This window comes from Ascaphus truei, chromosome 16 (assembly GCF_040206685.1).
Source record: "Ascaphus truei isolate aAscTru1 chromosome 16, aAscTru1.hap1, whole genome shotgun sequence".
Taxonomy (NCBI): domain Eukaryota; kingdom Metazoa; phylum Chordata; class Amphibia; order Anura; family Ascaphidae; genus Ascaphus; species Ascaphus truei.
In genome coordinates this window covers 48,087,212-48,375,569 of record NC_134498.1, presented here as the reverse complement: position 1 = coordinate 48,375,569, position 288,358 = coordinate 48,087,212, and the positions used below count along the sequence as shown (strand labels likewise).

The 288,358-nt window shown below is 45.3% G+C and overlaps 6 protein-coding genes and 1 non-coding gene across 14 annotated transcripts; 4 read left to right on the top strand and 3 right to left on the bottom strand.

Annotated features, from left to right (window-relative positions):
* Positions 1 to 39,426: 39,426 nt before the first annotated feature.
* On the top strand, positions 39,427 to 79,663 carry FGF16 (fibroblast growth factor 16). 2 transcript variants are annotated; one of them, XM_075573501.1, is made up of 3 exons: positions 39,427 to 40,181; positions 58,623 to 58,726; positions 76,713 to 79,663. In XM_075573501.1, exons 1-3 carry the CDS (start codon positions 39,908 to 39,910, stop codon positions 76,953 to 76,955), a joined length of 621 nt encoding a protein of 206 aa, XP_075429616.1. In that variant the 5' UTR covers positions 39,427 to 39,907; the 3' UTR covers positions 76,956 to 79,663. The 2 variants fall into 2 exon arrangements, with proteins under 2 accessions (XP_075429616.1, XP_075429614.1); XM_075573499.1 differs by having other exon boundaries at positions 39,432 to 40,181; positions 76,710 to 79,663.
* A 6,494-nt stretch (positions 79,664 to 86,157) lies between these two features.
* Positions 86,158 to 162,825, bottom strand: ATRX (ATRX chromatin remodeler). Of its 3 annotated transcripts, none has more exons than XM_075573496.1 (36): positions 162,736 to 162,825; positions 162,404 to 162,477; positions 153,054 to 153,166; positions 152,903 to 152,955; positions 149,308 to 149,360; positions 148,641 to 148,765; positions 147,474 to 147,593; positions 147,283 to 147,392; positions 146,492 to 146,559; positions 143,301 to 145,921; positions 142,292 to 142,364; positions 134,520 to 134,668; positions 133,321 to 133,506; positions 132,405 to 132,498; positions 130,265 to 130,367; positions 128,786 to 128,974; positions 128,146 to 128,287; positions 126,646 to 126,755; positions 124,274 to 124,420; positions 123,557 to 123,734; positions 118,130 to 118,267; positions 117,015 to 117,190; positions 115,477 to 115,594; positions 112,810 to 112,973; positions 112,380 to 112,471; positions 110,910 to 111,082; positions 108,841 to 108,994; positions 107,088 to 107,224; positions 105,564 to 105,672; positions 105,297 to 105,474; positions 103,466 to 103,660; positions 94,618 to 94,767; positions 93,494 to 93,619; positions 92,960 to 93,055; positions 92,749 to 92,877; positions 86,158 to 90,874 (listed from the first exon to the last, which is right to left on the bottom strand). In XM_075573496.1, exons 2-36 carry the CDS (start codon positions 162,421 to 162,423, stop codon positions 90,599 to 90,601), a joined length of 7,065 nt encoding a protein of 2,354 aa, XP_075429611.1. In that variant the 5' UTR covers positions 162,424 to 162,477; positions 162,736 to 162,825; the 3' UTR covers positions 86,158 to 90,598. The 3 variants fall into 3 exon arrangements, with proteins under 3 accessions (XP_075429611.1, XP_075429612.1, XP_075429613.1); XM_075573497.1 differs by having other exon boundaries at positions 108,841 to 108,988; XM_075573498.1 differs by lacking the exon at positions 147,474 to 147,593.
* A 7,415-nt stretch (positions 162,826 to 170,240) lies between these two features.
* Positions 170,241 to 182,186, bottom strand: MAGT1 (magnesium transporter 1). 2 transcript variants are annotated; one of them, XM_075573494.1, is made up of 10 exons: positions 182,029 to 182,186; positions 179,813 to 179,982; positions 178,990 to 179,107; positions 177,642 to 177,782; positions 177,028 to 177,168; positions 176,572 to 176,661; positions 176,117 to 176,180; positions 174,861 to 174,935; positions 173,730 to 173,820; positions 170,241 to 172,446 (listed from the first exon to the last, which is right to left on the bottom strand). In XM_075573494.1, the coding sequence occupies exons 1-10, from the start codon at positions 182,110 to 182,112 to the stop codon at positions 172,431 to 172,433; spliced, it is 990 nt and encodes a 329-aa protein (XP_075429609.1). In that variant the 5' UTR covers positions 182,113 to 182,186; the 3' UTR covers positions 170,241 to 172,430. The 2 variants fall into 2 exon arrangements, with proteins under 2 accessions (XP_075429609.1, XP_075429610.1); XM_075573495.1 differs by having other exon boundaries at positions 182,007 to 182,141.
* A 537-nt stretch (positions 182,187 to 182,723) lies between these two features.
* On the bottom strand, positions 182,724 to 182,834 carry TRNAL-CAA (transfer RNA leucine (anticodon CAA)). Its single transcript has 2 exons — positions 182,797 to 182,834; positions 182,724 to 182,769 (listed from the first exon to the last, which is right to left on the bottom strand). It is a non-coding gene; the product is annotated as a tRNA-Leu (tRNA).
* Positions 182,835 to 183,295: 461 nt separating this feature from the next.
* On the top strand, positions 183,296 to 189,116 carry COX7B (cytochrome c oxidase subunit 7B). The gene is made up of 3 exons (XM_075573493.1): positions 183,296 to 183,450; positions 186,561 to 186,685; positions 188,871 to 189,116. The coding sequence occupies exons 1-3, from the start codon at positions 183,363 to 183,365 to the stop codon at positions 188,946 to 188,948; spliced, it is 291 nt and encodes a 96-aa protein (XP_075429608.1). The 5' UTR covers positions 183,296 to 183,362; the 3' UTR covers positions 188,949 to 189,116.
* Positions 189,117 to 191,744: 2,628 nt separating this feature from the next.
* ATP7A (ATPase copper transporting alpha) lies at positions 191,745 to 248,829 on the top strand. Of its 4 annotated transcripts, none has more exons than XM_075573488.1 (23): positions 191,745 to 191,901; positions 209,348 to 209,474; positions 214,622 to 215,096; positions 215,663 to 216,388; positions 218,988 to 219,182; positions 220,194 to 220,354; positions 221,032 to 221,193; positions 222,736 to 222,812; positions 225,052 to 225,274; positions 225,830 to 226,063; positions 226,643 to 226,734; positions 227,553 to 227,680; positions 231,902 to 232,056; positions 232,656 to 232,790; positions 232,994 to 233,188; positions 235,783 to 235,965; positions 237,164 to 237,374; positions 237,990 to 238,136; positions 239,004 to 239,146; positions 239,580 to 239,783; positions 240,586 to 240,703; positions 242,923 to 243,025; positions 243,620 to 248,829. In XM_075573488.1, the coding sequence occupies exons 1-23, from the start codon at positions 191,885 to 191,887 to the stop codon at positions 243,894 to 243,896; spliced, it is 4,488 nt and encodes a 1,495-aa protein (XP_075429603.1). In that variant the 5' UTR covers positions 191,745 to 191,884; the 3' UTR covers positions 243,897 to 248,829. The 4 variants fall into 4 exon arrangements, with proteins under 4 accessions (XP_075429603.1, XP_075429602.1, XP_075429604.1 ...); XM_075573487.1 differs by lacking the exon at positions 191,745 to 191,901 and adding an exon at positions 201,126 to 201,187; XM_075573489.1 differs by lacking the exon at positions 191,745 to 191,901 and adding an exon at positions 205,750 to 205,887.
* Positions 248,830 to 253,527: 4,698 nt separating this feature from the next.
* On the top strand, positions 253,528 to 281,830 carry PGK1 (phosphoglycerate kinase 1). The gene is made up of 11 exons (XM_075573486.1): positions 253,528 to 253,683; positions 259,746 to 259,796; positions 260,397 to 260,552; positions 261,011 to 261,155; positions 262,178 to 262,281; positions 264,012 to 264,131; positions 279,528 to 279,642; positions 280,181 to 280,360; positions 280,509 to 280,686; positions 280,843 to 280,941; positions 281,351 to 281,830. The coding sequence occupies exons 1-11, from the start codon at positions 253,619 to 253,621 to the stop codon at positions 281,389 to 281,391; spliced, it is 1,254 nt and encodes a 417-aa protein (XP_075429601.1). The 5' UTR covers positions 253,528 to 253,618; the 3' UTR covers positions 281,392 to 281,830.
* Positions 281,831 to 288,358: the final 6,528 nt, after the last annotated feature.

Sequence of the window (288,358 nt, the reverse complement as noted above, 5' to 3'; positions counted from 1 at the left end):
TAACATGGGCTAGCATTCTTAGTAATGTATCCAGGGGTCCCAGGTCTTGTACAACCTTTTGGTTGAATGGTTTAAAAGGGCAGATAATCTCTCCATAAGCATAACCTCATCCACCCGATGTAGTACAGCTCTGTGATGGGGGAGTCGTTTTTTTCCAAGCTGCCACAATAGTGTATCTTGCTGATGTTAGGATGTGGGATATCCGTTTACAAATAGATGGATTTTAATTTTCAATTTGTTTATCTCAATTACTTTCTGGGTCATTTTCCAATATCTCTCAATTGTCTGGGAGAACCACCATATATGGGTAATGTCATCCAGTTGGCCACAACCTCTCCAACACCCAACCTCTCCAACACCCAACCTCTCCAACACCCAACCTCTCCAACACCCAACCTCTCCAACACCCAACCTCTCCAACACCCAACATTTACAACACCCAAGCTCTCCAACACCCAAGCTCTCCAACACCCAACCTCTCCAACACCCAACCTCTCCAACACCCAACCTCTCCAACACCCAACATTTACAACACCCAAGCTCTCCAACACCCAACCTCTCCAACATCCAATCTCACCAACACCCAAGCTCTCCAACACACAAGTTCTCCTACATCCAACCTCTCCAACACCTGTCTGAGACATCTGGGAATATTTTATTTACTCTTTGTGGAGTCATATACCATCTAAACATTACATATATATATATATATATACTTGAGGTATCAGTACCGTGTTAGCCGAGCTTCAATTCAAGTGCGTGTGGCGTGCGTTACCTTGTCAGCGAAGGGCGTCTGTCTCAGATGATGCCGAGCGGTGTCCTGCAGCGTGCAGCGTTGGGGTAGCTGTACTTACAGGTGTCCGTAGGCTCCTCACTGTGGGGCTGAGCAGCGGGTGGACTCAGACAGAGAAAAAGGCAGTTAGTAATTGTGAGAGAAGCACTGTTTGTTGCAAGGCTGCCGTGCAGTTTGAGCTACTGGTGCTTCCTTTGTGTGGTGTAGAGGTTGCTCTGTATAGCTGTGTAAGCTGCTTGCTTGTACTGCTGTAGAGGCCACTCTGTATAATGGAGTCTGGAGTAGCAGCTCCTGTAAGTGTCTGTAAGGCACACGATAATCTTTTCACTATTCTGTTTAAACTGCTGCTTGTTTTGCAGAAAGCTGTAGCAGTTTGCTGTATAGCTGTGTAGAGCTGCACTTTTGTAGCATGAAGGCTGTGAGTGATAGCTTCTGCGTAGACCTCTAATACACGGTCTCTCTCTTACTTTCCTGGAACCAGGGTCACGAATGATGTATGAATGATTCCAGTAAGCTCAACTCATGTCCTCCCTCTTCCAAAGCATGACAAGTCCTTAATGTCTTTCTTAATTTTATTGCTGGATTAGAAAACACAGGAACTTGTAGGTGTAGTGTAGGCAGAGAGTGCTTCTCTATGTGGGATGCTTCTATGGGGTTAGACTATGGTAAGAGAGAAAGGCCTTACCAGGGGTGGATGCGGACAGGTCTGTACTCACTGTAATCTAGGGTGGAAAAGGAAGTGAGGGGCAGGGGTCACACTAAAGGTTGAGTGGGACTGCACTAACTGTCAGCAAAAGACAGGGGAGAACATGGGAAAGTCCATTAACTGGGAGGACTGGAGAAGCTGCAGTAGCAGTTCACTGATTACGTGCGCAGAGGCAAGAAATGCAACATTGTTGCATGTTACACAGGCACAGTGTGTGTATGTGGAACCAACGCCTGCAGCTGAACTTAAGGAGCTGACAAGCAGAAGGGGGGTCGGGCTGGAATGTGATTCTTGTTCCATGACACCATAATAGTCATGGTTATGTTGGGATGTGTGTGTGGTTTTGTCTTACTGATTCACTGGAGATAGATATTTATATATATATATATATATAAATAATCAAAAAATAAATAGATGATACCGTTCTGTGGTTAACGAAATGCTTTTATTTGTGCGAGCTTTCGAGATACACTGATCTCTTCTTCCGGCGATGTTACAATGAATGTAACATCGCCGGAAGAGGAGATCAGTGTATCTCGAAAGTTCGCACAAATAAAAGCATTTCGTTAGCCACAGAACGGTATCATCTATTTATTTTTTGATTATTGAAGCTCGGCTAACACGGTACTGATACCTCTACACACATATATATATATATATATATATATATATATATATATATATATATATATATATATATATATATATAAAAGGGACCTCCTGGATTATTAGATACAGTATTTCCATATTGTTTCTCTTTTCTCCTGTACTGGCTTCTCTCCAGAAGTGCGACACTTTTCATCACTATCGTTCTCTACTCCATGGGTGTGCAAACCTTTGGTCCTGCACCCCCCTGCCTGCTCATCCCCAGTGCTCGGGCTTTGTCTTATAGAAACATTGTTCTGGACGCCCCTGAGACTAAACAAGTTTGATACTCCTCCTCCTTTTATTTTGCATCTCTGGGGGATTATTATTATACGAAGCACCAAACGAAAGCGAACACAGCAGCAGATTCATCAAAGGCAAGAAAGTCCATTTGCCCTCAATGGTGCTGATAATGTTGGACTTCTATACATCTGATGCTGTTTCTTCCTGTGCTCATGGAATGTTCTTTATCTAAATCAGTAATTATGCCCAGGGACAGAGGGTTTCAGTACCAGTACCAGTACCAGTTTCAGTACCAGGTGACACACTCCAACAATATAAGTCTCTGTTTGTGCCATATCAGGCAGTTGTTACCCGATGGATGCAAAATGATCTAACATCATGTGCATGGTTTATTTATTTTTTTATGTTTTAAATTAGGTTTACGACTCCATTAACTGCACACTGGGCAGCTTTTCCTAACCCCGCGGGGCCTGTTAGCAGTACTTTTATGCTATTTGTTTTTGCATTAGCTTAGGTAACTTTGCGAGCCGCTAGGCCAGAGGTTCCCAGCTCCAGTGCGCAAGAACCCCCAACAGGTTTTAAGGATAGCCCAACTTCAGCACAGGTCTGATTAAGCCACCTTTGCTGAAACATGGACCCACTGATTGAGCCACCTGTGCTGAAGCAGGGATATCCAGAAAACCTGACCTGTTGGGGGGGGGGGGTCTTGGGGACTGCAGTTGTATGGCTTGCCTGCCATTAACCCTATTTCAAAGCAGGGTGACATTGACAAAGGGATCCATTGGCGTGTGTGATTTTCAGAATCTACACAAGTACAATAACGCCCCAATATACTCCTGTCCCATCACTGCACAAAGGTATCTAGAGACGTAGGAGAGGGTGGCAAAGGGAGATCCCTACTGATCCAGTTCATCTGGGTCTCGTAAAGCTGCAGTCTGTGCTGATCGCCCTATTTTAAGAGTTTAAGAGATCTCTTCCTGCCCTCTCCAGCCAAATTTTTATTCTATATATGTCTTTATTTATATAGCGCCATTAATGTACATAGGGGAACGGCAGTAATACACGTGACAATCATATAAATAACAAATAATATACATAACACATAAAGGGGAGAAGCGCTTCAGACATAAAAGTAACATTTAGGAAAAGGAGTCCCTGCTCCGAAGAGCTTACAATCTAATTTAATTTGTAGTTCTTTTATAATCGGATGCTCCATTCAGGAGCGGGGATATAAGCATCTAAAAAAAAATGATGGGAGGTTAAAATGGAGGCGTCCCTCAGAGGCCAGTGGAAATATTACCATGGTAACCTCAGAAGCAGGTTCCTGCATTAACCCCCTCCTCCCCACTGCCAAGATGTCTGCCACACAAATGACACCCGTTAATATTGTATCACCCTGTAGCAGCACCTGAATGTACAGTGAATTGGACCCATAATGCACTGCTCTGGGAAACTATACAGGAACCTCGCTAAACCTGGGGGGGAAGAGACTTCTCACCCCTTTCCATTCTTTCAGCCTATGATACCAATAACACCCTATTTATAACCTAATGACCTGAGAATTCTCACCATTGAAGTAGTAACAGAGGAGGGAGAGGGAGTAGGGGGTGTGACACCTTTTATTGGACCAACAAGTAGTGGATCTGTTACAAGCTTTCCAACCTCTCGGGTCCTTCATCAGGTCCTAACCCTACCCCGACCCTGAGAGGTTGGAAGCTTGTAACGTATCAACGACTTGTTGTCTAATAAAAGGTATCACACCCGACTCCCTCTTCCTCCTCTGTTACTACATGGGAGACAGGACCAGCACGGCCCCCCACCCTTCTTTGCACCCTTGAAGTGAAACCATTCCAGTGAATGCCCCCAAGAATGGTCATTGAATGGTCCTCAGCCCTTTACAAGCCGTTCCCTTTGATACGGTTGCAATACAGAGGAGGCCTGCTAATGTCCCAGTGCTAAGCAGCTCCAGCCCACACGGGCCGCTTGTAGAATATGTTAATGCCTGCCACCTCCACCTTCCTTGTTCCTCTTCTGGTCTTTTGAAGTTCATTGTGTTATTTCACAGCTGCCTGTGTTTATTGCCCTGGGCAATGTCCCTGTGCTTGTCACCTACAGAATTTCCTGATTCCCTTTTGTGTTTTGCAGGGGAAATGGGTATCGGGTTATTGGCTTTTAGGACCCATGGTGACCTTTCTTCTCTTTAACTCCTCCAGTGCCAGACATGCCTGCAACGTATCGCAGCAGCACTGGAAGGGTTAACCTAGTCACTTCTCATCAACACATGGTGCTGCAGCAAAGGAGTTACAGCATCTTGCAGATACAGAAGGAGAAAAGTGTCACCGAGAATGTCAAATCATTGGGATTACATTGGGTAGGTACAAGTAACTGCAACCTCACAATGAGATTGTAGAGTCTAAAACAGGGCTGGCCAACTCCGGTCCTTAAGGGCCACCACTAGGTCAGGTTTTAAGTGTATCCCTGCTTCAGCACAGGTGGCTCAATCAGTTGGTCAGTCATTGACTGGCCAACTCCAGTTCTCAAGACCGCCCAACAGATCAGGGTTTACGGATACTCCTGCGTCAGCACAGGTGGCTCAATCAGTGGCTCAGTCTTTGGCTGACCCACTGATTGAGCCACCTGTGCTGAAGCAGAGATATCCTGAAAACCTGAGATGTTGGTGGCTCTTGAGGACTGGAGTTGGCTACCCCTGGTCTACAACATGGCAAGCTAACCCTAAAGGCCATCCTTAGGTCTTCCCTCCCCTCCACAACGCCCAGAGTCAAGAGAAGATACAAAGAGAGATACACTATACAGATTCCCCATACAGTCCCAGGCAGGAGACCCACAGGTCCAGCTGCATTTAGTCATTTAGACTGAAGTTGCCACTTTCAAAAGTGAGAAACACTATGTTTATTCCAGTACACACACACGCGTGTGCACCAAACATCTAAGCCAGGCGTCGCTATCTAATGCATCTTCAGTCTCTGTCCTTCTCCCAACAGGGCTCTTTGATTGCAAGCTCTTCTGACAAGGGCTCCCTTTGCTGTTACGCGTGTCTACGTTGGGTTGACGTCTTGCATTAGAATTCCCTGTATTTTGTGAATATTCTGTGCAGTGGCCGTCCCTACTTCAATAGACACACGTATGTGCATGCAAAAACTCACTAAATTAACAGCTTCTCGGCCATTTTTAACAAAGACTTGTATCCCAAAGGAACCTTTCCTTTTACAGCACTTAGGCGGGGGGACAAAAAAAAGTAGGGTACAAGTGATACCTTTCAATTGCTAACTAAGGGTTAAAAAGAGCATAAGCTCTTAGGACCCAAAAGGCTCCTTCTTCAGGCAGAATTTACCCTGAGAGCTTACACTCTTTTAAACCATGAGTTTGCTATTGAAGGTATCTTTTGTGTGTCTATCCAACAGGCTGCCACAGAACATCCTCTGTCTGTAGCACTGATTACGGGGATCGGAGGTTGATCAGCATTAACTGGCATTGACTTAGAGGGCACTTAACTCCAACTGACCCCTGATATGAACTTTGTGAACCCCCTTCCTAAGTCCTACTACATATTTCCAACTCTAAGAAAAGCCAAAGAAGGCCTGTCCCAAATTCTGCAACCAGCACAGATCTTTATTCTGCGCCTACACATTCCAGGGGCTCCGAGGGGACATTAGTGCAGACAATTTCCACATCAACTATGAGTCATGCCATTGGGCAACTTCAGTCCTCAAGGGCCACCAACAGGTCAGGTCTTCAGGATATCCCTGCTTCAGCACAAGTGATGCAGTCTTCGACTGAGCCACCTATGCTGAAGCAGGGATATCCTGAAAATCTGACCTGTTGGGGGCCCTAGAGTATTGGAGTTTCCCGCCCCCCCTCCATTAAAGTGTTTCCTACATATGACTGACACATAATAACAATATTTCCGTTATATATAGGAAGAGACATAAGCAGCTTAAACCACGGCCCTGGTACGATATGCTGGGAAACCCTCTTCCCTGTGTTGGAGAAGTTTTCGCCCCCCTTGTGTTACTTCCACGTCCGGCATCCATATTACAACTTCCGTTATTTTAAAGCATCTTCAGGACTTCTCGTTGTGCCGCGCACAAACATTGTTGGTGTCGTGTTAAATAACTCTTTTTGTTCTAAACAAATCATCCCTAATCTTTTTGAAACATTGTATCTGTGTCCCAGGAAAATAAATAAGGAAGAGACCCGGTCTTTAAATTAGACATGTTCCCATCGGTGGTATGACATCACAGGCCGAAACTCGCACTAATCGGATTAAAGGCTGTTTGCCTTAGCACTGCTCTTTTTGTCTGATAACGCTGCATATACCACGCTCACGTAAATTCAATTATTGGAACCTCCCAGGCGTTCAGCTCAGTGCCCCGTGGGGGGTCTTTGGCTTCTCAATCGAAGCTTTTGCTTTTGATTCATTTTGGTGAACAAAGACTTTCCAGCGCACACGCAGAAAAGGGAAATAAGATTTCGCTACGTTCCTGCCTCTCAATTCACGGACACACCCAGAGCTGGGCTTTGAAATAAAAGCAACAGGCTTGGTACTTTTACTTATTTCCTTGTTCAATTAATACATCAACTGACATCTATCTGTTAGTGCAGTCTTGCACTGAATGGTTTCCTTGTTTGCTACATCATTTCGTAGGGGATTTGGTAACATAGGGGGTACTGCCGTATAATAATACAATAGCAAATTTATTTCAAGATTGGCTTGCTGACACACAAAGCCCGACATGACCGGATATCTGAGAGCTTCTATCTCCCTACACTCCCATTCTCTCACTTCCATCAGCAGGTGAAGGACCCCTAACAGTTCCCAGAATCCCAGTGACTTCCTTTGGGACCTGAGCTTTTAGCCACGCTGCTCCCACGCTCTGCAACAGTCTGCCTCATACAGCGCGAGAGGCCCGTCTCTGGGAATATATAATAACAGGCTCAAGCCCTACCTGTTTACCCAGGCATTTAATTAATAATCCACAGACTGTCCGGCATTTAATAGCCACAGCACCGTCCCACCCTGTATTTCCATGTGTTTGGTCTCGTTTATACGTTTAAATGTTTTCTTCCTTTTTAGAACTGTGAAGCTTTGAGTCCCATTGGGAGAAAAGCGCTATATAAATAAAGTTATTATTATTATTATCAAAACTTGGTGTTTGTAGCATTTTTGCTGCACAGTAATCCTACCTGGCAGGGGGTAAGGGGTTTATTTTTATATCAGCGAAGAGGCAATGGAGAATTTCAGCCACAAAAAGCCCGCTCTGCTGATTCACCTGATATTGAATTATATTGAATGAAGCTCCTCAGGTTTCAATGCCGGTTGTTCCTCTCCTGATTTCTCATTGCCAGCCCAGTCCTGGGATCTGCAGTGTGACTTAAATAAACAACAAGATGTACAAATCCCAAATGCCGTGGGATGGACCCAAACGTCCTCCATATCTCGCGGTTTTAGTCCCTTTAATTCAGAAGCAGAATGCAACGGACTGAAACCAATCTGATGATGAAGTTGGGTTTGGCATTTAGATACAGGATACATTTTATGTATAGAGTGAGCAAACTGCAAAGTTAAGATGCATCATCATGTGTGTGCTGCTGATATGCATGCATATGCTACTGATATACATGTGTGTGCTGCTGATATATGCATGTGCTGTTGATATGCATGTGTGTGCTGCTGATGTGCATGCGTGTGCTGCTGATATGCATGCATGAGCTGCTGGTGTGCATGCGTGTGCTGCTGATATATATGCATGTGCTGCTGATTTATATGCATGTGCTGTTGATATGCATGTGTGTGCTGTTGATATGCATGCGTGTGCTGCTGATATATATGCATGTGCTGTTGATATGCGTGCGTGTGCTGCTGATATGTATTTATATACGTGTGCTGCTGATATGCATGCGTGTGCTGCTGATATGCATGTGCGTACTGCTGATGTGCATGCGCGGGCTGCTGATATGCATGCGTGTGCTGCTGATATGCATGCGTGTGCTGCTGATGTGCATGTGTGTGCTGCTGATATATATGCATGCGCAGCTGGTATTCATGCGCTGTTGATATGCATGTGTGTGCTGCTGATATGTATATATATATGTGTGCTGCTGATATGCATGCGTGTGCTGCTGATATGCATGCATGTGCTGCTGATATGCATGTGTGTGCTGCTGATATAAATGCATGTGCTGCTGTTATATGTGTGTTCTGCTGATATGCATGCGTGTTCTGCTTTCATGCATGTGTGTGCTGCTGATATGCATGCGTGTGCTGCTGATATGCATGTGTGTGCTGCTGATATGCATGTGTGTGCTGCTGATATGCATGCGTGTGCTGCTGATATGCATGCGTGTGCTGCTGATATGCCTGATATGTACTGTGGGGTCTGTGTATAAAAGATGTTTGACATATGGTAATATGTTTTCCATTTGAAGCCGCATCAGATGTAAGAAACATATTAAGACATTGCGGCTCCTACTCGTTATTTAATATCTCTTACAGTATTGGAATCAGGGTGACCCCAGAGCTGATCGGTGCCTATTTTCAGCTCCGGCACTCCCAGGTCCTTCCCAGGGAAGTTATTGGGTTTAAATATCCCCCCATGGGAAACAAAACGGTTGCCAAATCTTCGGCCAATAGGAAATGACAACACGATGCGTTACAGCTTCCTATTGGACGGTCATTTAAATCCCCTTAAAAAAAACAGGAAGTGATACCGGTAACTTCGCCAGTAGGTATTTTGGGAGCCAGGTTGTCCCTAAAGCTGCAAAAAGTGCCGTTAAACTCTAGAGCAGGCCTGCACAACTCCAGTCCTCGAGGGCCGCAAACAGGCTAGGTTTTCAGGATATCCCTACTTCTGCACAGCTGGCTCAATTAGTGGCTCAGTCATACTGAGCCCCTAATTGAGCCAGCTGTGCTGAAGTAGGGATATCCTGAAAACCTGGCCTGTTTGCAGCCCTCGAGGACTGGAGTTGTGCAGGCCTGCTCTAGAGGATCCCCCAGCTTTAATCCTAAAACAGAGCGGATAGTTTGGGTGGATTGCTACTTTAAATAGGTTTCTCCTGCTTGACACGGATCGTTAGTCGGAGAGGCGCATTGCCCCTCAGATCCGCAGGAGTTTTGCTCCTACAAATCCTTGACTGATATCACCCAATTTCTTGCCTCCATTTCCTCTCTGAATGAGAAGAGTGAGCTGCTAGTTCTTGGGGATTTCAACTTCAATTGGCTTGACCCTAAAAACCACAAAATCCAGATACAACTCAAGTCACTTAACCTATCGCAACTCATTTCCCAACCCACACGAATAAACCTGAAGTCGCATAACCATTCCTTGCTAGACTGGATTCTCTCCTCAAACCCCAGCAGAATCCAATCCTCTGGCATCCTTCCTGACATTTTCAGTGACCATGCAATAGTGTACTGTGTAAGGAAAATTAAACCGCCCCATTCAAGCCCCAAAGTTCTCCTCACTAGAACATTTAAAAACTTTAACCCACAACAGTTTCTGGATGACCTTACCAACTGCCCATGGCACAGAATCGATTTAATTCCCGACCCTGATTCTGCGCTCGACTATTTCCAATCCGAGTTCTTAAAACTCTGCGATACCCATGCTCCACTACGCAAAATAAGGGTACGGGGGGCCCACCTTCCATGGGTTACACCTGACCTTATAGCACTCTACCAGTTCAGGGATGCCTTGTGGAAAAGCTACAAAGTAACTGGCACTACCAAGGATCTCAATCACTACAGATGCCTGCGGAACGTGTGCACAAGGCAAACAAGGCATGCAAAAGCACAATATTACTCTGACAATCTCCTCCAGAATACATCAAACCCAGCTAATTTCTGGAAGGTTATCAACAATATATTCCAGCCTCCTAACCATCAACAACCAAGTAATATCACTAAGGGGGATATTACTCTGACAAACCCCACTGACATTGCAAATGCATTCAATGATTACTTTGTGGGGTGTGCCACTAACCTATTAGCGAAACACAGCACAAACCCCAAACCTGAATCTCATCCTGGGAGTACCCCTATAGTCCCACCCCCTCCCAACACTGCCCACAATTTTCAATTTAGCCCAGTATCTGAAGAGGAGATTACACAAGCGCTCCTCAAACTAAAACTAAGCAGCCAATGTGGACCCGACTTACTACAATCTAGGTTCCTACGACTTGGTGCCCCAGCCATTGCCAAACCAATTGCGTCCATAGTCAACTCTATCCTGTCTGCAGGCCATATCCCTAAGACCTGGAAAACTGCCAGAGTTGTCCCAATCTTCAAAAGTGGGGACAAAAACACTGTCTCAAACTACAGGCCAATCTCACTTCTCCCAATTCTATCCAAAGTTATGGAAAAATGTGTCCACTCCCAATTAAGCGAGTTCTACACCAAGACAAATTTCCCTAGCCAATTCCAGTCTGGGTTTCGTCCCAAACACTCCACCGTAACTACCCTGCTAAAAGTTTGCAATGAAATCCAGTGTGGAATGGAACGGGGACAACTCACTGGTGCAGTATTCCTAGATTTTGCAAAGGCTTTTGACACAGTTGATCATGCTATCCTGCTTAACAAACTCCAGAGCTCTGGAATAGGGAAACATGCTTTAAACTGGTTTCAGTCCTACCTATCAGGAAGATCCCAACATGTGTCCATCTCAGGCTCTAACTCCAACCCCCTGGATATCACCTGTGGTGTCCCGCAAGGCTCTGTTCTGGGGCCCCTACTCTTCTCAGTGTTCATTAATGATCTTCCCACAGCTTGTACGGAAGCCTCAATACACATGTATGCAGATGACACAATCCTGTATGCACACAGCCATAGCCTCTCTGACCTTCAACACATACTTCAGTCTGACTTTTTGAGACTCGAAAACTGGATTTCCCAAAACAAACTGTTTTTAAACACTGACAAGACTGTAACAATGGTATTTGGGACCAAGACTAAATTTGTAAAGCTTCCAGTGACTGAGCTCCTGATTAGAACCAACGCTAAAACCACCCTAACACCTGTCACTAGTTTTAAATACCTGGGCTTATGGTTTGACTCCCACTTAACATTCGGGATGCACATTGATACCCTGACAACCAAGACCTATGCCAAACTAGGGGTACTTTACAGGAACAAATCCTCCCTAAGTCTCCTGGTCAGAAAGCGTATTGCACAGCAGATGCTAATGCCAATTATTGACTATGGAGACATAGTATATGGCTCGGCTCCTCAAACCCACCTTAGCAAACTTGACACCCTCTACAATTCAATTTGTCGTTTTGTTCTCCAATGCAACTACAACACACATCACTGCGAAATGCTCAAAGAACTAGATTGGTCATCACTAGAGTCTAGGCGCAAAGTTCACCTTTCCTGTCTCACCCTCAAATACTTTCTGGGCAAGCTACCCAGCTACCTGAACAAGCTCCTCACCCCTACCACATGCAGTACCTATCACCTGAGATCAGACTCCAAAAGACTATTCATGGTCCCAAGACTCAACAAAGTATCCGGACGTTCCTCCTTCTCCTTCCGTGCACCCCAAAACTGGAACAACCTACCAGAGACTCTCATATCCACCACCAGCTTAAGTTCTTTCAAATCTAAGGCTGTCTCACACTTTAATCTGGTCTGTAACTGTTTCATAAGCTCATAATATATATTTTCTTTAACTGTGCATGCAATGTCTTGTATATAAATGTATACCTTGTTCATTTATGTAACTGTATTTGTAACCATGTATTATTTGTTTTACTCTGTGCCCAGGACATACTTGAAAACGAGAGGTAACTCTCAATGTATTACTTCCTGGTAAAATATTTTATAAATAAATAAATAAATAAATAAATAAAACAAAAAGGATAGGGTGATAGGCAGAGACGCAGAATTGGCTGCATCCCATTATAATGTGTGGTTCCTGCCACTTACTGGGGCAAAATCGACACAATGCTCCCAGAAAGATTGATGCAGGATGTAAATCTATTTTCTGCGTAAATTGTAACAACAAAAATGATTTCATACGTAGACCCCTATTTCACTCACCCTATTTACATTTCTTCTTAGAATTTAACAAATGCATCAAAGCCGGTGTTACCTTCTCAACCTTCTCAACCTTTTACAACTTTGCACAAAGTCAAACAGAAATAACTGAAGTGGGACATCCAGCCGCCCCCCTTTGTACTTATCTGGGACAATGCTTTTACTAAATTTCATCAGCACTGTGTGAAAAGCGACACTTCTCTTAACGCTGCTGCTGACCGAGCGCTTTGTTTCATTAACTGCCTCTATTCTTTACGCTTTTTTTTTCAGAGGGAATTGTTTGTGAGACAATTTGCCCAAGAAAGTAAACAACTAAACCTTGTCCTGAAATGTCTGTAAATATATTGTATAACCCTGCTGACTTAACGTAACCATGTGTCTGTCACCCTAAGGCCTCGGACATGGTCAAAAAGACCGTGCTGAGCCGCGCTGGGGGGGAAACATTATCCCTATCAGCGCGACTTTAGACGGCGCTTCCGCAGACGTGCGGAGGCGTGCGGAGGCGTGTGGAAATGCAGGAGACAGGCAAGTTAAAATTTTGCCGCTGAGGGAAGCGCAGGGCCGGTCACGTGACTGCTAGAAGCCAATGGCAGTCCGTGACATCGGCGCCGTGACGTGGCGCCCTAGCCCCGCCTCCCGGCCCGCCTCCAGGTCCGCCTCCCGGCCGGCTCCCACCCGGCACACAAGCGCGCTCGCTGACGCTCATGCAGGGACACGAAAAATCTCCTGCTTGAGCAAGAGAGCATGAGTGTAAGCGCTGACCAGCGCCGCTCCCTGCACCATGTCCCAGGCCTAACTCTCTGTGCCCAGGACACACGAGAGTTAACTCTCAATATACTTCCTGGTAAAACATGTTATAAATAAAATAAATGACCATGTATAAGAGCGGCCGGTGGATGCACCAAATTGCTACATTTTCATGTCCACAAACGTCACATGAGCAACCACAAGCCGACAGGTAAGAAGTATTTCTGTCCGAAAAAGTATCGCGGGCTGTCGTGAATTTTCAAAGAAACGAGATAACAGAGATAAGAAACATTTGTACATCTCCGGCAGGTCGGCGAACCTGCGTCTTCCCACCTTTGTATATGCTATACCGTGGTCAAACTGCCGGCAAGTATTCTGGGTAATGACACAATCACCTGTCAGTGACCGACCCGTCTGCCAGTGACCGGTTCGCCTGCCAGTGACCGGCCCGTCTGCCAGTGACTGGTTCGCCTGCCAGTGACCGGCCCGTCTGCCAGTGACCGGCCCACCTGCCAGTGACCGGCCCGCCAGCCAGTGACCGGCCTGTCTTCCAGTGACCGACCCGTCTGCCAGTGACCGACCCGTCTGCCAGTGACCGGCCCGCCTGCCAGTGACTGGTTTGCCTGCCAGTGACCGGCCCACCGGCCAGTGACCGGCCCGTCTGCCAGTGACCGGTTTGCCTGCCAGTGACCGGCCCGCCGGCCAGTGACCGGCCCGCCTGCCAGTGACCGGCCCGCCTGCCAGTGACCGGCCCGCCTGCCAGTGACCGGTTTGCCTGCCAGTGACCGGTTCGCCTGCCAGTGACCGGTTCGCCTGCCAGTGACCGGTTCGCCTGCCAGTGACCGGCCCGCCGGCCAGTCACCGGCCCGCCTGCCAGTGACCGGTTCGCCGGCCAGTGACCGGTTCGCCTGCCAGTGACCGGCCTGCCGGCCAGTGACCGGCCTATTAAGATGTTTTTACTCTTAAACGGCAATCTAAGCCCTTTTTTTTCTTTTTTACCCAGATTTGAAGCATGGGGCCTGCAGAGCTGAACCCCACTGATTTCAGCCCCGGGGACCCCTTGCTTCTGGAGAAACCTCTGTAGGCCGCGCCTGTCGCCGCTCCACTTGCAGGGATCACATAATGTCCGCTGTTCCAGCTCCCGCGCCCTGCGGACCAATAGGAAGCCGTGACATCATCAGGTTTGGCTTCCTATTGGCCCATGTGACGCGGGAGCTTTAAACTTCAAAACTCAGCAAGGTCAGCCTGAGCGGCTCCCGGAACCACATACGGAGGTCAGCATCTCCGGAGGCAGGGGGTTCCCAGAGCTTAAATTAATAGGGTTCAGCTCCGGAGACCCACTGCTCCAATCCTGTGTCAAAAATAATAATAATAACAACAAACAATGCTTGGATTGCTCCTTTAAAGTGAATATAGCACTTATTTGTGCCGGTGGAAAAAAAAAAATGTCGTATCCCATTGGGAGCCCTGCCATGCGCTGGTTTCTCATTCACTTATTGTCCGCAACCCTGCGCTGTTTGGTCAGCGGTGACGCAAGAGAACGGGAAACACAATATAAAAACGGCTTTCCGTTAAATGTAATATATTAAAACAGGTTACAGAGGTGAGTAATTTGCAGCAATTTAGCAGGACGACAACCTTGGAGGGGGGAATGATTTTGTTTATAACCTCGTTGCGGCTCTGCAATGTGGTGCGGGACCCCCCGGCAGTGAATGGGTTAACTCGCCTGTTACTGGATTGCATGTGTTTGTCCCCTAGCCGTGTATGTGAGGAGAAGAAGTCTGGGAGAATGTGTTACCCTAATCAATTAAGCAGGGGGCATGCAAACAACCATTATCCCCCTCCACACAGGAACCAAAAACCTTGCAAATTGCTCCTAACGGAGGGATCCTGTTTAACGTGCTAATTAAATGCTGTTTCTCAGGCCTGGGCTTGCAGGTGTCGTGTGGGCAAACGGGTCGGTCACTGCTTCCAATGCCTCGTCTCTTCACAAGTAAACAGCAGTCCCCGGGGAGGAGGACAGAATGGTGTACCTGTTAGTTATTATACAGCCGGGGCGGACAACTTCTGTCCTCCAGGGCCACCAACAGGGCAGGTTTTCCGGATATCCCTGCTTCAGCACAGGTGGCTCATTCAGTTGGTCAGTTGTTGACTGGCCAACTCCAGTCCTCACGGGCCACCAATAGATCAAGGTTTACGGATATCCCTGCTTCAGCACAGGTGGCTCAATCAGTTGGTCAGTTGTTAACTGGCCAACTCCAGTCCTCAAGGGCCACCAACAGATCAAGGTTTCTTTGACTGAGCCACTGATTGAGCCACCTGTGCTGAAGCAGGGATATTCTTAACACCTGACCTGTTGTTGGCCCTTGAGAACTGGAGTTAGCCAACGCTGCTTTAGACTGATCCAACATCAGAAGGGTTAATCGCATCTTCTCCCTTTTAAAATGTGTGTGTGTGTTTAAACTGCATCTACTGCAATAATGCTGCAGAGATTAGTTAGTGTTTTATTAGTCCTGGGGCCTTAAAATGAGGCCACGCTGGTACAAGGAAACGGCATCAGATTTAGGGGCCTATGCAGAGAGCAGCGCTTTTTAAAATTGGAGAGGGGAATAAAAAGTAGGTTTAATGGAGAGTTTTATTCTCCATATGCAGAAATGGGCGAAATCCGCTATTTTTAGCATTACTGCATGTGGAGAATTGTAAATGAGGAGATGCGCGCAGCTGAAAGGGGGGAAAAAAAATCGCGCATTTTTTTTTTTTTTTCCCCTATAGCCAGCGAGCTCCTGCTTCTTGCCAACTTTAGTTGGCGGAGAAAATTGACGAAAATCGCGCCAAAAACAGCCGCTAGATGGCGAGCGCGCCTTTCTGAATTCGGATACTTTTCAGACTAGCGAGATGTAGTTTCTCGCCAGCCGCGCGGCGAGATTTTGAAAAAGAAAAAAAAATGGCGCGTTTTCCCTAGCTCGCCATTTTCAGCTGTTTTTAGCGCGATTTTCTCCGGATAATGGCGAGATTTCAAATAGCGCTGCTCTCTGCATGAGGCCCTTAGCAACAACAAAAAAGGACGTTTCATTTAAAAAAATTAAAAAAGCAGCAGGATTGTTTTCCGCGCTAAATCTGGTGCTGTTTTTTCGTATCCGGCCTGTGCGCCGATTTCTCCCCAAACATGTATTGGGCTGGAGATAATTCGGGCATTATTTTATCCAACCGTTTATCAAAGTCCCCCGTCCGAGGCCAAAGAGAACCAGAGGAAAGACGGTGACGAATCGCGAGGCTTTACTTCGTGAATCTGGTTTTATTTTTACGCCGCAGTTTTTTTTTTACCCGGGGGACTTTGAGAAATAAATAACCGCTGGTATTTATCGTTTATTTATTTATTTTTTTAAACTCCTATATTCGTGCAGAGTAAAACGTTTGTAAATTGTGTACAAAATGAATAACGTGTGTGCTACACGTCAGTGAAAGAAACACACTTTTGTTCGCAGCAACACCGTAATATCATTTGCGTCTGATTTCACGCAGACACAATGCAGACCATTTTCACTTAGAGTGTAAGCTCTCCGGGGCAGGGATTTCCTTTCCGATTGTCTGACTTTTTTGCACTTGTTGTATTATAATTCCCTGTACTGTATTGTCTTTGTAAAGCTCAGAGTACACTGTGGGCACGATATAAATAATAACACATCATTTAAACGGGCTACTTGGTAAATTGCCCGTCCGCCCGAGGGATTTAAATATCCCCCTGTACCCCAGAAAGAGATTCCTTTCCACATATCTCATATTGGCGCATTTGCTGCAAAGTGTCAGGTCAGAGGGCCGTGCGGCAGGGCAGGGGTTAACGCGTTTTAAGGACAGCGGGCGAAGGTGTGTGCCAGATGGATTGAATGGGTTTTATTTTTTTAACGTGTTCCCACAATAGCACGCCATGTACCGACTGCGCCTCGGATCACACAACATTTCCCATTTCCTCCCGGCATTCCTTAATGCCAGGTGCAAGAGTTTATTTACCTGCAAGTGCTGATTGGGACTCCTTAACCCCTTACCTCCCCGAGCATGGCTCGTAGTAGAGCCCGCTGTGCCTTTAAATGCAAGCGCTAGAGCCACGCGCGAGAAATCTGGGGGGGGGGGGGGTTGCGGGTCACATTTAAAATGGCCGCCTCCATTGTGTTTTCATTCTTACCACTATAAACACTTACATTGCCGTGTAAGTATCACCTTTAACCCCATTGTTCCCTGCATGGAACAATTAATGGGGCTATATCAGGGGTGGGCAACTCCAGTCCTCAAGGGCCAGCAACAGGTCAGGTTTTCAGGATAGGTGGCTCAAATCAGTGACTCAGTCTTCGACTGCATCACCTGTGCTGAAGCAGGGATATCCTGAAAACCTGACCTGTTGCTGGCTCTCGGGGACTGGCATTGCCCCCCCCCCCCCCCCCCTTCCCCACCCCCTGGGCAAAATAATCCATTTTGAAGTGGGAAAAGCCAGTTTTAATCCTAATGTCGGCGCTTCCGGTGACCTTGGGAAAGTCAGGTCATATTCCTACAGTATGTGCCGACTTCTAAGTAAAGTGCTGTGTACATTGCACAAGTGGGGGAGAAATATATCATTTTATAAAATGAGTTTATATAATATATAAGGACAGCTACATTTATATTATATATTATGTCAGTAACTGGATCCATTCTTCCGTCATCGAAGCATTAAGAATCTTCCGGATCAACTTATTTTTAATTAACTCCAAACTCTCCCTGTTCTTTTTATTATTTTAAAGGAGCTGTTCCTTGTATTAGTTTTTTTTAAGGCCCCCCCCCTTTTACAGGATGGGAACTGGGAGTCCCCCAAAGCCAAATGCCTCTATTCTCCCCCCCCCACCCCCCCCTCCCTGGTTCTCCAGATTCTGCTGTAGTTAATTCCCTCAAGGGAAATAAAATGTTTGTCAAATCTCTGGGCCAATAGGAAGCTGCAACATCATCGGTTGTCTTCCTATTGGACGGCCATTTAAATCACCTTTAAGAACCAGGAGGTAACACCTGTAACTTCACCAGTATCTCATGAACTGGGGGGTCCTAGAGTTGAAAATAGGGCAATCTGAAGGACCCCCTGGATTCCAATCCTGTATAAAAAAAAACAGAAGTTAATTAGGATTGCTTATTTTAGTTCATAAAAATATCTCTGAGACAGACGTTTTCTGGAAACAACACATAACGCCATCGACGCCTCGGTGCCAACGCTGAATGAGGGGACCGTCCTGACACAGAACAATCTCTTCAGTCAATGGCTCATGACATGACTGGTATACGGGTATATTTTCTACTGCCAAGAAATGGCACAATGTACAATATTAATATTTTCTGCTCTGGTCGGATCTGCGCCGTAAAACACGGGGCTGACACTTTAAAGATGGAATCCAAGATTACAGCGATGGGAAGAAAGGTTAACTTGGGGACGTTCACCAGTGACGTCGCTGTTCTCTTTTAATAAATAATTATTTTACTTACATTAAACTGTAAATAGGGCTCTTTTCTGGGGGGGCTTTCTGGGGGGGCTTTCTGGGGGTTTTGACCGTTTTCAAGTAGAAATGCGGGAATTTTGTCCCATTTTGGGAATCAGTCAAAATTTGCCAGAAAGGGGAGAGCATTAAAAGTCAAAGTGTGAGGACAAGAGGCCGTTTATATTCTAAAATACATACAAGTATATGAGCCTTTAAAAATGGAAGATCCTTGCAGAAACTCAATGGTGGAAGCCATTAGAAATGAAGCAGAGTAGCGTTCCAAAATAGTCCTCAATTGGTTAATATTTATTCATCCAACGTTCCGGTCCAACACCAACACCAAAACGTTGGATGAATAGAGAGGAACCACTTGACCAGTATTTGGAAGCTTTTCCTTTCATCTCTCTGCCGTTTATATCCTGCGAACATGTCGTGATAAATGCGAAGCTGCCGTGAAAGCCGCGAGGGATTGGGCCCGGCGACGCAGAGGAGCGCCGCACATCTGTTTCACGAACTTTGCTGATTTTTTGCAGAGGGCTCCTGTGAAATTTCGAAAAAATGTGGCAAGAATTTGCATGATTTGGAAAATGATGGACACAGACACAGACCATGTACTTCAACAGCTGTGAATTTCCCCGAGCATTAGCAAAACAAACCCGGGCAAAGCCCGCACTTTATCCTAATCACGGCACCTGCGTTAAAAAAAATAAAAGAACATTTTTAAAAAAAACGTGTCCTTGTCTTTGAACTAGATCAGGGGCGGCCAACTCCAGTCCTCAAGAGCCACCAACAGGTCATTTTTTCAGGATATCCCTGCTTCAGCACAGGTGGCTGAATCGACTGAGCCACCGATTGAGCTGCCTATGCTGAAGCAGGGATTTCCATAAACCCTGATCTGTTGGTGGCCCTTGAGGACTGGAGTTGGCCAGTCAACGACTGACCAACTGATTGAGCCACCTGTGCTGAAGCAGGGATATCCTGAAAACCTGACCTGTTGGTGGCCCTTGAGGACTGGAGTTGGGTACCCCTGATCTAGATAAACTAAGGCGCTTCTATAATATATGTCCATGTCTCTGCACTCCATCGATACCTTTGTTTTAGCCTCTTTATTATTAACTGCTCTTAAAACGGTTATGACATTTTGAAGGATATTTTTGCAAACCTAAAAACCTTGGTCATTCTGCGATTTACACAGCCCTGCTTTTTTTTTTAAGACTGACAGATTATAATATTTTTGTCTCCTTGTTGGGGGAAGGGGTCCCAGACAGTCCCTTTCAGAGACTCTGATCCTTTTACAGCTGTTACAAGGCTGCTGACGGATCCATGCTAAAACTGTATGCATTGTATACCCAGGGACTGTGAAAACACGTACAAACCTTTCTGTAACTGTTTGGTATCCGATGGCAACTGGGATCAAAGTGGCTTAAAAAAAGAAAAAAGAAGTTGGATTGTTCTTGTTTTAAAATCAAATCTATATTTAATCAACATTGGGACTGTATTTTAGGTAGATTTAAGCAATATTTGTACTTTGAAAATTAATGGGTTTTAAAATAAATAGACTGTTCTTTAAAAAGTAGAATTGGAAGTGTGTATATAGCAACGCGGTGATGCTATGGGAGGGACAATAACAAGTACTGGTACTCGGGGCGTGGAAATGTGTGAATATTTGTATACCTCCCGCTAGGTATGCAGCGCTCATCAATTTTGATGAACCTTCTAATTACAGCACAGGGAATGTAATGTTAGAGGTGGGGTGAGGGTGCCCAGACATGTGCCACGTACCGCGCGCTATACTGTAATTGTGACGCGCTTTGCACCCCAGTGGGAAAAAAGCGCTATATGAAATAAAAGTTATTATTATTACTACGTGCGAGGAGACCTACAGAGACAGTAGGAGTGTATGTGAGGGTAGCCCTGCTTCCTAGCGAACGCAGGCCACTACCGTATGCTGTATTACCTGCAGGCTCACAGGGTCTGAGCCTCTGCCACGGAGAGCCTGGGGTACACACAATGCCTATAACTCCGTGCAGCGCCTCCGCCTGCGACAGCTTCCGCCCGAGGGGAAGTGGGTCTTCGCAGGACTTATATACAACACACACAGCAATATCCCTTAACCAATTTACTTTACTTGCATGTAAAATATGGATTATACCAACAGGTGTCCCTCCCTAGAGGAGACACTATACTCGGCGTCTCGTTGAACGCTCACCCTCCCTTCTCCCTACACCGGGTGATCCCACCCGTGTCCAGTTCCCCTTGGGAATAGTTCTCCCACCCTCAAGTGAGTCAATGAATGTGTATGAGTGTGACTATGCAGCCACTGTGTCCTGAATGAATGTGTGTGAGTGTGACTGCGCAGCCACTGTATCCTGAGTGAATGTGTATGAGTGTGACTGCGCAGCCACTGTGTCCTGAGTGAATGTGTGTGAGTGTGACTGTGCAGCCACTGTGTCCTGAGTGAATGTGTGTGAGTGTGACTGCGCAGCCACTGTGTCCTGAGTGAATGTGTGTGAGTGTGACTTCGCAGCCACTGTGTCCTGAATGAATGTGTGTGAGTGTGACTGCGCAGCCACTGTGTCCTGAGTGAATGTGTGTGAGTGTGACTGCGCAGCCACTGTGTCCTGAATGAATGTGAGTGTGACTGCGCAGCCACTGTGTCCTGAGTGAATGTGTGTGAGTGTGACTGCGCAGCCACTGTGTCCTGAGTGAATGTGTGTGAGTGTGACTGCGCAGCCACTGTGTCCTGAGTGAATGTGTGTGAGTGTGACTGCGCAGCCACTGTGTCCTGAGTGAATGTGTGTGAGTGTGACTGCGCAGCCACTGTGTCCTGAGTGAATGTGTGTGAGTGTGACTGCGCAGCCACTGTGTCCTGAGTGAATGTGTGTGAGTGTGACTGCGCAGCCACTGTGTCCTGAGTGAATGTGTGTGAGTGTGACTGCGCAGCCACTGTGTCCTGAATGAATGTGTGTGAGTGTGACTGCGCAGCCACTGTGTCCTGAATGAATGTGTGTGAGTGTGACTGCGCAGCCACTGTGTCCTGAGTGAATGTGTGTGAGTGTGACTGCGCAGCCACTGTGTCCTGAATGAATGTGTGTGAGTGTGACTGCGCAGCCACTGTGTCCTGAGTGAATGTGAGTGTGACTGCGCAGCCACTGTGTCCTGAGTGAATGTGTGTGAGTGTGACTGCGCAGCCACTGTGTCCTGAGTGAATGTGTGTGAGTGTGACTGCGCAGCCACTGTGTCCTGAGTGAATGTGTGTGAGTGTGACTGCGCAGCCACTGTGTCCTGAATGAATGTGTGTGAGTGTGACTGCGCAGTCACTGTGTCCTGAGTGAATGTGTGTGAGTGTGACTGCGCAGCCACTGTGTCCTGAATGAATGTGTGTGAGTGTGACTGCGCAGCCACTGTGTCCTGAATGAATGTGTGTGAGTGTGACTGCGCAGCCACTGTGTCCTGAGTGAATGTGTGTGAGTGTGACTGCGCAGCCACTGTGTCCTGAGTGAATGTGTGTGAGTGTGACTGCGCAGCCACTGTGTCCTGAGTGAATGTGTGTGAGTGTGACTGCGCAGCCACTGTGTCCTGAGTGAATGTGTGTGAGTGTGACTGCGCAGCCACTGTGTCCTGAGTGAATGTGTGTGAGTGTGACTGCGCAGCCACTGTGTCCTGAGTGAATGTGTATGAGTGTGACTGCGCAGCCACTGTGTCCTGAGTGAATGTGTGTGAGTGTGACTGTGCAGCCACTGTGTCCTGAGTGAATGTGTGTGAGTGTGACTGCGCAGCCACTGTGTCCTGAGTGAATGTGTGTGAGTGTGACTGCGCAGCCACTGTGTCCTGAGTGAATGTGTGTGAGTGTGACTGCGCAGCCACTGTGTCCTGAGTGAATGTGTGTGAGTGTGACTGCGCAGCCACTGTGTCCTGAGTGAATGTGTGTGAGTGTGACTGCGCAGCCACTGTGTCCTGAGTGAATGTGTGTGAGTGTGACTGCGCAGCCACTGTGTCCTGAATGAATGTGTGTGAGTGTGACTGCGCAGCCACTGTGTCCTGAGTGAATGTGTGTGAGTGTGACTGCGCAGCCACTGTGTCCTGAGTGAATGTGTGTGAGTGTGACTGCGCAGCCACTGTGTCCTGAGTGAATGTGTGTGAGTGTGACTGCGCAGCCACTGTGTCCTGAGTGAATGTGTGTGAGTGTGACTGCGCAGCCACTGTGTCCTGAATGAATGTGTGTGAGTGTGACTGCGCAGCCACTGTGTCCTGAGTGAATGTGTATGAGTGTGACTGCGCAGCCACTGTGTCCTGAATGAATGTGTGTGAGTGTGACTGCGCAGCCACTGTGTCCTGAATGAATGTGTGTGAGTGTGACTGCGCAGCCACTGTGTCCTGAATGAATGTGTGTGAGTGTGACTGCGCAGCCACTGTGTCCTGAGTGAATGTGTGTGAGTGTGACTGCGCAGCCACTGTGTCCTGAGTGAATGTGTGTGAGTGTGACTGCGCAGCCACTGTGTCCTGAATGAATGTGTGTGAGTGTGACTGCGCAGCCACTGTGTCCTGAGTGAATGTGTGTGAGTGTGACTGCGCAGCCATGTGTCCTGAGTGAATGTGTGTGAGTGTGACTGTGCAGCCACTGTGTCCTGAGTGAATGTGTGTGAGTGTGACTGCGCAGCCACTGTGTCCTGAATGAATGTGTGTGAGTGTGACTGCGCAGCCACTGTGTCCTGAGTGAATGTGTGTGAGTGTGACTGCGCAGCCACTGTGTCCTGAGTGAATGTGTGTGAGTGTGACTGCGCAGCCACTGTGTCCTGAATGAATGTGTGTGAGTGTGACTGCGCAGCCACTGTGTCCTGAGTGAATGTGTGTGAGTGTGACTGCGCAGCCATGTGTCCTGAGTGAATGTGTGTGAGTGTGACTGCGCAGCCACTGTGTCCTGAGTGAATGTGTGTGAGTGTGACTGCGCAGCCACTGTGTCCTGAGTGAATGTGTGTGAGTGTGACTGGGCAGCCACTGTGTCCTGAGTGAATGTGTGTGAGTGTGACTGCGCAGCCACTGTGTCCTGAATGAATGTATGTGAGTGTGACTGCGCAGCCACTGTGTCCTGAATGAATGTGTGTGAGTGTGACTGCGCAGCCACTGTGTCCTGAGTGAATGTGTGTGAGTGTGACTGCGCAGCCACTGTGTCCTGAGTGAATGTGTGTGAGTGTGACTGCGCAGCCACTGTGTCCTGAGTGAATGTGTGTGAGTGTGACTGCGCAGCCACTGTGTCCTGAGTGAATGTGTGTGAGTGTGACTGCGCAGCCACTGTGTCCTGAGTGAATGTGTGTGAGTGTGACTGCGCAGCCACTGTGTCCTGAGTGAATGTGTGTGAGTGTGACTGCGCAGCCACTGTGTCCTGAGTGAATGTGTGTGAGTGTGACTGCGCAGCCACTGTGTCCTGAGTGAATGTGTGTGAGTGTGACTGCGCAGCCACTGTGTCCTGAGTGAATGTGTGTGAGTGTGACTGCGCAGCCACTGTGTCCTGAGTGAATGTGTATGAGTGTGACTGCGCAGCCACTGTGTCCTGAATGAATGTGTGTGAGTGTGACTGCGCAGCCACTGGGTCCTGAATGAATGTGTGTGAGTGTGACTGCGCAGCCATGTGTCCTGAGTGAATGTGTGTGAGTGTGACTGCGCAGCCACTGTGTCCTGAGTGAATGTGTGTGAGTGTGACTGCGCAGCCATGTGTCCTGAATGAATGTGTGTGAGTGTGACTGCGCAGCCACTGTGTCCTGAGTGAATGTGTGTGAGTGTGACTGCGCAGCCACCGTGTCCTGAGTGAATGTGTGTGAGTGTGACTGCGCAGCCATGTGTCCTGAATGAATGTGTGTGAGTGTGACTGCGCAGCCACTGTGTCCTGAGTGAATGTGTGTGAGTGTGACTGCGCAGCCACTGTGTCCTGAGTGAATGTGTGTGAGTGTGACTGCGCAGCCACTGTGTCCTGAGTGAATGTGTGTGAGTGTGACTGCGCAGCCACTGTGTCCTGAGTGAATGTGTATGAGTGTGACTGCGCAGCCACTGTGTCCTGAGTGAATGTGTATGAGTGTGACTGCGCAGCCACTGTGTCCTGAGTGAATGTGTGTGAGTGTGACTGCGCAGCCACTGTGTCCTGAGTGAATGTGTGTGAGTGTGACTGCGCAGCCACTGTGTCCTGAGTGAATGTGTGTGAGTGTGACTGCGCAGCCACTGTGTCCTGAGTGAATGTGTGTGAGTGTGACTGCGCAGCCACTGTGTCCTGAGTGAATGTGTGTGAGTGTGACTACGCAGCCACTGTGTCCTGAGTGAATGTGTGTGAGTGTGACTGCGCAGCCACTGTGTCCTGAATGCATATGTATGAGTGTGACTGCGCAGCCACTGTGTCCTGAATGCATATGTATGAGTGTGACTGCGCAGCCACTGTGTCCTGAGTGAATATGTGTGAGTGTGACTGTGCAGCCACTGTGTCCTGAATGAATGTGTATGAGTGTGACTGCGCAGCCACTGTATCCTGAGTGAATGTGTATGAGTGTGACTGCGCAGCCACTGTGTCCTGAATGAATGTGTGTGAGTGTGACTGCGCAGCCACTGTGTCCTGAATGAATGTGTATGAGTGTGACTGCGCAGCCACTGTGTCCTGAATGAATGTGTGTGAGTGTGACTGTGCAGCCACTGTGTCCTGAGTGAATGTGTGTGAGTGTGACTGCGCAGCCACTGTGTCCTGAGTGAATGTGTGTGAGTGTGACTGCGCAGCCACTGTGTCCTGAGTGAATGTGTGTGAGTGTGACTGCGCAGCCACTGTGTCCTGAGTGAATGTGTGTGAGTGTGACTGCGCAGCCACTGTGTCCTGAATGCATATGTATGAGTGTGACTGCGCAGCCACTGTGTCCTGAATGCATATGTATGAGTGTGACTGCGCAGCCACTGTGTCCTGAATGAATGTGTGTGAGTGTGACTGTGCAGCCACTGTGTCCTGAATGAATGTGTATGAGTGTGACTGCGCAGCCACTGTGTCCTGAGTGAATGTGTGTGAGTGTGACTGTGCAGCCACTGTGTCCTGAATGAATGTGTATGAGTGTGACTGTGCAGCCACTGTGTCCTGAATGAATGTGTATGAGTGTGACTGCGCAGCCACTGTGTCCTGAATGAATGTGTGTGAGTGTGACTGCGCAGCTATGTGTCCTGAATGAATGTGTGTGAGTGTGACTGCGCAGCCACTGTGTCCTGAGTGAATGTGTGTGAGTGTGACTGTGCAGCCACTGTGTCCTGAATGAATGTGTATGAGTGTGACTGCGCAGCCATGTGTCCTGAATGAATGTGTGTGAGTATGACTGCGCAGCCACTGTGTCCTGAGTGAATGTGTGTGAGTGTGACTGCGCAGCCACTGTGTCCTGAGTGAATGTGTGTGAGTGTGACTGTGCAGCCACTGTGTCCTGAATGAATGTGTATGAGTGTGACTGCGCAGCCACTGTGTCCTGAATGAATGTGTATGAGTGTGACTGCGCAGCCACTGTGTCCTGAATGAATGTGTGTGAGTGTGACTGCGCAGCCACTGTGTCCTGAATGAATGTGTGTGAGTGTGACTGCGCAGCCACTGTGTCCTGAATGCATATGTATGAGTGTGACTGCGCAGCCACTGTGTCCTGAGTGAATGTGTATGAGTGTGACTGCGCAGCCACTGTGTCCTGAATGAATGTGTATGAGTGTGACTGCGCAGCCACTGTGTCCTGAGTGAATGTGTATGAGTGTGACTGCGCAGCCACTGTGTCCTGAATGAATGTGTGTGAGTGTGACTGCGCAGCCACTGTGTCCTGAATGAATGTGTGTGAGTGTGACTGCGCAGCCACTGTGTCCTGAATGAATGTGTATGAGTGTGACTGCGCAGCCACTGTGTCCTGAGTGAATGTGTGTGAGTGTGACTGCGCAGCCACTTTGTCCTGAATGAATGTGTGTGAGTGTGACTGCGCAGCCACTGTGTCCAGAATGAATGTGTATGAGTGTGACTGCGCAGCCACTGTGTCCTGAGTGAATGTGTGTGAGTGTGACTGCGCAGCCACTGTGTCCTGAGTGAATGTGTGTGAGTGTGACTGCGCAGCCACTGTGTCCTGAGTGAATGTGTATGAGTGTGACTGCGCAGCCACTGTGTCCTGAGTGAATGTGTGTGAGTGTGACTGCGCAGCCACTGTGTCCTGAGTGAATGTGTGTGAGTGTGACTGCGCAGCCACTGTGTCCTGAGTGAATGTGTGTGAGTGTGACTGCGCAGCCACTGTGTCCTGAGTGAATGTGTGTGAGTGTGACTGCGCAGCCACTGTGTCCTGAATGAATGTGTGTGAGTGTGACTGCGCAGCCACTGTGTCCTGAGTGAATGTGTGTGAGTGTGACTGCGCAGCCACTGTGTCCTGAGTGAATGTGTGTGAGTGTGACTGCGCAGCCATGTGTCCTGAATGAATGTGTGTGAGTGTGACTGCGCAGCCACTGTGTCCTGAGTGAATGTGTATGAGTGTGACTGCGCAGCCACTGTGTCCTGAGTGAATGTGTGTGAGTGTGACTGCGCAGCCACTGTGTCCTGAGTGAATGTGTGTGAGTGTGACTGCGCAGCCACTGTGTCCTGAGTGAATGTGTGTGAGTGTGACTGCGCAGCCACTGTGTCCTGAATGAATGTGTGTGAGTGTGACTGCGCAGCCATGTGTCCTGAATGAATGTGTGTGAGTGTGACTGCGCAGCCACTGTGTCCTGAGTGAATGTGTATGAGTGTGACTGCGCAGCCACTGTGTCCTGAGTGAATGTCTGTGAGTGTGACTGCGCAGCCACTGTGTCCTGAGTGAATGTGTGTGAGTGTGACTGCGCAGCCACTGTGTCCTGAATGAATGTGTATGAGTGTGACTGCGCAGCCACTGTGTCCTGAATGAATGTGTGTGAGTGTGATTGCGCAGCCACTGTGTCCTGAGTGAATGTGTGTGAGTATGACTGCGCAGCCATGTGTCCTGAGTGAATGTGTGTGAGTGTGACTGCGCAGCCACTGTGTCCTGAATGAATGTGTATGAGTGTGACTGCGCAGCCACTGTGTCCTGAATGAATGTGTGTGAGTGTGATTGCGCAGCCACTGTGTCCTGAATGAATGTGTGTGAGTGTGACTGCGCAGCCACTGTGTCCTGAATGCATATGTATGAGTGTGACTGCGCAGCCACTGTGTCCTGAGTGAATGTGTGTGAGTGTGACTGCGCAGCCACTGTGTCCTGAGTGAATGTGTGTGAGTGTGATTGCGCAGCCACTGTGTCCTGAGTGAATGTGTGTGAGTGTGACTGCGCAGCCATGTGTCCTGAATGAATGTGTGTGAGTGTGACTGCGCAGCCACTGTGTCCTGAGTGAATGTGTGTGAGTGTGACTGCGCAGCCACTGTGTCCTGAGTGAATGTGTGTGAGTGTGACTGCGCAGCCACTGTGTTCTGAGTGAATGTGTGTGAGTGTGACTGCGCAGCCACTGTGTCCTGAGTGAATGTGTGTGAGTGTGACTGCGCAGCCACTGTGTCCTGAATGAATGTGTGTGAGTGTGACTGCGCAGCCACTGTGTCCTGAATGAATGTGTGTGAGTGTGACTGCGCAGCCACTGTGTCCTGAGTGAATGTGTATGAGTGTGACTGCGCAGCCACTGTGTCCTGAGTGAATGTGTATGAGTGTGACTGCGCAGCCACTGTGTCCTGAATGCATATGTATGAGTGTGACTGCGCAGCCACTGTGTCCTGAGTGAATGTGTGTGAGTGTGACTGCGCAGCCACTGTGTCCTGAGTGAATGTGTGTGAGTGTGCCTGCGCAGCCACTGTGTCCTGAGTGAATGTGTGTGAGTGTGACTGCGCAGCCACTGTGTCCTGAGTGAATGTGTGTGAGTGTGACTGCGCAGCCACTGTGTCCTGAGTGAATGTGTGTGAGTGTGACTGCGCAGCCACTGTATCCTGAGTGAATGTGTGTGAGTGTGACTGCGCAGCCACTGTGTCCTGAGTGAATGTGTGTGAGTGTGACTGCGCAGCCACTGTGTCCTGAGTGAATGTGTGTGAGTGTGACTGCGCAGCCACTGTGTCCTGAGTGAATGTGTGTGAGTGTGACTGCGCAGCCACTGTGTCCTGAGTGAATGTGTGTGAGTGTGACTGCGCAGCCACTGTGTCCTGAGTGAATGTGTGTGAGTGTGACTGCGCAGCCACTGTGTCCTGAGTGAATGTGTGTGAGTGTGACTGCGCAGCCACTGTGTCCTGAGTGAATGTGTGTGAGTGTGACTGTGCAGCCACTGTATCCTGAGTGAATGTGTGTGAGTGTGACTGCGCAGCCACTGTGTCCTGAGTGAATGTGTGTGAGTGTGACTGCGCAGCCACTGTGTCCTGAGTGAATGTGTGTGAGTGTGACTGCGCAGCCACTGTGTCCTGAGTGAATGTGTGTGAGTGTGACTGCGCAGCCACTGTGTCCTGAATGAATGTGTGTGAGTGTGACTGCGCAGCCACTGTGTCCTGAGTGAATGTGTGTGAGTGTGACTGCGCAGCCACTGTGTCCTGAGTGAATGTGTGTGAGTGTGACTGCGCAGCCACTGTGTCCTGAGTGAATGTGTGTGAGTGTGACTGCGCAGCCACTGTGTCCTGAGTGAATGTGTATGAGTGTGACTGCGCAGCCACTGTGTTCTGAGTGAATGTGTGTGAGTGTGACTGCGCAGCCACTGTGTTCTGAATGAATGTGTGTGTGTGAGTGTGACTGCGCAGCCACTGTGTCCTGAGTGAATGTGTATGAGTGTGACTGCGCAGCCACTGTGTCCTGAATGAATGTGTATAAGTGTGACTGCGCAGCCACTGTGTCCTGAGTGAATGTGTGTGAGTGTGACTGCGCAGCCACTGTGTCCTGAGTGAATGTGTGTGAGTGTGACTGCGCAGCCACTGTGTCCTGAGTGAATGTGTGTGAGTGTGACTGCGCAGCCACTGTGTCCTGAGTGAATGTGTGTGAGTGTGACTGCGCAGCCACTGTGTCCTGAATGAATGTGTGTGAGTGTGACTGCGCAGCCACTGTATCCTGAGTGAATGTGTGTGAGTGTGACTGCGCAGCCACTGTGTCCTGAGTGAATGTGTGTGAGTGTGACTGCGCAGCCACTGTGTCCTGAATGAATGTGTATGAGTGTGACTGCGCAGCCACTGTGTCCTGAATGAATGTGTGTGAGTGTGACTGCGCAGCCACTGTGTCCTGAGTGAATGTGTGTGAGTGTGACTGCGCAGTCACTGTGTCCTGAGTGAATGTGTGTGAGTGTGACTGCGCAGCCACTGTGTCCTGAGAGAATGTGTGTGAGTGTGACTGCGCAGCCACTGTGTCCTGAGTGAATGTGTGTGAGTGTGACTGCGCAGCCACTGTGTCCTGAATGCAAATGTATGAGTGTGACTGCGCAGCCACTGTGTCCTGAGTGAATGTGTGTGAGTGTGACTGCGCAGCCACTGTGTCCTGAGTGAATGTGTGTGAGTGTGACTGCGCAGCCACTGTGTCCTGAGTGAATGTGTATGAGTGTGACTGCGCAGCCACTGTGTCCTGAGTGAATGTGTGTGAGTGTGACTGCGCAGCCACTGTGTCCTGAGTGAATGTGTGTGAGTGTGACTGCGCAGCCACTGTGTCTTGAGTGAATGTGTGTGAGTGTGACTGCGCAGCCACTGTGTCCTGAATGAATGTGTATAAGTGTGACTGCGCAGCCACTGTGTCCTGAGTGAATGTGTGTGAGTGTGACTGCGCAGCCACTGTGTCCTGAGTGAATGTGTGTGAGTGTGACTGCGCAGCCACTGTGTCCTGAGTGCATGTGTGTGAGTGTGACTGCGCAGCCACTGTGTCCTGAGTGAATGTGTGTGAGTGTGACTGCGCAGCCACTGTGTCCTGAGTGAATGTGTGTGAGTGTGACTGCGCAGCCACTGTGTCCTGAGTGCATGTGTGTGAGTGTGACTGCGCAGCCACTGTGTCCTGAGTGAATGTGTGTGAGTGTGACTGCGCAGCCACTGTGTCCTGAATGCATATGTATGAGTGTGACTGCGCAGCCACTGTGTCCTGAGTGAATGTGTGTGAGTGTGACTGCGCAGCCACTGTGTCCTGAGTGAATGTGTGTGAGTGTGACTGCGCAGCCACTGTGTCCTGAGTGAATGTGTATGAGTGTGACTGCGCAGCCACTGTGTCCTGAGTGAATGTGTGTGAGTGTGACTGCGCAGCCACTGTGTCCTGAGTGAATGTGTGTGAGTGTGACTGCGCAGCCACTGTGTCCTGAGTGAATGTGTGTGAGTGTGACTGCGCAGCCACTGTGTCCTGAATGAATGTGTATAAGTGTGACTGCGCAGCCACTGTGTCCTGAGTGAATGTGTGTGAGTGTGACTGCGCAGCCACTGTGTCCTGAGTGAATGTGTGTGAGTGTGACTGCGCAGCCACTGTGTCCTGAGTGCATGTGTGTGAGTGTGACTGCGCAGCCACTGTGTCCTGAGTGAATGTGTGTGAGTGTGACTGCGCAGCCACTGTGTCCTGAGTGAATGTGTGTGAGTGTGACTGCGCAGCCACTGTGTCCTGAGTGCATGTGTGTGAGTGTGACTGCGCAGCCACTGTGTCCTGAGTGAATGTGTGTGAGTGTGACTGCGCAGCCACTTTGTCCTGAATGAATGTGTATGAGTGTGACTGCGCAGCCACTGTGTCCTGAGTGAATGTGTGTGAGTGTGACTGTGCAGCCACTGTGTCCTGAGTGAATGTGTGTGAGTGTGACTGCGCAGTCACTGTGTCCTGAGTGAATGTGTGTGAGTGTGACTGTGCAGCCACTGTGTCCTGAGTGAATGTGTGTGAGTGTGACTGCGCAGCCACTGTGTCCTGAGTGAATGTCTGTGAGTGTGACTGCGCAGCCACTGTGTCCTGAATGAATGTGTGTGAGTGTGACTGCGCAGCCACTGTGTCCTGAATGAATGTGTGTGAGTGTGACTGCGCAGCCACTGTGTCCTGAATGAATGTGTGTGAGTGTGACTGTGCAGCCACTGTGTCCTGAATGAATGTGTGTGAGTGTGACTGCGCAGCCACTGTGTCCTGAATGAATGTGTGTGAGTGTGACTGCGCAGCCACTGTGTCCTGAATGAATGTGTGTGAGTGTGACTGCGCAGCCACTGTGTCCTGAATGAATGTGTGTGAGTGTGACTGCGCAGCCACTGTGTCCTGAGTGAATGTGTGTGAGTGTGACTGCGCAGCCACTGTGTCCTGAATGAATGTGTGTGAGTGTGACTGCGCAGCCACTGTGTCCTGAGTGAATGTGTGTGAGTGTGACTGCGCAGCCACTGTGTCCTGAGTGAATGTGTGTGAGTGTGACTGCGCAGTCACTGTGTCCTGAGTGAATGTGTGTGAGTGTGACTGCGCAGCCACTGTGTCCTGAATGCATATGTATGAGTGTGACTGCGCAGCCACTGTGTCCTGAATGAATGTGTGTGAGTGTGACTGCGCAGCCACTGTGTCCTGAGTGAATGTGTGTGAGTGTGACTGCGCAGCCACTGTGTCCTGAGTGAATGTGTGTGAGTGTGACTGCGCAGCCACTGTGTCCTGAGTGAATGTGTGTGAGTGTGACTGCGCAGCCACTGTGTCCTGAGTGAATGTGTGTGAGTGTGACTGCGCAGCCACTGTGTCCTGAGTGAATGTGTGTGAGTGTGACTGCGCAGCCACTGGGTCCTGAGTGAATGTGTGTGAGTGTGACTGCGCAGCCACTGTGTCCTGAATGCATATGTATGAGTGTGACTGCGCAGCCACTGTGTCCTGAGTGTATGTGTGTGAGTGTGACTGCGCAGCCACTGTGTCCTGAATGAATGTGTGTGAGTGTGACTGCGCAGCCACTGTGTCCTGAGTGAATGTGTGTGAGTGTGACTGCGCAGCCACTGTGTCCTGAGTGAATGTGTGTGAGTGTGACTGCGCAGCCACTGTGTCCTGAGTGAATGTGTGTGAGTGTGACTGCGCAGCCACTGTGTCCTGAATGAATGTGTGTGAGTGTGACTGCGCAGCCACTGTGTCCTGAGTGAATGTGTGTGAGTGTGACTGCGCAGCCACTGTGTCCTGAGTGAATGTGTGTGAGAGTGACTGCGCAGCCACTGTGTCCTGAGTGAATGTGTGTGAGTGTGACTGCGCAGCCATGTGTCCTGAATGAATGTGTGTGAGTGTGACTGCGCAGCCACTGTGTCCTGAGTGAATGTGTGTGAGTGTGACTGCGCAGCCACTGTGTCCTGAGTGAATGTGTGTGAGTGTGACTGCGCAGCCTCTGTGTCCTGAATGAATGTGTGTGAGTGTGACTGCGCAGCCACTGTGTCCTGAATGAATGTGTGTGAGTGTGACTGCGCAGCCACTGTGTCCTGAATGAATGTGTGTGAGTGTGACTGCGCAGCCACTGTGTGCTGAGTGAATGTGTGTGAGTGTGACTGCGCAGCCACTGTGTCCTGAATGAATGTGTATGAGTGTGACTGCGCAGCCACTGTGTCCTGAGTGAATGTGTGTGAGTGTGACTGCGCAGTCACTGTGTCCTGAGTGAATGTGTATGAGTGTGACTGCGCAGCCACTGTGTCCTGAGTGAATGTGTGTGAGTGTGACTGCGCAGCCACTGTGTCCTGAGTGAATGTGTGTGAGTGTGACTGCGCAGCCACTGTGTCCTGAATGAATGTGTGTGAGTGTGACTGCGCAGCCACTGTGTCCTGAGTGAATGTGTGTGAGTGTGACTGCGCAGCCACTGTGTCCTGAGTGAATGTGTGTGAGTGTGACTGCGCAGCCACTGTGTCCTGAGTGAATGTGTGTGAGTGTGACTGCGCAGCCACTGTGTCCTGAGTGAATGTGTGTGAGTGTGAGTGCGCAGCCACTGTGTCCTGAGTGAATGTGTGTGAGTGTGACTGCGCAGCCACTGTGTCCTGAGTGAATGTGTGTGAGTGTGACTGCGCAGCCACTGTGTCCTGAGTGAATGTGTGTGAGTGTGACTGCGCAGCCACTGTGTCCTGAGTGAATGTGTGTGAGTGTGACTGCGTAGCCACTGTGTCCTGAGTGAATGTGTGTGAGTGTGACTGCGCAGCCACTGTGTCCTGAGTGAATGTGTATGAGTGTGACTGCGCAGCCACTGTGTCCTGAGTGAATGTGTGTGAGTGTGACTGCGCAGCCACTGTGTCCTGAATGAATGTGTGTGAGTGTGACTGCGCAGCCACTGTGTCCTGAGTGAATGTGAGTGTGACTGCGCAGCCACTGTGTCCTGAGTGAATGTGTGTGAGTGTGACTGCGCAGCCACTGTGTCCTGAATGAATGTGTGTGAGTGTGACTGCGCAGCCACTGTGTCCTGAGTGAATGTGTGTGAGTGTGACTGCGCAGCCACTGTGTCCTGAATGAATGTGTGTGAGTGTGACTGCGCAGCCACTGTGTCCTGAATGAATGTGTATGAGTGTGACTGCGCAGCCACTGTGTCCTGAATGAATGTGTGTGAGTGTGACTGCGCAGCCACTGTGTCCTGAGTGAATGTGAGTGTGACTGCGCAGCCACTGTGTCCTGAATGAATGTGTATGAGTGTGACTGCGCAGCCACTGTGTCCTGAATGAATGTGTGTGAGTGTGACTGCGCAGCCACTGTGTCCTGAGTGAATGTGAGTGTGACTGCGCAGCCACTGTGTCCTGAGTGAATGTGTGTTAGTGTGACTGCGCAGCCACTGTGTCCTGAGTGAATGTGTGTGAGTGTGACTGCGCAGCCACTGTGTCCTGAGTGAATGTGTGTGAGTGTGACTGCGCAGCCACTGTGTCCTGAATGAATGTGTGTGAGTGTGACTGCGCAGCCACTGTGTCCTGAGTGAATGTGTGTGAGTGTGACTGCACAGCCACTGTGTCCTGAATGAATGTGTGTGAGTGTGACTGCGCAGCCACTGTGTCCTGAATGAATGTGTGTGAGTGTGACTGCGCAGTCACCTTGTCCTGAATGAATGTGTGTGAGTGTGACTGCGCAGCCACTGTGTCCTGAATGAATGTGTGTGAGTGTGACTGCGCAGCCACTGTGTCCTGAGTGAATGTGTGTGAGTGTGACTGCGCAGTCACTGTGTCCTGAATGAATGTGTATGAGTGTGACTGCTCAGCCACTGTGTCCTGAGTGAATGTTTGTGAGTGTGACTGCGCAGCCACTGTGTCCTGAATGAATGTGAGTGTGACTGCGCAGCCACTGTGTCCTGAGTGAATGTGTGTGAGTGTGACTGCGCAGCCACTGTGTCCTGAGTGAATGTGTATGAGTGTGACTGCGCAGCCACTGTGTCCTGAGTGAAAGATGGTACCGTTGGTGCACTTTAGAATTACGTGCCGGACACTCCAGTACCCGGTGCGGCTACAATCTTCACAAAGGATCAGCGCGGTGTAGATGACGTCACCCGTCGGTGCCTAGGGCGATCCCACCCAGACACGGTGCGGCTCGATAGCGGGGTCTGCGCCCAGACCTCCCGCCAACTTAGAACTGTCCCGCGGTAATAATGTGGCAATAAGGGAACCGGAACCTAACTATGGCCAGTCCCTAGCTCCGCTTGTCTCTACGGGGACTCAGGGCCTAACTGGGCCTTGTTGCATGCGGCCTAGGTAGGGGGCGGTCTGCCTCCCCACACCGAAGGTCCTTCTCCTCTCCTCTCCAACCAACTCTGACCTCTCGTACGCGCAAAAACTTCCTTCCCTCCTGGTCTCGCACCTCATTGGCCCAGGCGCATCACGGCCCCGCGGGGGCTGCTGGGGCTCGTCGTGCTCTACCTCCTTCGCGGGCTCTCACCCTCGCTCTGCGCATGCGCAACCTCTGCTAGGCTAAGTCTGTGCTGGCGCCCACCACAACATGGCGGCTCCCTAGCGCGGAACCTCCGTTATCGGAGTGTTCCCTAACTGCAACATTCCCACCCATAACAACAAAAGGGTGGAAAAAGGGGGTCCCGGCTACGTGAGTGTGTATAAAAGCATACTGTGAGTCGTAACGTGAATTGGGACTCTGCGCTCCCCTAGCACTGCACTAAACACAGCACTGCTGGGGTTAAGTGAGGGGGAAATGACTGCATGTTAGCTTTTTGTTCTAACACTCCTTGGGTGTTGCAATGTAATGTATTTTGATTATTTCCTGACACCTCTAGCATGTAAATTGCATTTTTCCTGCAGCCCATGGAATGTGCTGTGACCCCTCCCCCAGGACACTAGTGCCAGCCCTGCTGCCCGAGCTTTGCATACTGTATGGGCTAACACCTGGCTGCAATGGGACCCTGGGAGCTCTCCAGAGCTCTGAGCAGGGAGAGGGAGAGCAGAGCTTCCCCAGCCAGGAGCTGAGGTCAGTCATGCTGCACATCCCACAGGACACTGTGCAGGTGAAGTGAGCTGAGCCTGGCCCAACAAGTGACCAACAGCGCCGTCTAGTGGACACAGCCTAGACTCAACCCAACCTCTTGGAACGGAGCCTGTACAGTAGGTAGGTTTTGGTGAACTTCAGTAGGACAAGAAAGACCCCCCTAACTCACATGGCTTATCTGTGCATTGTATGTTATCCCCTCTCACATGTCCCCCGAGCAGGAAATGGAAATATCTTTCGTTCACTTGTCCTCCTTCCCAACTTTTATTACAGATCAGAATATATTTATTACATGTAATCGCCCATTGCCACTAGTGCTATATTTTAACCTCAGTGCTCCCAGAGCGGATGCAGGCTCCTCCAGTAGTGAAGGTGTTAATACAAAATGGGGACCCTATTTTTATTTTATTTTATTGTTTACCTATTTGTTATTTTGAATCCCTCTAAGATCAAAATGTTTTGACACCATGTTTAGTGGTTGAGAAAAATGAGTAAGACTTGGTCTTATTCTGTGTTAAAATCCTTTATTCAACGTGGGACCTCTCATCCCTTCCTCTCTCTCTCCTGATCTCAGCTTCCCAGCTCCCTTCCTCTCTCTCTCCTGATCTCAGTTTTCCAACTCCCTTCCTGTATCTCGATCTCAGTTTCCCAGCTCCCTTCCTCTGTCTCCTGATCTCAGTTTTCCAGCTCGCTTCCTGTCTCCTGATCTCAGTTTCCCAGCTCTCTTCCTCTCTCCTGATCTCAGTTTCCCAGCTCCCTTCCTGTCTCCTGATCTCAGTTTCCCAGCTCTCTTCCTCTCTCCTGATCTCAGTTTCCCAGCTCGCTTCCTGTCTCCTGATCTCAGTTTCCCAGCTCTCTTCCTCTCTCTCCTGATCTCAGTTTCCCAGCTCCCTTCCTCTGTCTCCTGATTTCACTTTCCCAGCTCTCTTCCTCTGTCTCCTGATCTCAGTTTCCCAGCTCTCTTCCTCTCTCTCCTGATCTCAGTTTCCCAGCTCCCTTCCTCTGTCTCCTGATTTCACTTTCCCAGCTCTCTTCCTCTGTCTCCTGATTTCAGTTTCCCAACTCCCTTCCTGTCTCCTGATCTCAGTTTCCCAGCTCTCTCTCTCTCTCTGTCTCCTGATCTGAGTTTCCCAGCTCCCTTCCTCTCTCTCCTGATATCAGTTTCCCAGCTCCCTTCCTCTCTCTCCTGATCTCAGTTTCCCAGCTCCCTTCCTCTGTCTCCTGATCTCAGTTTCCCAGCTCCCTTCCTGTCTCCTGATCTCAGTTTCCCAGCTCCCTTCCTGTCTCCTGATCTCAGTTTCCCAGCTCCCTTCCTGTCTCCTGATCTCAGTTTCCCAGCTCCCTTTCTCTGTCTCCTGATCTCAGTTTCCCAGCTCTCTTCCTCTCTCTCCTGATCTCAGTTTCCCAGCTCCCTTCCTCTCTCTCCTGATCTCAGTTTCCCAGCTCCCTCCCTCTCTCTCCTGATCTCAGTTTCCCAGCTCTCTTCCTCTGTTTCCTGATCTCGGTTTCCCAGCTCCCTTCCTGTCTCCTGATCTCAGTTTCCCAGCTCCCTTCCTCTCTCTCCTGATCTCAGTTTCCCAGCTCCCTTCCTGTCTCCTGATCTCAGTTTCCCAGCTCCCTTCCTCTGTTTCCTGATCTCAGTTTCCCAGCTCCCTTCCTGTCTCCTGATCTCAGTTTCCCAGCTCCCTTCCTCTGTTTCCTGATCTCAGTTTCCCAGCTCCCTTCCTGTCTCCTGATCTCAGTTTCCCAGCTCCCTTCCTCTGTTTCCTGATCTCAGTTTCCCAGCTCCCTTCCTCTCTCTCCTGATCTCAGTTTCCCAGCTCCCTTCCTCTCTCTCCTGATCTCAGTTTCCCAGCTCCCTTCCTCTGTTTCCTGATCTCAGTTTCCCAGCTCCCTTCCTCTCTCTCCTGATCTCAGTTTCCCAGCTCCCTTCCTCTCTCTCCTGATCTCAGTTTCCCAGCTCCCTCCCTCTCTCTCCTGATCTCAGTTTCCCAGCTCCCTTCCTCTCTCTCCTGATCTCAGTTTCCCAGCTCCCTTCCTCTCTCTCCTGATCTCAGTTTCCCAGCTCCCTCCCTCTCTCTCCTGATCTCAGTTTCCCAGCTCCCTTCCTCTCTCTCCTGATCTCAGTTTCCCAGCTCCCTTCCTCTCTCTCCTGATCTCAGTTTCCCAGCTCCCTTCCTGTCTCCTGATCTCAGTTTCCCAGCTCCCTTCCTCTCTCTCCTGATCTCAGTTTCCCAGCTCCCTTCCTCTCTCTCCTGATCTCAGTTTCCCAGCTCCCTCCCTCTCTCTCCTGATCTCAGTTTCCCAGCTCCCTTCCTCTGTCTCCTGATCTCAGTTTCCCAGCTCTCTTCCTCTGTCTCCTGATCTCAGTTTCCCAGCTCCCTTCCTGTCTCCTGATCTCAGTTTCCCAGCTCCCTTCCTCTGTCTCCTGATCTCAGTTTCCCAGCTCCCTCCCTCTCTCTCCTGATCTCAGTTTCCCAGCTCCCTCCCTCTCTCTCCTGATCTCAGTTTCCCAGCTCCCTCCCTCTCTCTCCTGATCTCAGTTTCCCAGCTCCCTCCCTCTCTCTCCTGATCTCAGTTTCCCAGCTCCCTTCCTGTCTCCTGATCTCAGTTTCCCAGCTCCCTTCCTCTCTCTCCTGATCTCAGTTTCCCAGCTCCCTCCCTCTCTCTCCTGATCTCAGTTTCCCAGCTCCCTCCCTCTCTCTCCTGATCTCAGTTTCCCAGCTCCCTTCCTCTCTCTCCTGATCTCAGTTTCCCAGCTCCCTTCCTCTGTTTCCTGATCTCAGTTTCCCAGCTCCCTTCCTCTGTTTCCTGATCTCAGTTTCCCAGCTCCCTTCCTCTGTCTCCTGATCAGACCTTTTCTTTTTTTAGTTTTTCTAGCAGCTGCAGTTCCAGCCACAGTATCACAGGGCAAAATGATCTGGGGGAAACACCTGTTCTCAACATGAAAAAGGTGGGAATAGAGCCCAGGACAGACTTCAAAACTTCTCACATATATCCCTCTCTCCAGTGGCTTGTAAAATAAAGTCATAAAATATGTAGTATAATTTTTCAGAAGATCACTTTCCCCTTTGACACATTGAGCTGACGGTGTCTCTCTCCTGCTGAATTAACTTTCTCTTAAGTGTGCAAAAATTTGTGGGAAAAAAGTCCATTTTTTTCAAAGTTACTCAGATACTGGACATTTCTGGGAAGATTTGGTGCTGGACTTGGGTTCTTTCTTCTCCCCTTTGTGATTCCCCTTTGGATTATTTTATTGTTCTTTGTATCCTGGGGCCTGAAAGGACAGCTTTCCTACATAGTACCTAGGAGGGTTTGGATGGACAGATGCAGATGTGGGGTAGTGCAGTGTGAGTTCTGTGTACAAGCAAGGTTCCATACACATGATTTCATCAGTAGTTTTACAAAGACCTGCCAAAAGCAGTTCTGCCTCACTGCCATGTGTACTTTTTTCCTGCTTTTTTTTATAATAAAGGAGGGAGTGCAAGATTTTTTTTTTCTCCAAAAGAACCAAATGGATCAGAGGGGGAAAAAGGCTATAGCCCAGGGAATAGTAATGAGGTGTGGCTTGTATTTAAATATCCAATAACTCAATGTTAAGGGGAGTGTGTATGTATATAAAGTGCAGTTTTCATCTCATAGCTAGACAGACCCAGCTATGAAAAGCAAGAGGAGATTAATGAAGAGGGAGAAGTCTGCAACTACCCACGAGAACAAGGTCACGCGTGGACACAACACCACAGAGGGACTGACAAGTTGATGAAGATCAACAGCAAACTCATTATTCTGATTGTTTCGCAAAGTTGACAAACTGCAGATTTGTTTTGTCTGAATTGCACAGAGAATATATCTGCATATACACCCTGTGCCCACCCCTGCGGGCAGAGCTTTGCCATGGCTGAGGTTGGTGGTTTCCTAGCATCCCTGGACCTGGATTTGCATGGATTTACCTCCTCTCTTGGGAATGTTCCTTTAGCTGACTCTCCTGGCTTTCTGAATGAGAGGCTGGGGCAGATAGAAGGGAGGCTGCAGAGAGGGTCCCCCACTGATTTTGCCCACCTGAAGGGCATCCTGAGAAGGAGGCAGCTTTACTGCAGGACAGGATTCCATCTGGAGATCTTCCCCAATGGCACAGTGCACGGGACACGGCAGGATCACAGCAGATTTGGTAAGCATGCCTATACTTATCCTATTCTGGGTGCCTGGCTGATACTGTACTCCAAGGCACCGGTGACATTTGCCTTTGCACCCCTGTCCCTGCTGATGAAAGTACATGGCATGTCCTGAGCCTGGGGGTACTACTTTACAAACTGCAACAACAACAACAACAAAAAAGCCAATCCTGCTCATTATAGAAGGGCAGGATTTTGGGGGGGTAACAGCAGGGTGGAAGCAAAAAGTTTGTTTTAAAGTTGTGTTGCAGACGCTTCTGGTGGTAAATGGATTAACCATTTGTTTTCTATAGCTAGAGGCTTTAGGGTGGACTGGGTGCAAATGATTTCCTGTACAGGTAAAGCACAATCATTCTGCAGGGTCAATGAGGATGCTACCTATACAGTACATGTGTATATAGGATCGGGGTGGCCACCCTATATATCAGCAACACCCCATCTTTTACTACTTTCTCCTAATATCATTGTATTCTCAAACCTCCCTGTTAGGACCTTCACGTGCATGGATATGATAACAATGCCTGGCACTGAAAGGGTCAGTAAATATTAACCCAGTGACTGCCAGAGATATATCATTAACCCTTTGCCTATATCCCCTCTCATGCTGTCTCTGATATAAACCCTGCCACCCCCACAGGTATACCGTAATATATATAGGTATGCAGGTAAGTGCCTGCACTTCCATATCATCCCATTGTCTCGGTTATTGTCTCTTGGGGTCAGAGATAACCCTTTTCTCCCCCCAGCCCCCCTTTATTGGAGCTGACATTGCAATCTCTCAGTGCCCTGCCAGCCCTAGTTAAAGATAAGAAGGGTGAAGTGTTGGGAAAGTGATATCTCGTTAAGAGGTGTGAGGTTGTGGGAAAACGATTAACCTCTTCGGTGCCACACGGGGCTAGCTGCTATAGTGGTTAAGAGAGAACATTGTAGTGCGCCCTTATACTTAGCGATCCAGAGCAGAGGTGCAAAGATGCAGCAGGTGCAAAGATATTTGGCCCAGAGAACTTACACTCTAATTTCCAGGCGCTTGTTTAATGGGTGAAGACAGAGTTTAAAAACAAAAACCTTATCTCGGGGTCTTGTTTTCTTGCCATTTGCACCATAGTGATATATATATATAGATATAGATATAGATATAGATATAGATATATATATATGTATATATCACTCTACGCTATTTGCAGACCTGTCTAAGACATGCAAATGAACATACATTACTATTTACGGTTGCTATATTATTTTTATATATATATATATACACTGAGTTAAGTTATGGTGAGTAAAAAAAGGGACAAAAACCCTACACAGCAAAGCAAATATATATATGCAAATATAGCTGTATGGTCATCTGCATGTCTTAGGCAGGTCTGCAACCCCGCCTTTCACCATTATCACCCAGCACACAGCACTTCCACTGCAGCAAAGGATTCTGGGGAATGACATGCAAATGAGCACACAGTGCCACTTTTTGCTTCAAAAACCATTTTTAACATGGTTCCCTATAGGTTTAAGCTTGCTGCATGGTCACAGCTTTGAGTAAACCCCATCCTTTAGCTTCTCTGCATACACACTTTACCAACCCCACACTGATGAGACCCATAAAGGTCGAAACAGCTGTCTGTGGGTGGGTTTTCTGGGTATGCACCTTAACCCTGGCTGTGCTCAAAGCTGTGACCATGCAGCAAGCTTAAGCCTATAGGGAACCATGTTAAAAATGGTTTTTGAAGCAAAAAGTGGCACTGTGTGCTCATTTGCATGTCATTCCCCAGAATCTGCAGTGGAAGTGGAAGTGGTGATATATATATATATATATATATATATATTTTTTTTTGTTGCCATTTATCCTTGAGTGCTGGCCTCTGTCTTCCCTTGCTAGGGGTGACTGCTTTCTCTGTTTATTTCTACAGGACAGGCACCATACCATTTCACTTTGATGGGAGTGCCAGCTGCCCCCCTGTTCTATTATATATATATTTATATTAACTCTTTAGGCACTAGAGGTGTTAATCTCCCAAGAGCAATGAGAGTTACACTATTTGCTCTTTAAAGATAAACAACCTGCAATAGGAATTTCGCTGCATATGTTCGGTTGGGGGGTCTCTTGAATGGGGTCACTCACTATATGGCAATATTTGGGGGTGCAGTATTTTATTATTTAGATTTTCTGAAGGTCAGCATTATATTGCTGATTTTAGCAGGTGTGCTGTATTGCAGGTAAATTAACAGTAAATCTATAAACATCACAGTTACATTATTAGTGAGTTCCTAACATCAAAGTAAGATAAAGGTGGTGATGTGGCTATTAGATTAAATTAAGGTAATTGCCACCTTTTAAATACGATAAAAGTATAAAGATCTTTACATTATTATTTTTAAACGTTAATATTTCTATAGTAACCAGATTATTTGTAAATCACAATCTCTTTCATGATAAAAAAAAAAATGTGTTTGTAAACTCCTGTTAATTTAGGAAGAGAGTTGATTTTTTTTTTTAACTTTGTTGTTTGATGTATTATAAGTATGCTGCCAACAAACAGATAAAGGGGAACGACATTAGTGCCCATTGACATAGTACCCTGTGAAAATAAAAGCATATCCATCAATAGTGAGAAGAAGAAATTCTGCACCTGTTCCAAGGTCCCATTTTAGAAAGGTTTGTACTCTAGCTGTGCCCTAAAAACAGAAAGGGGAGAGGCTTTTTTTTTTTAAATGCAACCGTAGCCCTTTAAAGAGAAATTGGAAATGCAAGTTTTTAAATTAAAAAAAAAGCAGTGACACCTGTAAAAAAACATCACGTTTCAGCCACTGATTGATCTTTGCTGCTTGAAACCCCCAAAATAATCAAAACTTGCCCCACAAAAACTTTTTTAGAGATACATTTTTTATGTATTGTTGTCCTGAAAAGTATTTTAACCCCTTCACCACGATAGAGCCCTTTCCTGAAAAGAGGAGTAGGCTGGTGATAATATTGCTACTGTATCTTTGAAGTGGGCGAAACCAGTTTTGAATCCCTTCTGACCTCGACTAAGTCACCCGGGCAGCAAAGTTAGACCCGAAACACATAACATTACCAAACATAGTGTGTGTGTGTGTGTGTGTGTGTGTGTGTGTGTGTGTGTGTGTGTGTGTGTGTGTGTGTGTGTGTGTATATATATAGCAACTGTAAATATTGCTGTATGCTCATCTGCATGTGTAGACAGGTCTGCAACCCCGCCTTTCACCATTATCACCCAGCACACAACACTTCCACTGCAGCAAGGGATTCTGGGAAATGACATGCAAATGAGCATACAGTAATATTTCCATTTGCTATATGCTTTGCTGTGGAGGGTTTTTGTCACTTTTTTTTACCCACCCTAACTTAACTCAGTATGGTGTGTGCGTATATAGTAGCAAGCACTCCAGGACTTGTTAAAGAGAGTGAAAAATATTTATTACAATGGGTTAATGTTTCGGGTTTCTGAGGTCGACCTTTTGTAATAATTATTTTTCACCTTTTCAACAAGTCCCGGACTGCCTGCTACAATTTGCCTTTATTCCTGATCTTTTTGCCGTTAATGCACCCGGCTGTATACCAGCCTCAGTGGAGCGCCTCTATAATCAGTGATACATGATAGAGATATATATATATAATGTGCGTGCTGCCTCCTGCAGTGAAGGTGTTAATCTGCATCACAAGGTTCCAGGGGTGCCCTGGTGCCCTGAATTCGATGTGACTCCCATGCTCCCGAGGTCTGGGTCCCACCCAGGAGGAAACAGGTGTCCTTCCTTTGCAGACACTCCCTGCACAGCTGCCCCCTTTCTCGCTTAACCCCTTGGCTGCCAGTGGGGGTGAGGAGGGGGAGGGGGGGTTAGAGGGCAGCAATACGTTACTGACTTTTCCGTCAGCCGAGGGGGTTAACCCCTTCCCCGCCAACAACACGCCAAACAAGAAACCCAGCCGCCATTGCCACATTACAGAAGTAATGACACGATTAGTGTGAATCATCCCCGCCTCCCTTTTCCGCTCGGGTAAGAGAAGAATGCTAAAGAAATGTGCTCATGTGCAAGAAATGTCTGCTCGCTCCCCTTCCCTTTCTGCAGGTGCACCAAACAAAATAACGTGTTAGCAGCAAAGTCTGGGGCGGCTGTGTGTCCCAGGTCTGACTCTCCCCTAATATCCCAGGCCAGGACTGCAGGTGGTCCCCTTTACCCCCTTGTGAACCACACCTGTAACATCACTAGTGCACCTAGATTTAACCCCGTGCGTTGCAGGAAACGTTTGGTTTCTTTAATCAAGTTTCCCCAGCAACAAAGGAAAGGGTTCTTTACAGTAAGGGCAGTTACAGTGTGGGATTCATTACCCATGGAGACTGGGATGGTAGATACAGTAGATATGTTCAAAAAAAGGTTGGACATCTTTTTAGACAGGAAAGTTATACAGGGATATACCAAATAAGTAAACATGGGAAGGATGTTGATCCAAGGACTAATCTGATTGCCAATATTTGGAGTCGGGAAGGAATTTATTTTCCCTTAATGAGATATCATTGGATAATGTGACACTGGGGTTTTTTGTTTGCCTTCCTCTGGATCAATAGCTTGTAAGTACGGATATAGGATAAAGTATCTGTCATCTAAATGTAGCATAGGTTGAACTTGATGGACGCATGTCTTTTTGTAACCTGATCTACAATGTAAGTGTCTCAGGTTTGGCGCATATTGTAGGCCGGACCGGTCCCCTTTCGCCCCAAACCCGGGAGAAATTCTGACACAATGAACAACAAAGTTTGTCACATCCCATTATAATGAGTACAGGTCCCCAACTCTCATTATTGGCACCCCCTAAATCACAGGCAGATACACACAGTGCAAAATAGGAGCGAAGTATTTGAATGCAGTGAGAGGTGAGAGGTGGGGTGAAAACAGTAATATTGCTTTTATACTTACACCTCACTGTCCATGTTAAAATGAATATTGTTATAAAAGGCCTTTGCTATGTGATGTGTGGGGGAAGCGCTGACACCGAATCTTGTGTGTTAAACCGGGGATACACTGTGAGTTGTGAGGTAGGATAGAGGCCCAACATTGGATGAAATGAGACTGTGCCGAGCTTCCAAACCCTCCTAGAATTCTTCTTCAGGATTCCCCATCTTCAGCACAGTGGGCTCAATCATAGGCTCAGGCTTTGACTGAGCCACCTGTGCTGAATCTGGGATATCCTGAAAACCTGACTTGTTTGGGGGTCTTGCGGACTGGTGTTGAGGACCCCTGCTATACATTATCAGTTCATCTATGTAAAACTCTGATGTCAGCCTACTAAAAAAAAAATGTGCAACCACAAGCTGCCACTAATCTGCTTTTCTCCGAGCAAAACCGGCTACTAGGACTGTGTGACAAAGTGTGATATAAGCACCGCTAGTGGGGCATAGCCTCCCAGTATGGATGGTTTCTGATTGATAAAGCGACATGTATTTAACAGTTGCACAGAGATTTCTCTTTGTCGCAGTGTCCCGTTTATACCGCAAGGTTTCGCAGTTTAACGCCTTCAGTGCCAATGCCACAACGAGTACTAATGGTCGAAATAAGTCACAATTACAAATCAAAACTTCTGCAGAAAGTCTTCTTTCTACCTTTCTAGGAGCAACCCAGTGTTGCAGAGTTTTTCAGCAGCAAAGGGGTTAAAAAAACCATACTATAATCTCCATTTTTTTTATATAACACAGCTGTTCTCTATGCTGTGTTTGGATCATCCACTTTTTAAATAGGAATTAGCGCACGGATATTAATCCACTTTCTTTACACAAAATGAATATAATTTGGCTATCCCTGAAATGTTACTGTTTGTATTTCTGAGCAGAGGTCTGAGTGCCCTGAATGCTACGTTCAGACCTGCTGCTGGGTTCCCTGGATTATATCACATGCTACAGTGTATATTTATTCTATACCATGCTGCAATAACATAATAAGCAGGCTCTGAAGTAGGGTCTTGCTTTTGTGCAGGCAGCTCCAGTACTGAAAAGGTTAAACTGTCCCGTTATCAGACACAGAGCCAGAGGCAATCCAAGAAGCATAACGTTTAAAAAAATGTTTGTTTTAATATATGCCGCCTTTAATTACCTTTATTGAAAACTAATTACCTAAGCTGGCCATCGATTGATTCTCCCGTGATCAAACAGCAAAATCCTGTTTCACAGGGTTCACTAAATGGCTGCTTTTCCATTTCAAATCATCTTTCAGTCGCAGCTACAATGTATTCTTATATTACTAAGGTAACATTATCTATTGTTACAGTTTGCAGCTCAAACTGCTGGGAATATTGGCAACAAATGATCACAAACAGGAAAGTGTTACAGAGATCTTGCACTGCTGGGGAGGTGGGATAAACCTGCTATAGAAATCAGAGGCTGCTCAGTGTATTAAACCTCATTAAAAATGGCATTAAGAGTTAAATTTTAAAATAAAAAAAGGTAATTATTATCTAATGCTACAGAACGGATTTATTGAAAAATAAAAACATGTAGGATATTGCCTGGATTTCTCCTTTAAGGAAACGTGGACCAATTTCTCCTCTTGTTTTGTGAATGAGGAGATTACAGTGGAACATGGTCAGCTAGCTAGCTTCTCTGACACACCTGTGTGACACATACAACAAAACACAAAGTTGTGGTACAATATGTCACTAGCACTCACTGGGTGTACCTGAGCATGACACAGGTAAATGTTAACCCACAGGTCACAGTCAGATATCATATGATATGGGACATGTCACAAGGACGAGCTGGTAATTCCCACTACTAATATCCACTGCGGCAAGAATATCACCTGAATCAGGAGTACCAGCTCCAGTCCTCAAGGGCCACCAACAGGTCAGGTTTTCAGGATATCCCTGCTTCAGCACAGGTGGTGCAGTCGTTGACTGAGCCACTGATTAAGCCATGTAAAGGAACTTCTCAAAGAGAGAAGATGCGTCGCACAGCACAAAAATAGATGAAGGCTGATGTGGGATAAAAATAAGCTTTATTTGCACAAGGTGCAAGCGAGTCCTCTTGACGCGTTTCGTTTGACAAAGGCCTTCCAGGCCGAAACGCGTCAAGAGGACTCGCTTGCACCTTGTGCAAATAAAGCTTATTTTTATCCCACATCAGCCTTCACCTATTTTTGTGCTGTGCGACGCATCTTTCTCTCCTTGAGAAGTTCCTTCACATTGCTGCATCAAGCGTCTGCACGCTGAGTTCCTGCTGGCTTGCGTTTCCTTCACCGAGTCTGCCGTGACGTCATCAGCAAGTACCATTCAGGCCGCCGGTCAGGTGACCGCCCTCCGCGTCTGCGGGTATTGGGTTGGCGGTGAAGAGCACAGATCACGAGCAGAGACACCCTGACTTCAGCCAGGAGAAGCAGGTATATCATACAGGGAAGACCCGCAGAGGCTTTACTAACCACTACAAGGACTTACACGTGAGTGTCCCATATCCCAACCTCATAGTGCTCGCGGTGAGCCGGTTGGGGGGAATGATTATATGTGTCTTCATATTACACTAAGGTTGTGTATTGCCTGGGTCTAGAAGATTTACTTTATCTTTCACCAGCAGGACTATGCTATATTCTGAGCGCCTGGAGGGTTAATCAGATGATTCACCCGTGTGTATGGTACACTGATTAAGCCACCCTTGAGGACTGAAGTTGGCCACCCCTGGGGTAAATTAGTTATTCTTAGACAACAACCATCGCAAGTGTAGCCCGTCCCCGATCTCGGACCATCAGGCGGTAACTCTACCGCATAAAAGTCCGTGAATGGCGAGCTGGCCAGAGTATCCCAAGGAGAGGGCGGAGAAACACTGGAGTAATGAGATACTATTCTGTTACTCACTGGGTATACTAGGGTCATAAGAATGAACCACCCCAAAAAAAACAATTAGAAAACGATAATGATGGGAAGGGAGAAATTAAATCACAGTGATATCAATTCAAACTCTTAAAAGTGTGTGCCACCCTTATATATACACTATTTCCCCCTCAGTGGGGTCACCCTTATATATACACTATTTCCCCCTCAGTGGGGTCACCCTTATATATACACTACTTCCCCCTTAGTGGGGTCACCCTTATATAAACACTATTTCCCCCTCAGTGGGGTCACCCTTATATAAACACTATTTCCCCCTTAGTGGGGTCACCCTTATATATACACTATTTCCCCCTCAGTGGGGTCACCCTTATATATACACTATTTCCCCCTCAGTGGGGTCACCCTTATATAAACACTATTTCCCCCTTAGTGGGGTCACCCTTATATAAACACTATTTCCCCCTCAGTGGGGTCACCCTTATATATACACTATTTCCCCCTCAGTGGGGTCACCCTTAAATAAACACTATTTCCCCCTTAGTGGGGTCACCCTTATATATACACTATTTCCCCCTCAGTGGGGTCACCCTTATATATACACTATTTCCCCCTCAGTGGGGTCACCCTTAAATAAACACTATTTCCCCCTTAGTGGGGTCACCCTTATATATACACTATTTCCCCCTCAGTGGGGTCACCCTAATATATACACTATTTCCCCCTCAGTGGGGTCACCCTAATATATACACTATTTCCCCCTCAGTGGGGTCACACATATATATATATATATATATATATATATATATATATATATATATATATATATATATATATATATATATATATATACACACTATTTTTCCCCCCTCAGTGGGGTCGCCTTTTTATATACACTATTTCCCCCCTCAGTGGGGTGACCCATTTATATACACTATTCCCCCCCCCCCAAGTGGGGTCACCCTTAGATATACAGTATGTCCCCCCCAGTGGGGTCACCCTTTTATAAGACAGACATTTACCCCTCAGTCAGGAGGTTGCAATGTACATTCTGCTGCATCTGTCTGGATGTCCCATCTGGTCCTATTCTCCGTGGATTTGGGCTCTGTTTTTAACATCAAACATTCCACAAGTGTTTCATTCTCCATTATCCATGCGAGTGAACTTGTCTAGACATCCAATATAAGACGCTATGGGTTTGTACATTACGGCTTTCCCCAAAGGCAGTGTAAAAGGAATAGGTTTGTGCTGGAATTGAAAGAGAAGCCCAATAGTATTTATTGGAAACTCGTGTCTTTGCATAAAGCTGCGCTGAATCATGCACCACAAGTCCATTATACTCTGTACTCCCTAGCTTGATGTGTTCTTAAACTCCTCCAGCCGTAATATGATTGCGTTGGAACACTGATTGAATTCTCAGGCTCAGCTCACGGGTTTGTTTTGCTGTTCTGGCCTCGAGCTGCGATCACAGTTACGGACACAGCAGACAGCGGACAGGTGCACGGGCTCTGTACAGAAACACTGTTAAATCCCTTTATTATGCTCAGGTTCTTGCATGAAACTGATGTCAGTGCTCAGCACACTCGCCATAGTAATGGAGACACCAAACACCAATGGGGTTTCGCGCTGCCCTATAGCTTTTATATAGGGTCAGTCCCTCCTAGGACCAAAGTGAATTACACGCGTGTTCTATACATGTATCATTTGATATATTTAGAGCCACGGTGTACGCAGGGCTTTACAAAATGACAATACAAGGTTAAATGAAGTACAAACAATGGGGATTAGGGAGAAAGGCAAATTACAACTTAAGGAAAATCCAGGCCCTGCCCCAAAAGCTTACACTCTACGCAGGTTTATTGAATGTGATTAACACTTTTGAAACAAATCAGACAAATATATGTATTTGTAAATAAATTGTTAAACTTTGAATGTCTCCCTAGTAACCGGATGCTTTGTAGCGCCCTTACCATCGCTTTTGGGATAAGATTGTTGATCCAGAGTTTGATCCAATTGTTGTCTTGTCCGGCGGCACAGGTAACTTAAAGGGATATGGGGAACCAACCGTAAATTAAACATAAGACTAGAATAAAAAACAGACCCACTAGAAAACCCCACAGAAAACCCCACAGAAAACCCCACAGAAAACCCCACAGAAAATCACCTAATTTTGACATAAGATTCAAATAATTGAACATTTTACTCACTGATCCATAATGATAACTTCTTCCAAAAATATTCTCACTACACGAAACGCAGTTTAGGTCTCTGATTTTGGTCCCTGGGTATTGGGATCTGTCAGTATAACCGGTTATCCACAAACTGCTCTGTGCCTCAGCTGAATTTCTCATTCAGACGTTAGCACCCGGTGAGCTCCGAGAGAATGTAGTACATATAACGGGAGAGATATATATATATATACACACACACACAAGGGGTCCTTGTATCCCCCTGAGGAAGGACCCATTTTGGAGGACCGAAACGTTGGGTTTCTTGATGTACCACTATTTTCACCAATACACTTGTGACGTTTTCTACAATTGAGTGCTGTCTCTTGCTTTACCAGACCTCGGAACGGTAACGTATGTCTATATTACCCATATGGGACAAGCACCTACAGCCTATCAGCACCTATGGAGTGCTAACTTTTCTATTTGACTAATATATATATATTATATATATATATTATATATATATATATATATATATATATATATATATATATATATATATATATATATATATATATATATATATATATATATATACAGTGGTCGACAAATCACCAAAAAATCTACTCGCCACCCAGTACCACACGTGTGCTGCTTGGGCCAATAGGAGCTCGCCACGATGTTAAATCCACTCGCCCGGGGCATGCAAATGTATAGGTTTGTCGAACACTGTATATATATATATATGACACACACACAAAAAGGCAGTTGCTCACACTATATAAATAAGTGGTTAAGCCAGACCCAAAAATTAATACAGAGAATCCTGAGAAAAAACTATTTCTAAACAGGATAGCCTGTGACTAAATAACTAGGGAAACACTGGTGGTGCTGGGGGAAAGAGAAATAAATATAACACACAAAAAGACTGAGACAATCCCCAAAATAGCACTCTAAATATACCACAGAATAACTAATCTAATATAAAGAAAAAAGACTTGGATTCTAAGTCAAAATAGAAAAGGAAATGATTTTAATAACGAGCAATAAGACACACTAACATTAAAAACATAAACACACTGTAGGCAACATAACAAAAATAAAAAAACTGTGACTAGAAAAATAATGCATTTAATATCGCTGAAAGTAAAACCAAGAGCTTAAATGTATCAAAAATGTAATAATATACCTCTCAAAAATATGAGGTGATATATAACACAGGACTGTCCGGTTCAATACTGGACACCTGGCTGCCTTAATTTTGTGTCTGACCATTTTCCTTTCTGCTGTAAAACCACGGGTCCTATTTTTACCTCCACGTTGTTAGCTCATCCATTATCCACTTTTCTAGCACCAATTACAAGACTCGTACACATTACACTATTTGTGTTGCTCTATCCCCCATATTGTTCCTGGGAGCTGCTCGCCAACTCTTGTGCACAGCTTCCTGTAACCCCAAGTGGAAGGACACTTTGACGTAGCAGCACCTCGGAATTTAAAAGGGGCTACATCATTTATTAACATTATCAAATTTCACCAATGTTTCACTGTCACAAGTACCACATTATTTACTTTAAGGATTGAGGCCCTTTGATTTTTTTCTTGTCTCCTATTTGACCTTTTGCTTACTTTCATATGTTGGATTTGGCCGTCTGTCTATCCCAAGCATGTCTGAATTCCCTTATTGCCGAGGTTCTCAACTCCATTCCTCAAGACCCCCCAACAGGGGTCATCCCTTAAGGTCGGAGGAAAGGAGATTTCACCAGCAACAAAGGAAAGTGTTCTTTACAGTAAGGGCAGTTACAGTGTGGAATTCATTACCCATGGAGACTGTGATGGCAGATACAATAGATTTGTTAAAAAAAAAAAAAAAAAGGTTGGACCTCTTTTTAGAAAGGAAAGAGATACAGGGATATACCAAATAAGTAAACATGGGAAGGATGTTGATCCAGGGAGTAATCTGATTGTCAATATTTGGAGTCAGGAAGGAATTATTTTTCCCCTTATGAGATATCATTGGATGATGTGACTCTGGGGTTTTGTGTTCGCTTCCTCTGGATCAATATACTGCAAGTATAGATATAGGATAAAGTATCTGTCGTCTAAATTTAGCATAGGTCGAAGTTGATAGACGCATGTCTTTTTTCAACCTCATCTACTATGTAACTACTATGTAACAGATCAGGTTTTAAGGATACTCCTGCTTCAGCACAGGTGGCTCAATCAGTGGCTCAGTCAAAGATCCTTAAGATCTGTCCTGTTGGAGGGTCTTGAATAATGGAGTTGACAACCCCCGCCTTGCTGTATTAGCCCCCTCCCCGCCCCCCCACCCCACCTCTGCTGGAAGGCTGTTCCGTATTCAGTAACTTCATGGGTTCCCGGCAGACTGGGCATTTTTCTAATCTCGGCGTCAGGCAGCTGGGTCCCGTCCTGTGCTTGCACTCTCGCCGAGTTAAAGGACGTGCATCCAAAGTGCCACTTAAGTGCCTCATGTGGGGGACACCAAGAACAAAAATGAGAGTGACCGAGGACTTCACGTACTGTGTTGCAACTGAAATCGCTACCAATAAACGGCTTCCATATGGGAGCCAGCGAGTCCCTGCGCTTTTCTGCACGAGAAAACCCTGCAGCAATCACCGCTACACGCTGCCCCTGTGCCTCACGCCCGCGCTATCGGAGCGTATGATGTGCACCGTGACCCGATGATAAACATGCTGTGTTACTTAGTATAACTATACACAACCATTTAAAGCCTCTTCTGCTCAACAGAGATAATCGGTTCCTGACGGATTCCCAAAGCCTTCTCTCTAATGCAAGATAAGCCTCTGGCAGCCGAGCACCTTCCAAGCACCCCTGGGACCAGTCCTACTTTGGGAATCTCCTATTGGTTTGAAATGTGGGTTCATGGGTAGAGCTATTGGGCAGTGCTGTAAAACCCTAATATTTGATAGAGTGGGAGTATCATACTGTATTTCTTCTACCTTGAAGACGAGCGGATGCTTTAGAAGCAGTTCTGTAAATGGAATCTAAAGGCAAACACAATGTGACTCCTGTTAAGTTGCAGGTGGGTTCCAGTTACATTTGGGGGGTCTGAGAAGCCCCCGCTAGGACCTTATTAGTATCAGAATAACTTAGAGGAAATCTCTGGCCCATAGAGTGTGTCCTTTCTGCCAAAGAAAATTAAGTATTATGGCATTTTATAGAAGAAAAACAAAGAATTTTTATATTAAAGGGCTTGAACAGTGTTTTTCAGGGTTCCTAGAAATTATTGGGTTCCCCGGGCATCCCTAAAGCATTTCCTGCAATTTTTATGTAATTTGAAAATTGTACCAAACCCAGAAGAATTTACACTGCATCTGATCTCAGACGCGCTATTAGAGAGGGTTGGGGTTCCTTACATTGCATCTGATCTCAGACGCGCTATTAGAGAGGTTTGGGGTTCCTTACAATGCATCTGATCTCAGACGCGCTATTAGAGAGGGTTGGGGTTCCTTACAATGCATCTGATCTCAGACGCGCTATTAGAGAGGGTTGGGGGTTCCCCAGAATTTCACTTTACAATTATAAGTTTCCTTAACCAAAAAAAGGTTGGAAACCCCAGATCTAGAGTAAAACACATATGGCGCCAAATGCCCGTCTGGCGGCGGAGTCTTTAAGAGTACAAGTTGTACTTGAAGTGCTGCTCTTGGGTTTAAGACGCCCTCCCTGCCGCTCCGCCTCCTCGAGCTCTTTACTAAGTGTGTCTGTCCCATGCACGTGCACCCAGCTCGCTGATACCGATACGTTCCAGGGCTGCGGACTCTTCGCTGGAAGCAGCTGGTAGCAGTTGGGTTTCAGATGTGCCTTCTATAATGGGCTCACATTGTACTCGCCATTAAAATGGTCTGAAACATCTAATAATTACTTCCAGTAACTTTCAATGCTGCACATGCAGTCACGGAGAGCCAGAGCATTGTTGGATATCTGCATATTTGTATCAGCCAAAACCTTTCACTTAGAGGGAATCCGAGCCGCTCATTCTCTTCCCTTCATTTTGTTTTTTACATAGGATTGAAGCAGGGGGTCTCCAGAGCTGAGCCCCTATAATTTCAGCTCTGGGGACCCCCCGCTTCCAGAGATATTTACCTCTTATGGGGGGGGGTAGTGGTAGCCGCTACCAGGGTTCACATAATGGCCGCTTTTCAAAGCGTCCGCGCCCTGTGGGCCAATAGGAAGCTGTGATGTCATCCAGTGCGGCTTCCTATTGGCGCACGTGACGCGGAAGCTTTAAACATGCAGGAGATACTGGCGCTGCCTTTGGAGGTAAGTATCTCAAAAAGCAGGGGGTCCCCGGACATGAGATTAATGGGGATCAGCTCCAGAGACCCCCTACTTCAATCCTGTGGAAAGAAACAGTGGCTTGGAGATTAACCAGTAACCGCTGAACATCGGTGCATCGCTCGGCTTTTCTGCACGAGAAAACCCTGCAGCAATCACCACTACACGCTGCCCCTGTGCCTCACGCCCGCGCTATCGGAGCGTATGATGTGCACCGTGACCCGATGATAAACATGCTGTGTTACTTAGTATAACTATACACAACCATTTAAAGCCTCTTCTGCTCAACAGAGATAATCGGTTCCTGACGGATTCCCAAAGCCTTTTCTCTAATGCAAGATAAGCCTCTGGCAGCCGAGCACCTTCCAAGCACCCCTGGGACCAGTCCTACTTTGGGAATCTCCTATTGGTTTGAAATGTGGGTTCATGGGTAGAGCTATTGGGCAGTGCTGTAAAACCCTAATATTTGATAGAGTGGGAGTATCATACTGTATTTCTTCTACCTTGAAGACGAGAGGATGCTTTAGAAGCAGTTCTGTAAATGGAATCTAAAGGCAAACACAATGTGACTCCTGTTAAGTTGCAGGTGGGTTCCAGTTACATTTGGGGGGTCTGAGAAGCCCCCGCTAGGACCTTATTAGTATCAGAATAACTTAGAGGAAATCCCTGGCCCATAGAGTGTGTCCTTTCTGCCAAAGAAAATTAAGTATTATGGCATTTTACAGGCATATTATGGCATTTATTAAAGGTCTTGGCCAGGGATGGGAAACTCCAGTCCACAAAGGCCACCAACAGGTCAGATATGCAGGATATCCCTGCTTCAGCACAGGTGGCTCAATCAGTGGCTCCGACTCTGAGCCACTGATTGAGCCACCTGTGTGTTGAAGCAGGGATATCCTGTAAACCTGACCTGTTGATGGCCCTTGAGGACTGGAGTTTCCCATCCCTAGTCAAGAGTAAAACACATACGGAGCCAAATCCCGGCCTGGCGGTGGCGTCTTTAAGAGTACAAGTTGTACTTGAAGTGCTGCTCTTGGGTTTAAGACGCCCTCCCTGCCGCTCCGCCTCCTCGAGCTCTTTAATAAGTGTGTCTGTCCCATGCACGTGCACCCAGCTCGCTGATACCGATACGTGCCAGGGCTGCGGACTCTTCGCTGGAAGCAGCTGGTAGCAGTTGGGTTTCAGATGTGCCTTCTATAATGGGCTCACGTTGTACTCGCCATTAAAATGGTCTGAAACATCTAATAATTACTTCCAGTAACTTTCAATGCTCCAAAGAGCCAGCGCATTGTTGGATATCTGCATATGTGTGTCCTCCAAGACTTTATACTTCAAACGTTTGAAGATCATAAGTGTGGAAGAAAGGTACATTGCCGAATAGAAGATTTCTCATCAGAGAAGAGGGGCTGCTGTGTCCTAGGAGGCAGGCTGGACCTCAGGAATGGTATATACCCTACAGGTTGTGATACCTTTTACTGCACCAGCTTAAAGGAGCCTTTCATAGATTGTACACAAGCTTCTAAGACCTCACAAGTCTCTTCTTTTGGTGGCAGATCTTGGTTTGATTATTTTTTACATAATATCCGTCGGTAACAAATATAATGACATAATCCCTGTCTTTAGGGGAAGTGCAAAATCATTGTCTAATTCAGTGGCTATCAAGCTTTTTTTTGGTTAAGGAACCCTATAATTATATTGTGAAGTTCTGCGAAACCCCAACCCTCTCCAGCAGTGCGTCTGAGATCAGATGCATTGTATGGAACCCCAACTCTCTCTAATAGCGCGTCTGAGATCTGATACATTGTAAGAATCCCCAACCCTCTCTAATAGCGTGTCTGAGATCTGATACATTGTAAGGAACCCCAACCCTCTCTAATAGCGTGTCTGAGATCAGATGCATTGTAAGGAACCCCAACCCTCTCTAATAGCGTGTCTGAGAGAGATGCATTGTAAGGAACCCCAACCCTCTCTAATAGCGTGTCTGAGATCAGATGCATTGTAAGGAACCCCAACCCTCTCTAATAGCGCGTCTGAGATCAGATGCATTGTAAGGAACCCCAACCCTCTCTAATAGCGCGTCTGAGATCAGATACATTGTAAGGAACCCCAACCCTCTCTAATAGCGCGTCTGAGATACAATTATCAAATGACCTGAAAACTCTCTAGGGATACCCGAGGAACCCAAGGGGTTCCTTGGACCCCTGGTGGAAAAACACTGGTCCAAAACCTATACTAGATCTTCCTTAGTAACCTCCTACGATAGGGTGTTATACGCACAAAGCCAATAACCTCTGACCCCGAGGTACACACAGTACGGGAGATGTATCTGTATGTTTCAGTTCTACTTCTGTTTAACAATTCATTTATTCTTCAGAAATGAGGGCGATACCTTAGTCCATAATCTCTTCAGTGAAAGTTCTTTCCTGAAATGATTACAATGCTACTTATTGCCAGGGACTTTGGTTTAACCCTTGTGAAGACATTAAAGGGAGCTCCAACACCAGACAAAAGAATATTATAATATAATATTCCTTTATATGGACTTTTACTTATTTATATGTTTTTTATACTACTCACTGTGTTATACTTTATAGTATAACATTCTTTTTTTACCGTCACTTGCAGCTATATGTTTTACTGATTCACTTTTTCCACTATTATTATTTTACACAGCAAATATTTTTAGTTAAACTCTTTTTATATTGATTCGGGCAGTTCAAATGAATATACAATAATTCATAAAATAACTAATATCGCTAACATTTTGAGTGTCGCATATTGGGAAGTCTCTCAATATCTTTTAAAAGCAGCAAAACGTGTGAAATCTTATATATTTTTTAAAAACGTAATCAGTTCCGTAATATAAGATAATGACTGTTTTTTTTAATTATTATTATTCAACTCTTAATGCAATTTTTACAGCAGGTTTATCCCACCTCCCCAGCAGTGCAAGATCTCTGCAACACTTTCCTGTTTGTGACATTTTGTTGCCAACGTTACCAGCTATTTGAGCTGCAAACTGTAACAATAGATAATGTTACCTTAGTAATATAAAGATACATTGTAGCTGCTGAGTTACACTGATTGAAGGATTGGTTGAAACTGAAAGGCGGCCATTATGTTAGGCACACCATCAAAATTTTTACAGATTTACAACAGGAGCACGAAACATTTTCCAGCTTAGGCAAGAATGTAGAATGATATATTGTCACACGCTTTACATATACAAAGAGGAAAAAAAGAAAAGAAAAAAGGGGGGAAGGTGCTTTAACGGTGTCTGATTTCCCCTCCACATGTACCTTCCTTTTAATTCAGTTATCTTATTCATGTCTATACATATGTAGTCATTGACTCTCTTGATTCAGCTTCCAACCTGTGAGCCAATCAGTAATAAAGGCCTCTTACCTGTATCACTGATAGTAATGGGCTGGCTGTCTGCCCTGTGTCCCAGATGTGCTGTATAATACTGTCCTACGGCTCATAGTTCTGAAGTGGGAACTTATGTAAAACTAAAAGAAAAACAAGCGTGAGGATAACGTTGCTACACTCGTGTCTGATCAACAGTTGCATAACCTGTTTACATAGTTCCTAACGAATGGAAATAAGCTGGCACTATTAAAAAAACACCACAATTTTATTTGATAAAATGATTAAATTAAAGAATACACAAAAAAAAAAACTTTAGAAGCAGCAGCCCCTTAGATTGGTGGATCTGTGGGGCAGCCTCACAGCAGAGGTGGGAGAGAGTTAAAAAGGCTTCAGATAAACATAAGGTTAAATATGGGAGAGAATCAAGGATCTCATAGGGTCGTGGGTTAGGAACATGGGCGGACACGGCGGTTAGGGACATGGGCAGACACGGCGGTTAGGGACATGGGCAGACCCGGCGGTTAGGGACATGGGCAGACACGGCGGTTAGGGACATGGGCGGACACGGCGGTTAGGGACATGGGCAGACACGGCGGTTAGGGACATGGGCGGACACGGCGGTTAGGGACATGGGCAGACACGGCGGTTAGGGACATGGGCGGACACGGGGGTCATGTGCTTCTTAGCTGCCGTCACATTGGATGTAACGAGTAGATTTGTTTTATACTCAGCGTGTTACTTTGTCCCTTCTTTAGGAATCTTGGAGTTTATTAGCCTGGCGGTGGGGCTCGTTAGTATTCGGGGTGTGGACTCTGGACTGTACCTGGGGATGAATGAGAGAGGCGAGCTGTATGGGTCGGTAAGTTTGAATTTTTAAGAACGAACCATATTTACAACGAGTTGTTCCTGTTGCAGGTCACAATGTGTCGCCTGTCCCAGCGCCTGATACTCAGCACAAATAGAACGTGTGTAACCACTCTTCTTTTGACTATGCCTCAGATTATACTCCTTTACATAGTTACATAGGATATGAGGTTGAAAAAAGACGTATGTCCATCAAGTTCAACCTATGCTAAATTTAGACAACAGATACTTTATCCTATATCCGTACTTACTTATTGATCCAGAGGAAGGCAAACAAAACTCCCAGAGTCATATCATCCAATGATGTCTCATAAGGGGAAAAATAACTTCCTTCCTGACTCCAAGAATTGGCAATCGGATTAATCCCTGGATCAACATCCTTCCCATTTATACTTATTTGGTATATCCCTGTATACCTTTCCCATCTAAAAAGATGTCCAACCTTTTTTTGAACAAATCTATTGTATCTGCTATCACAGTCTCCATGGGTAATGAATTCCACATTTTAACTGCCCTTACTGTAAAGAACCCTTTCCTTTTTTGCTGGTGAAATCTCCTTTCCTCCAACCTTAAGGGATGGCCCCGAGTCCTTTGTACTGCCCGTGGGATGAATAGTTCTTTTGAAAGCTCCTTGTATTGTCCCCAAATATATTTATATATAGTTATCATATCCCCTCTTAGACGCCTCTTTTCCAATGTAAATAAATCTAATTTAGCTAGCCTCTCCTCATAAGTTAGAATGTCCATCCCCTGTATTAATTTGGTGGCTCTTCTCTGCACTCTCTCTAGTTCCATAATGTCTTTTCTTAGGATTGGTGCCCAAAATTGTACTCCATATTCAAGGTGTGGTCTTACTAATGCTTTGTAAAGGGGAATAATTATGTTTATGTCCCTTCCATCCATTGCCCATTTGATACAAGATAAGATCTTGTTTGCCTTTGCAGCTACTGCATGACATTGGGCACTATTGCTAAGCCTGCTGTCTACAAGCACTCCTAAATCCTTCTCCATCAAGGATTCCCCCAATTTATCCCCATTTAATTTGTAAGTCGCCTTTTTATTCTTGCTTCCCAAATGCATAACCTTACATTTATCTGTATTAAACCTCATCTGCCATTTACCTGCCCACGTTTCCAGTCTCTCCAAGTCCTTCTGAAGAGAAATTACATCCTGCTCTGATTCTATTACCTTACACAATTTAGTATCATCAGCAAAGATGGAGACTTTGCTCTCGATCCCAACCTCAAGGTCATTAATAAACTCCTGACTCTGAGGTGGGGGCCTCAGTCTGTATACTTATGTTAGCTGCCTAGGGTTTCCAGGGGGCTTCTCAAAAAACAAAGGACACAATGTTAAAAAGTGCGACGCACTCGAGACACACACATACACCCCTCTCACCTCCATGCTGTTTCCTCCTCTCCTTGGTCCCACCTTTAGGCTCCTGACACCTCTTCCTGATTGGCTGCATTACCCGGCAGCAGCCAATCACGATGGAAAAAGCTGTCCAGCCCCTTAATAACAGCCCTGTCTCTCCCTGCCCAGGGAAGTCCCGCTGCTCCCCCAAGCAGGTCAGGTCAGTATGTCCAGAGAGGTAACACCGGTATACACATACACGCCCAGAGAGGTAATACCAGTATACACATACACGCCCAGGGAGGTAATACCGGTATACACATACACGCCCAGAGAGGTAATTCCGGTATACACAGACACGCCCAGAGAGGTAATACCGGTATACACATACACGCCCAGAGAGGTAATACCGGTATACACAGACACGCCCAGAGAGGTAATACCGGTATACACATACACGCCCAGAGAGGTAATACCGGTATACACATACACGCCCAGAGAGGTAATACCGGTATACACATACACACCCAGAGAAGTAATACCGGTATACACATACACGCCCAGAGAGGTAATACCGGTATATACACATACACACCCAGAGAGGTAACACCGGTATACACATACACGTCCAGAGAGGTAACACCGGTATACACATACACGCCCAGAGAGGTAATACCAGTATACACATACACCCAGAGAGGTAATACCGGTATACACATACACGCCCAGAGAGGTAATACCGGTATACACATACACTCCCAGAGAGGTAACACCGGTATACACATATACACCCAGGGAGGTAATACCGGTATACACATACACGCCCAGAGAGGTAATACCGGTATACACATATACACCCAGAGAGGTAATACCGGTATACACACACACATGCCCAGAGAGGTAATACCGGTATACACATACACGCCCAGAGAGGTAATACCGGTATACACATACCCGCCCAGAGAGGTAATACCGGTATACACAGACACGCCCAGAGAGGTAATACCGGTATACACAGACACGCCCAGAGAGGTAATACCGGTATACACATATATGCCCAGAGAGGTAATACCGGTATACACATACACACCCAGAGAAGTAATACCGGTATACACATACACGCCCAGAGAGGTAATACCGGTATATACACACAAACACCCAGAGAGGTAACACCGGTATACACATACACGTCCAGAGAGGTAATACCGGTATACACATACACGCCCAGAGAGGTAATTCCGGTATACACAGACACGCCCAGAGAGGTAATACCGGTATACACATACACGCCCAGAGAGGTAATACCGGTATACACAGACACGCCCAGAGAGGTAATACCGGTATACACATACACGCCCAGAGAGGTAATACCGGTATACACATACACGCCCAGAGAGGTAATACCGGTATACACATACACACCCAGAGAAGTAATACCGGTATACACATACACGCCCAGAGAGGTAATACCGGTATATACACATACACACCCAGAGAGGTAACACCGGTATACACATACACGTCCAGAGAGGTAACACCGGTATACACATACACGCCCAGAGAGGTAATACCAGTATACACATACACCCAGAGAGGTAATACCGGTATACACATACACGCCCAGAGAGGTAATACCGGTATACACATACACTCCCAGAGAGGTAACACCGGTATACACATATACACCCAGAGAGGTAATACCGGTATACACATATACACCCAGAGAGGTAATACCGGTATACACATACACGCCCAGGGAGGTAATACCGGTATACACATACACGCCCAGAGAGGTAATACCGGTATACACATACACTCCCAGAGAGGTAACACCGGTATACACATATACACCCAGAGAGGTAATACCGGTATACACATATACACCCAGAGAGGTAATACCGGTATACACATACACGCCCAGAGAGGTAATACCGGTATACACATACACGCCCAGAGAGGTAATACCGGTATACACATATACACCCAGAGAGGTAATACCGGTATACACACACACATGCCCAGAGAGGTAATACCGGTATACACATACACGCCCAGAGAGGTAATACCGGTATACACATACCCGCCCAGAGAGGTAATACCGGTATACACAGACACGCCCAGAGAGGTAATACCGGTATACACAGACACGCCCAGAGAGGTAATACCGGTATACACATATATGCCCAGAGAGGTAATACAGGTAATCACATACACGCCCAGAGAGGTAATACCGGTATACACATACACGTCCAGAGAGATAATACAGGTATACACATACACGCCCAGAGAGGTAATACCGGAATACACATACACGCCCAGAGAGGTAATACCGGTATACACATACCCGCCCAGAGAGGTAATACCGGTATACACAGACACGCCCAGAGAGGTAATACCGGTATACACAGACACGCCCAGAGAGGTAATACCGGTATACACATACACGTCCAGAGAGATAATACAGGTAATCACATACACGCCCAGAGAGGTAATACCGGTTTATACATACACGCCCAGAGAGGTAATACCGGTATACATATACACGCCCAGAGAGGTAATACCGGTATACACATACACGCCCAGAGAGGTAATACCGATATACACATACACACCCAGAGAGGTAATACCGGTATACACATACACGCCCAGAGAGGTAATACCGGTATACACATACACGCCCAGAGAGGTAATACCGGTATACACATACACACCCAGAGAGGTAATACCGGTATACGCATACACGCCCAGAGAGGTAATACCGGTATACACATACACACCCAGAGAGGTAATACCGGTATACACATACACACCCAGAGAGGTAATACCGGTATACACATACACACCCAGAGAGGTAATACCGGTATACACATACACACCCAGAGAGGTAATACCGGTATACACATACACGCCCAGAGATGTAATACCGGTATACTCATACACGCCCAGAGAGGTAATACCGGTATACACATACATGCACAGAGAGGTAATACCGGTATACACATACACACCCAGAGAGTTAATACCGGTATACACATACACGCCCAGAGAGGTAATACCGGTATACACATCCACGCCCAGAGAGGTAATACCGGTATACACATACACGCCCAGAGAGGTAATACCGGTATACACATACACGTCCAGAGAGGTAATACTGGTATACACAGACACGCCCAGAGAGGTAATACCGGTATACACATACACGCCCAGAGAGGTAATACCGGTATACACATACACACCCAGAGAGGTAATACCGGTATGCACATACACACGCCCAGAGAGGTAATACCGGTATACACATACACACCCAGAGAGGTAATACCGGTATACACATACACGCCCAGAGAGGTAATACCGGTATACACATACACACCCAGAGAGGTAATACCGGTATGCACATACACACGCCCAGAGAGGTAATACCGGTATACACATACACGCCCAGAGAGGTAATACCGTTATACACACACGCCCAGAGAGGTAATACCGGTATACACATACACGCCCAGAGGGGTAATACCGGTATAAACATACACGCCCAGAGAGGTAATACCGGTATACACCTACACGCCCAGAGAGGTAATACCGGTATACACATAGACGCCCAGAGAGGTAATACCGGTATACACATACACGCCCAGAGAGGTAATACCGGTATACACATACACACCCAGAGAGGTAATACCGGTATACACATACACGTCCAGAGAGGTAATACCGGTATACACATACACGCCCAGAGAGGTAATACCGGTATACACATACACACCCAGAGAGGTAATACCGGTATACACATACACACCCAGAGAGGTAATACCGGTATACACATACACACCCAGAGAGGTAATACCGGTATACACATACACACCCAGAGAGGTAATACCGGTATACACATACACGCCCAGAGATGTAATACCGGTATACTCATACACGCCCAGAGAGGTAATACCGGTATACACATACACGCACAGAGAGGTAATACCGGTATACACATACACACCCAGAGAGGTAATACCGGTATACACATACACGCCCAGAGATGTAATACCGGTATACACATACACGCCCAGAGCGGTAATACCGGTATACACATACACACCCAGAGAGGTAATACCGGTATACACATACACGCCCAGAGAGGTAATACCGGTATACACATCCACGCCCAGAGAGGTAATACCGGTATACACATACACGCCCAGAGAGGTAATACCGGTATACACATACACGTCCAGAGAGGTAATACTGGTATACACAGACACGCCCAGAGAGGTAATACCGGTATACACATACACGCCCAGAGAGGTAATACCGGTATACACATACACACCCAGAGAGGTAATACCGGTATGCACATACACACGCCCAGAGAGGTAATACCGGTATACACATACACGCCCAGAGAGGTAATACCGGTATACACATACACACCCAGAGAGGTAATACCGGTATACACATACACGCCCAGAGAGGTAATACCGGTATACACATACACACCCAGAGAGGTAATACCGGTATGCACATACACACGCCCAGAGAGGTAATACCGGTATACACATACACACCCAGAGAGGTAATACCGGTATGCACATACACGCCCAGAGAGGTAATCCGGTATACACATACACGCCCAGAGAGGTAATACCGGTATACACATACACACCCAGAGAGGTAATACCGGTATACACATACACGCCCAGAGAGGTAATACCGGTATACACATACACACGCCCAGAGAGGTAATACCGGTATACACATACACGCCCAGAGAGGTAATACCGGTATACACATACACGCCCAGAGAGGTAACACCGGTATACACATACACGCCCAGAGAGGTAATACCGGTATACACATACACGCCCAGAGAGGTAATACCTGTATACACATACACACCCAGAGAGGTAATACCGGTATACACATACACGCCCAGAGAGGTAATACCGGTATACACATACACGCCCAGAGAGGTAATACCGGTATACACATACACGCCCAGAGAGGTAATACCGGTATACACATACACGCCCAGAGAGGTAATACCGGTATACACACACACGCCCAGAGAGGTAATACCGGTATACACATACACGCCCAGAGAGGTAATACCGGTATACACATACACGCCCAGAGAGGTAATACCGGTATATACATACACACCCAGAGAGGTAATACCGGTATACACATACACACCCAGAGAGGTAATACCGGTATACACATACACGCCCAGAGAGGTAATACCGGTATACACATACACACCCAGAGAGGTAACACCTGTATACACACACACACACCCAGAGAGGTAATACCGGTATACACATACACGCCCAGAGAGGTAATACCGTTATACACACACGCCCAGAGAGGTAATACCGGTATACACATACACGCCCAGAGGGGTAATACCGGTATAAACATACACGCCCAGAGAGGTAATACCGGTATACACCTACACGCCCAGAGAGGTAATACCGGTATACACATACACGCCCAGAGAGGTAATACCGGTATACACATACACACCCAGAGAGGTAATACCGGTATACACATACACGCCCAGAGAGGTAATACCGGTATACACATACACGCCCAGAGAGGTAATACCGGTATATACATACACGCCCAGAGAGGTAATACCGGTATATACATACACGCCCAGAGAGGTAATACCGGTATACACATACACGCCCAGAGAGGTAATACCGGTATACTCATACACGCCCAGAGAGGTAATACCGGTATACACATACACGCCCAGAGAGGTAATACCTGTATACACATACACACCCAGAGAGGTAATACCGGTATACACATACACGCCCAGAGAGGTAATACCGGTATACACATACACGCCCAGAGAGGTAATACCGGTATACACATACACGCCCAGAGAGGTAATACCGGTATACACATACACGCCCAGAGAGGTAATACCGGTATACACATAGACGCCCAGAGAGGTAATACCGGTATACACATACACGCCCAGAGAGGTAATACCGGTATACACATACACACCCAGAGAGGTAATACCGGTATACACATACACGCCCAGAGAGGTAATACCGGTATACACATACACGCCCAGAGAGGTAATACCGGTATACACATACACGCCCAGAGAGGTAATACCGGTATACACATACACGCCCAGAGAGGTAATACCGGTATACACATACACACCCAGAGAGGTAATACCGGTATACACATACACGCCCAGAGAGGTAATACCGGTATATACATACACGCCCAGAGAGGTAATACCGGTATACACATACACGCCCAGAGAGGTAATACCGGTATACACATACACGCCCAGAGAGGTAATACCGGTATACTCATACACGCCCAGAGAGGTAATACCGGTATACACATACACGCCCAGAGAGGTAATACCGGTATACACATACACGCCCAGAGAGGTAATACCGGTATACACATACACGCCCAGAGAGGTAATACCGGTATACACATACACACCCAGAGAGGTAATACCGGTCACATACACGCCCAGAGAGGTAATACCGTTATACACATACACGCCCAGAGAGGTAATACCGGTATACACATACACGCCCAGAGAGGTAATACTGGTATACACATACAAGCCCAGAGAGGTAATACCGGTATACACATACACGCCCAGAGAGGTAATACCGGTATACACATACACGCCCAGAGGGGTAATACCGGTATACATATACACGCCCAGAGAGGTAATACCGGTATACACGTACATGCCCAGAGAGGTAATACCGGTATACACGTACACGCCCAGAGAGGTAATGCCGGTATACACATACACGCCCAGAGAGGTAATGCCGGTATACACATACACGCCCAGAGAGGTAATGCCGGTATACACATACACGTCCAGAGAGGTAATACCGGTATACACATACACGTCCAGAGAGGTAATACCGGTATACACGTACACGCCCAGAGAGGTAATACCGGTATACACGTACACGCCCAGAGAGGTAATACCGGTATACACGTACACGCCCAGAGAGGTAATACCGGTATACACTTACACGCCCAGAGAGGTAATACCGGTATACACATACACGCCCAGAGGGGTAATACCAGTATACACACACACGCCCAGAGAGGTAATACCGGTATACACACACACGCCCAGAGAGGTAATACCGGTATACACACACACGCCCAGAGAGGTAATACCGGTATACACACACACGCCCAGAGAGGTAATACCGGTATACACATACACGCCCAGAGAGGTAATACCGGTATACACATACACGCCCAGAGAGGTAATACCGGTATACACATACATGCCCAGAGAGGTAATACCGGTATACACATACACGCCCAGAGAGTTAATACCGGTATACACGTACACGCCCAGAGAGGTAATACCGGTATACACGTACATGCCCAGAGAGGTAATACCGGTATACACGTACATGCCCAGAGAGGTAATACCGGTATACACATACACCCCAGAGAGGTAATACCGGTATACACATACACGCCCAGAGAGATAATACCGGTATACACATACACGCCCAGAGAGATAATACCGGTATACACATACATGTCCAGAGAGGTAATACCGGTATACACATACACGTCCAGAGAGGTAATACCAGTATACACATACACGCCCAGAGAGGTAATACCGGTATACACATACACGCCCAGAAAGGTAATACCGGTATACACATACACGCCCAGAGAGTTAATACCGGTATTCACATACACACCCAGAGAGGTAATATCGGTATACACATACACGCCCAGAGAGGTAATACCGGTATACACATACACGCCCAGAGAGGTAATACCGGTATACACATGCACGTCCAGAGAGGTAATACCGGTATACACGTACACGCCCAGAGAGTTAATACCAGTATACACGTACACGCCCAGAGAGGTAATACCGGTATACACGTACACGCCCAGAGAGGTAATACCGGTATACACGTACACGCCCAGAGAGGTAATACCGGTATACACGTACACACCCAGAGAGGTAATACCGGTATACACACACACGCCCAGAGGGGTAATACCGGTATACACACACACGCCCAGAGAGGTAATACCGGTATACACACACACGCCCAGAGAGGTAATACCGGTATACACACACACGCCCAGAGAGGTAATACCGGTATACACACACACGCCCAGAGAGGTAATACCGGTATACACATACACGCCCAGAGAGGTAATACCGGTATACACATACACGCCCAGAGAGGTAATACCGGTATACACATACATGCCCAGAGAGGTAATACCGGTATACACATACACGCCCAGAGAGTTAATACCGGTATACACGTACACGCCCAGAGAGGTAATACCGGTATACACGTACATGCCCAGAGAGGTAATACCGGTATACACGTACATGCCCAGAGAGGTAATACCGGTATACACATACACCCCAGAGAGGTAATACCGGTATACACATACACGCCCAGAGAGATAATACCGGTATACACATACACGCCCAGAGAGATAATACCGGTATACACATACATGTCCAGAGAGGTAATACCGGTATACACATACACGTCCAGAGAGGTAATACCAGTATACACATACACGCCCAGAGAGGTAATACCGGTATACACATACACGCCCAGAAAGGTAATACCGGTATACACATACACGCCCAGAGAGTTAATACCGGTATTCACATACACACCCAGAGAGGTAATATCGGTATACACATACACGCCCAGAGAGGTAATACCAGTATACACATACACGCCCAGAGAGGTAATACCGGTATACACATGCACGTCCAGAGAGGTAATACCGGTATACACGTACATGCCCAGAGAGTTAATACCAGTATACACGTACACGCCCAGAGAGGTAATACCGGTATACACGTACATGCCCAGAGAGGTAATACCGGTATACACGTACATGCCCAGAGAGGTAATACCGGTATACACATACACCCCAGAGAGGTAATACCGGTATACACATACACGCCCAGAGAGATAATACCGGTATACACATACACGCCCAGAGAGATAATACCGGTATACACATACATGTCCAGAGAGGTAATACCGGTATACACATACACGTCCAGAGAGGTAATACCAGTATACACATACACGCCCAGAGAGGTAATACCGGTATACACATACACGCCCAGAAAGGTAATACCGGTATACACATACACGCCCAGAGAGTTAATACCGGTATTCACATACACACCCAGAGAGGTAATACCGGTATACACATACACGCCCAGAGAGGTAATACCAGTATACACATACACGCCCAGAGAGGTAATACCGGTATACACATGCACGTCCAGAGAGGTAATACCTGTATACACGTACACGCCCAGAGAGGTAATACCGGTATACACTTACACGCCCAGAGAGGTAATACCGGTATACACATACACACCCAGAGAGGTAATACCGGTATACACATACACGCCCAGAGAGGTAATACCGGTATTCACATACACACCCAGAGAGGTAATACCGGTATACACATACACGCCCAGAGAGATAATACCAGTATACACATACACGCCCAGAGAGGTAATACCAGTATACACATACACGCCCAGAGAGGTAATACCGGTATACACATACATGTCCAGAGAGGTAATACCGGTATACACACACACGCCCAGAGATGTAATACCGGTATACACACACACGCCCAGAGAGGTAATACCGGTATACACATACACGCCCAGAGAGGTATTACCGGTATACACGTACATCCAGTTCAGCACTGAACACCTGGCAGCCCTATAGCTGCTGCACGTGCGATGGGATAGAAGAAGGGGGCACAACACCGGTATATTTATTACAGGTTTATGAATAGGATGAATCTATATAATACACAGGTAATCAGTAACCACGTGATCTTTAGGAATAGGATCACTATATACAGGGCGCAAATCATATCATTACAGAGTATTGGAAACGTCACTTCTACAAGGGTTCACACTGCACTTCTGTCCATTAAACGCCTCTCCAGCACTGAAGTGGTTAAAACAGTGACTTAGATACTTGGTTGCATTGAGTGAATACCACATATATTTAACCCCTACATTGCCAGGACCAGCAACACAGTATTTCCCCACGCACTTCAGTGTCTTACCTGTGACACTCCCTTTGTGATTTCAGTAGAGCAGGCGAGGACATGCCCAGTCCTCGAGAGCTACTATCAGGTCAGGTTTTCACGATATCCCTGCTTCAGTACAGGTGGCTCAATCGCCACTGATTGAGCCACCTGCGCTGAAACAGGCTCTTCAAATGAGCCAGTGATTGAGCCACTGAAGCAGGGATATCCTGAAAACCTGACCTGTTGGCCTCACCCATCTTTCAGTACATTAAAGCAGTAATCCGCTCTGCTCGCCATAAAACAAGAGCAGTGACGTTCCTTCGCTTGCATTATAGCAATGTCCTCTCGCTGCAGTGTATAACTCACCTCTCCGTTCCAAATTCTGCAGTTTTATTACGGAAATATCAGTGGCTGACAATTCGCCTTCCCTGGGGGTGGGTGGGGGGTTAAAATGGCCACTGCCCTGCACGCTCATTAAAACAACACAGGGTGCCATGGTAACCGCGGACGCCAGGGAAATATGAAGCTTCACCAAAAGATGAAGGTTTAGAAAACAAAATGGAAAGTTAGATACAGATCAACAGAACATGAACCATCAGGTTACTGCGGCCCCAATGTCGGCTGTATTGACTTGTGATAATCAAAGTCTTTAATTAGAATAAACCTTGATCCCATAAGCTGATAAGACATCAGTGATTTGGTTACCAGCTGCAAGCCACACCTCTCCGACGCCCGAGGGGCTGGGGGGGGCATTTGTTGGCATTTATAAATTGGATAAGATGGGACTTTTTTTTGCAGCTGGTTAGACGTACATATGAGTAACCCGTGGCTTAACCCTTGCTATGTAAAGGAAAGCAGGCAATGCAGCTGCACACCGCCGCGCACAGTGCCTTGTATAATGGTGCTGAGTATCCCTCTGCACATTCAACCTTCAATGTATTGTTTCTAAGCACGTGATTATGGCGGTGGGGAGTGAGGGGCAACTCCAGTCGTTGAGGGCCACCAACAGGTCAGGTTTACAGGATATCCCTGCTTCAGCACAGGTGGCTCAATCAGTGGCTCGGTCTTTGATTGAGCCACCTGTGCTGAAGCAGGAATATCCTTAACACCTGACCTGTTGGTGGGCTTTGAGGACTGGAGTCGGCCTCCCCTGGGTTATGGAAACTGCGGGGTGATAGAGTAGCTTGTAACAGCACTGTGCAGAGGTTTTAAGTACAGAGCGAGTGGCCAGGGTGAGCCACCATCAAATATACAGTGCCACCATCAAATATACAGTGCCACCATCAAATATACAGTGCCACCATCAAATATACAGTGCCACCATCAAGTATACAGTGCCACCATCAAGTATACAGTGCCACCATCAAGTATACAGTGCCACCATCAAGTATACAGTGCCACCATCAAGTATACAGTGCCACCATCAAGTATACAGTGCCACCATCAAATATACAGTGCCACCATCAAATATACAGTGCCACCATCAAGTATACAGTGCCACCATCAAGTATACAGTGCCACCATCAAGTATACAGTGCCACCATCAAGTATACAGTGCCACCATCAAGTATACAGTGCCACCATCAAATATACAGTGCCACATCAAGTATACAGTGCCACCATCAAATATACAGTGCCACCATCAAATATACAGTGCCACCATCAAATATACAGTGCCACCATCAAATATACAGTGCCACCATCAAATATACAGTGCCACCATCAAGTATACAGTGCCACGTGCAGTAGCAACATGTTTAGAAGTAAAAGTACTCAGTACTCAGCCTCCTTTCCTATTAAAGCAGCCGTTAAGCTGAGTGCCAGGTTTCTATGTTGGTAATACGCAGGGAGGGCAGAGACAGGGAGGGCAGAGACAGGGAGGGCAGAGACAGGGAGGGCAGAGATAGGGAGGACAGAGACAGGGAGGGCAGAGACAGGGAGGGCAGAGACAGGGAGGGCAGAGACAGGGAGGGCAGAGAAAGGGAGGGCAGAGATAGGGAGGGCAGAGACAGGGAGGGCAGAGATCGGGAGGGCAGAGATAGGGAGGGCAGAGACAGGGAGGACAGAGACAGGGAGGGCAGAGACAGGGAGGGCAGAGACAGGGAGGGCAGAGATAGGGAGGGCAGAGACAGGGAGGGCAGAGACAGGGAGGGCAGAGACAGGGAGGGCAGAGACAGGGAGGGCAGAGAAAGGGAGGGCAGAGATAGGGAGGGCAGAGACAGGGAGGGCAGAGATCGGGAGGGCAGAGATAGGGAGGGCAGAGATAGGGAGGGCAGAGACAGGGAGGACAGAGACAGGGAGGGCAGAGATAGGGAGGACAGAGACAGGGAGGGCAGAGATAGGGAGGGCAGAGACAGGGAGGGCAGAGATCGGGAGGGCAGAGATCGGGAGGGCAGAGACAGGGAGGGCAGAGACCGGGAGGGCAGAGATAGGGAGGGCAGAGACAGGGAGGACAGAGACAGGGAGGACAGAGATAGGGAGGGCAGAGATCGGGAGGGCAGAGACAGGGAGGACAGAGATAGGGAGGGCAGAGATCGGGAGGGCAGAGATAGGGAGGGCAGAGATAGGGAGGGCAGAGACAGGGAGGGCAGAGACAGGGAGGGCAGAGATAGGGAGGGCAGAGACAGGGAGGGCAGAGATCGGGAGGGCAGAGATAGCGAAGGCTTCATCCTCTGTCATGTCTTGGCCATTTTCTTACGAAAAAAGTTCTTGAAATATTGTCTTATTAATCTGCCCCCCTCGCCTCCCCCCCCCCTCCCCCCTCTCTGCAGTCAGATCCTCTGGCAATCAAAGCGTTAAATAGAAACTATACCTTTTGGATCAAATACTTGGGGACTGTACCCCAAAACCATTTTGTGCGAGAGAAATGTATATGTGTATATGTGGGTGTGTGCGTGTGTATGGGAATGCGTGTGTATGGGAATGAGTGTATGTATGTGGGTGTGTGGAAGTGTGTGTGTGTATGTATGTGCATGCGTGTGTATATGTATGTGTGTGGGTGTGTTCGTGTGGATGCTCCTCACCTGCGCTAATTAAGTGTACCGCTCCTCGCCTGCGCTAATCACTACTGTCCCCGCACCTCCTGCGCTAATCACTAGTGCTCCGCTCCTCAAAGACTGGGCCACTGATTGCGCCACCTGCGCTGAAGCAGGGATATCCTGAAAACCTGACCCTGATCCTGTTCGCCACCCCTGACCTAGCGTTTTCATTTCATTTTGTCCTGTGTGGGACGGGATGGGCCAAAGTCGTATTTAGGGAAGTAATCTGGGTAACTTGTTGTTCCAACCTTGTGTTATATTGGGAAGGGGGGTGTTTCCCCCGCCTGCTGTAATTCTGGGGGGAGTTTTGCCCTGTTTGTTATTCCTACCCTTATGATGGAACATTTTGCGGGACTGACACACGAGGGGGTGCATTGCCTGGAACATCCTGAGGTGCTAAAGGAAACCAAAATTCCTTTCCCTAATTTGGCCTACCTATGCCCGCGCTGCCAAACAACTCCTTACATTTCACCTTCCAGATTGCGCATCGCAGCACTTTCCGTGCCAGGCGGGCACGGCACAAAATACCAATAATCCCTTTGGTCTTTTTTTTTCCCCGCTGGTATTTTGGCTGTTTGCAGATATTCCCTCTGCATTAAACGCAGGCGCTTTTTTCTCTTTTGAAGGGGGTGGAAACCCCCCGACTTTTCTGAGCCTAGCTTTTAAGAAACCTACATACATATGGTAGTCATTTTCTGATTAAGAATGTGTTTCTACAATAGGCTGCTCTCTTCCCTGGGCCGCAGCGGGCTTGGGCTGGCCCTGCTTTGTGTCACTTGCAAGCCAGGTTCTTTTATGTAAAGCTGTAAAATTCATGTTGAAAACATAGATTGTCTGTGCCAAGGCATAAGGGAACGATCTCTGCGAAATCTCTGTACAGGTGGACATTTTCCTATTACAGGGATCAAAGACACAATTAGCGATGCTAAAAGCACTACATTCAGTCCAAGGGAAAAAGTGGATTTTTCATTTTTTTTTTTTTTTTTTTTTAGACCAGGGCTTACTGCAGCTGGGAGAGAAAGTATGGGGTGTTAACCCTTTATGTTCCAGCCAGGGGGGGTCTACAACACATTGACGAGCGGTTAACCAACGCACTGCTGGCTGGGTCCATAGTGACGCCCGCATGCAACGTCTGTTTCTGGCTTGGGTGTGGATTGGTGATCTCTTGGTGGCGGGAATCTTTATCAGGGAGAAAGCAGAGACCTGATACATTTTGCCGTTTAAGAATATCCCTGATTCAGCACAGGTGGCTCAATCCCTGTGCTGAAGCAGGGAGCTACGGATTGAGCCACCTTTGCTGAAACAGGGATATCCTGAAAACCTGACCTGTTGGGGAGTCTTGGGGACTGGAGTTGAGAACCCCTGGAGACCCCCACATTGCTCTAGCCCGCCGGCTTTTTTCTTTTGTGTTTAGAAAATGTAGATTTGTGAACAAAATGACTGTATCCTACAGAAATAGGGGTGTGCGTGTTTGGGGGGAGGGGGAGAGGTGTGTGTTTAGGGGGAGAGGTGTGTGTATTTGGGTGGATGGGGGGAGGGAGGTGTGTGTATTTGGGTGGATGGGGGGAGAGAGGTGTGTGTGTTTGGGGGGGGAGGGGGAGAGCTGTGTGTTTGAGGGGAGATAGGTGTTTTTGGGAGGATGAGGGGGGAGAGGTGTGTGTGTTGGTGGGGGGGTTTGAGAGGTGTTTGTCTGGGTGGGTTGGGGGCGGGGAGGTGTTTGTGGGAGAGGTGTGTGTTTTTTGGGAGGGGGCGAGAGGTGTGTGTTTGGGGGGAGAGGTGTGTGTATTTGGGTGGATGGGGAAGAGAGGTGTGTGTATTTGGGTGGATGGGGGGAGAGAGGTGTGTGTGTATTTGGGTGGGGGGAGAGAGGTGTGCGTGTGTATTTGGGTGGGGGGAGAGGTGTATGTGTGCTTGGGGGTAGAGAGGTGTGTGAGTGAGAGGTGTGTGTTTGGAGGGGTGTGGAGGGGGGAGTGGTGTATGTGTTTGGGGGGAGAGGTGTGTGTGATTGGGAGTGAGAGGGGTGTGGAGGGGGGAGTTGTGTATGTGTTTGGGGAGGAGAGAAGTGTGTGTGTGTGTGTGTGTGTGTGTGTGTGTGTGTGTGTGTGTGTGTGTGTGTGTGTGTGTGTGTGTGTGTGTGTGTGTGTGTGTGTGTGTGTGTGTGTGTGTTTGGGGGGGAGAGGTGTGTGATTGGGAGTGAGAGGTGTGTGTGTGTTTGGGGGGGAGAGGTGTGTGATTGGGAGTGAGAGGTGTGTGTTTGGAGGGGTGTGCAGGAGGGAGTGGTGTATGTGTTTGGGGGGGAGAGAGGTGTATGTGTTTGGGGGGGAGAGAGGTGTATGTGTTTGGGTGGGAGAGAGGTGTATGTGTTTGGGGGGGAGAGAGGTGTATGTGTTTGGGGGGGAGAGAGGTATATGTGTTTGGGGGGGAGAGGTGTGTGTGATTGGGAGTGAGAGGGGTGTGGAGGGGGGAGTGGTGTATGTGTGTTTGGGGGGAGAGGTGTGTGATTGGGAGTGAGAGGTGTGTGTTTGGAGGGGTGTGGTGTATGTGTTTGGGGGGGAGAGAGGTGTGTGTGTGTTTGGGGGGAGAGGTCAGAAATGTGTGGAATTTGTGGGATCCGGATATAATGTCAGTGCTGATTTTTGCAAGTGAGACTGGAAGTCTGTGATACTGATACAACAAAATCATTGGGAAATTATATTATCGGGGTACAGGTAAAAGTTCTGTAACTACATTCTCTGAGGAAAAGGTGATTAAAGTTCAGGAAAAAAAAACTATTTAAAAAGGAAGGTTTTCTGATATGACACGTTCTGGAGATTCCGCGTCTTCAATTAGTTTTTCAATAGAAATATCAAGAAATGTCGTCAGTCAGTCAGTGCATTTAGTGAGTTTTACCTCTACAACACCAATTGTGTCTAAAGTGCCCCTTATAGCAGGGTGCGCAAAGTGAGGATCGCGCACGGCCTCTGTGACTTCCCTTACCTTGTCTCCGGCGATGCGTTACCATGGCAACGTGGCGTCATTTGACGACGGAGACAATGTAAGGAGAGGGGTGGGAGAGGCGGCAGGGGGGCACAGACTGAAAAGTTTGCACACCCCTCCCTGCCTTATAGGTGTACAGAGGGCTGGGGACCGTGGCATGTTTAAGAGATTAATTGTAACTCCCTGCCACCTTTTGATATTTTGTTAAACTTTCAATATCTCCAAACTGAAAACGTTTTCAGTGGCCTTTATCATCTTTATCTAAAATCTTTTGTTGATAAAACTCAGTCCTCAAATCAACAAGTACTTTGCTGTTCTTTGTTTGCAGTTAGGAATCCATAATTTGCTGACCTGCTAGAACCCAACGCGTTCCCACGTCACAGGATACAAATAAATGGAACTGGTACTTTGGGTGGGATGGATACTTTTTAAGGAAACCGTTCCCACGGAGAAGCCGTTTTACCTTCTCTTCTGGGCCGCTGTTGGTCACTGAACCATTAACTGATGTTCCCCTTTATTTCGCAGAAGAAGCTGAACAGGGAGTGTGTTTTCCGGGAGCAGTTTGAAGAAAATTGGTACAACACGTACGCCTCAACCTTGTATAAACATTCCGACTCGGAGAGGCAATTCTACGTGGCCCTAAACAAGGACGGCTCACCCCGAGACGGGTACAGGACTAAGAGGCACCAGAAGTTTACCCACTTCCTCCCACGGCCTGTGGATGCTTCCAAAATCCCTGTCATGTACAGAGACCTTTTCCACTATAGGTGATGTTCTCCTGGCTGCGGACACTTCTGTACATACCGGGGGTCACTTACAGTGGTCGAAATGCTGTTAAGAAATGCTACGTGTTGCATGAACGCATGGATCTTTTAAACATTGGGACCGGGGTACTGTTAAAAGGTTTGTGCTACAACAGAAAGGGAGCAGAGGGGCCTTTGAGAAACTGACCACTTTTTATTTTTATTAAGAAGAGGATGCTTACGTTTGTAAATAGTAATAAGACAAAAGCTAGTGATACTCGGTACCATCGAATTTTAACCACTGGTTCCCAGTCTGTGGAACCCTATATAAATAGCCATTCCTGTCATTGGTTAAGTTGAATTAACCCCATTAGTTTAGGAGGGGCCTACAACGCTTTGAATTGTTCTGCCGTGTTTTACGGGCCTCTCCTTCACCCGAGGGTGTAGAAACGAGAGAGCAGAGGTACTGTGCTTGAATGTAAGAGAGCTTCATCATTATAAGGGGATACTTCTATTTGTTCATGCTATACAACAGGGGTCCTAAACTCCAGTCCTCAAGACCCCCCAACAGGTCAGGTTTTCAGGATATCCCAGCTTCAGCAGACGTGGCTCAATCAGTCCCACCTTCAGCACAGGTGGCTCAATCGAAGACGGAGCCTCTGATTGAGCCCACTGTGCTAAGCAGAGATATCCTGAAAACCAGGGGGGGGGGGTGAAACAGGACAGGTGTGTGTAAACATGGAGTCACACTGGGGGTAAACCGCAGAGAAATGGGAAAGTTCCCTTTGGTCTTCAAAAAACAACAAGACGTAGAAATCAGAAATAAATGAATAAAACGCGCAGGTGAATTCCCAGCTACAAATTCCGACCAAACAAAATGTGGCAAAGAATTATCCACTGAAACAACATCGAATTCTGCAACAACAAATTGCATAAACTCGACTCGAGGCTGCGGGGAGCTTGTTCCAGCCTCTCTGATAGTCTGGGAGATAAAGAGGATGGTTGTAACAGGGGTTTTTTTTTTTGCCCCAAAAATATTTTAGAGGGGAGAAAATCAGCAAATCCCCCCCCAAAAAGATGTAGAAATAAAGTAGCTCTGTCACATGGGTTGGTTTTAAAGCTGTTAACAGCTTCCCTGACAGACACAGAATTACATCCAACGTTTACGGGAGACAGGTTCAATTCCCCAAGTAGGGAAAATATTTCCTCCCAATCTTTCTCTGGGACTCAGTACTGAAATCAAATCACCTTAATCTAAAGAGAAAAAAAAGCCTGCCGAATATTTTTTGGGGAAAAAACCCAGAATAAATGGTCCCATTAATCTTTCCCATATTTCTGCTAGGAACCACGGGTGATTCCTAGAAATGTAGGCACTTAAGTTGAGGCCAAAAGGGTTGTTTTAAGTGTATATCAGATCGGTTTTGTTGGGAGAGGGATTTATATATAACTTTTAATGTCGACTGACTATCTGTAACTGTTCAGGGTGGATGAAGATATGTCACGTGCAGCAATCATTGCAGCTTAAAAGCATAAGAGGACATCAAACACCTTAGATTGGAAACAGTTCCTGTTGATAAGCTTGGAAAGGTCACAAAGAAACAAGCCTTCCCAATAAAACCCCAAACCTATTGGACAGTGCCCTACTGAAGAGGTAGTCCTTACTCACGCCGACTCGTGCAACTGACCCCCTCCCCAAACACGATGCTCCTGTTTTTAGGGAACATTATAAAAGATACACGCATGGATACTGTGCATAAGGACGAAAAACTATTTATGAAATGTATATGATATTTATTTTATATATTTATTTATTTCAAATAATTTTATTTTTAATGAGAGATGCTTATGACCGAATTTTTTCACCAGGAGAGAGAAAAGGGAAAAGGTCCTACTGAAACAGTAATAAATAAGAATCATTTTTGAGTTTCTAAGAGCTTATCGGCAATAAAATTGTCTTTATATTGTGAGCTGGTGGAGATTTTATGAGTGTTATGGTACATCTAATACTTGCCAACAATTTGCAACACCGAAATGAAACAACTTCTCTGCAGGGCTCCTGCGATACATGGATGTATGGATGTATATATGTATATATGTATATCTATATAGCGCCATCCATGTGCATAGTGCTTCCCAGCAGCAATACACGTGACATAATAATATAACACATAAAGGGAAGAAGCGCTCCAGACATAAAAGTAACATTAGGAAAAGGAGTCCCTGCCCTCAAGAGCTTACACTCTAATTGGTAGGTAGGAAGAACTTACAGAGACAGTAGGAGGGTGTTCTGGTAAGTGCGTCTGCAGGGGGCCAAGGTCAGTGCAGGGGTTAGGTTATTATTGTACGCTGGACTTCACAGCATAGAAATGACCAGATTGAAAGTACTGTGTACGGCTTGTAAATGCCAAAAGTCATTTGGTGTGCAGTTGAAGTGTTATTAAAGGGACAAGGAGTTAAGGGCAGTGACACGTTCAATTGGTTTAAATCAAGCTGATTGACACCACTAAACTTAAATCAGTCCAGAATTAGTTTTGTTAAATATTTTTTTTTACCTTTAATAATAAAAGGTTAGGAGAGTTTTTACAATTTGGTGATAAGACTGTTTGCCATTCCATCTTAAAGTCCAATGCAAATCCCAAGCATTGCTCTGTTTGCGCGGTTATTAAAAAGCCATCATTAGTCAAACATAGAAATATATAAATCAGGGGCGGTCAACTCCAGTTCTCAAGGGCCACCAACAGGTCAGGTTTTCAGGCTATCCCTGCTTCAGCACAGGAGGCTCAATCAGTGGCTTAGTTGTTGACTGGCCAACTCCAGTCCTCAAGGGCCACCAACAGATCAGGGTTGACGGATATCCCTACTTCAGCACAGGTGGCTCAATCTGAGCCACCTATGCTGAAGCAGGGATATCCTTAAAACCAGGCCCGTTGGTGGCCCTTGAGGACTGGCGTGGGCCACCCAAGATAAATAAAGACAGCTGATATGTTTGAATGTGGCTTTCTCTGAGAAATGTGTTTATTTTACCCAAATAAGTAAAACCGGTAGCTTAAATCTAAGGAAACTGAGTCACTTGTATAAAAACCTTTTTTTTTTTTACCCATTACATTGAAACTCCGCTTTAAAAAAGTAGTGGGAGCAGTGCATCAATTCCGCAGGAAATGGGGTGGCTGGTTCCCACGCAGCCCCACAAAAGGTCAACATTTTAGGGGTTATTTGCTTTGCAGGCCGCTCCAGCGCTGAAAGTGTTAAAAGGCAGGAGGCGCGTGAGGGGGGGAGCCCTCCGAGGGGGGCTGCACCGAGGCAGCTGCATTTAATCACCTCTCCTGGCTATTAGCGAGAGCTTGTCCTGTCTTCAGAGAGCTGCGCCTGGCACAGCGCCAGAGGCTGCGTCTCCCACCTGCTGCGCCACCCTGTAACCCCTCGGGTGCCAGAATGCCAAGCAGCCACTGCTGCAACGCCCGCCAGGGATATTTCCTGGGGTCCAGTCTCTCCCAGGACCAGAGTGACCCAACAGCAGTGATGCATTTTGTAGGTTAAATGTAGGAGAGTAACCCCATTTCTGCCCAAATCCGACAAAGTATTTATAAATTATTATTTTGTTTTACTTTAAAAATACATTAAATACTAAGGAGTGTCACATTTCTATAATAACTTCATTTCATATAGCGCTTCACAATTACAGTATAATTAGTGCATGGTACATAGCATTGTTATTGACACAGTACCTGCTTACTTGTGTTTGGTGCCTGAGGCACAGGGAGATAAAGTGACTTGCCCAAGGTCACAAGGAATTGAACCAGGTTCCACGCTCTGTGTCCTTGTTATCAGTCAGTGCCTATACTCACTGAGCCGTTGTTTCAGCATGAAAGCACTCCAATATTAAACACCATCTGTAAAGTCTTAATGGGTTGCTACCCAATATTATAATTCCCCGTTTTGCTCCCCATCTCTCTCACACGGCACAGACTATAATATAATATATGCTGCTAGGATAGGAGAGAATGCTGCAGAGATCAGGGACTGCGTTATAAAGACTGAGGGTGCGCCCAGACTGCCTGGAAACATTATATCCCACCCCAAATTAAACCGTTTTCGCATTTCCGACACTGATAAATGGTAGGTGGAAGCCTCAAACCGTCACACGGAAAGGTCAGAACCACTGCAGAGGCTGAAAATGGGACAAAACGTTAAATGTTTTGTTAAACCAAATAGCACACTTTATAAGTTTACAGAAGAAAATCCTGTCTCTTAAAGGCGTACTCGTGTCCCTAACAAAAATTAAAAATCAAGAAAGTTCAATAAAAAAAAAAAAAAAAAAAACTCGCCTTTTATGTTGTTTCCAGTGATTTCACGCCAGGATTTGAGAAAGTGCTCACGCACGAAACGCGTCGGTGCGTTTCATTCTGTCCATCTGCTGTTGAGCTCGCAATAAATGGATTCATATATTTGAACTGCCCTGGATTTTCAATGTTCTCCTATTTCTGGCTGTGCTCTGCATTTACCTACACCCTCTGGGTCTCCTGCATTATCTGCACTGTCCTGAGAAGCTGCCAGCCAATGGGCTCCCTATATTACCTGGTTATATAAATTAATATTTTTATTGGTATACCGGACTGGGAAGAAATTGTGCCTTACGCTGTGCTTGTCAGGTGGACACCACTAGAACACATACCCTGGCTACACATTATATTTGTAATATTGGAAATTCATCACAGTATCCTGACTTTCATATTCACAAATTCTATTAATAGGGTCACATGTGATTATGAGCAGCATCTTCCATACAACACACTCCCTGGTGTAGAGAAACCTGCTCCTCCCTGTCCCCACTTCCAGCAGCAGAAGGGTTAAGGATGTTTGGGAGACCCATGAAACAGGAGAATGAGAAGCCTTCACTCTCATTGCAACATAACCTGAAGGGTAATGGGCACTCACATTGTGCCGCTCCTCTGATCTTTTAAATTAGAGGATTTGTCAGCGCTGCAGCAAGATAAGCTGCACAGTTATTAGATGCCCTGTTATTTTCACAGGGGAACAAACCCTTTGTTATCTGCCCCAGAGGATGTGGAGGAGATGAAATTACTCAAACCAGTAAGCCTGGCATTTTCTCAGCAGGGCCTCCCTGTGATTAACCCGCGCACTGCTGGGCTATTGGTCTCACGCCGAATGTATGTATATCTTTACACAGCGCCGTGCATTACGCGCGCCATAATACAACACGATGGGAAAACGCGGCCCTGCCCCAAAGCGCTGACACTCTTACGGCTTAATTTAACCCTCTCACTGCCAGGCTATTGGTCTCATTTACTCGGTACAATTATTAATAGGGCTTAATATTAGGTCATTTAACCCACTCACTGCCAGAGAGACAGCCTATCGGACTCATTTACTTGGCCCACATATTAAGAACTCCTTTCACCCGAGCATTGCTTGTCTCCTTGGCATGCACACCATTAATTCACTCACTCACATCTAACCGTGGAGGGTTTTTTGTTGCCTTTTTCACCCACCATAAATATATAGTGTTCGACAAACCTATACATTTGCACGCCCCAGGCGAGTGGATTTAACATTGTGGCGAGCTCCTATTGGCCCAAGCAGCACACGTGTGGTACTAGGCGGCGAGTAGATTTTTTTGGTGATTTGTCGACCACTGAATATATATATATATTTTTTTTATGACATTAGTAGTGTCACCTTTTTTGGGGAGGGGGGGCCCCCAGAAGCAGGCAGCAGTTGATATTTTTGCTGGCCAGTGCTACAATAATCTAACTTTAGCCTCATTCTGTTATATGCAAACCCATAGAAAGTGACGCGTAAATGGCGCATGCTATGCAAGTGTTTAGGATTGCGGCGGTTAGTGTTTCGATTCTGAGCACACGTTATGTGACACAGGTGGGGGTGTTATTATAATGTGGTTATATGGTGTAGGCAGGACAGGTGAAAAGGAGGGTCTTATCACAGCCTTTAAATCAGGTCAGCTTCTTCTTGCAACGCAAATTAATTGTAAGCCCTTTAGGCCAGGGACTTGCACCTGGGGGGAGGGAAGCGGTGTAGGACAAAGCGAGCCCCTGGTCCACAGAGCTTACAATCAGATCACAAGGAGACTGCACAATAATTGATCGTGCTTTTCTTACTGCAAAGACTTTTCCTACAAACCCTCTTCTCTGAGCAGCAATGTTGGGTAATGGTAGAAACCTATAGATTCATCATCATTAACCAGAGTCGTATGTTCATTTCCAGGAAGGGGGGGGGGGGGGGGAGGGGGTATAGGACTCGCCTTTAAACCCCAAATGCCGCTTTAATGACATTTTCTTCTCGGGATTTGCGGGAATACTTTCTTGTGAGTAACTCTTCAGGAAATAACTTCAGACTTTAAATAGCATACATTAAATCCTGCTAGTTGGTAATTATTCCATCATCAATCACACCCGTGATGCATTTCATTAACGATGGCATCAAAGAAACACCCTTTACACAAATAAAGATACAGAAAGGCCTGCCTGCGATTTTGATTCAGCTGCTGTCTTAACCCTTTCCGCTACCCGCGTCCAGCAGCTGAAGGCCGAACACTGATGGGTGCCCAAGACTTGGGCCATTCCAACAACATTATCGTTGGCATAGGACGCCCTTCAGGAACGGAGAGGCACAGACGATGCATTGGAAAGCATGTCACTGCAGCACTGAAGGAGTTAAAATGCTGTTGGGAGTCAGGGTTTCAATGCAACCTTTCCCCCAAATGAATGTAATGTGTACACATGACAAATGTAGTACTCCACAGAACAGCCTCCCAGCAGAAGTGGTGAAGCGTAACAAGGAATTCTATACTGCTTGGGTATTAGGAAAGCAGAGATGGGTACTGGGATGCTACATAAAAATGTGCTGGGCCCTATAAAGATAATTTATCGACGATATAAAATATATCGATCTCACAAAAATGTACTTTGGACTTGCAGGACTTTAGGCTGGTCGGGTCTCGTGTTATCAGTTATCAATATTTCTATTGCAAAGAAGAAAATAAAAAAATAAAAAGCACAAAGCCTGTTGCATGAAGTCTGTGAAAATGAGCATGGCCGCTGGTCTCGGCCTCTCGCACAGGATCGAAAGAAGCAAAACAGCTCAACTTACTGGCGATTCCCAGAGGTTTACGGTCCTGTATTCTTTAACTCTTAAATATATTGATTAACAGCTACTAAGTACGGTGGTTCTACTAAATACGAACGCGGCCCATGAATGTGCTGCACATTTCCTGAGTGGGATCGGTGCCCAACGCTTTGATGTCAGATCAATGCAATTTATTTTGTCTAAAGCTCCTGTCTAAACTTGCTTGGAGGGAGCAGCTGTTGTGCTCTATTAATGACATGCACCACGAGTGGCAAACTGCAGTCCTCAAAGGCCACCAACAGGTCAGGCTCAGATCGCCGATTCAGCACAGGTGGCTCAATCGGTGGCCCAGTTTTTCACTGAGTTACCAGTGCTGAAGCAGGGATATCCTTAAAACCTGACCTGTTGGGTGTCTCTTGAGGACTGGATGTGGCCACTCCTGACATGCACCAACGGCTGCATTTCCCGACAGCAGAATCCAATATCACCTCCCACACAAATGTATTCTAGAGGTCCAACTGTTAAATGTTTGTGCAAATCAAACACTGCCACTTTAACGCAGGTATTCTACATAGGTTAATGCAGGAGTATGCAATATTTCTCTCCTGCACCCCCTGCCAGCTGCTCCTCCCCCCCCCCCTTCACCTCGGCTCCAGCGTTACCTCTGCAAACCCCGCTACACCCAGTTAGCGCACCCCTGGCTCCTTATGATATACATTATGCGCAGCAAGTGGTCTACATTTAGCTCCCCATTTATTTTTGACACAATGGGAACTGGGCGTGCCTACAAGGACTGCGCTATTTTCTGGTACAGCGCCCACCTTCCCCTGTTGTACAGATACTTCCCTGTGAAGAAACAGGGTTGAAATCTCCTTCCAAGGGAAACCAAAAAAGGGCCAATCGTTGGCCGCAACACCAGTCATTTAAATCTCCTTTATAAATCGGGAACGCTGGTAACGTCACCGGTTAGTATCTCTGAAACCGGCTGAAAATAGCGGAGTTCAGTCCCCAATAACAACCCCACTTCCAATGCTGTAAAGAGAACCGAGCAAAAAAAAATAATATAGTGATCAGCACAGACTGCTTTAAAACACAATACAGACATATCCCGCATTAATGTACGCAATGGGACCAGAGCATGTATGTAACACAGGCATACCCTGCATTAACGTACGCAATGGGACCAGAGCATGTATGTAACACAGGCATACCCCGCATTAACGTACGCAATGGGACCAGAGCATGTATGTAACACAGACATACCCCGCATTAACGTACGCAATGGGACCAGAGCATGTATGCAACACAGACATACCCCGCATTAACGTACGCAATGGGACCAGAGCATGTATGTAACACAGGCATACCCCGCATTAATGTACGCAATGGGACCAGAGCATGTATGTAACAGACATACCCCGCATTAACGTACGCAATGGGACCAGAGCATGTATGTAACACAGGCATACCCCGCATTAACGTACGCAATGGGACCAGAGCATGTATGTAACACAGACATACCCCGCATTAACGTACGCAATGGGACCAGAGCATGTATGTAACACAGGCATACCCCGCATTAACGTACGCAATGGGACCAGAGCATGTATGTAACACAGGCATACCCCGCATTAACGTACGCAATGGGACCAGAGCATGTATGTAACACAGACATACCCCGCATTAACGTACGCAATGGGACCTGAGCATGTATGTAAAGCGAAAATGTACAAAGTGAAGCACTGCCTTTTCCACTTTACGATGCATGTACTGTACTGCAATCGTCATATACGTGCATAACTGATGGAAATAACGCATTTGTAACAGGCTCTATAGTCTCCCCGCATGCGCACAGCTTCGGTATAGGTAGGGAGCCCGGTATTGCTGTTCAGGACATGCTGACAGGCGCATGCGCGAGCTGCCGTTTGCCTATTGGGCGATATGTACTTACTCGCGAGTGTACTTACAGTGTGCCCTTAAACTGGGGTATGTCTGTACGCCTGTCAGACATCACAGCAAAGAGGGTCATTCTTTCAATAAACCCATTTCAACACAACATTTCATGCAACTGGCAGGTTAACATTGGCTTCAATTAACGCAGTGTAAAGGTAGTACAGAGGCCAGGAAACGGTTTTGGTCACTTTATTAAATGAGATATTAAATATATTTTTTTTTAAACTACTAAACAGCACTTTGAATGGTGAAAACACAGAGTATATTTTCCATACTTGAATGCTTGCTCTCTTTAAAAACAACCAGTCCTTCAATATATTACAAAAAATAAAAATAAAACAGCCTTGTGGGAAGTGACTTTTTTCTACAGTACTTCAGATATTGAATACAGAATTGAGAAGCAGAAAAACAAAAGGCAAATCTCCACAGCTGTATGATTTCAGCAGCCAAAGCTGGTTAGATGAACCAAAACTACTATACAACGGAGACGTACATGTACAATATCACAAATACGGAGCAAAAAACGCTTTACATCCAAAGTAATAAACATTACAAAATGTGGAGAATTTAGCAAGCAAAATTGTAGTACAGGCAACATTGTTTAAATTGTCCTTAAAGTCATTGCAACTAGTTTAAAACACCTAAAACAAGTGGAAAGAAAAGCCTTTTTCCATATCTTGCCAACGTAATAGTCTGTTAAAGCTTGATGGTATACCTTACGCCAGGTGAGCTTGACCCCAGTCCTCTTTCGCCTCCGCACCCTCCCCCCCTGAACAGGTCAGGTGTTCAGGATATCCCAGCTTCAGCACAGGTGGTTCAGTCAGCGGCTCACCAAGCCTCGGATTGAGCAACGTGTGCTGAAGCTGGGATATCCTGAAAACCTGACCTGTTGGGGGAGGCTGGAGGACTGGAGTTGAGCCCCTTGCTTTGCGCACAGAGTATGCAGCTAAAATATCAAGTGGGTTTATGCGAAGTGGTCCATGTTGCATCTTCAGTTTGTGAATCTTCTAGCAATCCCATCGTCCACGGGTCTCGTTAGTAAGGTGTTCTTGCAGAGTTAGTAAGATTATCTTGGGCCTTTTAGTAAACAGTTACTCCTTCAAAAGGGATTATTTTACCATCCTTGTGCTAAAGAGCAACAGTTTGACTTGTACATTTATTGTAAGTCACGAGTAAAAAATAAAATGAAATACATCATATTACAAGACAGGTAAAGCATTTAGAAAGTAATCAAGTTTCGTTTTTGTACATTTTAATTAAAAACTTGTCTGCTATATAAAAAAAAAAAAACACAACTCAAATTTTAACAATTCAAATGTAATTCAATTCCATATCGGACATGAGTCGCTACTCAACTTCGATACTCAAACTTACGGGAGAGGAAACCTTCAAAGGATTAGAGATTGGAAAACAGCTTGTCAAGAAACTCTGCAATGTATGGAAACTTAATGTCACCCAGCAGGTCATACTCAGTCTCTGGGAGACTAAACATTAAACACAGATACCCAGCAAGCTCCAAGGAACCCCCAAAATTACTATATTTATGCTTTTTGTCTGAATTACAAAAGGGTGTTCATTTCATGATGGGACAGAGGTGCAAAATGGGGCCAAGGAACTATTCTCCACCATACTACATCAGCCGTATTCCACACCGCACCATGTACTAGGAAAGCCTTTGCCATAATGAGCTTTACTACACACATCCCTTTTACCTGGAAACCCGAAAACTGTGTGCAAACCTTCACATTATTAAAGCTTGTTCTTATTCCCCTATATAACCCTCCCATCATAGAAAGCATTTTAGGGAACTATTCCTGTTTTTTTTTTGTTTTTTTTAATGGAGTTATAGGACTTTTGGACCGGCACCGCACAAAATCAAGTAGGCAGACCTGGGATCTATTTCCTAGGACACACCAGGTATCTCAAGCTAGTGACCAAGCACGGACCAAAGCATTGAACAGCTCTGTGGGGCAGACATTTAAATTTTTGGTTCTTAATTTACACGAGCCCAGACTTGTTTTCATACATCCATTGCTTCTGCGTTCTCTCCCTTATCCGATTAAAGTCTCGATGCTGAAACTATCAAAGTAATTCACAACAGAACGGTCTCCCTAAATTGGGAGTAAATCTTTTAGAAACCACACTCAAAGGGATGCAAAGGCTAATTTAAACAAGGACTGTAATCCAAAGGAAAGCTTTTTAGTAACAGGAATATTAATACAAAAGTGTAGCTGTAAGAACTATACAAGCAGAGATTGTTTCACAATCCTGGCTGAACTGAAAGTCAAAGCATTTCTCCTCATTCCAATAATGAGCATTATAAATCATCGAAGGTTCGGCTTGTTTTCCATTATAGCTAAAATAAAAGGGGCGTTGGCTTCATTATAACACAAAATATCAGATGTGTGCCTGGTACTAAAGGCAGCACTTTAATTGGTGAATACATAGTGATAACACAAACAAAAATGGGAGGGGAGAAACCCCTCCTCCCCCCCAAGGGGTCTTCTGTAATGCAAATTAAGGCTATGTACATGGTTCAGAAAACTGCACATCTCCACATCAATCTATTAGAGCAGTAGTATTTGGGACTGTTGCATTCCATTCTGTGTCTGCAGTGTTTCATAAACTGGGTAGCTTCCTCCCTGCCATTCACAAGACAACTGCTTACTTCCTTCAGTTAAAATCAGGGCCTAGCCACTGCTGTCCTGTTCCCTGGGAAAGGAGGGAACGGCAGAGAAATCCAGAAATTGAGGAATCAATTCTACGGAAGGACTCGACTGTCCCATAAAAAAAAAAACATGATAAGATGCCAAAGCAAACAATCAACGATGGCTGTATAGCGTTCTTCAGGGCAACAGAACGACAGTCACTGCATATAAATGATGAACTTCGCATTCCCCAAAATAAAAGTATGTTGAATTTTTTTAATGAAACTTAACAGGAGGGGCTTGCAACTAAAGATTTATGTGAACCTCCAGATCTGTAGGGGGCTAAAGTAGGTTTCAGGTAAGGCTACGCATTTTCCACCCGAAACTAACCCTACTTAAAACCGCCTTTGTGAAACCAATTTTTCAAACATATCAATCTTTAGGTCTAGAGCAGGGGTAGGCAAGAGCCACCAACAGATCATGTTTAGGGATATCCCTGCTTCAGCACAGGTGGCTCAGTCAAGACTGAGCCACCTGTGCGGAAGCAGGGATATCCTGAAAACGTGACCTGTTGGTGGCCCTTGAGGACTGGAGTTGCCCGCCCCTGGTCTAAGTTCTAAGGAATAAGGCCTAGCTCGAGCACTCCAAGTCCCAACTGAGCACACTGGTTTCCATCTCCAGGTAAACTAGATACCAAATGTTCATGTATTCCAGGTTCCATATTGCTCCGGCAGCAAGTAGCAAACCGGACTACAAAGTCTGGCCCAGGACGCTGCTTAAGCAAACTATTGTAGATACTGGAATGTGTTGCTTAAAGCAGAAGTGATGTCTTACATTTATTTCTTTATCATACTTTTAATGAGGACAGATGAGGGGTGGTAACGGGAAACACTTCTGTCTGTAAAAATAAGCATGACATATGAAAAATCAGGAAATAAACATGAGGAATGGAGAAAAACTATATTTACAAAACATACAGAGAAGCTAATGCAACATCGGGAAGCTTACAATGATATACAAGGACACGGTTAATGAAATCTCAATTACTAGAGAAGAACTTTCGTGGATTGCCCATTTCCAGACATAGTTTCAAGAGTATTTTAAATGTAGAAATTTCTATCGGCTTTCCTGCTTCCATTAAATAAATGTAAAGACAACAGAGCTCTCTACATAGATTCCGCTAAAGAGTCGTGGCCAAGACCTCCGCACACATGGAAATATGCCGGTAACGGGTTAAGGAGAATGTACTTCTTGAAATCCATACATGTTCAGCTCAATATTTTTAAACCCTACAGTAGTGCAGCCGGGTTACTCTGTAGTTACCGTGAGGCGCCAGAGGCAGAGTTGAGGGATAATGTTATGTTGGGAAAAGGTGAATATCAATCCTTTATGGATTTGAGGGCAGTGGTAATAATAAACAGGAGGGACATGGGTTCTAGTGACGAGGACGGCTTTCACACACGTAAAGCGCAGATTAATTCACAACACTTTTGCTACTGGAAGCCTCTGGAACACCGGCTCCCATCACACGGGAAAGGTTAACCTTAGAGCAGAGCCTGCATACCGACACTTCATCGATACGTTCAGCTGCATATACAGTGCACTGGCTAGTGATGAAAATACATCTCTTGCATAAAGTAAAGCCCGTGGTCATGGTGGTGTCCTGAATTTTACGCCAGTTTGAGTAGCTGGTATGATTACGGAAGGCCTGTTTTCACTGAAAACATGTCTCTCTTCTGCACTCGGGGCATAAGAAGATTCTGTATAGCATCACTGACACTTGGACATAAAACAAAATCAAAGAATTAAACACTGAAAGCTCGTACAGAATACAGTTTGGCATTCTAAAGGGGACAAAATAATTCATATTTTTTTTTTTTTTTACAGTCGAGTTCTGTTAAGCCATTGATTCCTACAAAAAAAAAAGCTGGGATTTTAACGATCCTTGTAAGGTTTTAGTGCAAAATCACATTTTTTTCCCTTGGGAAGGTCCTGGATTTTTGCCTCTCATGGCCTGTGAAGCTCGTTGCAACTGCGCCTGCATTCCTGCTTGGTACATTCCTCTCAGGTCGATCTGTGGATAGTTTGATGGGTTCATCATCATATTTGGGTTCTTAGGCATCATCATGCGGCTAAGCGCGGCTTGCTGCTGAAACGCCATTTGTTGTTGCTGCTGCTGCTGCTGATTGAACTGCTGCTGTAACCTGCGGCTCATGAGTATCCTTTGTACACAACTGATTAACTGCAGAGAAAGAAGATTCTTTAGATGTGCTGTATGTAGGCGCCAACGCCAAGTTAACAATTTGTCCCCCTTATCCCCCACAACAATAACATACTTGAATAGGTTTTCAGGAACGTACCCAAAAAGCATACAATCTAATTTTGGTCCGAGGCACAGGGGGATAGAAGGTCACAAGTAGACGCTGGGAGTTTAACAGTGTTCATGCACTTCATGGGGCAGAGTACTCGTCCCTACGCTTCTCCCCAAGTAGCATGGAAAGGAGCAGCTCCATACATTAAGCTTTTTATCATACTTTTAAGTTTAGCCCCAAAAACTAAATATCACAACAAATATCACTGAACGTACAATAAATATTTTTACGGTCCCAAAGTCATTCAAGTGATCAAAAATCTAAGAATGCCGCTACGATTTGCATATTTGAGCCCTAACAAATGTAATTTTACAATCAATGCTTCTACAGGTAGAAAAGGCATTAGGAAATCTCACAAGGAAGTGTCGTACTAGGCTGAAATTGAAAGTTGAATTCGTAAATAACTATATATTAGAACAATGAAGCATTAAGGTCCCCCTCAGCACCCCTGTCTGCGTGTAAGACAGAAGCACAGGCCCTGCAGCAAGGCGGAAGCAGAGAGAAATTACAAAGTCGCCTAAGGTAATTCAAAACAAAGGGACATGGTGCGTTAGTCTCAAATGTCCAGTGGGAGGGAAAATAAATACTTTCTGCTCTGAAATCCATTTGAAAGGGACACCCCAGCAGCTGGAAAAGCCATTAAACGGATCACCATCACTAATAGCCTGGTGTACAGCGGACAATTACGGTAAGCACCCAGTCTTACATCGGTCGTCAGGGACACACAGTTATGTCCTGTTCATGAATTAGCGGTTGTAATGCAAGCCGCACACGCATGCTAGCTGTTCTGCAACCACTCGTTACAGTGTGAAAAAGAATTCACACATTTGTCACGGTGATTTCATTTGGAGGGTTTTTCCGACGTGGCTGGGGCTAATTCCGCAGACATGATCGGGGAACGCCGACAAACAGCAAGGGGAAACAAAACCTAATGGAGTGGAACAATGTGAAGCAGGAATGCCGCTGATCTGGCCAGAGTTGTGCAAATGCCAGTACATTCCTCCCAAATGTGTACCCCAAATAACTTGGATCCTGGTGGCTGGAATCATTTTTAATTGAGTGGAGCCTGTAGCTGGAAATAACTGTGCAGGAAACACTTGCATGAGAAATTCAAAGGGATTCCGCAGGAAGGATAATGTTGTATTTCTTTGGTATGGGTTCAACTGCAAACTTTGCCAAAGCTTCTAAACCATAACCCGGTCAGTGGCAGAAGGGACAGCAATTCAGTGCATTGTTGCCGAGGGGTTAAAATGCAAGAATGATTATTTCAGGACACCTTTTAAATCCCAACTATTGCAATCAGTGTGCTTCGTAATCGCTCACGGGCGGTTCTATCGGATTTCTATGCAGTTTAGGTAAAAAATAGAATACATCCATCCTAGGATGTTCATTATTCAAATAGCTGTACTCTGTCATTTAGAACGCCTACAGACTGCGTGTATGAACCATGCATCATCTCACAAGGCAAAGGTATAGAATAGCCATTGAGTAAACCCTTCACAGGAAGGCGAGTGGTGATATTGGGACAAAGTGAACGGACTGGTCAGTAAAGGACACAAAATTGAAGCATAGCCAACTTCGAGCCACCACTGGTACGTGGGGAAAGTCTTTGAGAAACATGCAAATGACCATTACTGCCGTTTACACTAAAATATTGCCCTTAAAACATCAACCAACATTGAGCGTTGAACATGGAAATAGGATGCTCTGATAAAAATCCGTGTAATATAGATAAAATAGTTACCATCTGCTGCTTCGTCAGGACATCATTGTAGATGGATTCCCGTCGTTTGATTTCCAGCTCCTGGCTGGACTGTCTGCTTAGGGAAAGAGACTGAACTTGGGCCTCCGACAAGGTCGGGGTTTCATTCCACTGGGGGGGGGGAAATTAGAAGAGATCAGTGGGGTGCAGTACGTTGATGCGCAGAGAGAAATCTCACGTCCAAACTACGTACCACCATTGCGATGATCTCTTCCAGCGGCTGAATTCGAGCAGATGCTATGTTATTCGTAGCTTCAACAACTTTCTCTCTCCCTTGGTTAATAAGGTCCTTAAGAGATTGCAGAATAATATGGGTTCATATTAGATAGTGAAGCTGTGTGAACCCTTTCGCTGATTGGACACTCCTCAGGGGAGAGGATAGAATGTTAGCTCACTAAACAATGTCCTAGGACAACTTCGTTTTTGCATTAAACAAACAGAGGTGTGGATACATTTTCCCCTAGAGCTGTAACTGGATTTCTATGGCTACTGTGTTGTAATTTCATTGTGATACGCTTTCATAACCAACTAATGCGGCTTTCTCCAAAGCCACTTGTAACATTTCAATTCACGCTCAGGGCCTTCCAATTACATCTCATTCCTAGAACATGGAGAACTGTCGTCATTTGGTTGCTGGGTCATTCTTAAAGAAGCATGTTACATGTAATCCCACACGTGCAGTGTCATACGTCACATCCAAAAGGCCATTTGGATTTAAATTACTTACCTCCAGTTGTTGATTAGTCAGTGAAGACAACGCTCCCAAGTTTAATGGCATATAAGGAGATTGGGAATTGAAATTGATTTGTGAGTAATTGGCCACAGCTGCCAAGTTCAAACGACTGGTCAAGCCCTGGAGGACACAAAAAAATAAATAAAGCGGCATGCTTTTAATATGCAAAGATCTTATAATATTAGCACTGGTAATGCTACAATAAAGAACATAGAACAAACTATGTGAAGAAACAAAACATTAAACAAGGAAACGCCTTGCGGCAAAAGATGGATTCATGTAACCGGTTTGTCCTTTGTTCCATTGCGTTTATTAACAGCATTCACCAAAGAGAACCTAGCTACTTATGTACAGAATAAAATGATGGTGATAACAAGTCATGGTATTCCAGATGAAGCTCTCCATTAACCCCTTCACATCCATGGGATGAGTAACACGGTTTTGCTCTGGCACTGACACGGTTAATGGAACACTTGGCTCCCACTTTAGATCTGCTGCAACTAAAATAATATTCTGCAACAACCAATCAAAGCAGCTTCCAAGGGCCTCTACCCATGGGTGGACAATGCCAGTCCTCAAGGGCCACCAAGAGGTCAGGCTTCCAATGCCCTGCCACGCCAAGCAATGGCTTAAAGGGGTTAAGTGGCTGAAAAGCTGGCTACGTACAAACCCCCAAAACACGGATTTCTAAATGTTGTACAGTAGACTTTGGAAACATTGGCCTGATGTTCCCATGCTACCAAGCAGGAAACGTAGGAGGAGGACAGCAGCGATATCGGGGAAACACCAGGCACGAGAACTTCATCCCAACATGTTTAATGGCAAAGACATAAGCTTAAGTCACAAAACATCAGAATTTATTAGAACCCTCGTGTGTGCGGTACTATTGTGTGAAACACCACTGCAGGAGTTTACACACCATCACACAGTACACAATTTAGGAATGAAGTGAAAAAAGTAATCTTTAGAACCACTGCGGGTATTATATGGAAGACTTTGCAAGGGAGGAAATCTTTATCTACTACCCACTGCGCTGGAACATACGCTAATGCCTAATAAATACAGAACAAGGACACTTGTTACGCGTGGCCCGCTCTGCCCTGGTTGCGCAGCCGTACCTTCTTTTCGGCTTCATATTCGGCCCATGCAGTCTTCCTCTCCTCTTCGGTCAGCTCTTCCTCCTGTTTATGGTCCAGCAGAGAATCGTGCTCATGGTAAGTCACGATTTGCTCCTTCTGAATCTGCAGCAACTCTGCAAGAACAGTGTCCTGAGAAGGGGAGAGAGAGGGAGAGAGAGAGGGAGAGAGGGAGAGGGAGAGAGAGGGAGAGGGAGAGGGGGAGGGAGAGGGAGAGGGAGAGAAGGGTGTCAAGGCTCCGCAATGGAATGTTTTCTACTTGATAAATTACAATTCACTAATTTAACAGACTTGCACATTAAATGTATGTATATCTTTATTTATATAGCGTCATTAATGTACATAGCACGTCACAGCAGTAATACACGTGACAATCATAAATAACAAATACAAAACACAATGGGAGGAAGCGCTTCAGACATTAAAGTAACATTTAGGAAAAGGAGTCACTGACCCGAAAAGCTTACAATCTAAATCGGTAAGTAGGAAGAACATACAGAGACAGTAGGAGGTCGTTCAGGTACATGCGTCTGTAGGGGGCCATGGTCAATGTATGAGGTGTATAGTATCAGCCACTGGGTAACTCGTATGCTTCGTTAGGGTGTGTTTTAAGATGGGTCTTAAAGGTGGATAGAGAGGGTGCTAGTCGGGTATTGAGGGGAAGGGCATTCCAGAGGTTTGGGGCAGTCAGTGAGAAAGGTTTAAGGCGGGAGAGGGCTTTAGACACAAAGGGGGTAGAAAGAAGACATCCTTGTGCGGAACACAAGAGTCGGGATGGTGCATAGCGAGAAATTAGGGCCGAGATGTAAGGAGGGGCAGAAGAGTGTAAAGCTTTAAAAGTGAGGAGAATCGAGTGTGTGATGCGGGATTTTATTATTCCGTATAAATGCCTGATCGTGACCGTCTGAACCGTGTGTGGTTATATTTTTTTAGCCACACAAGTGTGCTGGATTTAGGCAAGCCAGATACTGCAGGATGAAGCTGCACGGAGGGGTTTTGTCAATCAATATAAACTTCCTTGACAACCGTTTGGCCACATTTAATGCCATGGGAGTTTGCAGCACTCCTGGAGTTATATCCCACCAGGTAAATGTGTTCCGGGCTGTATGGTGGCTGGGAGAAGATTACAATAAAACGAACAAATGAACTTGCAGTCACTCAGCCTTGTATAATGCAGATGCTAGGGTCCTGCAACCAAAGCGCTACAAAAACAAATTGGATCAGCACTCTCAAAATTAGAGAAAATTATTCTCGGGGGGAGGGGTGTTTGGCCTCATCTTCTGGGGAGACCAAAAAGAAAAGACGGGAGTATCATTTTCTCTTTATCTTTTGACTGCTGATCCAATGTTTCTCTGGGATATGGCAAAATAAGAATAATTTGCCCCACAAAACAAAATGCCAGTGTATCAGCATCAATTATAAAGCTTTAGTGCAGAGAATTATAACTTCTTATTGGCCACTTGATCTCGTGTGGAGGACGCAGCCATAATAATTACTTTGTCCATTCCTTCAAATCGTTAGGACTACTGGCACTAATTATCAAAATATATGAACCAATATATGCAACAGGCAGTGGGTTCATTTAAGGTAAAAAGCCAGACGGATTGCTCAATGCCATTACGTGAATGTGATTCAGAGTTCTGTTCCAAACAAACCATTTCTCAAGGGTGGTATATGCATATAGGAGCATCTGCAATGAAGACTGTTCACACCAAGTCACACAAAAGTGTAGTTTCAGGCCTAATTTGAGAACAAATATCTTCCGGAGTATGCAACGCAATACAGAGTAAAGTGCGAAGTCTGAACCATTGTGCAACGCGTAGCCGCACGAGGGTTAACAGCCTGCAGAATCGCGCGTGTATATAGTGACCAACGCGCCCTAGAACACATTGGGTACTGTGTGATAATCTATTTTATAAACCCGCCAGACATTGGAATAATGCGATCTGACAGATTTTAGGAACATTTCTACAATATATTTGTGACTTTAAAAGAGCTGTGTTAAAATAAAGCAACTTTAAGATTGTGAAAACGTAAGTTTATAAATAAAAAAAAGGAGTGATACTGCGTACCACATAATAGCTTCCTACCCCCGTAGCTAATATTTCTGTAATATAACCCTAAAAACATTACATTTCAGAGCATTTACTGTAAAGAGAAATCTGCTTCTGCTCCGGTTTGAATTGCAGAAAGATATAGTACACACATCAAGAAACTCAAATTAAAACTGGAATAAGCCTAATCAGCTTCTCTGATCTGTCTTACACAACTAACTTGGCAAAATTACACACACCCGTGTATAAAGCTAATGTTTCAAAGCTACATTTTTATTACATTTTTGGGATTGGTGATCAGCTGCCAACTCACAATTATAAAACCTGTCAAAGTTATCTGCTAGCACGATGGCGGGTGCCAGCCCGAGGACCCATATCTGTTAACTCCTTTCCTTCCAGAAGAGTGGGCCATATAGAAACTTGTTTATTGCTTAGCCAGAGGTGGCCAACTCCAGTCCTCAAGAGCTACAAACAGGTCAGTTTTCAGGATCTTCTAGCATCAGCAGCTCCGTGTTCAACTGAACCACTTGTGCTGAAGCAGGGATATCCTGAAAACAACCCGTTTGTGGCCCTTGAGGACTGGAGTTGGCCACCTCTGGCTAAGGGCCATCATGGGAATTGGGAGATCAACAAAACAAAAGGTGTTCGCGTGCCTTAGTGAAATAAAGCATTAAAGCCCGTTCTTTACGTAAATAAAAGCATAGCCCTTACTTTTTAGAAATACAAGAGAGACAAGGGGATAAGTACAGTGGTCACCTTGGTACATTGCAATTTCATACAGGTAATGAACTTGGTATCATGTGGTTGGGGGGGAGGGGTAGAGGGGTGGGTTGGTCTGAACTCTGACTCCTCCAGAAACCACCCATCACGGTCCTCACGTCAACCCGGGCTCACTGCGGCAAGGGTCCTGTCCCCCCTTCAGTAATCAGCCATGGCCCCCATATTGCTGAAATTGCCCATATTGCTGAAAGTGTGTGAGTATTTCCCCCTAAGGCGGTGATTCGTTCCATGGATAGCACATACTAAACCTTGCACTTGAGAACGTTAATATCGGGCACGGTCTGTTGTCTCCAGACGCCCGCCATCGGACACCTCGTTGCCAGGAGGATCTGGTTTGCCAGTTTCACAGAGTTCGACTGATAAAATGTATACACTTCAACAGAAAACCAAGATGGGGAAAATGCGCGCCTCAGAGGCAAATCTGGAAAGGTTTCCTCTTGTTGCCCAGACAACATATCAACATCCCTATATGCGATCATCTGGATTTATTACAGGAAAGTATCAGTGGCTATTTTCCTTCTTTATCAGTTGAAAAATACGACTGGATTAGAAATCCGTTCATAGAACTACCATACTGTGCCGGACAGTTCACCCCCGAGACAGAAGTCGAGTTGACAGATATTTGAAATGATTGTGAACATTGAAGTTACAACACTTTCAACGACTTGGATAGGCATCAAAACTGAATATCCCAATATTGCAGAGAAGGCTCCCAGGGTGCTGCTGCAGTTTGACAACATAGATGTGCCAACTTGGATTTTCAGCACTTCAAAAATAAGGAGAGAGGGCGACTTCTTTGTCAAAGAAGAAAGGAGTGTGCTTATCCATAATTCATCCAAGAACCAAAGAAATAGGCACAAACCATAAATCTCCAGTTTCACACTGAATCTTAATTGATCAAGTTGTATTGTTCTAGCTTGTAACACTACAGGTCCGTTCCACAAGACATTCACGTCATCGGCCGTCTCCCTTCCAAGGAGGTACAACGCGGTGTTGACGTCTTGGGTACAAGGGAGTTTTCATGCCTTCTATTAATGCAATAATAAAGTACCTGCAGCTCTCAAACAGCTGTGACACCAACAGTGGTCAAACACAAAGCAATGTAATGTAAAGGGCAGGTACACTCTTATTTTTGTATCTGTCTAGGGAGACCCTTATACCTGCATACACCACTCTTTTTGCTCATATATGCAATAGTAGTAGTGCGGATTGACTAGATTCTGTGTATTAATGTAATGTTTCACAAGTCACTTCGCTTGACTGTCATGAGCCAAAACATTACCACCAGAGCAAATTTCTGGGAGATGAAAATGGCAGGCCTGAAGTGTGTGCATGCATACACTGTGGGAGGGAGAGAGGGTTGGGGTTCCCTAGAATGTCATAATATAATTTTAGGGTTCCTCGACCAAAAACAAGGCTGAAAACCTCTGCTCTTTATTAACCCCCCTATGTCTCACTATAAGTCCTATTATTCATGCTTTTTATTTCTGGGTGTAACATGCACACGCACACATTGTATGTGTGTACACATTTGTAAGTAGGACACTTTCACTTTAGGGTCTCTCGTGCATTGTAGATCAACTCTAAAAAGTATAAAGCTGAAGGAATGTAGGATTAGATCACCTGTTGCCATTATTAACGTAGTATATTTTATGCAGAAAAACATTATCCCCAACAAAAAAAGTCCACGGATATTTTAGAGCCCGCTCACACTAATCCTGGGGCCATGGGTACTGGAGCACCTGTTGGTATTAATACCAGTTTTAGACAGCATTAACCACAGACCGAGGAATGCCTGACGTTTGGCTTTGAAGAAATGTGTTAATAAATTGCAAATAGGAATAAGTGTGAAAAAACCAGACTACTCTGTATAAAGACAATGATTGACAAAGCTGCCTTTTTACAAAGATCTTTGCCCTACTACTGACGTACACAGATGCTGCCAGGTTTATCTTTAAAATGATCAGCTGTACAAAATATCACCTGCGCTGAAAAGCCTGGATACCATAGTCTGCTGAAGGGGTAAGACAGTGCTCAAACCCCATCTAGTGTCACATTACCACCTCGGTCACAGCACTTGGAACCACTTCAGATGCAGTCTTGGGCTGGTTACAAATTTAAACACTGGTTTAAACACTGGTGTGCATTTTCTATTCAAAAAAAGAAGCTTAGCACTTGGTATTAGTCAAACTATTTCTTTCAGAAAAATACTTGTCAGAATTACATAATTCAAGGGGCTTTAATTCATGCTGTCAGTATGGGAATCCAGTAGTTACCTGCCTCAATGAGCACACAATATGGTCAATATTTATTCTTTAAAGCAGCAGTTCAAGCAATATCATACATGTGTGATTTTTTTTAAAATAAATCAGTTCTGTTCTATGAGAAAATACTTGTAGCATTTAAAATAATAATTTAAAAAAACTGAATGTTTTAAAGACATTTTTTATGTTTCTAATATAGGAAGCCTTTCCAAAGTGACAGCCCCCTTCTGATAGGCTCTGGCTCTTGAGCCCCACCCTCTCTCCAGCAGTGAACCAATTGTATCTAGTAACTGCCCAGTCAATCATATTCTAGGAACTACATTGCCCACAATGCTGTGCAAGAACGGAATTAAGTAACCCTGAGCAAGCAATTACAGGAGAACGGATCGATCTGCAGCTTCGCTAATCACGTGTCAGTGTGCAGATTATATTGATGCACATATTGAATGGGGAAAATATATACTGTATATATAAATAAATTTAAAAAAAACAACGTTAACGGAAGCTTTAATTATTCAAAAGGGGCTTCCAGTCGAAATTTGCTCCAATATGATCAAACATTGCAAGAACAGAAGCTTGTGACAGCCATAAATGGGATGGGTTGTTGGAAAGCAAACACATTCACTTCAAACCATGAATGAACAACAAAAGACTGACCAGATTCTCACAAGTATAACAAAATAACGGTCTGTAAAATATGGTGTGCGCTGCTTACGGCGCACTATACTGTAATTATACTGTAATTGTGAAGCACTTTGAGTTTCATTGGGGTTGGCATACAATCTTATTCAACTAAAAAAAAGCTGTGTTTAAGGGTAACACCTACCCACGACACGTACACCAAACAGGTAATTTATCCACCAAAAATATTAAGAGATCAGCAATAAAATTGCTACAATTTAAGCTCCGTGAAATAATCAATGCCAACAACACATTTTCCGGCCAGTCCCTGGCTTCATGAACCAAGTTTCCTATCTCCGGAACTTGCCGGGCAGCAGCTGTGCCCAGCAAGCTTACAACTATCATATTGTTGTGTTAGAAGCTAATTAAACACGCGTTTACTCGTAAAGGATTCCCACATTTCCCTCCAAGAAATTTTTAAAAAATGTGAACGGTTTTATGGTTAAAACCAGACACTTTCGTAACGGTTTTTCTGCAACATAACATTTTCTTTTTCCTATTTAATTTCGTGCCCTACAAGTAAATGTTTTGTTGTGCTCTGTGTAAAAATGCAAATATGTATAATGAGTAACGATGAGCATTAAGTAGACACTTTCCTAAAGGACTATTTCTTGAAAACATAAGCAAATTATGTTTTGCAATTAATACATGTTGGGCACATTTTAAATATATATTTTTTTACCACATACACACGGCGCGTCATAAATGCATTGCCGCCGTCGCATGCGCTTATAGTAATCACGACGTGACATCTTGTCATCACCATTTGATTTTTCCAGCTCCCGCAGCCTGACGTCGCCGGCACTATAAGCGTAGCCTTAAGCAAATTACAAAAATAAATAAGAAGCCTCAGTCTAGGCAACTCCATTGCACAAGGGCCACCAACAGGTTAGGTTTTCAGGATATCCCTGCTTCAGCAAAGGTGCTTCAATAAGTGGCTCAGTCTGACAGCCACCTGTGCTGAAGCAGGGATATCCTGAAAATCTGACCTGTTGGTCACCCTTGAGGACTGGAGTTGCCCACCCTGGTCTAGGCGCTTCAGCTCGTGCTCTGGAATGCAGGTCTGTCCAAACGGTGCTCTCTCCTCTTTAAAACAAGTTTGCTGTAGAAGCTTCAAACTGCCCTAAACCTCTCGTGACAGCTGAGAGTTCTTGGTTGGTGGTCTTTTCCAAATGCATATCACTGAGAGGGGTGGGGGTGGGCAGCAACATTACAGCAAAGAAAAACAAAGGGGGAAAAAGTAAAGGAAAAAAACCCTATTGTTTACTTTATCAAACCTTATCCTACTAGTCTAAATATGATCTCCGAAGTTAAGACGTCACATCAATCTCTCGTTGAAAGGGGACATGTTCCCACTCAGAGGGAAAGGCCATTATTCTGCTGTACAAGTCATCTAATATTCAAGTCAAGCTTCAGTTCACACTGGGTTCTCTGGCATTCTTTGTCTGTGGGAAAGATCTGCGCTGGATAAGTGTGTATGCATGAAAGGCGGGAGGGGTAATAGGAGAGGGTAGAGCGGGTTACCTTTCAAAGAATCTCTCAAGTGAATAGGAAAGAATGACTTATGCAGAGCAGACATCTAGCAGTCCCTCCTGCTCCGGCAGAACGTATAATTCGGCAGGTTTTGCTGCTCACCCCCTACCCACATTTTACTGACCTGAGAAAGTGGTTCGTATCTGTTTTAGTGCACGAGGAATCACCTAGTAACGTCTGAGGAAAGATCACGAGGAAGAACGCTCGAGCTGTCCCAATAAACAAAGTTACCAAAACCCTGAACTATTGCGTCTCCTTTCCATGAGCCGAGAGGGTTACAGCCCCACGGCCTATACCCGGTCTCTGGTGATATGCCCGTCAAACAAAATGCTATATTCACATAAATAAAGTAGTTTAAGAAGTGATGCCGATACACACAACATTATATAACACTGGGCACAACAACTTGCAATCTAACGCCCGTTACTTCAAAATAAAACGTATAGAAACGATGCGTATATCTGTTGCAGGTGTTTATCTCCTGCGGTGCAGCGTGTCACAGGCCGCCTCTGCCACGCAACAGTTGCCATTTGCAGGAGGTGCTCAGAGCTATATGTGGCACAATTATGGAAAGTTCTCATTCTGCCAAACCTAAAAAAAACATTTACCTGGTGTATTTATTATAGTGCAGAATGAACTTCCACCCTGCCCCCCCACCAGCCGTGTAAGGTGAAAGATACACCCGCCCTTGAACGCGTGTGTTGTTCATCAGATAGATATTATTAGGTCAGTGGTGATCAACCTTTTTGGGGCACTGGAAGATTTAAAAAAATGTTGTGGCTTCCCCATTCATCAGACTGCATACACTCGCGCTCTCCATACACTCGCGCTCTCCATACACTCGCGCTCTCCATATACCCAACTGCACGCTCTCCACACGAGCACACACACTCGCTCTCCATACACCCAACCGCACGCTCTCCACACACACGCTCGCTCTCCACACCCACCCTACCCCATACACCTTATCGCAGAGCACAATAACTTTCCCCTTCCCCCAGCACACATCTCTTCTCTATCACACTCCACATTCAGAGGGGAGGCTGGGAGCCACTTTTCCTGTGACAGGACAGCGATTAGAGGCGGATCTCAGGCTCTCCATCTGCAGACAGGGCAGGACGCGCCAGTTGTGCAGCTGATAGTCTCCCCCGGGGGCTGCGGCCCCCTGGTTGAGACACCCTGTATTAGGTTGTTAGGCTGATAAAGTGAAAGCAGTTTGCAGCCCGCAGCACTGCACAACAGATTAAAGGGGAATTATCCTGAAAACCTGCCCCGTGAGCACCTTGATTACTACAATTCCTATGGGCACAGTCCCATCACCTGCCATTTACCAGACAATGCCCAAGGTGCTAGGAGACCGTATTAGTCGTTGTCGTCCCCCCGGTGGTCATTGCAAAAACCCCAATAAACATGACTCCAGCACATGGGAAATCCAGAAGCAAAGAAAAAAGGACAGAGGCCAAGAAGGTTTCTGAAACAGAACCCGGTCCCGTGGGAGGACATCACCGCACCCCTTACCTTTGGCAACACGGGCGTTTCCCTTTTCTTCTTTTTTTCGGAATTGGGGTCGTCCAACATGTCCGGCTCAAAGGCGTAAAGCTCGGTCAGCTCATTCATGGTGAAGTGACGCTCTATCTGCTGCTGGTCAACGACCCTAAAGGACAGCGACTGCTTGGTGACCTGCCGGTCATAGATCTTCTCTTCCATGGTACCCTGCAGAAGCAGAAACACACTTTGTACTAGATGTAACCCTCCTGGTTTTACCCTATAAGATGGCACGGTCATTGACGCACCGTGGCGAGATTACACCATTAGATGGGCACATGGAACAAGCATTTAACTCCTTTTCCATTTACCTAATCTTCAGGGTTCAAATGATCAGTAACAAAATCAGAGAACCTTCTATACTCTAATTTCACGAAGCCGTGCCTTAGTAAATTGGTCCTATTGTACTAAATGTTAATACAGAATCTCGTACAGATGTTTGTTTAGGATAAAGATTGTATATATAGGTTGGACAGTGTCCAATTTTCCCTTATTTTATCGTTGACTTTTTTAATTCTGTTTTCCATACATTTCACCAAGACAAAAATACCAGTTTACAGTGGCTACAATATTCCTTTTCATTTAACCAGTAAATAATATATTCAAATTACCTAAACTTTAGACAAAAACAAAAACTTAAATTAAATCAGCCAGTGCTGCCAATCGATTTGTTCTCCTGTGATTGATCAGCAAAGATCCGGCTTCCCAGAGTTCACTAAAATGGCCGCCTTTCAGTTTCAATCAATCCTTCAGTGTAACTCAGCAGCTACAATGTATTCTTATATTACTAAGGTAACATTATCTATTGTTGCAGTTTGCTGCTCAAACTGCTGGGAATATTGGCAACAAATTATCAAACAGGAGTGTTGCAAATATCTTGCACTGCTTGGGAGGTGGGCTAAAACCTGCTATAGAAATCAAAGGCTGCTCAGTGTATAAAAACAACTCATTAAAAAGGAGTTGAATGGGGGGGCGCCCGCATGACAGCGCAGATTCACATGTGCTAGGGAAGCTCCGTGCACTCCGCCGTCAAACTTAACTATAAACCCCTGATAGTCTGTTTTCTTCGGCCCACAGCAGCCAGGGCAGCTTGCGGGGATGCCCCCTAAGGCCGCGCTTATAGTGCTGGCGACGTCACTTGTCGCCACCAGCGAAAGTTGCAATTTGATTTTTAGCGACAAGGCCAACAACGTCACTAAAGGGGGCGGGCTGCGCAATTTGATTGGTTTAGAGACAGTCACATGTGGCGACTCTCTAAAAAATCTAAATTTACCCGGCTTCCGATGTCGCTCTTACTATAAGCGCTTGCGACGGAGTCAATGGACTTGCTTCGGAGCGACGTTGCGTCGCAAGGCACTATAAAGCGCAGCCTAAGAGGGATATGAAGCCGGGGACCCCAGATTTGTCCCGTTACAGCCAGCCGCAGAGGACTACAGAAATAAAAACAAAGATGGCGCCGAGATGAACGCACGGCATCCAGCTCAGGCAAGGGAGCAGGGAGGCAAACTGCAAGGATGATGATGAACATCAATTCTGTGCGGTTTGCTACAATGTTAGTTATGTATTCGTTCTACTCTTAAGCAGAAAGAGTAAGGCTGCGCTTATAGTGCTGCGACGGTGACGTCACACTACAGTCACTGTAAAAATCAAATTGAAGTGACTCCCAGCGATCGCGACCAATCCATTGCTTCGTCGTGCCGCTCCTACTATAAGCGCACGCGACGGCTTCAATACATTTGTTTTGAAGCAACGTCACTGGCACTATAAGCGCAGCCTAACCGTGCAGTTAAATGTTTTTACTAACCTGTGCCAAGAACCTGTACACAAAGACCGCCTTATTCTGCCCGAATCTATAAACCCTGAAGATGCTCTGAATATCATATGATGGATTCCATGAGGCATCAAAGATGATGACACGATTAGCAGCCACAAGATTTATGCCGAGGGATCCTGCTCTAGTAGAGATAATGAACAGACGGCCCCTGGTAAAATGAAAGTGAGAACATACATAAGTATTACGTGGAAGAGTTAAAACAAAGCAAATGAAGCCGCTGCACTTGCAACTTCTTACCTCACGTTGGTAACATCATTAAAGTCCTCTGCCCATTTCTTTCTTGTTTGGGCACTGGTTGAGCCATCTAACCGATAGTAATCAATATTCCTGAACCACTTTCCTTCCCCTAGAAAGAAACATGAAAGAGCCAGTCTTCGTTATACTGTTACAATCAGCAGCCATCTTTAATGCCTTTTTATTCAACTTCTGGTTTTACCTGCACCTAAAAAAAGTAAACGTTTAGTTAACCGGGGCGTTTCCGGAGCTGGGAATAGCACGGTTCAACCTCTAGGTTACACCCTATCCCCGATGTAAAAAATAAAATAAAAACACTTCACAAAAATAGGAGGATTGTGACTTTTAGGGGAAGTCTTCGCCTCTTCTGTGCCAGAACACCAACCGATACATTGCCTGTTAACATGGGCAAATCCCAAAAGGAAATGCAAATTGCCAAGAGAGAGAATATTGGATTATAAGCAACTCTGGCAGCTCCAGGAAGGGACTTCAAAACTTGATAAAACTATCATTTTCTTAGACCATGTACACTGTAGTTAAAAAAAAATAGTTACCTACCCCTTTGTACATGAAACCAAAAACGAACTCCTTTATCTGCAGCAGATATGCTTCCAATTAGAAGAGATACGGTCTCTTCTGTACAATTTGCAACACTGTAGTAAAACTTTTGAAAGACATTTGCCTTCAAGGTCTAATTATTTCTTTTTTTGTGCTGAAATTTAGAACAGCTGCTAGAGTTTAATTAGACTAATAATTATGGGCTCTTGTTACCAGATGTTAAACAAAAAATAATATATGTACGTAGATCGTACAAGTCAAAATACAGCTGATGGAAGCACATTTTTCTCATAAAATGGTCGCAAAACCCTCTTCTGAAACACCACGCTTACTAAAAGGAAATTCCCAAATGTCTTCCACCCTCAAGAAAAGGCATTACCATAAAAGGACTGGAAAGGTAGAATTCAGCACAAAAAAAAACAGTCACAAAACTGTCGATACACTTCACCAAAAAGTAAATATCAAACATAATGCTCGTTGCGTAAAGATATGATCTGGATACAGAGACACGCCCCATTTAGGTCACATTAATATGGCTACAGCCCCAGTGTTCACTGCTGCAAGCGCGCCTCGCGGCGAGTGCACGGGTGAAAGCTGCGATCTGCAGGGGGGGGGGGGTATGGAGCAGGCATGATGGCCTACAATACCTCCACTCCTATTGGTCTACACAATCTGCCCTGCCATTGGCTGGCCGCTCACCACGTGATCGCGTTGTGGCAAGGAAAGTCAAAATTCTCGTCTTCCCTGCCTGCGGACATGTCGTCGCGCTTTGCACACCAACACACGTGCTGTGGTGTGCGGCCCGCACGCCATAGCGGCCACTGGGAACCTGGCCTAACGTTACACCTTATAGAATATCCCATTTGTATTGCTTTGCACAGTATCCAGGGCTATTAGAAAGATCTATTCCATGCAACGTCTTCAAGCAGGACTAAAAGATGCATATCAAGTTTGATTGGTGATACGTACCTTTGTAAATCTGAGGCTTATCTTCCGGCTTATCTTCCGGCTCATTTTCGGGCTCCTCTTCTGACTTCTCTCTATTTGCCAATTCCAGAAAATCCTCTATCAAATCCAGAGATATGAGAGATTGGCTGAAAACTAAACTGAAAAGAGTAGCAGAAAAGAGATTTAATTAAATCTGATCTTTCAATTCTACAACATGTATGGTTTTTTTCCCATCGCATACATCATGTTTCAGAACGTATCTCCCCCCCCCCACCCACCCCCAATTAAGAAAAAGAAAATGAGCACTTCAATAAGCTAAGCGAATGTATTTTGAAGTGATGCTTTTTAAAGTGTTATAAGCGCTTCCTTACAGTATATTGATCCAGAGGAAGTAAACAAAAAAAACCAGTGATACACAAATAATATCTCCTAGGGGGGAAAATAAATTCCTTCCTGACTCCAAATAGATTTCTTCCTGGATCAACATCCTTCCCATGTTTAATATTGGGTATATCCCTTTATACCATTGCGAAAAGATGTCCAACTGTTTTGGAAGTTATCTATTGTATCTGCCATCACAGTCTCCATGGGTAATGAATCCCACATTGTAACTGCCCTTACTGTAAAGAACCCTTTCCTTTGTTGCTGGTGAAATAGTAAGGATTCTGTTCAATCCGTGCCGGGATTTGCTGCCAGCGCGTGTTTTCCAGGCTGCATTTCCTGGTGGGTGTCGCCAGGCAAAGTTCTGTGTTTCTGCAGCTCCAGTCGGTCTTTGCTGTCGCCCTTTCCGTTACCCGTTTTGGATTCCTTGTTGCTGACCCCAGACCGTGACCCCAACCTCGCTGCCTTCTGCCTACCCCGACGCTTTGCCTGTTGCCGGGACTCCGCACCTTTGCCGCCAGCCCTGACCCCTGCTTCCATACCGACTACGAATACTCTTACAAGACTCTGTCCCAGGGCTATGGTCGGTTTATTTACATCCCTACCTCAGCCCTGCTGGTCCGCCTCCTGATTTGAGACGAGCACCGTCACAGAAATCTCCTTTCCTCCAACCTTAAGAGACGACCCTGTGTCGTTTGTACTGCCGCTGGGATGAATAGTTATTTTGAAAGCTCCTTGTATTGTCCCCAAATATATTTGTATATAGTTATCATATCCCCGCTAAGACACCTCTTTACTAATTAATTTAAACAAATCTAATTTAGCTAGCCTTTCATAAAATCAGATTATCCATCCCCTTGATTAATTTGGTGGCTCTTCTCTGCACTCTAGTTCCATAATGTATTTTCTAAGGAATGGTGCCCAAAACTGTACTCCATACTCAAGGTGTGGTCTTACTAATGCTTTATAGAGGGGCATAATTATGTTCACTTCCCTTCCATCCATTGCCCGTTTAATGCAAGGTAAGATCTTGTTTGCCTTTGCAGCTACTGCATGACTTTGGGCACTATTGCTAAGCCTGCAGTCTACAAGCACTCCTAAATCCTTCTCCATCAAGGATTCCCCCAATATATCTCCATTTAATTTGTAAGTCGCCTGTTTAGTCTTGTTTCCAAAATGCATAACCTTACATTTATATATCAATTACAGACAGAGCGTAAAAAACACAAGTGGGAAATTCTTGTCGCACCGCTCATTTTACAACGCAACATTCAACCGGCACTCAGGCAAAGAAAACGGATTTGGAAATTGTGGTCAAAAACCGGCAGCAGACCAGCGAGTTATAGAAAGACGGACACGTGAAACACAACAGGTGTAATACACAGGAACTCACACTTTGTCTCCCAGCTCCTCGGCCATGCGTAGGATCTCAAACAGGAGCGTTATCTTCCCAGAATGCGCCAGCACCTCGGCGTCTGCGTCAGTAACAAAGTCTTTGTACCAGTCTGCGGTGGGGCTACCGGGAGTGGAGGAGGCAGCGGCTTTGCCAGTGGTGGGGAAGAGAAAACAACGGGGGAAGGATAAGCAACGGTATATCCGTGTGGGGAGAGGGGAGAGAATAGGTAATAGGAAGACTATTTAATAAAGCAAGAGGTTATATCCATGGAACTATTTACGGCCTTCTTTCGTCTGCATATCAGTTTCCGCTACGCATACAGCACTATACCATAAAAACACACCTGACGTGCAGTGCTTCTAAGCATTTCTTGCTTAGAAGTAAAAGCAACTGTTCCCTTTGAAAAGGACCTTGTGTAGCGTGTGTTTTAATTCAATATTTAGCCATTAATAAATGTTGAAGAACTGTGTTTTAAGAGTTTGGGGAAAAGCTCATCAACCTATACAATTGTTAAGTAGACAAGAGGTACTTCTAAAACGTCAGGACCACATACTATCTAACATCTGGCTAGAGAACCAGAAAAACACATAGCGATGGTAGCCACTGATCCAATCAAACGTATCAGGGAGAAAGAACACAGTATGGTATGATTTTAATGAGCAGACAAAATGGTGGCAGTTGAGTGTTGGAAGTTACAGGCTTTATCCTCTGTTATGACGCAACAATAGCACTTTAATGAATGAATAAATAAATAGAAGGGACAGACCCTTTAAGGATGCGGACCTTTAATTTGCCTGCTATCAAACTCTACTGGAGGAGCCAGTATGGTGAAAGGTGTGTGCTGGTTGAATTATACAGTGTGGATATTGGATACCACCAATTACATTTTCTCTACGATAAGCTGCAGCGTGTGTAAAATGAGTGGGCATCCAGGTACAACAACAGTCTTAATTTGGGAGAGAGGATTCTACATAGAAACCTTCAATGCTGCATGTAAAAATGTAACTTTCCTCATTACTAGAACTGCTTGCATCCTTCAGAATAGCACCAAGGCCCTTGTGTTGCAACCAAAGGAAAAAAGTGTGTGTGTAATTATGTGGACTGCGACTACAAACAAGGGATGCATATTATCATTTGAGCATCACGTTTTCGAATGCCAAAGCGGCAGAAAGTCTTGGGCCTGTGGCTATAAAGGGATAGCACAAAGAGGCCGTGCCAAAACTAATGAACTGGCAATTTGCAAGACTTTCCTTTTTTGGTGCATGGACTGATCTCTGGCCAAAGCAATTAGACCCGACATAAAAGAGTTAAGAGGGACATTTCTACAAGATTAGGTAAGCAACATGACCTGGCAAATAAAAACAAAGGAACAAGTGGCGTCCTACTACTGTTTGCAGGACTGGAAGCCACCAAGCCTTTAGAAAGGAACACACTCCACTATATGGTGAGGAGGGTTTATTTTATTAATGACCGATGCGCAGCAGTTATGTAGGGGACAGTCTGGCCATCGCTCTGCTTCTCTGGACAGAAGAGGTTACACTGGAAGGGCAACATTTAAGATGTGTGATACCGTGTACAAAAAGGACATCAATGAACCCCTCTGTTGGTAGAGGCTTACTGCAGATCTTTTGTGCCCTAGAACAGGGGTGTTCAACTCCAAATCCTCAACACCAACCTGCCCCCCCCCCTTGTCATGTAAAGAAGCTGTGTTCAGAAGACGAAAACGTTAAGAGGTGGGTATTAACCAGGTAACTTAATTCCTCTGGTGGCAAGATATTGGCAATCCTGACATGGGGGAGACCTCAGCTCCAAAAACTCACAACAAAAACAACACAGAACAGCGGAAACGGCTCCATGAATTCTTGTTGACAGTACTGTGTTACCCCTCGCGCTGCAAAGCGTCGCTACCCACCTTGGCATCCAAAGGGTTAAACAGAAGCAATGCCCAAGAAATAAATAGTTTTGTCTTTTTAGTGTTACGATCGGACATTCACGGTCAAAGGTATCCCAAACACCCTCCCTAAGCGCCAACTCTTCTTCGCACCACCCGAGTGCGAGATACTCACTTTCTTCTGGTTTCACGACTGCAGGTGCGCTCGGAACCTCATCCACGCTGGCGTCTTGCCCTTTCCCTCCCCGGGACCGTGAATTCCACACCTTAATCACCTCCACATCGTTGTCGCTTTCCGCTTCGCTCGAGTTGCTACCCTTCTTGCCTTTTCCCTTTGATTTCTTTTTCCTAAAGAAGATACATAAAGTCCGTTGCAATAAACGACAGTAAATAAAGCTGGATTAAAACACGTCCCCGTGGCGAACGACTCCTTCCTCCTGCAGCACGATACCCGTTTCACAATTCTTATAGTCTTTATTACTCTGATGATCATAAGAGCACAGGGGGATTTTGGAGAGTGGTTGTAATACAGCATTTATCAGTGCCATGGAAACGGAGAGAGATCAGAGCCTGTGTTTCACAAAAGAAAATGTTATAATGCAGCACGTTTTAGTTGTGTATACCACGGTTACAAGGTATACAGCACAAATATACCTCCCACGAACATGGTGTAAAGAAAGATGTGCAAAACGGACCGTTTGCTTCATGACTTAGGCCGCGCTTATAGTGCTGGCGACAGCAACGCGACCGATGACATCACCCGCAAAAGTTATAATTTAACTTTCAGCGACAGGGTCATTGATTGGTTCAGAGATAGTCACATGTGGCGCCAGTCTCTGAAAAATCAAATATCCCCAGCTTCCAAATTTTTGGTCACTCCGTCACGCTTACGATAAGCGCTCGCGACAGAGTCCATTGTTGTGTTTTGGAGCGGCGTCGCCTTCGCGGACACCAAGCGCAGCCTTAAATGTAACACTAATGAAGGAGAAATAGATGCCCTCACAAATCACAGTGGGAAGCGGACACGGCTGATCTGGGAGCCCCAACTTGTTGAGGGTGCAGAAGACTTGAATTAAACCGGCAGTAGATTTAGCAATAAAAAGGTTTAGTAGTGATGAGATACAGTGATCGACATGTCAGACCTTGGCAAAAGGGCCATAATTAGGAGTGGACAATTGATCACTGTATCATTTTTCACTACTAAAAAAAATCAATAAAAAAAAAATAAAAAAAAATTTTTTTTTGCTAAATCCACTGCCGTTTCTATTTATTGAAGAACGTTAAAATCGACCACTGTCAGAATATTGCAAAACCCCAAATAAAATCAGTTGGCATTTGTCTGACTAATTCCTGGTGTTCTTTCACGTGACGTTATCGTTAAGTGATTTTTTGGCAAGAGGTGATGTAAACGAGAGAAAATAAATCTCCTGGGTAGAATGGATTTTGCTCATTTATATTTCTATACAATTTTTGGAACTGCACAAACCCACACATGAATGTATCTTTAACCCTTTCATTGTAAATATTATTAGAAACACACTGATCCATAATGCGTTGCAGGCGCCTCCAGCGGCAAAAACGGTTAGTGGACATCACTTCGTTAAATGAAAGTGCTGCACGCAAACGTGTTACAAAATGAGCTCACTTTGACGATTCTTCCTCAGACGTTAGACTCATGGAAGATTCCTCAGAATCGGAGGCTATGAACTCATCCATGCTATCCTCATCAAAATAACCCTGCAATAAAAAAAAAAAAACACACATGTCTGACGTCACTGCCAAAGAATACTCCACAGCAGGCGCTGTCGTTTTAAATTGAAACTTTTGCTACACATCTGTTTAGTCACTTGGAAAATGTCTGGCTTACATCATTTCAAACAAAGCTTTAATAATGGGCATATATCTTGAAATATAAAGGAACATGATCGGAGATGAAAGAACAGCAGGCAAATCTATAGCACGGCGTATACGGAAAAAGTTCCATTATTTCACCGAAATTCTACCCAGTATTTGGCATAGCTTATTGGGGAAACATTTAACAGAGATGAAAATATGCAGTCTGATATCTGCTTTACCTTATTTTCTTTACTAATATAGTCCAGCTGCAAACACCAAGGGTGAGTCCAGATCCTACTTAAAACCTGGAAGTCCTGAAATAGCTTAGTTCCAGCTTTGCCTTTTCCTCCTCCTGCTCCTCCACCTTCACCAGCAGCAGCAGCAGCAGCAGCACCACCTAGACCTGTCAATAAGGATCAATGATTTCAGGACTTCGACATTACTGTACCATGCTTCCGCTAATTGTAGTTGCTCAAGTAGCCATGTGCATTTTCTCTTCACACACACCACCCCCCCCCCCCAAAAAAAACTCACCAAGGCAATTGAAACATATTACAGATGTCAAATGCTCGCAAAATGTTAGACAATTTTTCAGAATGCATCTGAAGCTGCATTACCGTTGTCCTGTGGCCCTTTCCCTCTAATCTAACCACTTTCAGTTGATTTTATATTTGTGAAAATATTTATTTAAAAAAAAAAAAAAGTATGTAGGGCTTTAGAAACCTCAATGCCTCCCCAATCCCTCCTTCTAATCCCCCCAAAAAACAAGAAAGCAAAGAATAAAGGAATGTGTTGGGTATAGAATAATAGCACGAGTAAGAGAAAAACTATGGGATATAAAAAATATATAGCAAACATTTTAATTTAAAAAATAACCAACGTGAATAAAAAGCAGACAGCCCATGCGGATGTCACATTTTAATGAGGTAAGTAGCTGTTCATGGATGGCTTCCAATAGTGCAGGGGTAGCCCACTCCAGTTCTCAAGGGCCACAAACAGGTCAGTTTTTAGTATGTCCCGGTTTCAACAGAGGTGGCTCTGTCAAAGACTGAAGCAGGATATCCTGAAACCCTGATCTGTTAGTGGCCCTTGAAGACTGGAGTTGGCCATCCCTGCACGAAGGCATCTCCAATTTGAAGCAAGGGGGTAAATATAATTAGATGAAACAACGATGGCGAGTGTCAGAAAACCAGGTTTGACTAATAAATGTCGAATAATACCCAAGCATGTCATGTTTATGAATGCAAAGTCATAAAAAATAATTTTACACTCTATAGAAATGTTATGCAAAATGCTTTTTAAACTCTAGTTTATAGTCATAATAGCTTAAGCTACTGTAATATTAACATGTTACATTGTTTTTATGACTATTCATACCGTAATAAAAAGCTAAAGTTTAATTGACATGTTTCAGTTCCAGAAAGGTTTTAAGACCATACAAGCAAGCTTGAACATTTATTAGATCACTTACTCCGATCCCCGAGGGCTAAACTGTATTACTAATGCACATGATTTATTAATATTTCTGAACTGGTATCTTATTACCATCAAATCCAGCCTAATGATAATAGTCTGTAAAGTATTCAAGACAAAAGCCAGTTGGCAACTTATCTAAAGCATTCTGAACTGCACAATCAAAACAATTAAGACAATGGTACACTTTTCGTACCCACATTTAACATCTGCTGTCCATCATGTCTCGGTACAAGTTGTAATTAGACTTATGATATCATTCTGTTTTTAAATTAAAGTTGTTCAAAAAATAAAAAAAACTTCAGAGGACGATTGCAGCAACAGCAGAAAATAAATACTCTGCAGAAAACCGGGAACTGGCATAATTAGTCCAGATCCAACACGTTAAAGGGCAGATTAAAAGATTAACTTAATCCGCAAAACCAGGTTTGTGCCCCAGATCAACCACCTAAAGTGTTTCAAATGTCAGAAAGGTAGATTACAAGGAACGGTTTGCAGTGTCCAAGATGTAAACCAGGTCGCTGGTGGGATATTATGCAGGGATTAGCTGCAGGCTGCTTCATTATGATCAATGCATGTTTGATGACACGGATGTACAAAAAAAAAAAACACTTTGGGTGGAGATGGGAACCAGAATGATTGTAAACTTAACACCAAAAGGTTGCACACCGCTGCTGCTCTTGCACTGGCAGCATTAACCTGTCCCAGTCACAAATACCGACACACATTTTAGTGCAAAATGTCATCTTTTGGACGAGAGAGAAAACAAAGTGCTTCTCTTTCAGAACCCACCTCCTGCACAGAGGCATTTTTGAGAGTTTAAATTTATTACCTATCGGCAACTATGTTACTCACATGCAGGAAGCTCCTCAACATGAAGGAAGGGAGCAAAAGCCCTTATTAAGTAAAATCCCTTTAGTAAGGGGGAGGGGTCTTCGTTTAACACTAGGAGGCCCCCGGTTTAACTCCCAGGAAAAAGGAACAATCACTAGACAACTGCTGCAATCATAGGGTTAATGGCAAAACCTGATCGTACACAGGTTATACAGCCACGCCCAAGTCACGCGTCCGCACAGCCAAAAACCGGGATACAAACTGCTGGTCCAGACGTCCGGGATCTACCCGCCTGCATGATGAAAGCTGGCTCAGCAGCAGGACAGGGTACATAATACAGTACCAAGAGCCATATTTACCCAGCAGCCTCCTGCCGCTGGAGACCGACCATTCAATTCAATTCAAATGGTCGTCCCGTGCCGGAAGTTGTATTGCAGCAGAAAAGGCCCAAATTTACTTACTGGTTATTAAAAGTATTAACTACTATGTGGCTAACTTCATGCACTGCCATTTACACATATGATACAGATTTTGGACCGACTGAAACGCACACTACATTCTGCTCAAAATAACAGGAAAATAAGAGCTCAGCGACCTACCTGTCATGTGCTCCAAATAGTACCGGTAGAGTTTACATTGAATTTTGGACAACCTAACGGATAGAACGTACTCATACTTTGGTGGCAAAAACTTTGTAAGTGCCGAGTAATCTTTCCTCTGAAACACAAAGAACATACAGGTACAGTCAGCATTATTTGTATGACCTTGCACAGAATACGTATTCAGCATTAGGCTGGAGAATAATACATGTACAAGAAAACAGGACGGCAAAGTAGCTGAAGTTACTGAAAAACTAGCTGCGTGTCACAAGACTACACCCCTTGCGTATGTGTACATTTTGTTGATGGTACGTACACAAAATGAGGGAGTTTCCCAAGCAGCTGAGAATGATTAACAAAGCGGCTCATTTTAAACATTACAATAATGCTTTAAAAGAACTCCTGGGGCCTCTCTGTTTTTTGTTTTAATAGCTTTGAAGCATGGGTTCTCCCGAGCTTAACCACGTTGATTTCACTCCCGGGGACCCCCTGCTTCCTGAGATACTTGCCTCGGAAGCGGGTGTCGGTATATCTGGCAAGTTTAAAAGTCCCGCGGACAAAACGGAAGATGCAAGGGATGACGTCACAGCTTCCAAATGGCCCGCTGGACATTTAAACTCGCCATTTTGTTAGCCTTAACTATCCCATGTGGGCTGTTACCGGCACCACCTTTCGAAGTATGTATCTCGGTAAGCAGGGGGTCCCCGGAGAGGAAATAAACATGGCTCAGCTCTGGAGACCAACAGCCTTAAAAAAAAAAATTAAAAAAAAATTAAGTGTCACAAGGCCACGTCCAGGGTAAAGATGAGCGCGCAGCGCGAACAAACACATTGCGACAATGTGTTTGTACTGAATGCACGCATCCATGAACGCTGCGCTGCTTGCAGAGAAACATTTTTTCGTTTGTCGTGCTTGGCCTGGTCACGTGCGCGGGTCAGCCAATTAGGGCTAACCGCTAACTTAATGGCACGGGCACACCCTCCATGCGCGCAAGAAGCTGGCCAGGAATCGCCCGGGCAACAAGAGCGCCTGACGTCATGGCGCTCGAGCGCGCTCCCACCCTGGACGAGACCCAAGACTTAATTTGTAAGGGAAGTGAAACAATATATTCCCACTGCAATCCCTACAATAATTAACTAAACCTACAAGGGCAAAGTAACATATCCTCTTAAGAGCCAAATACCCGGACACCTGGAAGTAATTGGCAGTTTGTGACGTTGTGGTGGAAAATGAGAAAAGGTTGGTAACAGCGAGAAAATGCTAGTGTGCGTGTAGTGAGCAACCTAGAACCCTGGTGTGTTACACGTATCCTGCGAAACGTAGACACATGGGGTGTCCCGTTTGTACTGTAAAACCTAGAACACTTGGGTGTTTCGTGTGTACCGAGACACCTACAAGCCTGGGGTATAACGTGTGTACTGTGAAATCTAGTATCATGGGGTGTATATGCACTGAAAAACCTAGGATCGTGGGGTGTTACCTCGGAGTACAAACTGTTTGATATGCATTGTCGTTCCTGAAAATAAGCACTCACAAACCTGAACACATCCAGCGAGCATCTCATAGAGGATGTGAGCACGTTTTTTCATCACTCTGACATCTATCATTGTAGAGTCTGCACACTGCCCGTTCTGTATAGGGTTTATAAAACGATTCCTAAATTCCTTAACAGAGCCAAGCAAATTTTCCTTGATAAAATTGACCATGCAGTGATCTGGTGAAAATAAAAAACACACATACCAGTACGAATTAAGAGTACAGCAAAAAATTAATGATTCATAAATTACAAAGCAACCACATGCTTTCAGATGTTTAAAATGCCATGCGCGATGAAACGAGTTGCCTGCGCAGGTCTGCGTTAAGTTTCTCCGCCTTTGCAAAGAATATCATCTTACTAGTGTAAATAATCAGATCCCTTTTACATATTAATCTCTTCATATATTTTAGCAGCTTTAGACGAAACAAAATGCACTGAAATGTTTTTCACATTATTGGACAACTATGAATGCTTTATTTTAACACACAGAAGCCACAGATGTCATTAAAAAGGGGATTTTAGCCAACTTTAGCAACAGTGTAATGGAAACTGTCACAAAAGCTGTAAATAGCCAGGCATTGTTTTCCACAGTAATGGAACGCATGCGTTTTTAATGCGACACGCGGTTTGTGACATTTTAAAAGTATCAAAAACCTCAAAAAGAAAAGGCCCTATGGACCATGTCCCTGCAACAGCACCTCGTCTCCCCTTCAGTTATAGGAGTGTCAGGTACAGGTTTCCGACTAATTGTAGTGCCTCAGTATACTTGAAGTTACATCCGTTTCTTCATTCATGAAAAACCCTAACGCATTTAAAAGCCATCGCAGCCGCCATTAAATCGATTTTTCTCCAGGACCCAAATAGCTACCAGAACTTTGCACTATACAGGGAGAATAGGTGACTTGCACAAGGTCACTAGCAGTTAAGACCTGGCGTCTTTATTAAAGTATGCACAAATTATTAGGAATACATATGGTATAAGGCTTATCCAACTTAAGGCTACTAGAAACCCAAACGCAATTTTATTTTTGAATGGTAATGGGTATATCACACCATCCAACTATCAAGGAATTGTGGGTTTATTCAACTACGACCGTGAAAGCGCGTGTCTCTTACATTCCACCAGGTTATTTTGCAGCGGGGTTCCTGTGAGAATGATCCTCCTTTTTGTGGAGATGGAATTCATTGCCTTGGAAATGGCGGAGGCCTCATTTTTTAGAATGTGTCCTTCATCGCATATCACAAAGTCGGGACCTGGGAAAACCGTAATAAGACACATTACGTCACACACGCATCAAGGGGTGCACGGGTTATAGCGATACAATATTAAGGTCTATATTCCACACAAAAGCAACACGACAACACGACAACACAGATAAACAATACGCTCTGGGATCACACAGGGACACAGTAACAGACCCTGGCAGCTACGCTGAAACCACAGGAATATGACAACGTTCTTCTTAGAAGTGTGGATTCGTCATTCAATATGTAGGTATCAATTCAGGGACATTAGAGTTCCATTTTTTGGCAGTTTCTATCAAAACCAACGCTTAATTTATTTATTTTTTCATGTAAAATAATCCATGATTGCCCTTAGCCATCAAAACCCGGGCAGGGCAACTCCAGTCCTCAAGGGTCACCAAACAGGTCAGATTAAGGATATCTCTGCTTCAGCACAGGTGGCTCGTAGCAGGGGGACTATACTTGCTTATCGGAGTGTAGGGGGGACTGTCCTTCCTCTGCCCTTGGTTGGTTATTGCTTCTGATAAAGTGCAGTGAATTCCCAAAACTTAACAGGGCTTCTGTTCCAGCAGCAATATGCGATTCTTGGTTTGTTTTCTTAATGAAAGATCCCCAGTTATCTGAGTCATTTGAAATACAGGGGCTCAAGGTATTTAAACTCTAAGCCTCACCTGTAACACAGCTGGCCGGGAGAGGCTCTGGGCTATCAGGCTCCCCCAGCCACCCGGCGCCAGATGGCTCCTCTACCCTCGTTGACGGGCACGCAAAAGTTGGTAATGGCTTGGGGGAAGAGCAGCCCGAAAGCCATCTTAATGAAGCACCTAGCCCTTATGGGGGCGACGGGCCTGTTCTACGTCCTCTGCCCCTTCCGATCAGCAGCTGTGGGCCACCCTCGTCCTGCCACGCGTGGGAAGCTAATACAGCAATGTCACCAGGCGAGAACGTTACTGTGATGTGTGACACTTGTCACCGATTACCCCGAGTCACGATTATACTCGAGAGCAGGGAAGCCAACTCCAGTCCTCATGGGCCACTAACAGGTCAGGTTGTTAGGATATCCCTGCTTAAGCACAGGTGGTGCACTCAAAGACTGAGCCACCTGTGCTGAAGCAGGGATATCCTTAAAACCTGACCTGTTGGTGGCCGTTGAGGACTGGAGTTGACCAGCCCTGGTTTTTCATGTCATTCTAACTCTGCGGAATATGTCAGCACTTTATAAAAACAATCTCTTTATGGGCTGGGTGGTCTCCAACCGGCGGCTGTAATATTGTGTTCAACTAGCGCTGCTAACTTGTGACGGAGCAGAGGTCAAGAATCCCAGGAACAACTAGATAAAAGTGCTACAAGACTTCTAAGCAGGTTATACTGCCACCTCTGGTGGCAACTAGGAAAATCAAACCCATGCGGATGTAAAATACTCTCATTATGGGAAATGGGAGTTTGTGCACAATATATTCTTACTGCGGTTTCTGCCCAGTGATTTTAAAGCAGCAAAACATGTGAAATCATCTATCGCGTTATTTTTAAATAAATCAGTTCTGTTGTATTAGATAGGGGCTGTTTTCTGTTTTTCTGCGTTTTTAAGGAGTTTTAAAGCAGCAGTCCAAGCTGCCTTTTTTCCCCCTTTAATATGTGTGTTATCAATAAATCCACACAATGATAAGAAATTAGCTAAATTGCCGATCGATCGGCGAAGATTCACCTCAGGAGTTCACTAAATGGTTGCAGGAGTATTGACTCAGTATCTGTGACTCTGTAAATGGTTGCTATAGAAACAATAGAGAGGGGGGGAGGGGTGCGGCAGTTAGAGGTCCTGCGCTCCCCCCCCAGGCATTTAAATTAAATGCCTGGGGGACCGCGCGAGCCCTCTATAATACTTACCTTCTGGCGACACGTCGTCGTGGTAACCCGGCGGTATCATGGCAACGTGGTCACATGACCCTGCGGCCGAGCCGGGGGTGGGGATGGGAGGGCGTGCAGGCAGGGCGTGCGCACAGGGTAAAGTTTGCGCACTTCTGCTTTAAAGCATACTTTAATTTCTATAGCAGGTTTTATCCCACCTCCCCAACAGTGCAAGATCTTGGCAACAAATTATCAGAAACGGGAGTGTTGCAAATATTCCCAGTCGTTTGAGCTGCGAACTGCAATAGCTAATGTTACCTTAGTAATATCAGGATACATTGTAGCTGCTGAGATGCACTGAAAGTTTGATTGAAACTGAAAAGCAGCCATTATGATAGGCACACAAATCAGGATTTTTACAGATTTGTAACCGGAACACCAAACGATTTCCAGCTTAGGTAAGAATGTAGAATTATACACGAGTACATATACAAATAAGAAAGAAATAGAAAAGGGGGGGAAGTACTATTGCCACTTTAAAAAAGTGCACATCCCATCCTGTGCGCGCCAATACATTTGCAATTATTTAAGCATGCAACTGTTTAAGAAAACGTTAGTCTAGTCTATCATGTTAAACACGAAGCAATGAAAGAGTTAAACAAAACCAATATCTGATTACATGAAGACATGAACCATTAACCTCCAGTCCTCAACGGCCACCAACAGGTCAGGTTCAGGATATCCCTGCTTCAGCACAGGTGGTGCAGTCTGATGATGCCACCTGTGCTGCAGCAGGGATATCCTGAACCTGACCTGTTGGTAGATCGAGGAAAAGAGTTGCCCGCCCCTGTTCTATACCATCCGAGGGGTCCATCATCCCAAGATCCATATGGGATGTATAGGTTGGGTGCAGCAAATTTACACCTTCAACATTTATACAGCTACACTGTAACCAATTTTCTGAAGGATGTTTCCCCCACAGCAGCTGCTAACGTTCATGTCAAATAGATTTGCATAATTAGCACCGGATAACTGCTGCTGACCACATACGGATATCCAAGAGTGCATGCAGGACCTCTTCTACGCTGCACAGTAATTAAGGAGAATCAAGCTGTGATCTCTGTGTCTTCACACAGTCCCAGAAGCAAGTGTTCCGGTGAAGGGAAGCATTTTCCTGTTTTATGATGTGCAAAGTAGTAAAACAAAGATACTTTGGACTACCTCTAGTGACCCCCAGCTGATAGGAAGCAGAGGTCAGTGCAGCACGGTCTCAGTGGCAGCCTAAACCCTAAAGCCTTCAGGCTTGTGTTAAACCTGATGCAAAAATAATGCTCGAGTTACTGGGATAGAAATCAAAGGCAAGCGCAATCAAACTCCAGGTTCCTTCCCTGGCTGGAGTCGAGGCCAGTTACACACGGCTAACACAAACCAGCAGCGAGGTGCTCAGGTCAGTCAATTAGGAAGTGCAGGAGGAGATGCACGTTACCCAGCAAATGTTGTTACAGGGGCACTGAGGCATTTGCAGTTTTTAATCTGACCGCAGCTGGCATTAGCCCACACCCTGTACCTGTTGATTACACTATTCAGTGGTGGAGACAGGAATTGGCTTGAATGTCTATGCAGTACGGATTCATTCAAATATAATTTGTAATACAAAGTAGTGTGTGTGTGTGTATGTGTGTGTGTGTGTGTATGTGTGTGTGTGTATGTGTGTGTGTGTATGTGTGTGTATGTGTATGTGTATGTGTATGTGTATGTGTATGTGTATGTGTATGTGTATGTGTGTGTGTGTGTATGTGTATGTGTGTGTATGTGTGTGTATGTGTGTGTATGTGTGTGTATGTATGTGTGTGTGTGTGTGTGCGTGTGTGTGTGTGCGTATGTGTGTGTGCGTATGTGTGTGTGCGTGTGTGTGTGTGCGTGTGTGTGTGTGCGTATGTGTGTGTGCGTATGTGTGTGTGCGTATGTGTGTGTGCGTATGTGTGTGTGCGTATGTGTGTGTGCGTATGTGTGTGTGCGTATGTGTGTGTGCGTATGTGTGTGTGCGCGTATGTGTGTGCGTATGTGTGTGTGTGCGTATGTGTGTGTGTGCGTATGTGTGTGCGTGCGTATGTGTGTGCGCGCGTATGTGTGTGCGCGCGTATGTGTGTGCGCGCGTATGTGTGTGCGCGCGTATGTGTGTGCGCGCGTATATGTGTGCGCGCGTATATGTGTGCGCGCGTATATGTGTGCGCGCGTATATGTGTGCGCGCGTATATTTGTGCGCGCGTATATGTGTGCGCGCGTATATGTGTGCGCGCGTATATGTGTGCGCGCGTATATGTGTGCGCGCGTATATGTGTGCGCGCGTATATGTGTGCGCGCGTATATGTGTGCGCGCGTATATGTGTGCGTGCGTATATGTGTGCGTGCGTATGTGTGCGTGCGTATATGTGCGTGCGTATGTGTGCGTGCGTATGTGTGCGTGCGTATGTGTGCGTGCGTATGTGTGTGTGCGTGTGTTTGTTTATTGGTTGCCTGTTATGCTTGTTGACAAGCACAGAATGTTATAGCTGGTATCGGAATATCACCGGACACAAGACCAGGGACTCTGACCCATGCACACACTCCAGTGAATAGTTTAACAACACTAACAGTATCTGTCAGTTTGAAACTCTTCAAATCTACGTAAACTATAGCAAAGCAATACCCAATCTTCACTAAACTAGTGTGTGTGTGTGTGTGTGTGTGTGTGTGTGTGTGGTGTGGTGTGGTGTGGTGTGGTGTGGTGTGTGTGTGTGTGTGTGTCACTTCTCACATTTTAATTAAAATGGTTCCCAGCAGTGACTGTTTCCCTCTTTAAGGTCACAGCAGAATGCCAAAGCGAAAACTCCACCACTGCCTTTTACTGGCAGTCAGGTTCATTGCCAGCTCTGACTCACAACCATAACCAGATCCAAATAACAGCACAGCTGCAATGTAACCGTGTCCAACGCAGCCAGAAACTACTGGACAACAACAGTATGTTGTGTCTGCTTTATCTGACAACTTCGCACAACGTCAGGACTCCGCATAAAAACCCACCACAAGAAAACCCATAAAAAAAGTTAAGTTCTACTTCAGGTCAAATAATAACTTTCTAGGAAAATAGTTTTAAATACGACGGTACATTCTAAATATAAAACGGAGGACATAACTCCTTTGCCGTCATAGGCGACTGCAAAAATGGAGTCCAATTTGAACTTCCAAAGGCATATTCAACACAGGGCCTGGTCAAGGCATTTCTAGAGAATGTGCAGTCCTCCCCAGTAGTGGGCAGCAGCGCCTAACTGGCATCTTTCCGCGCTTCGGGTATATATTCCGTAGCATGGTTATGTCGTTTGATATTGGAATGTCACTATATTAAGTACAAGTGCCCCCTGGCACTGAAGAGTTGAAGACGCTAATTCGGTTAGGGTTATCAATTTAACAATTTACCTGGATCAACTAGAGTCTTCTGGTAGATTTCTTTCAACTTCTTGCTCTTCACATTTCTTCCTTGAGTGAGGTTCCGGTACATTTCATAGCCAATAATCAGAACCCCGCCTTCGTCGTGCCATCGCTGCATCATGAGGCCCCGCTCCTGCGGGCGCTTCACGGTGGCAAGTTCAATGACCTGGTGACAAGCAGAAAGGGTTTCCGTTCACATGTGGAAGGGGAGAGGCTGTCCTGATATATATGTACCAGTTATGTACAACTTTGGTCAAATGTTGAATTCATGTTCAAAATGGCATATATATGGCACAGCAAAAAAATGACATATTACACATTCTGCTATCTTTAACGTGGGATTTAATTGATGGAATTGGAAGCCTGATCTGCATTGATATTCATTCAAAAGCCACATTGAATGTGATGTGAACAAGTTATTTTGTTTAAAGCATTTCAGAAAATCTCCATGTGTACAATGGATTGTGATGGTGTGTGATGGTGTGTGGATAGATCTAGAGAGATAGATACACACACTAAACATTTAATAGAGTCCCAACACAATGCAGTAGGTAGGTTGATAATATAAGTTGAGTGTGGACTGACGATTGGACAAACTGTAATCATTATTAAAAAAGTGGTTTGGGGATTTCCGAAGCTGTAGCAGATATTTTAGAAGTCACAATGAATGAAGCTATTTGTCAGAAGTAAAAATATTTGGCAAACCTCTAGACTCTCGTCATCTTCCATGCCCTCTTGCCACTTTTCGAACTCTGTGACCCAGTTCAGGACAGTGTTCAAAGGACACACCACAAGGGCCGTGCTGAAGTTCATCTTGTCACACAACAGAAGGGTATGAAGAAAAGTCACCACCTAAAACACACATTAACAAAAAACACTTTAAAAACAGACAAGAGAAGCCAAGGATGCATCTCATTCAGTACTTGAGAGCTTTGTTTTAACTTGTTTTCAATAGATTCAGTGAAAAATAAATTTTCTGTAAAATAATTCTCAATCCGTGACTGTTACAGAAGCATTTCTGTCAGTCAAGATTCTAATAAACCCAGCATTGGTAATATTCTTCGTCGGTTCTTTGTCCAATCTTGATAAAAGGCCAATGTTAATTGTTTTTAGAAATCGCATTTTACATATAATCACATGCTTTTTTCCCCACCGAGGCGCCATTAATAGTCACCGCTTATTAACGTGGCAAGAGCAGCACCCCTGGAAGTTTATTTTGATATGTATAGCTTTATTTATAGCACGAAAGGGTACTCTGCGCTTTACAAAGACAATACAGAACAGGGAATTATAATACAAGAAGCACAGCAAAAGTCAGACAATAGGAAAGGAAATCCTTCTTTTAAGAGGCAAGTTTTATGGTTGTCTGGTATTAAATTAGATAGGTTAACACCATTATCAGGGAGGAAGGAGGCAGCAGGCGTCGGCAAGAGCAAGTGTGTACATGGCTGGGCCCAGGATTAGGAGATATCTCCAGCAGTAAAGGGAGAAGGAGGGAGAGAGGAAGTGTCAAGAGGATTTGTGGGGGTTGGTTTTATTGAGGGGTGTACGGGTTGTTGGGAAAGGTGGTTAAATAATTGTGTTTGTGTAACATGCGTAAGTGGCGGGAAGGAGAGAAGAAATGTCGATAGGAGTGTGGGGAAGTGATCTGTTGCTTCCTCTCTCAACTGTAAACGGCACTTCTATATAGAGCTCTTTTTAGCTTTGGGAAGTATGCAACTTTTTTCTGTATTCAAGCATTTATAGGGCAAACAATCTGAATTGAGGTTTTACAAGTCAACCGAAAATCAGAGTAGTCGCACTCAATATTAGCAGCTAACACGGAGGCGTTAAATATTTGGCAGATTATAGAAAAGGACGGCTAACTCCCATTATTAGTCGGAGAATGGTGAAGGATAAACTTGTTCTAATAGAATTAACCCGTTAACTTGCATTTCGTGGTTATAAATGGTATGTTAATGAATAAAGTGTATTTGCCTAATGGTAAGCACATATATAATAGAGAACAGAGTATTATTTTAGACTAAGTCATTGTTATGTCTAGTTTTGGTCGGCAAGTACACCCTTCAGGGGGAAACAATTATCATAAAAATCTAGGCTCAAAATACTGGATGTGGCCTAAAATAAATACAGACTAGACAAGCTCAAAGGGGGAGGTTTAGCCAGCAAATGTGTTCCAAGTGTTAGGCATTGGCCTAGCATGTTAACTGCAAGCTAAATTACACAATATGCAATGTAATGCAAACTCCTTGCAGGTTTATGCTTTTAACATGCGGGAGGAAAGCCAATCCGTGGATAAAATTTGCCACGTCACAGATCCCACAGTTGGAATTGGATCTGTAAAATGAAGAATTTTTTTTTAAATGGTGTTGCGTCTCGACTATCAAATGCGCAGCTATTATTACCAGGTGGGAGGCCGAGTGAGAAGGAAAAACAATTATATGGATGCATAGTTAACTGGACACAATATTGCGCCAATATTTATACTGAAGTATACATTATTTCTACAGTGGTTGGAACAAAGAACAATATATTTAGAGCAATAAGCACTATATCACAAGTCTCAGCAGCTACATTGCAACATATTTATAAGCGAAAGTACAGAATAACTTAAATCCCCAATGCACATCCAACCTGACAAATTATCTAGTACGTTACTACATACGTTTTTCTATGTAGTGGTCCTACATATTAACCCCTTAGACACCGCATACATGTCACGCATCACCTACTGTTGGCATATGATTGTTTTATTCCATCATTTCTCTTTCCAGTGGAAGAAATACATAAGACATCATATACAATAGGTAGTGTAGGAACCTGCTGAGATGGGTTACCGTGACGTAGTTGCAGGCTTGAAATGTTTCAGCCAAAAGATTCAACTAAATGACCCATAGAAAAAAAACATAGTAATATACCCAGTAATTTGCCATATTGGACGTGCACTGAGGCTTTGTTTTATTGCAGTATACGTGGTCCCTTTTCCAGGAGCACTCCAGTTGACACAAATAAACATAATATTGTGGGTCTGGGTATTGCGTTTGCTAAGATTGTGTATGTTTAAATTGTAAACTTACCTGCAAGGTTTTCCCGAGACCCATACAATGGGCCAAAATGCAGCCAGAACCAGGATCTTTCTTGATTTTCTTCAGAGATTCACAGCAGCAATCCCACATAAACTGAACACCTGGAGGAAGATGGTGGGACTTTAGGCGAGCACTTAAGGCATCCTATGATGGCCATGCAGTTCTTAAATTAAAGGCCCTGTTCGATATGTGCAGCCACTTCCGTGGCTCTATACAAATGAATTAGACTCAAATTTTCTCCTGCTTGCGGATGCAGCTTCACAGCACATTGGGTATGGCTAAGTCCCTTGTGGAGGCTGCTGCATGCGCGCCTGGCATCCTGGCGGCGCGTGCACAGCTTAAAACCGCGCACACAATCTTCACACCACTGCAAGAATCCTTACAGTCTATTCACTTGAATTAGCCATCAGTAAGGTGTGTACAGGCACTGGAAATAATCTCACAGAAGATCAGTGTAGCGATTTTACCCAATATGTCTTACAGACCCTTTCAGCACAGAAGGAGTTAAGATCAGGCAAGTTCTCTTCCCGACATTTTTTTTTTATACATTGCTGCAGAAAACATATATACACTGTAGCGGTGATCACTGGAACGGATGTGAGGAGTGACACGGTCAGTTCTGACATCGAGAATGAAGAGATGCATTACATCTCTTATCCTCTGACTTGTCACCTTTCCCAAGATGTGACCTGCACGCTTATAGCATCAACTGCCGTCTGTGACCGGGAGAAACTCAATTTTTTGAAAATTCTACTCTGCCATTGGTCAACAGTAGCTGCGCTCCCATTGGTCCAAGGTATCTGCCCTCGTATTGGCTCCCGGCACACCACGTGACGGCGCCACCGCACAGGAACACAATCGTGTTGTATCCCCTGCTGGGCACTGCGGTCTGCCACTATTGAGGTGAGTGATTGGTGTGCGGCACACAAGCCGCCGTCACCACTGGGGACCTAGCCTAAGGGTCTGTGTGAGGGGTCGCAATGGAAGATTTAGAGAGGGAAAAATTCAATGAGGAAAAATGGAGCACAGCAAGTCCAAAAATCTGGGGCCAAGCAGCAGTAGCGATTAAAAATAAACTTTTATTAGTGGAACATCATGGAGGTAAAAAACGTTACTCTGATGCGTTTCTGGCTGAAAATAGCCCTTTATCAAAGAGTGTTTCATTAACTCACTGGTTGTTATTATACCTGTCCATTCTTCAATTAGATGTTTATCATATATCTCATGTTATCGTTAGTCCCTGAACTTTAATGCACTGATACTCGAGATTAATTTCTCTAACTGCTGGCAAGATTTAGAAACAGGGAGTCCCTGCCTCACCTCCAGTATTGCAAGGTACATATAGACCGTTTCTAGGCCCTCTCAGTGAACCCATCCCGACCACATTACAGACATAACGGATGGATTACCAGGCCCACGCGTGCACTTTTCCAATACATACATCATTCTGTGATAGGTTATTATTCCATGTGCCATTTTCGCAATCCTTACCGTCTACCTGATGAGGTTTCAGCTTTGTAACCATGTTTCTGTGAACCTGTACCAAAGGTTCCTTTGTCTCTTCATCTTCATCCAGCACTAGTTTCGTGGTTATTGGACATTTCACCGGCGAAGCATCTTCCACTATAATCACCTAAAACCAGACGGTGTTTTAAAAAAATTTAAATAAATCATTAGCGCCTAATTCTTATTAAAATTATATTCCATCCCATATTAAATGATTGCAGGTTCCCATGTTATATTTATTTATACTTGCAACTGATCAACAAGATTGTCTTCCTGAGATGATTTTCCTTTTTTTTTTTAATTATCTGACCAAAGGGGGGGGGGGGGGGGAAGAGAACAGATCCCAGCATAACTTGCTTATAAATGGATATTTATACCGTAAATAACAATATGTCAAACCTATATGGAAAGAGAAATACAACATGACCTGTTTGTGCCGCTCCAGTTTGGGGCTTATTACCCTATATAATATTGAAACTAAGATTCATTACACTTTAGAATCAGCCTGAAACGGTCAGGGGCTCTTCTACCTGAGAGTGAACGGTAAGACCGTAGCCAAGTGTATAGTAAAGATGCCTTTAAAAGGCACTGCATAGAGGACCGCAGTGACCGTTTGTACTTCTACCTCTCTTAGCTTCTCTCGTTCTCGCTCTCTTTCAGCGATTCGTCTCCTTCTCTCCTCCTCCACTTTTAGAGCATTCTGCGTTTCTGTTCGAAGCTTGTCCACTTTGAGGATCCTTCGGATCTTCTTCCTGCCCTTCCCTGGCGATTTGGAATCAGAGTCATCGTCCTCACCCGAATCGTCCGAATTACTCTGTTTCAAAGAGGAAGCATCAGATGACCGGAATATGCAGCACTTTAAGTCGTTTATTTTTTTACACATCGTTGCAGTTTACAGTGTCAGTTCCCTTAAAAAGGGTCCATTCCAAACTGATATAGAGTAGGACAGAAAACCAAACTAATTGTAACTTTAAAACATATATAGATATATAGATATATAAACCATACGATACAGTTTGAAGCACGAGATCAGGAGACCGCAATCTGGTAAGTTTGATCACAAGTTTTTGAATTGAAAAAGACACAAACCGACGTTTCGGTCCCCCAGTGGGACCTTTCTTAAGGCACACATATACATGCATATACATACATATTTTTTATTTATTTATTTTTTAATTATAGCAAATTTTCTGTCAGTCATAAGGGTCAAAGAGAATTTAAGGACAGCTTGCAAGTCTGAGGAACGGGTCAACGGTCCATGAAGTCCCTATTTTAGCTATTCATATCGGTGTCTCTGAAGAATGTGTTGTTCATCTATTCTTTTACTTGGCTGCATGCTGCGTAGAAGATACCAGCATTAAACAAGCCTCCTGCTGTATTATACCACAAGGACCAAGTTTTTTCTACTTTTTCTATTTCGGAGTGCTGATCCATTGTTGTATTGCTGTTACATGAATACCTAAGGCCTCGTCCACGTAGGGAACGGGTGCGTTGGCACCAAGGCGCTGCGCCCTGCTCGGCCGTGCTTTTCTTGGCCGGCTAGGTGCGCTTGCGGCCCCGACATCATGTAGCTGGTTCGCCCTCATTGGGCGAACCACTCACGTGACACGCTTGCGAGCAGCAAATCAATTTTGCTTGCTCGCCAAGCGCCCGCGCACATTGTCGCAGCGTGTCCAGCGTGAGCGCGCGCGCCCACTAAGCACCACCCTGGACGAGGCCTTAGAGACGGTTTCCCAAGAGATTCCAAAGTAAACCAGATCTAGCAACCTTTTACACCGAACCACAACCTATGTGGAGTGGCAACAACCCCCGTCCTCTCAATCCTTTCCTTAATCTCGCACGTGTGTGTTTATTTGCATAGTGCCATCCATGTACTTAGTGCTGCACAGCAGCCACACACAAAATACAGTAATAGGAGACAATAAAAATAACCACTTCAAACATACAAGTTAACATTGGGAAAAGGAGTTGCTGCCCTCAAGAGCTCACACTCCAAGCCTGACGCTCAGAAATAGCGGGGTTACAATGTTACCATACGCCACTAAAACGTATCTCCAACAAGGATGGCGTTGCTTTAAACTAAAGACGCTGGAGTAGTGGCTACCTTGCTTTCACTGGAGTCCTCCTGCACTTTAATGCGTCTTCGTTTCTTCTTCTGCTTCTGCTTGTAACTGCGTTGGCTCTCCTCTGCTTCTTTCTTTGCAGCCCTAAAGCACAGAGTTACACGGGGAAGGTTGTTATACAATCAGTGCTGCGTTTGCTAATCTGCAGGAATCGGAGCATCTTCCCCAAATACAAAATAACTGCCCAAAAATAAACATTTACACACTTTAATAGAACTAGATAAAACACGTTGGCTTTTTTTAGCTGATCTTTCCTTAACCCTTCTCTGTGCTTTGCAGAAAGTCTTTCCTTTATATTACAGTTTGATTTTTGGAGGTGTAACAAAATGACACCTGTTATTTCCCATTATTATCGTTGGTGAAGCACCAACATATTCCACAGCGCAGTACAACGGGGGTACAGTTATTATGTGTATTACATAAACAGTTACATACAGGAGGACAAACATGCACAAACAGATACAGGGAGGTAATGAGGGACCTGATCCTTTGAGCTTACAGTCTAGAGGGAATGAGGGACGATGTTGAAACAAGAAATGAAGGTGGCTGCTTATTGTAGGAGGAGAAGATGTGGCTCAGGTTAGAATATGGCCCAGTCGGACAGCTGAAGCCATTAAAGTTTTTTTTGGGGGGGGAGAGGAGACGTTGCATAGGGTGGACATTGGTTTAGCCACACCGCTGGGCCCAATGGGGTTGGTGTGGAGTTGAATGTTGGTATGGCGAATAGGCGAGTTTTAAACATCCAAATGCCGGGGGAGAGTCTGATGGTCAGTGGTAGGGAATTCCACAGAGTGGGGGCAGCACGGGAGAAGTCTTGCAGGCGGGAGGTAATAAGGTAGGAGGAAAGGCAGATGTGGGTAGACCGTACGGGCAGTATAGGTATGTATTTGTGGATGAGGATTGAGATGTAAAAAGGGGGGGGGGGAGGGGGGAGTGTCGTCGAGACCTTTGTAAATTACTAGGGTTTTACATTTAATTCTAGGGGCTATGGGAAGCCAGTGTAGGGATATGTGTAGAGGAGCAGCAGAAGTGGAGCGGTGAGTGAGGTAGAGGAGTCTGGGAAGCCAGTGTAGGGATATGTGCAGAGGAGCAGCAGAAGTGGAGCGGTGAGTGAGGTAGATGAGTCTGGGAAGCCAGTGTAGGGATATGTGCAGAGGAGCAGCAGAAGTGGAGCGGTGAGAGTGAGGTAGAGGAGTCTGGGAAGCCAGTGTAGGGATATGTGCAGAGGAGCAGCAGAAGTGGAGCGGTGAGTGAGGTAGAGGAGTCTGGCCCCAGCGTTTTGGATGGATTGGAGTTGAGAGGCGGACATGGGGAATGCCCACTAAGAAGGTTGCAGTAGTTCGTGGCGGGACAGGACTGAGTGGATTAGGATTTTAGTTGCATCATGAGGGAGAAAGGGCGTATCATGGCGATATCTCACAGGTGGAGACGACAGGACTTTGTGAGAGACAGATTGTGAGGAATGAACGAGAGATCAGAGTAAAAGGTGCCCCCTAGGCAGCGGGCTTGAGGAGATTGTGGTATTATTGACAGTGAGGGAGAGTGCTGGTGTAACAGTGCCAGTAGAAGGGGGAAAGAATATGAATTTATGTTTTTGAAAATGTTAAGCTTCAGGTAACAATGAGACATCCAGGAAGAGATTATAGAGAGACTGTTCGAGACATGGGACAGGAGAGAGGTTAATTGAAAGTGCCAAGTATTAGCTGTCCGACAATTTAGAAGATAACTAAAAAGTACATATGGCTACAATTATTACATATGGGGGGTGGGGGGGTTCAAGCAATATAACAGTGCTTTAATCCCATGATGTACCCAGCACGCATTAAATGCTTGTTTTCGACACGTGAGTGTGTTAATCATGGTGGTGACAAAAAAGGGCGCACCCCCCACTTTCGTTCATGTTCATTGGGGGGGGTCGGGGGGAGGGCGAAGGGGAGAGAGGAGGGGGAGCCAGACCACAACTAGGTGATCGCTACACCAAGCAATCACGTGGCCAAGTGCCGGGATACTGGGGGCACTCTGATACAGTATTGACGTCTTTTCAGCAATTAAAGGGTTAGTCTGGGGGAGGGGAATGCAGTGACCATTAAGGGGTTATTACAAAAAAAAAAAAATCCAAACCTTGTCCTGGGGCGCTGGCCGTCTGAATCACTTTCACTGACTTCTTCACTAACTCCGGATTCCTCAAAGTCAGAATCGGACTCATCACTGCTCACTGAAACATACAAAAGGGCAAGAACAATCTGTAAGAGTACATCGGACCGCTGCCTGTAACATAAGAACATTGTGACGCTACCAATAACCGTGGGTAAACTCGAACAGATGTCATCATTCTACTACAACTATAATCAAGCTCCAAACCAAAGATACCCAGACCCCAAAAAAACACATTTGTAAAACTATTTAACTGACTTCCTTAAAGATATCCAACCACACTAAAATCAAATATTTGGCTATTGTCTCGGGAAATGTATTACACATGTAATTTCACACATGTTTTCATTACCCCACCTGTCCTTATAAGAGAGTAATAAATATAAGGGAAATAGCGGGGGGGGTTTGACCATGCAAACTTGTTGAAACAGTGATGAGATTATAATGACATCGGACAAAAAGGGAGAAAGCGAGGGAACATATAAACCCCTTACAAATCTCAGCATGTTTAACAATGTAACAAAAAACAATGAAAGAATCCTTCCCATAACTATGGTATTGCCATAAGTGCACTTTGGTCCCAGAATGCATTGACCTTTTAAAGGCCTATGACAGCCATTTGGCTCATAAAATTATAATGCAGGGGTGGGCAACTCCAGTCGCCAAGGGCCACCAACAGGTCAGGCTTTCAGGATATCCCTGCTTCCGCACAGGTGGCTCGATCAGTGGCTCAGATTGAGTCACAGTGCGGAAGCAGGGATATCCTGAAAGCCTGACCTGTTGGTGGCCCTTGATGACCAGCGATGGCTACCCCTGTTATAAAGAAACCGGAAACTACAGTGCTCACTGAACTTGAGGAAAAGGTGCAAAACAAATTACAAACCTTTTCTTCGGAGTCGCCGTTTCCCGTCCTTTGAGTTTTTGGATTTGGAGTCTTTTTTCTTTTTCTCCTCCCCGGACTCCGCGTCGCTCATGCTCAGCTTGTGCCGCAGCAAGCGGTGTCTGTATCTTGGTTTCTTTGCCGCTTCAGAGTCCGAATCAGAGTCTGAACTATCTTCCTCTTCCTTAGCTGATGAAAAAGGAATATGCAACTCATTTGTAGTTATTAAACTAGATTATATGGGTGCGATTCTTCTGTGCAATCATTTAAAAGTGATTTTTTTTTTTTTATTAACAAATGTTTATCCACAATGCAAAACATATTAAATTGTGCCTTTACCCACAAGTCTACACTTTGACTCAGTGGAAGTTTTTAATACAAAAACAAGATGTTGGATATCTTTGAAATACCATTTATTAAATAAACTGCTTTTTGATCATTTTAATCTGAAGGGGGGGGATCCATAATGTCAAGTGAAACAGAAGGAATGTAGCAATTGGTTTATGCTATGGCAAGATGAAACCGCAGCGCAGATGTCACTCTGATCCGGTCTGATAAGAATGAATATAAAAGATGCATTAAGATGACATTTTAGAGCAGTTATTTTAGGCTCACTGCAATGTGGTGCGTGAGTTTTAAAGGTACAGCCCACAAATGAACAAATAGATGTGATGGTTTAATGGGTTAATATATGGGGACTGATATTTGAAGATTTTTAAAAAAAAATTCAAAAAGGAATTTAAGCAATCTCAAAAATGTTTTATAAATGTCTCCGATCTCCTGCCTTTTGTTTTACCATATAGTCCTAGTTGGTTCCATAAGTGAGGAAACGTTTATATATTACAATTAAAATGGAAACAATGGTCATTACTGCCATTAACATTTAGAGGGGTGAAATATAAACATTAAACCCCAAATAAGCTAATAAAAACAGTAAACGGCTTTGAAACATTTACACTGATTTTTTTTTTTTTTAATGAACCAAGATTCAACCCATTAAATCCATCACAGCAATAGTATGGTTCTAAGTGAGCGGCGCCTTTAAAAACCATACCTTAACCTTTTATTATTAGAAATATACGACAAAGGCTATTTAACCTCTGTTGAGGAATTAAAACATTTGTTGTGGATTTAGGGGACCCCGACATGGTAACATTTCTATGATCTCCGGTATATCACACATATAAGCATGTTATTCCTACCATCATCATCTTCCTCTCCAGCTTTTGCAGAAACTCTCTCTCTCACTTTTTTGCCATCATCCGGTTCCTCGTCAGACGACACATCATCGTCGTCGTCGTCCGAAGATAGATTTGCTTTGATTTCTTCCAGAAGCATTTTCTTGGCAATCCTTTGGGGAGGGGGGGTGGGGGGGGGGAAAGAATGAGAGAAAATACTTGGGACTCTGGATTTCTTAAAACAGAAAGCTAAAGCCAAGGGTACCTGGTCTGAACATACACAAACAGCCTCTGTCAGTGAGATGCACTGCACAGGAGCACTGCACAGGAGCACTGCACAGGAGCACTGCACAGGAGCACTGCACAGGAGCACTGCACAGGAGCACTGCACAGGAGCACTGCACAGGAGCACTGCACAGGAGCACTGCACAGGAGCACTACAGTGCAGGTAACTTGCAACAGGAAGTGTTCCACATGAGAAGTGGCATTCAACCCATGAAAAGCTTCCAGCAATACTCACATATCCCACTATAAGCCACAAAAAGGGAACTTTTTTTGCAAGAGCCTTGAGAATCTACCCTAAATACACTCGTGGGACCCTTCATTCAATACAATTTGTATCAAACTAAATATGCATATAAATAAAAATGCAAGCACAATGTCCACTTTAATATAATAATCAGAATCGGAGCCTTAATCATTTCCGTGATGAATTAGACAAATGGGAAACAAATAAAATGAAACTTAAAACTTGTCCCATGATTGTGTTGTAGAGTAGTGTAAATCACTTGGGGGCTGCAGAGTATTTTCTGAAAAGGATGTGATATTTGAATTGATTAATTTCAAGCTTTATGATTGTAACCTCAACCAGGGGAGAACAGATTTGGTGTAATTTAGTGAAATTTGATTATTCTTAAGCAATAAAATTACTACTTTTCAGAGACCATTGCCAATTTGTTGTGACATTAGGAAGAAAAAAAAATGGATTGTCCGTAGGTGGTGTATAAAACGGCTCCTCAAAAAAGTGCGTCACCATGTAGTAATTCTGCCAAAATTACTTTCATAGTAAATACACCACTAAATCAAGTTACTCTATTTTAACAGAATATCAAGGAACGGGAAATGCACCTGTTTATTGTCCACTTGCACTAAATCGGCATACACAACAAATTAATCTGTATTTAAATCAATACGTTGGGACATCTTCCTTCTGCAATTCACGTCGAGCCATTGAAAGACCGATGCCCCACTTTTAGTGAAAGCTGCAATCTCCCCAGAAGCATACATACGTAAGTTTAATGCTCAATGTTCATATCTTGCCCCGTGAGCAGGTCCTGCTCTTAAGATATCTTCCTAGAGTTAAACATGATGACTTCAGCTTCTGAGGGTTAGCTTACGGCTACGGCCCCACTCCCTCAGTCAGCGCGCCCGCACTGCATGCAGGCAGCGGGAGCCGTGGTTTGAGCGGAGGGACCCGCTACTCCCCCCCTCCCTCCCGGGTTGCAGGAGGGAGCTGCTGCGGGCTGCTGGAAGGTAAGCAGCTCCCGCTCCCTCCCCCCCCCCACAAAGAGACAGACACACACACTTGTGGAGGAAGCTCTCTGACAGCTCCCGCCGCTGATAGGCTCATCAGCGCACCACGTGACAAGTCACCGCTCGGGATCACAATTTTCTTGCATCCCCTGGCGGCTGACGCGTCACAGCGCGTAGTGAGCCGTGCAGCGAGGGGAGACTGGGACCGGCTCAAGAATGATACCCCTGCTGGTGAGGAACGTGCACGCGCCGCCGGACGCAGCTGGACGGAAGCCTTAGACTGCAATGTGGTCAGCGAAAAGCTTCGTTTTGACCTCCCGGATACTTTCAAACGCTCGTTTGTCCTGAGCAAAAGACGTAAATAAAAGCGGGTGCAAAAAATGTTTAAAAGAACGCAAACCGCCACTTTAAGTTCCGGAATGCATCTTTGAAGTATAGTATATACTGTAAAGCACTAGAACAAAGACAAGAGCTGAAGCATTACAAAAGGGGATGGCCAACTCCAGTCCTCAAGGGCCAACCGTCAGGTTTTCAGGATATCCCTGATTCAGTCGAAGACTGAGCCAACTGAGCTGAAGCAGGAATATCCTGAAAACCAGACCTGTTGGTGGCCCTTGAGGACTGGAGTTGGCGATCCCCTGCTTTACATAGCCTCATTTTTCAACCATAAAAAAAAGCATGACAACTTCCAATATCTGTTTCGAAGCAGTATTTCATAAATTAAAATCTCCATCCATAAAAAAAAAAAAAAAAAAAAAAAAACAAAAGAAACCAATTCTAAGCATGACCACAATTCCAAAAAACAGAGGCTTCAACAGCAGCATCCCAAAATTACTGGGCTACACCAGTAACCGCAGCTTTTCAACCCTCAAACCAATTTTTAATGCAGTCTATTAACACCAGAAACACATCCTTCCTGCCTTCTTGGTCATTTGTGTGTTAACGGTAGCTGCATCAGACAAAGAACAGGTTAGACCTGAAATGGTGAATGCGATTGTGGCTGAGAGATGATGTGGTGTTGAGTTTGTAAGGGATATGGGTTTTAGGGACAGCGCGTGTATGCAGATAAGTGTCATAGTACAGCTCACTGTGCTTATTTTTAATGCTCGGTGGAATGTGTCCCGTAACATGGAGTTATTTAAATCTAGGAACAGCTTTTGATAACTATTGTTTTTTGTACACTAAATGCGGAATTAAGTTTCAGAATAATTACATCTACTGCAGTTGTTTTTCTTTACAGGTCTAGTTATTTCAAACTGGCCTTGTTTTGAAAAGCTGAGGTTTAAAATCAATTTTTATATTCTAAATATGGACACCTTGAAAATAATGAGTTTAAAGGACAATTCAATACTGCAAAATGAAATTCACTATAAGGAGGAAGTAGAATATTCAAGATGAGGCCTAAAAAAAACCCACACCTCAATGTGGGGTTCTCCACAAAACGCCAAATTAGGTGACGAATCACAATGTGCACTTCAATATTGCGTCTTGGTCAAAGTTTAAACGCTGTTCCGTGATACATATCTAATTGAAACAGTGATGCTAGTAATAAAGGTACGTGTTACTGATCCACTTGTAACTTATAATGCAGGTTGTTAATCCAGGCTCACTCACGGAATGCAGACAATTCTCTGTTAATTCAGTTTGGGTAAGAACACATGTAGTGCTCACGTGAGGCCATTATATGTTTAATGTATAAAATAAAAAGCTTCTTTACAAACACTAGTTTTCCGTTATTACAGTGTACCATTCCCCATTTTAAAACAAAATATATATATTTGAAAAATGTATGTGTTTCTTTAATACCAGGAAGAACATCTCTGGTTTGATTCAAGTCACAGCCGAAAACTCAAACTTATTGTGTATCGTTCCCTGTCACACTACATTCATTTTTAATCTTTCAAGGACTACGTTCCAACTCAGACATATACATTTAGAAAGGCTGCTATATATACTTTAACTCCAAAACAAAGCCATGCTGAAAATGTGAGTGCAATAAGAATTGATCATTCTTAACATGACTTAATTTGAAATGCTGGCCCCTAATCACACGAAATGCTAATGTTTGCGCTGGTTCCGCTCGAACGTTTTAAAATGAAACTATTTCCTTCCAAGGCTCTCACGTGGCCCGATTGGAATATAAATCTTAGTTGTAAATTGTCAAAAGTGGATCCTCTACTGGAGCCGTTAATAGTGGCGGATGTACAAGTTTAAACATTGTACAATCACAACCTGGTAAAATGCTGTCCTTTAGGAGAACAGAAGCAGACAAGTTACCATTAAGGATGCACTGAACAAAAAAAATATATATATCGGTATTTCAGAGCTGGCATATTCCAGTTTGAAACATTTATCTGAGTTTTAGTTGCAAATCACTCAGTCTAACCATGCATTGTTTTGTTTGCCATATTTAAAAGAACAATTCTTGCAGCCAACGTATTACGTAAATGTGCTATATAATCAATGTGCAGAATGCATGCCTGACCATGTGTATCGCAAGTCAGGGCGCTCAACTCCAGTCCTCAGCAGGTCAGGTTTTAGGACATCCCAGCTTCAGCACAGGTGGCTCAGTCAAAGACAGCCATTTGTGCTGAAGCAGGGATATCCTGAAAACCTGACCTGTTCAGAGGGCTGAGAACAGGAGTTGTGCGCCCTGTCATAAGGACTTCCCAGTTAAGAATGTCTCATTTCATAACCTCTTTAAAACTGCAAAATGTAATGCTTTCAAACACCAGCAATTTATTAATGTACTTTTAATACTAGAAGTTCTAAATAAATGACTATGTAAACTAGGAAGTTAACATTTTACATATACTAATTGACATGGAGGATGCAGATTCTGGATTCAGCCATGTTGTATTTATACTGCAATAAAAATTAAATGCGTGGACAAGAAAAGTTTCAAAAAATTTATTGCATCCATGAAAGCATAATGCATTTTATACACCATTGACCTCCAAACAAAAATACTGCAGTCAGTTTAAACATTACCAGTCAAAAGGCAGAAGCAAATAGGATATAAAATACACACTTTAATATGGAAGCACACAGCACTCTCGGAAATGACCCTGTTAAATTGCAGAAAACAAAGACCGTTTGTGATAGTTTTAGTCAACATTTGGCTAGCCCAGGAACCTGAAACACATTGTGGTGCAACAGGTTGCAGGTTCCTGCAGCTGGGGAAGGGGTGCGATTGCAGGTTCCTGCAGCTGGGGAAGGGGTCCGGTTGCAGGCTCCTGCAGCTGGGGAAGGGGTACGGTTGCAGGCTCCTGCAGCTGGGGAAGGGGTCCGGTTGCAGGCTCCTGCAGCTGGGGAGGGGGTACGGTTGCAGGCTCCTGCAGCTGGGGAGGGGGTACGGTTGCATAGTATGTGTCAGAGTTGCACAGAGGGAAAGTGCCTGAACTACAGATGTGAAGATTCCGCGGTAGCCCTACCCTCGCTTACACGTGCTGGCAAGAGGCGTAGCGCCAAAGGGAAAAACTCAGTGAGGTTTTAAAATATGCAAAAGAACAGGAAATAAAATTACTGTGCGCCTATTAAGTCCGTTTAAAAATAGTAATGTAATTGCAAACATACATTTTAAAATAAGGGTTTATCACCCACTATAGTCGAGAATGCATCCACATCTCCAGTTAAAAACATTCGCTGTCAATGAAACCATAGTCGGAGTGCTGCGTTTCCAGAAAGTCAAGAAAAAGTTGCGAATATTCAGAAAAATGGCAACAAAAATGAGGAAATGACAAAACCAGCATTCCTTCGTAGCAGTGCAACGGATACAAATTGAAATGCTTCTTACGGATATTGTTGACAACACGATTGCAGAAATCATTGAGAAACAGATGTAGAAAAATATTAAATAATCGGTTTCAACAAAAATCAACTTTTTTTTATATGTAGTTTATTTTACTAACAATTATTCAAGGGATAGCAGCACGCAGGTATTACAGAATCAAACCTGATTCTGTAGATCACAGATTAATAGAATATATTTTTGATCTTCGAGAACTTAAATGAAGTTGGCGCTCACCAACCATCTACAGTCCAGACTATCTGAATAATATATATTATCCATATTCAATGGTCTTTGACACAAAAGCAGCAAACAGGGTTTTACTTGAGAATTTAACCCTTTCTGGGCACATGTTCCCAGGTGCAGCATTTCCAGAACATCAAATCTAAAGTGTTTATTGCACCGTTTCTCCAAAGTATGCAATAAAGCACCATGAATGTGTTTATAAGTCAACTATTCAAACTAAAACAGGCTGTAACAGAATACAAAAGACCATAGAATAACTAAAACCGTTCCACTTTAGTGCATCAGTTCAAACCAGATAACACGTAACTGAGGAAAGGATGTGTACTAAGTGTCTCCTACAGTCAATTAAATTGAAATATAGCTATAATACCAGGCTCCAGAATACACTGGCAGAGCAATGTGGTGTAACAAGAAAGAAGTAAAAAATATATATATTCAAAATGTTTTTTAGTTTGGTATTTTTTTTAGTATATTTCATTCATCCATAAAAAGGGGCACATTCCAGTTATTTTGTTATCAATTAGTTAACACTTTCAATGGCACAATCCATTTAATCTTGGCAGCACTGAAAACTTTTGATGCAATTTGAATCGTGATTTTATTCCTCTATCTTTGTCTTAAGACTGAGTAAAGAAGTGGCTGACAAGGCGTATCAAGTTCTTTAAACAAAAACTGAGAAGTGATGAAGCCAGGTGTCGCCAAAAAGCAAATTCAATTAAATAGGACTTCTGGCAAACAAATTAAGACTTTTTCTGGGGAAACTGCTACTTTCCCTCACCACGCAAGCTTTCATTGGTGCGCGCCTGCACTGCTTACTAAACGCAGCCTCAACAATCTTGAAACAAATTGCAGATTTTGTTTCAGCTTCTCCCAGCACATGCAGGCTTAATTTTCTTTATACAATCTTAGAACCATTATAATTTTTTTTTACTCTCTCACTTAAGACTACAAAACAGTCACTAAATCAGAAGTACATTACATCAGCTTTATAAGTGCAGGTGTGGCCAACTCCAGTTCTCAAGAACCAACAGGTCAGGTTCAGGATAACCCTGCTTCAGCACAGGTAACTCAATCAGTGGCTCAGTCTACAACAGCCACCTGTGCTGAAGCAGTAATGGTTGGCTTCCCCCTGCACTAGTGTATATTAGATGCAATATATGTGATAATCCTTCACTCAAAAATGAAGCTCAGCGTGTGATGCAGTTCACGAAAAGCTGAAGGATTTGCATTGCAGATCTGCATCCGTAACATTGTAAAATCATATTCTGCATTAAGTGTATTTCAATCCAGATAACATCAAAAGTAGAAGGGTTCTTCCATGGCGGTTTTCAGAAACACAGAAAACACAACAATTTATGTTCACCCCCTTTCTCAATTAACTGCAGCGTACTCACTATGAACTTCACCATAACCACATGTCCTTAGTGAAGAGAGGTAAACACAACCCAGAAAAGGTATTTAAGGTTGATGCTGCCTGCTGGGCCACAGTTATACTGTGTGAATGAAGCCATGCTGGTCAGAAAGACATAAAAACCTGAAAATGGCCCTGTGACGTCCCAAAAAGGTGGGATCTCTAAAGCAGGAGATATTTCACCTGGAAGTGGATCTGTTCTTAGTGTTCACTGCAGCATGTTCTGAATATGGGTGTGGTGAACACTTCTCCCAAGTATAAACACATTTGGATAAAAATTAACCGGTTAAACTAATTTCCAGTCCTCTTAATCAGACCGACATTTATGTTGAGGTTATGTTTACATTAAAGCAGTGTGTCCATTGGGCCGCATGCTTTTTGGAGGCCAATACGTACTGCTCTGCAGTGACGTGTTCAGAAACCCTAATAAGTCAATGGGGCAACACTAAGAACAGAGGTCAGTAATAAGAGATCTAACTCGCCACACTACCTTTGATGACAAAGTCATTGCTTCAAACCAATAGCTTCCCGAACAAAAATACGTCAGACAGACAGTGCTGCTGCTCTGTATTTATAACACACCCTATGCAAGGTGTGTGAACACTTGGTAAATAGTTTTATTTTCTCATTGGTTTTCTGTTTTTTGGCCGTGGTTTGACGGCCATTCTTTCAAACTTGTAAGCAGCCTGGGATCGAGTCTTTACAAGGCAGGAAGTCCGGGTTTGTACAACCTGCTTGCTCTTCCGTTGCTTTGCTTTGGGCCCACGCTTAGGGTGTGTTATAATCTTTTTTAAGTCCGTACAGATGGAATCATACCTATTCTCAGGATCGTCGTCATCATCGTCATCCTCTGCAGCAACTGCCCCAGATTTCGTACCTGCTTCATCTCCTAATATTTGAAAAGGACACGAGTTATCAAAGTATGTATTGTATAGCATATGAAATATGCCAAATCCATCCTCTTCCAATTTACAGAAAGGACACGCTGGCTTTATAAGCCTAATTTCAGACATTTTAAAATACCCATTACTTATGTTGAAAACACACCTGTTTATATTGTTATTCCCAAAGAAAAATTAAACTTAGAGGCAATGCAAGCAGCGATTTTTTTTTATCATGGGATTGATGCAGGAGATCTCCAGAGCTGCACCGCATTAATTTCAGCTCTGGAAACCCCTTGCTTCTGGATACCTCTGTATGGGGTGCCAGTAGCCACTCTGCTCGGTTACCAGGAATTGCGTAATGGCGGCTGTTCAAAGCTCCTGCCCCCTGTGGGCCAAAAGGAAGCTGTGACATCATCCGGCGCGGCTTCCTGTTGGCCCCCGTGACGCGGGAGCTTAAAACTTCGCCGAGATACCGGCGCCCCCCCTTTGGAGATCTGTATCTCGGGAAGCAGGGGGTCTGCGGAGCTGAAATTAGATCGTCTCCGCTGCAGGGAAACACCCGCTTCAAACCCATGTTAAAAAAAGAAAGAAACATTTTTTAAAAAGCGCGTGAATTGCTACTTTACGAGCAATAGGCAGTTTTATTAAACATTCTCCTGCCCCCACAAAATATAAACATTCCTTGTAGGAAGAGACGAAAAGCAGATTGGATCAGTTACATAATATTCACTCCAGGTGCAGTCATACTACTCCTACATTATGTTTAGATGAAACGTACTGGACAATGAACATGAACAAAAATATTCTTAAAAATTTTTAAAAAACATTCCGCTCCAAATAATCTTCACTTGGTAGTTATTGGAGATCAGCTTTTCTACACAACAATGGGAAGGTTTTAATAATGCTGTGTATCTCAATATGAAGAGAGAGAGTATGCACACCTGAAGACTGACAAAATCCAGCTGCCGATATTACTTCATTTTCCACTACTGGCTTGATCTTTTGTTCATCACTGCTCCCTTCCTCCGAATTCTGGTTATCACCTTGATCGTCAGACATTTCCGACAAGGAAGACGAGGACTCCTTCTTTAAAGCTTTACTTCTCTCTCTGGGTTTAGATCTTTTTCTTTCTTTTGCCTTTTTCTTGCTGCGTTTCTTATCTTCAGAAGAAGAATCGCCGCTTTCTTCCTTCATTTTTTTCTTGGCGCCTTTTTTTGCAGACCCTATTTTGCTTAAATTTTTTATTTCCTTTTCCAGGTCAGAGTCGTAGTTGGAGGAGTCCGAGGGGTCAAGGCGCTTCTTTTTTGCAGCTGTAGAATTTCTAGTTGTCCTTTTTGTTGCCTCGGCTAAATCAGAACCAGAGTCAGAGTTCTTTCTCTTCCGTTTACTCTCACTCTTCGTCGTTTTATCTGTACGACTCCGAGTCTTTTTAACATCCTCTGCTTCGTTACTGCTGTCGGGGTCGGAAGAACTATTACTCATCAAAGCTGCCTTTTTAAGGACCTCCGGCATCTCATCAGAATCTGATAAACTTTTGTTGTGTTTTGACTGTTTGGCTTCATTTTTTCTAGATCTCGGACTTGCGCCACTATCCAGAGAGCGATGTTTTGCTTTAGAGTCGTCTTTTTGCTTAGTCGTCTTTTGCTTGCGTTTCTCTTTGTCTGTGTCATTGCCCTCTTCTTCCGTATTGGAAGTTGTGGGTTTTGCACCAGTTTGGCGTCTCCTGGGCGTGGTTTTCACGCGAGGTGACCGCCTCAGTTTGGATTCCTCTTGCTCATTCTCAGAGGAAGGTTGCTCAGAAGCTTTATTTCTCGAAACATCGTCTGTGTTCGGCACCTCGTTTCCAGTGTCACTTTCTTTTTCAGCGTCACTTCCTTTTTCTTTTTCAGCGTCACTTCCTTTTTCTTTTTCAGCGTCACTTCCTTTTTCAGCGTCACTTCCTTTTTCTTTTTCAGCGTCACTTCCTTTTTCAGCGTCACTTCCTTTTTCAGCGTCACTATCTTTTCCAGTGTCATGAGTTTCGCTTGCATTACCGTCATCTTTCACTGGGGAATTACAAAGGGAAACCGGTGTTAGCTTTACCACCAATTCCTTCTTGACTGGTGTCTTTGGTTGCTTCCCATCTTTTTTGCCCTGTTTAGTGGCAGACTTCGTACCAGAAACATTTTTAGAATCGTTCAAAGCATTTTGAGCCTCCAGTGCCGAGTCTAAACTATCGAAAATATCTTCCGGTACGGAAGAGGGAATAGAAACAATGTCCAGATCAAGAGCCTCCGCAGAATTGGGCTCAAATGTATGCTCTGAGTTCTTTGACCTTTTCTGGTGGGAGCGTGACTTAACCGGTTTGTCAGTCTCATCGCTTACATCCTCAGCCTCCATATCAGTCTCATTGTCGGATTTGCGGTCTTTAGATGACCGTTCCTTTTTATCTTTAGTTTTCCTCTTGCTCTCACTACTGCTTCCCTTGGACTTTTCGTTTACCCTCTTCAGTCTGTCTTTTTTTTTCTTTTTCTTCTCAGATCTATCTTTTTTGTCAACAAGATCGTCTCCCTCTTCCACATGTTCATTCTCTGGTTGCCCAACATTTTCCTCTTTCATATTTTTATTGGCCTGCTCCTCATTGTCAGTTTCCATATCGGCATCCTCAGACTCCTCTATAGCACCAGTTGACGGTTGTTCTTCTACAACATCCTCTTCGTTGCTCTCCGCATCTTCAATGTTTCCATCCACGTGGTCTTCTTGCTCCCCATTCTGCTCCGAAACCTCATCCACCTGTTCCGTTGCATCGACGTCGTCTGCGTCGACATCTTCAGAGTGCCTGCGCGCTTCACCGTCTGCCATCGTTGCTTCCCCGTCACACACAGATGTGGATTTTTTCCGGTGTTTGTGCTTTTCTTCACCTGACTTTCTCTCTCTCGGCTGCTTATTCTCACTGGTGGGGTCTTTGCTTTTTCGCTCACTATTTTGCTCAAACGACTGAATCTCTCGAGTCAAATGTTTATCCAAAGACAGATGGGTCCTTTTCAGGTCACCCAACACAGACTTGAATGCTTTCAGCTGTCTTAGCTTGACAGTCGAGTTAATTACAGAATTTTTAGCTTCCTGCTTCAAAAAGTTTACAAAGCTCGCATTTAGGTTTGCAGTCGTTTCAATTAGTTTTTTTGTCTTTCTGATCATTTCCTTTGGCACCATAAGTGCTTTGTAAGTGTATGTTACAGCACCTGAAAATGAATCATCCAACTTTTTGTCTTGCCCATTGCAGCTTGAGTTTCTCTTATCTGAACCATTTTGGATGTTATCATGTTTGCTCTTATCATTATTATCAACTTTCATTTTCTTCTTATGTTGCTGCAATAATTGCTCCAAGTTCTCAAATACGCTGTCACATGCAGTAACCAAATCCAATAGGGGTTCCGGTTTGCAAATGTAGCACTCCCATTTGTTTTTTTCATCCATAATATTAGACAGTTCTTTTCGCCCTAGGTTTCGCAGGATGCATTTCTTGCAGAAGGCATTGTGGCAGAAGTCGCAGCAAATCAGGTTTCCACCTTCGGCACACCATCTAGATACAAAGACAAATAATGTTCATGTTTAAACACAAATGTACAAATTAGGTTGCGTTTCCTTCACCAGAAAGAACGGTTTGTGAAATCGACCCATAAAATGAACATGCTGAAACAAAGGTAAACCTGGTAAGATTATGAACTAGTAACAGTAGTGTCAAAACCACACGTGAAACCCTGCAAACTTGTTCCTGACATAGGTTTATTTTAGACCAGGGGTGAGCAACTCCAGTCCTTATGGGCCACCAACAGGTCAGACTTTCAGGATATACGTGCTTCAGCACAGGTGGCTCAGCCTTCAACTGAGCCACCTGTGCTGAAGCACGGATATCCTGAAAGTCTGACCTGTTGGTGGCCCTTGAAGACCGGAATGGTCCACCTTTTTAGACGCAGGTGAGACTGAACGTTTCATTTCATTGACCTTGCAATAGGATGCACAAATATCGACTTTGTCGGTCCCCGCCCCCCATCCCCCTTTTTGTGTCGATTTAGAATTTGGACTAAGTGCCACATTTGTAACGTCCATCACAAAACCGCATCACCAGCAGGCGTGTCCCGACATAACTCACCTGCACTGCTCATCCATGCCATCAGCATCACGGTTGATGTCATCACTCATGTAATATTTGTAGCAAGACTGCAAGGGGGACAAATGGAACATTGGCTGATTTAATTACCTTAGAGAATTTCACGTTGGAACAAAAATGTCCCTTTCCAGAAGCAACATGCTGAACATATACAATATACCAATACTTCAGCGCTCCATACCTGCTACTTGTTGAAGGAAAGAGCTCTGCAACACCAAAGCTTATACTGATGGGGAGGGGGGCCTTGAAAGTTTTTCAGCTGATGCGCCCTTGTATTGTCACACACATCACAATATAAACCCCCTTATCAATAAAATACCCATCCAAAACCAGATTATCCCTATCCAAATCCCGTTAATACTTTAAAAGACTACAATCTTATCAAATTACCACTTAAGAGTGAATAGCTCCGGGTTAAAGGGCAAGGGGGCGGTACCATGCAGAGCTCAGAATGCATATCTGCCACGTGCACCAACACTCATAAGCTATATGTTCATTTTCAAACGGTGCCAAATTCACTCCAATTCCCCTCCAAACATCTAATTCAATTATTCAAAAGCAAAACCAGAAACGTCACATGTAATGAAGCAGTGACACTTGATGAGAAAACTATTCTGCAGAGGCTTCAGAGGAGTGCAAGGTCTTCCCCTTCCATTATAGAATGCTTACAAGTGCAGCTTTCCTTACAAGTGCAGTGTATCGTGAATCAAAAGACCAGAAAAATAAGGGAGGAGAATCCCACTTTGAGTGAAGGAGAATACAAAACGCTGTACCTTACAAATCAGCACTTTTAGAGCGGGATGCCTAAAAATAGAATCCTTCTGAAAATGATTCACTTGTTGCCCGCAGGCGGTACAGCTGACAATCCCATGAAGTCCTTCCTCTGCAAAGGAACAGAAAATGTTAACACCAAATGTTGCATCATTTGGAAAAGCATCATTGTATTTGCATTGGAAGCATTTACCTCCACGTTTCTTAGGTATAGGAGTCTCTGGCTTAACTTTATTCCGGTTCCTAAATTCTGGCCCTTTGAAGTCATCTTTATCTTCATTTAGAACAGGTTCTGGCTGCACCACCACCGTGCCTGGGAGCAGTTCACATTTTAAAGTTACACCTACAGCAATATTTCAGATTCCATTGCATTTTGTATTATAAAATATCTACTTAGTAGAGAGTGAGTGAAGTCTGCTGCACACAGGAATATTAACTAGTAACAAATAAAAAAAAATAAACCGTTCAAAGCAGTTTATTTGCAGCAGTGAAGCACAAGGTTTTGGGTAAAACCCGTTGCCAGGTGCAGTTTTGGCGACTCCAGTTAATATCCCTGAATGCAGCAGACGGTCCTCTGCTACTTATCGGGGCGACCTCGGCTTCCAGCACTAGGCTACTAACTATCCATTACCCAGACGAGAATCTCTGCACCATTGTCCCAAAAAATAGAATTAACCCAACTGGGTTTTTATTTATTTATTTTTAATCTATGTGAGGCCAATTATATAAAAAAAAAAATTTGAAGTACACAGTATACAAATACTTTATTGAAATGACTTTATTGTAATATTTTACATTTTTGCTGCATGGGGGGAGCATCATTGATTTCAACAATCGTTTAGGAGCTAAAGAACCTTGCCATGGAGCAGTGGTGCGCAAACTGGGGGGACGGCAGATGCAGCGGCCCCACACTATTCCTCAAAGAATTTAAGTTAAAATGCCGGGGGTCCGCCCTCGCGAGTCCTCTGCAACCTCAACTTACCAGGGTTCTGTAGTCTTCTGGACGTGTCACCATGGCAACGTGTGTCAAAGGACACCGCGGGGTCATGTGAGGCACACATCGCCATGGTAACGCACGTCAAATGACGCGGTGGGGTCACGTGACGTCATGACCGCAGCATCATTAGACACCGGGTCAGAGAAGGGGGGCGCGAGCGCTGGGGCTGTCACACAGGGGGGCGCAGCTCCAAAACTTTGCACACCCCTGCCATAGAAACTACAGACGACATAGGGTTGGTGAAGTGATTTTTTTTAAACTAGGACATTCTAACTTTAGACCCGCCACTTAAGCAATGAAATAATGCCTTGAACTAAATGCATAACATATTTAAATAATAATAAAAAATATATATTTCTATACCTATGGGTAAACTTTTCATATCAACATCTTTCTCTGGATTTTCAGTGGATACATCTTCATTTAGAACTTCCGCTACCATCGGTTCTTCATCCGATCCAACATATTTTGTTACAAAAGAAGGTTTCCTAAAGAAAAGAACAGAAAACGTGAATTCTCACGGAAATTCTGAAGTCGCCTCTTCCATACATGTGCATATACAGGTCTATGCTTACACGTACAAGCTAGATCACACTAGAAAACCGCCTGAGCGATAAATAACCAGAAGCCCAAAACGAAGAGGACCTTAAACTTTAGCTGTCCTAAATGACGTTCCTGGTGTGGCCCGGGCACCGTATCAGGTACGTCATTGTAAAAATATTTGTTTTCCCACGGGATGATTGCTCCATTCGAGCTAATCAAAATAGTGGCGCCTTCCTTCCCATATCCATCAATGGATGGCATGTAGGACCATGGGATCGCTACCCAACCAATCACATGAATGCCAATCCCAGAAGTGTGGGTGATGCCAGACTTTCAGCAGCAAAAAAAAAAGGTCAAACATGAAATATAAATCAAATAATGAATGTAACATACAAACATAATTCAATTTGTTAAAATGCAGGTTGCAACAGTACGATTTCAAGTTTCACATACACTTTTCGGTTAAAAATACATCTGATCAACTAACCTTTTTGAGCGAGAAGATCCTAAGGACTTGCATTTTTCAGAAGAACTACTTCCCTGAAAAAGCAGCAAATGTGATCATGTAAAAACTTTGTAAGGAATTCTTAACGTATCATAACATATGGTGTTTAGCAGTGTCAAACTACTAGTTCCTCCATGGTAGCTCAAACCTAAGGTGTTGCAGGTTCGCAAAGTTACCACAAACCAGAAAATGAATCCAGGATTTCAACCACTGAATAAAGTTACAAACAATAGTAAAAACGTCTTGAAATTATTTGAGAAAAATCGAGAACAAACATTGCAAATAAGAACTGAAGCAATTGGAAAGCATTTACATTGGAAGCGCTGTTGGTCAGAGCTTGCTTAAAACCCTTCTGGAACTTTGTATATTATCCCCCTACAGTCTTGCGAATTCGGTAAAGTACTGGGTATATTAGAGGAGCTACACATACATGCTTCTACAGAGAATCATTAAGAAAATGCATGAAGTAATCTCGTTTTATTCCCTCTCACAGCCATGACCAAGAGGCTGTTCTAAAAATCGCTTTAACAGAATTAACAACTAAAGCTATAAAGTTATTTTTCCTAAACCAGAAACCTACAAATAATGTGAGGAGTTCAACAGAGCCTGGCTGCTTTGTAGAGTTTAGGGAGATCAGCTTTGGCTCACAATTTACCTGCCCTCACACTAAATACTTCATCTGCTTTAGGAACAAATATTTAGCCTTAGTGCTAGCACAACCACCAAATTAATAAAGGGGATGGACATTCTAACTTATGAGGAGAGGCTAGCTAAATTAGATTTATTTACATTAGAAAAGAGGCGTCTAAGAGGGGATATGAGAACTATATACAAATATATTCAGGGACAATACAAGAAGCTTTCAAAAGAACTATTCATCCCAAGGGCAGTACAAAGGACTCGGGGCCATCCCTTAAGGTTGGAGGAAAGGAAATTTCACCAGCAACAAAGGAAAGGGTTCTTTACAGTAAGGACAGTTACAGTGTGGGATTCATTACCCATGGAGACTGTGATGGCAGATACAATAGATTTGTTCAAAAAAAGGTTGGACATCTTTTTAGATGGGAAAGGTATACAGGGATATACCAAATAAGTAACATGGGAAGGATGTTGATCCAGGGATTAATCCGATTGCCAATTCTTGGAGTCAGGAAGGAATTAATTTTCCCCCTTAATGGGGTTTTTTGTTTGCCTTCCTCTGGATCAATAAGTATAGATATAGGATAAAGTATCTGTTGTCTAAATTTAGCATAGGTTGAACTTGATGGACGGAAGTCTTTTTTCAACCTCATCTACTATGTAACTATGTAACAACCACCTTTCAATGATAACTGTTCTGCAATGAATTAAAACTACAGTACTGCCCCACAATTCTGTCTGGCCAGAAGAGTAGTATTTCAATCTGTAAACACCAAGGTCATTTTGGAAGAAGCCTTGAAATATCCAGCCTTCAATTCTTCTGGTCAAAATTATTCCTACTTTTCGGTAACGCTGTACAGTTTAAAGAAAAGAAACAAAAAAAAAAAAAAAAAAAAGATATTTTGAAGGATAGTTAAAGATAGAAAGAGCCTTCGCCAAACCCCTGTTAGACTCCCAACTGTGAGCCCTCTTTGCCAGAGAATAAAGCATATGCTTATTATGGGTAACAGGATTACAAAGCAATTTTCCTAATGGTATATTCAACTGTAACTTTGTTCCGGAATGTGAGGTAGTCACTAACATCCCAAAACTATACTAAACCCTTTCCTCATTAGGGATTTAAGTAGCTGGGTTAATCTCCGATTATGAATCATTACCCTGGTAAAGAATACTTTCACCAATTTAGCAGCCCAGAATAATCAATCAACTCGGTTGCCACAGTCAAACTTTGAATGTACTTATCACATCTGAATTATTAGGGCTGATGCAGACTCCTATAATAAAAGCTGCAAATTCAGTCTTTGTTTTCATACAATTTATGACCAAATCACGCTGCCAAAATATACCATGCGCATCATCACTTAGTCTCCAGCCCGATGCAAGTCTGATAACAGAACTTTAAACATAGCAGCCAGGGCGATCCACATCGTTCCTTAATAAGGGAGACCCCAGGTTTCATATAGGATTTTATTTATGAATAAGAGGTTAAAATGAAATATCTATTGAAGCAGATGTTTCCAAAAACAATGACAAAAAACATTTCATGTGATTGCCCTTTTTCACAGTTTTCATGAAAAACTAGCAGAAGCAGTAACTTTGGAGTTTATTGAATAGGGCCAAGAGTTAATATCTCAAGTTCTTTGTTCCAATGTACAACATGAACCACTTTTTAGTCTTTAAAAACACTGCACTCTTTGTGAGCTAGCTTGCAATTGGAGTTTCAAAAGGAGATGTGTTGCATGATGCACAGGTTAGCATGGGATGTATCATATTCTGCACTTGTGATTCAGTTTCTCCTTTAAGTGCGTACAGAAAAGCCAAGATTAAAGCATCAGTCCGTACCGAGAACCATTTTCTAAAAGTCAAAACGGAGCTCTCCCAAAAGCACAGTCCAGTCTGAGGTTACCACGATAACAGTAGCGATCAAGACAATCATGATTTTTAACACTAAAAATAGACTGAGGGGCAATTTTTTACAATTACTGCTGCTTTGTACAACACAATTCTAACCATCACAACAGTATAGCTTTCATGTATCATTATTAGAACAAGCATTCATCTTAAAAAAAGTGTGAAGTCCGTAATGTAGTTTTATGAATGCAGAGAAACAGAACCTCTGAAAAACAATTTGCATCTCTTCTGTACAAGTCAGAAGGTAGAGACGATTCCGCTATAAGGGTACATATATGTCCTAAAACGGCTTGCCATAATTGAGAAGAGGGAGACCATCACAATATTTGGCACAAAAAAAAAATGGTTTCCCAATGTCTTTAGGCACTCTAGGTGTCAATGTTTGTACTAGTTTGCCTTTAAAACTGGATGAGACAGCAAACGGGGAATGTAGCTACAAGGCGAGTAGACAAGTTTCAACAGGGCCTAAGTCTACAGGGATCCGAAGAGACTGCATCTTCCAGGTCTACAGCAAGAGACTAACACACCAATTACCATGTCCCTTGGAACCATATACACCAAATTTTGCAAGGGAAATTGAAATAAAAAAAAATTGAAAACAAAGAAAATTGAAAACAAATCCTTCCTGCAGGGCCACGGTTGTTTCAGTAATATTACTGACAAGCAGCAACAGCTATACAACACAACAGCCCTGTATGGTTATAAATACGTGCAATGAATAATTAGTAAACCATCCATACAGAAGTGTTACTTACACAAAGACTCATTTAAACCACGGGTGGCCAACAAGTCCTCAAAGGCCATCAGCAGGGCAGGTTTTAATGATATCCTCACTTCAATAAGTGGCTCAGTGAACGACAGCCACCTGTGCTGAAGCAGTGATATCCTGAAAACCTGACCTGTTGGTGACCCTGGAGCACTGCAGCTGGGCAACAACTTAGAAAAAAGGTACAATGAAAGCAAACCTACAGTATTTGAAAAGATAATGAAAGGGACAGCATGATTCATTCTGCCATGCCAATATTACCTCTTCCACATTGTTCTCCATTGGATGCAGTCTATGTACAGACTTCAATTTAGCTAGAATAGAAAGAAAATGCAAGAAACTTTTCAGCAATAAGGAAATAGACATTTATTTTAGGGCCGTTACAGCACGGGCCGTTACAGCACAGACCTACCTGTACTTTTGTTCTCAGACTGTCTCGTAGGAGAATTGGTGTCCTCCGATTCTTCCGAGGAGTGAGCCAGAAATTCATGAAGTTTCTGCACCAATGTATTCAACTTGCTTTCACTGAAATATCAAAAATATTACAACTCTCAACATGCTGATTTCTGGATTAAGCAATTATTCAAATAATTTTTGCACAGGAAATTAAAAAGCAGGAAAAAATGGGAACAATTCTAGGAAAGGAAAGAAGGAACGACATACAACCTGTGGAAGTCTATGGTTTGTGATTGTTGTACAGAATACAGACCACCAATAAAAGACAATACAAGGTCAACTGGAGGAACACATCTGCTGAGAGATGGGATATATATCCATTAAATACATATAAAATTTAAAGATCGGTATGTCTTTGCTCTAGAAGTTTCTATAATTAGAAATCACCTAAATGCCATACTGTATACTTTCATTTACTGCTGTCTATTGAAAGCCATAAAGCCTGTAACCAATGAGCTTATATGTAGATATACTGACAAATGCTGTGGGTTGAAATGTTTTTACACGTACAAGTTTACTGTCTTGAAAATGCATCACCACATTTGCATGATTACAATGTGCTCAACTGAAAAACAAAACTGCTTAAGTCTACAATTAATGGAACTTCAGTAAGTCTCTTTATATTGGACAAGTAGGACTGGAGAAAGTTTTAGCTTTATAATATTCTCCCAAGACACACTAAACAAGTTTAGAAACAATGTTTTAGTACATGCTGCATGAACCTCATCTCATTGGTCACTGCTCAACAACCAAGAGGACATTTTATGGGCACTTTCTAGTTGAATCATTGTTCGATAACAAAATGGCAGACAAGTGTACTTCCTGATGAGTCCACTGGGCGGATATTTGAAAGAAGTGTTCTGCATTACAATATACCTACAGACCAGAAGCAAGTGCAGACTACAAAGAATGGTCTTTCCCACGTGCAGATAGAAGAGAAAAATCTAGGTAATAAAAATAGAGCACAGAGACTATCCACATTGTCAAAAATGAATAATGTAGTGTTTTTTTTATTCTGTTTCCCTATCCGATTGGGTCTATCTTGCTACATGTAATGCTTTATATAAAATGTGTTATTAAATTGCAGATAAAAAGCTGTATACAGGCATACCCCGCATTAACGTACGCAATGGGACCGGAGCATGTATGTACTGCAATTGTCATATAAGTGCATAACTGATGTAAATAACACGTGTAACAGGCTCTATAGTCTCCCTGCTTGCGCACAGCTTCGGTACAGGTAGGGAGCCGGTATTGCTGTTCAGGACGTGCTGACAGGCGCATGCGCGAGCTGCCGTTTGCCTATTGAGCGATATGTACTTATTTGAGTGTACTTAAAGTGAGTGTCCTTAAACCGGGGTATGCCTGTAGTTCACTTTTATCCTGTATGGGAAGCAAGTGGTCTCCAGAGTTGAAACTCCGTTCAAGCTACATGTTCAAAAGGTCATAGGGGGTCAATACTAAGTCAAGACAACTGAGGTTGCCGCTTCCTATTGGTTCCACTACAGCAGGAGACAAGCCGCCATATTGCGTGCCCAACTGGGACGGCTACATTAGTATCTCAGGAAGCAGGGGGACATCAGAGTTGAAATTAAAAGTGTTCAGTTTAAGAGACCCCCGGCTTCCCACCTAATTAAGGTGGGGGGGGCAGGAGAAATTGGTGGAAATGCAGATTATGCCTTTTTCATTTTACTAGTCCTGTTAAAATCACTGAAAATTACAGCTTTCATATTCATACAAACAGTAAAATTAGCTATCCCGCATCTATACTCTAAACACCCATCACATATTTGACATGTGCTTTATATTAGTCATGCCAAAAATATAACATTGCTAGTACTTCAAATTCCTTTAAGACAATTACCAGCGAATCCATAGAACTTGTATTGCTGAGCATGCCACACCTACAACACGGCTTTAGCTCGCAACAAAAACAGACCTGTCAAATGCCTCCACACCTCCATTCAAACTGCAGGCAGATTGTTCTAAATAGGAAAGAATCTCAATCTAGTCTTGAAGCACTCATGGAACTTTAAATAATCTGTTCCAAGGACCACCGCCTCTAAATGAGCCCTGTTGTCTAGCTTTGGTATCTGCACTCATTTCTGGTGGTTAAAAATAAAAAATAATTTATTTTTTTTTAAAGTGGATTTTATCCGGTCTGAAAAGCGACATTTATGAATTATTTTTTAAAAAGCAGACTTAAAGGTGACAAAAACTAAGGCAGAGAACCGTCCAAAAAGTTGCAATGGATATACAGATATATACACTTTCATACTGCAGACCAGAGCCCTTTCAGAAAACCAACACCATCGCTACAGACAATCTTCTTCATGTTTATCCCTGATGAAGCAAGAGTTATGAAACGCGTAGGATCTGCATTTGTCCTGGGTGAGGATCCATAGCTGTGCAGGCAGTGGTTTTCATTTCTGGCTGGACACGCCATGCCGCACAGAACCTCAGAGGACCCCAGCGCTCTAAGCAGATAAACTTTGATACGGGTTTATATTGTGTAGTTATGCGTGTGTCATATTGCAATAAACTGTATTTAGTGTGACCTAAGTGTGTTCTGTATTCTTGCGCTCCTTGCCTAGATCTTTTGTTTTGCATACCAGGAAGTCAGGAAGTGGAGGGCTCGCGTTCTAGGAGCGGCAGTTACATTATCATTTATGAAGTGTTCTAAAAATCCATGTATGCACTGTTGACCAACCTTCATCTGCAAATAGACACTGATATTTAGAATATATTTTATTAATTAATAATTTTTATATTTTTAATATATATTCAGGTCTGTATTTATGTCCTCTAGTTCCAAAATGTGGCTGCAATGCAGGGCTAGTCTCTGGCACTTAACCCATCTTGCAGAGAGTGGGTTAAGGGAATAGAATAAGCAAGTTGGCAAAACGTGCATCAGAACACGACATTACTGCAGAAATCCCCAGGCGTTGGAAACACAAAATCGCCGCCTTACTAAGCATCTCCACTATTTGATATTGTTTGTTTTACTTAAAGCATGACTTATTAGTGGCGCCTGTGGATGGGGTTTGGCCACCCCTGTATTAGTACCTGTACACCCCTGTATTAGTACCTCCTTTATAGTTGTTACACCTCTGTATTAAAAAGCACTTTGGAAGCAAAGTTAGTGAAATTGAAAACATTTCAGACTTTACGACCCAGAATCTATTCATCCTCGTTAAACTGAACGCGTGATGAGTGGGAGTGAGGGCTGGATGCTAACAGAATGTGATTACAAACCGTTGGGTTTTCACAGCATGAATAAGCTTTACAAACTTGGTGTACGATAAACAAAAAAGGAGGACTGGATTAATGACCTGGTGAAAAACAACAGCTACAGACGCAGGCCACGGTCTTCCTCCCGCTGGCGCGGTGCAGCACGACTTACACAACGCACCAATAGGAGAAGCGGCCATTGTTATGAAGCAGCCACGTGTGAAAGGGACGGGGCTAACACTGTCACGCTGGGAGGGAACCGGCAGGGCCAATAATGTTACTTCCTGTGTGCTGTAATCCATAAATGCTGCAATAGGAGGAGCAGAGCAAAGAAAAAGGTTTTTTATAAAATTACAGCAAATGAAAATACCCCGTGGGAGCACATTCACGTCTCGCAGATCTGCAACGCCGCCTTTCACCATTATCTCTCAGCACACAGTGCTTCCACTGCAGCAAGGCATTCTGGGTAATGACATGCAAATGAGCAGTGTCACCTTTTGCTTCAAATCCATTTTAACATGGACCCCTATAAGCTTATGCCTGCCACATTCCACAATTTTTCAGCACAGCCTGGGTTAAAGGAGTGCAAAGCCAGTAACCCTACTCACAGACAGCTATTTTGACCTTTTGGGCCTTATCGGTGTGACGCTGGTTATACTGGCTTTGCAATGTGAAGCTGGGAGAGGTTTCAACCACATCTTAAATAGGTTAAGTGGGTGGAAAGTTACAAAAATCCTCCACCGTTACAAACCGAAAAACGCAAATTATGCCAAATTGAAAGCTATAAAGAACTTCATATAAAAGCCTTTCACTTGTTTTAGTGTTAACCCCCTTCAGAGCAAGCTTTGTGCATCTATCCCTTCTGGCGATTTATGCCAATATAGAATTATAATTCCCTGTATTGTCTCTTGTAAAGCGCCAAGTTAACTGTGTGTGCTATATAGAGATATACATACAAAAAGGACCATAGTGTGCTCCCGCAAGGAGAGATAATTCAAACACATCAGGTATAAAATGGAGACCTAAAGATCTTTGTAACTAGGAAACCCCAAACCACCCACTTGGGCAATTTAGATCAAATGTAAACTCCATATAATGTTAATTTTCCATGAACATTTGTTACCACCCACACATCAGCTAAATCTTGCTTTTTCTTTGCGTCTGGTATGAAATCTGAGTTCTGACCTTCGGCTTGGGTCTGAACTTCTTACTTTTACAGAAAGTTTCTTTTTTTTTTTTTTTACCTGTCCTGAACTTTTATCTTAAATATGTTCCCTATATTTTAGAATACAAACTAGTCAATATATTCTTCTTTGTTCTTGCTCCTGGCTTTTTTTTTTTCCTTTTGCAGTTTTCTTCTAGTCTGCTCAGCTGTTTCTTTATTCTTTGTTGTGGTCCTTCTGTTCCCCTGTGGGTATGCAGTCTCTGCAATATATTAGCTTCCTCCACGGCCCTAATAATAACTGTCCAGCCTTGCACCAGGTTAAGGTTAAAGCTTTCTCCCTCTTCAGACACTGTATTGTCTCACTGTACTGTCTTTGCAATTATATAAAGCAGTGTACATACGTCAGTGGCACTACATAAATACAAACACCACACCATTAGACCAGTGTGCCCTTGTCTCGTCTCATGTCTTCACGAAAGATCACACTTAAACGGCCATTTCTTAAAACATGCTTCTTGTCCTATAGGTGACAGACTTGTCCTTGAAACCCCCCTCTTCCTCCTCCCGGTCAGGTCATCGCCAAGGTGAATTCTCACCTGTGATTGCATTTGTCTTTGCTTAAGAACAATCTGTATTTCTTATTTTCTGTTCAAGTAAAAATAAACTCCAAGTACATGTTCCCATATAAAAACTGGATATATCTCTTCAATATCATATTTCTGACACAAACCCGTACACGGTCTAACTATTACAATATACCGTGGAAAGTAGTTATATCCATGCACGTCTGAAGAATCACAGTATACAGAACTTTACAAGGCATGCAAACAGGTTTTTTCTTTTTTAACCAGGTGTTTAAAGAGGGGAACATGTAAATCTTAATATCGCCCAAAAAGTGTTATGTACCATAATGTCCTTATTACAAGAACCTAGTTAAAAAGATCGGAGGAGTAACATTTGCAAACAGAGAAAAAGGCATGTGTAATTGAAAGTGGAATGGTGTAGCTTTTTTTAAATGAAGGTTAGATTTACTCAAATAAACAAAGTACTGACTCCAGTTCTCTCTTCTCGGAGCAAGGTGAGAGTTGGAAACATTTAGTTGGGGCAAAGAAAGGAAGGACGAGGTTAGAGAAAGAGACCTAACTTTGAGAGGATAAAAAGGTACATATTTACACGAGTTATGCTCGTATATCTGAAAAAGCTCATCACCCCTAACACATGCAGCACTTATCTGAGATCCGACTCCAAAAGACTGTTCATGGTCCCAAAGTTCAGCAAAGTATCCGGCCGCTCCTCCTCCTCTTACCGTGCCCCCCAAAACTGGAACAATCTACCGGAGACTCTCACAGCTGCCACCAGTCTATGTTCTTTCAAAACTAAGGCTGTCTCACATTTTTATCTGGTCTGTAACTGTTACAGATAATATATATTATAGGCGTATGTAACTGTGCATGCTATGTCTTGTATATAATGTATACCCTGTTCATTTATGCAACTGTATTTGTAACCATGTATTGTTTGTCATCATAACACTATGCCCAGGACATACGCGAAAACAAGAGGTAAGGCTACGCTTATAGTGCCGGCGACGTCAGGCTGCAGTCGCTGGAAAAATCAAATTGAAGTGACTTCCAGCTATCGCGACCAAGACGTTGCGTCGCGCTTACTGTACTCAATGTATCACTTCCTGGTAAAACATTTTATAAATAAAAAAAAATGTGCAGGAAAGGTTGCAATTATATTCATACACCATTTTACCAAGTTTACAATTGCATCCAGACAGTTTGGCTTCTAGGAGACGAAGGAATACTAAAACGCCGGCACCCTATAAATGCATAAAAGATGGATACACCAATTGAGATTTACATGATGCAGATTAGATTGCACTTTATAGCACTGTAAGCTTATTCTGCAGGTCCCACTTGTGTCTAATCATTTTAGTCTGCCTGACAGAATTTGCATTTTTGAAGAAATCATCTGAAAATAAAAATAGTTTATACAAAATACCTTCTTGCTGAACCCTATGAACTATATGGGTTAAATATTTTGACTAAAATTGTGCGTGTGTCTCAGCCCACACAGGCAGATCTAACCCCATTAGAGCCCTCATCCCTACACAGAAAAAAAAAACTAATATATAAATGAATGCCAGCATTATATTGCATGCTTTAGAAAGAACACTGTTTTAAGCTACTGCTAAAATCATCCAGTAATCTCACAATATATGCTGTTCGAATGTAGGGACATGCCGAGATGTCCATAATGTAAATAAAACAAGTGTACAAAACGCATGCAGATTTACAGGATTCCAACTAGATCCATACAAAGCGTCTTTATTCTCACTATTCCCCCTCCTCTTTTCAACCCCCTCTTAGGAGAGAAAACAGGTGTGCAACCCAGAATGCCTTGAGGAGAGTAACAAAGAGAGGGAGTAGGTGGTATGATCCCTTTTATTGGACCACCAAGTAGTTGGCTGATATGTTACAAAATGTCAGACATCTCAGGGTCCCTTCATCAGGTATGACGGAAATACAGAGACAAAAATATTATGTACAGTGTATAGAAGTGGGATATCTGGTTACAATGGATGTTGAGAGGAAGTGGGAAATAAGATAAGGTAGAAACAGGTAGCCTGGTGTGAAAATTAATACTGGAGACATACAAGGCTATTATGCTCTATTGAAATGCAAAAGCAGCCCAGGCAGTAAGGTAACTTGCGGGGGGAGTGGAATAGGACAAAACAGCGATGTGACAAAAATATCTAAATATAAACCCACTATAGCCATTTTAATGTTTTGTTATCTATATAAAAGGTTACCAGGGAATGGTGCATATATACTACATACATTTAATACACATACAATACAGACACATACACAACACAAACGGGGAAATTATGAGGATTGTCCCAGCAACAAATTAACCCCTGTGGGAAATTCCTTTCTTTTCCTGTGGCTCGGTCATCAAATATTCACAATTCTACTATAAGAGTGCTCTGATAACTGCCAGTATTATGCAAACAACTTCTTCCAGAAAGAAGCTTGAACACACATCTGGGTGGAGATTCACTATTGCCAGCTGCCTGCGATGATGAGAAACACCAAATACAAGTTCAAAATGTTGGCACGGCTCAAAAAAATTTGGGATATTAATCTGTGCTTAAAACTTTTAATTACTATAAAAAGATCCACTCCAACTCCATGATGCCCCACCAATATTTCTGGAGGGAAAGAAAAGGCACATACTGGCCACCTCTCCTTTTGAACGTTGATTCTGGGAGCTTCTTACCCATTGTACTGGAGTAGATGTTGCTGGAATATTTTTGGATAGTTCATTGCTTTTCGCACCCACTATAGTTCATTGCTTTTCGCACCCACTATAATGCATTGCTTTTCGCACCCATTATAATTAACTGCATAACTTGTTGCCACCTTATAAATCAGTGGTTTCTAACCTTTTTTTGGTTAAGTAACCCTATAATTATATTGTGATATTCTGAGGAACCCCAACCCTCTAATAGCGTCCGAGATCAGATCCTTTATAAGGAACCCCAAACCTCTCTAATTCCGCATCTGTACCAAATACAGAAGAATTTACAATGCATCTAATCTCAGTTTTCAAATGACATGAAAATAGCAAGGAACCCTTTAGGGATGCCAGGGGAACGAACGCAAGGGCTCCTAGGTAACCTCATTGAAAGACACTTAGAAATGACTGTTAACCAGGGAAACAAAAATAATGCATAATTTTCTCGCCCCGATAAAACAAAACACAAGAATCTCCAAACTCCAATGCAAGAAATAACACAAGAGGAGCTACAACAAGTTGGACAGTAAATGAACGGTTTTACATTTAACGTCACAGTCCCTCCTGTAATGCCATATAAATACATGATAATAATAATAATAATAATAATAATAATGTCCAAATAATGCAGATAAGCCATCACAGCTGTGCAGGATGTTGGTGAACGGCCTTGTCTTATAGCTTCACTATGTACTTTGTGTGGACTGTAAGTTCTTCGGAACAGTGCCACCTCACACAATATTTCCCTTTACTTGAGGCCCTTGTTCACATTTCGCACCCTACTCCCCGCGTTAAGTACATACATGTCCCATTCTTACCTGTGCAACAAAAACTTTAAGAGGAACAGTGTAACTCGTTTATCATTTACAAAGCCCGTGTACCTATACTTAATTTTATGCACAACCTTCATTTTTACCATTTTTAAAAGGGGGATTTGTTAATAAATACAACTCCCCATGGCTCACATTTGGAGCATACAGGTTTTTAAATCACTGTTTACAGTGAATGTCTAAGTTTCAAGCCCAAACAATTTAGGAATGGCTTGGAGGCGCAATGTAACCGCTAGTTCTCATAGGGACCACTACAAGTATACCAAGTTACTCGTTTATTGCAAAGAAAAAATTTAAAATGCAACATTCACAATGACCACCAAATAAAACCCATCGCAACAACTATAATCACCACCTTACTACTGCTAGCATCCATGAGGTATAAACAACTAATGTCTCAGCCATAAACACCACCTTATTTCTTGTAGGGAGGTAATAACACATACTAATACCAATTATAATATACTTATTACAATAATATTACTTCTGGCATCTACAAAAGTATAATATCACCAATAACCTCAGCCATGCTGACCACATTACCAGTAACACCCATGCCATCAGCACCTTACTGCCCCCCTCATGCACAGGATATATATAGAGAGAGATATAGATGTATATATACACACACATACTATGAATAATAACAGTGTCGCACCCTCTACCCCATGCACAGAATACATATACAGTACACTGTGTATAAAAACAGAGTATGGATAATAACAGTGTCGCCCCCCGGCCGGGGGTTACGCGCGCTCAGGCTTTGCGGCCTACCTCATGGGCTCCGCTGTCATGTCTCTCCCGCCGCTCGGCCTCTCTCACCGGCGCCCGGCCATTCTCCGAGAAGCCTGCGTGTGTGAGGGAGAGAGAGAGAGAGGAGGTTGGCGGCGGGTGTGGAGATCCCTCCTCACCCGGCGGTGATGGCGCCTGAGCTCTCCCCCCCCCCGCGCGCGTTACACTGAGGCGGACACCGCGCTCCCTCGGTTACCCGCCCACCCGACCCACACTGTCACCCTCCGCCCCCACGCCCCGCGCTGTGCCCGCCGCCCCCCGGGTCAAAGCTCCGTTACTCGGCGGCGGCAGAGAACGGGGAAACAAAGCAGTACCGCCATCTTGTCGGCCGGAGGAGAGGAAGGAGGGGGCGCGCGCTCACTGCACCCCCCCACCACAGCCGCTGCGGCCGCTGATTGGCTCGCCGCTGACCTGAGACAATTTACGGATTGGTCCGGACCGCGGGAGGCTGTTGCTGGGGAGGGTGACGTCCCGGCAGGGCATACTTAAAAACCTGATTGGTAGGCGAAGCCTCCCCCGGCTCCCTGTCACTCAGTGTGTGTTACTTAGTGTCAGGCCACGCCCCCTCAGGGGTATGTGTGGGGTAGGGGTGTGTGGGGTAGGGGTGTGTGGGGTGGGGGTGTGTGGGGTAGGGGTGTGTGGGGTAGGGGTGTGTGGGCTCATGGGTATGTGGGGTAGGGATGGGGGCGCAGGGATATGTGGGGTAGGGGTGGAGTATGTGGGGTGGGGTATGTGGTGTATGGGTGGGGGCTCGGGTATGTGGGGTAGGAGTTTTGGGATTCCCGGGGAAGGTGGAGGAGAAAATATGGGGACATAGTATACGGCACCCCAAACCCACCTTAGCAAACTTGATACCTTCTACAACTCAATGTGCCGTTTTGTTCTCCAATGCAACTACAACACACATCACTGCGAAATGCTCAAAGAACTCGATTGGTCATCACTTGAGTCCAGGCGCAAAGTTCATCTCACCTGTCTCGCCTTCAAATACTTTCTGGGCAAGCTACCCGCCTATCTGCACAAGCCCCTCACCCCTACCACACGCAGCACTTGTCATCTGAGATCTGACTCCAAAAGACTGTTCATGGTCCCAAGGTTCAGCAAAGTATCGCGTGTGCTCGCACTGGACGCAATGAAACACTTTGCTGCAATGTGTGTGGCCAGCGTGAGCGAGCGCCTTTGCAAGCACGGCGCTTAGCTGCTTGCAGAGGCAAGCAAATTTGATTATGCCGCTCGCTGGCGCGTCACGTGAGCGGTTCGCCCAATGAGGGCGAACTAGCTCCGTGATGTCATGGCCACCTTCCCCCCCCCCCCGCGCGCACAACTAGCTGGCCACAAAGCGCCCAGCAAAGCGAGTGACATCGCCATGCACGAGCACCAGCGCGCGCGCTCCCCGCCTGGCCGCAGCCTAAGGCCCGGGCCATGGTGCCTTCACCCGCACTGAGGCGTGCGGAGGCTGTGACGTCTCGCGGGTGCTTTTCCTGTCGAAGGTAGACGCGCCGTGGGGGGCGTGCCTAGGGGCGTCATGGACCTGGTTCGCCCTCATTGGGCGAACCGCTCACGTAACCTGTGTGTTGCACCAAGAAATCAGTTTCAACTGATTTCTTGCGCAACGTGCGCTCGCGCGGTCTATGGGCGCGATCAATGCCTTAAGGCAATCTGATCGCGCCCCACGCGGTCTCCGATACCATGGACTCAGCCTAAGGCTGCGTCCACGCTGCTGCTGAGTGCGCTTGGTGCGTTTACTTCCGTGAATGGGAATCTGCACAGCCACGCTCACGCGACACGCGCTCGTACACATATGTTATCCCAAGCTCGGCACTTGGGGAGACAAAGAAAATTGATTTTGAAGCGCACACAGCAGCAGTCAATGCACACAGCCACACACACAGCCACACACACAGCCACACACACACATTACACACAGAAATAGCCCCGATCCACGCCCCACCAGCTCACGCCTGCAAAATGATGCAGGACAGCCGGCGCTCATGCTTGGAGAGTTGGTGACGTCACCGCTCTCAAGCATGAGCGCGCTCGGCGGCAGCTGCAGCCCAAGTAATTTCAAAACTAAAGCTGTCTCACATTTTAATCTGGTCTGTAACTGTTATATACGCCTATAACATATATAATCTTTAACTGTGCATGCTATGTCTTGGATATAATGTATAACCCTGTTCACTTATGTAACTATATATTTGTATAACTATGCCCAGGACATACGTGAAAACGAGAGCTAACGCTCAATGTATCACTTCCTGGTAACACATTTTATAAATAAATAAAATATGGGAAGAGATTTGAAATGCGACATTGTCGGTGTTAAGAATGGGGACCCCTCCCCCGCTCATTGAAGTCTATGAAAACACAAGTTTGTGTTTAGATTGTAAGCTCTTTGACGCAGGGTCTCACTTTGCCTTATGTTGTCATTTCCCTGCTGCGCTTCTTGTTGGTCATTTATTTACCTTCTACTGTAAATGTTGTGAAGCGCTGCTCACAGCTGGCGCTATATAAATACAATCACGCATTAGTGTCATGATGTTTGCAAAGATTCTGGAACCTCTCCAGGCTTCCTGTTCATGTGATCTGCTGGGAAAGCACGTGATCACATTCATGTCAAGTACTCATTGGTCTATTATTAAAAGATACGACAGCCTGCAACATCTAAACTTCACCAGGACTGTTACGGACAGTAAATCCATCAGCCTTCAGTGATCTTTTATTTGCTGCTCTTATTCCTACGGTTTGTACATTAATTTCCCTGTATTGTAATGTAAAGTGCTGTGCACACGGCTGGTGCTATATAAATACAGTTATACATACATGAGCCTAATGTTCACAGTGAGTGCGACGTTCCCTCCAGAGACATTGCCCCGGAGTCATCAAAGCGTGATCCACTGTGCCGCGTCCTATTCAACCATACCTGCCTTTGACTTTAAAAGGAGATATTGCCGATTCAGGCGCAATACCGCGGATTGTCCTTTAATTACTCCTGGGTTACCGGGAAATAGATCAGGAGGAAGCAGATGATGTAGCCTACCTAGATTTGGTAGCCATTTTGTTTCCCCGGGACAGAGAGGGGACCCCGGCACAGAACACTAGAAGTACCTGGGACACCGGTTTTGCTGCTTTAACGGTGAAATCATTTCTTTTATTCATAACAATATAGTATCAAAATGAAAAACAAAGTAGCCTCACTCAGACACCGTGTCATAATCACGTTACTCATGGTTCAGCACAATATTAGGGGGCTCTCTCCCATTCTCCTGTTACCACCATCGTTAAATAATGCCCCTTCACTTGAGAGCATCCACACAAAATGATTACCGTATATGAGGCCAACAGCCGGAGCTGCTTCAGATAAATGGCTCTGCATTTTATTTGGTAACTAAAACTTTGCAGAAATAAAAAGGATGGACAGTGATGCAACAAACACAATATATTCACCCAAGAGAGGCCAACTCCAATCCTTAACAGCCACCAACAGGTCCGGTTTTCAGTATATTCCCGCTTCAACACAGATGGCTTAATCAGTCGTATGTATGTACAGGCATACCCCGGTTTAAGGACACTCACTTTAAGTACATAGAGCCCAATAGGCAAACAGCAGCTCACGCATGCGCCTGTTAGCACGTCCTGAACAGCAATACCAGCTCCCTACCAGTACCGAAGCTGTGCGCAAGCGGGGAGACTATAGAGCCTGTTACAAATGCCTTATTTACATCAGTTATGCACGTATATGACGATTGCAGTACAGTACATGCATCGATAAGTGAGAAAAAGGTAGTGCTTCACTTTAAGTACATTTTCGCTTTACATACATGCTCCGGTCCCATTGCGTATGTTAATGCGGGGTATGCCTGTATGTCTTTATTTATATAGCGCCATTGTCACAGTAACTTGTGATAGGATATAATATACACCAAATAACTGGGTTGAACTGAACACGACTTAGATATAATAAAGAGAATTTATTCCTTAAAGAAGGTGAACACACAGGATAGTACAAATAACAGACAAGAAATACACTTACTTAGGGATTGGAATGAAGAAGTAATCAGGAAAACAGGATTAGCAATTCAACAGCAATCAGGCATCAAGTACTTGGTAAAATGAAGACAAAGGGTATAGGGCTGACACCAGGTTATATGTAATTCCAGTCCTATACCTATCATTGAGTGCAGGCCATTGGAGAACAATTACCTGCACCCAATCTCTAACCTGGGAACATTGATAACCCATGCCCCCCCCCCCCCCCAGCTAGTTGGCACATGCATACTTCTGGCCCTGGGGGTCTCATTTCTTTAGCCCCACACAAAAATCAGGGCGCCGGCCTATCTACCAGACCTGGATCTGGTCAGGAAACCCTTTGTCTGTAGGTGTGAATTATAGCACTTACAGACCACTCAAGCCCTGCATTTCTCCGCCCTAATGTATACAGCTAGGGTGGCTGAGCCTTTGATCAGGGGGTCTGTTGTAGACAATAGGTCGCTCCCCTGAGCATTTACATTAACCAGATTCAGAAACCTTCGCGGGCTTTTGTCCCCGCTTCGAAATCCAATACAGTTTTTAATATTAAGACCTATTAAAATAATCCGTTCGGCTGGGCCGAGCGGGCTGAAACTTGCCAGTCCCTCATGCCGGAGGTGACTCTCCATGGTGGCCAAGTTTCAGCTCGCTGCGACCTTCCGAGCTGGAGATACACAAATACAATTTAAAACCCTTATTACTTTAATGCAAGATTCTCCGCTCTAAAAATGAATCTCTGCTTTTCACTCTTTCCCATTGAAATCAACGGGCTCCGCCGCTATAGGCTTCCAATGGAGCAACTCCGCCATTGAAGTCTATAGGGCTCCTCCACCATAGTCTTTCAATGGCGTAACGCCGCCATTGAAGTCTATGGGGAAAATCACAATTATTTACATTGGCCCATACTCCGTCTGGTTGGTCGGAGAGGGCTGGAAATGGCCATGCAGTCATGCCGGAACAGTGACTACATGTGACCCAAATCCCAGCCCTCTGGTCTTCTCAGAACCGGAGATATGGGCTTCCACATTTTAGGCTTTCGGACTTAGCCGTTTTCTCGCGCTGCTCTTCCCTCCGCCATTGGAGTCAATGGCGCGACCCTCTTGGCGAGCTGACCCTTTACGGGGGTCCTTGATTCTCGGACCCGGTGGTGGTCGAGTGTGGGAGTTCCTAGGATCTAGGGGCAAAAAGAATTTTATTCCTGGGTGCCCTTGAGCCTAGGTTTTCCACGCCAATTGTGCTTGACCTTGAACTAGTGTGATAAAATTTCTTTTTCAGACATTGTATCCGCTTCTGCGGTTTGCGGTTTAGATGGCTGCCAACCCGTTCCTGGAGGTCGGCGTGGAGGAATCCCCATTGAAATGAATGGCTCCATTGACTTACAATGGGAACCGCGCTCCTCCTCTCGGGCGCCACCTGCTGGTCTTCGATGGAAACGGGCCCAAACCGCCGGATTCGCCATAGGTTTCAATGGAGCTGCAATGGCGACCAATGGGAAACTGCAAAATGGAGCCTGAAAAGGCGGGAACATGGAACAAAGGGCTATAATCACTTCCTAAATATTAACCCTTCTCCTCCCGAACGGATCCCAGTGTGGGTGTGGTGCAGACACTGAAATGGTGACAATACATTATAACAGGGGAATACACATTTGGATGTTGCAGCAAGGTAAAAACCACATTCCTGGACCGCAGTCCAGTTAACCCCTTGCCTCCCTGGTGAGGTCAGGGGGTGGTCACATGGGGTGCAACCCCTTTAATACCGGGCCATCCCCCTCTCCCTCTACAGCCATTAATGTACATAGCGGTTCAGAGCAGTAATACACGTGACAATCAAATACAAATAACACAATGGGAAGAAGCGCTTCAGACATAGAAGTAACATTTACAAAAATTAGTCCCTGCGAAGAGCTTACAATCTAATTGGTAGGTAGGAAGAACGTACAGAGACAGTAGGAGGGCGTTCTGGTAAGTGTGTCTGCAGGGGGCCAAGCTTTATGTATGAGGTGAAAAGTATCAGCCACGGAGCTACTCATATGCTTCGTTAAGCAGGTGTATTTTAAGGTGGGTGTTAAAGGTGGATAGAGAGGATGCTAGTCTGGTATTGAGGGGAAGGGCAGAGGTGTGGGACAGTCAGGGAGAAAGGTTTAAGGCGGGAGAGGGCTTTAGATACAAAGGGGGTAGAGAGAAGACATCCTTGAGCAGAACGCAAGAGTCGTGATGGTGCATAGCGAGAAATTAGGGCTGAGATGTAAGGAGGAGCAGAAGAGTGTAAGCTTTCAAAGTGAGTAGAATAGAGTGCGAGATGCGGGATTTGATCGGAAGCCAGGAGAGTGATTTCAGCAGGGGAGACGCTGAGACAGATTTAGGAAAGAGTAGAGTGATTCTGACAGCAGCATTTAGGATAGATTGTACGGGAGACAGGTGAGAGGCAGGAAGGCCGGACAGCAGGAGGTTACAGTAATCGAGACAGGAGAATGAGGGTCTGTGTCAGAGTTTTAGCAGTCAAGTAACAGAGGAAAGGGCGTATCTTTGTTATATTGCGGAGGAAAAAACAACAGGTTTTAGCTACCTTTTGAATGTGAGAGAGGAGTCGAGTGTGACCCCAAAGCAGCGTTCTTGGGCTACTGGGTGTATGACAGTACTTACAATAGTAATGTGGAAGGAGGTAATAAGGCCAGGTTTGGAGGAAGTATGAGGAACTCTGTTTTTGACATGTTAAGTTTAAATCAGCGGAGAGCCATCCAGGATGATATAGCGGTGAGACATTCAGAAACTTTGGTCTGTACAGCAGGTGGAAGGTCAGGGGTTTAAACGTTAATTTGTGTCATCAGCATAGAGGTAATATTTGAACTCAAGAGATGTGATTAGGTCACCTAGAGTGTGAAAAGAGAATAGGTCCCAGGACAGAGCTCTGGGGTACCCCCACAGAGATCGATAGAGGTAGTGCTAGCAAAAGAGACACGGAAAGTACGATGGGAGAGGTAAGAGGAGATCCAGGATAGAGCTTTGTTATGAATGCCAAGAGTATGGAGAATGTGAAGAAGAGTGTGGTCCACACCAAATGCTGCAGAGAGGTCAAGTAACATGAGCAGAATGTAATGCCCTCTGTCTTTGACAGCATGGATGTCATTAGTTTATTTTAGTGAGGTTGTTTCAGTGGAGTGAGCAGTGCGGAAGCCAGATTGTAGGGGGTCTAGGAGATAATAGGTGGTGAGAAAATGGAGCGAGCGAATACAAATTGCTCAGTTGAAGACTGCACCCCCTGTGCTGAAGCAGGGATATCCTGAAAATCTGAACTGTTGGTAGCCCTTGAGGATTGGAGTTGCCCACTCCTGGATTAAGCTATAAAACAAAAAATAATAAGCAATAAAAGCTTGGTTCCTCAGACAAAGCAAACAGCTTCACCTACCTAACAAAATGTACAGCGAAATTAGGCACACTAGTAGCAAAAAAATGGAATATTAGAACAGACGTTGGACCCAACCTCCAACACCTACAGGAGGCGGAGGGAGAGGATTTCTGTGACCGACCGGACTGCTGCTGCATGGAAAGCTAGGGATCCGCCTGCCACCGCCGCTGGGGCAGTTCTCGTGTCACCCGCAGCAGCACCAGGTGAGTCCCACCTTGACAACCTTTGCATCCCACTGGTTGAGAAACCCCTTAGTAAACCAGAGCATTATTTCTTTTTATTTCCCAAGCTGTCCAGATAAAAACAAGAGTAATTTCCAGATTAAAAAAAAGGAGCAACATCTCCAAACGGACGTGAAACCGTCAACGAAAATACTCAAGAATCAAAATGTAAAATGCTTTATTGAAAATGGTCAAGATATCATAAAACAGGTCAATAAAACATAGTCTGAGAAATGATCATTTAAACCTAGCCCTTGAAGCCACAACTACATGAATGCAATTCAGGCACTTCACATGTTAAGAAAAAAAAAAAAAAACTTGCATAAACAGTAACTTTCAAAATGTATTATTTCTAAGCAGATCCAAGAATGGTAGAATTGAACAAAAATGAACAACTATTTTCAGGCAATTTTTTTTTAATGAAGTGTCAAAAAACACTTATTTTTATATTTTGATGAAGTAAATTGAAAATATACTCCTATACTACATAGAACCAGTGTGAGACCAGCAGTTTTAAGTGGATAGCAAAATGTTAACACCATCAACAATATAAAGGGCCTTGAAGTGCTTCTTTGCGCCATCAGTTAAGGGGGATTTAAAAGAAAACAAAAACGTGAAGTTGCAGGAACAGAAAACCTGGGTTTAAATGCAATTTCATACCATAAACTTCACATGAAGCCTGTGTTAAAACAGAGATCATGTAGGTGATCTCCAAAAGGTGCAGTCTCGCTCAGCAATATACACTGGCGTCAATACAAAAAGAAAACAAGTTAACACTCCGGTTTCGCCTTCACCATAATTTAAAGCAGCGATGCCACTTCCTCCCCCCCTCTTTTTTGTTGTTTTGTTATAGAATTGAAGCAGCGACTCTTGGGGGTGGACCCGCATTCATTTCAGCTCCAGGCACCCCCTGCTTTCTAAGATACTTCCCTCCGTAGGGGATGCCGGAAGCCGCTCCGCAGGGTTAAATGCCCTGGTCACACGGGCCAATAGGAAGCCGCAATGGATGACGTCACCGCTTCCTATTGGCCCGTGTGACACAGGACTGTTAAATTCCGCCATTTCAATAGCCCCACATAGCCCAGCCAGAGTTGCACCCGGCACCCCCTATGAAGGTATTTTGGGAATCAGGGGGGGCTAAAATTAACGCAGTTCAGCTCCGGAGACCCCCTGCTTCAATCCTAAAAAAAAAAAAGGGGGGTGGGATGGGAGGATTGCCGCTTTAACAGTTGTTTCACAAAATGTCAAATGATTCTCAAATTTTCTCCACCAATCCTAACGCACCCAATACAATGGAACGGGCCACGTGTGCTGCATTTGTTTGTGGTAATTTAGAGATTCTGTTCTAATGAGGAAATAACTCAGCAGCAATTCTTGGGGAAAAAATAATAATAACTCTCCTAGGACCAAAGTGAACGAATTTCTGTGAAATGTTTAAGGCGTCTCACGTGGGCGATGGTTGCTTTTTATTTCTTTATATATTACACAAGCATAATTGATTTATTTAAAACAGATTTGGGAGGGTTTGATTTCCTCGGGCTGCTCCCTACTGTGTGTACCTATACAGACAGGGTCCCTCCTCCCCACTATTGACAAACACTTCCCCATTCAGAGGCCGCTAAGAAATGCAACTGTCCGACTAAGATCCTGCAGACGTCTGCAGGAAGTTCACAATTGTGGCCATTTTTGAGATGTCACAGATAAAACAGGGACATGTCTACATACATAGAACTGCACCCGTCATCCACAAAATATAAATCCCCACACACTCCCCAAACAAAAAAAACAACAAAATTATCTTCAATCCAATACTGGAACATTAGGGGTTACAAAAACAGATGTAACCAACGCCAAAAATTACTTCAAACTGTTAAGATATTGGAACAGTAAAAAAAAAAAAAAAAATCTCTTCACGCACCTTGCGATATGTTCACGTGTGTGTATGTATGTGCGTGTGCATATATGTATGTATTGCCACTGAGTCCTACATAGTTCGGTTAGTATAAAAATGTATTTAACTGGCTACAATGTAGCCTCTCAAACCAGAAAAAGGTCATGGAAAACGTGAACATATTGTAATTGAGGTTTTTAAGGGGAAAACAAAATCTCACTGCATTTTACTAAGGCACTGCATAAACTTCTTTGGTTCAATGTTACCAAAAAAAAAAAAACTAAAATAAATCTCATCCAGCCTAAACCTTTTGCCGCGGGGGAGGCCTGTCCCACACCACACTGCAATGCTCATCCTGTCCTTCTCGTTCAGTAAAAGGTTTAATAGAAGTAGCATGAACCATTAATCTTTAGCATGTCTCTCCAAGTCTGTGCTGCCTCAGTGGATCTGCAAATTATCTTTAACTCAGAAGAAAACTGAAACAAGAAAAGAAAGAATAGTTTTGGTTACATGGTAACATTTTTGGCTTTACATCGCTTTGTCACAGAGTTTTTAGCTTATGTACAGATAATTACTTTGCAATACGGTAGGCTGATTTCAAAAGACAAGATAATATACTACAGCTCAACCCCCTTATAACGCTGCGCTTGGGGTCCAAAAAATCACATCGCGCTATAAGCGGATCGCGATAGAAATAATGTACAATTGTATGTATTGTACAATAAAGTATTTAAGACACCAATAATCGTGTTGTAAAGTATTCATAAATACGAAAATTGCTTGCATCGCGTTATAAGAGGAGTCGCGCTGTAACTGATCGCGTTATAACAGGGTTGAGCTGTATATAGCATAGCCAGCATGCTGAGAGTTAATCCACTTCCTGTGTAGGAAAGTGCAGGGATATTTTACCATTAATTAGCAGCAGTCCATAGGGCAGGGGGGGCAACTCCAGTCCTTAAGCGCGCCCATCCGGTTATCTGGATATCCCTGCTTCTGCACAGGTGACTCCTGTGCTGAAGCAAGGATACCCCCAATACCTGGCCCTGTTGGTGGCCCTTGAGGACTGGAGTTGGCCGCCCTAACTTACGAGTATTACATCATAAAAAAAAAAGACATTGAAGAGTCACCGTCAATTTGAAAGATCCAATTAACATCAATTGAATACATGGTTTAATCAGAAGGGAAGAGCCAGGATTGCACATTCCCCGAAACCTCTCATGTGAAAGGACCTTGAGAACTCCTCTTGGAAATCCCTTTTACATTAGGATCTCTTGCCAAGTTATACAATGGCCATTGTTACCGTTGCTATTGGCAGCAGATTTCTACTGAACCCGTGGCAAAAAGAACCCTGTTCCTTATTTGTATGGATAGCCATGGTATTTGGATCTCTGTTCCTTACCTGTACGGGTAGCCATGGTATTTGGATCTCTGTACCTTACCTGTACGGGTAGCCATGGTATTTGGATCCCTGTTCCTTACCTGTATGGACAGCCATGGTATTTGGATCTCTGTTCCTTACCTGTATGGACAGCCATGGTATTTGGATCTCTGTTCCTTACCTGTATGGATAGCCATGGTATTTGGATCTCTGTTCCTTACCTGTATGGACAGCCATGGTATTTGGATCTCTGTTCCTTACCTGTATGGACAGCCATGGTATTTGGATCTCTGTTCCTTACCTGTATGGACAGCCATGGTATTTGGATCTCTGTTCCTTACCTGTATGGATAGCCATGGTATTTGGATCTCTGTTCCTTACCTGTATGGATAGCCATGGTATTTGGATCTGAAGACCGACAGCAGCCAGCTGAAGAATAAAACCACCAGACCTATGCCAGCTATGCACATTACTGTGAAAAGAGCAAAATACATTAAGTATATTACATTCTGTAAGAGACTGTGTTACCCGATAGACTGGGGGTTAAATCACATTGTGTATAGTTCTATCGTCTTCCCTACATTTCAGGAAAACGCTGTGTTACACTAAAGCTTCGTTATTTTATGAAACCAGAACTACGTAGATATACCCGCTACCCGATCGAGGTTTTTATGGATGTAATCAGCACATGAACTTTAGAGATCACTGCAGTCTTGGGAGCTCACGTACAAAGAACAGCAACTTTAAATCGGCCCATTAAACATGAATGCAAAATCAGTTTTTTTTTTTAATAAATATATATATTTTAAATGGAGTACTTCAAGGTATTGGAACCCGAGATATATAATTTATGGTTCTTTTCAGTGTGCTTTTTATTCACTATACCTAGTTAACATGTTTTGTTTATTTACAAGCATTGCAAGTGTCATGAAATGAGACGTGCTACAGTTATTTTATCTGTGAAACCAAAACAGCGCAAAAGTTTCCCACCTAAAGGCTCTGTCCACCCCTATTTCCCGGTTTGTAGTTAACACTTTATTATATTCGTATGCAAAAATAACAAATTCCCACAATTCACAACACTAATGGACACACACAAACATACACACACACCAAGTGAATGGTGAGCTAATTGTTACTACCAAATGTAATTGGTTCTTTAGGGGGTAATTATATATTGTACAAATATGCCAATAACTCCCACAGACTGGTATGGGGTTTTTCAGACAATATAGAACTGGGGTGGGAAACTTCAGTCCTCAAAGGCCAAACAGGTCAGGTTTTCAGCATATCCCTGCTTCAGCACAGGTGGCTCAATCAGTGATGCAGTCTTCGACAGCCTCCTGTGCTGAAGCAGGGATATCCGGAAAACCCGACCTGTAGACTGGCCCTTGAAGACTGGAGTTCCCCACCCCAGATATAGAATGATGCCCTTCATGTGACGGAAGTCCCCAAACCACTACCCAAAATTAACTTTAGACACGCGTTTCCGCCACAACAGGTAGTACTCACTCTTCCTCTTTCCTACGTCCATTTCAGAAGTGGCGGCTTCGTGCAAAAGAACCATTCCCAAAGTCACCCCACCATCTAAGGGAAGAGTTAAGGTGCAAACACAAACTTTGCAAATCATTTCTAAGACGCATCCATTCTTATGGAATTGGGTTAGATTCCGTAAGAACTATTTCAGCGCAGCTCAGTAAGGAACAGCTCTTCTCACGTATGCTGAAGCAGCTTTATTCTATCCAGAGGCTGGAAACAGGCCCAAGTAAAACCTATAGCAGGCCAACTCCAGTCCTCAAGAGCTACCAGCAAGTCAGGTCTTCAGCATATCCCTGCTTCAGCACAGGTGTCAATCTTCGACTGAGCCATCTGTGCTGAAGCAGGGATGTCCTAAACACCTGACCTGTTGGTGGCCCTTGAGGACTGGAGTTGGCCACCCGTTCTAGAGCATGCTGGTGTTTAAAGGCGGGTGCCATTTTTTTGGTACAATTAAGGAACCCATACAAACCGCAAAAACATTGAGTAAACCAAGTACAGTATTTGTACTCTCCTGTGGTTTTGTGATGTTACGGTTTAGCAAAGAGTTACAGTGTATCGAGATTCTTCACTGATCGAATGTGCCTTCTATTTCTTGATCGACAAACCCGACGCGTTCCTTCTGCGGGTGTTCTCCGTGACACAAGGAAGGGTTGTGATTCACAGTAGGAGCAGCAGCCTGCTAACAGGTCATAGCCCGTGGAAAGCTTCCGATCAGAGACACACAAAAAAGGGCCACATTTAATAGGTCGTGAAAAGCTTTAGGGCCCCCAGGGCCTATTCATTGGAATGGGTCAGAAGCAGCCTTATGCCTTAGCACAGGGGCGGCAACCCCTGTCCACAAGAGCCTCCAACAGGTCAGGTTTTCAGGGTATCCCTGCTTCAGCACAGGTGGCTCAGTCAGTGGCTCAATCGGATAATGAGCCACCTGTGCTGAAGCAGGGATATCCATAAACCCTGATCTGTTGGTAGCCCTTGAGGACTGGAGTTGGCTAGTCAACGGTTGACCAACTGATTGAGCCATCCGTGCTGAAGCATGGATATCCTGAAACCCTGACCTGTTGGAGGCTGTTGAGGATGGGAGTTGGCCACCCCTGCCATAGCAAGTATCGGCCAACTTGCCCAATGTCACCATAATCCGATTCAAAGTTTAGCGGGTATTACCCACTTCAAAAAGACAGCAAAGTAACCGCTCGACTTCTCCTTTTTCTGTATAACCCAGAAAAGGATACTAAACAACAGGACAATTTGCGTTTCAGCCACAAACTGCGCTTGGCTACTTCCGTGGATGTAGTTCTGCAGAAAGCACAAAAGGAAAAAGAAAAATGAATGAAATGCCGTCAGTAACGTTCACAGCAGCCCTGACCAGTCCCATTGTAGCAGACAGGGCCCATCTCTTCCTTTCCATTGCCCACATCCTGAACCATGCGCCGCGATACCATGCGCCGCGATACCATGCGCCGCGATACCATGCGCCGCGACACCATGCGCCGCGACACCATGCGCCGCGATACCATGCGCCGCGACACCATGCGCCGCGATACCATGCGCCGCGACACCATGCGCCGCGATACCATGCGCCGCGATACCATGCTGATCAGTGCACAAAAATTAAAACCCACAACCCCCAAAAGTATTTCCTGCCAAATAACACTCGCGCTACATTTCGAAGGCTACATTTTCTTACCACTTGGCCGGTGTGTGGATTCTTGTGAGCATAAGGGGGGCCCCTGATGTGATTCCACATCTGTCCAGATGTCATCGCCAACACAAAACACTGCAATGATACAAGAGTGAGTGTGAGTGAGTGAGTGAGTGAGTGAGTGACACAGTGACACGTTTTACAAAAGCCCAATATAAAATCCAACTTTTAGATTCCTCATGAAATAAAGGCCGCTGCAGACAGGATTGTAGCGCACCCACCCACGTCTTATGCAATTTATACTTATACAGAGGCACCAAGTTACAATTTATCACCGGTTTCACACGAGTGCAATTCTACTCTCAGACAAGGCAAAATTCTAATTATACCCAGAGAGAAACGTTCAGTAAACGGACAATTAGAGTAAAGCTCCAGGTTATCGGGGGTAAAATATTCAGTCTGGCTTTTTTATTGTTCTCAATAACTGTGCCAGTAACTTACCAAGGCGGCCAGGGACCATCCCGTTTTGTTATAAAGAAAGTCAAGGTTACTTCTCCTTAAGTACACAAGGCCACCAATCACCGCCAATAGCAAGCCCAGCATCAGCGGGCCAGCATAATTAGGGGGCCTAATGATACGCACCTGCACAAAGAAACAAGACGTTTGCTGCTGTTAAAGATGCTCTGTTACAATTCCCATAATCATTTGTCTCTAACCGTCCATGAAACGCCTGTAAATGTAATGTAAAGCCTCCGATAATGCCATGAAACCCCTGGACCTTGCGTTTCCACTTACCCTTCCTAAAAGATTGTTAGCTCCTTGGGGCAGGGACCCCATTACCTATTGTAACAATGCCAGTTTACGGTTGTTATTTTATTGTTTCCGTCCTCTAACCCTGTTGTACTGCTCTACGAAATATATGTTGGTGCATTACAAATAAATAAGAATATACTTTTTTCTTCTTCTTTTGTTTGTGTTTCAGCGCTTCCGATTCCTGGCCACAGACTTTCTATTCCTAATGCAAGTTTCCCTCTTCCAAGGATCACTGGGATTCCAATTGGGTTCCCCTGCTTTAAGGGTCATGACCTTTACGGGAATAGCGCCCGTGCACTTACGTTGACATCGGTCCTGTCCGCGATCCAACGTGCCAGCTGTTCTGCTGCAAAGCCCCGGACCTGCAGCTCATACGTGTCCCCCTTCTTGGGTTTCCCCTTCGGAGGGAAATTTATGAAGGTCGGAGCAGAATTCATATTCAGCTGAAGAGAAGAAGATGGTTATCATGCAGCATCTATACGTGAAATGGAGTGGACTAATCTTTTTATAAACACACCTTTGTAAAGCGCTGCACACACTGTCGGTGTTATATAAAGACACACAAATATCCGGACTGGTAAAAACCCTCCATTGTACACAGTACAGTAAAGACAGCACACCAAGTGTCCATGTCTCATAGAGGCATATCGAGCCTGGTTTAGGTTCTTACACGGGGTGGCCAACTCCAGTTCTCAAGGGCGACCAACAGGTCAGTTTTTAAGGATATCCCAGCTTCAGTCTTCTCTGAACCACTGAACGAGACCCCTGTGCTGAAGCAGGATTATCTTGAAAACCTGACTTGTCGGTGGCCCTTGAGGAGTTGGGTATCCCCTGCTCTAACGTATCACATTTCAATATGCTGAATTCACCTAGGCTTTGCTCGGGAAAAATCTAGGCTACACTCCGAGACACGGGGAAGATTGCTTTCACAGCGCACGGTGGTTTAAACCTCCCACATTACACGGGCCAGTAAGCAGCCGCAGCGTCCTCCGTTTCAGCTTTTTATTTGCCCCGTGTGATGCAGGGAATTTAGATACCAGGCAATAATTTTTCCAGTTAATATCCCAGGAACAAGGGTGTCTCCCGGAGCCGAAAATAACAGTTCAGCTCTGAGGCCCCCGTGCTTCTCCTACTAGTAATATTACAGGGGGGGGGGGGGGGGGGGGGTCGCGACTGCTTTAATACTCAGATTGTAACAGGAATTTGCATAATATTTTAGCTTGGCTCAGCTGCCGGAATTTAAAAAAAAATTACCCAACAAAAACTATTCAAGGACGGCCAATTTATCCTCAAGGGCGACGCACTAACTTTAGCTGCCTCTGCATATTAGACAAGCTGGTAGCAAGCTAAAATAACACAAAACTGCACACCAAATCTGCAACCTTTACATAGTCACTTCTTGCCAGAGTACCCACTATATAGTCTTAATGTACATTATCAGTGCTGTGTTTGAAGCTATTTGGACCATTCTGAATGAGCAGTGGAAAGTGATATAATAGGCATCCCTACAGACTTGCACATCCCATTTCTGCATTTGGAGTCCTATCTGTTTGGCAATATATAAGCAAAAATGTGTGAAACTCAATAGCGGCCTTTAAAAAAAGGTGTCAGTCCCTCCAACTACATGCCGATTAAACCAAGCGATTTTACCATTTGAAAGACATCTGATCCTTCGTCAAAATCCACCATGGCAAAAAAAATCCTGTTGGTAAACGCATTCGAATAACGCCAGGAATTTGCCAGTATCTGGAATTCTTCATCAGCCTGCCTATGCAAATACACAAAAAACTCATGTCAGAATATGGAGAGGTGATGATGCCTTTCTCTAGCCTAAAAAAACTAACATGGACTAAAAGGTGCTGAACAAGTGCCCCTCTCACAGGAGGGTCATTTCGGAAACGCCACAATTCATGTAACATAAGCTGTATGAAACGGAGTTGAAATATTCTACACAATGCAGTGAAAATATTCTAATGTATGGGACTGAATATATTGTACTAAATGCATGTGCATACATAACATTCCAGTTCCGGCAGATCATTACAAAGGGACAGTTGTCCCATCCCCAGTTCTTTTTGCCTCCTCCTATGCATAGGAAGTAGGGTGCCTCAGGTCACCGCGTTACTTACAGCTCTGCCGATAATAACCGGGGAAGGTACCACCGGTACTGTCCCCTCCAGGGGAAAGAGAACCGAGGTTTAAATCTCCCGCATCACAGAGGCCAATAGGAGGCGTGACATCATCTGCCACTACCGGGCTGTGTGACATGGGGGATTTAAACCCACGCCAAGTACCAGCGCCACCTTCTCCAATAAGTTTTTTGGGAGCCGGGCAGACTCCAGAGCTGAAATTAACTCGGTTCGTCTATGCAGACCTCCTGCTTCCTATGCAGGCAAAACACAAACAAACGAGGCCACCTCCCCCTAGAAAAGTGATACTGTAAGCAAGAGGAAAATGTAGATTAAGATCTCACTTGCACACGGCGCACTGTCTCTGGGACTGGAGAGCAGTGAACATCACAATAACAGAGTAGTTCCTTGGAGGCGCCTTGATAAGGCGACGGAATTTATCACCATTCATTCGAATAACAGGTCTCTTGCTGGCCCAATCCATGAGCTGTCCAACTTTCTCCGATAACACCATCTGCAAATTAAATTAAAAGCAGGAAGTTAAATGACAGGATGCATGAAGACTTTTTTCCAAGCATGCTCATTTTCGTCTTCTGAATTGCAATGCAAAAAAACAACCATCCAAATATTCAACATTCTTAATCAAAACACACACACACACACACACACACACACACACACACACTAGATGGCACTTTGACACTTAAAGCCTCCCAGTGAGAAAAAAATAAAAAAAATATCAATGTAAATTTAGACACAGGAGCTAATTAAAGGTGAAATACATAAATTAGTGCAATAGTGAATGTGTGCACAAAGTGATTTACAATGATAATAAAGAAGGCTAGGACCTCCACTCAACCCTTTAAAAAGACTGTTCCAAGGTCTTGACAAGCGATTTTTTCCAAAGACGTAAGGGGAACGGTGATTAAAGTCATGTAAAATAGAAAAATAACAGTGCAATATTGTAGTGCTAAAAAATAACAAAAATGTGCAAAAAATCTATAGAATTCCTACTCTCATTGGAGCAGAAAATAAAGGCAATGTATTGCCATGGCTTGGGATATTGCCTTTATTTTTTGCTCCTTTGTGAGTAGGAATTCTATAGATTTTTGCACATTTTTATTTTATTTTTTAGCATTACAATATAGCACTATGTTATTTTTCTCTTTTACGTGGCTTTAATCACCGCTACCCTTACGTCTTTGGAAGAAATGAACTGTTTCACTGCCTGATGGGTATTGAATCTTATGCTGCATAGATTTCTATGAAGCTGGTATATACACTGACTGCCCCTAAAATCAGGATCAACAGCCAAGGTAGAGGCTATTTACATGGTTTGCTGGATATATAGGGCACTTGTTTAGCGTTAAAGCACCATTTAAAAAAAAAAAATTTTTTAAATAGATATGACACAGGGAATCTCCGAAACTAAATCTCATTACTTTTTGCTCCAGGGAACCCAAGCTTCCAGAGATACTACCTGGTTCTAAAATTCCCTACGACACGTGGGCTAATAGGAAGACTCAACAGATGATGGTGCAGCTTCCTATTGGATCCCGTGCCATAAGTGTCTTGGGAAGAAGGTGGTCTCTGGAACTGAAATAAAGTATTCCAGCTCCAGAGACCACTGCTTCCCACCTAGGGGGAAAAAAAAAAGTAGAACCATACCTTTAACCGGCAGCTGGATAAAAAAAATGTCAGCTGAAGCATTACCCTAATCCCAACATGCCAGCCCGACACTGCGTTTATACAGCCGAACTGCACGGGATGCGCGCGATCTGTGACGTCGCAGAGCGACATGTACACAAGCACATTCTTCTGCGCACGCGACTGCTGGCTGAAATTTGTTTTTTGATTGGATGGCCGCGTCACGACACGGCAGTCGCAACCAGAAAACAAATTTTGAAAACACTTCAACTGTCGCAGTAGCAAGCGGGGAGACAGTCGCGGTTAGTATAAGCGTTTTGAGGGGATGCATAGTATTTGTTTTTGTGCGGCGCGCGTTTTTCTGTATAATCACAGCCTACTCCGCCAACCCAACACTTCCTATGTCAGCCAAAGTCTAACATGCGTAATAATTTGGCAGAAAATCATTACCAGCTAAATAAAGGAGGAGGTTATAAAGCCAACTTCTGGGTAAATAGACATTTCCTACAGCCAGAGCGTCACTGACCTTACAGCCAGAGCGCCACTGGCCATACACTGACCCTACAGCCAGAGCGCCACTGATCCTACAGCCAGAGCGCCACTGGCCATACACTGACCCTACAGCCAGAGCGCCACTGACCCTACACTGACCCTACAGCCAGAGCGCCACTGACCATACACTGACCCTACAGCTGGAGCACCACTGACACTGCAGCCAGAGCGTCACTAACCATACACTGACCCTACAGCCGGAGCACCACTGACCCTGCAGCCAGAGCGTCACTAACCATACACTGACCCTACAGCCGGAGCACCACTGACCCTGCAGCCAGAGCGCCACTAACCATACACTGAGCCTGCACACCAGGCCCCAGTGGTTCTGTTGCATACATGTATTCCCAGCAGCCCGCACCTCCTTCTTCTTCTGCCCGGCACAGGGCCCCCCGCACAGTGTGAGCAGAATCCCGGCCACCAGCACAGCGCACACCACCGCCATATTCCTGGATCAGTCTCCGGCTTCCTGCACCTCCGCGTCACTGCGTCATTGCGTCACCGCGCCGAGGGGGAACCGCACTCCAATACCGGCCTGTGATTGGGCAGAGGCACACTACGCTAGCCAATCAGAGACAAGCAAGCTGTTGCAGTCTTATTTGTCAGTGTCAGTTGGGAGAGGAGGTGCAACCAATAGCAGCCTCAGACACACTGGTCACGTGATAGGAGGGGGCTACTGTGACGTCACTGTGTTATTATAATACTTTATCTTACATTAATGTGTTACTATGTCATGTTACATTAATGTGTTACTATGTCATGTTACATTAATGTGTTACTATATGTCTTGTTACATTACTGTGTTACTACTATATGTCTTGTTACATTAATGTGTTACTACTATATGCCATGTCACATTACTGTGTTACTATGTCATGTTACATTACTGTGTTACTATATGTCATGTTACATTACTGTGTTACTATATGTAAAAATAATATAGTCTTTTACGGGGAAGAGAGGGGGGAAAATACATATGAAAAGAAATACTCTTTCCACGTTATATTTAGCTGAAAAGAAAAAATCTGAATGAAAAGACAAAAAAAAAAAAAAATGTGTCAGAAGTGGGATTTGAACCCACGCCTCCATATGGAGACCAGAAAACCCATGTATGGGAAGGAAGGAAATCCTTGAGTCTGGCGCCTTAGACCACTCGGCCATCCTGACACTGTGTAGAAGCAGACGAACAACAGGCTACTAAAGTCTGACAGAAGCTGATACTGTTGCCATATAATATTTATATATTTGTTTCACATTTAATTCTCATTTCTTTGCACTTTTTTTGTGCTCGCTCTCAGACACGCTGCAATGCCGAAATCCTATTCACTATAATAATAAGAATTATAAAATATATTCTGTTTATCATAGTAATGTGCTATTATTTCTAATATATTTTTAATACCATTAATATTATTTTTATTGTAGTAATAATGGATAATTGTTTTTAAATATTAACATGTATTATTATTGTAATTTATTTAACCTCTGGTAACACCTTTGCATGGACATTTTTTGAAACATTTCTATCCCCCCTCCCCCCAAAAAAATCCCCTTAATGAACCCCTTTTAGCCACGGATCTGAGCACTGCCGCCAAGAACTACAACTCCCGACATGCAGTGCGATACGGCCTGCTTCCTGATTGGGCAGTGCGATTGAAGGGGCGGGGTTTTGGAGGTGGGATATCCGGCGCGGCCATGTTGTCTGCCCTCCATTGGTTCAAGGGTAAGAGACGGGAAAGCGCAGACATGTTCCCCCTGGCGAGGTCTGTGCTGTCTGTGACCGGTAAGGACGGGTCCTGCCCCCTACCCTCACTGCCCGGGGGATCACCTCACCCTACTCCCAGCAAGGGGGGGGCGGGGCCGCGTGAGTGTGAGCGACTGTCTCCGCCGAGTGAGTGAGTGCCCGCCCCTCAGTCAGTGTGTCAGGGCCCCCTCCAGTGAGTGTCTCTCCACATCTCCCCCAATAAGTGAATGGAGTTGGGTCCCCATAAGGAGTATGTCAGGTTCCCACTCATTGTGTGACCTGTGAGTGTGTCTCCCCTTCCCGTTGAGTGACTAGTGGATTGTGTGTCTCGTTCCCTCCCCAATCGATTGACTAATGGGGTCCGTGTGGTTAGTCCCTTGTGTGTGACTTTAAAGTGGAGAGGGTGGCCGGACACCTCTTAATCCCCCCACACCCCACCTGGGTGAGGGACTAACGGGGTGAGTGTGGCTCGTCCCCACCTGGGTGAGGGACTGTAACGGGGTGAGTGTGGCTCGTCCCCACCTGGGTGAGGGACTGTAACGAGGTGAGTGTGGCTCGTCCCCACCTGGGTGAGGGACTGTAACGGGGTGAGTGTGGCTCGTCCCCACCTGGGTGAGGGACTGTAACGGGGCGAGTGTGGCTCGTCCCCACCTGGGTGAGGGACTGTAACGGGGCGAGTGTGGCTCGTCCCCACCTGGGTGAGGGACTGTAACGGGGCGAGTGTGGCTCGTCCCCACCTGGGTGAGGGACTGTAACGGGGCGAGTGGCTCGTCCCCACCTGGGTGAGGGACTGTAACGGGGCGAGTGTGGCTCGTCCCCACCTGGCTGAGGGACTGTAACGGGGCGAGTGTGGCTCGTCCCCACCTGGGTGAGGGACTGTAACGGGGCGAGTGTGGCTCGTCCCCACCTGGGTGAGGCTGAGACCGGCTTTACGATAACATGCCCATGATCTGTCTGTATGTAATTATAAGGTGTCTTTATTTGCATCTGCCTCCTGTGCTATTTGTGAAGCAGACGTTCTTAATCCATGCTCTCTGTCCTCTTCCATGCCACAGTCGCCTTGCTTCTCTGCCCCTCTTGCCGTTGTATTGATGCTAGGATGACATAGTTGGGAGCAGTTTAGCCTGACCTCTGATGGGTGACCCCAGTCACATAGGCAAATGACACCTTCTCCTACCCTTCTTCTGACCTCCCTCTAACCCGGTGTTTTTCAGCCAGGGTTCCTATCCCTAAGGGGTTCCCTGCAATTTTCAGTTCATTTGAAAATTGTACCAAATATAGAAGAATTTACAATGCATCTGATCTCAGGCGCGCTATTAGAGAGGGTTGGGGTTCCTTACAATGCATCTGAAATTGGACGCGCTATTAGAGAGGGTTGGGGTTCCTTACAATGCATCTGATCTCAGACGAGCTATTAGAGAGGGTTGGGGTTCCTTACAATGCATCTGATCTCAGACGCGCTATTAGAGAGGGTTGGGGTTCCTTACAATGCATCTGATCTCAGACGCGCTATTAAAGGAGTTTAGGGTTCCTTAGGCTGCGATTATAGTTGTGCGACCGTGCGCATGACATCATGCACTAGCCGGGAGGTGTGGCCGTGACGTCACGTGAGCGGTTCGCCCTCATTGGCTGAACCGCTCACTAATGCAGCCTTTGCGCAGAGAAAAAACAAACACATTGAATTGTATTTTGAAAACATCGCTTGCTCTATGGCCTGCCTCATTGAGGCGCGGCCTTACAATGAGTGATCTCAGACGTGCTATTAAAGAGCTTTGGGGTTCCTCAGAATTTAACGTAGGGTTCCTTACCAAAATAAGTTGAAAACCACTGATTTAACCGATGGCTATTTCTCTTCCAAATAAGACTCTCCCCTTATTCCTTAAATGTTCAGCTTGGTCTTGGTCCTGAAGCTTTCCTTAATAGTGTCCTTGTAAACCTATTCCCACCTTTCTCTTTCCCCAGACCGTTGGTGTAACATAGTATCACATAAGGCGTGTAATAAAGTGCGCGCGCGTCAATTAGAATTGGCTGTGTCCAAGCCTGGCGTTCGATACTTAAGCCGCTCGCGTGCTCATTTAACAGACCACGTCCTGTGGACAGAACCTTGTACAGCTGCCACTAATTGTACTTTCTAGTTTTGTGTTGCGAAGCTACCAGCAAACCTGTACGTGGGAAATTCGCTTTGCTGATCTATTATTTCCAAATAAATAATGGGAAATCTTTTATATATGTAGATCTTTATTTATGTAGCGCCATTAATGTACACAGCGTGTCACAGCAGTAATATACGTGACTTAATCATATAAATAACAAATAATACAAATAACACATACTGCGAAGAAACGCTTCAGAGATAAGTTACATTTAGGAAAAGGAGTCCCTGTCACAAAGAGCTTACAATCTAAATGGTAAGTAGGAAGAACGTACAGAGGTCAATTTGAGTTGTATAGTATCAGCCACGGAGCTACTCGTATGCTTCGTTAAGGAGGTGGGTCTTAAAGATGGCTAGAGCAGGTGTAGACATCATTTAGTCTTGTGCTTTTCAGTTGAGGCGGGCTGTTACCGGCAGACTGATGTGAAGGGCGGACACTGTAGTATGCACTTTATGATCCAGGAAACCATATAACTGAGCAGGTGGGGCTTGCTGTTTACGGGTTTGAGAAGATGTGCTCCAAGTAGTTTAACCCAGTGCCTGAGTAAGGCTGCGGCCCCAGTCACTGCGTGCACGCGTCGGATCGCCTGGTGGCGCGGGCACCAGTTTGTGTCGCCATCTGCGCTCTAGGGGTCACGATGGGATGCGCCTCTTCAAAAGAGCGTTTGGGGCGCGGCTATAACGTCACGCGGCTGGTTCATCCTCATTGGCTGAACCGCCGCCGTGACGCAGCCAGCACACTCGGCTGCCGCTCCAAAAGACAAATGTCTTGTCTTTTGGCGAAGGTGGTCGCATTGCGCTTTCTGCAGGCGCGCGCATGCAGTGATTGGGGCCGTATCTTGTTCGTGCCGCGCACACCTTGGCGCGAGCGGTGAGGACGAGGCCTAACGTGTCATTCATGACTCTTCAGCGCTTGAGGTTAATCTAAAGTACCCTTTTTATATATTGTGCTCCTGGATCTGATCGTAACACGTGTTTTTATATATCTCTTGTTTAGCTCGTGGGATCCAGCGAGCTGCCTCACGACAAGCTCACCATAAAGCTGGCCCAACCTTCCATGAGAAGTATGGCAACATCATTCTGCTGTCTGGTGCAGTGTTCTGTGCCTCGATTTGGACATATGTGAGTATTTGCGTTTGCTATATAATTATTGGTGTTTAGGAATATACAGTTCTGTAACGTTAAATGCAAATATGGGCGACATTTCATCATTTTATTAGATCAACATACATAAAATTTAGACAGCAGACGAGCCATTTGTCCCGCCCACCGAGGCTGCCATCTTCCTTTCTGCTGTAAAACCCAAGCCCCTGTTTGACCCTTTCATATTTAAGTAGATTCCCTTACTGTTTTAGCCCCTACCACCTCCGCTGGGAGGCTGCTCCATGAATCCACCACCCCTTTCATGCAGTACTTCCTCACATTTCCCTTGAGCCTTCCACCTATCGGGTCGGAGAATAATGAAAGCTGGCATTTAGTGACCCAACCATTTGACAAGGTTCTACTGCGGACAGTGCGGCTGAGCCGCGTTCGCTTAATCGGAGACTGCAGCTATGGAGTACGATATTGTGGTAAGCGCAGTGCGCGGAGACGAGGGAGGTGGCACCTTGGAGCTGGCATTTATTTGGCAATATCTTACGATGTTCTTAAATACGTTTTATAGTGAGTAAAAAGGATACACCGCCCCCAGCCTACATAGCATAGCAAGAACCCTTACAAGTCATGGGTCCCAAAACCTGCCCAACCCCATAATTACACTGCGTGTAGTGCTGCTACTCCAGCTAGGGATTCTGGGTAGTGACATGCAAATGACCCCTCAGTGCATCACTTTTTGCCTGGCAGCGCATGCACAGTTGGGTGCCGCATTGTGCGGTCTGCAGGGGAGCAATAGGATACGTGGGGGGCGGGGCCATGACGGGTTGGCGCAGCCATGAAGGGGCATATCTGCCCTTCCATTGGCTGCGCACCTATCACGTGATCGCACCGCGGCACAGGAAGACACAATTCTTGTCTTCCCTGCCAGCGTTCGCGTCGTCGCACTTTGTGTGCCCGCACACAGCCATGGTGGCCTGTCCCATAGAGGGCCATGCTGTCTGTGGTGCGCACCGCAGGTATCACTGGGCCGTGGCTTAAGGCAGGGGTGTGCAAAATTTTTAACCTGCACCCCCGCCTCAACTCCCGCTCGCGCACCCCCCCTCCGGTGTCAAATGCCGTTGCGGGGTCATGTTGCCATGGCAATGATGCCGCCGAAGACCAGATAGGAGAAGCTGCAGAGGTCTGGTGCGCGCCCCCAAGCGTTTAATTTAAATGCTGTGGGGGAGAGCGCGGGACCTATGTAACCGCCATGTCCCCCTGGAAATCGTCCCGCCCCCCACTTTGCACTCATCTGGCCTAAGGATCCACTTTAAAGTGCATAATAAGCCATGTGTGACGCAGTGAGGACTAGTTTGCATGTCATTACCCAGGATCCCTAGCTGCTCTGGTTGTACTGTATATACTGTGATTATGGGGTACGGCAGGTTTAGGGAGCTGTAAATGTGCTTAAGTGTTTGTTTTTAGCACAATATCTTGCTAATATATTGCCTTGTGTCTACCCCTAGAGGGCGCTATTGTGTCATATTTAAGTATGTTGGGTTGGAAATGATCCCTCACTTTCTTGGTGTCTGTATTACTAGAACTTTTTGTTGTTGCTGCTTATGAAAACTTTCTCCCGGTTAGCATAACTAAAATTACCTAAATGTAATCGAACGGAAATAAAATAGCTGGTTAACTTGAAAATATAAGAGGAGGAATACCCGTTGATCAGTTACTTTTGTATGGTGTATAACATTTCCTGATTTGTACGATTAATTCGGCAATGCGGCTTTTATTGTGATAGCATTTTCTGCTTAGCTTGTTCACAATAGATACAGTAAATCCATTTTGAAGCCTCTAAGCTTTAATCAGTAATGTATTTAAATACATAAAAATATCAAGGTAACCTTTTTAGTCCCAGAATCAAAATTCTGCAGACATCCATGAACAGCTGAGCGAGTCCCGGAACGCTCCCTTTCTGGACTACGTCTGTAAATATTTCTATCCTAGAACTTTTTATTACTTATGAATAATCAGTATCCTTATCGCTGGAGGCTGATTAAAAGCTCGGGGAGCCTGAGGTTGCATCTCAGGCTTCAACACGTACATGACAGAGCGCCTCAGGTGTGAAGCTTTTTTACCACGAAGAGCAGTCCTCCAAAAATAGGTGATGTCTGATCTAATGTACACTGCACCCAGAAATACACGCTGCACACACTTTCATTTCTTTCAGGTAATAACGCAGACGGGAATCACTTGGAATCTGTCTCCTGTCGGCAGAGTCACCCCAAAGGAATGGAGGGAGAAATAGACAGACTCTGCTACTCGCATTAAAGCCGTTTCTCACCAGTCCCCAGTACTGTTAAACACGCCTATGATGTGTACAGAAATGTGTTACCTATGCACTCGTTGTTCTTCATGGTGTGAAGCTTTCTGATGTAATAAATCTAAACCAGAATAAAAAAATCTGTTTATTTCACTTCGTGTGTGGTGTGTGTCTCCTCCTAGTGGTGATTGCACTGCCTTGGTAGTGGGAGATGATTGAATGAATGTGATGTCACATCGCCCTGTCCTGTGGGCAACATAATATAGATTGCAAACTTTATCTGCAATACAAAGTAACGGCTGAAGGAGTGGTGTTTTAAACATGCTGAAGGCAATGTGAGTCAGGTCAGGGGTGCACAAACTTTTCAGCCTGTGCCCCCTTTCTGCAATCCCCACCTCCCCCCTCCTTACCTTGTCTCTGGTGTGATGTCACGTTACCCCGCAGTGTTATTTGACGGCGGAGACAAGGTAAGGCCGTGATTATAGTGAGCGCGACGGTGCATGCAATTTCACGCGCGGTGCCAACAAAGTGCAACAGCTCTATCGGGCCGGCCATGGCGGATTTTATTTAAAAGCCAATTATTTTGTCTTCGCGCGACGGCTGCGTCATGTGAGCGTTTCAGCCAATGAGGGAGAACCAGTCTGATGCGTCTGCCCTGCCTCCATGCAAAGTGCAGACATCGCTCAGGCGACGCCATGCGCTTCGTCTCACGCTCCCCCTATAAACGCAGTCTATGGGAAGTTGCAGAGGCCTCGTGCCTTTCCCCGGCATTTACTCTAAAGGCCTTGGGGAAGAGTGTGGGACCTCTAATGCCGCCCCCCAGTTTTTGCACCCCTGAGTGGGTAAAATAGTGAGCACACAGAAGCGATGTGCTTTATGAAGCATTATAGCACCTTTTTGTGTACTGGTAGTGTTAATAGTGAGTGAAGTTTGCTGATTCTAATTGTCATGGGATGGCAACATGTAATGTATGCAACATAGATTGTGTTTGACATCAAGGCAACAATTTGCAGGGGCAGAGGGGACAAGTGTGCTATGGGGAGGGAGACATATCCTGTGCTCAGTGTGTGTGGTGGGAGGGAGAGAGGGGACAAGTGTCTGGGGTACTGCTGGCTGGTCCCTGTCTGTCCCCTTCCTCTGTGGCCGAGTCATGCTGCACACCCCGGATGTATGAGTGGGACAGGGCCTTCCCTTTCGGACAATATTCCAGTAAAATAGGAAGTGATTTTACTTTTCTAGCCTCCCAGCAGTTTACGAAACCCCAAAAGCATCACTAGAGCTCTCAAATTATTGCATCTGTCTGGCACCCTCTGTCTTCTGCACACACAAAGAGTCATGTTTGTAGCGCTTGTTAATGTGGATCATAAAGTGTTTGCACTGCAGATGTATATGTGGGGGGGCATTACCCTAATATATTAGACTGAATGTTGGGTAAAGAACAGAAGCAACAAAATGCTTGGAGACAGCGGTTTTACCTTTCAGTACTTGGCAAGGAAACATCCGAAACCGGATTTAACATCCAAATCGTCGTTGGCAGTTCCTGGCGAGTCAGGAGTTTGATGCCTTCGTTTTGGCTCTAGCACATGATACAGAAATTGGAGAACTGATGTACTTCCTGAAAATCAGGTTTGCTCTTGGAGAAAATGATTTATGCAATCTATAGCATGCTTAGGCAGCTGACAGTGCTGCAATAATGGAATATGGTAAGTGTCTTCAAATGTATGTAGTGTTTAAACTAGTTGGGCACTTAATCCAGGGTGCTCAACTCCAGTCCTCAAGCCTCTCCCCTCCAAACAGGTCAGGTTTTCAGGTTCTCTCAGCACAGGTGGCTCAGTCAGACTGAGCCGCCACCTGTGCTGAAGCAAGGGATATCCGGAATACCTGATTTGGGGGGTTCTTGGGGGCTTTTCTTCTCTGCTGCTTAAACTGTAAGTATCCACTTCTCAACTGCTCCAGTTTACATTGATAAAGACACAGCTATACCATCAAACCTTTTGTTTTGTCCGGTTTCAAACTATTCAGTGCAGAACCTTTGACCAAGTACGGTTGGTTGTGTAATAAAAGCATCCTGATAAAAACAATTGCTCCCAAAAGTACAGAGGGAATTTTGGAAGATGCACATGGACACACCATGTTCTCGTGTATGTTCGCACGCTTGTCTGCCGTTTCAATGCTGGAGACTGGAACCGATATGTGGGATCGGTGTGAAGCAGGTAGCTCAGGAACGGACAACTCCAGTCCTCAAGGGCCTCCAACAGGTCAGGTTTTCTGGATATCCCTGCTTCAGCACAGGTGGATCAATCAACTACTGAGCCGCTGATTGAGCCTCCTGTGCTGAAGCAGGGATATCCTGAAAACCTTGCGTGTTGAGGGGGTCTTGAGGACTGGAGTTTGAGCCCCCTGCATTAGACGGCCTAAATGTGTCCCCTGAATTATCTGTTTGCTAATTTCTTTGTATGTGTCGGGCAGCTAGGTGCCTTTTTTTTAACACTCAAAACACCTGTGTTAAGGTAATGTAAATATATATGGTACAGAAGTTATCAATACTGGCAAAGTGTATCCAAAATGACAGTATTTTTGTGCCAATTCTACTCCTGTGTTTCTGTTCTGGCCCCTTTGGCAAACCAGTTGCCCAGCCCTGTTGGAGACCATTAAAAAAAAAAAAACCTGCAAAGCAGCTCAGGGAGTTATGAGTCACTACGATTGATTGCTTAACATGAGTCGTCCCACCTCGAATACATTAGTTTAATGCATTATCTCCTATTAAAGAGGAGGTGTAACTCCTGCAGTACAGGTAGTAAGTGCATTGAGAGCGTTGTGGCCGGAGCAGCGTGAGCTGTGCTGGCTATTCTCAAATCAGTATCAGCCTGCTCATGTTGGTGGATTTTTAACAGCAAACACAGATCCAAAGAGTGTATTAGATGGGTGCTACGGATTGGTGAGTTCTGATAATGTGTGTGTTCTTCAGCTGCACAATGCTCATTAACCCATTGCTGTCATCTCATTGAAATGACTCGTATGTATGGAATATTAGATATATAGAATGTATCATAGGACTCTGTCTGAACTGTAAATACGTTTGACATTTTTACCTATATTTTTCATTATCAAATTCTTTCATACTTGCCCAGTAACTGACAAATCTACATGGTCTGCAGGTGCTCTAATGTTAAATGAATGTGTATTCCATGCACAATTCAGGTTCGGCTTGCTACACCATCAAAATAATTCATGTGTTCTCTCAATCCTAGGAAGAAACTTACTGTTAATATGTAATAATGTAGAGGGTGTTGGCGGCCTAATATATTTTTTGGTAACCATCATATTCGTTTATTTTGTTATAGGACACCCGCATCTCTATAATATGGCTGTACCTCATTTTAATTATTTAAAACATTTAACCAGGGGAGAGACTTTGAAATTAATTTCAAATTCAACATTTTTTTTTTGGGGGGGGGGGTAATTTATTCATTTTTATTAAACATTTTTTTTTTTTGTTTTGTTAGCCAGCTCAACTCCTAAACACACTACATTGTGTATATAATTGTGTCACTTGGAGTGCTGCTGGGATTGTGACATAAGGTATACAAGAGACAAATGTCCCAATGCTACATCCAGCATGGCAAATTATTTAGCACATTGCTATGTCTATATTCTTTCTTGGTTCATCTAGTTTAATACGTTGACAAAAAAAAATGTTTAGGCCTGTGACCACATCACGGTGACCTTATAAGTTGGTCCTACACTAACAATATTATACGGTCTTATGAATCTCTTCCACTCCCGAGTGAGAGGAGGAAAGAAAAAACTGCAGCCAACAGCATGGGGTGTACTGCATATATTGTTACCATTTAGGCACTGCATATATTGCACACGCACACCATGCTGTTGGCTGCAGTGTTTCAAATTAAATTAAGGAAATTAGGGGTAGAAAGCCTATAAATCCTGGGAACCCGTAGCAAGCCAAAAATCAGAGAGAAGAGAAAATACCAAACAATAAGTATTTATACAATGTTTTACCAGGAATTAATACATTGAGAGTTACCTCTTATTTTCAAGTATGTCCTGGGCACAGAGTTATGACAAATACATGGGTAGATACATAGTTACATTAAGTGCACAGGGTTATACATTCTATACAAGACATTGCATGCACAGTTAGGCTCGGGCCATGCTGCCTTCGCCCGTGCGGAGGCTGTGGGAAAGCGGGTGCTTTCCCTGGCCATGGTCGAGGGGGCGTGGCTAGGTGCATCACGGAGCTGGCGAACCGCTCATGTGACTGGCCTGTCGCGCAGCCTGATGGGGCTCCCCAAGAGCGGCACCCCCCTGCAAAGGACCAGCGTGCTGAGGGTTAACATTTGCTTGTTTTCTGTGGAACGTCAACCCCACCCACTAGAATGTTAATGAGCCATGAGGACACAAAGAGCTTTTGTTCACAGCTGCACAGCATCTCAACCACCCACCCCAGTGTGCATCTGCGTTGCCCCAAGGCGCGCAGCCAAAGGGTGTGAGTCGTTTGCTTCTGTTCGCTGATATCTGGTGATGTAAAAGTGATGTTAAAACTGCTCTATTTCAGTCTAAAACTTACAAGCTTTTTATCCCCTGTACCCATTTTTCCAACTCTATCTGTACGTGATTTGACTGTATAACCCTGTTCTTTAATGTAACCACGTATTTTTTATTACTCTGTGCCCAGGACATACTTGGAAACGAGCGGTAACTCTCAATGTATTACTTCCTGGTTAAACATTTTTATAAATAAATAGAAAAGATGAGCTTTTTTTGCAGAGTAAAACATCAGAGAACGCACAATATCTGATAGAGAATGAAATAAGTGGAACTTGTTTATTAAACCTAATGACTGTAAGTATTTTAGTTTTACAGCAGAGGGGAGGCGGCATGTACAGTTTGCACGGTTCCTTATCTATTAAGCCAGATGGAGGAACCACTTCTAAAGGGTGAGGCTGATATACAAGGTTTATATCACTAAGGCTGCGGCCCCGCTGGCGCTGACCGCGCTCATGCTTGAGAGCGGTGATGTCACCAGTTCTCCAAGCATGAGCGCCGAGTGTCCTTGGTATTGGTATTGGTATTTCGCAAGCGCGCACGGGGGGGACTTTGCGGGCAAATTGTGCGTGCTTGAAACGTACATTTTTTTTGTTTACTCAAACACCAACCTTGAGTGAGCGTGTACGAGCGCGCACCGCGTGAGCAGGGACTTGCACATAAAGATTTGTGTAACTAAAATCGGCAAGCACCGCGCGCTCAGCGCCAGCGGTCCGCAGGCTTAGGCCTCGGCCATGTTACCTGCTTGCTGGCTGAGGCGCGCTCCCGCTGCTCAGCACTGAGCCCCTACAGCCGCAATTAGAGCGGCTTTAGTAGGGGCTCGCCTACGCTTCCGCAAGCGCGCGGAAGCGTAGGTCTTAGGGAATTTTAAAATTTCCCCGCTTGGCGGCGCGCAGGGCCGGTCACGTGAGCGGTTCGCCCAATGAGGGCGAACCAGCTCTGTGATGTCACTGGCCCGCCCCCTGACAGCGCGCAGGGAAAGCATCCGCTTTCCCTGCGCCTCAGCGCGCCTCAGCACGCCAGCGGGAACCCTGGCCGAGGCCTTAGACTGGATAGTAATGTAGCAAAGGAAATGTAAATAAACAGAGATACAAAATGTACAACTGCAGCGTTCCTATCTTGTAAAATAAACAGACAGATGGGTGAAAGCCTGTGTTAATTTGAGGAAATCATGAACTGTTGGTGGCACTTAGTTATTTAATTATAAAATGTTTTACCAGGAAGTAATACATTGAGAGTTGCTTCTCGTTTTCACGTATGTCCTGGGCACAGAGTTATGATAACAATACATGGTTACATTAAATGAGCAGAAGTTATACATAATATACAAGACATAGCATGCACAGTTAGAGATAATATATATAATAGGCGTATGTAGCAGTTACATACCAGATTAAAATGTGAGACTGCTTTAGTTTTGAAAGAACTTAGGCCTCGGTCCCGCTGCGCTCGTTGGCGCGGGCGGCGGGTCGCGAGTTCCCCACCAGCAGGGGAATCCTCGCGAGCCGGTCCCGGTCCCCACTGGCTGCACAGAGCACTACACGCTGTAGCGCGTCAGCCGCTGGAGACACCAGAGAATGGTGTTTTCTAGCTTTGACGCGTGACGTGTGTGGCTGTGAGCCAATGGGGAGGGGAGGCTTCGGGAGGAGGAGAGGCTTCGGGGAGCGGGGAGGAGTGTGGAGTGAAAGCAGGTGAGTGCCTTTCTCTGTGTGTGTGTCTGAGTGCGTGCCTGTCTGTGTGTGTATGTGTCTGAGTGCGTGAGTGCCTGTCTGTGTGTGTGTGTGCCCGAGTGCCTGCCTCTGTCTGTGTGTGTGTGTGTGTATGAGTGCGTGAGTGCCTGCCTGTGTGTGCGCGCGTGTGTGTGTATGAGTGCGTGAGTGCCTGCCTGTGTGTGTGTGTGCGCGTGTGTGCGTGTGCGCGTGTATGAATGAGTGCCTGCGTGTGTGTGTTTAAACTTACCTTCCAGCTCCAGCCCGAGTCCGTGGAGGGAGGGGGGGGGGGAGAGTAGCGGGTCCCTCCGCTCAAGCCACGCCCCCCCTCCCTGTCAAACCTCCCACCTCCCGCCCACCTCCCGATCAAACCTCCCACCTCCCGCCCACCTCCCGATCAAACCTCCCGATCAAACCTCCCACCTCCCGCCCACCTCCAGCTCCGGCTCCCGCTCCCTACAGACCGCAGATCGCGGTCTGTGTATCTCAGCGCACCGCCTGTCAGCAGCGCAGGTGCGCTGACTCTGGGAGCGGGGCCTTAGCCTTAGACTGGTGGTGGCTGTGAGAGTCTCCGGCAGACTGTTCCAGGCGTGAGGTGCACGGTAAGAGAAGGAGGAGCGGCCGGATACTTTGCTGAACCTTGGGAACGTGAACAGTCTTTTGGAGTCATTCTCAGATGGTAAGTGCTGCATGTGTTAGGGGTGAGGGGCTTGTTCAGATTGACGGGTAGCTTGCCCAGAAAGTATTTGAAGGCAAGACAGGAAGAATGTACTTTGCCTCTGAACTCAAGGGATAGCCAATCCAGTTCTTGGAGCATTTCACAGGGGGTTGTGTTATAGTTGCATTAATAGTGTTTCTTTATGAAGTTCTCCCGGGTGCAGAACTCGGGCAAGAACTGTGCAAGACTCCGGGCCCCTGACGTGAGGAGCCGGGGCAAGTGTTCTGCGCCCGGCAGCTTCGGGCGGCTGATGCTGGAAGTTCGGACCAGCATCCTGCCGCTGAGACCTCTGTGCGCTGTGGGGTCCGAGCTCTCTCTGCAGTGAAGCCCTCCCTAACCGCCGCACCCCCAGCTAGGTAAGGTGCAACACGCTGTCCAGGCCCGGGTAAAGCTGCCGGCGGCGGGCCGACCGGACTTATCGAAGTAAAAGCATCCGATTGAAAACACTTGTAGTTTTTCCCTTAATAAATCTGGTGCAATTCTTTGCAGGGAGAATGTACTAAATGACTCCCAATGACTGAGTCTATTAACATACAAAAAGCAGCGCTAGCTCATACTCTGCCCTTGGCTTAGCGCAGGGGTGGCCAACTCCAGTCCTCAAGGGCCACCAACAGGTCGATGATGGAGCCACCTGTGCTGAAGCTGGGATATCCTTAAAACCTGACCTTTTGGTGGCCCTTGAGCACTGAAGGTGGCCTCCCCTGTCTCATATATATAATCTAAGGGGGATTAGGACTCGGCATGGAAATAACTTTCTGTAGAAACACCCGTTGTGCAATAATCTACCATGTGGGGTTTTTTTTTTAAACAAAACATTGTGCAATTATTAGGACTTTGCCTGTGAATAACAAGGAAGTTTGCTGAGGGAATTTATGACTTTGCAGCAAAAAATAAATAAAAGAAAATGGGAAGTCCTGAAAGCCGTGCTCTCACAGTGACTGTAGGGCAATAACACGTGAGATGTTACATTGGAAGATTAATCCCACCAAAAGCAATGGGGGGTTTCTTTAGGAGCGGCTCAGTGAGTAAAGACACTGACTGGCACTGAGTTTGAAGCAGGGGAGCCTGGTTCAATTCCCGGTGTCGGCTCCTTGTGACCTTGGACAAGTCACCTTATCTCCCTGTGCCTCAGGCACCAAAAGCATTGATTGTAAGCTCTGCAGGGCAGGGACCTGTCCCTGCAAAATGTCTCTGTAAAGCGCTGCGTACAACTAGCAGCGCTATACAAGAACATGCTATTATTATTATTACGTTTGGAGTGATTCTTTTGCACTGGTTTTGCTCACATTTTGCAGTTGAATAGACCCCTGGGAAAGTGAGGCAGGGAGAGCCTGGCAGGCAGGGAGCCCAGAGGGAGCCTGGTGGGCAGGGAGCTCAGAGGGAGCCTGGTGGGCAGGGAGCCTAGAGGGAGCCTGGCAGGCAGGGAGCCCAGAGGGAACCTGATGGGCAGGGAGCTCAGAGGGAGTCTGGTGGGCAGGGAGCCTGGTGGGCAGGGAGCCCAGAGGGAGCCTGGTGGGCAGGGAGCTCAGAGGGAGCCTGGTGGGCAGGGAGCCTAGAGGGAGCCTGGCAGGCAGGGAGCCCAGAGGGAACCTGATGGGCAGGGAGCTCAGAGGGAGCCTGGTGGGCAGGGAGCCCAGAGGGAGCCTGGTGGGCAGGGAGCCTGGTGGGCAGGGAGCCCAGAGGGAGCCTGGTGGGCAGGGAGCCCAGAGGGAGCCTGGTGGGCAGGGATCTCAGAGGGAACCTGGTGGGCAGGGAGCTCAGAGGGAACCTGGTGGGCAGGGAGCCTGGTGGGCAGGGAGCTCAGAGGGAACCTGGTGGGCAGGGAGCCTGGTGGGCAGGGAGCCCAGAGGGAGCCTGGTGGGCAGGGAGCATGGTGGGCAGGGAGCCCAGAGGGAGCCTGGTGGGCAGGGAGCTCAGAGGGAGCCTGGTGGGCAGGGAGCCTAGAGGGAGCCTGGCAGGCAGGGAGCCCAGAGGGAACCTGATGGGCAGGGAGCTCAGAGGGAGCCTGGTGGGCAGGGAGCCCAGAGGGAGCCTGGTGGGCGGGGAGCCTGGTGGGCAGGGAGCTCAGAGGGAGCCTGGTGGGCAGGGAGCCCAGAGGGAGCCTGGTGGGCAGGGAGCCCAGAGGGAGCCTGGTGGGCAGGGATCTCAGAGGGAACCTGGTGGGCAGGGAGCTCAGAGGGAACCTGGTGGGCAGGGAGCCTGGTGGGCAGGGAGCTCAGAGGGAACCTGGTGGGCAGGGAGCCTGGTGGGCAGGGAGCCCAGAGGGAGCCTGGTGGGCAGGGAGCTCAGAGGGAGCCTGGTGGGCAGGGAGCTCAGAGGGAACCTGGTGGGCAGGGAGCCCAGAGGGAGCCTGGTGGGCAGGGAGCTCAGAGGGAGCCTGGTGGGCAGGGAGCTCAGAGGGAACCTGGTGGGCAGGGAGCCCAGAGGGAGCCTGGTGGGCAGGGATCTCAGAGGGAACCTGGTGGGCAGGGAGCTCAGAGGGAACCTGGTGGGCAGGGAGCTCAGAGGGAACCTGGCGGGCAGGGAGCCCAGAGGGAGCCTGGTGGGCAGGGAGCTCAGAGGGAACCTGGCGGGAAGGGAGCTCAGAGGGAACCTGGCGGGCAGGGAGCTGAGGGAACCTGGTGGGCAGGGAGCCCAGAGGGAGCCTGTTGGGCAGGGATCTCAGAGGGAGCCTGGTGGGCAGGGAGCCCAGAGGGAGTCTGGTGGGCAGGGAGCCTGGTGGGCAGGGATCTCAGAGATAAGTGGTCACAAAGTGAGACTTCCAGTCCCATGTCTGTTCTGCCGTTTTACCCTGTGGAGAAATCCTCACGTTGTCATGTTTAGTTTGTACTTGTGTTTCTGATCTTTAATGGCACAATTACCTGCATCACACCCTAATAATTACTTATGCCTTTTATAGTTTCTTTCTTCCTAAGCTTGGTGGCATTACAGCCTCCCTGTTATTTACAGCACTAACAATACACACATATATATAAAAGTTCTGTGTACAGAAGCTGCTCTACCTTCCTTACTACAGGGAGCACCATTTATATCGCCCAATCGCTGAGATCCCCAGCTGTTTAATAATAGTTCATCACAAAATTGGTTATCTAACTACTGCAGGATGAAACATTTACAATTGTTCATACATGTAATTCAAACACACAATAACATTGAATTAACGTGTTCAAGTCTGCAGCATTTATTACAAACTATAATTATCTTTTTGAACCTGGTGACAACACTTTAAAAAAAATATATATATATATATATAATATATATTAATGCTTTTTTTAGGTCATAATAATTGGAGTTATTGTGCTATTCAATTTCCACAAACAAATATATTGTTAGTTTAGGTTTCTAAATAAACCAGAAGTGGTTCTGTATAACACCGCATACTGTTAAGTTGTGAACTTTGATATTATCATACATTTTGGGAATACTCATTTATGGTAAGTCTGCATCGTTAGACAACACAAGGTTATACTGATTATCAGAGCACGTGTTCTTATTGCAGACTGCACATTTAGCAGCAGTAATAATACATTATTGCTTTATAATATACACAATACATTTATTTTGCAAGTAACTAAGTAGACCCCAGTTACGGTGAAAAGCATGCAGTAATGATACAGAACATTTATGCGCAATTTCACGTGTCTCAGGCAGGTCACACCTGCCTTACCCATTAATGACACAGCCCACAGTGCAGCCGAGGACTCTGGGAATTGATATGCAAATGAGCCCTCAGAGTGTGTCAGTTTTTGCTTCTTATCCACTTTATTGCTAAGCTTAGGTGTGCAGTTTCACACAGCGTTTAAAGGAAAGCCTGGGTCACAGGTGTGTATGGTCAGCAGACCTCCTCAGACAGCTTTTTGACCCTAGGGCGTTTGCTGACCTTGCATTGTGAAGCTTGTTGGGAGTATATGCACAGCAGGTACACAAACAAGTTATGGCGAGTAGAAGAACTTGAACAATGAATACGAAGAACTCGCCATCTCTTTATTTTTGTCTAAACTGACTTGTCCTAAATTACAAATAGCTGAGCGTGTAGTTTTGACCCAAATCTTTCTCATTGTAAAGACTTTTGAACTCTGAACTAGACCAGGTTTGTTTGCTAAACCAGCCACTATCCTATTTATATGCTGATGCCGTGCGTTCAGCTCGATTCAATGGTCATTCGTAAAACCTGGTGTGACCAGGTGGTCTTCCATGAGAGGCGTGAGAACCCACCCATGGTGACCATTCCTCTTACCGTGTTCATTGTAAGGTGGGGTGATGGTTGCTGAATGGTTTCTAGTCCAAACACAGAACAAGATTACGTGTTTGGTACAAGCTATCTGTGTTATCCTGGGAGGGAGAAAGGGCGCTGAATAAATACACCAGTGTGATATGCTGATATACTTGTTAGTGTGTGACCCAGAAAATGTATTTGCTGAGCAAATTCGATTGGATATCTGAAGTGGGTACGACATTATTTCCAAGTCAGCCGCACAAATTGGAACGAGGCAGCGTTCCAAAGGCAGGGGCGGCCAACTCCAGTCCTCAAGGGCCACCAACAGATCAGGGTTTTACGGATATTCCTGCTTCAGCACAGGTTAAAATGGAGGTTTAAATCTCGTGTCACGTGCGCCAATAGGAAGCTGCAATATCATCCGTCCTATTGGCCTACTTGACGTGGGGAATTTAAACCTCCCTAATGTACCAGCGGCCACTTCTCCAGTTAGTATCTTGGGGACCTGGGGGTCTCCGCAGCGGAATTGAATGCAGGGGTGGGGAAGGGCAGAGGGAACAGCTGATTTGTCTTTGTCAAAAGCTCTTAGACCAGGGGAGGCCAACTCCAATCCTCAAGGGCCAACAACTAGTCAGGTTTTCAGAATATCCCTGCTTCAGCACGGGTGCCTCAATCAGTTGCTCAGTCGAAAATGTGTGCTGAAGCAGGGATATTCCTAATACCTGGCCTATTGGTGCCTCTTGAGGGCTGGCGTTGGCCATCCCTGTCTTAGATCCACATATATTTTGGCCTTTACAGTGTTAAAGTATGCGAGATACGGCGTGGTACAGTAGCAGTTGCATTTAGAAGTTACTGATGAGTTAATAATGGCTTCATGTGAGAAATGCACACTCTCTTTGCCATTGTTTTTTTCTGACAGATGTAAGCTGTGCCCCAAGTTTCCTGTGGCCAATACACTTGCCAGCTGGGGAAATCGGAAGCACACCCATATGGAGGAAAATCATCACCTTTTCATGTGAGTTCATTATTCTACATTTATACATCAACTGTACTCAATCCACATCGATATATATATATATATATATATATATATATATATATATATATATATATATATATATATATATATATATATATATATATACACAGTGGTCGACAAATCACCAAAAAACCTACTCACCGAACAAAAAAATCTACTCGCCACTTAGTACCACACGTGTGCTGCTTGGGCCAATAGGAGCTCGCCACGATGTTAAATCCACTCGCCCGGGGCGTGCAAATGTATAGGTTTGTCGAACACTGTATATATATATATATATATATATATATATATATATATATATATATATATATATATATATATATATATATATATATATATATATATATATATATTCTTGGACACTATTTAGTGAGGATTCTTACAGCAGTGAAGGTGGAATCCTGACCAGCTAGTCGATAAATATAGTGGATGGTTGCTGTTAATTGGAATTGTTCATACAGATGATACTCCAGGGTGTTACACCACAAGAGACTTATCTATGTGAAGGAATTGTGCTTATTACTAGCTATTGGTGGCATAATAGAGCACCATACAGTTTTTTTGATTTACACTTTGCTGCAAAAAACAGGATCTACTATGGTTCTTTCCCCTCATACAGAGGTAAAAGGAAGGGTTCACAGTGTAGTGTAGGAACTGCATTAATTTGGTTATACCTTGACGTTGGTATGCAGAGTTATGACGCTTTGGTCAAAGGGTTTAACTAAATAACCAAGTTATTATTATTATTGAAGTATTTAAACTTTATACTTATTACCATATGTGTTTTGTCAATTGGATGTAGCATTGGGCACCCCTGTCTTTTGTTGCATACAGTGCTTCCACTGCAGCCAGGGATTCTGGGTAATTACATGCAAATGAGTACAGTGTCACCTGCTTCTTTTCCTGTAAAGGCAGGATTATCCTTAAAATATAGGATATGGGCATGTGATATAGAGGGCAGGGTTACCCTTATAATATATTATATGGGCATGTGATATAGAGGGCAGGGTTACCCTTATAATCTATTATATGGGCATGTGATATAGAGGGCAGGGTTATCCTTAAAATATAGGATATGGGCATGTGATATAGAGGGCAGGGTTACCCTTATAATATATTATACGGGCATGTGATATAGAGGGCAGGGTTACCCTTATAATATATTATACGGGCATGTGATATAGAGGGCAGGGTTACCCTTATAATATATTATATGGGCATGTGATATAGAGGGCAGGGTTACCCTTATAATATATTACACGGGCATGTGATATAGAGGGCAGGGTTACCCTTATAATATATTACACGGGCATGTGATATAGAGGGCAGGCTTACCCTTAGAATATATTACACGGGCATGTGATATAGAGGGCAGGGTTACCCCTACAATATATTACACGGGCATGTGATATAGAGGGCAGGGTTAAGAAGTGGCTCAATGAGTAAAGACACTGACTGACACTGAGATTACAGCAGGGGAGCCTGGTTCAATTCCCGGTGTCTGCTCCTTGTGACCTTGGGCAAGTCACTTTATCTCCCTGTGCCTCAGGCACCAAAAACATAGATTGTAAGCTCCTGTGTGCCTGCAAAATGTCTCTGTAAAGCGCTGCGTACAATTAGCAGCGCTATACAAGAACATGCTATTATTATGGGGATGTGATACCCTTATAATATATTACACGGGCATGTGATATAGAGGGCAGGGTTACCCTTATAATATATTACATGGATATAGAGGGCAGGGTTACCCTTATATGTGATATGGGCATGTGATATAGAGGGCAGGGTTACCCTTATAATATATTACACGGGCATGTGATATAGAGGGCAGGGTTACCCTTATATGTGATATAGAGGGCAGGGTTACCCTTATAATATATTACATGGGCATGTGATATAGAGGGCAGGGTTACCCTTATAATATATTACATGGATATAGAGGGCAGGGTTACCCTTATATGTGATATGGGCATGTGATATAGAGGGCAGGGTTACCCTTATAATATATTACACGGGCATGTGATATAGAGGGCAGGGTTACCCTTATATGTGATATAGAGGGCAGGGTTACCCTTATAATATATTACATGGGCATGTGATATAGAGGGCAGGGTTACCCTTATATGTGATATGGGCATGTGATATAGAGGGCAGGGTTACCCTTATATGTGATATAGAGGGCAGGGTTACCCTTATAATATATTACACGGGCATGTGATATAGAGGGCAGGGTTACCCTTATAATATATTATATGGGCATGTGATATAGAGGGCAGGGTTACCCTTATAATATATTATATGGGCATGGGATATAGAGGGCAGTGTTACCCTTATAATATATTACATGGGCATGTGATATAGAGGGCAGGGTTACCCTTATAATATATTACACGGGCATGTGATATAGAGGGCAGGGTTACCCTTATAATATATTATATGGGCATGTGATATAGAGGGTAGGGTTACCCTTATAATATATTATATGGGCATGTGATATAGAGGGCAGGGTTACCCTTATAATATATTATATGGGGATGTGATATAGAGGGCAGGGTTACCCTTATAGTATATTATACGGGCATGTGATATAGAGGGCAGGGTTACCCTTATAATATATTACACGGGCATGTGATATAGAGGGCAGGGTTACCCTTATAATATATTACACGGGCATGTGATATAGAGGGCAGGGTTACCCTTATATGTGATATAGAGGGCAGGGTTACCCTTATAATATACTAGCCGAGAGACCCGGCGTTGCCCGTGAGTTAAATTTCCTGCTCCCTCCTCTCCCCCCTATTTGTGTGCTCCCCCTCTCCCAGCCCCCAGAGGGAAGGAGGGACAGTGGACAGGAGGGGGGGGGGACAGTGGACAGGAGGGAGGACAGTGGAGGGGGGGGGGGACAATGGACAGGGGGGGTGCAGTGGACAGGGGGGGGGACAGAAGACAGGAGGGGGGGGACAGTGGGAGGTGAGGTGAGTGAGCGCTGGGGAGGGAGGTGAGGCCTTTTTTATAAGGGGGCTGGTAGCCATGAGTGTTTATTATAGACAGAGGGTGGCCCTCACCCCACACAAAGCATGTCCGCCCACTCTGTGTGACATTGACACACCGACTGGTTATGTCTGGATTCTGATTGACCCCGCAGCGCGGGTAAATCCTGTAGCCTCTCTGATAGAGGGAGCAACCGTCACGGGGAGGGGGGGAGGGGGGCAGGGGGTGAGCGCCCGTACAGTGACGGGTCTTTGGGTGGGAAAACACGCACCTGACAGGAGCTGGGCGGGAACAGACCGCCTCAGTATTGGCAATGCCGCCATCTTGTGTGACCTTACGCGAGTGCCCAGCAGAGGGGGTGAGAAGTAGTGAATAATTTAACAGTTGAGCAGAGCGCATAGAGATATGCCGGTGCGGAGATATGCTGTTGCGGAGCGCAGATAGAAAACGGGACATAAATAATTGGTAAGTGCGTAGGTAAAGCAAGAAATGCACAGCGTGGCTGGCGGTGATGATTTAATGAAAATTAATAATATACTTTACACAGGATGGGGAATAAATAGAAAACGGGACATATTGTGAAAGTGGCCATTGAATGTAGCGACACTTGTGCATGAGCGTATAGAGAAAGGGACATTTGAGAGGAGCGCATAGAGATATGCATGTGCGGAGCGCACATGTCAGTTGGTGTTGCGGCCATTTTAGAAAATCTTAATGAAACAGGACATATTAAAATGTTGTGTGTGTGTGTGTGTGTGTACACACAGGGGTGAGAGTGTGAGATGAACTTACCAAGGACTCTGCAGGGGTTCTGTGGGGGTATGCTGTCAGTGCAAGTGTGTGACAGTGAAGTAGGTGTGTGTCAGTGATGTCAGTGTAAGTTTTGGCCAATGACAGTCGTGTGGGCGGTGTGTGTCACAGTGGGGCGTACCTCTTGGGCAATGACAGTCGGGGTGGCCACGGACCAATCACATTCACCGCAGCTAGTACCAACCTTTGATTTTATATATTATAAGAAGATTACACGGGCATGTGATATAGAGGGCAGGGTTACCCTTATAATATATTACATGGGCATGTGATATAGAGGGCAGGGTTACCCTTATAATATATTACATGGGCATGTGATATAGAGGGCAGGGTTACCCTTATATGTGATATGGGCATGTGATATAGAGGGCAGGGTTACCCTTATATGTGATATAGAGGGCAGGGTTACCCTTATATGTGATATAGAGGGCAGGGTTACCCTTATATTATATGGGCATGTGATATAGAAGGCAGGGTTACCCTTATAATATATTCTATGGGCATGTGATATAGAGGGCAGGGTTAACCTTATATGTGATATAGGGGGCAGGGTTACCCTTATAATATATCACACGGGCATGTGATATAGAGGGCAGGGTTACCCTTATATGTGATATGGGCATGTGATATAGAGGGCAGGGTTACCCTTATATGTGATATGGGCACGTGATCACATTAATCATTGACTGATGAGGGTAACCTAACCCTGCTGCTCGGGGTATCCATGGTGACGCCAAGCTCACGCTCTGTCACGTGACTCGTCCTGCACGCTGCTCTCGCGATAATTCCCTGTCTATCCGGCCGTCTGGCTGACAGGGACTGGAGTTGGGCGGCCGGTACCGGGGGAGAGCGTGGGTCCGGGACCGGGAGAGGTATGTGGCTCTGACACCTCCTCCTTCTCTTCAGGTCTAGACGCCTGTACCCCACCCCCCTCCTGCCCTGTGCCTCCCCCTCCTGCCCTGTGCCCTGCACCTCACCCCCCCCGCACCGTACCTCACCCCCCCTCGCACCGTACCTCACCCCCCCCCCCCGCACCGTACCTCACCCCCCCCCGCACCGTACCTCACCCCCCCTGCCCTGTACCTCACCCCCCTGCCCTGTACCTCACCCCCCCTGCCCTGTACCTCACCCCCCCTGCCCTGTACCTCACCCCCCCTGCCCTGTACCTCACCCCCCCTGCCCTGTACCTCACCCCCCCTGCCCTGTACCTCATCCCCCCCTGCACCTCACCCCACTCCTGCCCTGTGCCTCCCCCTCCTGCCCTGTACCCTGAAACTCACCCCCCCCTGCACCGTACCTCACCCCCCCCCCCTGCCCTGTACCTCACCCCCCCCCTGCCCTGTACCTCCTCCCCCAGCCCTGTACACCCCCCTGCCCTGTACCTCCTCCCCCCTTCCCCTCCCCCCCCCAATTACCTGTGCCCCCTCTGCAGGATATGGGACCACTCTCTAGCACGCTCAGTCTCTAACACACACCAACTCACATTCTCTAACATACAATGTGAGTGTGTGACACTGTGTAAGTGTATCTCACACGCACACTGCAACACACACACTGTCTAGACTAACTCACTCACATTCTCTAACAGTTACACTCACACTCACTCATTCTCTAACACAGTTACACTCTCACACTCATTCTCTAACACAGTGACACTGTCTCACACTCACATTCTCTAACACACGTACACTATCTCACACTCACTCATTCTCTAACACAGTTACACTCTCACACTCACTCAGATTCTCTAACACAGTTACACTATCTCACACTCACTCATTCTCTAACACAGTTACTCCCAAATTTTTTATTTCCACATACTCTGCAACTAACAAACTTTGCTAAATGAGCAGTTAAATAGCATTTTTATCCTGATGCCCTTAACTAGATTGTTGGAAACGTCTTTCTAATTCCCTCAATGAAAGTAAACACTCTGTTTGCTGATCTAAAATACCTGTAAAGTAATTTTTTTTAAATGTTCCTGCTATTAATATTAATTAAGACACTGATTTGTTATTACATCCAGTCACACTGCATATTGACCCTTGTTTACTTCATTACAGAAAACTGTAAATCCATCCAATGACTAAGCAAAAAAAAAGTCTAGTGCAGCAGATGGTAATTTTTAATCCAGGCAAACTAACATAGTATTTTTTTAAACATGTATAACTAACTTTTAGATGAGCAATAACCATTTTTTTCAGCTATTACAATATTACTCGCTATGTGATGTTTGCCTAAACATTACAGTGCTTCAGATGTGTAACAAAAAAAGTCATTCATAAAAATTGAAGCACAATAATTAAGTTACATGGCTGTTCCGCTTTTATCATGTGCTGGACCAATGTGCCAAACACAGCAATATTTTACTAAAAACAGAAGCACATATCAAAGCAAAAAATGTCTACATAATTGCAGAATATTACATGTAATTTACACTTTCATAAGTGGTTTTTATTTATATTTTTGGACAAGGAGCTTGACAACAAATGATGCATTTGTTATATAAACCAGAACGTAGAATCGGCCTTGTTGATGGCGTTTAACCGAATTGACATTCAAATATAGGGAGTTGTAATACAAGAAGTGAACCAGACGTTAAAACAAATGGCAGGAAAAACATATATAACATCTGTGGGATCTAGGGAGTTTTACAGAGACGGTAGGGGATGTGATGTTGAAACTGCGCTATACACAGTCACTTTAAGTAAAACAGAAGGAGTTCTTGGACATCTCCTCAGTGCAATGCAGATCTCTCCAGGAATGCAAAGGTTAATGTACATTTCTCAGAGATGGGTTGCAGTATGAGTGTAAGAATGACCTGTTACATTGGCAGTGTGCTGACCACTCATAGCTTGACAATTACTCTTCTTAACATAGTAAGAGGAAATAATTTGTATGTAACAAGAGGGAGTAGGGGGTATGATACTTTTTATGGGACCAACAACTAGTGGATATGTTACAAGCCTCCCAACCTCTCAGGGTCCTTCATCAGCTCCTACCGCTACCCTGAGAGGTTGGAAAGCTTGTTGCGTATCAACTACTTGTTGGTCCCATAAAAGGTATCATACCCTCTACATGGGGTTGCCACCTTCGACTGAAGGCCAACCCGGAAATTATTGTTACTATTTTTAAAATAAAGCACTTACCTCTGGCTTCCTCCCGGCATGTCCCCCCGCGATGCCATGACAATGGGAAGTCACGCTGCGTCAAGTTTCCATGACAACATGGCGCCGCCTGGCGTTGTAGCATCTTGTTGTCATGGCAACGGGCTTCACGTGGCGTTCCCGTTGACATGGCAACATGGCGCCGTTTGCTGCCACGCAGCCATTTTGCCCGTATTTGCAGGGGGTAGATGCCGGGAGACGTTGCCGTCGCCCGCCCAAAGTTCCCACCACCCGGAGGTTTACTAGGTAAACCCGCAGTCTCCGAGTTAAACCCGGAGTGGTGACAACCCTGCCCCTACTCCAGAGGCTGTCGTTTAGGTCTAATGTAGTTGTACGAGTCATTTTATTCTTGGAAAAGTGCAGTCTTTTGATTTGGAAAGCAGCTCGGGGTTGAATACCATGCAATATTACCAAGACAGAGCAGGAGAACAACTGCAGTGTGGGGCTCTTGTGTGCTCATTTGCATGCCATTTCCCAGAATTCCTGGCTGCAGTGGCAGCATTGTATGCTAAGAGATAATGGGGAAAAGCACACCTTTCTCGGATGTGAATGTGGTCACAAGTGGTATTTTTTTTGCTGCACGCTGTACCGTGGAGGGGGTTTGTCACTTTTCTTACCCGCCATAAGTTATGTAAATGTGTGCTCTTGTATGTAACATTTAGAAGGTGACTGGGCTTGTATGGCTGGAAGCGTGATATTGATTATACAGTGCATGATAAATTCCCCCAACTCTATCCCCTCCCACTGAGCCTGCTGCTTTGAGTATTACGCAGGAAGCAGAAGTAAAATCTAATTAGTGAACGCTGCTGTTCTTGCTGAGAACTGGTGGTGACATCACGTCTGCAAAGTAGTGATATAAGATATGGCCGCTCCGGTTAGACGCACCGCCCGCAGAACCTTTGTATGAGTAAAATATACAGGCTACAGCATAAGGCAATCTCTTCTCCGACTTCAAGGAAAGAATAAGTAAGTAGTTACAGTGACAACGTGATTACGTTAAATTATGTTCACATGTTGGAAAATGTTATACTGCTTGTGCAAAAATTGATCTATTTTATAAAACAAAATGCCTCTGTTTTTTTCCCCAATGGAATTAAAATAAAATTATTTTGCGATTGTGCAGTTATGTTTTTTGTTACAATGTTGCTGTTTCTCTTTTGTTTAGTAATGTGAAGATGATGGATACGAGGGCTCATCTGATCTCCATCCCCGTGGAGGGGATGACCTGCAATTCATGTGTTCAAACGATTGAACAGAAGCTTGGAAGTCTTAAAGGGATTCACAGCGTTCAGGTGAGTAACACAATGTATATATCGGATGCAATGGGGTTACGTCGCGTCCAGTGATTGTACTGTCCCCGCTGGCATGTTTTTGCGGGATGTTCTGTTATCACGGCCATTGAATCCTATGGAGACTTGGTGATATTGTGAGTTACAATGCGATTTGTGTGATCAGCTGGAGGTCTGCTACAACTGTATCTTGATTATTAAACTGAAGTCAAAATCTTATAGTTATCACAACATGCCAGTTATTTCAGCACAGGCAAGGACATGTATAATTGCAGATACATTATACATTGCAATAGTTCTAATAGCTATAGTGATCCTATAGAAGTATAGATGTGTTGCATATTGTGATATATTTTATTGAACCAGCAAGAGAGTTCTTCACAGATGTAATAACGTGTACGGAGATTTTTAAAATCTCACATGTCTTTTCTTCATTGTGTGTACTCGTGGGGATCTCTTATTGCAAGCGAACACAAGACAGAATAAGGCATAGCAAGTGTTTAGTTAGGAGAATCTAAAATAATAAAAAAATGTACATTTCATTTTCTCAACCTTCAGATGATTGATACATAGAAATCTTACAGAGCCAGTAAGGGGTGTTATGTTAAGGTCCGTGCATGAGATGTACATCTCGGATACACTGGCCTTGGCCCCTTGCAGACGCCCTTAACATAACACTCTCCTACTGACTCTGTACATTCTCCCTAATTACCACTTAGATTGTAAGCTCTTCGGGGCAGGGACTCCTTTTCCTATTGTTACTTTCATGTCTGAAGCGCTTATTCCCATTATGTTGTATTATTATATCCCGTGTATCACTGCTGTGAGGCGCTATGTACCTGGATGGTGCTATATAACTAATGATAAACATACATACATACATACATACATCTCAATTAGCCTAAATAATATATATATTTCCCATTGGCCTAAATGATCTATATTTCTACTCACCTATATGATATATATTTTTCCATTAGCCTGTATGTAGCTAGATCTCAGTTTCAGATGTTTTATGCAGTCTGATTATTGTGTGTTCCCTTGTGTCAGTGGAGCAGCTGTTTGTATTACAGGGGCGCTGCTGTACTAGCAAATGTGCCTTTTATAGTTTATATATCTTATTCAAACATAAAGTTTCCATCCACCCAGGAGAAAATACAGTATGAACACACATTCCTTTTATTTATACATCTCTGTAAGTAACCCCACGACTAGTTTCAATATTTAAAAAAAAAATCTCAGTCCACTCTGATTATCCCATAAAAATACCTTTTTGTTTTATAAAGCAGCCTGTCTTTTCATGATCGCATACTTTACTATGAAATTATCCCATATTAAGGCTGAAAAATATTATTTGTAGTGATGGTTAAAAAATTCCACCTTTCCAATATATAGATTGGGGCGGTCTCTCGTATTTGAAGTTTTCTTGCGTAAGGTTTTCAGCTGAAAAGGAAAAGCTATTAAAGCCACTTTAGAACCGTCTGTAAAAAAGACTACAGGTATATTTTGTACTTTCTCCCCGGAGCTATCTAATGATGTGATAGGAAAAGCTAGAAGTTGGAGTTTTAATGTACTCTTCTCCTAGAAAATGCATCTTGGATGTGGTACCTCATCTCTCACAGCTGTGCAGCGAGTATCACTCATTTGAAGATCATCTTCCTCGTGTTTAGTATCCGTGGTATCATCATTGTAGTTGGGTGAAAGACTATCTCATTGGTAATGTCACTGCTTTTGAAGCTGGTGTATCTCCGTTTAAGCTCCTCGTCCCCTGGGCGAAATCACTTTATCTCCATTTTCCTCGGGCTTCAACGTTTGATGTAATCTTCTGTGGGTGGGGGAGTCTGTTCGGTACTGTGTACAGTGCTGTGTGCATGGTCTGCACTGTATAACAAAGTTTCTATATTTTTTAATCTTTTCTAAGACCTTTTCCAGTGAGTCAGGGACACAATTCTGCGTGACGTTTATTTTTCAGTCATTGAGAATGTAATGGATCATTCACAAATAGTTATAAAGAACTCGGTCCTATCATTTTGTTTATGAATATACAGCCTGACTAGATACAGTTTTGATGATGATGATAAACCTGTTTTGCCTCAAGTATACTATATATAAGCAAAGTGCCCCGCTACAGCAATGTAGTATAGAAAAAAGATATTATGGGAGCGGTGCCTTGGGTAAGGGTATAACTGAAAAAACAAGAGAGAGCTGGAAACCCAATTAGGCACTCAATTCCCAAAAACTGAATGTATAATGAAATGAATTAAAATTAATTTTTAATTGTTCATCAATTTTAAAAGAATGGGGGTTAAAATCCACTAGAGGACACACACATAGTAATCCTATGTCGAGTACTGGATGTACTCTGGATAGAAAAATGAACGAAACAGTTTGAGTGGGATTAAATCAATGTTTCGAATGAAGGTACTGGTATACAGTTGACCTAAAAATGAAGGTGTTGCTTCAACAGTAAGGGGTATACAAACACTGAGTATAAATGTAACAGCCCATATACAGTGGTTGAACCACTAGGGTTAATGAACCATGTGACAAAGTAGGATCAATACAGATGATATCTAACAAAAGTACTACTAAACAACCAATTAGTGATGTATATAGTTGTGTATGAGTTGCTGCATATATATACAAACCCTTATATAGAAACGCTTTCTCACTACTGCCTTGAGAAAGCGTTTTACGCGAAACGCGCGTGTCGGCTATCACGTGCACGCGCATTGTCAGCATTAGCGTGGCAGCATCCAGTATCGCATAGCGATCAGCTGCTAGACTCTGCGAGTGCAAACACTCACTCGAGTAGGAGAACCAGGTGTTCATTCATCTTCACAGTAAGTGGACACATCACTGAGTGTATTTGTATCCCTGTTATCACGCGGTTCTGTCCATTTATCTATATGGACTCAGGCAAACTTATAGCCACGCCATGAGCTTCAGAGGGCTTATTAGCTCTTAAAGTGATCAGTATTTATTCAGGGGAAAGCCTACCGGTAGCATTGGAGCGCAGAACACTAGCGGTTAACCCATTCATGAATATGGGCTTAGGCATTCACATAGCCAAACCGTATCTCTAGTGTTTCTGTAACCAGTGCTCTTTTCCTTTTACTATGCACAGACCACCGGTTTGTATATATATGCAGCAACTCATACACAACTATATACATCACTAATTGGTTGTTTAGTAGTACTTTTGTTAGATATCATCTGTATTGATCCTACTTTGTCACAGGGTTCATTAACCCTAGCGGTTCAACCACTGTATATGGGCTGTTACATTTATACTCAGTGTTTGTATACCCCTTACTGTTGAAGCAACGCCTTCATTTTTAGGTCAACTGTATACCAGTACCTTCATTCGAAACATTGATTTAATCCCACTCAAACTGTTTCGTTCATTTTTCTATCCAGAGTACATCCAGTACTCGACATAGAATTACTATGTGTGTGTCCTCTAGTGGATTTTAACCCCCATTCTTTTAAATTGATGAACAATTAAAAATTAATTTTAATTCATTTCATTATACATTCAGTTTTTGGGAATTGAGTGCCTAATTGGGTTTCTAGCTCTCTCTTGTTTTTTCAGTTTTGCCTCAAGTATATTCAACATTTTGGAACGGAAGTTAAAGCCAGGTGGAAATGTGTTACTTTGCTATGCGATTTCATTTGAATGTTTGTTTAGTGGGATTACAGAAAGGGAGGCCAACTCCAGTCCTCAAGGGCCACCAACAGGTCAGGTTTTCAGGATATCCCTGCTTCAGCACAGGTGGCTCAGTATACGACTGAAGCAGTGATATGCTGAAAACCTGACCTGTTGGTAGCTTTTGAGGACTGGCGTTTGGCCGCTCCTGGATTAGAGTTTTAATATGATTAACCTGAAGCACACATTGTAACGATTTTCTGCTGCTTTTATGCCTGATGTAAATGGGTAATTTGACCTTATAATTGAATAAAATGTCAGCAATAGTAGCGGTATATACTTTGTGTAATCACAATAACACTCTTACCCCTCAGGCTACTTGGGAACAAATTACATTGTGGGCAATAATGTGTATAGCTTGGGTTTAAATCAAGTTTTCAAGATCTTGTTAGCAAACGTTACAGATAATTGCATGTCCTCTCCGTTCCAGTCACAGATGCTGCAGAAGTGTCTCTTAGAATTAGAAATGTGTCCAGTATTGTAACTTCCAGCATGAAAAGCAAAGGCAATTTGTACAATAGAAAATAGTCGGACTTAATAAATTGGGCTTCCCACTTCATGTAACAACCATGCCAATACACAGGAGGACAACAACAACTGGATTGGGTAATGTGTGTTGTTCCCAATATCATTTTAAAGACCTTTTCAAAGCTCGCAATAAAAACAAGACCACGTAAATTCACCCTCAGGATGGATGTCAGGTGACTGTCATTTCTGTCAAGTAAACACGAGGGAAAATCGGGGAATATTTGTTGTTTGGAACCAAGCAAAATCAGCGAGTTCTAGACATAAGATTAGGCATGGGCAACTCCAGTCCTCAAGGGCCACCAACAGGTCAGGTTTTCAGGATATCCCTGCTTCAGCACAGGTGGTGCAGTCTTTGACTGAGCAACTGATTGATCAACCTGTGCTGAAGCAGAGAGATCCTGAAAACCTGACCTGTTGGTGGCCCTTGAGGACTGGAGTTGCCCGCCCCTGAGTAAAATGCTTTAATTTATAAAGAGGACAAAATTCTGTGTGTCTGTGTGTGTCTGTGTGTGTCTGTGTGTGTCTGTGTGTGTCTGTGTGTGTCTGTGTGTGTCTGTGTGTGTCTGTGTGTGTCTGTGTGTTTCTGTGTGTTTCTGTGTGCTACACGCACCTACGTTTGGGGAAACAAAAAGTGAACAGGTTGGGATCATTTCTACATTAAAAAAAAGTGTTTTTTTTGTTTTTAATGGGGTGTGAGGGGTTACACCTTTTTATGGGTCTGTCGTTTAAAAAACAGATTGATCCCTTACGGCTAAATTTACATTAGAACCAGTTCTGTTTACAGAGAGGATTTACTGGCTCTAATACACAGATTATTTTTTTTATTTATTTTTACGTAATCTAAACGCTGCGTTGGAGGAAGTATTTTGATGTTGGTTTTTGGCTTCACGCTGTCACATTGTTTGTTTTGTAGGTATCATTAGAGGGAAAAAATGCTGCTATTATTTATGACCCTAAACTTCAGACGTCAGAGAAACTGCGGGAAGCTATTGATGATATGGGATTTGAGACTCCACCTTCAAATGGTAACCCACTGCCTGTAACTACTGACAGCACCTTCCTTCACATACCAGCGGAGCTATCGGCAGAAGAAATACGCAGCAGTTTGCTGGAGATGAAGGGGGTTCTGGATGTTAAAACCTCCCCCGAGGGGAGAGTAGCCAGCGTCACCTTCATCCCTTCAGCTGTAAACGCCGGCCAGATGATTCTGAAATTACCAGGACTGAGTCTCGAGCCCATCACGCCAGAGAAGAAGTCTTTAGCGTCTACTGAACCCAGACGCTCCCAGGTGCTGGTGAAGATGAAGATAGAAGGGATGACCTGCCATTCATGTACCAGCACCATCGAAGGCAAGATTGGCAAACTGCAGGGCGTGCAACGAATTAAAGGTAATATTGCAAATGTCACAGGAGAGAATGTCACACGACAATGTATTGTTCTAAATATTTAGCAAATTAAGTCTACTTAACTGAGTGTTTAGCTGCAGAAATCAGGCACAGTATCAGATCCCCCGTTTTTGTTTTTGTGGACTATCATTTGTGTGTTTTCCCCGCAGTGGGAGAGTTCATGCTGCTTCTTAAGCTATGTGACATAAGTCAGAGGTTCCTAACTCCAGCCATCAAGACCCCCCCGCACCCTCCAACAGGTCAGGTTTTAAGGATATCCTTGCTTCAGCACAGCTGGCTCAATCAGTGGCTGTCGTATCCTGTGCTGAGGCAGGGATATCGTGGGTGGAGGGTCTTGAGGACTCCCCTCCCCCGTCTTAAGCGATTTTGTATTGAATGAGGCAGGGATATATTATGGTTATCGGTAGACACAATTCTTATCTTTCTTAAATTGAGATGTCATATTAAGCAAATAGTCCAATTTTAGCAATGATGACCCACCCCTCTCCGCCTCCCTCCCCCTGGTGTATATATAATAATATAATGGTGCAATGTTATTCTATCACTAGTGTCCCTGGATAGCAAAGAAGCTCACATCGTCTATCAGCCTCACCTCATCGCAGCCGGTGACATCCGGACCCAGATCGAAGACGCTGGTTTTACAGCATCAATCAAAAACAAACCAAAGCTAAAACTGGGAGCCATCGATGTTGAGCGTCTGAAAAATAGCCAGACTAATGGCATAGGGGAAATGTGTCCGCGAGAACCAAAGCCCGGCAAAGACCTGGCAGTAGCCGTGTTCCAGGTGGAGGGCATGCACTGCAAATCCTGTGTGGTAAACATTGAAAGTAATGTTGCTTCACTCCCTGGCGTATCCAGTGTGGAGGTTTCCTTGGAGAACAAGTCCGCCGTTGTACATTACAATCCAAATGTCAGCAGTTGTGATGTGCTTAGTGGAGCAATAGAAGCTCTGCCGCCTGGTACATTTAGGGCACGTCCTTACCGGGGCTTGGAAGGTTTGGAGACTGTCAACGTCCAGAGGTCATTACCCGTCTCTTCTGCCGGGTCAAGCTGCGAGCCCGTGACTAAAGTTACTGTGATAAACATTGAAGGGATGACTTGCAACGCCTGTGTGCAATCAATTGAGGGACTCATCTCTCAGAAACCAGGTGTGAAATCAATACAGGTGTCTTTGGCAAACAGTACTGGTACAGTGGAGTATGACCCAGCCATTACCAATCCAGAATCAATACGAGAATCCATTGAGGATATGGGATTTGATGCCTCACTTCCTGGTAAGTCCAAACGTGCATTGGGGTCAGTAACGTCTGTAGAGGGGGTTTCCACGTCTTTCTGAAAGTCGCCACTCTTTAAATAAATAAATATGCAGATGACCTATTAATACAGGGGGGCTCAACTCCCATCCTCAATACCCCCAACAGGTTAGGTTTTCAGGATATCCCTGCTTCAGCGCAGGTGGCTTAGTCAAAGACTGAGCCACTGATTGAGCCACCTGTGCTCAAGCAGGGATATCCTGAAAACCTGACCTGTTGGTGGCCCTACAGGACTGGGGTTGAGCGCCCCTGGGTAAATACATAAAGCAGAAATTGGGAAGTTTCCTGTGTAACCCACATTAGTGACCCCGTGATCAGCCGTGCATCACACTGGGGATATGCCAAAATAATTACTGTAAAGAATATTTCTAAAATAGAACTATATAAACATTCATTTTCTGAAGTGGCGCCCTAATTTGCTATTCCATATGCCGAGGGGAAGAAGGGATGTTATGGAACGGGTGGTAGGTATCTGCCAAGTCGTTTTTAAGTGTTCTTTATGCAAACACTGGATGCCTTGCGGCAGTTCCTGTATGCAAGACAACGCCCGCGTCTCCCAAGGGAAAGCTAGTGGGTACTAAAATGTGTCCTATCTCTGTTTGGCGTCCCTGTGGGGAGTGACCAACAATGGGACGTGCCGCAGGCATCTGGCGGAGCTCACAGCCTTAAAGGGCCATTTTCCTGGTGGTCCATCGTTTCTGGGGTGGGTGGGGGGGAGAGGGGGGAAACAGGTGGCCAAAAACCTCTTTCCCCCAGGTGCTGGTTATTCCCTGTTATTCACCTTATTTATATAATCATTGTTACTTCAGTGTAGCTATCTGTTCACACACACACACACACACACACACACACACACACACACACACACACACACACACACACACACACACACACACACACACACACACACACACACACACACACACACACACACACACACACACACAGCAAAAGTGCTGCATAAAAATTTAAAATAGATTTCTACAAGTCTTTTTTTGGGAAGCAATGGGTATTTTTTTCTTTCATTAAATCGGGTTTATGTGTTTGCTGTGGTTTTGCAGACTGGTAATCTCCCCCTAACTGCATGAAATGTACCAATTTATACATCGATACACATTCTAACATTTCCTTGTCCCGTAACTACAAAGAAAACAAAAAAGAACAACACTGTTGATTTTTTCTAAAACTTAATTATTTCTGTCAATGCCACTAACAGCTTTTGGATGATGTTACCGTGTAATCTTTAGTATTCCCCCCGTCTTGCTATGAAGCAGATACATACAATGACATGTCATTGTTTAATACCATGTCATGCAATACCTTTTTTTTTTTTAATATCAAGTTTACATTTGCTGGTTTATTTAAAGATCTGCAGATGCTTCATAAACCATTTCCTTCCCTGATCTAGTTTGTGCTGCCCCTGCATGGCAAAGCCTAAATATCTCCCCAGTCCCCTGAGACACAGGGCACATCTCTTACAATGATAATATTCATGCGTGGAGATTATTATACTCGCTGTCCTTAGTCTTTCTAGGGCCTTTATTCTAAGTAATGTCAATAGGGCTCTTTATGCAAAAGAGTCCTGTTGTGTTAAGTACCAAATACCAATATGCCAAGTACTGTATGTTTAAATGACTTGAATTGCCATATTTCTTAGGTACGTTCTATAGTGCCGGGCGCGTGCTACGCCGTGCGCGCGGGTTTTTAGTTGGCTGACGTTAGTCAGCCTTTCTATAGATGTGCCGCGCGCACGACAGGGAGAGGGGAGTCGAGAGACAGCGGTGAAGATGAAGAAATTCATCTTTGCGTGCGTGCGTGCGTGCGTGAGTGCGTGCGTGCGTGCGTGCGTGCGTGCAAAAAAAAATTATTAAACTTTTTTTTTTAATTTAAAAAAAATCTTACTTACACTCCCCTTACACTCACACAACATATACACGCATATACACTTACCTGCAGCTCCCGGCTCTATATACACTGAAAGCATGCGGCACGTGCACGCGCGTTCGCATAGGAACGCGCGCCCGCACGGCCGCATGCTTTATAGAACGGCCCTTAGGTGTGTTCCTTTTGTGGAGAATGTAGTGCTGCCCTGCGCTCTGTGGAGATGCTGGCACAGAGTCTTATCTGTGTATGTTTTTGTGTTGCCGTGAGGGAGTTGATAGTGCGCCTAGCGTGTAGATGGGGATTCCTTTTATGTGCACAGATATGTGTACACGTGTTGTATGAGGATGTGTTCGGGGAGGTATGTAAGTAACTCTAGTAAACGTCTCCCTCTCAGGATGGGTGTACCGCCACCTTTACAGATCACCCAAGTAACAGCCTTTGGTGGATATGCAATGTTAGGGGGGGGGGGGGAAACCCCTGTTTTGCATCTCGTTAGCACGAACTGGCGGAAAAATGTAACCATAGGTTATTTATTGGTCTAACACTGCGTTAACGTTGGGTTGTTTGCTTTAGTAGATGGGTGTTTACAATTAAGCCAACGTTAATTATAAAAAGCTTCGGGCATCTGGGCAGAAGTGTTTCATCCAAGCGTTTCCTTTTCTTTCCAATTTAAAAGCGGGAATTAAAACTGGTCTGACACCGGAAACATCGCAGAAAACTCGCCCCAACTCTCACCCTACCAAAGACGAGAAAACGGCTGTCCAGAGCAAACAGGAAGACGCGGCGACAGCCAAGTGTTTCATTCAAGTCACGGGCATGACGTGTGCTTCCTGCGTGGCGAACATAGAGAGGAATTTGCGCAGAGAAGACGGTTGGATATGTTCCTGTTTCTGCTCCTGACTGTAAAGCATTTTACTGCAATGTGTTGCTGGTAACTCCAGCAGGGAAGGGATATTTTTGGTGCGCTAACTGCTGTTTGAGTTGATTTACCTGAAAAATTATGTATCCCAGTTAACATAGGCTGTGCTGTTCTCCCCCATTATACTCTGGATTTAATTAAACAAGTATTCAGTGGTACCTAAAATATTATGCATCCAAAATGATATAATATAAAAAAAAATGGTTGCAATCTGGGGGATTCTTTGTATCAAGGCAAAGGCGGTGCGGTTCTGGGGCACAGACACAATGTATCAAAGGGGGAAAAAATCAGTGCACCACTTTTGCCTTGCTACAAAGATCTCATCGTTTTTAATTATATTTGGGAGAATAGCACCAGGTGAACCACCGATTAATACAGGTTGCAATAATAAAAGCTTTGTAAGAGGGCAAGCAATGATTCCCCAGACGCAGAGAACCAGCGAGGGTGCGAAAGAGGCGGAACCACAGGAGGAGACACCCACCCCCCACTCCCATCCCCCCCCTCGATTTGTCTTTCCCCCCTTGTCCCGAGGCTTCCCTGTTCGTCTGTTCGTCTACCCAGTATGTCTGTAAATGTCAACCCCTACACATACGGGAGTAGCATGTGAAGCAGGTCGATCTCGTTCGATGCCGTTATCATATTCACTGTATGTACATGCCACTTGAACAAAATAAAAATTTAAGTTGAAAAAAAAAAAAAGCTTTGTAAGAAAGCAGAAATAAAAATAAAATATAGGGATTCCAAAATAATGATTAGCAATCGTCTCCTTGCAATAGTTTTTCAGAAAGTGTCATGCAGAAAACTGTAGGCGTCAAATGTATTTGTACCAGTAATTAAAATGGGGTACTACGGAGTGCTGCTATTATATACATCTAATTATATCTGCGTATATGGCAGGAGTTGTATTACATAGCAAGATATGATGTATATTTGACTAAACGAAGACCCCTTTGTATGTTTCAGGCATATATTCTGTCCTTGTTGCCCTGATGGCAGGGAAGGCAGAGGTAAGATATAACCCTGGAGTCACACAGCCCCCCAAAATTGCAGAACTCATCCAGGATCTTGGCTTTGGAGCGACTGTGTTGGAAAATGATGAAGGCGGTGGCGTTTTAGAATTGGTGGTAAGCAATGTACAGTTATGTATATTTTGGCTGTATCAAGGATACACAAAACAAATATTAAGCCAAGTGCTAGAGTAGTTGAGATATAGATTTATCAATCAAGGAAGCATAATAAAGCTCACAGAAAAGATATTCCAACAAAATCCTTGAGAATTGGGCACATTATTTACTAAAAATTTGATTCTTTGTGATGGGGGGGGGGGGGGGGGGGTAGCTCCATTCCTCCAGGGCCACCAACAGGTATTTTTTTAAGGATATCCCTGCTTCAGCACAGGTGGCTCAGTCTTTGACTGAGCCACCTGTGCTGAAGCAGGGATATCCTGAAAACCTGACCTGTTGGTGGCCCCTGAGGACTGGAGTGCCAACCCCCCCCCCCCCCTTCCCCGGCCTATGATAAGATTTGAAAGAAGAAACCAGTAACGGATTACAGCGGATTTGCAAAAAGAGATCATCTTTCTACCAAATGTCCAAGTATTTACGTAAATCAATAAATATTTGCTAAGTGACCTGAAGCAATCACAGTTAGTGTATCAATAATTAACCTTAACCATAAACACTTCTCATACAAGTGGTTATCTTTTGATGGGAGAGAATTGTTCCAGCCCGCAGTCGCTGTGCAACGATTGTATATGTGTTTTCTTTTCACACGCGGCGTTGCTCCCCCCCCCTCTCGGTAGGTGACGGGAATGACGTGCGCGTCCTGCGTACACAAGATAGAATCCCATCTGATGAAAACTAAAGGCGTGTTGTACAGCTCCGTCGCACTCGCGACAAACAAAGCGCACATTAAATACGACCCGGAGGTTATTGGGCCCAGGGATCTCATGAAAATTATACATGTGAGTGTTTCACTATTCGTATCGTTTCCCCTTTTCTCCCGCATCATTTTCTCTGTATACACCGGACAGAAACCATGTGACACATTGTGTCAGTGGTTGGTGTATTACATGTAACTTATGCACAGGACGTATGCTGGGATGCAACCTACAAAGTGTCTTACTCCACTAGAACCCTTTTTAAAGGAGCAATTTAAACAAAAGTTAATTGTTTTTTAACGTAGGTTAGAAGCAGGGGGTGTCCGGAGCTGAACCCCCTTTCAGCTCTGGGGACCTCCTGCTGCTGGAGATACTTACATTCAGAGAGGGTGCCGGTAGCCGCTCCGGGGGACCTAGCAGGGATTCTAACGCTTCCGCGTCACAGGGGCCAATAGGAAGCTTAACCTGCTAACGTCGCGGCTTCCTAAAACGCCGCCATAATATGAACCCTGGTAGCGGAGCAGAGCTGCCCCTAGCGATCCCTAGTGAGGTATCTCCGGAAGCATGGGGACCGCGGAGCTGAAATTAACGGGGTTCGGCTCCAGAGATCCGCGTTAATTACCTCCGTGCCGGGCGCCAGTATCCTTGGCAAAATGTAACGCTCCCGTGTCACGTGGGCCAATAGGAAGCCGCAGCTGATGACATCACGGTTCTCTATTGGCCCTGATGAAGCTCAGAAACGCCGCCATTACGCTAGCGGTTTCCTGGCGCCCCCTACGGAGGTATCTCCAGAAGCAGGGGGTCCCTGTAGTGGAAATTAATGGGGTTCAGCTCCGGAGACCCCTGACTTCAATGCTATGTTAGAAAATGGCCCTCTTGGGTTGCGGTTTGTGAGCGCACATTACATGGCAGCTGCGCGGCTTATACAGGGAAATTGTAGCTATAGTAACGCATTCATATAGAAAAGATAGAACATTGTCTAAATCAGGGGTGCTCAACTCCAGTCCTAAACACCGCCCTAACAGGTCAGGTTTTCAGGATATCCCAGCTGAAGCAAAGATGGCCCAGTCTTCGTCTGAGCCTCTGAGCCACCTGTGTTGAAGCTGGGATATCCTAAGAACGTGACCTGTTGTGGGAGGGGCCTTAAGGACGGGTGCTGGCCAACCAATGGTCTAACTCAGGGGTGCGCAAACTTTCCCCGTGCGCACCCCTGCCTGCTCGCCTCGCGCCCCGCTCCCTCCCCCTGCTCGACCCAGACGTCAAATGACACACGGGTCTTGTGACATCACATCGCCATGGTGACCCCGCGGCGTCATGTGACTCCGGGTTACCAGGACGGTGCGTCGCTGGAAGGGAAGTTAAGTATGTTATAGAGGCCTCGCGCGGTCCCCCGGCATTTCATTTAAATGTCTGGGGGGAGAGCGCGGGACCGCTATAACTGCCACGCCCCCCAGTTTGTGCACCGCTAGTCTAAATTACAGTTGATTTAGTGTAGTCGCAGTAATTATAATGTCCGTGCGCATCTTAACCAGTAACGGTGCGTGTGAATGACTTCCACCCCGTACGAACAGTCCCATGTGCATGAACTAGATCGATGCTGACATGGCTTGTATGTCTTTTCTGCAGAGCTTGGGCTTCAGCAATTCTTTAGTCAAGAAAGACAGATCTGCAAGTCACCTGGATCACACAGTAGAGATAAGACAGTAGGTACCGTATAATGTTGCATCAATATGAAAATATCAGTGATTTCCCGCGACAAGATTTCCATTGGAATGTTTTCAGACCCGCAGCAGCATAGAAACACGCTGTAGCATTAGTATAGCCGTGTGTAATGCCAAGAACATATTCTGTGCGCACGCATCGTGAGTGGCCTGTGATGCACTGCAATAATTCCTGGCACTTTCCTTTATATGTGTGTGCAAATAAAAACACAAAGAGAAGCGTTATGCAAAAAAAGGCAAAATTCTGGGGGAAAAACAAGCATTGTATGGTTGTAAAACAAGCAATTTAATAATCTCAGAATATTGTTTATATAGTAACAGAGCAGGGAGAGGGAGTAGGGGGGGTGATACCTTTTTATTGGACCAACAAGTAGTTGATACGTTACAAGCTTTCCAACCTCTCGGGGTAGGGATAGGACCTGATGAAGGACCCTGAGAGGTTGGAAAGCTTGTAACGTATCAACTACTTGCAGGTCCAATAAAAGGTATCGCACCCCCTACTCCCTCTCCCTGCTCTGTTACTCCATGGAAGACAGGACCAGCATGCAGTGGTGGATTCCCATTAGGCCCGATTAAGCCCGGGCCTAGGGCGGCAATTTCCCCATATACAGAGGCCCTGCTCTCTTCCCCACTGACTGCCAGGGAAAGCGTGGGGGCCTCTGTGGAGTTCTCTCACCATCTCCTTCGCGCCGCCCTCCTTCTGTAGCATTGCGGCATCAAGTGACGTTGCCCTGACAATGTGACATCACATGGTGTCGCAATGTCATGCGCCGCAACGCTGCAGTAGGAGGCGGCGGCCCGGGCGGAAAAAAGGGAAGTGCCCAAGGGGCGGCAATTTTAAATCCGCCACTGCACACATGGCTGCCCACCCTTCTATGATGGATACATTTTATTGGCACAAAATGACTGTAAGGAACATTACACACACTCTTCTAACAATGCTGCTACACAAACTGCTTCACAAAGGTGTTGCTTATACCTACAGTGTGATGGGTGAAGGTTGCAACAGTTATGGTCGGTAAAATATGCTTGCTGCTGGGTGGGAAAAGATTGGCGGATTATAAAACCAAGATAGTGTGATTTTACTGTTAATGAAACTTTAAAGCAACTAAGTTTATATTGAAAGTGATTTGTTCACTAAAACTTTTTGTGATGTCTGACACGGTTTCTTTTTGGTGAGTTAGAAGCTGCCAATGACATTAACACTGGAAGTTTACACTTGTTAACTCAAAGTTTAGATATTGATGGTGGCGGAGGAATTACTTCAACATTATAAAATGTCTGTCTGATTTGCTTCGTTGAGTTTTCCATACATATTATATTAAGCAGGATAAAACAATACAGACAGTCCTCAGTTATCCACCGGAACTCGTTCTGGAAGTAGCGCTGGATAGTGACACCGTTGTAAAGTGAGTCCCATGTTAATCAGTGGCGGTGAGCGTCGGATAACGCATTCAGGCGTCGGATAACGCATTCTGGCGTAGAAAAACAGCCCATAGGGAGGCGTTGTAAAGCGTTGGATATGCCATGCGTTGTAAAGTGAAACGTTGGATAGCGAGGACTACCGGTACAAGAAATACAGACATACCATACAACAGCACGAGCATTAAAGGTTAAACGTTATACACGTTTATACAAATACTAAATCAAATAAAATGATTTCTTCAATTCCAATTTTTTTTTTTAAGATTTAATGTATTGTTTACAAAGGTTTGAGGCAGAGGGTCTCCGGAGCTGAACCTCGTTAATTTCAGCTCCGTGAACCCCCTGCTTCCAGAGATACTTACCTCCGTAGGGGATTCTGGTAGCCACTCTGCTTGGCTTCCAGCGTTCACATTATGGCGGCGTTTTTAAACGGGCCAATAGGAAGCTGTGACGTTGTCAGCTCCAGCTTCCTATTGGCCTACGTTACGTGGGAGCTTTAAACTTTAAAAACCCTGGTAGCTCATCTGCAGCGACTACCGGCACCGGCTCTGAAGGTCTGTATCTCCAGAAGCAGAGGGTCTCTGGAGCTGAAAAGAATGGGGTTCAGCTCCGAGACCCCCGGTGTAAAAAAAAAAAACACGCTTTGATTTCTCTTTTAAATACCTCCGCTGCTCACACTTGTGTCCCATGCTTCTTTCTACTTAACATTTTACATGTTCACCTCCACCCACTCAGCCGTTTTTTCACCTTGCAGTTGCTTGTACCTATTGCTATTGCTCCTATTTGTCTTGTCAAGGTGGAGACGGTCCTTCCTCATCAGCCTGATTTTCTGCGTTCCTGTAATGGGGTTGATGATCTACATGATGTTCATGGAGAGTCATCAGCCCAGCGTTCCCCATCACAACACGAGCATGGAAGACACAGAAGTGTACCATCCTTCAATGTTCCTGGAACGACAGGTCCTTCCGGGCTTATCCATCATGAATTTGCTGTCCTTCTTGTTATGTGTACCTGTGCAGGTAGGTCAAAGGACCAGTCACCGCGTTTCCCTTTTTGGGAGAGAGATTTCACACACCACATCATCTTGCGTTGCCTTAAGCGAGCACCTTGGGTACCAACATATGTCGGTAATTCACTAACCACCTTCCTGTCAATGGCAGTTACTAATGGATCGCGGTTCGATTTTAACTCCCAACTGGTCAGGTTTTCAGGATATCCCAACTTCAACACAGGTGGCTCAATCAGTCCCTGCTTTAGCTGAGCCACCTGTGCTGAAGCTGAGATATCCTGAAAATATTTCCTGTTAGGGGTGCTTGAAGACTGGATTTGAGCCCCCTGCTGTAGGTGATAATTGTGCTACAAGCTCAAATCAAGCTGCTGCCCAAACATGACCACACTAGTGAGCCATCTGTCCACTTGGTCATTTATTGCACTGCGGACACGGTGATGAAATAGCAACTGCCTTCGTACCTGGCTGATATTCACTGTGAAACCTTTTTAACGTGTAGAACCTGTCTGTATTTACTGCTGTCCTGAGACAATAGATCAGCTTGTGAGTGTTTGTGCTTTGTCAGTTTCTAGGTGGGTGGTACTTCTATATCCAAGCGTATAAAGCCCTGAAGCACAGGACCGCCAACATGGATGTGCTGATCGTCCTGGCGACCTCCATCGCTTTCATCTATTCCTTGGTGATCCTCGTGGTGGCCATGTATGAGAAATCCAAAGTGAACCCGATAACATTCTTTGACACGCCACCGATGCTGTTTGTCTTCATCGCCCTGGGGCGCTGGTTAGAGCATGTGGCAAAGGTAAGGATGCGCCATGGGGCCCATTTACTAAGCAATGCAGGTGGGCAATAAGGGGACTTAGTAAAAATGGCGTTTGGTCCCTTCTCGCTGAAGTGGCCTACAAGGCATTGCAGAACAAAGCTTTACAGGACCCTCCAGCATGGAAGAGGTTAAACTAAAGTGTAAATATGCAGGTATATTTCTCAAAGCGCTAAAATAACAGCCAACACTGAACAGAAACCTGATATATTCTAAAAACAAAACCATGTATTGATGCATAGGCAGGGGTTCTCAACTCCAGTCCTCAAGATGCCCCAACAGGTCAGGTTTTCAGGATACCCCTGCTTCAGCACAGGTGGCTCAATCCGTCCCAGATTCGGCACAGGTGGCTCAATCAGTCCCTGCTACGACTGAGCCATTGATTGAGCCACCTGTGCTTAAGCAGGGATATCCTGAAAACCTGACCTGTTGGGGCGTCTTGAGGATTTGAGTTGAGCACCCCTGGCATAGGCCATAAACCTTTTTGTTTAAACAGAAAATGATTTATATTTGACCGGGTGTTGTGCGAATCGTGAGTTATGTTTTAATATCCGCTTTCAGGGCAAGACTTCGGAAGCTCTTTCGCGATTAATCTCAATGCAGGCGACAGAAGCGACAGTTGTTACGCGGGGGGCTGACAACTCCGTTTTGAAGTACTTCAACAAACATTTAGTTCTTATTTCTTTTTGGTATTGTGTTGTGAAGAAGCGGGGAAAATATACAAACCCGATATCACAGATTAAGAGAAAATGTACAAAGAGTTGTGTGAAACAAATAATACTCCGTATAATAGAAATGATGTTAATCAGTGTTACATTACATCCAAATCCATTCATAAACCGCAGCAAATAAATGGAATTGTGGAGAAAAGGCTTCTTTTGAAATGGATTTACTGCATTTGTATAAGGCCAGTACTGTTAATAAATGTATATTCCTCCCAAAAAAGTAAGAAAAGCACATGAACACAAAAATCTTTCAAAAATATTTAGCATTGTTTTATCATATAACATGCATTTATTACTTTTTAATTGGGTAGCATTTATTTTTCGTTTTTTAAAGCCCCCAAACGAATGCAAAGAAGAAAAGTGACAGGTTTTATTTAAGGGTGAAATTAATTAAATGTTTATTTTTTTTAATTGCATCTGTCTCAGTCTGGATCAGGGGTTCCAACCCCCAGTCCCCAAGTACGCCCCTACAGGTCTGAATTTTAGGGTACCCCTGCTTCAGCACATTTGGCCCATTGCAAATGACTGCACCCTCTGTGCTGAAGCAGGGATATCCTCAAAACCTGACCTGTTGGAACGTTCTTGAGGGCTGGGGGTGGGAACCCCTGATCCAGCGCAACGTTGTAAATCTGCGTCCGCTTACGCTGGTTTGGTTTTACGCTGCTGACCCTGCATGCATCTTAAAGGCAGCGCTTCTGTATCTTTAATTGCAGTGTAATGTAACCTCTCCTGTTTCTCTGTGGCAGCGAAGTTCAGGTGGACGTGGAGCTTGTCCAGCGAGGGGACATTGTGAAAGTGAGCCCCGGAGGGAAATTTCCTGTGGACGGGAGAGTTATAGAAGGCCACTCCATGGCTGATGAATCTCTAATCACAGGTCATTATTTCAGCCTCCGTTTCCCCTTTCTTCCGAGACACTGTTTCCACTGTAGTTTTTCTTGTAATCTTTAGGACAGCTGTGTTGAAGGGAGGTAACGATGTGTCCATCGTCCGGCTGAAAGTAAATACACAAAGTGCACAAAATGACCGGAACCGAAGACTTGGTTTAAAGCCGCTTACACAGTCACTTATTATTCTAAAAAATAATTAAGTAGGAAGTCACTCAGTTACATAGTAGATGAAGTTGAAAAAAGACATATACATACTTCAACCTATGATACATTTAGATGAGATACTTTATCCCATATCTGTACTTGCAGTATATTGATCCAGAGGAAGGTAAACACACAACCCCCAGTAACGCATCATCTAATTATATCTCATAAGAGGAAAATAACATCCTTCCTGTGTTTACTTACTTGGTATATCCCTGTATACCTTTCCTTTCTAAAAAGATGCCTAAACCTTTTGTGGGTTGGGTAGGTTTCATTATACTATGTATTATTATTAAAGATCTTTTCAACGGCTAACCTTTTGACAGCTGGGTTTGGCCGCTTAGAATATAACTTTGTATTGTATGTCTTTATTTATATAGCGCCATAAATATACATAGCGCTTCACAGTAGTAATACATGTTGTAATCATATAAATAACAATATAAATAACAGGTCATGGGAATAAGTGCTTCAGACATAAGAGTAACATTAAGGAAGTGGAGTCCCTGCTCCGAGGAGCTTACAATCTAATTGGTAGGTAGGGAGAACGTATAGAGACAGTAGGAGGGAATTCTAGTAAGTGCGTCTGCAGGGGGCCAAGCTTTATGTATCATGTGTCCAGGATTATCCACAGTGCTATTCATATGCTTCTTTAAGCAAATGTGTCTTAAGGTGAGTCTTAAAGGTGGATAGAGAGGGTGCTAGTCAGGTATTGAGGGGAAGGGCATTCCAGAAGTGCGGTGCAGTCAGTGGGAAAGGTTTAAGGCGGGAGAGAGCTTTAGATACAAAGGGGGTAGAAAGAAGACATCCTTGAGAAGACCGCAAGAGTCGGGATGGTGCATAGCGAGAAATTAGGGCTGAGATGTAATGAGGGGCAGAAGAGTGTAAAGCTTTAAAAGTGAGGAGAAGAATGGAGTGTGAGATGCGGGATTTGATAGGAAGCCAGGAGAGGGATTTCAGGAGGGGAGACGCGGAGACAGATTTTGGAAAGAGTAGAGTGATTCTGGCTGCAGCGTTTAGTATAGATTGTAGGGGAGACAGGTGAGAGGCAGGAAGGCAGGACAGCAGGAGGTTACAGTAATCGAGACGGGAGAGAATGAGGGCCTGAGTCAGAGTTTTAGCAGTCGAGCAACAGAAGAAAGGGCGTATCTTTGTTATATTGCGGAGGAAGAAGCGACAAGTTTTAGAAACGTTTTGAATGTGAGAGAGGAATAGAGTGTGACCCCTAGGCAGCGTGCTTGGGCTACTGGGTGAATGATCGTATTGCCAACAGTAATGTGGAAGGAGGTAGTACGGCCAGGTTTGGGAGGAAGTATAAGGAGCTCTGTTTTTGCCATGTTAAGTTTGTCGGCGGATGGCCATCCAGGATGATATTCCAGAGAGACATTCAGAAACTTTGGTCTGTATAGCATGTGTAAGGTCAGGGGTTTAAAGGTAAATTTGTGTGTCGTCAGCATAGAGGTGATATTTAAACCCAAAAGATGTAATTAGGTCACCTAGAGAGAGTGTGTAAAGAGAGAAGAGAAGGGGTCCCAGGACAGAGCCCTGGGGTACCCCCACAGAGAGATCGATAGAGGAGGAGGAGGTGTTGGCAAAAGAGACACTGAAAGTACAATGGGAGAGGTAAGAGGAGATCCAGGATAGAGCTTTGTTCCGAATACCAAGATTATGGAGACTGTGGAGGAGAAGAGGGTGGTCCACGGTGTCAAATGCTGCAGAGAGGTCGAGTAATATGAGCAGAGTGTAATGACCTCTGTCTTTGGCAGCATGGAGGTCGTCTGTTATTTTAGCGAGGGCTGTTTCAGTAGAGTGAGCAGTGCGGAAGCCAGATTGTAGAGGGTCTAGAAGAGAATAGGTGTTGAGAAAGTGTAGCAATCGAGAGAATACAAGACGTTCAAGGAGTTTGGAGGTAAAAGGCAGGAGGGAGACAGGTTGATAATTAGAAGGACAGGTAGGGTCAAGCTTGCTGTTTTTGAGCAATGGTATCACGGTTGCATGTTTGAAGGAGGATGGAAAAGTACCAGAGTAGAGGGAAGAGTTAAAGATCTGTGTGAGCATAGGGATTATAAAAGGAGCAAGAGGTTTTAGGAGATGGGAAGGAATGGGATCAAGAGGGCAGGTGGTAGAGGGAGAAGAGGAGATCAGCAGTGACACATCCTCCTCCGAGATAGCAGAAAAAGAGTCCAGAAAGGCAAGAGGAGAGTTAGGAAGAGGTGTGGGATGGGAGGAGGCAACAGATGGGATGTTCTGACGTATGGATTCCACCTTTTCCTTAAAAAAGTCAGCAAAGTCCTGAGGTGAGATGGAGGAAGAAGAGGAGGCAGCCGAGGGTGGTCTGAGTAGAGAGTCAAAGACAGAAAAGAGTGGGCGTGGGTTAGACTTGTGCGTGTTGATTAGTGATGAAAAGTCGGTTTGTTTAGCCTGAGAGAGGGCAGAGTTGAAACAGGACAGCATAAATTTGTAGTGAAGGAAGTCTGCGAGCGTATGAGATTTTCTCCAGAGGCGTTCAGAGGAGCGAGGTCTGGGGTTAGAAGGGCGAGGACGACAGAGAGAAAGCGGGGCATGTAGGTCAAGAGAGGAGGATAAGGCAGAGTTGTAGTTCCTGACCAGGTTGTCAGGGTCTGAAGTAGAACTGAGAGAAGAGAGGGAGGAGCGTAAAGTGGAATCAAAAGCTGGTAGGTTAATAGAGCGTAGGTTTCTGCAAAAACGAGGGCGAGATTTAGAGGGGAAGAAGCGTGATAGAGAAAATGAGATGAGGTGATGGTCAGAGAGAGGAAAAGGAGAAATGGAGAAATCGGTGAGAGAAAAGTTTTTAGTGAAAACCAGGTCTAGGTAGTGGCCATCTTTGTGGGGGATAGCTTCAGTCCACTGTTGCAGGCCAAAAGAAGAGGTTAGAGAGAGAAAGCGGGAGGCCCAAAGAAGAGAGGGGTCATCAGTGTGGCAGTTGAAGTCCCCAAGGAGAAGAACAGGGGAGTATGAGGAGAGAAAGAAAGAGAGCCAAGATTCAAAGTGAGAGAGAAAGGCAGAGGGGGGATGAGTAGAGGTAGGTGGGCGATAGATGACCGCCACGTGTACTGGGAGAGGCGAGAAGATCTGGACTGTGTGAACCTCAAAGGAGGGAAAAGCAAGAGAGGGGGGAATAGGAAGGGTTCGGTAACGACAGAGAGAGGAGAGCAGGAGCCCAACGCCTCCACCCCTGCCATCAGGGCGCGGAGTGTGTGAGAAGGAAAGGCCACCGTTGGAGAGGGCAGCTTCCAGAGCAGAGTCAGACTGAGTGAGCCAGGTCTCAGTTATAGCAAAGAGAAGCAGGGAGTGAGAGAGAAAGAAGTCATGCACAGAGAGGAACTTGTTAGAGAGGGAGCGAGCATTCCAAAGGGCACAGGAGAAAGGGAGAGAGCAGGGAGGGTGACGGGATAGGTATGAGGTTGGAGGGGTTGACACCAGAAGGAGTAGAAGTTGCATGTGGAGGCGAGGACGAGAGCATGTAGAAATAAGGCAGGGACCAGGATTGGGAGAGATATCCCCAGAAGCAAGGAGGAGAAGCATGGATAGAAAGAGAATGTGTGAGGATGATTTGTAGGGGTGTGTTTTAGTGCAGGGGGTATAGCTGTGTGGTGTCAGAGGGCGCAGGTAAGAAAGGAGTTCATGTGAACTGAGAAGTGGGGAAGAAAGGAGAGATGAAGATATATGGATAGAGTTAGAGACATGATGAGGCTGGTGGAAGGAAGTACATAATTTGAAAATAAGTGAGATTACAGCAAATATAAAAAGTAAAGGCGGCATCAAAGCAATAGTTAAGTTCTGAGATGTGCAGTATGGGATGATATCCTCCTTTCCAACGTAGATCAAATGCAGGAATCAGAAGCAGTAGGTGTTGTCCACTTTTCTACTTCTTTTTGAACTTCCTTTTTAAACTTCATAACTACTTTAAACATTTCTACTTAAGAGTATGGCTGCAGGCCACTTTGGTTTCATTGACGCTGGGTCTGTGCTCTCTTTCTCAGGGGAAGCGAATCATGTTAGTAAGAAGCCAGGAAGCAGCGTGATCGCCGGCTCAATAAACAAGAACGGGTCTCTGCTAATCGAGGCCACGCACGTTGGCGCTGATACGACTCTGTGTCAGATTGTTAAACTTGTCGAAGAGGCACAAACCTCAAAGGTAACTTTCTATTCACGCCTTACCTTGGGGGGGGAGCCTCCGGTGCTGGGCAGTTGTGGACGTTAGAACTGAGTTCTGGCCGGGCCCTACCTCTGCCTCGAAACGGCTGGGTGAGGAGGCCTGGAACAGCAGCAGGAGAGGAGGCCCGGCAGCAGGGGGCCTCCTGATCTAAACCCCAATAATTTCAGCAACGTGACCCCCTGCTTCCAGGGATACTGGCACCCCCTACATGGTTCCGTACTCCCGCATCACGTGGGCCAATAGTAAGCCGCACTGATGACATCACGGCTTTCTATTGGCCCTCAGGGCGTGGGAGCTTTTGAAAGCCGCCATTACTTGAACCATATAGGCGGGTAGCTACCGGCACCCCTACGGAGGTAATTATCTCTGCAAGCAGGGGATCACCGGAGCGAAAATTAATGGAGTTCTGCTATAGAGACCCCATGCTTCAATTCAAATTTTTTATTTAAATGAAGAGAAAAAGGCTGCTTGGAATGCCGCTTTAAGTTCTTACCAAAAATAACCAATAAGTAGCACAATAGAAATAAGAACCATCATTCCCATCTCTTTAGCTTTGTGCTGTGTGTTTCTTTTCTCAGGCTCCTATCCAGCAGTTCGCTGATAAACTCAGCGGCTACTTTGTTCCTTTCATTGTCGCCGTGTCCGTCCTCACTCTGTGCGCCTGGCTTGTCATTGGATACATCGACTTTGAAATTGTAGAGAAATATTTTCCCGTAAGTAGCTCTTCTTTTCATTGTAAAATAGCAGCGAGGTTTTAAACGTTGATGTGCAGATGTTTTTTTTGTTTTCATAAGATGTTTGTTTTCCTGGTGTGAACCGTAAAACTACTTGTGTGCCTCCACCTCCATTCCACCTCCTGAAAAGAAACATCACTTTGTGCGAGCATCACTGAAGCATCTCTTTGTCTTGTCTGAAGGGTTACAGCAAGAGCATTTCCAGAGGAGAAGTGATTGTCCGGTTTGCTTTCCAAGCCGCTATCACAGTCCTGTGCATCGCTTGTCCCTGTGCGCTTGGATTAGCGACACCAACTGCGGTCATGGTGGGTACAGGAGTAGGAGCGCAGAATGGCATATTGATTAAAGGGGGAGAACCCTTGGAGATGGCACACAAGGTCAGTAAAAAACCCCAATTATTCTTGCAGGAACAAAGGAGCTCCCCCCCCCAGGCTTTTTAATGAAGCTTAGTGGACACAATATAACAGATAACGTTTCAGGCAGCAGCTCTTTCTTCAGATCACTCCTCAGTGGCTGCGGCCAGTGTGCTGTTAATGTGCTGTGTACATCCTCCTGTTCCTATATGCACATGAGTGGTTTAGCCAGACCCCCTCTGTATACCTGAGCACCTTGCTGTGTATACAGATACCTGCTGCTCTGTGTATAATACAGACCCCCTCTGTATACCTGAGCACCTTGCTGTGTAATACAGATACCTGCTGCTCTGTGTATAATACAGACCCCCTCTGTATACCTGAGCACCTTGCTGTGGAATACAGATACCCGCTGCTCTGTGTATAATACAGACCCCCTCTGTATACCTGAGCACCTTGCAGTGTAATACAGATACCTGCTGCTCTGTGTATAATACAGACCCCCTCCGTATACCTGAGCACCTTGCTGTGGAATACAGATACCCGCTGCTCTGTGTATAATTCAGATCCCCTCTGTATACCTGAGCACCTTGCTGTGTAATACAGAAACATGCTGCTCTGTGTATAATTCAGACCCCCTCCGTATACCTGAGCACCTTGCTGTGTAATACAGATACCTGCTGCTCTGTATATAATACAGACCCCCTCTGTGTATAATTCAGACCCCCTCCGTATACCTGAGCACCTTGCTGTGTAATACAGATACACACTGCTCTGTGTATAATACAGACCCCCTCTATATACCTGAGCACCTTGCTGTGTATACAGATACCTGCTGCTCTGTGTATAATACAGATCCCCTCTGTATACCTGAGCACCTTGCTGTGGAATACAGATACATGCTGCTCTGTGTATAATACAGACCCCCTCTGTAGACCTGAGCATCTGCTGTGTAATACAGATACATGCTGCTCTGTGTATAATACAGATCCCCTCTGTGTATAATACAGACCCCCTCTGTATACCTGAGCACCTTGCTGTGTAATACAGAAACACGCTGCTCTGTGTATAATACAGATCCCCTCTGTATACCTGAGCACCTTGCTGTGTAATACAGAAACATGCTGCTCTGTGTATAATACAGATCCCCTCTGTATACCTGAGCACCTTGCAGTGTAATACAGATACCCGCTGCTCTGTGTATAATACAGACCCCCTCTGTATACCTGAGCACCTTGCTGTGTAATACAGATACACGCTGCTCTGTGTATAATACATACCCTCTCTGTATACCTGAGCACCTTGCTGTGTAATACAGCTACACGCTGCTCTGTGTATAATACAGACCCCCTCTGTATACCTGAGCACCTTGCTGTGTAATACAGATACACGCTGCTCTGTGTATAATACAGACCCCCTCTGTATACCTGAGCACCTTGCTGTGTAATACAGATACACGCGTGTTTGATGATGTCAGCCCCCTTCATGGGGTTGTTTTAATACAGTACTAGTCAGCCATTCATTAGATTAGCCATCTATATAAAAATTAGGGTAGTGGCCAGGCGGGACTTGCTGCATTAGTCAAGGTCCAGTTTAAGAGTTCATGCCAATAACCCTCATGATGTTTATTATCTATTAGGCTGATCAATGAAGTAGTGGGCTTTTTTGCACCCTAGCAGTCTCCCATCTTCCAGCTTTGTGAATATACTGGAACATTTAAACATCAGAGACTGCCTAGTTGCACTAGTTATTTATTTATTTAATTCATTTTTATACGTTATCACATTTACAAATTGGTAATATATGTTTTAAGGATTGACTATTAAAGGTTAAATTTTACATTTTGGGTAGTGTGCATTTAAGTGAATTTCTTTTGGTGTACAAACCACTGTACCCCTCACTTTCTATAATACAGACCCCCTCTGTATATAATACAGACCCCCTCTATACCTGAGCACCTTGCTGTGTAATACAGGTACCCGCTGCTCTGTGTATAATACAGACTCCCTCTGTATACCTGAGCACCTCTATATACCTGAGCACCTTGCAGTGTAATACAGATACCCGCTGCTCTGTGTATAATACAGCCCCCCTCTGTATACCTGAGCACCTTGCAGTGTAATACAGAAACATGCTGCTCTGTGTATAATACAGACCCCCTCTGTATACCTGAGCACCTTGCAGTGTAATACAGAAACATGCTGCTCTGTGTATAATACAGACCCCCTCTGTATACCTGAGCACCTTGCTGTGTAATACAGATACCCGCTGCTCTGTGTATAATACACACCTGTATACCTGAGCACCTTGCAGTGTAATACAGAAACATGCTGCTCTGTGTATAATACAGATCCCCTCTGTATACCTGAGCATCTTGCAGTGTAATACAGATACCCGCTGCTCTGTGTATAATACATACCCCCTCTGTATACCTGAGCACCTTGCAGTGTAATACAGATACCCGCTGCTCTGTGTATAATACACACCTGTATACCTGAGCACCTTTTTTTCCTAGATAGAACTGCACACACAAAGTTCAATTCAATCTCCCAGTTTATAATTATGAATGACACCTGCTTCGATTCTAAAAGATCATGTAATAATCCTTCTTGCTTTAGGTGACGATGGTAGTGTTTGATAAGACGGGAACTATTACCCACGGGACTCCAGCCGTAATGCAGGTGAAAGTGTTGGTGGAAAGCAACAGAATGTCTTCCAACAAACTGCTGGCGATTGTGGGAACCGCCGAGTGTAACAGCGAGCACCCTCTGGGAACAGCCGTCACAAAGCACTGCAAACAGGTAGGGCGTCCGGGCACAGCCAGCACCTGTGCTATATTGCAGAGACGTCAGTATTAGGAGCCTAGTTCTAAGGCAGGGGTGTGCAACTTCAGTCCTCAAGGGCCACCGCCAGGTTTTCAGGATATCCCTGCTTCAGCACAGGTGGTGCAGACTTTAACTGAGCCACCTGGGCTGAAGCAGGGATATCACTAATACCTCACCTGTTAGTGGCCCTTGAGGACTGTAGTTGTGCCCCCCCCCACCCCCCATCCCCTGTTTGCAAAGCAGAAGAATTTGGTTCAATCCGTTGCATCACCTTCAAGCACCAAAATGAGGGCGTAAGACGTTCATGGCGTGGACTAATGTACCAAGTTGTGTACGCTAGGAGGGGAAAATATTATTCAGAATTTAACGAAGTGTTCAGAACTATTGTATAATTGGCTTAGTCTAAGGGCGCTTTGTATGAAAATCTGCCAATATCTTGTCACTATTTGCTCTCTTAATGTAGAGGTTGATAAAGTTGTCATTTGAGCCTCGTTAGGTCTCAGCTGTTCCGATCTCGCACCAATTGGCAGACCTGGCATTCCCAGTTTTCTTATGTATTTTTGTTATATCGTATCTAAGTAGGGAAGGCCTGAATCTCGGGAGTCGTCCGCCTGTAAAGGGTTATTTCCTACATTGTATTCCTGTGATTTAGCAATCACACAAACGGACGTCTCGATCTGTAATGTTATAGGAGCATTTGTGTTAATTTCAGCTGCAGGGATCCCCTGCTTCCTGAGACACTTACCTCCGTAGGTGGTGCAGGTTACCTCATGGTGGTTTAAAGCTTCCACATCATACGAGCCAATAGGAAGCAGCGACGGATTATGTTCGGGCCTCCTAATGGCTCCCTTGATGCAGGAAACTGTGTGCCTAATCTAATGGCGGTTTAACATTCCTGTGTCACGTGGGCCAATAGAGCACCGTGACGTCATCTGGTGCGTCTTCCTATACGCCCGCGTGATCTGGAGCTTTAAACTCCATGGAGATACCGGCACCCCTTACGGAGCCAAGTATTCCTGGAAGCAGGGGGTCCCGGAGCTGAAATTAATACAGTTCCCCTCCGGTGACCCTCTGCTTCAATCCTGTAATAAAAAATATGTACATATATATTATTTTGTATTAAAGTTAACCGGTATTGCTTGCTTTAGTTCATGTATGTGCTCTTTTCACTTAGGTCATGAAGACAGAGACCCTGGGTACTTGTTTGGATTTTCAGGCAGTGCCAGGATGTGGAATCAGCTGCAAAGTTAGCAACATCGAGAGGCTTCTGCACAGCACAAATCAAACTGTTGACACTAATAACAGCAGAAATGCTCTGTTGGTGCAGATTGAAGGAGAAAATGAAAATTTAATTCTTCATCCCTTCATAGAATCCCAGATTCCAAGTAAGTCAGAAAGGACAATTGGTATTTTTTATTTAGCAGGTTTGCCATGAAAAACAGATATTCTGCAGAGGGGGGAGGAGAAGAGGCAACTCCAGCCCTTAAGGGCCACCAACAGGTCCAGTTTTCAGTATATCTCTGCTTCAGCACAGGTGGCTGTCGAAGACTGCAGCCCCCTGTGCTGAAGCAGGATCATCCTGAAAACCAGACCTGTTGGTGGCCCTTGAGGGCTGGAGTTGGCCACCCCGTTCCAAAAGATAAAAAAAATAAAATAAGTTTGACCCTTTGCTGCCGGAGTGTTAATTGCTCGCCTGAATAGTAAATGGTTACGGGTACAGCTGGTACCCCGTTCCTGTGACACTGGTGAAGTTATCGGTATCACTTCCTGGTTTTTAAAAGGGATTTAAATGGCCATCCAATAGAAAGCCACAACAGATGATGTTGGAGCTTCCGGTTGGCCTGAGATTTGGCAGCCATTTTGTTTCCCCTGAGGGAGCTGTAAACACGGTACATAATTATTGCTCTCGGTTACCGGTTATCTTCTTGTTAAATACTCGGCATAGGGGCCTGCACAAGTTATTCTGCTCACACAATAAGCATAACAACTTCTCTTTTCAGCTTCCTTTCCTTCTCAAACATACTCGGTCTTGATTGGGAACCGCGAGTGGATGAACCGGAACGGTCTGCTCCTGAACAATGAAACGGATGTTCTCATGACGGAACATGAGCACAACGGCCGCACTGCCGTCCTGGTAGCTGTAGATGGTAATTCCTAGCAAATATTGAGTTGCTCTGACACAGGGGTGCTCCAACATCAGCCCTCAAGCCCCTTCAACTGGTCAGGTTTTCAGTATATCCCTGCTTCAGCACAGGTGGCTCAGTTGAAGACTGCATCATCATTTAGCGCCCACTGTTTATCTTGTTTTATATAAGCTTACAGGGGCCCATGTCAAAATGGAGTTGAAGTAAAAAGTGATAGTGCTCATTAGCATGTCATTACCCAGAATCCCTGGCTGCACTGTATGCACGGAGATAATGGTGAAAAGCAGTGTTGCCGGCCTGTCTGAGACATGTGAATGTATATACACATACACTTCCATCTATCTAAAGATTTTATTTCTAGGAGAGTGGAGGAGCGCTGACACTCAGGGCCATGAGCCTTACTAAGCAGCTCTATGCCACAAGGTACCTTATGTACCCTTCACTGGAGTGGGCCAGAAAGAGTCTTACAACTTGGCACTGCTTAGTAAGTATGCTGATTGTTCAGAGATTAGAAGGTTCCCATTTCTGAAAATAATGTGCAACTTTAACTTGAAAAGTCTGCAAGATATTGCTTCCGGCAGCAAAGATGCTCCATTCTTTTTAGTGTGACTCCTGCAGGTATTACACTGGGCCAGCAGTTACTGAAGTGTAAGCACAATGGTCCAGCTCTATGAACGGATGCTAAGCTTTCGCACACCTCGGCTCCAATTCAAATGAATTAAAGCACAGACGCGCTAAAACTTAGCACCCCCTTTTGGGTCTGGGCCATAGATATAAATTAGTAATCGTTGCATTCAGACGTTTTTACCTTGAACGAAGGTTTGTGTCGTCCAGAATAAGAGAGCCCCATGTTTTATTCCTGTTTTGTAGGAGTGCTATGTGGGTTACTAGCTATTGCAGACACAGTGAAGCCTGAAGCCGCATTAGCCGTCCATACATTGCGTTCAATGGGGTTAGAAGTGATCCTAATGACTGGAGACAACAGCAGGACTGCCCGAACCATCGCTTCACAGGTAAGCGTGCACACTGACAGCAAGCCAAGAGCTGGAATAGCAGTACAATTTGTCATGGTCTGTGTGGAGTTATTTACTGGTCCTGGAGATAACTTGGTTGTATTTGCAGGTTGTGAAACTATTAACTGCACCGTGTAATGTCTTCCTACATATGCAGTTTGCTCCAGGCCTCGGAGTATCATATTTGGCGGCTGTTTGCGCTTTTACTTTGTCCTCGTCACTGGTTCCTTGAAATCGCTGCAACATTTCTTTTTTTCAGTGATTGTATGGCCCTTTTGCTATCTGTTAGTAAAAGCAGTATGCGTTTTAGGCCACTCTGGCAGAGAAGAGGTTAACTAGGGTATGAAGTAGAAGTAGAGAAGGGGGAAGTAGAGAATGGAGAAGCCTCGGTGGTCTCTTGTTCATGTCCCGCTCCCTGCTCCGCTTTCTCAAGGTCGGTATCACCAAGGTGTTCGCTGAGGTCCTCCCCTCTCACAAAGTAGCCAAAGTACGGCAGCTGCAGGAGGAAGGGAAATGCGTCGCCATGGTGGGTGACGGAATCAACGACTCGCCCGCCCTCGCCATGGCCAACGTGGGCATCGCCATCGGCACCGGCACAGATGTGGCCATAGAAGCTGCCGACGTCGTCCTAATCCGGGTAAATCCCCACTCCGTGTTTACCTTATTACACAGGTTGTTGGCCGGCCTGCGACGTTACAGGTAACTCGCCGGCGAGATTACCAGCTGATTAATAGCAGGTTTGTTGTATTCATTTGTATACCAGGAAGTAACACATTGAGTTACCTCTCGTTTTCACAAATGTCCTGGGTACAGAGTTATGGTGACAGATACAGGGTTACATTAAATGAACAGGGTTCTGCTTTTAGGTTCTTGGGAGTGTACCAAAGTCTGTACCTAATAGGACAATTTGGGGGTAATCTGTGACGAGGGAGTAACTATGCCCTGTAGTGTTCACACCGGAATATTTGACCGTTAAAAGCAGAAATGTTGCATACAAATGTTTAAATAAGTTTTTTTTTATAACATTTATGAATAAAGCAGCTTGCATCTGTCCCTCCAAAATATGCAGAATTTAAAGTCCTAGCGCAAACCCCAAACTGAGAGGGCTATAGGTTAATCTCTGAGGATCACGTGATATGTATTCAGTGTCTGAGGTGCACGATGAAGAACTTGACAGCCAGGTAAACAGGCAAAAACAACAACAAAACTGTGCCAGATTTGTAAAAAAATCTGGTGGGTTTCCCCCAGTTTTTTCAGTCGAGAGACGTGAGTAAATGACCCCTATATAGCTTGGGCAAGTCAGTATAAAACAATATATTACCAGAGAGGCCAGCATCGCATTGGGGGGGTGTTGAAGGTGATTCGACCAAAGGTTATATGGAGCTGGGTTTCACACCCTGATGTCCAGCATTGGAACGATAGGATCTTTTTTTTTACAGAATGACCTGTTGGATGTGGTGGCCAGCATAGATTTATCCCGCAAGACTGTGAAAAGGATCCGAATTAATTTCGTCTTCGCTCTTATCTACAACCTTGTCGGCATCCCTATAGCTGCTGGTATGTACAAACTGCATGGCTTTGTCAGATCCGTCAGTACCAGTACCAGTATGGGCAATTGGGTGCACAAAGAAATCAAGCATCCCAGTGGGATTTACAGATGGGAACAACACGATGAATCCAGCCGTATCGATCGTGCATATGTATTGTGATATGGAGTGTAACTGAGGCGCTCCCTTCAAATGATGTTTGATTATATCAGTCAATCAAAAAACATAGAAAATCAGATTACAATATTATACTGGCCCTTTGAAAAGTCTAGTGCTCACCCTGGAAATGATCCTCCCTTGATCCTCACGAGGTGGTAGAAGTTGTGTTGTGGTGAGATATAGATATATATGAAAAACACTGAATTAATAGCGGTGTTTATACTTCATAACACAGTAAGAGAATAAAACAAAGTTCTGATGGGGGTCAGTGTGAGCAGATAAATAAATATGCACAGTGTTACGTAGTTATATACATGCTCCGGTCCCGTTGCGTGCGTTAATGCGGGGTGCGCCTGTATTGTGATGCCCACACCACGTTGCAGTCTCTTTTAGTCCCAGATTAAGGCAGGAAACTTAGTATTTCTCTATACAGGGTTTATTTAAAGGGTTAAATTATACCCTATCAGGCCCACCGTTAGTTGTCAAAACAAATAATAAAATAAACGCCTACTCCTCTTAGGAGACTAACTATACATGCAGCTTCAGGCCTTACTAACTGGATGAACAGCTAAGCTGGTTACCATCCCAAACAGATACTGTTCTAGCTGAACATACACAGTCTCTGCGCACAGTAATATATAGCCTCATGCAGAGAGCAGCGCTATTAACAATCTCGCCATTTTCCGGCGAAAATCGCGCTAAAAACAGCCGAAAATGGCGAGGTATGAAAAAAGCGCCATTTTTTTTTTCTATTTGAAAATCTCGCCGCGTGGCTGGCGAGAACCTACATCTCGCCAGTCTGAAAAATATCCAAATTCAGAAAGGCGCGCTCGCCATCTAGCGGCTGGTTTTGGCGCGATTTTCGTCAATTTTCTCTGCCAACTAAAGTTGGCAAGAAGCAGGAGGTCGCCGGCTATAGGGGGAAAAAAATTGCGCGATTTTTTTTTTCTCCCTTTCAGCTGCGCGCATCTCCTCATTTACAATTCTCCACATGCAGTAATGCTAAAAATAGCGGATTTCGCCCATTTCTGCATATGGAGAATAAAACTCTCCATTAAAGCTACTTTTTCTTAAACTCTCCAATTTATTCTAGCGCTGCTCTCTGCATAGGCCCCATAGTGTTTCTCTGATCTGTTTCTGTTGGGGCTCCAGGTAGCTCCCTCTGGACCCTGCGAGAGTTCAGAGAATCCCTCCTCTGTAAATCCAAGGTTATGGACCGGATGTCCCCGTTTCAGCGCGGTCTTGCGTCCTTCATTCATAGGGGGAGCTCAGCCACACAAGAACTCAGATAATCTATTCCTCTGTAAATCCAATGTTAAGGACAGGACATCCCTGCTTCAGCACGGTCTTGTGTCATTCCTTCCTCTTCCTGGGATTAAGACCCAGGCAGTCCCAGCAGACTCCGCGACTACCGTCCAGCAGGTCTAGGTGACTTTGCCAGCTTCCACAGCTGGGGAGAACTCTTCTCTGTCCCCCTTCTCTGGAAACAGTAGTCTCTCTTAGCATGGCAGCTCCCTGTGTTTGGCTTAAAACATTTCCTTGTCCATTGAGCATTTCATCCTGATTATCTGCAGCTGCACTAGCTACTCTAGGGGAAATTAACTCTCTGTACGCTGGAAAATCCCATAGCTGCCCTATTCCAGCACCTATACAGTGATTTTATCACAGTATGCTTGCAATTTAATTATAACAAACTAACCTTTTGTCCAGGGGTGGCCAACTGCAGCCCTCAAGAGCCACCAACAGGTCAGACTTTAAGGATATCCCAGCTCAATTAGTCCCTGCTTCTGCACAGTTGGCTCAATCTCTGATCCTCAGCCAGCTGTGCTGAAGATGGGACTGATTGAGCCACCTGTGCTACAGCAGAGAGATCCTGAACACCTGACCTGTTGGTGGCCAATGAGGACTGGAGTTGGCCACCCCTGCTCTAGTCATATCTGCTTACTTATCTTTTCCTGAATACCTGGCTGGTTTTAATCTGGAACCTGATCTGCACAGCCTGGCGTTACGGCAGTTACAGCCCAGGTTTGTTTAAAGACTTTCCGACACTGAATTGTGCACCTTTTCCAGGTGTCTTCCTGCCAGTGGGTTTGATTTTGCAGCCATGGATGGGCTCGGCTGCAATGGCGGCTTCCTCTGTTTCTGTCGTCTTTTCTTCTCTGCTGCTTAAACTGTAAGTATCCGCTTCTCAACGGCTCCAGTTTACATTGATAAAGACAAAGCTGTACCATCAAACCTTTTATTGTATCCGGTTTCCAACTTTTCAGTGCAGAACCTTTGACCAAGTAAGGTTGGTTGTGTAATAATAATCAGCCTGATACTGTCGGGAGAGATTTGTTGTACCGAGGGAATTTTTGAAGATGCACATGGACACACCATGTTCTCGTGTGTATGGTCACACGCCTGTCTGCAGTTTCAATGCTGGAGACTGGAACAGATATGTGGGATCAGGGGCGGCCAACTCCAGTCCTCAAGGGCCACCAACAGGTCAGGTTTTCAGGATATCCCTGCTTCAGCACAGGTGGTTCAGTCAACTACTGAGCCGCTGATTGAGCCACCTGTGCTGAAGCAGGGATATCCAGAAAACCTGACCTGTTGATGGCCCTTGACTGGAGTTGGCCGCCCCCGATGTAGATGTTTTGTCTTTTTTAAATGGTTTTTATACTCTCTTAAAACTGTACAATGTAATAGATTTTCACGCAGCATTTTCATGTTTCGTTCACCGCTGCAAATCACAAACTAATATCATTCTATTGCATTTATACAGCTATCATAAACCGAGCCGAGAGCAGCTGGAGCTCCGCGCCCACGGTCAAATGAGACCGAAATCGCCTTCAGAAATCAGTGTTCACATCGGAATTGACGACACCCTGAGAAGTTCCCCCAAACTGAGCCTCCTGGACCGCATAGTAAACTACAGCCGAGCCTCCATCAATTCCCTGCGGTCAGACAAGCATTCCCTGCACAGTATTGCACAAATGGAGCCGGACAAGCACTCGCTGCTCGTGAGAGATCAGCGGGACGAGGAAGACACAATCCTCTGAACGAGGCGTCGCGATAAAGCGTCCTGGTTACACAGTGCAAGAAGCTACGTTGTGTTTCACCATGATTGGCCACCATGGAGAGCGGTGTTTCAGCAGGACCAAGTGCGCGTGAGCCTGCGCGTTGTCGGAGGCAATGATGCTAGTTCAGCCAAGATTGAAAAACCAATGGGCCTTTTGTAGCAAACTATAATAGCAACACAATGCAGATAATCTCTCAAAGTATTTACATTTAAGCACAGACCTACCAAAGGGATCAGTCATGGATTCCATCACATGCTCCCTTCTGGCACGGAAGGGGTTAAAGAAGATTACTTTGCAAGTAAATGTGCCTTTTTTTTCATAATATCCATTGTTTTGCGTTAAAGCGCTGGACTCGTAAGATAAATGTACCCCAGTCTGACCTCATTATTTGGGGATAGGATAAACGCTTGTATGTTGACAGTGTTAGTAAAAAATAATAATTCTGATTTCATTATCCCTCCCGCGTAGAATGCAATGCTCTGATAAGCACCAGCCTTTCGTAGTCACTTATCGGGGGTTATTTATCAAAGTGTATTGGTGCCGATCGGGCACCACCATTCAAGTCAATAGTGCACCGTCGGACCTCAATGAATAGCCCCCATTGTCTTAAGCTGAGATTTACACTTGCTTGAAGATTCATCACTTTCCATGCAACACCGTAGTGCTTTCGGACACAAGCCTTTATGTCAAGATTTGTGCTGAAGATATAATGCAGCACCCTTCCCTCCTGCCAAACCAGAGCTCACAGTCTGACGTGTCTCTGGAATGAGCGCACACGACACGCGCACCCGCCGCGGCGTCCTAGAAACATTGACAAGCGGAAAAGGAAGCCGTACTCCTCTCCCAATGTAAACTCTCCAGAGAAGCACCTGATGTATGCTCTGACTTTACATCGCCATGTATCATTGTATCGTTGTACTTACGTTGGTGGGCACGCTCTTGTGACGTTACCTGAAAAGCTGGGTAGTTTTCTTGGGTGGAACAGGTGATGAAACACGATGCATAATCTGCTGATTTTATACTTAATTAGCCACATAATCATAGCAAGTGAAATGTCCTTTCTGTTAACCCTCTTGCTTCCACATGGGACTGCAACATCCTGCTTCAACTGGCAGCAAAAGGATTAATATGCGTGCCAATTGGTGCCTTTGCACTAATATTGCTGTAAGAGATTTAAATACCCATGTTTGTGCTATAGGAAGTGTGCAGTAAATGGCAGGTCAGCGCATTGCAGCACCTGATATGCAGCTGTGATTGGGTTTAATGCCAGCCTATTAGAGTGGCTCAATGTAAACCAGTATTAATCCCCAGGGAGACACATTTAAAGAATAGAGGTGTGGCTGTCTGCATCTCTTCCTTTACATCCACTTCCATTTCTGACATGCTGACCTTTTTAAATATTTGAGCAGCAACAACAATCACCAAATTGGCCCAATGTTCAGTAAATCATCCCGGCATTTAGGCAATTATTTACAGCGCAGCGTCTAGTTGCACCACAGTAACAACTATGGTAGATAGAGATATCTCTCTATATATATATACCTGTGGTGCCAAGACCCCCAACACGGTGCAGCACAGGTGGCTCTATCAAGGGCTCCCTCAAAGACTAAGCCTGTGATTGAGCCACCTGTGCTGAAGCAGGGATATCCTGACAATCTGACCTGTTGAGGGGTCTTGGGAACTGGAGTTCAGAACTGATTTTATATATATTTATATATATATATATTTTTTTTTTTATATATATATATACCGTATATATATATTTTTATATATATATCGCTCCTTAAGTGTCATACAGTTATCAATTCTGTCTTGATTGTATATTTCCTTTTGATATTGTAAACAAAAATACATACATAAATACATACATACCCACACCCCTCCAAACCGCTTAACCTGTGTTTCTCAGAAAATCTCCCACCCTGTCCCTGCTTTAGGGATAGGTTTTATGAGTAAAACAATGGGTAATCAAATCCTAGTTGTCTTTATTATTCCGGGGACTTTCCTGCTCGCATCTTATTAATCTTCTTTTCGTGTGTGTTATTATATTCATATAATTTATCCCTAAAACAAATCCCGTGTACCAGGGATAGAACATGCTGGGTAGAAGCAGATTACATTTTAATTCCAGTCTGATAGGGCTTCTGCCCTCACGTGAGGAACCAATAAACCAGTGGGGATGAAACAAGCAGGGGATTCTGGGAGCGGAAGCTGCAAATATAACGGGACATACGCTTCATCCAAACAGATGAATCGATCCCTTGTTCACTGCCTTTGATTTGAGTGACAAGTTACGGGGATTGCAGTCTGATGCGCGGTGTCCCTGTCCGTCTCCCTGAACTGTCAGTAGCTGCCCTTTAAATTGAGATGGCTGTTTAAAAGTTTTTTTTTAGGTTGGTTTTGTTTTTTTTAGATGTTAGATTTTCTAAACAATCTTTCTGGTAGAACTGGGCTGCTCTTCTGTATGATGTTTAGTTAATAGCTGGCATGGACAAAAGATGAACCTTTTCACCTGCAGATAAAGTGGAACGGGGAATACAACAGACTGTTTGTTTCTCAGAGGGGGTGCTCAGAATTTGGGCAGTTACCGAACATGATGGGGTGTTGGTTACTGGGCACAGCTGTATCATTTCAGTGCCGGTGCCCAAATGTGAGCGTTTCCTCTCTGCAGTCACAGTGTAACAATACACTGCATATTTCCCAGCATTGCTTTCCTGTGGGAGACCTGTTGCGTTATTTATTTTGCCGTACTCTGGAAGCACCTTCTGCAATCAAAGAGTTTGTGGCAACATTCCTAATTTACTGCTCATCTTAATCGAATATAAACAGAATAAAAAGGGCAAAGAAAGATATTATTTTCTAGGTGATCACTTGATTTAACCCCTTCAATGCCATTAGACCCTTTTATGCATTTCAGGGCATTTTAACACCGAATGGGTAAAAGAAAATATGAGCAGATAATTAAGAGTTTATGCTAATATGTGCAATTAACCTGGAGGGCTATTTAGACTTGTATAAAAAGTGAAGGACAGGGAAGCCTTCTAGTTATTGGTTATAAAAGGGGAACTTAGCAGTGCCTTGCAAGGGTTAGTTATGATTGTGTGTGAGATCTCTCTCTCTCTCTCTCTCTCTCTCTCTCTCTCTCTCTCTCTCTCTCTCTCTCTCTCTCTCTCTCTCTCTCTCTCTCTCTCTCTCTCTCTCTCTCTCTCTCTCTCTCTCTCTCTCTCTCTCTCTCTCTCTCTCTCTCTCTCTCTCTCTCTCTCTCTCTCTCTCTCTCTCTCTATATATATATATATATATATATATATATATATATATATATAGTGGTCGACAAATCACCAAAAAATCTACTCGCCGAACAAAAAAAATATTTGTTCTTTATTATGCAAGATTGTTAGTAATTTGGAATTGTTAATATAATAAAGGGTGTGTGTGTGCATGCGTGCGCGCATGTTTTGTGACAGCATTCTAATATGATATATATATAGGGTTTCTTAACCCCTTTCCTGCCAGAAGACACCACAATTCATAACACGGCGATGTGTTCTGCGCACTCTGCTGTCCAGCTGCAAATAATGCAATTTCTTGCAGAAAATTGCAGCTTTAATTGTACTATTTTCAGTCTGCTTCAGTCTTCAATCCTTTCACTGCTGCAGGAGTTAAAAAAAATCCTTCTACAGTTCAAGAAAAAAATGGTGTGTGTTCTTTTGGTTCCATTTAACGCCCTCTTTGAATCGCTGAAGTGAATGATACTATTTTAATGTAGTATGTGCAGAGTAAGCACCTCCAGGCACCTTTTTAGGGTGCTGTGATGCAGTTTCAGCTCCATTCAAACTAATGAAGCTGAAATGATCCTAAGAGGGGGAAGAGGGCATCAGAACATATTGAATAGCGGCCTTAATGAGGAGTCCGGGAGAAGGCAGGGCAGAGGGCGAGTAGCAGTGTCTGTGTAACGTACATACCCGGGAGGATCGGAACTCATTTATAGTTCAGGTTTAAAGAAAATAACTAAAAACGAAGTGCCGGTACATTGAAATAGGAATAATACATGGATTTATCTCATTATCAGACGTGGAGAAATAAATCCTAGAACGGAATGTCAGTTACATAGTAGATGAGGTTGAAATAAGGAATGTCCGTGGAGTTTAACCTGTGTTAAATTTAGACGACAGACGATTATGTAAGATTAGTGAGACAACCAGAGGCCAAAAACCTCGTGTCCCCTGGATTGTAGAGTGTAATATGTGTCCCCTGTACATAGGCTTTGTTTCAAGTTCCTAAATCTATCAATTCTGTACCATTGTGTTCATCACGTGGGAAGCATGTATAAAAATGTTATTTTGTTTTCTGTTGTTTAGCTATAGCATTTTTGTTATTATAAATAACCCTCTTCAGTGCATCATATTCTGAGATATATACATAAGTGCAGGGACTCCTGTTGCTATTGATACTTCTATGTCTGAAGAGCTTATTCCCCCATTATATATTATATCCCGTATATTACTGCTGGGAAGTACTATGCACATGGATGGCGCTGTATAAATAAAGATATACATTAGGACAGGGTTCCCAGGGACCTTTGGGTTCCCTGTAATTTTCAGGTCATTTGAAAATTGTATCAAATACAGAAGAATTTACAATCCATCGGATCACAGACGCGCTATTAGAGATGGTTGGGGGTTCGTCAGAATTTCACTTGGGGTTCCTTAACCATAAAAGGGTTGGAAAGCATTGCATTAGGGGTTGGCAGTGGGAGTCACCAGCTGTACATTTTAGCTGGAGATAATTCCTGATTTTGTTTGTTTTCAGAAATATGATAAATATATTTATATTATACTTTGTATCACACATTGTATGTTGGTTTATGAAAAAAGAAAATTGGAAATAAAAAAACTGCTTTGCTACAATGAAAGTATTTTTTATAAGAAGGAGGCTGACGTTCCTGAGTCCAAGTATATTTTGTAAAAAGTTGGTAACCATTGGTGTAGCCAATAAAATCGTGCAGACACCCCAACTTTGGGCACATGATGGGTACAAGGTAGTTTATTCATGTGGGGAACAGGAGCTTATGTGCAAGTGAGGACCTCCTATGAAGGCTTCCCCAAATATTCAATTGATTATATGCCGGGATCTTTTTACTAGTTTAACACTCACATTTATTTATTTGCGTACATGTAAAATAGAAGTGGTGATGCATTCTCTATAACTTGCTGATAGTTTATCAAAGGAGTCATTGGTATTCAAGCTCCTGTAATTGGCTAAAGGTTCCAACTCTCAACCAATGGGAGACAGGCGGTGGAGCTCTCATCGGCTCTCACACCGGCAGAAATCTGTACAATAGGTGCTGCTGGTTTTAATAGCTACAGGTCATAGACAAATAGGAACAGTACCGTCTAAATATGTATATACAGTTGGTAGGTGTCATAATGTCCTGAGATGTATTAATCCATCTGGTGCTTCAAGGGTTAATGAGCTAAAATTGGGTTAAACACCATTTGTCACGTACGGCACACCTGTGAGCACGTGACCTGCATACGGGACTAGGGTTAATACACAGCTCACAAGCGGAGCTAAAATTGGGTTAAACACCATTTGTCACGTACGGCACACCTGTGAGCACGTGACCTGCATACGGGACTAGGGTTAATACACAGCTCACAAGCGGTCCCCTTTTTTCACCTCCGCAAAGGTCTCTCAATGAACAATATCTCCCCTAAATCCGTCCCCATATACCACCTGTCACGAACAGCACACAAGTGGGCACGTGACTGAGATATGCAATCAGGGTTAATACACACGGCTACTCATGCCAACTCACCTTTCTCCTCTGCAAAAGGTACCTCTAATGAGTTAATATTAACCCCTTACTCAATTGCAATCATATCTATACACTTCCACCACCCAAGATAGTTATGCAAATAAAATGTCAAATTAATATTTGCGAGGGTCGTCCCAGGTCCCTGTTTATTATAGAAAAAACTATGCACTTTAACACACAATTTGTTGTAGCAAAATGCGTGCAAAAATATAAATACTCTCGAGTGCAACAGTTAATTCAGAGCCCATAGCATCAATTATTACATGTTTTAATATATATAAAAATACAATGCTTGGGTGACAGAAAAAAAGGATTACAAGAACATACAATTACAATAGATGCAGAACAGTTTCTATTCTGGCCCAAGCCCACTGTGGCAAGTGAGTAGAATCGGGTAGCTAAACTCATCTCCTTTAAATGCACACAGAATCCTTCTATTTTCTGTAACTTATTGGAGGGAGTATAAAATAACTGATAAGCAACATTTGTGGGGAGAAGGTAAAAAAAAGAATGCTTTTCTTGGGGGGACAGTGCATCTATTCACTTTAGCTGCTGGTTGTAAAATAAGCATGCTTTCCTGTCCAAGCAGGAACAAGACATGGGGTATACCAACTAGCAGGGGTGGGATGGGCAAACCATCTCAGATTTGAGCAGAGGGTGGTTGCCAAGGCAAGAGGCTGGGAAGCCACAAGGGAAAGCAACAATGTTGCAATTTTACACTGAAGAGTGCTGGCAGCCTTAGGGCTCGTTCAGGCTGCCAGCTGATGACTCGGAGGGAGGGCGTGAGGGAGGCAGTGCTGGGAGTTTGCTGGGCGACATGTGATTATCCCCCAGCAGACTTTTCAGCGTTGGGGAGGGGGCGGGGCTACAGACGGCAGGGTAAAGTATCCAAGCTGCAGTCATGAAATCATTCTGAAGAATGATTTCATTGGCTGCCTTGGTCCCTGTGACGCTGCTTCAGCTCCAAGAAACGAAATTTTCGTTTACTGAAGCTGTCGTCAGCAGCAACTCCTGGCTTCGGAGGCAGGGCAGTAGCTACCCTGACAACAAGTATTCACATTGAATACTTTGTTGCTCACGGCAGCACGCACGTCAGCACGCCCTGCCCCCGAAGCCAGCACCCTGAACGAGGCCTTAGGCCTCGTTCAGGGTGCCAGAGGTAGGAGTTGGAGGGCGAGCGTTCGGGAGGGAGGGCGGCAGTCTGGTGGGCGATGTGTGTTCATCCCCAGCAGACGTTTTCAGGAGTTGAGGAGGGGGCGGGGCTACAGTGACGTTAGGGATCGAGGCTGCAGTCTTGAAATCATTCTCAAGAATGATTTCATTGGCTGCCGAGGTCCCAGTGACGCTGCTGCAGCTTCAAAAAACGATTTTTTTTGTTCATTGAAACTGTAGCCAGCGTCAACTCCTGGCTTCGGAGACAGGGCAGCTGCTACCCTGAAAACCACTATTCAATTTGAATACTTTGTGTCCCACGGGAGCTCGCACGGCAGCACGCCCTCCCTCCGAAGCCTGCACCCTGAACGAGGCCTCAGAACAGGGAGCACATGCAATCTGGTTCCAGGACAGTTTCTCAAAATGAAAGGCTAAAACAGAAACAGAAAACCCTATACATTACATTACCCAAAAGCCATTGGGTTTCTCCCAGAGAGGTCACTGGCTCAGGAACATGAGATATCACGTGTTTGGTCCAAACACACCTCTGTTGAAATCTGATTTTCATAATCTTTGCTAAGATATTGCTAATGCATTCTTTCTCCATGGAAACAACAGAAGCCCGTTCACGTCGTAAATCAGCTGTTAGATTGAGAGTTTTACGACAGAGTAAAAAAAACTCTACAAAAATGACATTTAGATTTCTCCTCAATATCTAAACGCTATAACTTTCCTTAACTAATACTTACACATGCGTGAGTAACATCAATACATTCAGATGCTCATGGTGGACGCGACAAGGCTAAGCACGAACGTCTTACCCCTAAACCTGTGCGACAAATTAATACCTGTTACCCAGTACCTGCTAAATCTGACGTGTCTGTAATAATTATATGCCACTTGGTGCTATGGATACACATGTATTGTATTGTATTGTACAGGCATACCCCGGTTTAAGGACACTCACTTTAAGTACACTTGCGAGTAAGTACATATCGCCCAATAGGCAAACGGCAGCTCGCGCATGCGCCTATCAGCACGTCCTGAACAGCAATACCGGCTCCCTACCTGCACCGAAGCTGTGCACAAGCGGGGAGACTATAGAGCCTGTTACAAATGTGTTATTTACATCAGTTATGCACGTATATGACGATTGCAGTACAGTACATGCATCGATAAGTGGGGGAAAAAGGTAGTGCTTCACTTTAAGTACATTTTCGCTTTACATACATGCTCCGGTCCCATTGCGTACGCTAATGCGGGGTATGCCTGTATGTCTTTATTTATATAGCGCCATTAATGTACATAGCGCTTCACAGCAGTAATACATGTGGTAATCCAATAAATAACAGATAATATAAATAACAGATCATGGGAATAAGTGCTTTAGACATTAAGGAAGAGGAGTCCCTGCTCCGAGGAGCTTACAGTCTAATTGGTAGGTAGGGAGAACGTACAGAGACAGTAGGAGGGAGTTCTGGTAACTGCATCTGCAGGGGGCCAAGCTTTATGTGCCATGTGTTCAGAATAGCCACAGTGCTATTCATATGCTTCTTTAAGCAAGTGTGTCTTAAGGTGGGTCTTAAAGGTGGATAGAGAGGGTGCTAGTCGGGTACTGAGGGGAAGGGCATTCCAAAGGTGAGGGGCAGTCATTGAAAAAGGTTTAAGGCGGGAGAGGGCTTTAGATACAAAGGGGGTAGAAAGAAGACATCCTTGAGAAGAACGCAAGAGTCTGGATGGTGCATAACGAGAAATTAGGGCTGAGATGTAAGGAGGGGCAGAAGAGTGTAAAGCTTTAAAAGTGAGGAGAAGAATGGAGTGTGAGATGCGGGATTTGATTGGAAGCCAGGAGAGGGATTTCATGAGGGGAGATGCTGAGACAGATCTAGGAAAGAGTAGAGTGATTCTGGCAGCAGCGTTAAGGATAGATTGTAGGGGAGACAGGTGAGAGGCAGGAAGGCCGGACAGCAGGAGGTTACAGTAATCGTGACGGGAGAGAATGAGGGCCTGAGTCAGAGTTTTAGCAGTCGTGCAGGCGATGGAGCAACAGTACTACCAAAAAGCTGGTAATCACTGTTATTTGATTTTTTCGGCGACGGTTTCCCCTTGCGGCCAATCAGGAGCTTCTCCGTCCCTCTGCCTTCCCCCTTTATGAAGTCGCTTGTAGCCAGCGACTTCGCCTAAATTTGAAATATAACTATCGCAATGGCGACGGGTGACGTCATCGGTCGCCGGCACTATAAGCGCCGCCTTATTCTGATGCTCCTGAATGAGACACTGACAATGAATCCAGACCCTCCAACATTCGGCGCGTTATAGGTACACTTTGTGTGTTATGTCCAGGGATTTACAAGCAAGTGATACTTTGTAAGGATGGGGGGAATGGGGATGTTCTCAGCCACAGCCCTCGCGTTCTATGGTAGATTGCACGTTAAATACAGCTGGTAACATTGTATCACTGTTACGTGCCAGACGTGCTCTGAGCATTATGACGTCACGCGCTCCATTCACTCCCGCAGCTGTCAGTCTCCTTCCTCCTTCACTGCGAGAGGGGGGCGTTCCCACCGTCACTGTTGACAGCCATGTCAACCAATGGCGCGCCCCCTCGCTAGGCCTGCACCCCCTAGCGAGCCAATCAGAGGCGGCGACGGGCGGGTTATCTGCGGCGTTAAAGAGACCTGCGCTGGGAAAGGTCAGTCCTCCTCTGTCGCGTGTCTGAGCCGCAGCAAACATGTCTCTCTCCAACAAGCTGACCCTGGAGAAGGTGGACGTGAAGGGGAAGCGGGTGATAATGAGGTGAGGAGGGAGGAGCGCCCGTTTGTGGGCGTGGCATCCCATTAACCCTTTCGTTGACCCGGAACCACGCTTCGGGGTTGTATCCCCGTTACTGCTCTGCTAGTGACGCGGTTATAGGGGGCCAGTACATATCCCCCCCCCGCCCCAAATATCCTCCAGCACTGACGGGGTTAATGCTTTGCATCCGTATTAACCCCCAAGAGACTGGTAGGGAGGGGTAGGGGTTAATGAGGTGTGCAATGCTCTGCAGCGTCTCAGATCCGCTGTGTGCAGGTTACTCTGGGTGAGATGCTGTGTGAGCGGGGGATACTCTGTAACTGCCCGGTACCGGAGGTATCCCCCCACCACGTGACACAAGATGGGGGGGGGGAACCCATTCGCTGCCAGCCAGTGCTTTGCTTTGGGTGAGGTTGGCAGGAGAGCCTCATAGTGTCTTAAATCTCCCTCATTTCAAAGCCGAGACTGATTTATCATTTCGGGGTTGACAAGGAACCCTGTCACTATGTAAGAGGCACACCCATGCACTGGGGTACCCATGCACTGGGGTACCCATGCACTGACACCCATGCACTGGGGTACCCATGCACTGACACCCATGCACTGGGGTACCCATGCACTGACACCCATGCACTGGGGTACCCATGCACTGACACCCATGCACTGGGGTACCCATGCACTGACATCCATGGACTGGGGTACCCATGCAGGCCTATCCTGCAGAGGATGAATTAAACTCCATTCTAATCCATGTAACACTAATACTTTGTAATATTTAAAGGTACTGGCTTACTAGTCGCTTATTTTAACTTCAGTGCTGGAAGAGTAAGCGGCTCACAGCTGCAGTGTAACTAGTATCTCTGATGCAGAAGATGCATTTGATCCTTTTCCTCCTATTTATGCAGTGATGCATGATGATGGCGATGTATCTACGTTTGCATGAACGCCTTTTCTGCTAGGCAAACTCTGTGCAGAAGAGCGGATGTAACCTATCTAAGTGGCGATCCTTCCTGTCCCTGTGCGGCATTATCTCTGCTGTGAAGGTCACATTGAGGGCGTAGAAGATGCAGAAGGTTACCCAGGATCAATTCTGCTCTTAACACTGTGTAGTTTACAAACACATTGTGGAATGCTCTTAACACATGAGCAAGTATCTTCTGATGGGGAAAAAAAGAATAAATAAGAATCCTAAGCTGGGGTACCCTTCCAGTATCAAATAATGAAATATCTCTTACAATCCATTCAACTGGCAGTATCCCACTTGGCTCTGTAGTAAGGTATACCCACAATAAAGTGTCCAGACATCTATCTCTTGTATAGTGTAATGAATGATCAGAGATATATTTATATATATCTTTAGGACTCGCATATAGTGCAGCATCCTTGGGTAATGATCCATGTCAGGTACAGGTGTGCTTCCGTCTTCAATCCGGTGCAAAAGCAAAAAAGACACGTCACTACTCCCGGCAGGTTAAATAATCAAGAAAAGGAGAGCGTTCCCGAAAGTGAAAAAAGACTAATTTATTAGCAACAGGCAAAAATGCTCACAACTACGCGTTTCAAGTGTTGGCTCTTTATCAAGGTGAATCAATCAAGTGTCCTTTTTGCTGTCTTAACACTGTGCACCTTTTTATAAGAGATGTGTATTCTACATTATGTGCCTGATTTTTGTAGCGCACCTGGAACTTGGTCACACACCCCATATGGTGGGAAACCAACAATTTGTACCTGTTTGGTTGCACCAGTTTGCAGACCAATCGCCATTGTCCTGAGGCAGGCTTTCCTTGTTTACTTTAAAGTTCACTTTCTCCTCGTCTCGTATTATTAAAATATTCCAGTTTTTTTATTTTTTTTTTATTCCTCCAGTACTTATTTACGATTCCACTACTGAAATATAAAATATTGTTGGTTTTATATGGGCCTAGTTTTCACTGAGCACTTTAGGTCTTGGCCCGTTATTAGGAAAAGTCTTAAGCCTCACCGTAAAGGGTTAACCAGAAGTGAATACATTCACGCTGGATTCACTTGCACAATCTTTCTGCCTTGCAGCTCAAGGCTTGATCTGCACTAACTAACAGATGTAGATTACTCGGTCATGCCAAGATCAGCATGCTATAATGCTGTCCGGTATCTTTCTATGGACTTAAATAGACAAGGAGGCGGTTTTGCTAGATACCCAAGATTGCCTTGCCAGTCTGCTGAGTAATAACCCAGCCAGGCCAATGTTGGCTTTGCATGGTGCATCTGTCTGCCATTGAGTAGTTTGTCTGTATTAGTTGTTGTTGGTATTTGGAAACCACTGGATAAGGTATAAACAGCCACAGTAATACGGTGGAAGGACCCAGGCGTATGACATATGGAAGTATGTTATGGGAATTGAGTAACCTAATGGTTAATCCAAACACACGCAATTTTTAGGCCGTTTACGGTCCATTTGAATCACTTAGTTTTCATTGCTCAGTGCTTTGTAAAAGCTGTCCATCCTAGCAAGGGAAATACATTTACACTCCTGCGCAGCAGTGGTAATTATCGACTATTCACATTAAATGCTCTCGTCTGTCTGTTCTAGGCCGTAGTGTGAGTAATCGCCTTGCACTGTAGTGATTCGCGCGTGATGGGCGTTAGTGGAGCGCGATTTACTGTGTTCTGTGACCCTGATAAATGGTCTCCTACATGTTCTGTCATGTTTCCCCTATATTGAACTGCTGCACATTCCTCTCTGACCATTAAGGAGTTAACATGTTGGACTGTACATGCACTGCAAGGCACAATGGGGCTGTATTGTTTTAATTACCCTGCTGTGCGGCAGTTTGCCAGCTTAATTTATTTCTGCCCATCAACTTCTCTCTGGCCAGAAGATTCTGCGAACGTGCCAATTTCTCTGGATGGAAAACTTACTTCATTGGTGATTAAATCCCAAAATGGACACACACTACCCAAATTATCTAATGTTTAGGGCACTTATCGCTCTGATCTGAGATGCCTTCGCTGTGCCAATTTCATGGTGGTGGTTCAGAATAACAGAGCAGTGAAGCTCATGGTTGTGTATCTGGATCAGATCCTGGTACTGTATATACCATCGCGTTGAGATAACTTGGCCTCGGCTCGTTCTGTTAGATTTTTAAGCTGTTTGGAGACATTTCTGCTTTTTAATTGGCATCTAGCTTCCTTTCAAGCAATTAGTTGCGATGCCCGTGGATGCCACACCCTCTGACACTCGTTGCCGCTGGCAAAAATATGCAACTTCCGTTGTTAAAGCCGAGTCACATTGCAGCACAACCCAGGGATACAGAAAATGTCTCTACCTTCTCCTACATAACAATTAGATTGTAAGCTCCTCGGAGCAGGGACTCCTCTTCCTAAATGTTACTTTTGTCTGAAGCACTTATTCCCTTGACTTGTTGTTTATATGATTGTTGCGTATTATTACTGTGAAGCGCTATGTAAATAAAGACATACAGTACAATGTTTGTTGAAAGCCCTGATCTGCTCTTATAAAATGCATAATCTCCCTTTACAGAACACCCCACAATGCCAGCTCTACTCTATATATAAGCAAATCATGAAACAATGTCCTAAACCAGCAGTGTGCAAATTGGGGGTGTGGGACTGTCTGCGGGGGGGGGGGGGGGGTGTAGGGTGTAGAGAGGCCCTGCGCACTTCCCGAAGGCGCTTCATTTAAGTCCCGGGGAAGTGGAGAAGGCCTCTGTAAACTGCGCTTGCCTTGGCTCAGGCGGGTTCTAGAGACGTGGCGTCAAATGATGCCGCGAGGTCATGACATCACGTTGCCATGGCAACATGCCGGAGCCAAGTTGAGCGGGGGCGTGGAGAGAGGGGAACAGCAGGCAGGGGGACCGCAGGGAAAAAGATTATGCTCCCATGTCCTAAACCACCCAACAATCTAATGCTGAGCTCGTGGCGGCATCGTTACATGCGCGCACTTTCGGGACTCTTGCCTGATTGCCTATGGTAGTTTCTCACGTGACGCTGCGCGCGTCGACACTCCTACATTTTGCTGCCATAACTCATTGAGATTTCGGGTTGCAGTTGCGTGATGTCTGCGTCACATGAGCTGGTTGAGTCAATGAGGGCAAACCAGCTCTGTGATGTTTGCCATGACTCCCCCCAATCTCCTGCAGCTAGCGCACATCGTTGAGGCTGCAGGAGTGCGTGCGCCAGCGCCACAACCGTGAGCTCGGCCTAACTGGTGAACTATGCTTTTCTGTTTGCAAACTTCTCTGAGCGAGTGCAACACTTACTTGGTGTGAGAATGATGCCGCCATTTATTTATTTTTATTGCCACAAATCAACTTTTAATCTCTAGAATAGGGGCGGCTCTCACGCGAGACGAGGACTAATACCGGATCAATATCGCCGGACAAACGCGTTTATAAACTATACAAATAAACGGACAATGCACTTAACCGGGGTACACGGGGGAGATCCTATAGTTCTAGGCACGGGGACCTCCCCAATCTTTCCCCACAGGATGTCTTCTGGACTCCAGGCCTGGCCCCAGCACTGGGATCCTTTCGGTCAAAAACTTCTGGCCGGAGTCTAAGGCCGCGCTTATAGTGCTGGCGACGCGGCCGATCCCGTTGCCCCTAGCGAAAGTTATAATTTGATTTTAAGCGACGTCGCTGGCAATAAGGCCAGTGATGTCACGAAAGGGGGCGGGCCGCGGTCTCTGGTTTAGAGACAGTCACATGTGGGGACTGTCTCTAAAAAATCAAATTTACCCGGCTTAAAACTTTGGGTCTCGCTTACTATACGCGCTTGCGGCGGAGTCGATGTATTTGTTTTGGGTTGCCGTGCACTATAAGCGCAGCCTAAATCTCCTCTGATCTACTGCTCGGGGGTCTCCCTCCCTACATGGTTATACCTTTAGCCCACCATATTGCAACATTGAGGGCAGGTGCTGCCTACCTGCCCGGGCCCTGATTGGTGGAAACAACTGTAACATTATGTTGGCAACATAAACGGTTACAGGGAAAGGTCGCAGAGCGCTTCTGCAACATTTCTCCTACCAACTCCAGTCAAGGGCCACCAACAGGTCAAGTCTTCTGGATATCCCTGCTTCAGCACAGGAGGTAAAGTAATTTTGACTGAGCGGAATGAGACATTTGGTTGTGGCCATTTTGCTGCGAACAAATGACCGCTGGTTTGTCCGCAGTGGACCCTTGCCACAGTTGCTCGGCACTGATCCACCGCCTGCTTCTAACAAGGTGAGGTTATTTTAAGGGGTTTAACTTAAGGGGCTTTAGAGAAGGGGGTGCCTTAGTACTGGGAGGTTAGGGGCTTACCTTGGCGGAGAAGCAGAGTTCTGGTCATTTAGTCACGGCGCCATGACCAGATGTCCTAGACTGCTGATTTAAGCCACCTGTGCTGAAGCGGGGATCCTGAAGGCCTGACCTGTTGGTGGCCCTTGAACTGGGGTTGGCCACTCTTGGTTTAGAATCACTAATTGCCCTGTCAGTTAAACTTGATTCTGTAACATTACCTGCTCTTCTCATTGGGTTTTCTGCGGGTTTAGTCTCGTATTTTTTATATATGGTGTTTGTCAGATACGGGTCTTTTCTCTGTCGTGTTACCGCACTGTGACTGTAAGCCTTTATCTGAGGTTACATGGGGACTGTTTAATAGTCTGTGAACTGTGTCCTGTACACGGCTGGCATTCTCACATTCACTACACTTTAAAAAGCATCACGTGTGATCTAGAGGAACATCACACATTAACCTAAATACTGCGAGGCGGGATTATTACTCCAGTGGTTTTTGGAAGGTAACCTACATGGTAATTACGATATTAAACTTTCTCTGGTCTAATCCAGGCATAAATGTGCATCTTTGCTCTTCATGTATGTATTTATTTTTTTTTACTTGTATTTTCTTCATGTTATATTTTCGGAACGGGTACAAAAGAAAAATAAAGGGGCTCTTGCATAGAGGGGTACAGGCATTTGAAATGTTGGTTGTATTGGTCTCTGTAGACCATGTTAAATAAAATATATATATATATATATATATTTTTTTTTTTTTAATTTATTTTTCCTTTAAATTTTTAGGGTTGATTTCAACGTCCCCATGAAAAATAATCAGATTACAAACAACCAAAGGTATGTATCTTTCACACGGCCTAAATATATCAGAGATAAATGTGTCCTGTGCCGCCCTCACTCTGTTCCTGCTAATTTATTCTGCGTTGCTTAGGCAGCTAAGCGTAATTTCTCACACACCCGTAAGTTAAGGTTGTGCAAATATAAATGTTGCAGATATTAAAATATAGTATTCAGTCCTTAAATGTATTAAAATTACACCACTCGAATGACTTCTAGTCCTTCGTCTTTCTTAGTTGGCTGTTGGAGGAAATGTTGAACCCTGTAATAAAGGAACAATTGGTGCATTTACATCAGGTTTCTTGTTTTTTAATGTTTCTCCTGACTGGGGTGAGAAACGGCTTACTGGGATACACCAAATAATAAACACCTCTTTTGGGGTGCACCAGTGTTTGAAGATCTGGAAACTGACCACAAGCCTGTTCCCCCGTGAGAATTAGACCTATAATACAAGATAACCAGGCTGTATATCTGTGGTATTAGCCTGATGAAGGCAGCCTGTTAGAAACGGTGTCTCCATGCAATAAATGGTTTACTGCATCATGGATCTGTGGAGGTGCGTTGGTTTCTGCCCCTTAATAACAATGTTTGCCATTTCAGGATTAAGGCCGCCCTCCCCAGCATCCAGCACTGCTTGGACAAGGGCGCCAAATCTGTGGTACTCATGAGTCACCTGGGCAGACCTGATGGTGTCCCCATGCCCAATAAGTACTCTCTGGCACCAGTGGCTGAGGAACTCAAAGCTCTGATGAAGAGGTAGGTCGCTGTTCAGGGGACAGTCGCTGAGACTGGGTGCCGAGAAGCTTAACCCACGGCTGTGGTACCGGTCAATGGTCATTGAGGTTCATTTTCTCCAATCCCTACGTTCTTGGTCTTCTATTTCTATCAGGCAGTGTCAGTCTACATAGAATTTCCCAGGCACTATGATCCCTGCCCCAAAGAGCTTGCAATTTAATTATTCATTTGACACTAAGAACGGGACTTGCCCCAGGGAGAGGACGCTGGGATTTGACCTGGGTGCCCCTGCTTTAGACATTGACATTGGGGTACGAGACCGGTTGTGTTGCAAAGTGATTTGTTCTCCCATTTTGGGAGATGAGGCTTTTAGAGGTCTGCTCCCGTACCTTATATGCGGTAGCCGGGGTGAATAGGTCCTCCTCACGGGCGCCATGTTCCTCACGTTTTGGTCTCCCTCGTTTCCTGGTCACGCGCAGAGAGATCGTGTTTCTGAAGGACTGTGTAGGGGCCGAGGTGGAAGCTGCGTGTGCCAACCCGGCTCCCGGTACCGTCCTGCTTCTGGAGAACCTGCGGTTCCATGTGGAGGAGGAGGGGAAGGGCAAAGATGCAGCTGGCAACAAGGTTGGCTATAAATAAATAGATGTACATATACCATTCCCATGATTTATTTTGACACTTTAGCTTATGGGTGGGAGATGCATCATTGTAGCCTTATTGGTACTAAAGTACTGTGTACCCCCACTTTGAGTTTCCATTTATTTGTAAGATTCCCCTTTTCTGTAACTATTTGTATAATGCATTCCAGAGATTTACCCCAAATGTTAGATAAAATAATCCTTGTGCTTTTGACCATGTTCCATTTTAACCGGCTGTGGCTGAAGCTGATCTGTTTCTGGCGTATCTGAATATGGGATCATGGCCAGTGCACAGATTAAAAATCTGATACGGCCTGTAGGGTTTATAACCTGACCTTTTGCTGAAGGTCAGAAAGGGGGGAGTCCCCCGGACTGGCTTTTTTTAGCACGCCTGACCTAGTATATCACGTCCCTTACTGTACAGGCTGCTAAATGCTGACCTTCTCGGCCTGAAACAGGAGAGCTGCAGAGAACGCATTCACATTAACCCTCGCCACGCCCTGGGGATCCGGCACACTGGGAATATGCTTCACTGGACAGTGACTTCATTGGCTTTCTGTCCAGCCATGAACACGCCCTTTCCATATTAAAATGCAAAATATAACTGCCACACTATTGCCGGAGACACTTTGCACCAGAGTTTAAGAATTAAGGCTGTGATTATACAGAAACACGTGTGGCAGCTCCAGAACTACCTTGCATTCAATGACGGTACTTATACCGCAAGCGCCGGTCACACGCACCATGCTGCAATGCGCACGCCTGGGGAAGAGACTGGGACATTTTTTTCCCTCTTGCGACACCCGTGTCACACGAGCGGTTGAGCCAATGAGGGCGAACCGCTCGCGGCCACGCCTCCTGCCCTCCCTCCCTGCTATAATCAAGATGCTGCTCAGCAGCAGCGCTGGGTGACGTCACACAATAGCGCTGCAGCACTTGGTATAATCTCCGCTTAAGACTGTTGCTTTGTAGCTATTGGTGACGTGGAATTTGTTTTTGCGTTTTTAGATTAAGGCGGATGCTGGACAAATAGACACTTTCCGAACCTCCCTTTCTAAACTTGGGGACGTTTACATCAATGATGCTTTTGGGACGGCCCACCGAGCTCACAGGTAACTAGGAATCAAAGGTCTTTTACTGGCGAGGTGCCTGACGGGTGCAGCCTGTGTATTACTGTGGCCTCGGGAGCCCAATAATCTGAGCAAGGGCCCAACTGGGAATAGGTGCAACTGTTCTGCTGCTTCAAAACAAATTAACACATACGTCTGCTGCATGGCTATCTGGGAAATGCCAACCCCTGCTGTGCTCTAGTCAATTAGCCAGGATTGATTTATTATTCCATGCTTCAGGGAACCTTCATTACCTGCTGGCTGCTATAGGGAGCACGGTGCACAGTCTGGTGTAGCTTGGGGAAGTACTCGTGTTGTGCATGTAACCCAGACAGGGCGAGAGGCCGCCTCTGGCAGCGACTGTGTAGAGGGCGTTGCTTGCTGGACCAGACTTGCATCATAAGCAGAAAATGTGGCGTTCTGTTTACCCCGCTGGAACCTTCCCAAGGATCTCCAATGCCTGGTTGTAGACATCCCCCAATCTATGCAAATACATGTCGGATCTACCATCCCCACACTTCCCGTTCCTGGCTTGTAAGGAAGCCTTTCAGAACACAATAGCACGTCAAAAAAGTTTTCTCAATGCCATGAATACGTAAGGCTTTCCCAGCAAAGTGCTGTGTGTAATCAGACTGGGAGAGAGAGAACCCTCTATAGCACTCGGGTTCACGCTCTGATGATGAGTGGGTGATTTAAAACATATTCTTTATTAATGGCAAATATAAAATAGTAGATGTTGGAACAACGTACTGGAGGTAGGTTGATCCTGGATAATAGTAGCCGTGTTGGCTCCGGATCAGTTAGTAGCTAATATACCAGATATAACTATATTGGAACACTGGTAACACAACAGCACAGAGATCCTGATGTGGACCTGTGTGATGGTGGTGTGCTGCTGGGTGTGCTAAAATAGGTACTGAAAACACATATCACATTGTAGCAGGGTTTGCGTAAGTCCTTTAATAAGGTGGTAGGTGTGATATGTATATGCTGATAGACACTGGGAACATATATATAGTGGTTATCAGCATATACATATCACACCTACCACCTTATTAAAGGACTTGCGCAAACCCTGCTACAATGTGATATGTGTTTTCAGTACCTATTTTAGCACACCCAGCAGCACACCCCCATCACACAGGTCCACATCAGGATCTCTGTGCTGTTCTGTTACCAGTGTTCCAATATAGTTATATCTGGTATATTAGCTACTAACTGATCCGGAGCCAACACGGCTACTATTATCCAGGATCAACCTACCTCCAGTACGTTGTTCCAACATCTACTATTTTATATTTGCCATTAATAAAGAATATGTTTTAAATCACCCACTCATCATCAGAGCGTGAACCCGAGTGCTATAGAGGGTTCTCTCTCTCCCTGTTTACTACTGTACTACACCCTAAGCACCGTTCACCATCTCACCATACCATTGTGGCTGCAGCAGGGGTCCCCCTATTATCCCAATGTAATCAGACTGGGAAGGCACTGTGTGCCAGTGTGGGTACGTGGCGCGCTGCTTCTGACTGTATCGTGGCTCGTACACTAGTGGCTGGCTTGCTGTTCTCTGCATGTAAACATATTGGTGAACAACTCCAGTCCCGAGCCCCCTCGTCAGGTTTGCAGGATTTCCCATCTTCAGCACAGCAGGCTCAGTCAGACTGGGCCACCTGTGCTGAAGCAGGGCTGACCTTAACACGTTTCCTCTTCACTGTTTTTTTTTTTCTTAGCTCCATGGTGGGAGTGAATCTGCCGCAGAGAGCCGCAGGATTCCTAATGAAGAAGGAGCTGGATTACTTTGCCAAGGCGTTGGAGAGCCCCGAGAGGCCTTTCCTGGCTATTCTCGGAGGGTGCGTGTCTTCAGTTACATTAGTTATCACTTCCGTCTGTGTGGCTGCTAGTAGACCTACTGTTCCCTGAATAATGCGTAAGGAACTTCATAGGTTGGTCCATTGAAAGGCATCACAACCTATCAATTGTACGAGGTTGTCTTCTGCATGAGCACTTGCGGCTGCAGAGGTCTCCATGAGATGTGATCTCTAACCTGGAGGTGGGACGTGACACTCGCGGGGTGTATTGAAGTAGCCTCTCCAGCAGACCTCACACCTGATGCAGGAACCTCTGCAGTACCCCAAGCTTATGCACTAAAAAAACCTTGAACGATTGTCCTTTAAATGGAATCGCAACCTAGGAAGGATCTGGCTTATTTGTGTACATTTATTTATTTATAAAATAAAATATTTTACCAGGAAGTAATACATTGAGAGTTACCTCTCGTTTTCAAGTATGTCCTGGGCACAGAGTAAAACAAATAATACATGGTTACAAGTACAGTTACATAAATGAACAAGGTATACATTATATACAAGACATTGCGTGCACAGTTAAAGAAAATATATATTATGAGCGTATGAAACAGTTACAGACCAGATTAAAGTGTGAGACAGCCTTAGATTTGAAAGAACTTAAGCTGGTGGTGGATATGAGAGTCTCTGGTAGGTTGTTCCAGTTTTGGGGTGCACGGCAGGAGAAGGAGGAACGTCCGGATACTTTGTTGAGCCTTGGGACCATGAATAGTCTTTTGGAGTCTGATCTCAGGTGATAGGTGCTGCATGTGGTAGGGGTGAGGAGCTTGTTCAGGTAGCTGGGTAGCTTGCCCAGAAAGTATTTGAGGGTGAGACAGGAAAGGTGAACTTTGCGCCTAGACTCTAGTGATGACCAATCTAGTTCTTTGAGCATTTCGCAGTGATGTGTGTTGTAGTTGCATTGGAGAACAAAACGACAAATTGAATTGTAGAGGGTGTCAAGTTTGCTATGGTGGGTTTGAGGAGCCGAGCCATATACGATGTCTCCATAGTCAATAATTGGCATTAGCATCTGCTGTGCAATACGCTTTCTGACCAGGAGACTTAGGGAGGATTTGTTCCTGTAAAGTACCCCTAGTTTGGCATAGGTCTTGGTTGTCAGGGTATCAATGTGCATCCCGAATGTTAAGTGGGAGTCAAACCATAAGCCCAGGTATTTAAAACTAGTGACAGGTGTTAGGGTGGTGTGAGTGTTGGTTCTAATCAGGAGCTCAGTCACTGGAAGCTTTACAAATTTAGTCTTGGTCCCAAACACCATTGTTAGTCTTGTCAGTGTTTAAAAACAGTTTGTTTTGGGAAATCCAGTTTTCGAGTCTCAAAAAGTCAGACTGAAGTATGTGTTGAAGGTCAGAGAGGCTATGGCTGTGTGCATACAGGATTGTGTCATCTGCATACATGTGTATTGAGGCTTCCTTACAAGCTGTGGGAAGATCATTAATGAACACTGAGAAGAGTAGGGGCCCCAGAACAGCCTTGCGGGACACCACAGGGGGTTGGAGTTAGAGCCTGAGATGGACACATGTTGGGATCTTCCTGATAGGTAGGACTGAAACCAGTTTAAAGCATGTTTCCCTATTCCAGAGCTCTGGAGTTTGTTAAGCAGGATAGCATGATCAACTGTGTCAAAAGCCTTTGCAAAATCTAGGAATACTGCACCAGTGAGTTGTTACCGTTCCATTCCACACTGGATTTCATTGCAAACATTTAGCAGGGTAGTTACGGTGGAGTGTTTGGGACGAAACCCAGACTGGAATTGGCTAGGGAAATTTGTCTTGGTGTAGAAATCGCTTAATTGGGAGTGGACACATTTTTCCATAACTTTGGATAGAATTGGGAGAAGTGAGATTGGCCTGTAGTTTGAGACAGTGTTTTTGTCCCCACTTTTGAAGATTGGGACAACTCTGGCAGTTTTCCAGGTCTTAGGGATATGGCCTGCAGACAGGATAGAGTTGACTATGGACGCAATTGGTTTGGCAATGGCTGGGGCACCAAGTCGTAGGAACCTAGATTGTAGTAAGTCGGGTCCACATTGGCTGCTTAGTTTTAGTTTGAGGAGCGCTTGTGTAATCTCCTCTTCAGATACTGGGCTAAATTGAAAATTGTGGGCAGTGTTGGGAGGGGGTGGGGCTATAGGGGTACTCCCAGGATGAGATTCAGGTTTGTGGTTTGGGCTGCGTTTCGCTAATAAGTTAGTGGCACACCCCACAAAGTAATCATTGAATGCATTTGCAATGTCAGTGGGGTTTGTCAGAGTAATATCCCCCTTAGTGATATTACTTGGTTGTTGATGGTTAGGAGGCTGGAATATATTGTTGATAACCTTCCAGAAGTTAGCTGGGTTTGATGTATTTTGGTGGAGATTGTCAGAGTAATATTGTGCTTTTGCATACCTTGTTTGCCTTGTGCACACGTTCCGCAGGCATCTGTAGTGATTGAGATCCTTGGTAGTGCCAGTTACTTTGTAGCTTTTCCACAAGGCATCCCTGAACTGGTAGAGTGCTATAAGGTCAGTTGTAACCCATGGAAGGTGGGCCCCCCGTACCCTTATTTTGCATAGTGGAGCATGGGTATCGCAGAGTTTTAAGAACTCGGATTGGAAATAGTCGAGCGCAGAATCGGGGTCGGGAATTAAATCGAATCTGTGCCATGGGCAGTTGGTAAGGTCATCCAGAAACTGTTGTGGGTTAAAAATTTTAAATGAGGGGGGCGTGGCCAACTGCAGAGCCGAGAAGACGTGCAGCTCATGAGCTCCGGGCCCCAAAGCCCCGTAAAGCAGCCTTTCCCCTGCAAACCCACAGGGAATTATACCAGCGGAAGGCGCGGGCGGCGGAGCTATTAAATAAATAATAAAATATTTAAAAAAAAAAACACCAACCAGCCGGCGGAGAGCAAGTAGGAGCCGGGAGACGCGGTGCAGCAGCCATTTTCCCCAGGGGACGGCCCGGACGCGGCTGAGAGCGGCGCTCCTCCTTGACCCCACAGTGCGTGGGTGGCCGGGTAAGAAGCGGGACGAGAGGCTGTCTGCCGTTAGTCCCCGCGCGGCTGCAAGTGTGCGACTGGAGGTTGGTGGGGCAGAGAGTTGAGAGGAGCGGGGGCGGCCATTTTGACCCGGCACTCTGCAGAAGTGCCTGCGGAGTGTGCGGACTACCCCGGCCCCCTCCACCCCCCTCCCCCCTCCCCACTCCCCAAAAACCACAGACCAGGGACTCCAGGAGATTGGGAAGACCCAGAAGAGACATCCCCTGGGGAAAGAGCACTTTTGCAGAAGTGCACAAAGAGCCTACAGAGGAGAGGGCTTTAACAAATGTACACAGCCCACCCCCCCCCCCCATAATTAAAGGGGACATGCATGATTTAAAATAAAACCTAATGGGGGGACTTCCGGAGACGTCACCCGGTATGGACGGGTAGAAGAGGAGCTCCATAGACCCGCGCATTAAAAGACGCAAAAACCCACATTTTTCCCCAAAATTGCCGGGTAACACTTACACCCCCGGATAGCTAAAGAACTAGGCGATGTCAAAAACCAAAAAAGCGAGCAATCAGGGAGTTGCCAAATACTTTTCTCCGTCGCAACGGGCCAGGGACAGCACGATGGAGCCTCAAGATGGCGGCGGACCGCATGGCGCCACGGCGCTTTCAGGGAAAAAAACCCAGCCAAAAGATCGCACCCCAGCAAGCCCTGATCAACCCATAACCAGGGCATACTTGGAAGAACTCCTGGGGGCTATGGCAACGACGCTCCAATCCTCCTTTCAGACTGAGCTCAGAACCGCAGTGAGCGACATAAGGAAGGAAATCTCAGGGCTGACAGAGAAAACAACTACCCTGGAGAAAAAACTCACTGAGTCTCAACAAAGACAGAGTGAAGCGGAGGAAGAGATAGGCCGTCTAGGAGAAGAGATCACCCTCCTTAAAGAAGCTATGGAGGAGCAAGAAAATCGTGACCGGCGCCAAAACATCCGCGTCCGGAACGTACCGGAGTCGGTCGCACAGGATCAACTCCGACCATACCTCATGGAGCTCTTTAACTTAGTATGCGGGGAGCTGGAGGAGAAAGAGCTCGAAATGGATAGGGCTCATCGTGCCCTAGGACCTAAATCAGACGACCCGAGGCGGCGTAGGGACATTATAATAAAGATGCATAAATACACATCAAAAGAAAAAATAATTGCGGCCTGCCGGGACCTGGGGGAAATAACCTTTCAAAACGAAACTCTCCAAGTCTATAACGACTTGTCAAAGGCAACGAGAGACCGCAGACGTGAATTAAAACCTTTAACCAACCCCTACTCCGCGAGAAAGGAATCCAATACAGATGGGGATTCCCTTTCAAACTCACAGTTAACAGGAATGGAAAGTTCCTGTCCATGAAATACCCCGTGGACATGGCCCCCTTCGCAAAAGCATTAGGTCTAACTCCACCTCAAACGTGGATAACGACCAAATCCTACCGCTGAAAATACATCAGGAGACCCCCCCCGAACATCGGAGAGAATTGCGGCCCAACACCCTAGAGAAAAATGACAACCGCCGCGGCACTCAGAGAAATCCCCCCGGACAGACCCGGAGGGGGAAGAGTGCCCCCACTTACCTTGTTGGTCCAGGGCCGCACTGGAGCGCGGGCTGCGGACCCCCATGGTAATCCGGCGCCAACCTCCACTCCAATGTGAAGTCACGAGGCGCCTGTTCTCGAGATGGCTCTGAGGAGACTTCGAGAGAGGGGGGACGCCTCTGCTCATCGTTAAAATCATCTTACCAGACCAGAACAGCACCAGAAGTAAGCCGCCAACTTCTAGGATGAGCTGACACAGAACACCGCCTACGCCTGCGATGACTCAGAAGAGGGATCCCGTCCGCCGACGGTAAGACCCGGGAAACCGACTGACTCAACCCGGAGCAGTAGGATCGCTGATCTTCTAACTCCGGAGCATAAGAGGAATTTAGATCCCGGTTTTGCCCCCACCAGCCTCAATCTCCGGCTTTTCGGACCCGCTTTAAATATGATCTCCCCTCCCCCTCCTTTTTGCCGGTTTCTCCGGTCCCGTGGAGCGGGGCTCTGGATTGGGGGGAGGGGGGGGGTCGGTGTCGGCATCCAGCCTTTCCGCCAACTGATCCATGGACCCCGTTGCCACAGAGGACTCCCAGTCTGTGGGACTAGGGGCGGCTAGGATACCAGGAAGACGGACCACCCAGACTGAATCAAAGAACTTAAAATCATAAGTTAATAGTGATGATCCGGAGGTCGTGAGTAGATTAAAATAATATGACTGTTATATCTCAATTAACACCTTGCTTCCCCTCTATCCTTCCCCCCCCCCCCCCTGTAACCCAGACACGCAATCGCCCCCCCCTCCCCCCTTCCCCCCTTCCCCATGCATACCCCCTCACCCCTCTTCCACCCCTCCCCCCACACACTCGCATGTCCCACGTGTCCCCCCCCCCTCTTTTCCCCCCCTCCCCCCCCCCCTTTTTCTCCCCCTCCCTCTCCCCCCCCTATTCCCCCACCCCCCCCCCCTCATCTCCCCTTCTCTTCCACCTCCCTCCCCACCCTTACTAGCAAACCCACCTAGCACCCTACTTAAGCACAAAAACAATGGGAGAAACATACTAAGAGAAACGAATATATAAAATAAAGTTGTATTAATCTTATTTAGTCACAAAACGATTCACAATATATCTTTAGCGCAGAGTTACATAATAGCTGTGTTATACAGAAATGGGAGATGTCTGAAATGTTTGAACTGCAACCAGGCCCACCTCCTACCCCCCCCCCTTCCCCTCTTCTCCCTCCCCTCTTTCCCTCCCCCCCCCCTCCCCTCCCTATACTCCCTGTGTAGAGTTACATAATAGTTGTTGCTATACAGAAATGCGAAATGCTTGAGCCGCACCTAGGCCCCTCCCTCCTACCCCTGCTAACAAGCCTACCTAGTACCTCACCTAAACGCAAAGATAAATAAGAGGGAAAAACACTAAGGAGAAAACAAACATACGAAAGAAAGTCGAACTTATCTTGTACGGGTCACAGAATTGTATAAAATATGTTTTCGGCGCAGAGTTGTATAAGAGTTATGTTACACAAAAATGTGAAGTGAAATATTTGAAATGTTTTAATTGCACCTAGACCCTCCTCCCCCTCCCCACCCCTCTCCCCCTCCCCCCTTTCCCCTCCCCTCCCCCCCTTTCCCTCCCCTCCCCCCCTTCCCCCCCTCCCCCCCTCCAAACCCTTCCCCTCCCCCCCTCTCCCCCCCCTTCCCCCCTCCCCCCCCCTCCCCCCTCCCCCCTTCCCCCCTTCCCCCCCTCCCTCCCCCCTCCCCCCCTTCCCCCCCTCCCTCCCCCCCTCCCCCCATTCCCCCCCCTCCCCCCATTCCCCCCCCCCCTCCCCTCTTTCCCTCCCCTCTCTCCCTCCCCCCCCTCCCCCTCCCTCGCGTCTCCCTCCCCCCCCCCTCCCCTCCCTATACTCCCTGTGTAGAGTTACATAATAAGTTGTGCTATACAGAAATGTGAAATGCTTGGGCCGCACCTAGACCCCCCCCCTCTTACCCCTGCTAACAAGCCTACTAGTACCTCACATAAACGCAAAGATAAATAAGAGGGAGAAAACACTAAGGGGAAAACAATATGGTCACAGAATTGTATAACATATGTTTTCTGCGCAGAGTTGTATAAGAGTTATGTTACACAAAAATGTGAAGTGAAATATTTGAAATGTTTTAATTGCACCTAGACCCTCCTCCCCTCCCCACCCCTCTCCCCTCCCCCCCCTCCCCACCCCCCTCCCCACCCCTCTCCCCTCCCCCCCCTCTCCCCTCCCCCCCCTTCCCCTCCCACCCCCCCTTCCCCCCCTCTCCCCTCCCCCCCCTCTCCCCTCCCCCCCTTCCCCTCCCTCCCCCCCTTCCCCCCCCCTCCCCCCCCTTCCCCTCCCCCCCCTTCCCCTCCCTCCCCCCCTTCCCCCCCCTCTCCCCTCCCCCCCCCCCCCTTCCCCCCCCTCTCCCTCCCCCCCCTCTCCCCTCCCCCCCCTTCCCCTCCCTCCCCCCCTTCCCCTCCTCCCCCTTCCCCCCTCCCCCCCTTCCCCCCTCCCCCCTTCCCCCCCCCTTCCCCCCCCTTCCCCCCCCTCCCTCCCTTCCCCCCCCCTCCCTCCCCCCTTCCCCCCCCTTCCCCCCCTCCCTCCCTCCCCCTTCCCCCCCCTCCCTCCCCCCCTTCCCCCTTCCCACCCCTCCCTCCCCTCCCCCCCCTCCCTCCCCCCCTTCCCCCTTCCCCCCTCCCTCCCCCCCTTCCCCCCTCCCCCCTCTTCCCCCCCCCCTTCCCCCCCCTCCCCCCTTCCCTCCCCCCCTCCCCTCCCTCCCCCCCCTCCCCCCCCCTCCCCCCCTTCCCCCTCCCCCCCTTCCCCCTCCCCCCCCTCCCCCCCTTCCCCTCCCTCCCCTCCCCCTCCTCCTCCCCTCCCCCCCCTCTCCTCCCCCCCCTCCTCCTCCTCCCCCCTCCCTTCCTCCTTACCCCCTCCTCCCCTCCTCCCCCCCCTCCCCTCCTCCCCCTATCCCTCCCACCCAAGGGAAGCGAGCATACAAAGAAAACGGAAATTGTTTAAGTTAGATATTTAAGAGGTTACTCCACTCTCACAACGCATAGTTACAATATGGTTGTCCTTTTGAGATGTGAAATGTTTGAATTACTTGAAATGTTCCTATGCCTTCTTTGCTTCCCCACACACATGGACTGGGGGTCTATACTAAATGGGTTAAGTAAATTCTATAGAGGGTCTGGACTCCTCTGACCTCCAGCGGTTGACGAACCCGGAATCACCCCCAGGGACCCACCTGGTCCAAATGCCAGCCGTTCTTAAGGCTGGTGAAAATATGTTAAGGCCTTTTGTGGGCCTTGTTACAACCTATCTCTATCTGTTGACCCTGTCCCAGCAGATCTCCGCCCCACCCCCACCTACCCCTTCCCACGCCCCCCTTCCTCAGCTTAAGATATCTATTCTAACCGAAAAAAAAACACACAACCTCTATACCTTCAGAAATTAAACCAGACTCAGAGTTACTGGATCATGGCCTCTCAAGTGGGAAAGAGAAGGCCTTATGGTATTATCCAAAAAAAAAAAAGAACCCAAATGGCTAGCCAAGCCACAATTAAATTAACCTCACTCAACGTAAAAGGGCTCCAAAATAACCGAAAAAGGAGAGTAGCACTTCAAGATATGAAAAGATCAGGGGGAGACATCATATTCCTACAGGAGACCCATTTCACATCACAAGACCCCCCAAATTTATTCAAAAAAGTGTTCCCAATGTGTTTTTGCGCATCGTTTACTAGTAAAAAGAGGGGTGTAGCTGTCCTGATCAGACAGGGCACCCCATTTAATCATATCAAAACAACGGCGGACCCAGAGGGTAGATTTCTAGTGGTATATGGCTCCTTAGCGGGCTCAGCAATCGCTCTGGTCAATGTATATGCCCCGAACGAGAATCAAACAGAATTCCTAAAGAAAGTTCTCGAGGGCATAGACCCGGGATATCTGTCATCGATGATAGTGGGAGGAGACCTAAACATGGTCCTTAACCCTACCGAGGACAGATCAACCACAATGGGTCCCCCCCGCACAACCCCCTCCCAGATCATAGGGAAAAGGTTTAGGGGAATCTTAAGCGAGTTCTCACTAGTGGACATATGGAGGGCCCAACATCAGGGCCAGAGAGACTATACTTTTTACTCAGCACCTCACCAGACCTACTCTCGAATAGATCACTTTTTGGCCACAAAAAATGTGGTGGCGGCGACATCCGACTCCAACATAGGACCAATCACATGGTCTGATCATGCCCCGATTACCTTAACCTTGACGACCCCCTTTGAAAAAACAATAAATTACTCATGGAGACTAAATGATTCATTACTCAATCATCCTGAGATAGAAAGAGAGATCAGAGCCGCTATTCGGGACTATTTTTTTTTAACTCAGGATCCGTCTCCTCACCAGCAATCCTGTGGGAGGCCCATAAGGCAACCATTAGAGGGAAATTCATTTCTATCGCATCCCACAGGAAAAAAGCCCGCCAAAAATTAATAAAGGAGCTTACGGATAATATCAAAATAATAGAACAATCTCATAAAACCAACCCCTCAAAAAAAATATATAAAACATTGACAACAGCCAGAGTAAAACTTAGACAAATCCAGCTGGAGGATGTTGAGAAGGCCCTCAAATGGACTAATCAACAATATTATGACAAGGGGAACAAGGCAGACAGACTTTTGGCGACTAAATTAAGAGGGGTACATAAACGGTCCCAAATCACGGCAATCAAGAGTAGGTCTGGTGAAATACAACATAGTGATAGCAAAATAGCAGCTGAATTTACAAAATTTTACACCGAACTGTATAATCTAAGATCAAAAAATGGCCGGCCTGAATCAATAGCATCCGAATTAATAGCGCAATATTTAGATAAATGTAAGCTCCCCACACTAACGGAGGAGGAAAACACAGTCCTCAACGCTGAGATCTCAAAAGAGGAACTGGAAGAGGCGGTCAAATCACTAAAAATTACTAAGTCTCCTGGCCCCGACGGGTTCACTAATGTCTACTATAAGAGATTCTTGCCAGTACTATCCACGCATCTTCTAAAGATATTTAACGATTTCATGGAAGGAAATCAAATCCCCACGTCAATGTCCCTGGCCACCCTGGCCATTATACATAAAGAAGGCAGGGACCCGATGCAATGTGGAAGCTATCGTCCAATCTCCCTGCTCAATTGTGATCTCAAGCTATATAGCAAAATACTCGCAAATAGATTAAACCCCATCTTACCGAGATTAATAGATAGTGATCAAGTAGGATTCGTAGCAGGCAGACAGGCCTCGGACAATACTCGGAAGATAATAGACATTATCGAACATGTCCATCTCACAGAGACCAAAGCACTACTCCTAAGCCTAGATGCAGAGAAGGCGTTCGATAGAATAGACTGGCTATTCATGGACCAAGTTATGTGTAAATTCGGATTCAAAGACGCATACCTAGAAGGAGTCCGTAGATTATATCAAAACCCGTCTGCAACAGTAAAACTACCAGGGGGCAGTAACCAGAGATTTGAGATCACTAATGGAACTCGACAGGGATGCCCCCTATCTCCTCTCCTCTTTGCATTAACCATAGAACCCCTAGCATCTGCAATTAGAGCCAATAGAGACATCAAAGGAATAGAAATTGGACACAGGCAGCACAAAATATCGCTATTCGCAGATGATGTCATCCTAACCCTTACACAACCCCAAACATCCCTACCTAACCTCCAAAAAGAGCTCCGGGACTTTGGAGATATTTCAGGTTATAAAATCAATAATGACAAATCGGAAGCACTAAATTTAAGCCTGTCAGAGCCAGAGGTGAAACTCCTCAAACTAAACTTTAACTATCATTGGAGCTCCTCGAGTATCAAATATTTGGGAGTAAAGATAACGAGGAACTACCAATCCCTATATCAACAAAATTATCCGACTCTGTTCCGGAAAATCAAACAAGATCTAGAGAAATGGGGAGGATATCAGATATCATGGATCGGGAGGATGATATCAGTTAAAATGAACATACTCCCTAGATTATTATATTATTTTCAGACTCTCCCGGTCCACATCCCTGGCTCAGAATTAAAGAACATTCAAAAACTAATCTTCCACTTTATTTGGCAGGGTAAGAAACCCAGAATCACCAGGACAGTTCTTTTGGCATCAAGGGGGAGAGGAGGACTTGGTGTTCCAGACATCACAAAATACTACCAAGCCGCCCAATTGCGACAGGTAGTAGTTTGGAATGCCAACCCAAACCAATACTGTTGGCTAGATATAGAATCATACTATGCCGGGACGCCTTCACTGCCGGCTTGCCTTTGGTCCCTGAGCAGGGAAGACATGCAGAACAGTAAATTTAAGTTAGGCCCAATGAGACACACATGGGAGATTTGGACAAAATGCAAATTTAAATTTAAGCTCACCACACCTCAATCCCAACTCATACCAATTTATAAAAATCCGAAATTCCCCCCTGGCTGTGAGCCCAGACAATGGGACCAATTTAAAACAAAAAATATTAGAGCGGTTGCTGACCTCCTGAGCTTTGAGGAGTTCCTGAGTTATCAACACCTAAAAACCAAATATGAAATAGCAAGATTGGATGTCTTCAAGTATCTACAAATTCGGCATTTTATTCAAACTTTATCCCCAACGTTGAAATTTCCCCCTCTCACCAGTTTCGAGCGGCTCTGTAGAGAAACAGGCCACCAGAAAGGTCTTATAACACAAATCTACGGTGAATTGGAAAGGGCCATAGAAGCCCCTACACATGACTATATGCTGCATTGGGCAGCAGAATTGGAAATAGTTATAGACCGAGAGGATTGGGAAAGAATTTGGGAAAATACCTCAGGAACTTCCATATGTACCACAATCAAAGAAAACATATATAAAATACTGTTTCGCTGGTATCTTACCCCAGTTAGAATAAATCAAATTTACCCCCAGGCGTCCGATTTATGCTGGAGAGGTTGCGGTCAGAAGGGGGACATGGCCCATATTTGGTGGACATGTCCGGAAATTCAAAAATATTGGGGAACAATACAAAAATTAATAGAGGAGGTCACAGACCTCAAAATCCCTATTGACCCGTTGACCTACCTGTTGGCCAGGCCCTTAGAAAATTTGGACCGACCAACAAGTAAATTAATCTCCTTCATTCTTACAGCGGCTAGATGTGCGGTGGCAGCCGCCTGGAAGAAGGTGTCTCCCCCCTCAAAACAAACGGTAAAAAATAGGGTGCAAGAGGTGATGAATATGGAGAAACTATCTGCCTTCTTGAAAAGATCCACTGACTCCTTTAACAAAATATGGGATCCGTGGCTATCCCATATGGCACCTCTACGCCACTAATCCACATATGGGAGAAAAAAAAAAAAAAAAAGAGAGAGAGAGAAAGGAAAATCAGGTCAGGGGCACCAATGAAAATAGACTGAGGATACGGGAAGCAATGGGTATCTCCCCCCCCCCCCACCCACCCTCCCCTTCCTATTCCCACTCTTACTCTCTGTTTCCATACTCGCGCTCCCCACATAGCCCCTGGAGGGTCAGGGGAGCGGTGAGCTTTCCTCTTTTATTTCCGGTTTCTCTAACCAACAAAAGGAGAAAATCTGTATTAGGCTGTATTATCGTTTGTTTCATGCATACTGTGAATTATCTAAATGCCTAATAAAAAATTTTGAAAAAAAAAAAAAAAAAAAAAAAATTTTAAATGAGGAGAACTTTAGGGCTTGATTGGGGCGGTTTAATTTTCCTTACACAGTACACTATTGCATGGTAACTGAAAATATCAGGAAGGATGCCAGGGGGTTGGATTCTGCTGGGGTTTGAGGAGAGAATCCAGTCTAGCAAGGAATGGTTATGCGATTTCAGGTTTATCCGTGTGGGTTGGGAAATGAGTTGTGATAGGTTAAGTGACTTGAGTTGTATCTGGATTTTGTGGTTTTTAGGGTCAAGCCAATTGAAGTTGAAATCCCCTAGAACTAGCAGCTCATTCTTCTCATTCAGAGAGGAAATGGAGCCAAGAAATTGGGTGATATCAGTCAGGGATTGTAGGGGGGCGGTAGATGCCAGCGAGCAAGATGGACTTAGAAAAGGGGAGGCAGATTTTGCCAACTAGAGTTTCAAAAGAGGGTGGGCTTGGTGGGCAATTTAACAGTGTAAATTGTAGGTGTCTGCAATATAAAATAACACCCCTCCTCCTCTCTTTGACCTATCTCTCCTAAAAATGGAGTATCCCTGAATGGCAATATGTGCATCAGGGGTTTTAGAGGATAGCCATGTTTCTGTAAGAACGATGGCTTTGGGTTTATGCATAAGGCACCATGCCCTTAGTTCATCCAGTTTGGGCAGCAGGCTCCGGATGTTTATATGGGCGACAGATAGCCCTTTTTGGAATTTAAAGGTGGAATTCTCAGGGGCATGGGACAGAGCTGAAATGGGAGGAACTGGGTTAGGTTCAATATCACCTGCTAAAGAGAGTAACAGTATGAGTAGAAATATGGGTAGTTGTTTGCAAGTTGTAAATTTGTGGTGTTTGCCATTTGAGTGAGCAGTGGTTGGTGTGCTGGTTTTTAGAGTTCTCCACCAACATTCAGTAGATAGTGCAAGGCTTTTGAGTAGTCCAGGGTTGATGTTGGGTGTGGGCCAGGATGGAGGAGTTTGTAGTGGGTAGAGGGAGTAACATCTCCATGAGGCCAGGAGAAAGAAAAAAGTTCAAATACATAGCAGGTTCATGATGCCAGAGGTAGGCAGTGCTGCAAGGAGCTGTTGTGAGCAGAGTGAGTGTGAGCAGACTAAACAGCAGGTGTGTGCCTGTTCCTTGTCAAATGTTTAGCTGTATTGCAATGCTAGAGTCAGTTCAGGGTTTCAGTGTATTGTGCAGTCAGTTTTGGGAGAGGCTGCAGTAAATAAATTGTAAAGGGGTGGGGGGTTGAAATAGGCAGATTAGCAAGCTTGGGATCATAGTGTGATCTGAATAGCTTACCGTTTGTTGTCGTGAGTAAAAGAGTGTGCAGTAGATCCAGTCACCTCTAGTCAAACTGTAGTCTAACTGTATTTATCACTTAAAAGTTCACTTTAAATGCCTCGCTGCCTAATGCAGTTCCTGCCCAATGCAGCAAAGGTGTTGGTATTATACAGAAAAAACAGTCACATGACCCTCCCCCTCCCCAGTCAGTCAGCTTGTTCCATTTGGTCAATTAACAGCACAGAGTTAAGAGGAACATGGTACAACAATAAGGTAACCACACTCCAGGTGCAACCCCCTCTATTCTGAAGTAAGAGAGGGAGGGAGAAACGGGTAAGACATTCATTCAAAACCTTCCATAAAGTTCTGTCTAAAACCATTTTGTTGAGCAATTCTAAAAGGCTGACTTTAATTGCATTTATTCCGGAGCATAATGTTATCTGAATGTTACTGATGCTTTTACATGATCCAGATCAGCTGGTGTAGTTGAAGTACAAATCGAAATGAGCATGTGCGTGGGGGAGGCTATTAATGGCTTTTTGCCTCTTGAAGATACTCTTCCCATGTGGGGGGTGAATATTTGAATTTGATTAGTGGGGTTTTTTTTTTTTTTCCGGCAGCGATAGAGGTAAAATCCACACTGGCGCAGGGCGTGCTGGCTAGCAATCTCCTCCTCGTTATCACTGCAGGCTCGGGTTGTGTTGGGGCGCACTAGTGATGCGTTGGCATGTCGCTAAGGTTCTGTAGAGCTGAGTAAGCGGAGGCTCTGTGTGTTAAACGTTCAGTTGTAAACGCTCAGACCGCGCGTTACAGTGTTCTGTATTATTGGAACATGTCCAGGTTATTTCCTTGTGTTTTTCAGGACTGTTACCTGCCTCATATTCGTAGAATTTCTTAACCCTGTTGGTGCTAGAGGCAGCAGCACCTACACTAGCAATAGATTACCCTGGTACAGCTTCTTAATAGAACCCCCCCGCCCCAAGGAATAAATACATTAAAATAAATTATAAATGTGCATGACTATCCCTCCAAGGACAGATCAGTTCTTTGTATAAGGTATATTTAGTTGGCTATATATTGGAGAAGGGCACTTCTCGCGCTGCTATGATGCAGCGCTGCCCGTGGAATAAGAAAAGGCATTTGGAAGGCTGCGTGTGTCTGCGCTCCCCACATGTCATAGCCCCCTTATAGCAGAATAAACATTTGTGGTCTGGGGCCGTGGGGGTAATCTGGTGGTATATATTGGGCCACTTACTGGTGACAGATTCCGAGTGATGCTCAGTTGCAGTCAGACGCTGATTAAGAATACGTCTTTTACATGTGCAAACCTGGTTTGAATCCCGCATCCGCTCGCCGTACTTCTGCGCAAGCCGCTAGCGCTGTTCCTTGGGCACCAGAATTGGGTTCTCATGTTTCTTTATTTGTATAGAGTAAGCCGGGCTTCTGAAACCTCGTGCAAAGTGCAGGCTACATACAAGTAACATTGCGGGAACATTATCCTCTGTGGGGCAGGGACTGCCTGTAAAATACTATGTACAGCTCTACATACCCTGTCAGTGCTATATAAAGACCTTCATAGACAGGCATTTTACCACTGGTTTTAGTGATATAAAAAAAACAAATAATTGGCTTAAGGTCTCAGTCCGGTTGTCTATACTGGGCATGATTGGCAGGTCGGTTATCCTTCCTACATCTAAAGGCTGAGTTGACTTTGGGTCGCGAGTAGGATAATCCTCCTGGCCAGGGTCAGACTTGGGGCAGCGTGTAGGGCGGCACATAAGTCTCTGACTTGCCAGCTGCTGCCGTGTTCTGCGGATCTTAAGCTTGATCTTTCTTTCCAGTGCCAAGGTCAAGGACAAGATTCAGCTGATCAATAACATGTTGGATCAAGTGAACGAAATGATTATCGGAGGAGGTATGGCCTTCACCTTCCTCAAAGTGCTGAACAATATGGAGGTGAGATGGGCTTTGTAAAGGAGCAGTACCGCTTACCGCTACTTACCCCCACAGCGATCTGCAGGGTCCTGTAACGGTGAATGAGCTCCACCCAAAATAGCATTGGGGGAGGGTTCACCTACAGATGCTAATGCTCCAACTCCCCCAGGAACAGGAGAAAGAGAGGGGTTGTGTTGGTTCCATTTATGGGTTATTGGGATAAGTCAATATTGCATTATGTTGTGTCCGACACCATGTTGCAATGAGCCCAGCCATCTAGTGCTTTTAAAACCCCCAATCTCAAACAGACTTTTTCTTCTCTGTATCCCACTAGTTCTTGGTATTTAAATGTAAGAACCTCCGTACATGGAGCACCTGCGCCTGACTGTCTGCATTATTGTATCGAGGACCGTTTATCTCCATATTCGGCATGTTTTTACGTGTAGATATCTGTGTTTTGGTACTACACGTGGTCCCCTCGGTAGCTGGGGAAGGCTGGATGTAGAAGACCTCAGCCAAGGAACGTGGCAGTCACGTGGCTTCTCACTTGCTTCCTTAGATTGGGACCTCTCTCTATGATGAGGAAGGAGCCACCATTGTCAAAGACCTGATGGCCAAAGCGGAGAAGAATAAGGTGACCATCACTCTGCCCGTCGACTTCACAACGGCCGACAAGTTTGACGAGAATGCCAAAACCGGACAGGCCACCGTCGCTGCCGGGATCCCAGAGGGATGGATGGTGAGTAATGTTGGACGCGTGTATTTACCATACGCATGACTGTTATACTGTTGGGTCGGTTACTGCTGTGACGCTACGTACATGGACGGCGCCAACCAAATAAAGATCTTCGTGTGTTTACACTTCTATTCTTTGCTTGATTTTTTAGGGCCTGGACTGCGGCCCTGAGAGCATCAAACAGTTTGTGGAAGCTGTGGGAAGGGCCAAGCAGATCGTATGGAACGGTCCCGTTGGGGTATTCGAGTGGGACAAGTTTGCTAAAGGAACAAAGGCCGTGATGGACAAGGTGGTAGAAGTCACTGCTAAAGGCTGCATCACGATCATAGGTGAGACTGTCAAGCGGTTGCCAGTAACTTTGTCACACCCAGGAGTATTACTTTGTTTTCCAGAATATATCATGCTTACATTTTTGTGTTACACGGCATGGTTTTGTACATAGGAGTTAAGCTTGTTCCTAGCTCACCTGTTCTGCGTGTTCCCAGGTGGGGGTGACACTGCTACCTGCTGTGCCAAGTGGGACACAGAGGATAAAGTGAGCCACGTCAGTACTGGCGGGGGGGCCAGCCTGGAGCTGTTGGAGGGTAAGTGGATATTGGTTCTGATGCACATTACATTGTGTCGCTCGCTCTGGTTTTACTTGTCGTTTTGCAAAAGGCCGGCTGTAACTTTAATATCCGGGCTAACCATTCCCAAAGTGCACCCGGACAATCCCGGCTAGCACAGGTCTGCAGAAGCACAAACCATTACCTGTACGCAGCATAAACAGCCCCACAATACCGGCTATAATGTGGCATATTCCAGCTGCCTCCCTGCTCTGTTCCCAGTACACTGACGTATTACACAAATAGCCGTTTTCTTAGAATTAAAGATCTGGAGCAGTACACTGCCCATTATGTGAGTCTTATCAGCTGGCAGAGCAAATGGGTATATGTATGTGTGTATATATGTTCCCGTTTTGTTAACATCTTATATTTAACCCTTTCTTTTTAGGGAAGGTCCTTCCTGGAGTTGACGCCTTGAGCAGTGTTTAAGAAGCCACGCCTGAGCATGAATGGTCTGAACCACCGTGTCCTGGGGATTAAATATGGCGACTGGAGCAACCAGAATAAAAATCGAGGGCGTTTAACATGGATAAACTTCACGGTTTTCACAACTTTTTGTCCAATGTAAACTGCTTTGAAACCAAAGGATCTGCTTTTGTTTCCCCTTTTGGTTTATCTGGTAGTGAAAGAGTTAACACAATTTCTCAACCTGTTCAATGCCAGCCTTGGCAGTTTGCAGTGTGTTGTGGGCTCTGTAACCATCTCCTCCCCTAGGCTGTGTATGGTTTGTGCACTTACATGTGTGTATATATTGACCGGTAGATGTCCGTCTCTGTATTGTCCAACTCTTCAATTTTGTGAACGGTTTTCATGTGTAAATGTGGGCTCCCTGTGCAGGTCTGCTCAAAATAAATACAAACCCCCAGAATACAGCGGTCCATGTGTTTCCATTGCATCCGTATATAGAGCTGTGGGAGAAGTAACACTTTGCAAGAAGCAGCGATGGAAGGTCCTGGATCAGTAGTTAACGAGTAAGGCTGAGTCCATAGAAGGCGCGTCCGTGCTGGGGCGTGCGGACGCTCCGCGCTGAGCCCCTGCATCCTCCATGAGGATGTCTTTAGAGGGGGCTCACGCGAGCGTCCGCAGGCGTGCTGAGGCGCTGGATTTTTCAGCCGACAGCCAAACTGTTTTTCAGCGCGCTGTCGGCTGAAAACATCCAATCAGCGCGGAGCAGCGTCAACGTCACGGTGCTTTGACGCCGGTGCGTCGCGGGCGACGTCACTGCCCCGCCTCCCTCAGTCTCCCCCCGCCTCCCAATCGCGCCCGCGAGCCTCAGCGTCGGCACGGAACAGCCCTGCTAACCCCTTTATGGCCCCAGCCTAACGGTCAACTGCAGAATGTGACTGGTTTGGGTCAGATGCCAACAGGGGAAAGTGATTTTGGACAAACCTTGAGGCCCAATCCCACTCGTGTTCTGAGAGTGGGGTGTTTAGAGGTTAAATGTTGGATATAAATCTACATCAGTGATGCCACCTAACCCATCTTGGTAAATATGCGCATTAAAGTCAGTGGCTGTAAGGGGTCTCCCAGCATGGAAGATATAGTATAGAGAAGAACTCCTTTGGTAAACGTGCCAACTAATGTGTCGCATGACCCTTTGCCACTGACGTGGTTGGCATCCCGTTGAAAACTTTTGACCTCTGGTAGGATACTGCTTATTAACCCACCCTTGACCTGCTCTGTATATCCAACTTCCATCCTGCTCTGTGTTCCCGCACAGTAAGGCGGTGGTGCTGGCAGCACCCAAACGCCCCCCTCTTGCCCTCTTCGTTGGTGCGGGGAGGTGCCTGCAGGCAGACGCTTCGGGTTTTGTTTAACGTTCTTCACAAAGTTCAGAGGTTTCTATGTGAACATTGGAAGGGGAAACGTCCTCTGCTGAAGCGCTGGCCACCTGCATGGTTACCTCTTACCAACGTCTGTCATCTCTGATATGATTGGTTCTAGTAGCCATCCTGGTTTTGGAAAAATGTAGGTTAGTTGTAAGTTGATACCATAAGGCAGCTGTTCTCAACTCCAGTCTGCTTTTCAGGGTATCCCAACTACCGCATAGGTAGCTCAGTTGAAAACAGCCTTTGAGCCACTTTTTGCTGAAGCGGGGATATTCTGAAGTCTTTTGAAGAGTTGAGAACCCTTGCTTTAAGGTTCCTGGTCAAATTAGTGCAGAGCTTTGAAAACTTCAGACTGAGGGTCCACTGTTCCGCCTGAGGCATCGCAACCTACAAAGTGTCTGATTTGGGTTACTATTTTACTCTACTGCATTCACATAGATTTCCTATTGGTACATTATTAGTCTGATCACTGAGCAGTAATATTTACAATGATATTTTTGGGGTGTGATCAGATAAATGGGGAATATAGTTGGTCTCAAGATATTTTAAAGGCTGTTTTCCATATTTAAATGCCCTCCAGTTCAGCTTTTCAAATGCAATCTAAAATGTTTTATTCAAAAGATTTTCAATAACAAGACATTGAAAGGCCTGAGTTTTTTTTTATTTTTATTTTTACAATATAATCATGTGTAGGAGGGGTTTTTGACTGACCGCTGAATATTCAAAGGTAAGGGTGACCGTGTGATTTCCAAATGACTGACCATCCCGGCAGTGGTTTTATCGGACACCTTTTCTGCATTTCCAAGCTTCTGCCATGGTGGAAGTTTCTAGGAGAATAAAAATGACCCGGCACTCGCCCTGTGTAACGGCCGGGTGTTATGATCCTACATCTGTACCGCAAGATGCATACAACTATCCAAAACCCAAACTGGATCAGAACTCGAAGCAAAAGGACTTGCATTTTTCCTTTTTAGGACTGCCCACGGTTCTTTAATGTATCAAACAAAGCAGCAATGCTGAAAAAATCAGCACATGGAGGGGGGGGGGGGGGGGGGGTAAGTGGGCAGACCCAGTTACATCAGTCACAACCGCCGCGGAGGCCCGGCCTTGAAACGCGGCTCTGCGCATTGCGCGGATCTGCGCATTGCGCTGCAGCTTTTCCTTTTTTTTTTTTTTTTTTTTTGATCCATTAAAGAAAGTTGATGATCAAAAGGAAACGAAGTCTTTGATCAGTATGGGGTTTTTGAACTTTTTAGGAATACATCAAAAGGCAAAGTCTTGCAGACGGTGTGTATAATGTACGTTACAATGTGATGGCAGATCTACGCTGCACATTCTCTGATCTGTCACAGAGGATGGCTTTGTTCTAGCACTTCTCTCTTTCTGATTCATGCTTCGCTCTTGTGCTTTGTTTGCACCCTTTTATACAGGATAGGGAAGTATCAATTTACCCCGCCCTCACGCTTTTCTGAGCTGTATCTTTTCTATCTTTAGAGTTCAGTACCAGTCCCGATGTTCACAACGTGCCTATCAATGCTGTATGATAAAACCTAAGCACAAAGGCCTACAATCCGGTGATAAAAGTAACACTTGGGTTTAACGAAGACGCTTAGTTTCTGCTTTTTTCAAGGTGTTTAATACGGCGCAAACTGAAGCAGCCGAATTATTAAGGGAAGAGATGCTGCAGAAAATAACACCAAATATACCCGGATCTGTAAGTCTCACCCTTAAATGTCTTCCACGTCATTAGAACGTCGATCGTAGACCTTAAACGTGTGTGTATGTGTGTACACACACACACACACACATGTTTGGTTGTAATCGACTGAAAACCATGTTTGTCATTTGAACAAAATGTGTTTTTTATCGCCTCTTCCGAAGGCAGATATATAATGCAGCCTCAGGACTAGCAGCAAACCGGTTAAATTGATTAGACGCACTCAAACCCAAATCCTTCTCCCCCCGACTAGTATATACTGCATGCATCCTGCAGAGGGTGCTATGTATTCACTTGTATGCCTTTGAATGGAACACGTTGGCAAAACCCCGACGTCTAACTCTGAATATAACCTCCACCCCTTATTTACGTAACGTTAAAGTTCCCTGATTTAGTGGTGCTTAGTACTGCTAGGCCCAGGTGACTATTGCCCAGAATTCCTTGCGGAAGTGCTGTATGCGTTGGCATTATGGGGTTCAGGCCTTTGAGACTTGTAGCATTTCCAGGGAGACCGCTTACAGAATGAGCAAAAATAAAGAAATACGCTTAATTTAGCCGAAGTGATCCATTCTCGTTATTAATATAATTTGACTTTAATTATATTAATCCCTTGAGATCCGAGTGCAAATAAATACAGAATCTGCAATGTGGTACTATTTTATTGGTGTGGACACAATTCCTGTCTTAAAGTGCCAGAGATTCTAGTTTAAGGTCTGCAATGGTCAAAATTACAAACTATAGGTTTAAAGGGATTTTTAGACTTTTCTGCTATAGCGGGAGCCCGGTATTTGTTATATACTTCTGTTTTGTTAAATTAAACTATATTTTTAGTATTTACATTATAAAACCATCACTCGGATCCAAAGGGCACATAACACGTTTTTGTTACTTTTAGCATCAAATCATTGCAGAAACGCCCCACTTTGAGCTTGTTTAGATCAGTTAGGCATAATACCAACTATGTTTGCTGGAAATTACTATAATATAATTAATTATAAATATAATTACTTATAGCCTAATGTATTGATTTTTACAAAAACATGAATACATTGTAACAAATCTAGTCAGGGAACCCCATAAAAACAGGTGTCCTCATTCTTGTAATTCCATATTGGGTAGGATTTATATTGGAAGCTGAAAAGAAAGTTCTAGTTAAATAAATATATAATTATTATTTTTATTTTTTTAATTAACCAACAAGGCCATGGAGTAGGAAAACAAGAGAGACCGTCTGGCGACTCCAGGTATAGCGCACAATTTATCTTAATAAGCTTGTGCTGTGAGGTGGTAAGTGGAACATATGGAAAAAAGCCTAGTGGAGGTATATGGGGGTAATAGCCGTGTGCAGTCCCGTTCCCAATGTGTGGTGATCGGCTGCAATCGCACAGCGATGCTGTGTGCAGTTCCGTTCCCCATGTGTGGTGATCGGCTGCAATCGCACAGCGATACGGTATGGAGTTAGTACTCACAGTGTAACCGTTCCCCTCTTCTGGCTGGATGCTCACCTCCGAGGGTGAATGACGTCCTTCCGTTGCGCGGCCAAGGTCCGGATGGAAGTAAGATGATTGACGATCGACGCCTGCGCAGTTCCTATGGAAGTCGGACTCGCCAGGTAGGATGATAAAATGAATTTATTGAACTACATAAAACGGATACTGCCAAACATGACTAGGAGACCTCATGTTTGTCACTATCCGTTTTATGTATTTCAATAAATTAATTTTATCATCCTACCTGGCGAGTCTGACTTCCATAGGAACTGCGGAGGCGTCAATCATCTTACATGGAGTAGGAAAGCCTGACACGGCAGCTTTGAGTACAGGGAAAGTCCTCAAATGAATTCCTCGACACTAGCAAGTTTCTGTTTTCGTCTGCATCATTTTATAGGGTTGCCAGGTGTCCAGTAAAAAAAATGAGAGGTAATACTGGATATGTGTATGTCCATGTCCGGTATTACCTCTCTGGGCATAGTGACTGACCAGCTGGGGGGGCCACAGGATTTCCCAGAGCTGGGAGAGAGCAGGGCTGCTGCTAGGGGGCTGGGCAGCTTACTCCACCCTGATTGACTGCTGCTGGTTAATGCAGACTGTCAGGAGCCTGGGGGTGGGGCCAAGGAGAGGAGGAAACAGCATGGAGCAGAGAGGTGTGTGGGTGTGTGTGTGTGTGTGTGTGTGTGTGTGTGTGTGTGTCTTGTGCATTGCACCTTTCACAATTGTGACCAGTATTTTTGGAAAAGCCACCTGGCACCCCCACCTGTGAACAAGGGAATTACATAGAGAGGCAGAGATCAGTGTGAGGAAAGGCCACAGGGTACCACTAACTTTATTTATCAAACAGTACCGCTATTTTTTATTTACAAGTTTACACTGCATTTTAAAAGAAAAAAAATATGTATACATCTTCCTAAAATAAGGTCCGTGCGAGGCATATATTACCATGACTTTTTGAAGGCACTAAAGGACAAAAACGCAGAATATTGCAAGGTAGACTAAACTGTTGCAATACAGGTGTTTTTGTTAACCCTTCAGTGCCGGGATGCCCCAATACAGTGATGTACTGAGTGAGGTTGATAACGTGGGCGGTGAAATGTCTGATCATGTTTTCCGAGTGTCAGTGTCACCTTTCCCCCCCGACCCTTCCACTGCTTCCTCAGCCGCCCCTACTCGCCTTCAGTGCTGCTGGATGGAAATGTCTCCTCCGCGTAACGATGATATATCTGCCAGCGATGGATATATCTGGGCGTCTGAACATCCGGATGTACACTAAATAAAAATACCACTTGCACATTTGCATGTGTCTTTCCCCATTATCAGCCAGGGATTCTGGGTAATGACATGCAAATGAGATCCAGATAGAAGAGAGAACTTGTCATTCCAGATATGAGAGAGGTTTATCACTTAAATCAGGTGATTTGGGGCAGACCCCTGGACATTGGAAACACTGTACACTGCAATAAGTCCGCTTTCCCTGAATACCACGCGCCCTGTAATTACGCTTTTCCTGACTTCTCTCTCTGCTCCTCCTCTGTGGGTGAAGGGTGAGGAATTTAGACAGGATGGAAGTGGGCAGGACACAGCAGGGAGCTGAAGAGGAAGCTGACATTATAGCTGCAGTGAGAGGCATCTCAGTATAGTAACAATTCATGTTTATTATGAGGAAAAACTGAACTCTCATCCCAAATACACACACACCCCCGCCCCAAAAAGGAAAATGACTGGTGCCTACCGTCCATACAAATAATACAAGCGCCTGTCCTTTTTTGTGTGTGTATATATATATATATATAATTTTTTATTTTGAGGACATATTGTCAAAAACGCAATATTTTAAATCTTTTGTGACGCCAGTGTACAGTGAAGAATCCCTTTGCATCCCATCCCTGATCTCCGCACCTTTGGACGCGCCAACACATTCTTTCCCTAGTTGGAGATAATTGCTTATATGATTTTGCGGTTTTACTTCTCATGGGCTGAACCCCAATGCTGCAGCCTTAACCCCTTTACTGCCGCAGGGGCCTGCCTGCCAATGACCAAGCTGTGCCCCTATGATCTCAGGGATAACAGTGCTGTAAGATCCTGCTTCAGCACAGGGGGGCTCAACTACAGTTCTCAAGACCCTCCAATGGGTCAGGTTTTCAGGATATCCCAGCTTCAGCAATGGTGGCTCAGTCAAAAATTGAGCCTCTGATTGAGCCACCTGTGCTGAAGCAGTGACTGATTGAGCCACCTGTGCTAAAGCAGGGATATCCTGAAAATCTGACCAATTCGGGGGGGGGGGGGGGGGTGTAGCTTAAAGACTGGAGTTGAGCACCCCTGCCGCAGCAGAGTGCAGTAAATACAGTATCCCCCAT

What these genes read in the sequence shown, in the direction of transcription:
- FGF16 (XM_075573499.1), top strand. Translation starts at nt 39,908, where the DNA reads ATGGCTGAGGTTGGTGGTTTCCTAGCATCCCTGGACCTGGATTTGCAT. An exon ending in GCAGGATCACAGCAGATTTG is followed by an intron (nt 40,182 to 58,622) that starts GTAAGCATGCCT and finishes TCCCTTCTTTAG; the next exon opens with GAATCTTGGAGTTTATTAGC. An exon ending in GAGGCGAGCTGTATGGGTCG is followed by an intron (nt 58,727 to 76,709) that starts GTAAGTTTGAAT and finishes TTTATTTCGCAG; the next exon opens with AAGAAGCTGAACAGGGAGTG.
- ATRX (XM_075573496.1), bottom strand. Translation starts at nt 162,423, where the DNA reads ATGACAGCGGAGCCCATGAG. An exon ending in GAAGACTCTAGTTGATCCAG is followed by an intron (nt 118,268 to 123,556) that starts GTAAATTGTTAA and finishes CGGTTTTCCCAG; the next exon opens with GTCCCGACTTTGTGATATGC. An exon ending in AAACGCCCGTGTTGCCAAAG is followed by an intron (nt 94,768 to 103,465) that starts GTAAGGGGTGCG and finishes TCCCCTTCTCAG; the next exon opens with GACACTGTTCTTGCAGAGTT.
- ATP7A (XM_075573487.1), top strand. Translation starts at nt 201,162, where the DNA reads ATGGAGGAAAATCATCACCTTTTCAT. An exon ending in CATAGAATCCCAGATTCCAA is followed by an intron (nt 237,375 to 237,989) that starts GTAAGTCAGAAA and finishes TTCTCTTTTCAG; the next exon opens with CTTCCTTTCCTTCTCAAACA. An exon ending in TCTTCTCTGCTGCTTAAACT is followed by an intron (nt 243,026 to 243,619) that starts GTAAGTATCCGC and finishes GCATTTATACAG; the next exon opens with CTATCATAAACCGAGCCGAG.
- PGK1 (XM_075573486.1), top strand. Translation starts at nt 253,619, where the DNA reads ATGTCTCTCTCCAACAAGCTGACCCTGGAGAAGGTGGACGTGAAGGGG. An exon ending in CAGATTACAAACAACCAAAG is followed by an intron (nt 259,797 to 260,396) that starts GTATGTATCTTT and finishes TTGCCATTTCAG; the next exon opens with GATTAAGGCCGCCCTCCCCA. An exon ending in CTCAAAGCTCTGATGAAGAG is followed by an intron (nt 260,553 to 261,010) that starts GTAGGTCGCTGT and finishes GGTCACGCGCAG; the next exon opens with AGAGATCGTGTTTCTGAAGG.
- COX7B (XM_075573493.1), top strand. Translation starts at nt 183,363, where the DNA reads ATGTTGTCTGCCCTCCATTGGTTCAAGGGTAAGAGACGGGAAAGCGCA. An exon ending in GTCTGTGCTGTCTGTGACCG is followed by an intron (nt 183,451 to 186,560) that starts GTAAGGACGGGT and finishes TCTCTTGTTTAG; the next exon opens with CTCGTGGGATCCAGCGAGCT. An exon ending in GTGCCTCGATTTGGACATAT is followed by an intron (nt 186,686 to 188,870) that starts GTGAGTATTTGC and finishes CATTTCTTTCAG; the next exon opens with GTAATAACGCAGACGGGAAT.
- MAGT1 (XM_075573494.1), bottom strand. Translation starts at nt 182,112, where the DNA reads ATGGCGGTGGTGTGCGCTGTGCTGGTGGCCGGGATTCTGCTCACACTG. An exon ending in AGACAGTGCGCCGTGTGCAA is followed by an intron (nt 179,108 to 179,812) that starts GTGAGATCTTAA and finishes GTATTTGCATAG; the next exon opens with GCAGGCTGATGAAGAATTCC. An exon ending in CGGACAGGACCGATGTCAAC is followed by an intron (nt 177,169 to 177,641) that starts GTAAGTGCACGG and finishes TTCTTTGTGCAG; the next exon opens with GTGCGTATCATTAGGCCCCC.